This window comes from Scyliorhinus torazame, chromosome 7 (genome assembly GCF_047496885.1).
Source record: "Scyliorhinus torazame isolate Kashiwa2021f chromosome 7, sScyTor2.1, whole genome shotgun sequence".
Taxonomy (NCBI): domain Eukaryota; kingdom Metazoa; phylum Chordata; class Chondrichthyes; order Carcharhiniformes; family Scyliorhinidae; genus Scyliorhinus; species Scyliorhinus torazame.
Genome location: NC_092713.1, coordinates 79,220,340 through 79,508,697, shown reverse-complemented (window position 1 = coordinate 79,508,697; position 288,358 = coordinate 79,220,340). Strand labels below are relative to the sequence as shown.

The 288,358-nt window shown below is 46.8% G+C and overlaps 2 protein-coding genes and 1 non-coding gene across 4 annotated transcripts; 2 read left to right on the top strand and 1 right to left on the bottom strand.

Moving 5' to 3' along the window:
- Positions 1-61,485: 61,485 nt before the first annotated feature.
- stil (STIL centriolar assembly protein) lies at positions 61,486-153,529 on the bottom strand. Its single transcript, XM_072510943.1, has 16 exons — positions 153,295-153,529; positions 137,679-137,786; positions 131,632-131,747; positions 122,125-122,312; positions 120,269-120,516; positions 118,103-118,186; positions 110,555-110,641; positions 105,235-105,385; positions 99,535-99,644; positions 91,274-91,388; positions 89,326-90,396; positions 79,850-80,024; positions 72,853-73,084; positions 70,833-71,049; positions 66,052-66,302; positions 61,486-63,409 (listed from the first exon to the last, which is right to left on the bottom strand). The coding sequence occupies exons 2-16, from the start codon at positions 137,765-137,767 to the stop codon at positions 62,632-62,634; spliced, it is 3,912 nt and encodes a 1,303-aa protein (XP_072367044.1). The 5' UTR covers positions 137,768-137,786; positions 153,295-153,529; the 3' UTR covers positions 61,486-62,631.
- A 141-nt stretch (positions 153,530-153,670) lies between these two features.
- Positions 153,671-196,830, top strand: cmpk (cytidylate kinase). 2 transcript variants are annotated; one of them, XM_072510942.1, is made up of 8 exons: positions 153,671-153,773; positions 178,139-178,436; positions 184,542-184,688; positions 187,125-187,277; positions 189,181-189,257; positions 189,388-189,484; positions 191,117-191,178; positions 194,636-196,830. In XM_072510942.1, exons 2-7 carry the CDS (start codon positions 178,317-178,319, stop codon positions 191,156-191,158), a joined length of 636 nt encoding a protein of 211 aa, XP_072367043.1. In that variant the 5' UTR covers positions 153,671-153,773; positions 178,139-178,316; the 3' UTR covers positions 191,159-191,178; positions 194,636-196,830. The 2 variants fall into 2 exon arrangements, with proteins under 2 accessions (XP_072367043.1, XP_072367042.1); XM_072510941.1 differs by lacking the exon at positions 194,636-196,830 and having other exon boundaries at positions 191,117-192,910.
- An 87,966-nt stretch (positions 196,831-284,796) lies between these two features.
- trnam-cau (transfer RNA methionine (anticodon CAU)) lies at positions 284,797-284,868 on the top strand. Its single transcript has one exon. It is a non-coding gene; the product is annotated as a tRNA-Met (tRNA).
- The last annotated feature ends 3,490 nt before the right edge of the window (positions 284,869-288,358 follow it).

The following is a 288,358-nucleotide window of genomic DNA, read 5'->3' as shown; positions in this document are numbered from 1 at the left end:
TTTATCCTTTTAAACAAACACTTCTTTTCTGTTTTATTTTTTTCGACCCGCGGACTTCTGGGAAGATCCCCCCCACCCAACCAATAAATTCTGGTGGAGAGGAAACCCGAGACACTACACGTGTAGTGTCTCCCACCCGCCCTCCTCCTCTAACCTAATAATAAGATCCATTGGTGTGAGGTAAGTGCCATATTATATTATTATTATATTATATTAATAGCATTGTGCAGGTCAAGGTTCGGAGGTGGAGGAGCAGTCTCTGTCAGGGAGAGAACCTGAGAACATCTAAGACACTCAGAAGGTAAGAAGGTAAGTAAGTGATTTTTACTCATTTTTACTTTTATACCTTTTTCAAATTGTGTGTGTCGGGGGGAAACTGAAGTGACATCACAGAAAAGCTGTGACCTGAGTGGCTGGTTGGGAATCTACACTAAATTAAAAAAATTAAGCATTGGTAACTAATTAAACATAATTACTTAATTATAATTTAGAGGGGCATCTAAGCCAGAGATCGGAGAGTACTATATTTAGCTTTCGCATTTCTATTAGAAATCTAGTGCTAGGAAACAGATAGTTAACAGCAACTTTGAAATTTAAAAAAAAATATATAAATTTTTTTATTTTTTTTTAAATTTTAATTAGAGCAAAGAACAAAGAACAAAGAAATGTACAGCACAGGAACAGGCCCTTCGGCCCTCCAAGCCCGTGCCGACCATGCTGCCCGACTAAACTACAGTCTTCTACACTTCCTTGCTTACACTTCCTGGGTCCGTATCCCTCTATTCCCATCCTATTCATGTATTTGTCAAGATGCCCCTTAAATGTCACTATCGTCCCTGCTTCCACCACCTCCTCCGGTAGCGAGTTCCAGGCACCCACTACCCTCCGCGTAAAAAACTTGCCTCGTACATCTACTCTAAACCTTGCCCCTCTCACCTTAAACCGATGAACCCTAGTAATTAATTGACGCAATGTCAGTTAGAGGGGTGCAGTGCTCTGACTGTGAGATGTGGCAGGTCCGGGAGGCTTCCAGCGTCCCGGATGGCTTCATCTGCAGAAAGTGCACCCAACTGGAGTTCCTCACAGACCGCATGGTTCGGTTGGAGCAGCAATTGGATGCACTTAGGAGCATGCAGGTGGCGGAAAGCGTCATAGATCGCAGTTATGTAAATGTGGTCACACCCAAGGTGCAGGCAGAGAAATGGGTGACCACCAGAAAGGGCAGGCAGTCAGTGCAGGAATCCCCTGTGGTTGTCCCCCTCTCGAACAGGTATACCCCTTTGGATACTGTCGGGGGGGATAACCTATCAGGGGAAAACAGCAGCAGCCAGAGCAGTGGCACCACAGCTGGCTCTGATGTTCAGAAGGGAGAGTCAAAGCGCAGAAGAGCAATAGTAATAGGGGACTCTATAGTCAGGGGCACAGATAGGCGCTTCTGTGGACGTGAAAGAGACTCCAGGATGGTATGTTGCCTCCCTGGTGCCAGGGTCCAGGATGTCTCCGAACGGGTAGAGGGCATCCTGAAGATGGAGGGCAAACAGGCAGAGGTCGTTGTACATATTGGTACTAACGACATAGGCAGGAAGGGGCATGAGGTCCTGCAGCAGGAGTTCAGGGAGCTAGGCAGAAAGTTAAAAGACAGGACCTCTAGGATTGTAATCTCTGGATTACTCCCTGTGCCACGTGCCAGTGAGGCTAGAAATAGGAAGATAGAGCAGCTAAACACGTGGCTAAACAGCTGGTGTAGGAGGGAGGGTTTCCGTTATCTGGACCACTGGGAGCTCTTCTGGGGCAGGTGTGACTTATATAAGAAGGACGGGTTGCAAATAAACCGGAGAGGCATAAATATCCTGGCCGCGAGGTTTGCTAGTGTCACACGGGAGGGTTTAAACTAGTATGGCAGGGGGGTGGGCATGGGAGCAATAGGTCAGAAGGTGAGAGCATTGAGGGAGAACTAGGGAATAGGGACAGTGGGGCTCTGAGGCAGAGCAGACAAGGAGAAGTTGCTGAACACAGCGGGTCTGGTGGCCTGAAGTGCATATGTTTTAATGCAAGAAGTATTACGGGTAAGGCAGATGAACTTAGAGCTTGGATTAGTACTTGGAACTATGATGTTGTTGCCATTACAGAGACCTGGTTGAGGGAAGGGCAGGATTGGCAGCTAAACGTTCCAGGATTTAGATGTTTCAGGCGGGTAGAGGGGGATGTAAAAGGAGAGGCGGAGTTGCGCTACTGGTTCGGGAGAATATCACAGCTGTACTGCGGGAGGACACCTCAGAGGGCAGTGAGGCTATATGGATAGAGATCAGGAATAAGAAGGGTGCAGTCACAATGTTGGGGGTTTACTACAGGCCTCCCAACAGCCAGCGGGAGATAGAGGAGCAGATAGGTAGACAGATTTTGGAAAAGAGTAAAAACAACAGGGTTGTGGTGATGGGAGACTTCAACTTCCCCAATATTGACTGGGACTCACTTAGTGCCAGGGGCTTAGACGGGGCGGAGTTTGTAAGGAGCATCCAGGAGGGCTTCTTAAAACAATATGTAGACAGTCCAACTAGGGAAGGGGCGGTACTGGACCTGGTATTGGGGAATGAGCCCGGCCAGGTGGTAGATGTTTCAGTAGGGGAGCATTTTGGTAACAGTGAGCACAATTCAGTAAGTTTTAAAGTACTGGTGGACAAGGATAAGAGTGGTCCTAGGATGAATGTGCTAAATTGGGGGAAGGCTAATTATAACAATATTAGGCGGGAACTGAAGAACATAAATTGGGGGCGGATGTTTGAGGGCAAATCAACATCTGACATGTGGGAGGCGTTCAAGTGTCAGTTGAAAGGAATTCAGGACCGGCATGTTCCTGTGAGGAAGAAGGATAAATACGGCAATTTTCGGGAACCTTGGATAACGAGAGATATTGTAGGACTCGTCAAAAAGAAAAAGGAGGCATTTGTCAGGGCTAAAAGGCTGGGAACAGACGAAGCCTGCCTGGAATATAAGGAAAGTAGGAAGGAACTTAAGCAAGGAGTCAGGAGGGCTAGAAGGGGTCACGAAAAGTCATTGGCAAATAGGGTTAAGGAAAATCCCAAGGCTTTTTACACGTACATAAAAAGCAAGAGGGTAGCCAGGGAAAGGGTTGGCCCACTGAAGGATAGGCAAGGGAATCTATGTGTGGAGCCAGAGGAAATGGGCGAGGTACTAAATGAATACTTTGCATCAGTATTCACCAAAGAGAAGGAATTGGTAGATGTTGAGTCTGGAGAAGGGGGTGTAGATAGCCTGGGTCACATTGAGATCCAAAAAGACGAGGTGTTGGGTGTCTTAAAAAATATTAAGGTAGATAAGTCCCCAGGGCCTGATGGGATCTACCCAGAATACTGAAGGAGGCTGGAGAGGAAATTGCTGAGGCCTTGACAGAAATCTTTGGATCCTCACTCTCTTCAGGGGATGTCCCGGAGGACTGGAGAATAGCCAATGTTGTTCCTCTGTTTAAGAAGGGTAGCAAGGATAATCGAGGGAACTACAGGCCGGTGAGCCTTACTTCAGTGGTAGGGAAATTACTGGAGAGAATTCTTCGAGACAGGATCTACTCCCATTTGGAAGCAAATGGACGTATTAGTGAGAGGCAGCATGGTTTTGTGAAGGCGAGGTCGTGTCTCACTAACTTGATAGAGTTTTTCGAGGAGGTCACTAAGATGATTGATGCAGGTAGGGCAGTGGATGTTGTCTATATGGACTTCAGTAAGGCCTTTGACAAGGTCCCTCATGGTAGACTAGTACAAAAGGTGAAGCCACACGGGATCAGGGGTGAGCTGGCAAGGTGGATACCGAACTGGCTAGGTCATAGAAGGCAGAGAGTAGCAATGGAAGGATGCTTTTCTAATTGGAGGGCTGTGACCAGTGGCGTTCCACAGGGATCAGTGCTGGGACCTTTGCTCTTTGTAGTATATATAAATGATTTGGAGGAAAATGTAACTGGTCTGATTAGTAAGTTTGCAGACGACACAAAGGTTGGTGGAATTGCGGATAGCGATGAGGACTGTCAGAGGATACAACAGGATTTAGATTGTTTGGAGACTTGGGCGGAGAGATGGCAGATGGAGTTTAATCCGGACAAATGTGAGGTAATGCATTTTGGAAGGTCTAATGCAGGTAGGGAATATACAGTGAATGGTAGAACCCTCAAGAGTATTGAAAGTCAAAGAGATCTAGGAGTACAGGTCCACAGGTCATTGAAAGGGGCAACACAGGTGGAGAAGGTAGTCAAGAAGGCATACGGCATGCTTGCCTTCATTGGCCGGGGCATTGAGTATAAGAATTGGCAAGTCATGTTGCAGCTGTATAGAACCTTAGTTAGGCCACACTTGGAGTATAGTGTTCAATTCTGGTCGCCACACTACCAGAAGGATGTGGAGGCTTTAGAGAGGGTGCAGAAGAGATTTACCAGAATGTTGCCTGGTATGGAGGGCATTAGCTATGAGGAGCGGTTGAATAAACTCGGTTTGTTCTCACTGGAACGAAGGAGGTTGAGGGGAGACCTGATAGAGGTCTACAAAATTATGAGGGGCATTGACAGAGTGGATAGTCAGAGGCTTTTCCCCAGGGTAGAGGGGTCAATTACTAGGGGGCATAGGTTTAAGGTGAGAGGGGCAATGTTTAGAGTAGATGTACGAGGCAAGTTTTTTACGCAGAGGGTAGTGGGTGCCTGGAACTCGCTACCGGAGGAGGTGGTGGAAGTAGGGACGATAGTGACATTTAAGGGGCATCTTGACAAATACATGAATAGGATGGGAATAGAGTGATACGGACCCTGGAAGTGTAGAAGATTGTAGTTTAGTCGGGCAGCATGGTTGGCACGGGCTTGGAGGGCCGAAGGGCCTGTTCCTGTGCTGTACATTTCTTTGTTCTTTGTTATCTCCCCTTCCTCCAATCACCTTAAAATTATGTCCCCTCATGACGGCCATTTCCACCCTGGGGAAAAGTCAAGGCTATCCACTCTATCCATGCCTCTCATCACCTTGTACACCTCTATCAAGTCACCTCTCTGCCTTCTACGCTCCAGTGAGAAAATCCCTAGCTCCCTCAACATTTCTTTATAAGACATGCCCTGCAGTCCAGGCAGCATGAAAAATGAAATGAAAATCGCTTATTGTCACAAGTAGCTTCGAATGAATTTACTGTGAAAAGCCCCTAGTCGCCACATCCCGGTGCCTGTTCGGGGAGGCTGATACGGGAATTGAACTGTGCTGCTGGCCTGCCTTGGTCTGCTTTAAAAGCCAACTATTTAGTCCTGTGCTAAACCAGCCCCAGGATCCTGGTAGATCTGCTCTGTACGCTCTCCAAAACATTCATATCCTTCCTATAATGAGGCGACCAGAACTCATTCCAAGTGTGGTCTAACTAGGGTTTTATAAAGCTGCAGCAAAACCTCACGGCTCTTAAACTCAATCACCGTATTAATGAAAGCCAACACACCATACGCCTTCTTAACAACCCTATCAACCTGGCAACTTTGAGGGATCAATGTATGTGGACCCCAAGATCCCTCTGTTCCTCCACACTTCGAAGAATCCTGCCTTTAAGTTTGTATTCAGCATTCAAATTGGACCTTCCAAAATGAATCACTTCACCTTTATCAAGGCTGAACTCCATCTGCCACTTCTCAGCCCAGCTCTGCATCCTGTCAATGTCCTGTTGTAACCTGCAACAACCTTCAACACTATCGACAACTCCCCCAACCTTTGTGTCATCGGCAAACCTACCAACCCACCCTTCCACTTCCTCATCCAAGTCATTTATAAAAACCACAAAGAGCAGAAGTCCCAGAACAGATCCTTGTGGGACACCACTGGTCACCGACCTCCAGGCAGAATACTTTCCATCCACTACCACTCGCTGTCTTCTTTCGGCCAGCCAATTCTGTATCCAGACAACCAAATTTCCCTGTATCCCATGCCATCTAATTTTCTGAATGAGCCTACCATGGGGACCCTTAACAAATGCCTTACTGAAATCCATATACACCACGTCCACTGTCCGACCTTCATCAATGTGTCTTGTCACATCCTCAAGGAATTCAATGAGGCTTGTGAGGCATGATCTGCCCCTCACAAAGCCATGCTGACTACCTTTAATCAAACTATGTTTTTCTAAATAATCATAAATCCTATCTCTCAGAATCCTTTCCAATATTTTGCTCACCACAGACGTTAAGTCTGATGGGTCTGTAATTCCCAGGGATTTCCCTATTCCCTTTCTTGAAGAGGGGAACAACATTCGGCTCCCTCCAATCATCCGGTACTACTCCAGTGGAGAGTGAGGACGCAAAGATCACCGCCAACGGCACAGCAATCTCCTCCATCACTTCCCGTAGTAACCTTGGGTATATCCCGCCAGGCCCAGGGGACTTATCTATCCTGATGCTTTTCAAAATTTCCAGCATATCCTCCTTCTTAATATCAACCTGGTTGAGTCTATTAACCTGGTTCACGCTGTTCCCATGAGCAACAAGGTCCCTCTCTCTAGTGAATACTTAAGCAAAATATTCATTTAGGGCCTCCCCCATCTCCTGAGACTCTAGGTACAAGTTCCCTCCACTATCCCTGATCGGCCCTACTCTCACTCTGATCATCCTCTTATTTCTCACATAAGTGTCGAGCGCCTTGGGGTTTTCCGTAATCCTTCCCGCCAGGGCTTTTTCATGCCCCCTTCTAGATCTCCTCAGTCCATTTTTGAGTTCCTTCCTGGCTATCTTGTAATCCTCTAGAGCCAAATCAAATCCTTGCTTCCTCAACCTTGCGCAAGCTTCCTTCTTCCTCTTGACTCGAAGCTCCACTTCTCTTGTCATCCAAGGCTCCTTCACCTTACCATTCCTTCCCTGTCTCAGTGGGACAAAACTATCCAGCACTCGCAGCAAGTGCTCCTTAAACAACCCCCATATTACTGTTGTGGATTTCCCCAAGAACAATTGTTCCCACTTTATGCTCCTCAGCTCCTGCCTGATAACAGTATAATTTCCCCTCCCCAATTAAATACCTTCCCATACTATCTGTTCTTATCCCTCTCCATGACTATGGTAAAGGTCAAGGAGTTATGGTCACTGTCACCGAAATGCTCTCCCACCAAGATATCTGACACCTGGCTGGTTTGTTGCCGAGCACCAAGTCCAATATGCCCTCCCCCCCTAGTCGGCCTATCTATATATTGAGTCAGGAATCCTTCCTGTACACACCTGACAAAATCTGCTCCATCCAAACCATTTGCACTAATGAGGTTCCAGTCAATATTAGGGAAGTTGAAGTCACCCATGACAACAACTCTGTTACTTCTGCACTTTTCCAAGATCTGCCACCCAATCTGTTCCTCTATCTCTCTGCTGCTTTTGGGGTGTCTATAGAAAACTCCCAATAAAGTGACTGCTCCTTTCTTGTTTCTGACTTCCATCCATACTGACTCAGTAGACAAACCCTCCTCAACTACCTCCTTTTCTGCAGCTGTGGTGCACTCCCTAATTAGCAGTGCCACTCCCCTCCTCTTTTACCTCCCTCCCTATTCTTCTGAAAACATATAAACCCCGGAACATCTAACAACCATTCCTGCCCCTGTAAAATCCATGTCTCCCTAATGGCCACAACATCGTAGTTCCAAGTACTGATCCATGTTCTAAGTTCATCTCCCTTATTCCTGACACTCCTTGCATTGAAACAAACACATTTTAACCCATTCCACGGAGTGCAACCTTGCCCTATCAACTGTCTATCCTTCCTCACAGACTTGCTGCATACTATTTATGCCTGTACAACAGCTACCCTATCCTCTGATCCATAGCTCTGGTTCCCATCCCCCTGCCAAACTAATTTAAACCCTCCCGAAGTGCTCTAGCAAAACTCCCACCCAGGATATTGGTGCTCCTCCAGTTTAGGTGCAATTGGTCCTTCATGTACAGGTCCGACCTTCCCCAGAAGATATCCCAATGATCCACATATCTGAAGTCTTCCCTCCTGCACCAGCCCTGTAGCCACGTGTTCAGCTGCACTTGCGCGTGGCACCGGTAGCAATCCCGAGTTCACTGCTCTGCTTGTCCTGCTTTTTAGCTTCCAACCTAACTCCCTAAAATCACTTTTTAGATCCTCATCCCTTTTTTTCGCTACGTCGTTGGTGCCTCTGTGCACCACGAATTCTAGTTGCTTCCCCTCCCCCTTAAGAATCCTGTAGACTCGATCCCTGGCCCTGGCACCCAGGAGGCAACATACCTTCTGGGAGTCTCGTTCGCGACCACAGAATCTCCTATCCATTCCCCTAACCATTGAGTCTCCTATCACTATTGCTTTTCTATTCTCCGCTCTTCACTTCTGAGCCACAGAGCCAGGCTCAGTGCCAGCGACCTGGCCCCTATGTGTGATATGGTATGAATTAAGTAATGGCATGATGGGAAAACTGGTCAATGGAAAGACTGGTCAAAAGGTTTGATACAATGTAAGAAAGGCTGAAACTACTCATTCCAGCTCACTAGCCCCATGTAAAGAATGCTGCCCTAACCATTTCAGACTGAAAGACTGATAAGGCCAACTCTGCATAACTTGAAGCCTGAGAAGATCAGTGAAGGTCGAGCCATTCCAAAACACCGGACCTCGGCAACTCCTGGTAAAACTAACTCGTCATAATGGCAGCACGATAGCATTGTGGATAGCACAATTGCTTCACAGCGCCAGGGTCCCAGGTTCGCTTCCCGGCTTGGGTCACTGTCTGTGCGGAGTCTGCACGTCCTCCCCGTGTGTGCGTGGATTTCCTCCGGGTGCTCCGGTTTCCTCCCACAGTCCAAAGATGTGCAGGTTAGGTGGATTGGCCATGATAAATTGCCCTTAGTGCCCAAAATTGCCCTGAGTGTTGGGTGGGGTTACTGGTTTATGGGGATAGGGTGGAGTTGTTGACCTTGGGTAGGGTGCTCTTTCCAAGAGCCGGTGCAGAATCGATGGGTCGAATGGCCTTCTTCTGCACTGCAAATTCTATGAACCCAGGGCCGTAGGAATTAAAACAAGATAAGTTTAGGAAGAAACAGGTCTATTCCGACCTTTCAATGTTCCCTCCAAGGACTAAATAATGGTATGAGTGATCTGACCAAATATGGTCTGTTCTATGCTTCCGTTTGTATTTCCGATCAAACTCCTGACTATACTGTTGTCACACAATCTTGATAATGATAATGTATAAATATTGAGCTAATTCTCCGCGAAACGCGGAACTTGTGAAAGACTCAGCAGTTTTGTTGACTGCTTTCTGACTTCAAGTTTCAGCCATTACTGCATGCAGTTGTTTTGAAAATAAAACATTGTTATTCTGTCTTAACGAGTGTGTTGAATCTTTCTACTACAGAAGCGGGAAAATATTGACTGTGACATAGGGCCTTCCCCCGGTAGGTCATCCTCTCCAACAGCATCCAAAACGGTATACTTGTTTTGAAGGGGAACGGCCACGACGGATCCCTGCACTATCTACCCGTTCGTTTTCCTTCCCCTGACTGTAACCCAGCTACCCTTTTCCTGTACCATGGGTATGGCTACCCCCCTGTAACTCTTCTCTATCACCCCCTCTGCCTCCCGGATGATCCAAAGTTCATCCAGCTCCAGCTCCAGTTCCCTAATGCGGTCTCTGAGGAGCTGCAGTTGGGTGCAGTTCCCGCAGGTGTAGTCAGCGGGGACACCGGTGGTATCCCTCACCACCCACATCTGACAGCAGGAGCATGTAACTGCCCTAGCCTCCATCCCCTCTGATCTGAATTCATGAAGAGATTTGAAGGGGGAAAAAAAGAAAAGATTAAACACCCGTTAGGCCCTTTAAAAAAATATAAATATATACTGTTGCTACTCTCCCAAGTGAATCCTCTAAAATTGGTGATTCTGCGAAATGATACAATGATAGCTTGCTGCCCCCAAAAAACAAAACAAACAATTTTTTTAAAAAAATTTTAATTTAAAAACCCCAAAACAAACAGCTCTTACCTTACAGAATGTAGCTGCCCTGTGAACCAACTGGAACTCCACCCTCCGACTCTGCTCCCAGTCAGCTGCGCTCTCTGAAAACTCCCGGCTCCCTTCACGCTCCTTGAGGAAAGGTAGGAAACAATGTAGGCACCTTGCTCCCTCCTCACCTAACTCCCTCACTATAGCACTCAAATGCACCCAAATTCAGCACTCAGTGCAAACAAAAACAAATGTTACAGAAATGTTGATTTTTTTTCTCCAGTTTTTAAAATGTTAACCTTGTGGCTGCAGCTGTCAGGATCTTGTGGCGTTTCCCTTCGGTTTCTGTCTGTTCTTCTGCCTCGAGAGAAGTCAATGATCACGAACATCACTAGGGCTATGCCAGGTCAACAACCTCCAGTCCAATCCCATTAATACATATGCTTCCTATCTGTAGATCCAGGTGGGCTACATCACTGTAACACTCAGCAATATGTAAATAGGCTGTGGCTTCAGAAAGTGTAAGCTGGATTTTCCCGTGAGCCTTGGGATTCCGATGTTTGGACCAAATAGGGATCCTGAGTCTGCACTTACCGGGAGCCAGACTTGGAGATGGCCACCTCTGAGCTTTCTGTCCTATTAAGGACATCAGGTGGGCATCCAATGCTGTTAGGCCAATCATAGGGCTCGCAGCTCTAGAGCATAAGCTGTCCACTGGGAGAGGTGGGAGTTGCTGGGGCAGGGAGGAAAACACAGGGTGCATCAAAATGGAGGGGTCCTCAGAGGGATGAAAATATATTATTTTAGAGGAGGGGCCAAACTGGCAGGTCCCTTCAACCAGTGGGGAAATACCTCTGGCATACAACCCTTTGGGCTGTATGTGAGGCCTTTGCTGCCAATAGCACCCTCTTTGAGAAATAGAGACTCTGGCTCCGATTGTGCCACAGGGAGTCCGTCTGCATTTAGCTGGTGGCCTCCCAAAGTGGCAGGGCCTCTTTGCTGCCTACCAAGTGCTGGTGAGTGCTCCATATGGCTGCTAATTCGGACCTTAAATATGCAGATTGGTTGTTCACTGCTTTGCAGCTGATCTGCATTCCTGTCCGTCTCAGGGAAACTTTCCTCACATTGGGGAACCATCCTAGCATGGCTTCCTGCTATTTCCCATGTCTGTCTTACCTCCACTCCTGTCAACCAGGGGCCAGGAAAATTCTGCCTCATTCTCAATGAGATTGTGAAGTGTTGCTGCTAATATGATCCTTCCACTACTCCCCAAAATGCTAATCGATGACTAAAGGAACATTCCCAGAAGAAGCAAAAGGTTGTGAAGACTATTGAGGAGCAGATAGGTTCAGGCATTGTATGACTCAGTGAGGACAATGTGTCTGCCACTGGGAAGCATTACAATGAATTGTTGCAAATTATGACTACCTCCTCATACTGCGGAGAGGTAAATGAGATTGTTTCAGCACTGAGTAGCCTTATAGGTGTCACAAATGGTCACAGCCCTTACCAAGGTCATCTCCTTCTGCAGTTGAGGATTATATCCTTCATGGGCTACTTTCGCACAAAAAACTCGATCCTTCAATATCAAAAATTAATTGAAGAGTGTGGAGTAACTGACTTTTTCTGGTCATCATTTGTATGTTTGTAACTTCATTTATCGTCTGGACACAAAATTGCTTCCTTGAACCTTTCAGTCCTTCAGCAGCATTGGATTTGCACCCGATTCCCAAAGATCTTGAATAGACATGAAGTGCAAAAGAGTGGAGAAAGAATATGCGATCTGGAACACTTGTTCATGTCAATTCTCATTTGCTAAGGATAGGGATATAGTCATCAATGGACTAACTTTCAGAAGAATCATCCTTTCGGTGCACCAGATTGCCCAAGTCATGTTTAGGTGTAGCAATCTAATGCAAATGGCATTGAGTATGCAAGAGTATAAAAGGGAATCCAAAAGTATTCTTCAGGCATATAAATAGTGAAAGAAGGGATGGAGCTGATATAGAAATCAAAAAGAGGATCTACGCCTGGAGGTAGAGGGCATAGCTGTGGCACTCAGTGAGTACTTTGCATCTGTCTTTACCAAAGAGTAAAATGCTGCCAAAGTCATAGTGAAAAAGAAGATATTTAAGGCACTGGATGGGCTAAAGTTTCATGAAGAGGATGTATTAGGAAGGCTGACTATAATTAAAGTTTCTAAGTCACCAAGATGGGATCAGATTAATCCGAGTATACTGAGGGAAGTAAGAGTGGCAGTTTTGGAGGCACTAGCCATAATCTTCCAATGCATTTTCCACTTGGGATGCTGCCAGAGGACTGGAAAATTGCAAATGTTACATCCTTGGTGAAATGGTGGTTGGGGGGGGGGAGGGGGGGGGATAACCCCAACAACTATAGGCTAGTCAGTTTAACCTCAGTGCTGGAAAGTCTTTAGAAACAATAATCAGGACAAAAGTTAATAGTCACTTGGATGAATATGGATTAATTAAAGGAAGCCAGCACAGATATTTTACGGGCTGGTGGAATGTATAGGGACAATGGCATATGAAATTAAATACAGAGAAAGGTGAAGTGATATATTTTGGTGGGAAAAATAGGTAGAGGCAATACAAAATAAAGGATGCAATTCTGAAAAGGGTGCAGAGGACCTGGGGGGTGGGGGTGGGGGGGCTGCTTGAGGGGGGGGGGGGGGGGGGGGCTGCTTGGGCATGGTGGTATACACAAATTGTTGAAGGTGAGCGGACAGGCTGAGAAAATGGCAAACCAAGCACAAAGGATCCTACGCTTTATAAATAGAGGCAGAGAGAACAAAAGCAAGGAAGTCACAATAAACCGTTATAAAACATTGGATTAACCTCAAATGGAGTATTGTGGAGAACTTTGGGCACTGAACTTTTAGGGAAACGCAAAAGTACCAGAGAGAATGCTGGAATGATTTGTAAGAATGGTTCCAGCAATGAGTGACTTCAATTCCGCAGTAGATTGGAGAACCTGCGGCTGTTCTTTTTGGCGCAACGAAGATTTGAGAAAGATTTAATGGAGCTCTTCAAAACTATGAAAGGTTGAGACAGAGTAGATAGGGAAAAACTATTCTTAGAGGCAGAACAATTGAAAGCCAGAGGATACAGATTAGGGTAACTGGAAAAAAATCTAAAGCACGTAAAATATATTTTTTTGCAACGGGTGGTGAAGATCATAATGCACACCTTGAGAGCATGGTGGCGGTAGATTCAATCATGGCTTTCAAAAGGAAATTAGATAACTATCTGAACAAAAGGCATTTTCCGAACTACAGGGAATCATTATAAACAGTGCCAGAATGGGACAAATGGCCTCCTTCTATGCTTTAACCATTCAATGATTGTATATTCTATGAGTAAAATGTCTTACCTACATATAAACTATCTTGATATGTGAAATTTGGACACTATCATGTCAAGAAGTGAGTATCCCATGCAGTGTCACCTACAGTACAGCCATAGCAGATGTTGTAAGGCCACTTGTTGCATGGCTGATGAATGTTCAGATTTCTCCCTTCCAGACCTTGGACTTCATTGTCTCCACCTCCTTGAAGATTGCATTATAGAACTGTTAAATAGGCCTTTACCAATTCTATTCTACAATTGGGTAAGCTGTCCTAACCAATGCAATTCAGAATGCATATTAAGATGATGCCCAATTATGAGGGATGGCTGGAGGTGTTGCTGTCCCTCAGGATGACAAAATATCCACATCCTTCCTTCACCTCAGCTGATTATTTTCGAGATTTGAGCAATGAAATGAGCCAGGCTGTTCCCACACCCATGCCTGGGTAATATCAGGCCCATGCTCACAGTGATTATAAAGCATTGCATTGCCATTATCAATCAACTTGTTGATTTGGAAAGTGGGCTCGGTCTGTCAGAACCTGATGGGTTGAAAGGTGGGGCTTAAGCCAATTAGATGTTACCTTTTTCCATTGTTAGCTATAGTCAAACTTGTGGCAGAAAAACAAAATGAACTCTTGGTTTCTGAGAGTTTCAATTACTTGCGTTCTTAGTTAATATTTGCCTCTAGAAAAAAATCACAAATTATAAACAAGCTGCTAAATTGCAGTAGGTCCACCTGTTGTTTTCTGTGAAGTAATCTTCACTACTTGTTGCAGCTGCTTTGTTGAGATAAGCTGGATTTTTCCTTGTGCGAATGCAAATGGCTTTATTTCACAATTAATGTCAATGCTTTTGTGGAACTGCCAAGATTTAGAAATAAAATAAAGATTGGGGTTGAAGTGATGTATTACACTTTGCTTGCCATGTATGAATCCTGTATCCCCTGTCAACAATCCTGTAGTTGGCAATCCTTAAAACAAAGAACTCCACAGAAAATGGATGAATGAAGATAAAGTGCTTCAAAATGGCCACAAAGTGACATTTATGGTTGGCAGCACCTCTCGTAAGTTGGATCGCCATGTACTGATGTCCATTTTACAAAGGGGGCAGGAGAGGATAACCTGGTATTGCAAGAGCACAATACTGCACAATTCATGTTCTTTGGACAAAGATTTTCATGGTGGAGGCAGGTTTTCAGTGGGCACACAATGGTGACTAACAATGGAGCTATTGGAAAATACTAAAACCCCTCTAGCTGAGTGGAGTTTTCACACTAAGCTGCTCTGCCACATTTTATTAATTTAGGACCAAGTTTACAATGAAAACTGGTTTTAAAGCTTGGAAGGATCTATTCCACAGGAGCCTCAATTTCTGTCCTTCCTCTGCAGATTTTTGTTGTTGAATTAGGAGGGTGTGTATAGGAATGGACTGGGGACCCATGACATTGTTCCTTGCAACATCTTTTGGCTCTAAAAGTGTCCTATTAGAAGTGGAAGGGGTGTATAATGCATCCAACAATATGGGTGGGCATATTGTGATGATCATAAATTTTCCCTCACTTGCAGCATACGAATGGTGCATGCAAGGCATGGCTGTTTCTCCTTGATGCCGACTGTTGCTGCGATGTCAGGGGGAGTTTTAAGTTTCATGTTGAATTTACATCACAGAAACAGACCATTCTGTCCAATCAGTCTTTGCCAGTATTTATGCTTTCTACCCTATTTGCTTCATCTCACCATTGCTTACTGTTAGGATCCCAGACAAGAACCAAACTAGATTCGATTTGTAAATCTGTGAGGAAATGTTACTGCCCCACAGGAGTGATAACACTAATCAATTATATCCTTTATGTTAAAACAAACTTTAATTTAATCACAGAATTAATCACATTAGCAACAACAAAATAGCTTTTCAGTTAACAGTTACAACAGTTCTTAAGTAAAAAAGGAAATTGTAACTTACTTCTTAAACCTACCTCATTCCAATTAAGCAAACCAATATATATATTAAATACCAGTGATGAATAAAATTAACAACCAGGATTTTACTTGATTTTCTTTGTGCAGAATCTTTGGAAAGAGAACCTTTCAGGACCAAACTGAAACATCTCTGTTCAGATTAGAGTTCTAAGACCCACTTACTCTTCAGAGAGAACTGGCTCCTCCCTTTAACTACATCATCTGTACCCAAAGCATAAGGCATTATTTTGTCTCTTCTTAGATGATGTCCCTTGATTTGTTCAGCAAGGACAAAACACAATAGGTCCCAGGGGTCCTTCAAACCAAAACAATATTCCATTATCTAGCTATCTGTAAACAAGTAAATGGTTCTCAAGATCAATTAGCAGAACACCTCACCTGCAAATCAATGATACTAAACACTTACAAAACCCTTAATCACCACTCTAGCAGTCATACTGACTGTATGCATTATAACCTAGGTTTCAATACTATTACTGCCCAAAAATATAAAATATGACAATTTCTTATATTCATTACAATACACATACCTCTCAGTTTTTTTCTTCCAAGTACAGATCAAACTTCCCCTTAAATACATCTATGTTATTCACCTCAGCCACTCCATGTGGTGGTGAGTTCCACATTCTCACCCCTCTCTGAGTAAAAATGTTTCTCCTGAGGTTCCTTATTATATTTATTAGTAACCATCATTTATTTATGGCTCCTGGTTTTGGATTCCCCCAAAAGTAGAAATATCTTTTCTATGTTTACCTGCCCGAACCCCTTCATAATTTTGAATAACTCTATTAGGTCACCTCTGTTTTCTCTTTTCAAGATAACAGAACTTGAGTCTGTTCAGTCTTTCCTGATAATTATGAAATGAAGGTCACCATAGTCGCAAAGGACCATAGGCTGCTCTCGCCCTTTGGGTGAGGGCTGACTGGTGGTGATTTAACCTGTGGGGTCACCACTCAGGTGAGGGAAAAAGTTGAGAAGGTAGGGCCTTAATAACCTCAGCCGGTACGACAATTGAACCCACTCCGTTAGGGTTACTCTGCATCATGAGCCAGCTGTCCAGCCAACTGAGCTAACCAACACCGTCTATTTAAAGGCCAAAAAGCAGATACAATTACGGCGGGATTCTCTGTCCCGCCAGCCCCGTTTTCCGGCGTGGCACACCCCGCCGGCAGCGGGACTCTCCTTTCCTGCAGCCAGCCAATGGGGTTTATCATTGTGGCCACCCCCATGCCGTCGGGAAACCTGCGGGCATGGGTGCAATGCCGGCGAAGCAGAGGATCCTGCCGATGGAGAATCCTGCAGCTAATCTATCCTCCCACTACTTTTATGTATATGTAAACTTGAATATTTGCGCGAATATGAGTCTTGGACCGGGTTAAGTACAATAAAAACTATTCACAGTTCTTTTCAAACAACTCAAGCAAAGTTGTCTGTTTGTGTTGTTTAGTCACAACACTTAAGCACTCACGGAATTAGCAAGCATATCTTTGAAAACAACCTGTTGCGGCCAAACGATGAATGGGAAAAGGGGAACCATTCTACCCCTCCTCATCTGATTGTAATGACCATTAAAGGCAAACAGAAAACCTACATTATATAATAAAGAAAAACAATTGTTTGATCTAGAAACTGTCCAGAGAAACATTCAAGAAACAAGGGCACAGTCCAAGGGGGATAAAACAAGGACAGAGTCAGATGAGGGGGCCCTTAGTTATTATTAATAAAAGCAAAAAATACTAGAAAAACTCAATAGGTCTGGCATCGGTGGAGAGCGAAAATGGAGTTAACATTTCCATTCTGTATGACTCTTGCCACTTTGTCAATCTTCAAGGCAATTAAGCAATAGAGAAATTAATTTTGGCCTGTGATTGAGATTTGTCACATCAATAAAGCAAACATGACAAATCATAAATTGCTTTTGTTCGAGGTGATTGATATTAATCTTTGCTTTAGAAGTAGCCTGTGATTATCATTAATCATTTTCAAACTAGTAAAATTTAAATTTCTTATTTTGTGTAATGCTTTGCTAACTAAAAATTGCAGAACTGCCCAGCTTGTACATGACGACCAGTTCTGGCAGACGTTAATGTTACACAATTTACAGCAAACCCTCGCATTTCGCCATTTACCAAAACTTTTGCATTATAGTTTGTGTAACTTGAAATTGAGGGATGAAACGTATTTGTGAAACAAAATGCTGTGCTTTTTTAAAGGTACCATGATAAAATTTTAATAATGTTGTCAGTTTCTGTGCAGAAAAGTAGGAATGATATCATTCAAAAATACATTATGAATAAATAGCATGGTACTGAACTATGGACGCTAACACTTAGTGGAAGAATCCTCAGCTTCTGGTCTGAAATGAATGAATACTGATAATGTCAAATAATGTCTCCCAATTGGAGGGAAGTAAAATTTCCCATGATAGTCCAGACTGGTCAACAATTCAGGACTATTAGAAGATTTTCAAAAGGAGGATTGGTTGAGATCTTAAAGCAGGAAACATGTCAGCCTTCTCAGCAGCATCATGGGTCCATCATGCCAAGAGATTACTAGATGTATTTCTTGAGAAGAAAGGGATTGTTAGATACGGCGAAGAAGCAGGGGCGGGATTCTCCAAGGTGATTCTGTGATTTGCAGGGAGCTAGAAGGGCCCCAGAGTACTCCTCGCATCTCCGGCTGCCGATACGGGGCCCTGCACTTCCGGTCGGGTGTCCGCGCATGTGCACGGCGGCGGCCTGTGTCAGCTGCCCTGCACGACATGGCTGATCCACACCGCGGAGCAACAGCAAGAAGATAGGCCCCCCCCAGATCGTGCGTGCCCGCTGATCGGTGGCCCCTGATCAATAGCCTGGCCATCCTGGAGACCCCCCCCCCGCGGTGAATGATCCCACCGCTCCCCACCAGGGCGGTTGCAGACTCAGTCCACAACCGCCACACCACGTGCCCAACGGGTAAAGCCATGAGAGAACCACGCTGGCGGGAACTTGGCCAGCTGCACTGGGAGAATTGCTGCAGGGGCCTTTTGCAATGGCCCCCCACCGGCAGCGCGTTGACCGCGCGCGCCCGATTGCCGCCGATTCTCTGGAGACCGGAGAATCACGGGAGCGGCATCAGACCCGATCTCGGGTCTGACACCCATTCTCCGCCCCCGCACCGAGCGCGATTTCGGCGCGAAGGCTCGGAGAGTCCCGCCCCAGTTATCTGAGATTGAAATCAAGCAAGAATTATTTGCTTATTGGTCCTCATGACTTCCTACCATTACTTTGCTCTTACTTTAGAACAGGCATATCTCAATCCCCTTAGACAACTCATCCATAAAGAGACACTTGATATGACATAACTCGATTGATTTGTTGAAACAGAATTGTTGATTTACTTGATACTCTTGATTCAGCGCCTATTGTTCCAACAAGAGTTCAATCAATACACAACTGTGAAGAAAAAATGTTTGTAATAGGAAATGACTATTAGGGTCGAAACAATCATGAAATTAATGGGGACGATTCTCCGGGGCTACTAGTTCTAGCCGGGATTCCCACTGGCCTGTTGAATCAGGCGTGAGGCCCGAATCGGGATTCTCGCCAAGTGTGAAACACGTCGCAAGTCTTCTGACGATTTCAGGTTCTTGTCCAGAAATGATGAGAACGTGATCAGAACTCATTAGCATCCATTTCAATCTTATTAGCGAGAGAAATGTTGAAGTGAAATGTTGAGACCTCCAGGGATGCTGCTACTCCTCCCAGCTGGAAGTCCCGTGGGCACCAATCAGTACTGGCCCTCAAATCTAGGGACCAGACACCCTAGACTCTGATGGGGAGAAGGGGGTGACTGCCCTCTCTATATGTATCTCCAGGGTGCCAAGGGGGCTGCTTAAAGGGAGGTGAGGGTCTGGGGAACTTGTCTTGGGTGGAGGGGCTCAGGTCAGGATGGGGTTGTGTGGCAAGTCTTCCCTCTGTAACCCGGAAAACCTTTCAACGCTTACTGGCATGTCAAGTTCAAAGATCTGTCAGATGAAGGTAAAGTCTTCCCTCTCTAGCCTTCAAATCTTTGATGTCTCTCCCAACATGTCAATTTCAGTGAACTGTCCCGAGGATCAGAAGGATGTTGCTCCAGAGGAAGAGGCTAATAGGCCTTTCCAAACTTTCATCACTATTATTGGGCAGCTAATGATGAAAAGATGCGAGAGTGTTTTAGAGATTCAGATGAGTTTTGGGTTCGGGTAGAAGCAGCATAATTGGGTGTCACTCACTTGGGGGGAGCTTTGCCAGCGATTATGGGGGATCTTGCCAGCAATTATACTAATCTTTATTGTCACAAGTAGGCTAACATTAACACTGCAATGGAGTTACTGTGAAAAGCCCCTAGTCGCCACATTCCGGCGCCTGTTCGGGTACACTGAGGGAGAATTTAGAATGTCCAATTCACCTAACAACACATCTTTCGGGACTTGTGGGAGGAAACCAGAGCACCCAGAGGAAACCCATGCAGACACAGGGAGAACGTGCAGACTCCGTAGGGGATGCCTTGTCAGCAATTGAGGGTTATTCTGAGATTTGGGAACCCATTAAAAATGGGGCCCTGAACTCTGAGGATCCTGCGTTGCTAGCCTCTTCGGGTCCCACGGCACGAATATCCACTAGCTCCAAATAATTTCTATGTGTGGGTGTATTGCAATCTGGATCCCTCCGGCATCTCGTTTCCTGCCAGAGACCACACTTAGAAATGTTTTGGTAGAATTCTGCCCAACATCACAAATCTATTAACCTTAAAGGACAAAGAACATTTTGAACATTCACTTTGTCACACTTTCCATTTACTGTTTATTTTAAACTCGTGACCTCTTGCATTTTTTATAGTTTGATTCATTGCTAGAAATCATTCTCTTCTTTGCTGCTTTTCATTCAACCCAAAAATTGATTTGATGTTCTAATATTTTTAGAATAGCGTATAGTTATTTTCATAATGCACATACATGGATATATCTCTGGTCCGCCAACCGCGTTTTCCGGTGTGGTACGTCTCCGCTTACAGGGGGATTCTCCGTTCCCGCAGCCGGCCAATGAGGTTTCCCGTGGGGCGTGGGTGTGCTGCAGGTGGACTGGAGGATCCTGTCCACGGAGAATTGCGCAAATAAACTTTTCCCGTCTAAGTAGTGTTCTCCAAGGCAAAAGATAGTTTTGGCATATTTACATATAACCCAGTTAATTTTATAAGAAAACTGAGGAAAGACACTACATTTTCAAGAACTATTTAAGGTGCTATTTAGTTAGTAGTTTGGGCAGTTCCTTGACTCAAAGTTGATGTCTACTCAGGGTTGCAAGTTTCTGTCATAGGTCTTCATGTGACTGATCCGTGACCTGCAGATCTTTGGGCATATGGGGCCATGAGTTAGTGGATTCTGCAGTGCAGGATTTGCTTGCTTTTCTTTCCTTCTTGGCCACCACTCTGCCTCATCATTAACTTATGATGCAGGTTGACCAACAAATGATTGCCATTCTGAACAATTGGCAACATGCTCCCCAATAAAGAAACTATCCTCTGGTGTCAATATTAAATATTAACAGATGGAAAACTCTTCAACTCAGTCGGCTCCATAGTAAAACTAAACTGACTGTCATAAATATACATGGTCCACAATTTGTGGATGACAGCAGTGTTATTGCCCACTCTGCACCCGAATTGCAACCCACTCTCACCCTCTTTAATACTGCATATAAGAAACTCGATCTGTGTGAATGTTGCCAATACAAAACTTATATCAACTCAAATCAGGTCAACTAAATATGCCACTTTCCATATGTTTTAGGAGAGGCTCTGGAATATGTTGAGCACTTCCTGTACTTTGGCAGCCCCTCTCTCAGAAAGCCACCTTTGATGAGAAGATCTAACACCAGATCAGCTGTGCCACATCAGCCTGTTACCAACTACGGCAGCAAATGTTTCACAACAAAGACCTCTGCACATCAATGAAAGTCCTGGAGTACAGAAAGTTATTGTCACTTTACTCCTGTGCTGCAGTCTTACTACACAAGGTTAAAGTCCAACAGGTTTGTTTTGAATCACTAGCTTTTGGAGCGCAGTTCCTTCCTGAATGAAGAGGTGGGTTCCACAAACACATATATAGACAAATTCAATGATGCAAGACGATACTTTGAATGTGAGTCTTTGCAGGTAATTACATCTTTACAGGTCCAGACGGTGCGACTGGTGTGAAGGATAATCACAGGTGAAAGAGGTGTGAATTGTCTCAAAGCAGGACAGTTGGTAGGATTTCGCAAGCCCAGGCCAGATGGTGGGGGGTGAATGTAATGCTACATGAATCCAAGATCCTGGTTGAGGCCATACTCATGCGTGCGAAACCTGGCTATCAGCTTCTGCTCGGCGATTCTGCGTTGTCGTGCATCCCGAAGGCCGCCTTGGAGAACGTTTACTTGAAAATCAGAGGCTAAATGCCCGTACCAGACTCCCCGAACAGGCGCTGGAATGTGGCGACTAGGGGCTTTCCACAGTAACTTCATTGAAGCCTACTCGTGACAATAAGCGATTTTCATTTTCATTTTTCATTGATTGCTGAAGTGTTCCCCGACTGGAAGGGAACATTCCTGCCTGGTAATTGAATAAAGTTTTCATAGAGCGAATGTCTGGCCATAGGGAGAAGTTGAAACTGACACCATTACCTCCTTTAAGGGAAAATTGGACATTGAAAGCAGCAGAAGATAATGGATTGAGAGGAGGAAGCAGGACAGGAATATTAATTTTGAATTACTCTAGCAAAGAGTTGGCAGAGATGCAATGGGCTAAATAACCTCTTTGCTGTAAACTTTAATAGTTCTATGGTTCTGTACATTACTCTCTACCACAGACAATGAAACTTCTTGATAGAGTTTCATTTATGCCCCCAATTGTGTTAGCTCACTTCCAAATGTTGTTCAAGATTAGTGCTAACCACTCTTGCTGATAATACTTAAAATGATCCGCATAAAGTTGGCACTGACACTGAACTCAGTTGTGGGATCCCAACTTGACATGGATGAGGACTAAACCTGGTAAGTATGACTAATTTTCCTATTAAACAAAGTGAATAATAACTAGGCTCTTTAAAGAGCTACTATTATTACATCAATTAACTATAAATTTAAAATGTTGAAGAGGAAGATATAATTGAATCTCAAAGTACATTGAATACTCCTATATCAGACTATATGTGGCAAAATCAATGAGAAAAGTTTTATTGTTTACCTGTAGAACTGGGTGTATCTATAAGTGGCACTGTAATTTGCATTTTTATTTCAAAAAGATCTGTTACACAATGTTAGTTGAAGCACTTCTTCCGGGACTGTATTTTAGTGATGAGACTGGATTCTCCGGTCCTCCAACTCATTCTTGGTGGTGGGATTCTATCTTCCCGCCGCTTGTCAATGGAATTCCCCACTGTAAGTACCCCATGCCGCAGCAAAACATGTTGGCGGAGATGCGTTACCGGCGGGAAAATTGAATCCCAACGAGCGGAGAATTCCATCCAGCATATATGTAAGCCTGCAGTTGTAGTAAAAAGCCATTGGATGGCAATACACAAATATGTTTGTCTTTTGTACAGTCTCAAGGTAAGGATTAGTGTGGAGCAACTATGGGTCAATAAATTGCTTGTTAATTTTATAATTGTTAATGGGCTCATCATAATTGAATTTTACAGTCAACAATTGCGTTAGACAGACTAATATGGTCTCAGATGCTCTGCCTGATTTGGGTATTTGTAATGCATAGCTTCTTTGGGGGGAGTATAAATTTAGATTTAGATATATTGTCATGTATACCGAGGTACAGTGAAAAGTATTGTTCTGCGTCCAGTCCAGGCAGATCGCTCCACGCAGGAAAAACATAGAACATATGATAAACACATGAGTATCCATAATGAAAATACATAAACATAGACAGTGGGTGAAGTATATGATATATAGTGCTGCAACTGTAGAGAAGATGCGCAGAAAGATCAGTTCAGTTCATAAGATCAGTTCAGACCCAAAGGGGGCCATTCAGGAATCTGGTAACAGCGGGGAAGGAGCTGTTTTGAATCTATTGGTGCATATCAACCCTTTGTATCTTCTGCCCGATGGAAGAGGTTGGAAGGGAGAATAACCCGGGTGGGAGGGGTCTTTGATTATGCGGCCTGCTTTCCCAAGGCAGCAGGAGGTATACACAGAGTCAATGGATGGGAAGTCGGTTTGCGTGATGGACTGGGCTGTGTTCACGATTTTCTGTAGTTTCTTACGGTCTTGGGCCAAACTACAATGTCAAGATAACCCATGATTTATTTACCCCTTGCTACCAACCACCTCCTTCAAATCCTCTCCTGTATACTCTTCACTGTCACCTCGAAAAAATATGAGGTGAGTGGACTTCTTTATCACTAAGATTGGGACCATTCTTTCAGCTACAGAATCACATTCCAGCTCCACCCACACAATGATTCACTGCAGCCATTTGATAAAACACACTTTTCTTAAAGGGACTCTCACATGACAGTGCTGACTATGTAACTTTCCTTCTTGGACCCCACATTATCTGACTTGGCAAACAGTTGTATCTTCTCAAGTACTGTGGCCCACCAAGCCAAAATTGCTGTCATCACCCCCTACCCCCCACATACTTAACCCATCCATTCTTGCACTCCACCATCACACCTCAAACTCCCTTCCATCTTCAAAATCCTTGATCTTGTTGCCACTTCCAAGTCTATAATTCTCCCACAAGTCCATGTTTGAATCTTTCGAAGCAGCACATCTGCAGCTATCAATTTGTTCAATCACTCCTTGTTGTCCCCAATGAAACCTTTATCTCTCCCACTCTGCTCACCCCCCCCTGGTATTTCCCTGTCTTCAGTGAAAGGGACCCAGACTTTAATGTATCCAGCGCACAATTGGTTTAACTATTCATCACCACTTCTCGAAGAAAAATATCGAGCACTATTTGATCCTCCTATGTACTCCGCCAAAACTGTCCATAATGCACAGATAATCCATGGTTATCAAATTTCCATACTGTCATGACACTGAAATGACCCGAACCAAAGTCAAAAGTGACATTATATTGTGCCTTTATTTCTCACCAGCTTCCTATTCCTAAACCTTGCCTCTGATTCCACACTAACTTATGTCAATGCAAGTTTGTCCTTATTTAATTAAAACAGTTCTCCTCATGGCAGTATTATTTATATAGCCACCTTTCACTTGATGTAACTCTCCAATGTCACTGCATTCTGATAATGAACAATGTGGAATCAGAGGCAAGGTTTAGGAATAGGAAGCTGGTGAGAAATAAAGGCACAATATAACATCACTTTTGACTTTGGTTAGAGTCATTTCAGTGTCATGACAGAATGGAAATTTGATAACCATGGATTATCTTTGCATTGTGGACAGTTTTGGCGGAGTACATAGGAGGATCCAATAGTGCTTGATAGTGCTTCTTATGCTCTCTCTCAAGTTGCATCTTAAAATTCCCATTGCCTTCCTCCTTGGATTTCATAGCACCCACTCTCCAGCCTCGGACCACATGTTTCTCAACAGATACAGTAACCATTCAGGCTAGATTGCCAATACACATACAACTCTCTCCCTGTTTCTCACTTGGCATGTTTCTCAAGGCGCCTTGCGTCCTCCTCTTGGTTGACAATCAACAGATCCATGAAAATGTCACTGCTGTATCCTAGGGACAGATCATTAGACTGCTACTCCCCCACTGCATAATTTGCCCAGATCTAACAAGAATGTAGTGTGCTAAGCAGCTCCTCACATTAATCCTCCCTTACTCCTCGCAATCCCTTTCATCTCTCTCCCATTTCTCATCTGACCACATCCCCACATCCATTGCCCACGCCCTACATACTTCTGTGCCAAAGGCAGCACAGCATGGAGTTCCAGCACAAAAACACTGATTAAGAGCACATGAATATGTAATCATTTCTCACAGGATGACAATTAATATTTGATGCAACAAAAACTAGAAGTAGCTTTCTGTCAATCCAAGTTAATCAAAGTCAATTTTATCCACTTGTGGACTTAGCTTTGCAGAATTAAACTGGTGCTCCCTGAACATAGAACATAGAATATTACAACGCAGTACAGGCCCTTCGGCCCTCGATGTTGCGCCGATCTGTGAAACCACTCTAAAGCCCATCTACACTATTCCCTTATCGTCCATATCAGAGAATCATAGAATTTACAGTGCAGAAGGAGGCCATTCGGCCCATCGAGTCTGCACCGGCTCTTGGAAAGAGCATCCTACCCAAGGTCAACACCTCCACCCTATCCCCATAACCCAGTATCCGCACCCAACACTAAGGGCAATTTTGGACACTAAGGGCAATTTATCATGGCCAAACCACCTAACCTGCACATCTTTGGACTGTGGGAGGAAACCGGAGCACCCGGAGGAAACCCATGCACACACGGGGAGGATGTGCAGACTCCACACAGACAGTGACCTAAGCCGGAATCGAACCTGGGACCCTGGAGCTGTGAAGCAATTGTGCTATCCACAATGCTACCGTGCTGCCCGATAGACATTGGATCCAATAGACATTGGATATGTCTACCCAATGACCATTTGAATGCCCTTAGTGTTGGCGAGTTCACTACTGATGCAGGCAGGGCATTCCACGCCCTTACTACTCTCTGAGTAAAGAAACTACCTCTGACATCTGTCTTATATCTATCTCCCCCCAATTTAAAGCTATGTCCCCTCGTGCTAGACATCACCATCCGAGGAAAAAGACTCTCTCTTTCCACCCTATACAATCCTCTGATCATCTTGTATGCCTCAATTAAGTCACCTCTTAACCTTCTTCTCTCGAATGAAAACAGCCTCAAGTCCCTCAGCCTTTCCTCATAAGATCTTCCCTCCATACCAGGCAACATTCTGGTAAATCTCCTCTGCACCCTTTCCAATGCTTCCACATCCTTCCTATAATGCGGCGACCAGAATTGCACGCAATACTCCAAATGCGGCCGCACCAGAGATTTGTACAGCTGCAACATGACCTCATGGCTCCGAAACTCAATCCCTCTACCAATAAAAGCTAACACACCGTACGCCTTCTTAACAACCCTCTCAACCTGGATGGCAACTTTCAGGGATCCATGTACATGGACACCGAGATCTCTCTGCTCATCCACACTGCCAAGAATCTTACCATTAGCCCAGTACTGTCTTCCTGTTATTCCTTCCAAAATGAATCACTTCACACTTTTCTGCATTAAACTCCATTTGCTACCTCTCAGCCCAGCGCTGCAGCTTATCTATGTCCCTCTGTAACTTGTAACATCCTTCCGCACTGTCCACAACTCCACCAACTTTAGTGTCATCTGCAAATTTACTCACCCATCCTTCTACGCCCTCCTCCAGGTCATTTATAAAAATGACAAACAGCAGTGGCCCCAAAACAGATCCTTGTGGTACACCACTAGTAACTGGACTCCAGTCTGAACATTTCCCATCAACCACCACCCTTCTTCCAGCTAGCCAATTTCTGATCCAAACTGCTAAATCACCCTGAATCCAATGCCTCCGTATTTTCTGCAGTAGCCTACCGTGGGGAAACTTATCAAACGCTTTACTGAAATCCATATACACCACATCAACTGCTTTACCCTCATCCACCTGTTTGGTCACCTTCTCAAAGAACTCAATAAGTTTTGTGAGGCACGACCTGCCCTTCACAAAACCGTGTTGACTATCTCTAATCAAATTATTCCTTTCCAGATGATTATACATCCTATCATAAACCTTTCCAAGATTTTGCCCACAACAGAAGTAAGGCTCACTGGTCTATAGTTACCTGGGTTGTCTCTACACCCTTTCTTGAACTCCAGTCTTCTGGCACTATTCCTGTAATGCGGAGATTCCAAATTACAGGAATAGTGCCAGAAGACTGGGGAATAGCAAATGTTGTCCCCTTGTTCAAGAGGAAGGAGGAAGGAGCAGCGCTCCGAAAGCTAGTGATATCGAAACAAACCTGTTGGACTTTAACCTGGTGTTGTATGACTTCTTACTATTCCTGTAGACAAAGATGACTTAAAGATCAAAGCCAAAGGCTCTGCAATCTCCTCCCTAGCTTCCCAGAGAATTCTAGGATAAATCCCATCCGGCCCAGGGGACTTATCTATTTTCACACTTTCCAGAATTGCTAACACCTCTTCCTTATGAACCTCAAGCCGTTCTAGTCTAGTAGCCTGAATCTCAGTATTCTCCTCGACAACATTATCTTTTTCCTGTGTGAATACTGACGAAAAATATTCATTTAGCACCTCTCCTATCTCCTCAGACTCCAAGCACAACTTCCCACTACTGTCCTTGACTGGCCCGACTCTTACCCGAGTCATTCGTTTATTCCTGACATATCTATAGAAAGCTTTAGGGTTATCCTTGATCCTACCTGCCAAAGACTTCTCATGTCCCCTCCTGGCTCTTCTTAATTCTCTCTTTAGGTCCTTCCTAGCTAACTTGTAACTCTCGAGCGCCCTAACTGAACCTTCATGTCTCATCTTTACATAAGCCTCCTTCTTCCTCTTGACAAGTGTTTTGACTGCTTTAGTAAACCACGGTTCCCTTGCTCGACGACTTCCTCCCTGCCTGACAGGTACATACTTATCAAGGACACGCAGTAGCTGTTCCTTGAACAAGCTCCACATTTCCATTGTGCCGATCCCCTGCAGTTTTCCTCTCCATCCGATGCATCCTAAGTCTTGCCTCATCGCATCATAATTGCCTTTCCCCCAAATATAACTCTTGCCCTGCGATATATACCTATCCCTTTCCATCACTAAAGTAAACGTAATCGAATTGTGGTCACTATCATCAAAGTGCTCACCTCCCTCTAAATCTAACACCTGTCCTGGTTCATTAACCAGTACCAAATCCAATATGGTCTCGCCTCTCGTTGGCCTATCTACATACTGTGTCAGGAAACCTTCCTGCACACATTGGACAAAAACGGACCCATCTAAAGTACTCGAACTATAGCGTTTCCAGTCAATATTTGGAAAGTTAAAGTCCCCCATAACAGCTACCCTGTTGCTTTCGCTCCTATCCAGAATCATCTTTGCAATCCTTTCCTCTACATATCTGGAACTTTTCGGAGGCCTATAGAAAACTCCTAACAGGGTGACCTCCCTTTTCCTGTTTCTAACCTCAGCCCATACTACCTCAGTAGACGAGTCCTCATCAAATGTCCTTTCTGCCACCGTAATACTGTCCTTGATGAACAATACCACCCCTCCCCCTCTGTTACCACCTTCCCTGAGCTTACTGAAATATCTAAACCCCGGCACCTGCAACAACCATTCCTGTCCCTGCTCTAGCCATGTCTTCGAAATGGCCACAACATCGAAGTCCCAGGTCCCAACCCATGCCGCAAGTTCACCCACCTTATTCCGGATGCTCCTGGCATTGAAGAAGACACACTTTAAACCACCTTCCTGCCTGCCGGTACACTCCTGCAACTTTGAAACCTTACTCATGACCTCACTACTCTCAACCTCCTGTATACTGGAGCTACAATTCAGATTCCCAAGCCCCTGCTGAACTAGTTTAAACCCTCCCGAAGAGCATTAGCAAATTCCCCCCCCCCCCCCCCCCAAGGATATTGGTACCCCTCTGGTCCAGGTGTAGACCATTCCGTTTGTAGAGGTCCCACCGACCCCAGAATGAGCCCCAATTATTCAGAAATCTGAAACCCTCCCTCCTGCACCATCCCTGCAGCCACGTGTTCAACTCCTCTCTCTCCCTATTCCTTGTCTCACTATCACGTGGCACGGGTAACAACCCAGAGATAATAACTCTGTTTGTCCTGGATCTATGTTTCCACCCTAGCTCCCTGAATTCCTGCCTTACATCCCTATCCCTTTTCCTACCTATGTCGTTGGTACCTATGTGGACCATCACTTGGGGCTGCTCCCCCTCCCCCTTAAGGATCCCGAAAACACGATTCGAGACATCGCGGACTCTGGCACCTGGGAGGCAACACACCAACCGCGAGTCTCTCTCGATCCCACAGAATCTCCTATCTATCCCCCTAACTATGGAGTCTCCAATGACTAATGCTCTACTCCTCTCACCCCTTCCCTTCTGAGCAACAGGGACAGATTCTCTTCCAGAGACCTGTACCCCATGGCTTACCCCTGGTAAATCCACCCCCCCCCAACAGTATCCAAAGCGGTATACTTGTTACTAAGGTGAATGACCACAGGGGCTCCCTGTACTGACTGCTTCCTCCCAGCCCCTCTCACCGTCAACCATCTATCTTTATTCTTCAGAGTAACTACATCCCTGAAGCTTCTATCTATGACCACCTCTGCCTCCCGAATGATCCGAAGTTCATCCAGCTCCAGCTCCAGTTCCCTAACGTGGTTTCTGAGGAGCTGGAGATGGGTGCCCTTCTCACAGATGAAATCAGAAGCGGCACTGATGGCGTCCCTCACCTCAAACATTCTGCAGGAGGAACATTGCACTACCTTCCCTGCCATCCCCTCTAGATAAAAAAAGAAAAAGAAAGAGCTTACCTGTTATTCACTCCCCTTCTCAGCAAGCACTCACTCAGCAACCTCTGCGCCCCGCACGATAACACCTGAGGGAAAATAAAAGAAAAACTACTTACCAGTCACCAGCCAATCCCTTACCTGCAGGCTGTGACTTCACGGTTCGACTTCTACCTGCCCTCGAGCCTTCCTCTTGATCTTTACAGTGGTTGGTGTCTTTTGGTTAGAGGAGGGGGTAGGGAGGGAAACACTGAAGAAGTGTTTTGAGTTTAAGTGTCACTTGACAACAGCTCCTCCACAAACCACCTTCAAGTTAGGGTGAGCACAACTGACGTATGCAACAGCCAATCAGCAGCTCCGCTCTACTGCCCTCTGCTGGATGCTTGTCTTCACTTGAATAGCTAGGGTCTCTTGCTCAGGTACACCTTCAAGTTAGGGTGAGCACAACAGACGTATGCAAATTGCCCCCGCACCAGCCAATCAGCAGCTTCACTCTACTGCCCTCTGCTGGAGGCTTGTCTTCACTTGAACAGCTAGGATCTCTTGCTCAGGTACACCTTTAAGTTAGGGTGAGCACAACAGACGTATGCAAATTGCCCCCGCAACAGCCAATCAGCAGCTCTGCTCTACTGCCCTCTGCTGGAGGCATGAACTGCAGCATTCAGCCTTTCCAGGCTTTTCTCCCCCACCTCAATCTAGGACATCCAAGAAGCCTCAGTCCCTGATGATGTTCACCCAACTCCACCCCACAGCTAAGTGAGATATAGACCTCACCCACTTCCCCACCACCACCATTAAATTGTAATACTGGGGGAACCTGCCCCCAAAATTCTTTCATATCAAGTACATCCCTCACTCACTCTGAACAGGAATATCAGAATATCACTGATTAGCAATTGCATATCACCCAATCTGTGAAGTAGTTCCCTTCCCCCTGCTGAAGTGAGTTTGCCATCTTCTCCTCTTGTCCCTCCTTTTTTCTCCCTCTTTCTGCCTGCACACATTGGACAATTTTCTCCCCCCACCCCCATCTCTATTTCCTCCCCATCCATTCCCCCCTTTTTCCTGTGGAATTCCTTCCTCCTATATCTGCCTCCGCATCCCATCTCTCACTGTCTTTTTCCATGTGTTTCTGCCTCCCTTCCCCTTACCCCCCCCCCCCCCCCCCGACATGCTGCAATTGTGAACTGCCCTCTAACCCTGCTTGACCTGAATATGGCACATGACTTCAACCCCTTATATTCAATGTTATAAGCAAATTGAATAATTTTAGTCAAATGCCTTCCAACTTACCTGTCCAAAAATGATGACCTTGCCTATGATGACCCCTACGGTGTGGACACGGTTACAGTAACTGAGGAACCTTACATCACCACGCCTCATCCAAAATGCCCGGGAGTGAACAAATAGGGGTTTAAAGTCTCAAAACAAAAAATTATTTTCCCCAGCGACAGAATGAAGCTCGAGCCTCCACTCACAGTTAAAGATCACTGCCGCAGCACCCTGAAACATACCGTTTGCACCTTCCAAAGAGAAGAGCACAATGACAAATCCATAGCAAAAGTTGAAATGAAAATTAAATGAAAATCGCTTATTGTCACAAGTAGGCTTCAAATGAAGTTACTGTGAAAAGCCCCAGGTCGCCACATTCCGGCGCCTGTTCGGGGAGGCTGGTACGGGAATTGAACCGTGCTGTTGGCCTGCTTGGTCTGCTTCAAAAGCCAGCGATTTAGCCCAGTGTGCTAAACCAGCCCCTTGTTCCAGATTTGTTCATTGACGATGATTGCTCAGGAGGTGAGTTCCTCATTGGACAAATAGAGCACCGGCAGCACGGTAGCATTGTGGTTAGCACAATTGCTTCACAGCTCCAGGGTCCCAGGTTCAATTCCCGGCTTGGGTCACTGTCCGTGCGGAGTCTGCACGTTCTCCCCGTATGTGCATGGGTTTCCTCCGGGTGTTCCGGTTTCCTCCCACAATCCAAAGATGTGCGGGTTAGGTGGATTGGGCAAGCTAAATTGTCCTTAGTGTCCAAAATTGCCCTTAGTGTTGGGTGGGGTTACTGGGTAATGGGGATAGGGTGGAGGTGTGGGCTTGGGTAGGGTGCTCTTTCCAAGAGCCAGTGCAGACTCGATGGGCTGAATGGCCTCCTTCTGCTCTGTAAATTCTATGAAATTCTATGATGACACATCCTTGACAAGAAGCGATGATTTGCTCGCTGACGAATGCCACTCAGCCATGGATCAGTTCTCTGGATCTGATGATCATTGCAGCAGCAACGTGGGTGCCAAGTTCCATTCGAGTTTCATGGTGGGAGAATCCAGTACCATGACGACATGGCAGCTCGTCTCCAAAATGGATGACAACCACATTTCACATATCCTAGCAGAAGGCGACGCCACGCAGAGAGCACAGATTGACTCCACTGAGGGAGTGATACCGGCCTCCATAGCGAGCTCGTTGACAGGTTCCAGAATGGCTGCAAGCAACGACTCCGGAGCAACAGCTGTGAACGAGGAAGACTATGATGGTCTATCTGCCTTGTATGAGCAGCCAGCAGCAGACATTAAATGTCTACCCACTGTTGATAAACGCAGTGAACCAAACCACAGCAACAACAACAACAGATCTCGTGGTTTCGTGTCTGCACTGCAGCAATCACCCACCCAGCTTGCAAAAAAGATGACATACGGGGTCAACATTGCAAGCACAAAATAAAGTCCGCTACTAACATCAAATTACTTCTACCATTCCGATGTGTCGTGATGCCCTCACGGACACACATCAACACTGACGGTGGTCACAACGACATGACGACATTAACACTGCCACCTCAGCGACAGGCGAAGAGATCAACCCACCTGATCAAACTCATACAGTCTGGACTCACAACGTTTTTCATCAGGATTGGACTTTTTAAAACGTTGATTGACTTTGTACAGTCATTATTACCATCACATTCTGTACACAGCGTTATTTGTTTTATCTGTTCCCAGTTGACTTAATTCATTATGTTTGTTCAGTTTTCGTTACACCATACAGAAAATCTGTAACACGTTATAAAGGGGGGATGTAGTGATCTCTGTAGGTGCATGCACACAAGGGGTTAATGGGTAGATAGCAGCACCACATGATCACTACAACAGTAAGGGATGACATCGGTGCTATGGAGGATAAGGTTGAATCCATTTGGGTGGAAATCAGGAATAGTAAGGCAAAAAAGTCACTGATAGGAGTAGTCTATAGGCCACCAAATAGTAACATTATGGTGGGGCAGGCAATAAACAAAGAAATAACTAATGAATGTAGAAATGGTACAGCAGTTATCATGGGGGATTTTAATCTACATGTCGATTGGTTTAACCAGGTCGGTCAAGGCAGCCTTGAGGAGCAGTTTATAGAAAGTATCCGCGATAGTTTCCTAGAACAGTATGTAATGAAACCTACGAGGGAACAAGCAGTCCTAGATCTGGTCATGTGCAATGAGACAGGATTGATTCAGGATCTCATAGTGAGGGATCCTCTCGGAAGGAGCGATCACAATATGGTGGAATTTAAAATACAGATGGAGGGTGAGAAGATAAAATCAAGCACTAGTGTTTTGTGCTTAAACAAGGAGATTACAATGGGGTGAGAGAAGAACTAGCTAAGGTAGACTGGGAGCAAAGACTTTATGGTGAAACAGTTGAGGAACAGTGGAGAACCTTCCAAGTGATTTTTCACAGTGCTCAGCAAAGGTTTATACCAACAAAAAGGAAGGACGGTAAAAAGAGGGAAAATCGACCGTGGATATCTAAGGAAATAAGGGAGAGTATCAAATTGAAGGAAAAAACATACAAAGTAGCAAAGATCAGTGGGAGACTAGAGGACTGGGAAATCTTTAGGGGGCAACAGAAAGCTACTAAAAAAGCTATAAAGAAGAGCAAGATAGATTATGAGAGTAAACTTGCTCAGAATATAAAAACAGATAGTAAAAATTTCTACAAATATATAAAACAAAAAAGAGTGGCTACGGTAAATATTGGTCCTTTAGAGGATGAGAAGGGAGATTTAATAATGGGAGATGAGGAAATGGCTGAGGAACTGAACAGGTTTTTTGGGTCGGTCTTCACAGTGGAAGACACAAATAACATGCCAGTGACTGATGGAAATGAGGCTATGACAGGTGAGGACCTTGAGAGGATTGTTATCACCAAGGAGGTCATGATGGACAAGCTAATGGGGCTAAAGGTAGACATGTCTCCTGGACCTGATGGAATGCATCCCAGAGTGCTAAAAGAGGTGGCTAGGGAAATTGCAAATGCACTAGTGATAATTTACCAAAATTCACTAGACTCTGGGGTGGTCCCGGCGGATTGGAAATTAGCAAACGTGACACCACTGTTTAAAAATGGAGGTAGGCAGAAAGCGGGTTATTATAGGCCAGTGAGCTTAACTTCGGTAGTAGGGAAGATGCTGGAATCTATCATCAAGGAAGAAATAGCGAGGCATCTGGATGGAAATTGTCCCATTGGGCAGACGCAGTATGGGTTCATAAAGGGCAAATCGTGCCTAACTAATTTAGTGGAATTCTTTGAGGACATTAACAGTGCGGTAGATAACGGGGAGTCAATGGATGTGGTATATCTGGATTTCCATAAAGCCTTTGACAAGGTGCCACACAAAAGGTTACTGCATAAGATAAAGATGCATGGCATTAAGGGGAAAGTAGTAGCATGGATAGAGGATTGGTTAATTAATAGAAAGCAAAGAGTGGGGATTAATGGGTGTTTCTCTGGTTGGCAATCAGTAGCTAGTGGTGTCCCTCAGGGATCAGTGTTAGGCCCACAACTGTTCACAATTTACATAGATGATTTGGAGTTGGGGACCAAGGGCAATGTGTCCAAGTTTGCAGACGACACTAAGATAAGTGGTAAAGCAAAAAGTGCAGAGGATACTGGAAGTCTGCAGAGGGATTTGGATAGGCTAAGTGAATGGGCTCGGGTCTGGCAGATGGAATACAGTGTTGACAAATGTGAGATTATCCATTTTGGTAGGAATAACAGCAAAAGGGATTATTATTTAAATGATAAAATATTAAAACATGCTGCTGTGCAGAGAGACCTGGGTGTGCTAGTGCATGAGTCGGAAAAAGTTGGTTTACAGGTGCAACAGGTGATTAAGAAGGCAAATGGAATTTTGTCCTTCATTGCTAGAAGGATGGAGTTTAAGACTAGGGAGGTTATGCTGCAATTGTATAAGGTGTTAGTGAGGCCACAGCTGGAGTATTGTGTTCAGTTTTGGTCTCCTTACTTGAGAAAGGACGTACTGGCACTGGAGGGTGTGCAGAGGAGATTCACTAGGTTAATCCCAGAGCTGAAGGGGTTGGATTACGAGGAGAGGCTGAGTCGACAGGGACTGTACTCATTGGAATTTAGAAGGATGAGGGGGGATCTTATAGAAACATATAAGGTTATGAAGGGAATAGATAGGATAGATGCGGGCAGGTTGTTTCCACTGGCGGGTGAAAGCAGAACTAGGGGGCATAGCCTCAAAATAAGGGGAAGTAGATTTAGGACTGAGTTTAGGAGGAACTTCTTCAGCCAAAGGGTTGTGAATCTATGGAATTCCTTGCCCAGTGAAGCAGTAGAGGCTCCTTCATTAAATGTTTTTAAGATAAAGATAGATAGTTTTTTGAAGAATAAAGGGATTAAGGGTTATGGTGTTCGTGCCGGAAAGTGGAGCTGAGTCCACAAAACATCAGCCATGATCTCATTGAATGGTGGAGCAGGCTCGAGGGGCCAGATGGCCTACTCCTGCTCCTAGTTCTTATGTTCTTATGTTTATGTTCTAAAAGGAGTTTGTTGTGGTTTGGTCGTACAGAACTTGAATATTTTTGAAAAAACTAAACATGTCGGTGAAGCTTTTTGTCTTGCACTCATCAAGGCAGAGGCAAGAATGTCAAATTTCAAAGGGAGCAACAATTTATACTGCATGAGAAAATGGTTGGCAAGCGGACTCTTATTGGTCATGGTCAGAATGCACCAGCAAACTTTTGTCCCTTTTGCCTGTAGAGGACAAATCCCTATGTATGAATATACGTAGCTTCTAGCAAGTGTAAGTGAACCATATTGCAAGCCTGGCTGTTAATCTTAATTTGGTTGTTAGTGTAATTCCTAGAACTTCTCAGTAAACGCTTAGAGGAAGCACACAATCACATCTAACGTTAAACATTATGTTCTGAGTTTTGCAAATACAGGCTGGTTGAATAGTCAGTACTCTGCCGATTGGAAAAAAATGAAAGGAACATTCTGTTTGATACACTCTGCCAGTCCTTGGGACAGATAGTCTCTTTACCAGGCATCGCACTGGCGCTGAAGCAATTTATACCCTACCTTATCTATGACTTGTTCTGCACAATATAAATTTGTTGAGCAAGTTGCTAAAACCAGTTGAGTGAGTTTTCCACATACACGGTGAAGATTCCATCACCTTCATGAATACTATACGTGACCCGCATATTGACAGCAATGCCATGGGTCACAAACCATGCTGTTATCTGCAAAGTTATCCCAATTTGGAATACTGGTTTGTGGGGGTCTATAATTTTGTCTTTGGAATGGTGTGAGGAGTCAAGTGAAACCCCAGTGAGAATAAGCAGCCCAGTCAGCATGATAACATTAATCTAGGACAAAGGTTCGGCACAACATCGTGGGCCGAAGGGCCTGTTCTGTGCTGTATTTTCTATGTTCTATGTTCTATGTAACAATTATTAAAGAATATTTATCAAAGTAAAGAAATGACAAATACACACAAACAGGACTACACTGCACTAAGATAATTATGTACATGAATTACTAAAACATGCACAGTTTATGTACAATGTACCCCTTGTTCCAAAATATATTTATGATGCTGGAACTCCTTAAACTTCCCCTTTCCCTAAACAACACCCAAATCAAATAGACATATGAGCCAAAACCAGCTTATAGTTACCACACAATACATGGATGATAATCAAATCTGGGTACATCTTGTCCTAGTCCAGAGAAGATATTTAAATTGCCTTTACAAAGGTTTTTGCATTGCCTTGGATGCAAGACTTAAAGGCTGTTAGATGTAAACTGGCTTCCCTCCTTTTGAGAGTGCCAGTGATTATACCATTTCTCCCCTTTGATTCTGCATTCTGTGTATTTGTCTGTCTACCTCTATCAAATTTCTTGACTCTAGAAATTACCTCATTGATCTCACAATCATCTAGGTAAGCTGCTTCTACTAATATGTGATTCACACCTGATTCTATCTAGATGCCTGCTAATCTTGTTACTGGGAAAGATGCATCTCATCCAACTACTTTCTGTTGCTGGGCTGATTTCTACCTGTTGGTGGGCAGATGCCACCTATTATGTACTGTTAAATTTGTGTCACTGCTATTACTAGGCAAATTCATGATATGTGCCCATGTGCCCGATCCACATTGCAAGCCTATTCACTGACATGCTGCTCAAAAAAGTCAGAAACATTTGTGCCATGTCACTGTATCATGACAATTTAGATGCACCGCCATTTTCAGAACCTGGATTCATTGAATTTATGAACTTAGCAACTCATGCAATTGAGTTCCGCTTTAATGATGCTATATATGCCCAACTCCATTGGGTTTGCCATGGGTGTCCTCTAGGCCCTGCTCCACAAGAAATGCATTTGCAATGAATGATCCTTAATCTCCTACCACTTACATATTTCCGATGCGAGGATGATAGGTTTGCTAAACTTGAATCTGCATTGCATGTAAGAATTTCCTTACACGCCTTAATGTACACCTTCCTGCACTTAAATTCACCTTTGATATGGAGCTGTCAAAGAAGTTCCCTTTCCTTGATGTGCTAGTTGAGAAATCCATTAATGGCTTCTCTACCACTGACTACTGCAAACTAAACTTACTGTCACTGGTCAACATATGCAATTAGATTACTACCACTCCATATGCCATAAGTAGTCTTGTAAATAGAGTTCAAGCGTTTGCTCACATTCCAAGCCTGATGCCAAAATAGGGCACATCAAAGCTATCCTGCTGGTCAGATTATTGCTCACTGCGCACTGTGTCTACTCATAAATAGGCTAAAGATCTCCACTTTCAGACCTGAAAAGTGCCCAACCTATCGCAAATTAATCAGGAAGGATAAGGTATCTCAAAGATTTGAGCAACAGATGAAGCTAGCCATTTCACATACAACACTATATGCAGTATCAACACAAGTGGTATTTTGCACCAATCGAATGCTGCCACCAACAAAAAAGGATTTTCTTCCTACCAGGCAAATAAGTAATGTAGTACATGAATTTGCAGGCAGGACAAAGGCCAGGTATGTAGGCCATACGTCCCAATGACTCTCAGTGGATTGTATCAAACATTACCTCTTTTGGCTATTCGCAGTTGGCAGAGTACTGACCAGACTCAAAGCTCAGGACATAATGTCTGACATTAGATGTGATTCTGCAATTGGACAGCATTTGCTGTAAAATCGCAAATGTGCCATGAATTACACTAACAACCAATTTAAGTAAGAAGTCTTACAACACAAGGTTAAAGTCCAACAGGTTTGTTTCGATGTCACTAGCTTTCGGAGCACTGCTCCTTCCTCAGGTGAATGAAGAGGTATGTTCCAGAAACATATATGTAGACAGATTCAAAGATGTCAGACAATGCTTGGAATGAGAGCATTAGCAGGTGATTAAATCTTTACAGATCCAGAGATGGGGTAACCCCAAGTTAAAGAGGTGTGAATTGTGTCAAGCCAGGACAGTTGGTAGGATCTCGCAGGCCAGATGGTGGGGGATGAATGTAATGCATGACATCGAAACAAACCTGTTGGACTTTAACCTGGTGTTATAAGACTTCTTACTGTGCTCACCCCAGTCCAACACCGGCATCTCCACATCATGGCAACCAATTTAAGATTATCAGTCAGTCATGCTTGCAATGTGGCGCACTCATGCTTGCTAGAAGCTACATATAATTACACATGGGACCTGTCCTCTGATGGCAGAAGAAACATGCCCAGGTATTACTCCATTTTTGAATTAAACAAAATATTTGAGGACAATAATTCCCTGGTGCATTCTCCACGGCAACTTCTCGACCAAAGTCGACTCACCAGCTAATCAGCACCGTTTTCTCATGCAGTATGAATTGCTGCTCCCTTTGAAATATAGCATTTCTGTATCTGTCCTGATAAGTGCAAGATGAAAAGTTTTGACAGTATGTCTCTATTCTCAGCAATATGATTGTGATTATTGGATGACAATCATCTCAGCACCAGGATGGCACTACAGGAGTTCCTCAGTGTAGAATCCTAGGTCTAATCATCTTGCTGATTCAGCAATGACTTTCCTTCTATTATAAGGTCAGAAAAGAATGCTTACTGATGATTGTACAATGTTCAGTTCCATTCTCAACTCTTCAGATAATGAGGCAGGTTATTGCAAGCATTCGTGCTTGAATGTTGCATTGGCACCCTATGCAACTAACTTAAACCGGGGCTGGTTTAGCACAGTGGGCTAAACAGCTGGCTTGTAATGCAGAACAAGGCCAGCAGCGTGGATTCAATTCCCGTACTGGCCTCCCTGAACAGGCGCCGGAATGTGGCGACTAGGGGCTTTTCACAGTAACTTCATTGAAACCTACTCGTGACAATAAGCTATTATTATTAAACATTCAGAACCTCCAGCATCAGTGCTCTTTGTCAGCATTATGTACCAAGTATAACGTACACTGCAGCAACTTGCCAGAATTCTTTTGACAGCATCTTCCAAATTCTCAACCCCTGCCAGAAGGTAGCAGGCGCATGGGTACAGTACCACTTCTGCATTCCCCTCCAAGTAACACAACATGCTGACTTTGAAATATATCGCCCCTTCCTTTAATGTTGTTAGGTTAGAATCTTGAATTCCCTTCCAAAATGCTCTGTGGATGTGGCTACACCATAAGGATTGCATTGGATCAAGGAGGCTGCTCACTACTATCCTCTCAAGCAAAATTTTAGATCAGTATAAATGCTGACTTGCTGAAGTCATTCACACATCCCAAATGAATGATAAAAAAGAAATACCTGTCTTCCTGTCCATAAAGACAACAATTTGCAGATATATATATAGTCCTTTTAATGAAAGAACTACATTTGGCCAGTGCAGATGTGATGTGTCGAAGATCCTTTCTGTGCTGCAGACCTCTAGGATTCTAAATGTCCCCTACAGAGGAAAAAATTAAGGCTAGGAGCCAAGCTGTAATGAAAAGTGACCAAATACTTGATCAAAAATATAAACCTATAGAAGGTAGAAAGAAAAGAGGCAGAGACATTTAGGGAGGAAGGTCCAGGCAATAGTTTTAGCTCTCTGGATCGCTGGCAGGGAGAAAGGAGGGGTTGTACAGAAGGCTGGAGTTGGAAATACAAAGAGTGCTGAAGGAGGATAAGGCATTAGGAGGTTGTAAAGGTAAGGTAAACTGTAGGAGAATTCGAAGAACACAATGAGTTTAGAATCAGTTAGATGATAGGGAGTGAGTATAAATCAGTGAAGATAGAGGGGGAATGGGGTTGGAGAACGGTGGTGAGAAGGTCGTAGTGTGGAACAGGAAATAGATGGTTTCGCTTTAGAGAAGTTGGAGTTAATGGAGGAAGGAGTGCATTGGAGAAATTGATTTTAAAGGTGATAAAAACACCACTGATGGTTTTCTTTGGTATGGGAATCCTTTAAAGGCACAGAAAGGCCAAGTCATGGAGGTTTAAGTAAGTAATTTTGAGAGAATTTAGAATGTGAGTTTTGAAACTTAACCCTGGTTTTGACAGGGGATCAATGTTCATGCGTGAATCGCCCGAGTGAACGGTTGCAGAGTGGAATTTATGGTTGGAGCTTTTTTTCTCCACAATATTAAACTGGATGAACTTTACGTTTACCTTGTTTAATGTCATCCAAGCAGTCTGAGGCTACAGAGGGAGTTGTGGGGTTGAGAAAACTGTAGAGGACAGTTGAAAGGAGGGCCCTCACATTTTGTAGGGCATCAGGAGCTCAGTTTCTGTGTGCATAGAAGTTTCATTTTTTGTGTATTGGGGTTCCAGTAGGAGTCTCGCCCATTCTTGGGTCTTAATTTTCTGTTCATAAGGCCTTGGTTTTTGTGAATGCTCTTTTAAATAAAATGAAAAATCAGCAAATGAAACAAAAGTGGCAGGGAATAATACAGTGGCAGTGGAGCACTGTAATTAAAACAAAACGTCAAAGGAAACCTAACTAACTAAACCAAAATATAATTCCCAGGAGTGATGATGAACTCCAGCCCCCATCGGGCTCACTAGTCACAAAAGGCCTGAAGTGTGCTAATGGACATTGCTTGTTCCCTTTCCAAGGCCACCCCGCTGTGAATGTAGCCGAGGTAGAGGGGCAGACAGTCGGGTTTACCACACGCTGCCTGGACCTGTTAACAGTCAACTTGGCCAGGCCCTGGAGCTCACCACTGACCACCCCCCCCCCCACCCCCAACCACCTGACCAAAGATTAGGAGCATGGGGCTGAAGTGCAACCAAATATTGAGGAACAATCCCTTTAAAAGACAAAAAAGAAGCTGCAACTTTGAACAACGTAGATAGACATGGAACATGGACTCTCATCTGCTACAGAATAAAATGGAGCTTAGAATCAATTAGATGATGGGGAGAGTGTGTAAATCAGTGAAGATAGAGGGGGGCTGCGTGGGAGCCTGTGAATCACCTTAATCTATGATTGCATGAAGGTACTGCATGTAACATGCTCCAAGCTTGGTTCCCAATGGAAAACGAGGGACATTCATATAGGGAGTTTTCCAATGATGATCTCCCCCATGGATTGTTTGTATATGGGTACCTTATACTGTGTGTGCAGGCTTACGTTTATTTTTAATCATAATTATCCTTCTCACTTGTTTTACCACATATTTCTGATCAACAATCCTACATTTTGGAGTGCTCTGTTTACTCACTATATCTCTGTCAACAAATCTAAGAAATATAAGTGGGCGGCACAGTAGCACAGTGGTTAGCACTGTTGCGTCACAGCACCAGGGTCCCAGGTTCGATTCCCGGCTTGGGTCAGTCTGGTCGGGCCTGCACGGACGTTCTCTCCGTGTCTGCGTGGGTTTCCTCCGGGTGCTCCGGTTTCCTTCCTCAAGTCCCAGAAGACATGCTGTTAGGTAATTTGGATATTCTGAATTCTCCCTCCATGTACCAGAACAGGCGCCGGAATGTGGAGACTAGGGGCTTTTCACGGTAACGTCATTGCAATGTTAACGTAAGCCTACTTGTGACAATAAAGATTATTAAAAATTGATTGGGATACTTCACGTGGAAGGATTTTATCTTCTTTTAAAAAAGTGTTTGGAGCTCTTTTTTTTTAAACTGACAGATTGATTAAAAAAAACATCTCCGGTGTACTCTTCATGATTTAGGCCTCACTCGAGTTTTGGATGTCAGAAAAATTGTATGGTGTCTTGTTTCTCAGCTACATCCCATTTCTGCACCTCCAAAGATATTAACTGGATCCTCTGTTATTCATTGTGTAATCGTCTTTCCCTGAGGCAGTTATTTCAAATACTATCTACCACCTCCAACTTCCACCAATGGTCGATGACATTTTATACAATATTTTGTAACACAAGTAAAGCCAGTTCCTGTTGCTTTTGTGAAAAGGCTGACTTCAGGAAACTTTAAAAAGGAAGAAGAGAATTGTATACTATACTGGTAATTTTCGCAATTAAATGTGTGGCCTAATTGATTTAATCGGCTATTAATCAAACCACTAAACAGATACACTGGCGGATGCAAAACTAGTTAATCATTAAACGAGATTGGCCAACACAAACTAATAATAGCTTTTTAGATCTTCAAATCTTGCATTCAGAAAAGATAAAACTGAAGAGCTTCTTGTCTTTTTGGCAGTTAATTGTTCAGAGTTTTATTGAATCCATTCAATTTGCAAGCATTATTTATTTTGATTCACATTTTTTTATTCTGTTGTTTCAGAACAGTTGTTAGAGTCCTTCCTTTTGATTCCCCTTTGTTCCCATTTATTTTATTTTGTTATTTTTGGTTCGTGGACCCATAATCAGAATGTTCCTCTAAGCAGTGGACTCAAGCTGAAGCAGCTTGCTAGTCAGGGCACTAGGTTTTATATTTTGGAGAGGGAAAAACAGACTTGGTGTCAGGTGAACCTTAAGCATCAGCTTTGGAGGAAGTTGGTTTGATTGGCTGGCTAGAACCCTGTGGATTGGTCAGGGACAGTGTTCTGGCTGACAGCAGGCAGTGATTGGTTGGTGTGTGATGCTTCGGAGAGAGCTGGTCTGAAGTGGTTGGACATTGAAAGCAGAAGGAACTTGCTCTCTTGCTTGCTGCTGAAGTAGAGAACTGCTTTATTGTTCCAAAACCAGTGAGTGTCTGGCACATCCTTACTGTGATATGGAGATACCGGCGTTGGACTGGGGTGAGCACAGTAAGAAGTCTTACAACACCAGGTTAAAGTGTTCCTGAGGAAGGAGCAGTGCTCCGAAAGCTAGTGTTTGAAACAAACCTGTTAGACTTTAACCTGGTGTTGTAAGATTTCTTACTGTATATCTTTACTATATCCTACCTATATCCTACTGGCAAAATCCTACCAACTGACCTGGCTTGACACAATTCACACCTCTTTAACCTGGGGTTACCCCATCTCTGGATCTGTAAAGATTTAATCACCTGCCAATGCTCGCATTCCAAGCATTGTCTGGCATCTTTGAATTTGTCTATATATGTGTTTCTGGAACATACCTCTTCATTCACCTGAGGAAGGAGAAGCGCTCCGAAAGCTAGTGATATCGAAACAAACCTGTTGGACTTTAACCTGGTGTTGTAAGACTTCTTACTGTGCTCACCCCAGTCCAACGCCGGCATCTCCACATCACATCTTTACTATATATTTGAAATGTGTAATATCCCACACAGGACTTGTGGGGTAGGAATAATTGTTTTCCCCATGGTCCTCGCTGTGTATGAGCTTCCACACTGAGGGGCGACGGATCGACATTTGGCATTGTATAGAAGGTCGGCCAATAAGACACCGATCAGAGAGAGACCGGGAGGTGTATATACTGGTATTGTAAATATCATAGTTCTTTGTTTTACTCGGTGTGGACTCTGTGTCCTTCTTAAAAAAATGATCTTGAATCTACAGAGAAAGTAGGCAGCCTTGCCAGAGAAAACCACCTCAAACCTAGAAGGAAGAAGTAACAAAATGAAAGTTTGAACTTCTGAAAGAATTTAACTGGAAGCCACCCTAGTGTATCAGAGATCCTTTATCATTTTACTTTATCATTAATCAGTTCCCTCTCTGCCATCCTTTCCTTCTGTGTTGTCTGTGTGTATGTATGTGCATTTAAAAGAGGGATTGGGAAACGGATATTAGGTCATCAGTTACATTTTTGTCAGTTTAACTATATTATTGTGAAATAATAAAAGGTTATTTGTGTTCAATTTACAAACCCGGTGATTGCAGTTTATTAGGCTCAGCCAAGGTCCTCAGGAATTTTAAAATAACTTGTAATCTCACTTGTGCTGGGACTCCGGGTAATCTCACTTGTGCTGTGACTCCGGGTAAAACGGGGCTAGAATTGACTGCGCACGAGCCCAGTGTACGGTGACCCATACATATTGGTACTTCCATCCCTCATGTTTTGAACACACCCAGGATTGCAATTACCTCCAGGATATAAGTTCTTCGGACTGCTGTTCTCATTGTATTGTGAGACCCATATTCAGTGCTGTGTGTCACCATATATATATATATATATATATATATAGATATATATATACACACACACACACACAACCTCTCCCTCCAGCAGCACCAGCTCACTCTCTCTCAAAGCTGTTCTTTTCCCAAGTTCCATTTCATTCTTCATCTTATCCGATGCCTTAACAAAAAGATAATTCTCTTCCTTTCAGGTGTTAAGGAACGCAAGCTCCAGCAACTTACGGATACCAATGTCTAACCCGGACTCTCCAAACCTTTGTATCCCTTTGACCCCAATCCTTCTTCCAATCCCAGCCCTTGCCAGGTATGTACTATACTCCCTAACCTTCTCCTCTCTGATGCGGAATGATCCGTACTCAACAAAGGACTCCGCTTCATCTGCTTATGTCCTTACCTCGATGAATTTCGGACTTGCATGATGCTGAACTCTTCGTCTGTCGCCTTTGTTTCCATGCTTACTTCTTTCAGCAGGAGTCTTCTTCCCCATTTAATGTATTCTTTCACCCACCTCCAGTATGCTCCCTCTACCTGGACCCCCAGCTCCAGTATGCTCCCTCCACCTGGACCCCACTCTCTGGCCTCCTACCTACTCTCGATCTTTTCATTGAGAACTGTCTGCACGACATCGGCCCCTCAATTTCTCTTCCTCTCTCACCCACTCCAACCTGTCTTCTACAGAACTTGCTGGACTAGTCTCTCAAGTCAAACCCTGACTTGTTTATTAAACTTGCCTACAAGGGTGGTGCTGTTGTTGTCTGGTGTACTGACCTTTTACCTCGTGGAGACCGACTGCTATCTCTCAGACGCTTCCTTCTATCTCCTCCTTGACCACAAACCCACCAGTGAACAAGACATTGTTTCCAGGCCTGTCACTGACCTCATCGCCTCTGGGGATCCTCCCTGCACAGCTTCCAACCTCATAGTTCCCTAACCCTGCACAGCCAGTTTCTACCTGCTTCCAAAATCTACAAACAGTAATGTCCAGGTAGATCCATCCTATCAACCTGTTCCTGCCCCACTTAATTAATCTCTTCCCATTTTGACTCCATCCTCACTCCACTTGTCCAGTCCCTTCCCACCTACTTTCGTGCCCTATGTCACATCAACAATTTCCAGTTTTCCATTCCTAATGAATATGAATATCGCTTATTGTCACAAGTAGGCTTCAAATGAAGTTACTGTGAAAAGCATTCCGGCGCCTGTTCAGCGAGGCTGGTACGGGAATTGAGCCCGTGCTGCTGGCCTTGTTCTGCTTTACAAGCCAGCTGTTTAGCCCACTGTGCTAAACCAGCCCCTAATTGCCTCCTGTTTACGATGTCCAATCCCTCTACACCTCCACCCCACCAGGAAGGTAGGAAGGCTCTGCGCTTCTTCCTAGAGCAGAGGCCCGAACGATTCTCATCCACCACCACTCTTCCCCACCTGGCTGAACTTGTTCTGTCACTAAATAATTTTTTATTTAACTTCTCTCACTGCTGGAAAATAAAAGGTGTGGCTATGGGTACCCGCATAGGCCCCAGTTCCGCGCTTTGTGTAGGGTTTATGGAACGTTCCTTGTTCCAGTCTTTCTGAGGCCGTCACCCCACAACTCTTCCTCCATTACATGGATGATTATATCAGTACTACTTCATGCTCTCGTGTGGATCTGAAGAAACATATTGATTTTGCTTCCATTTTCCATCCCTTTTGCACCTTCATGTGGTCCATCTCCGACACTTCCCTTACCGTCCTTGACCTCTCTATCTCCATTTCTGGTGATAGAATGACCACCAGTATTCTTTACAAACCCAGCTACTCCCACAGCTACATCGACTACAACTCCTCATGCCCTGCTCCCTGTAAGGCCTCCATCCTATAATCCCAGTTTCTCCACCTCTGCCACATCTGTTCCAATAATGCAATCTTTGAAAACAGCTCTTCTGAAATTTTTGCTTTCTCCTCAACCGAGAATTCCACCCCACTGTGGTTGATAGGGAGCTCAGCGGCGTCCAACCCATTTTCCACGCCTCAGCCCTCACCCCTTCCCCTCCTCCCCAGAACCATGACAAGGTCCCCCTTGCCCTCACTTTTCACCAGACCAGACTTTGCTTTTAAAGGATCATCCTCCGCCATTTCTTCCAACACCAGCATGGCCCACCACAAAACAGATCTTCCTCTCACCCCTGTCAGCATTCCAGAGGGACTACTCCCTCCGTGGCACCCTGGTCAATGCCTCCATTGCCCCAAATCCTTCATCCGCTTTCCACAGGACCTTCCCCTGCAATCGCAGAAGGTGCAATGCCCACCCCTTTACCTCCTCACTGTCCAAAGGCCCAAACATTCCTTTTAGGTGAAGCAGCATTTCACCTGTATTTCTCTTTCTTCTTGGTCTATGGCATTCAGTGCTTCAGATGCAGTCGCCACTACATTGGGGAGGCTGAGCATCTACTTGGTGGCTGTGTTGCGGAACATCTTTGATCCATCTGCAAGCATGATCCAATCTCCCATTCACTTGTCATTTCAATTCAACATCTTGCTCTCATTCCCACATGTCTGACCCAGGCTGGCTGTAATGCTCCAGTGATACCCAATACAAACTGGAAGAACAACACGGTGGCATAGTGCTTGGCACGGCTACCTTACAGTGCCAGAGACATGGGTTCTATTCTGGCCTGTGTGGAGTTTGCTCATTCTCCCCTTGTCTGTGTGGGTTTCTTCGGGGTGCGCCAGTTTCCTCTCACAGTCCAAAGATGTGCAGGCTATGTGGATTGGCCATGATCAATGTGTGGGGTTACCGGGATAGAGCAGGGGAGTGGGCCCAGGTGGTGTGCTCCTTCGGCAGGGTTGGTGCTGACTCAATGGGCCGAATGGCTCCTTCTTCACAACAGGGATTCTATGGAATACCTCGTATTCGATTAGGCACATCACTTAATGGCACCATTACCACTTCCCTTTGTTTTATGTCCATGACAAATTTGTCAATCTCTCCCCAACCGATCCCTGGTCTTCTGCTCTGCCCCACCTCCGCAACCCCCTTTCCAACTAGAAAACCTGTATATTTCTACCTTTTTTCAATTCTGTAGAAGGGTCATTTATATGTGAAATGTTAACTCTGTTTCTCTCCATTGATGCTGCCTGACGTGCTGAGTTTATCCAGCATTTTCTGTTTTTAAAAGATGATTTTTTTTTCTCCTCCTTTTTCACATTTTCTCCTAAATTTACACCCAACAATAAACAATAATCAGTAACGAACACAATGTCAATCCCCATATCAATAACAACGACCCCATCCTCCCACCAAACCCCAGACATTAGCCTGCATGTTAACATAAACAAATGACAAAAAGGAATCAGGAATCACCCATAGTCACCATTAACACACACAGCCCCCCCCACCCCCCCCCCTAATGTTCGATGTGATCCAATTCTCGAAAGTGCATAATGAATAACGCCCATGAGTTGTAGAACCGCTCCATCCTTTCCCTCAGTTCAAATTTGACCTTTTCAAGCGTTAAGAATTCCAGCAGGTCCCCCCGCCACGCCAGGGCACAGGGTGGAAAGGTTGATCTCCACCCTAACAGGGTCTGCCTTCGGGCAATCAACAAGGTGAAGGCTACAACATCTACGACACCCCAAATATGGCCTCCCGAGGGCCCGGGTCCAGTTTCACGTGCAGCACTTTAGAGGTTACCCTAAACACCTCCTTCCAGTAATCCTCCAGCTTTAGACAGGACCAAAACATACGTGGTTTGCGCCCCCCCCCCCCCCCCCCCCCCCCCCCCCCCCCCCCCCCCCCCCCGTAACGTTCACACACATCTTCTATCCCCTCAAAAGAGCCGGCTCATTCTCACCCTTGTAAGGTGCGCTCTATACACCACCTTCAGCTGTATCAGCCCCAACCTCGCACACAAAGTGGAGGCATTCACCCTCCTGAGCACCTCATGTAGAACCCCTCCTCCATACCCTCTCCCAACTCTTCCTCCCACTTTGCCTTGATTCTTCTAGCGGCGCCTTCTCCTCCTCCAAAATAGGCCGTTAACTGTCGATACTATCCCCTTCTCCACTCCCCCTGTTGTCAGCACCTCCTCCAACAATGTGGAAGCCAGCTCTACTGGGAAGCTCTGTATCTCCTTTCTGACAAAGTCTCGAACCTGCATGTATCTAAATATTTCCCCTTGCTCCAGCCCATACTTCGCTCCCAGCTCCTTCTATTCCGCAAAACGACTCCCAAGAAACAAATCTTTTAGTGTCCTAATTGTTTTCTCCTCCCATCTCTAAAAATTTCCATCCCACTTCCCTGGCTCAAATCGATGGTTCCCCCAAATCGGCATTTCTCTTGACCCTACCCCCAACCAGATTGTGCATCCCTGTTTATGGTCCAAGGATGAGGCTGCCAGACTGACATGCCCTGCTCCTTCTTTGGATGGTCAGATTTGTTTCTGGACTGCCCATGTTATCATAGTGTCCCTGCTGTCATTGTTCCTGTTTAAATGGAAGCATCACTTTCCTGCAAGAACTGACGCAACAGCAAGCCTGGCAGCTGGAAGGTCTCTCATTTATGGACGCCTCCCGAGAAGTCAGAAGTCAGGGTCAGAAAAGCAAGATTGTTGGACAATGGGGCATTTCAATGACCTCCCAAGGGTAGCTATCTTATGTCTAGGGCTGTCAAGAACAGTAAACATCTTCCATTTGACTGCTTTCCTTTATTTCCATACTCTTTATCCCTCTGCACCTATAAAAAAAACCTCTAAATGCTCAACCAAACATTCCACAAATAGTCTGCCAAATTGACCTCTGTTAGTCTTCAGGGCTATTTCATTTCAAAGAACAATATGCCTCCAGTCCTCATAAATATCCAATAATTTATCATTTATCCATACACCATGCAGACTTTGAACCTTTTACTCTTCTTCTCATGGAGAAGATAGCTCAATCTAATTGAATGATCCATGCAACTGGAGAAAGTGAGAACTAAATATTCTTGAGGTTCCAGGAAGAAGAGGCCCTAAATGCCATAAGCAGTCAGATTGGAGAACCTACAGGAGAGGATGAGGTTGAAGATGGATATGGCAACAGAATGTTGGTAAAAGTTTGAAAATATTCAACATGGGTAATTTCAGCTTCACATGCTTTTTCAAAGTATTGAAATGATCATATTTGGCGATTTCTCCAAGGGCAAATGTCCGTCTACATAGCTAAATAAGCTCTTCCATGTCCCATATCACAGGGGAAAATCTAACCGGAAAATGGCAACTACACAGAGCACATTCAGATTCACAACTTCTGCCATTTCTTCATCAATTCCGTCATGGAACCGTACCCGTTCATGCAGACAAGTGGCAAGTGAACCAAAGTTCTCACTGGGTGAGGCACTGAGTACTCCGTGGATGCAGATCTGGGAATGGAAAAGAGGTAGAGAGCCATTCCTCAGCAAAGGGTGGAAATACTGTTGTTCTGCAGAGGGTCCCAGATAAGAGGTTTAGTTTTCAAAATAACCAAGAGTAGGGAGCATCAATCGCATGTGAAAGTAGTGGAGATAGTTTCTATATATATATATATGTAGAGAAGTGGAAGGCGGTCATTACCTACATCTGGAGCATCTTGCAGGAAGGGATGTTAAGGGATGTTCTCTCTCCAAATAGACGAGCAACATTCCTCTCCCTCTCAGGTACTCATTCTAGTCCGCAATGACATCTCATTACATCATAAGTAATTGTTCAACAAACTCATCACAAGTAGGGATCTCTATGGGTGTTTGCACAAGCTAGATGGACAGAGTTGGAGACAATGTAGCAGCAGTTGTTGATCTGGAAATTCCTGGGCAATTATTGGTCTGGCAGGCCTCTTCCCCCTTGAAGACTAACAGAAAACCTTATTGTGAGCGAAATAAGTTAAGACAATGGTGTCAACAAATGAAAGATGTTTCAATATCTGAAGAGGAAATATTTGTACGGCTACTGGGAAAAGAGGTGGTGGGAGCGGCACCAGGTGAATTATTCCCGCAGAGAGTTGGCAAAGAATAGATGGGCTGAATGGCCTCCTTCAATGTTGTAACCAATTTAATTCTATGGGTGCTTACACAAGTTTCCCTTTGCATTACTGAGTTTCCTTTGAGACCCGGGTGCTGAGAGAGAAAAAGTATGATGGGTAAAGAGATGAGTGAAACATTTGAGTCACATATCTGAGCAGTCAAACTAACATGTATACATGTTACTAAAATAAAGTTGCCATAGATTTAGATTACCATGGGATGCTTTCCCCTTTGAGGAGGGGGGTGGGGTGGGGGGTGGGAAAGAGCTGACTGGTGGCAATTTAATCTGATGATCACTACACCTCTGATGAGGAACAAGGCTGAGAAGGTGAGCCTTCATCAATAACTACAGGTTTGAAGGAGGAACTGACGAAAATTGACTGGGAGCAGAGCCTAGTGGGAAAGACAGTAGAACAGCAATGGCGGGAGTTTCTGGGAGTAATTGAGGACACAGTACAGTGGTTCATCCCAAAGAAAAGAAAGGTTATCAGAGGGGGGATTAGGCAGCCATGGCTGACAAAGGAAGTTAGGGAATGCATCAAAGCAAAAGAGAAAGCCTATAATGTGGCAAAGAGTAGTGGGAAGTCAGAGTTGTGTCCCGCAGGGTTCAGTGTTGGGGCCACAGCTGTTCTCTTTATATATTAACAATCTAGATGACGGGACTGGGGGCATTCTGGCTAAGTTTGCCGATGATACAAAGATAGGTGGAGGGGCAGGTAGTATTGAGGAGGTGGGGAGGCTGCAGAAAGATTTAGACAGTTTAGGAGAGTGGTCCAAGAAATGGCTGATGAAACTCAATGTGGGCAAGTGCGAGGTCTTGCACTTTGGGGGAAAAAAAGAGGCATGGACTATTTTCTAAACGGTGACAAAATTCATAATGCTGAAGTGCAAAGGGACTTGGGAGTCCTAGTCCAGGATTCTCTGAAGGTAAACTTGCAGGTTGAGTCCGTAATTAAGAAAGCAAATGCAATGTTGTCATTTATCTCAAGAGGCTTGGAATATAAAAGCAGGGATGTACTTCTGAAGCTTTATAAAGCACTAGTTAGGCCCCATTTAGAATACTGTGAGCAATTTTGGGCCCCACACCTCAGGAAGGACATACTGGCACTGGAGCGGGTCCAGCAGAGATTCACACGGATGATCCCAGGAATGGTAGGCCTAACATACGATGAACGCCTGAGGATCCTGGGATCATATTCATTGGAGTTTAGGAGGTTGAGGGGAGATCTAATAGAAACTGACAAGATAATGAATGGCTTAGATGGGGTGGAGGTAGGGAAGTTGTTTCCATTAGCAGGGGAAACTAGGACCCGGGGGCACAGCCTTAGAATAAAAGGGAGTCACTTTAGAACAGAGATGAGGAGAAATTTCTTCAGCCAGAGTGGTGGGTCTGTGGAATTCATTGCCACAGAGGGCGGTGGAGGCCGGGACGTTGAGTATCTTTAAGACAGAAGTTGATAAATTCTTGATTTCTCGAGGAATTAAGGGCTATGGAGAGAGAGCGGGTAAATGGAGTTGAAATCAGCCATGATTGAATGGTGGAGTGGACTCGATGGGTCGAATGGCCTTACTTCCGCTCCTATGTCTTATGGTCTTCTAATAACCTCAGCCAGTACAGGGATTGAACCTGCATTGTTGGCCTTGCTCTGCATCATGAACCAGCCATCCAGACAACTGAGCTCAACCTAGGACTCTCCCCAGTTGGCTCCAGCTAATGGGTTAATTCTTTAACAATAGAGACAAGTAGCAGGATAAATAATAAGGCTAAAATTGCTCAATGCTAGTAAGTGGTGCTATTTTGGCAGATAAACAATAGCAGTTCCTTGTGCACACAGAGATCCATAAGCCTTAACCCAACCTGGTCCTCTCTTATCGGGCGTGGCTACCTTCCCTTTCAAAATTACCAACAAACCTCTCAAAAAACCCTCCAACCTCCTGTCCTTTGAAACTACTATCCCATCTACAACTTCCCTTACTTCTCCCAAGTCCTTGATCATGGTCAGTTCAAAGGTCCCATTCCATCTCACAAGATTCCCCATTTGAAGCCATCCAATCATGTTTCCATTCCTTCCACATTACTGAAACAACCACTATCAAAAGCCATAAATGACATTATTTGTGACTGGTTGTGGTGCATTATTATTCCTTGTTCTCTCTGCAGCCTTTGACATGGTTAAACACACCAGCAACCTCCAACACCTCTCCTCTGTTATACAGCTCTGTGGGACACCTCTATTTGGTGCCAATCTTACTTGTGGCTCGACCGATTTCTCTTTTCAGCCCATCCTTTTTCTTTACAAAACCCCAGGATTCCATCCAGAGTTCCCTCAGCTTCTTTATCTACATACTGTTGCTTGGTAACATCACCTGCATTTTTATCGGTGTCTCGCAATCTTTTCTTTTGCTCTCGGATTCTCCAACATTATTAGTCTTGGATAAACCATAATTTCCTCTTGCTAAACATGGCGACATGAAAAACATCAACTTCAACTTCTACCACATACTCAATGTGCTCGCCATTAAATTAATTTCGCTCGCTGGTCTTCACCTTAGACTAACCCCGTTTGCAACCCAAGTTTCAAATCCTATATCCTCTCCATCACAAATACCACCTATTTCCACCTCTCTAAAAGATTCTCTAGAACAGCAAGCAGAGTGAAGATTCACAAATTTTCAGGCCGATGTATTTATGGGGATAGGAATTACTTGAGATTCAATGGAGAGTAGACTTTGAAGAAATCCACAGAACAAGGAGTGGTTTCGAAAGAAGAACATTAATTAGAAAAACAAACACTGAAAGCAAATTGCAAAATAAAAACACTGTGTGGGGGTCGGGCGAGAGTAAGGCTAAAAAAAGATACACTGGATGAAAATGAAAAAATGAAATGAAAATCGCTTATTTTCACAAGTAGGCTTCAAATGAAGTTACTGTGAAAAGCCTCTAGTCGCCACATTCTGGCGCCTGTTCGGGGAGGCTGGTACAGGAATTGAACCATGCTGCTGGCCTGCCTTGGTCTGCTTTCAAAGCCAGCGATTTAGCCCTGTGCTAAACCAAGTCCTTACAAAGAAACAGTAGACCAATGGTGACATTAAAAAAAACCACAATCAGAGGAAGTGTTCCTAAAGATAATCTAAACAAAGTTGGACTCACAGAAAAACAGAACTAGGAGAGAAAGAAACAAAGAGGTACATTTTGAAAATGAGTGGAAGTAAGGGTTAAGAGGAAATAGCAGTCACTGCTTAAAACAGCAACAGTAAGCAAAAGTGCTGAAAGAGAAACAACAGGACTCAGTAACAGACATCAGACAAAAAGGTTAATTTAGTTCCCCAATGCTGTTGTGGGTATAGGGACTGAGACAAATCTTGTCGATCTCCACAGTGAAACATAGTGCATATGTTACTGAACTAATAATCCAGAAACCTGGATTAATGGTCCAGTGACACTAATTCAAATCAAACTACTGATTGTTGCAAGAACCCAATTGGTTCACTAATGTCTTTTGGGGAAGGAATTCAGCCATCCATACCCAGGCTGGCCTACATGTGACTCCAGATCCTCAGCCATGTGGTTGACTCTTAATTGCCCTCTTAAATGGCCGAGCAAGCCACTCAGTTGTATCAAACTGCACTCAGAAAAGTTGTAGAATGAAATGGGAAGAATAAAATGGCGGGGGGGGGGGGGATCATCTAACATGAACTTCGGCACCAAAAATTGACAATGGCACACCCCGCTTATTAATGCTGCAAAATCCTCCTCACTAACATCTGGGGCCTTTGAATTGAGAGAGTTGTCCCAGAGATCAGAGATTATACCTGACAGACATACTTACCAAAGCATACCTTGAAGCCAATGTCCCAAACTCTTCCATCACCATTCCTGTGTATATTCTGTCTCATTAGCAGGAAAGACCCACCAGAGGTGGCAGTACTGCAGTATATATACTGTGAGGAAGGAATGGCCTCAGGCGCGCTTAACATTGATTCCAGACCTAATTACATTTTGTAGCATTAGACCAAGAATAGGAAAAGCAACCTCCTGTGGATTACCACCTACTTACTGCCCTTCCTCAACTGATGAATCAATATTCCTCCATGTTGAAAACTTCTTGGGAGAAGCGCCAAAGGTAGCAAGAGCACAGACTGTATTCTGAGTGGTAACTTCAATATCCCTCAAGAGGGACTCAGTATCACCACTAGTAAATGAGTTGGCCGAGTCCACAAGGACATATTTGCCAGACTTGTTCTCGCAACAACTGCCAATTACTGCTCTATCAGTCTACTGGCTATCATCAGCAAAGTGGTGGAAGGAGTCAACAGTGCTGTCAAGCAGCACCTAATCAACAATAACCTGCTCACGGACGCTCAGTTTGGGTTCTGCCAGGATCACTCCGCCCAACCTCATTACAGCCTTGGTTCAAACATGGACAAAAGAGCTGAATGCCAGAAGTGAGGTGAGAGTGACTACCCTTGACAACAAGGCGGCATTTGACCAAGTACGGCATCGAGGAGCCCTAGCTAAACTGGAGTCAATGGGAACCAGGGGGAAAACTATCCTCGGTTGGAGTCATACACGGCACAAAAGGAAGATGGTTGTGGTGGTTGGAGGTCAATCATCTTATCTCCAAGACATCACTGCAAGAGTTCTCAGGATAGTGTCCTAGGCCCAACCATCTTCAACTGCTTCATCAACGACCTTCCTTCCATCATAAGGTCAGTTTGCGGATGACTGCACAATGTTCAGCACCATTTGCGACTCCTCAGATAATGAAGCAGTCCATGTCCAAATGCAGCAAGACCTGGACAAATCCAGGCTTGGGCTGACAAGTGGCAAGTTACATTTGCACCACACAAGTGTTAGGCAATGACCATCTCCTACAAGAGAGGATCTAGCCATTGTCCCTTGACATGCAATGGCACTACCATCGCTGAATCCCCCACAATCAACATCCAGGTGGTTACCTTGATCAGAAACTGAACTGGACTAGCCATATTAATACTGTGGCTACCAGGGCAGGTCAAAGGCTAGGAATCCTATTGCAAGTAACTCACCTCCTGACACCCCAAAGCCTGTCCACCATCGACAAGGCACGAGTCAGGAGTGTAATGGAATATTCTCGACTTGCCTGGATGAGTGCAGGGCCAACAACACGCAAGAAGCTTGACACCACCCAAGACAAAGCTGTCCGCTTGATTGCCCCTCCTTCCACAAACATAGAAACTCTCCACCACCAACAAACAGTGGCAGCCATGTGTACCATCTGCAAGATGCACTGCAGTAATTCACCAAAGTTCCTTAGACAGCACCTTCCAAACCCACGACGACTACCATCTAGAAGGACAAGAGCAGCAGATACCTGGGAACCCCACCAACTGGAGGTTCCCCTCCAAGTCACTCACCACCCTGACTTGGAAATATATCGCCGTTCCTTCACCGTCGCTGGGGCAAAATCCTGGAACTCCCTCCCCAACAACACAATGGGTGTATATACAACTCAGGGACTGCAGCGGTTCAATAGTCAAACTGAAGGGAAACAGAGGGAGAAATTTCCATTTTCAGGAGTCATACCTAGCATAAAGATGGTGGTTTTTGGAGGCAATTAAATTGGGAATTAAAAAACCAACCATCTTCAGCTGCTTCATCAATGACCCACTATCCATCTTAAAGTCTGAAGTGGAGATGCTCACTGATGATTACACAATGTTCAGTCCCATTCTTAACTTTCCAGATACTGAAGTTGTCCATGCCTCATGCAGCAAGACTTGTCCGACATTGTGCTGCCAAGTGGAAGTAATATTCATGTCATTCAAGTGCCAGACAATGACCATCTCCAACAAGAGAGTGTATCTACCTTCCCTTTAAATTCAATAAGAAGTCTTACAACACCAGGTTAAAGTCCAACAGGTTTGTTGCGAATCACTAGCTTTCGGAGTGCAGCTCCTTCCCATGTAATTCACCGGAGGAAGGAGCTGCGTTCCGAAAGCTAGTGATTCGAAACAAACCTGTTGGACTTTAACCTGGCGTTGTAAGACTTTTTACTGTGCCCACCCCAGTCCAACGCCAGCATCTCCACATCATGGCTTCAAATTCAATGGTTTTGCCATGACTGCAATGCCCATGAACAACATTCTTAAGGTTACCACTGGCCAGAAACATACCTGGACCAACCGCACAAATACTGCTGCTACAAAAGCAGGAAAGAGGCTGGGTATTATGCAGCAAGTAACTTACCAGAGCCTCTCTGATATCTACAGGATATAAGTCAGGAGGGTGATGGAATACTCTCCACTTGCCAGCTGTGACACCACTCGAAGTTTGACATCATCCAGGAAAAGGCAGCCTGCTTGATTGGCATGCCATCCACCAACTTAAACATTCACTCTCTCCACCACCTGCAACTCAACCAAATATTTTTCAGCTGTGCCTTCCAAACTCATGGCTGCAGAAGAACAAGGACAGCAGGCATATGGGAACACCACCACCTGCATGTTCCTCTCCACTCTAACTTGGAAATATAGAATTGTTCCTTCAGCATCACTGTGTCAAAATCCTGGAACTTCCCCATCTTACAGTACTGCGTGGCACCACACATACTGCAAATGTTCAAGGTGGGGGCTCCCCACCCCTGCAGCAAGGGCAATTAGAGATGGCAATTAGTGCTGGCATTGCCAGTGACACCCAAATCCCAAGTTTTAGAGTTGGTAAAAAGGTGGCAACGATAAAAGAAATCAACAAAATTGGAATGCCAAAACTTACACATTTCTGCTACAAATAAGAGATGCAGATTGCCCTCTGCTGGCTAAAAACAGAACTTCATTGCTATGGAGAAATTTGTAAAAAAACACAATTCAAATTGTATTATCTCAGTTTCTTTGTGGAAAGAAAGACTTCACATCGACCCACAATGTTCACAGTTCAAGCATAAATGGATGAGGTAAACTTGATGAATACACAAACACAGTGGCCATCATCAGATGCTTAACTTGAACATTTCTGTGAGGAATTATATATGTTGCATTAAGACCATAAGACATAGGAGCAGAATTAGGACACTCGGCCCATTAAGTCTGCTCCACCATTCAATCATGGCTGATATTTTTCTCATCCCCATCCCCATAACCTCTGACCCCTTATTGATCAAAAACCTATCGATCTCGGTCTTAAAGACACTCAGTGATTTAAGTGAATGAGTTAGCTGTGCTCAACGAGGACATCATTCCATTATGACTATAGTCTGAAGTAAATTCTGGATAAAAGCAAATTACTGCGGATGCTGGAATCTGAAACGAAAAAGAAAATGCTGGAAAATCTCAGCAGGTCTGGCAGCATCTGTAGGGAGAGAAAAGAGCTAACCTTCGAGTCCAATGACTCTTTGTCAAAGCTAACAGACAGAGAATGTGGGGAATATTTATACTGTGGAGTGAGAATGAAAGATGAATCATAGCCACAGAAACCCAGGGAAATGGGGTGCTAATGGCCACAGCAACCAAGGGGAAAGAGTGCTAACGGCAGTCCCCAAAGAGAATAAAAGGTGTGAGAGGCCAAACAGCAGAGAGACTAACATCAGAGGCTAAACTGTGACAGATGGAGATGTGGGGTGAGGTTAAGGGGGAAGCAAAGGGGAGAAGGGGTAAGGAAAGGTGGATAAGATTTTCGAAGCACCATTTTTGAAAGTGACAGCTCTTCACACCCTACACCCTGTAAGGACTCCATCCCTTTCTCTCAATTCCTTTGCGTCCGTCACATTTGTTCCAACGATGCCACTTTCCAAAATGGTGCTTAGAAAATGTGTTCCTTCTCCCTCAACCGTGATTTCCCACCTACAGTTGTTGACAGGGCCCTCAATAGTGTGCGGTCTATGTCCCGCGCCACTACTCTCACCCACTCCCCTCTCCTCCCTCCCAGAACAAGGTTAGAGTCCCCCTAGTCCTCACATTTCATCCCCTCAGTCTCCGTATGCAAAGCATAATCCTCCGCCATTTTCACCAACTTCAGCGTGATGCCACCACCAAACACATCTTCCCTTCACTTCCTATTTCAGCATTCCGCAGAGACCATTCCCTCCGAGATAATCTAGTCCACTCCTCCACCATACCCAGTATCTCTCCCATCACCCATGGCACCTCCCATGCAATTGCAGAAGGTGTAACACCTGCCCCTTTACCTCTTCCATGCTTAACATCCCAGGCCCAAAACACTCATTCCAGGTTAAGCAGCGTTTCACTTGCACCTCTTCCAATCTGGTCTATTGCATTCGCTGCTCCCAATGTGGTCTCCTCTATATCGGAGAGACCAAATGCAGACTGGGTGATCGCTTTGCTGATCTTCAGTCTGTGCGCATTCGGGACCCGGACCTTCCTGTTGCTTGCCATTTTAACAAAAGACCCTGCTCCCATGCCCACATGTTTGTCCTTGGCCTGCTGCAACGTTCCAGTGAAGCTCAACGCAAACTGGAGGGACAACATCTCATCTTCCAGTTCGGCTCGCTACAGCCTTCCGGCCTCAACATCGAATTCAACAACTTCAGATGATTAGCTCTACCCCACCTCAACCCATTTGTTTTCATCCCATTTCATTTCAACTGTCTCTTACCATTTCTTTCTTTATGTATATTTAACCCCCACACCCCCCAATCTTATCCACCTTTCCTTACCCCTTCTCCCTTTTGCTTCCCCCTTCCCCTCCCCCACATCTCCATCTGTCACAGTTTAGCCTCTGATGTTAGTTTCTCTGCTGTTTGGCCTCTTACACCTTTTGTCCTCTCTGGGGACTGCCATTAGCACTCTTTTCCCTTGGTTTCTGTGGCTATTAGCATCCGGATTCCCTGGGGTTCTGTGGCTATGACTAATCTTTCATTCTCACTCCACAGCATATATATTCTCCACATTCTCGGACTGTTAGCTTCGACAAAGAGTCATTGGACTCGAAACGTTAGCTCTTCTCTCCCGACAGATGCTGCCAGACCTGCTGAGATTTTCCAGCATTTTCTCTTTCGTCTGAAGTAAATTCTTTGATTAACTTGAAGATGCTTTAAATTCAAAATTACAGATGCAAGATATCTTCATTTTCCTCCCAGTCTTCAAGAAAACTATGCCTTTCATCCTTTCAGAAAATAAAATTCCTTCTTCACTTTTGTCCACAACTGTACTAACATTCAGCTACAAGTTGGACTTCCGGTGGCGACCAGAGTGAACGGACACACATTTAGCAGCTCCTGCTCTTAGTGGTCTTTTAACGACTTTTAAGTTGGATTTCCGTGGGAATTTTTCAACATAAGTGGATAAAAGCTAGAGGAGAAGAAGGCGACCCCTATTTTCTAGAGCTGCCGACACAACGGAGAATCGCAGACTTTCTAGCATCTGGACAGATATTGCTTGTGTGAGTGGTGACTGCAGATGTACCATCATTGAGATACGTTGTTCCATCTCATTGAATAACGGTCCTGGTTATGGGACTACAACTCAGCATTCCCATTGATCTGTGGAATAGTATACTTTAGGAAACCCATGATATGAATGAACACCATATCCATTTGGGTGTCTTAGCCTATCCAAGGTGCAGGAGATGGAGCACAGGAGCTGCTCGACTGTAGTCACTCCTGAGCGATGCTACTACTGATGCCTCAGGCTACTGCAAGTAGAGCCAAGGGCAATATCAGTTAAATAACCACATGCTTGCAGTTCTGGTCACCACATTATCAGAAGGACGTGGAAGCTTTGGAGAGAGCGCAAAGAAGGTTCACCAGGATGTTGCCTGGTCTCAAGGGCATTGGCTATGAGAGGTTGAATAAACTAGGATTATTTCCACTGGAAAGATGGAGGCTGAGGGGAGACCTGATAGAGGTCTACACAATTATGAGAGGTATAGACAGGGTGAATAGTCAGAGGCTTTTTCCAAGGGTGGAAGTGTCAATTACAAAGGGCACAGGTTCAAGGTGAGATGGGGAAAGTTTAAGGGAGATGTGCGGGGTAAGTTTTTCACAGAGTGGTGGGTGCCTAGAACACGCTGCCAGAAGATGTGATGGAAGCAGGCACATTAGCACATTTAAGAGGCATCTGGATGGGCACATGAATAGGGAGGAAAGAGGGATACAGATTGAGTAAGGGCAGAAGTTTTTTTTTTAAAGTTAAGGCAACACGATCAGCAAAGGCTTGGAAGGCCAAGGGTCTGTTCCTGTGCTGTAATTTTCTGATCTTTCTATGCTTCTTGGTTGACTGCAAAATGTCAATGTCATGTGCCAGAACTCAGCTTTTATTGTACGCTTCTACCATTGTTGACCTGTATGTCGCTCTCTGGCAGGCAGTCTAATACACTCAAAAATTACTATTGCACAGAAAACAGCTTTCTTATAAAAGCTGAATGAATGGTAGTGAATGTTTTGGAAGGATGGCTCTCTGAAATCTATGTACTTTCAGGGCCTCGGTCTCCTGATGCACCATCTCAAATGTTGAACATCCTTCCTCTGCCACACTGTACACCCCCTGTCCTTGAGCACAAGAAATAGGAGGAGCAGACCATCTGGTCTCCCTCTGTTTTATGTGTTTCCTGTAAGAGTCAGTTACTAAACCAGTTTATGATGCTTAATGTTGGCTAAAGCAGTGAAATTTAGGCTTCAGTTTGGGTAAATTATGTTTACCAAATGTTTCATGTACAACTGAAACTCAATGTGCCTCTGCTAAAATAGTAACTGCTAAACACTCAACAAATTATACTTAAATAAAACATTGATTGGTTTAGGGCAAAAATGTGCACAAAGTTCAATTACAAACAAAATGCACTGGGAAATAATGATTATTATAGATTTTGATTGTGGAGAACAATGCTTATACAAATGAACAATTAACAACATGTAGAAATTGTGCATATATTTTATTTATAAATTGTTCACAAAAATCCAGTGATTGAATAAACAAAAACAACTGTGCAGAAATCACAGAAAAATAAGAATTAATCCATTGGCTCTGTATGATAAATTGACCAAAAGCACAAATCTTAAATGGAAACACTGATAAACACCTCACACAGGAATGTTAAAAACACGCACACACACACACATATCCCTGAATTTCTGTAAACTTTAGTTCCAAGGTTTTAGCCAAAAATATCAAGAATGCAATCACTGCCAAATTTGGATTAGTGGAGAAGAGCACAGTACTTATGAAAAATTGAACAGTCAACCACAATTTCCTCCGCTGCTCCATTAATGCCATTTTTATCAGCTGGCATCATTTTCCTACCTGAAACATACTTCAGTCATACCTGCCTCGATGTCAACTCATCAAACCCTTCCCTTCATGAAATAACACTTGTACTACATTAGCAAGTACTCTGATATTTCACATTACCTTTGCAAATATGAATTTCTAGCTTTCAATTCAGCAATATCTGAAAACTATTTGTTAAAAAGTACTGACAGAGCAAAACATTACAGCCTTTCATGAAATTTTGGAAGCACGCACCTCAAGAAGTAGACTAATTACTTCTCAGTTTGTTCTCCATTGGTCACATTAGAGAACAAAAAAGTGACTATTCAGAATGCCAGATTATCAACTACCAAACAAACAAGCTCACTTCTAAATATAAACTACCAGCCTTTCATTTGGTTGTTGTAATTGATTGTGCATTACTGACCAGAGCCAATAAAAAGCTATGCATAACTATATTTACCCATTGATTATAATCCCAAGACAGTCATACTTCACAGGTTTCTACCAAGTAAACAAAAAAGCCATAATTTATATGAACAAAATTATAACATTAGTTGTATATATTTACAAAGGACTTTGAGCTGTATTGTAGTTGCCAGTTGATAACCTGTGATTTTGTCATTGTACATTTTCTGGCCATCTGTGTTGAATATTTAACCTGACGTACACTAGAACACGTTAGAATAGTAAATTTGAGAATATTTGTACAAAAACTGGTGTCTACAAAATAGCTTGTACATATCTTGGGGAATTCTTGGCTTTTGAAAGAGTCACAAACAGTCCAGTTAGTTAAAACAGTTTGGGTAACTGTCGGAGTCGATTCACATCTAGAATGTTACCCACTACATCACGGCTTTTTGTAAACTTTTGTTTCTCAGAAGCATTTGGCCTCAATTTCTTGGAAAAATCCTCAGCTCTTTCAATTCCATTTTCCTTTTCAGGGTGCTGGGCATAACATATTTCTTCAGCAAACATATTAATTTTGGGTTTTGGATTATTTTGAATCTGCTGACAATCTTGGGCCCGTGTGTCCTTACTCTGCGGTTTTGAGGAAGCAACCTCATTGGTAATGTTTTTTAGAATGTTTCCATCACTCTTGGAGAAAGATTCCAAGGTACAGTGGTTCTTAATCTGGACCTCAACCACTTTTTCAGACCTTTCTTTTCCCACAGAGAGACTTTCTGAATCCGATTTTATGGGCTGTATGATAGTACCTGACAAATCTTCCTCTTCTTCACTGCTGTGGACATCCTCCACAAGTCCATATCTCCTCATGTATTTACGTGTAGCAAACGACATGTTATTGGGTGAAATCAGGCTCAGGCCTACCATGCTTCTGTCTGCGCTCAATTCTAACAGACTACTTAGGGATGTTGATTCACAGTTACCACCATGTCGGAGAGACATTTGGGAGAGCTGAGCATCATTCAGGTACTTCAGAGCTATAGCATTGGCCTCCATGCTGAGGTCAGCTCCACAATCCCCAAGTCCACTTGTGCCAACATTGACAAAGGACATGTAGTTCAATCTTGGGATAACTGCTTCAGGGTTTATGCGAGCCAATGTGCTAAAAACAAGAAAAAAAAGTTACAAATGCATATACTATACACACATTTATTAAAAACATTCTGCATCACATTGCTATGCACGTCAACTGGTAATATTTCCAGAGATGTGATGCTTTATTAGATCTTTGAAGGTGCAAAGTTTTTTGTGGCCATATGCAAGCAAATGCAAAATACATTTTGCACCAGTGACATTGCACAAACAGTTAATCTACAATGTTGGAAGAGGAAGGAATGTTTGTCAAGGAGAAAATCTCCCTGCTCTTTGACAGTCGGCCTGAAAAGGCAGATGGAACCTGGAGGTCAGCACCATTTTCAGCACTCCCTTTGCTATAATCAGGCTGAATTATGAACAAGTGCTTTTGGGGTTTGAACACACAACTCAACCCAGATCAAAAAGCTACCAAGTGAACAAATACAGGGAGACATGCTGGGCGGGATTCTCGGTTAGCTGACGCCAAAAATCAGGAAATGCGATTTGGCAGAGAATAGCCTGCAACGCCAAAATCGCAGCAGGTGCCGATTTGACACCAAATCGTGATTCTTCCTCGAAAACGGCATCAATGCGTTTCACTCCGCACATACAGTAGGCACCATTTTCATATCATTCGCGGGCCCGATCCGGTAGTCTTCAGGGCTTCCTCGATCCTCCGCCTCTGATGGGCCGAGATCCTGAAGGCACAGTTCACGTGTGTTTAATCCTGAAACCGGCGTGGCGGCTGCCGAGAGAGAGGACGTAGAGAAAGCATCCAACATGGGCATTGTCTGCTGACAGTTGTGACGCTGGCCGGGGGGGGGGGGAGAAAAGACTAGTGGGTGTGGCCAGGAGGTGGGCCGTGGCATCAGGGTGAACGGACACGGAGCACCATTGCCGCAGCCGGCAAGGCAGCCATGCAGCTGCGCACATTGCTGACGACCCGCTTTGAACCTGGTGCCGCGGGTCATATAGGTGTTGCCCCAGGGCACCCCCCTGGGTTCCCTCTGGCCCCAGCTGACCCATTAGCTGTATGGGTGTGCTCCAGCACAACCAGTGCCATCGTTTTGGCTGGGTAAGTGTGTGCAGGGAGTGTAATGTGTATGTGCGGTTGCAGCTTGTCAGCCTCCCGAGTTTCGATCACGGAGCCTGCGAATCTTACACCATTTTTTAGTGGAATCGAGTGTGTTCCACGTAGCACCGGCGCTAGCCCCTCAGCAGTAACGGAATTTATTCAGGTGCGGCACCGGTTTTTGTCGTAAAAGTCCACGGATTCTCCGTTGGCGTCAACACTTAGTCGTCTCAGAAATGGAGAATCCAGCCTACTGTATTCGATACAAGATTAAAAGCACAGTATCTATTGGAGTTCGTCAAATCAAGACTACCAATGTGGTCAAGGGGCAAAACTTCCAATGACTAGAGTCATTCTTAACACAGCAAGATGTCAAGATTGACAAGTCATGGTCCAGGACAGCGTTCAGAGTTCCTCAGTTCAATCAACAAGGACGGTTATGGGGGATATATGTTGATTATTCTTTCGTGCTCATCACAGTACAAAAGTCTTCACATAGCAAAGTAGTCCACGTCAGCAGAACCTGGATATCAGCCAGGCTTGGGTTGACAAGTGAAAATTTGGAGCACATAGTACAGTCTATACCAACTTTCAACCAGAAAAGGCTCAATCATCGCATCTTGGTCACCATTAAACACAAAACAGCACCAGCCTTACAATCGCTTCAGCTTCAAATGCCTGGGAATTGAGTCAAGTGCCCAACTTCCCTGACACCATAAAAGCTGCTCAAACATCTACATTGCTCAAGTATGTGGTGGATTACTTGCTATTATCTGAATGAACAAGCCAACACACTAACAAATCTTTACTATCCAGGACAGAGCAATTCCTCTTGGTTGGTGCCTGCCACTCGACTAAATACCCATTCCCTCCACTAATAATAATCTTTATTGTCACAAATAGGCGTACATGACCCCTGCAATGAAGTTACTGTGAAAATCCCCCTGCATTGCGACTTTAGTTCACAGGTTAAACTGCAACAAAGTTATCCAAAGTGCTAGAAGCTCCCAGTGCTGTAATTTCTACAAATTAGAAAGGCAAACAGCAAGGTAACAGTCACCAATTATACCATTATCCTGAATTAAACATGTATTGTTTCTCCTTGATTATTCCTGTTGAAATTCTGGAATTCCATCTGAATTCACTATCACCAGGAGTATAGTGGTTCAAGCAGCAGCCCACCATCAGCTTCTTTGGACAACTCGTAATAATTGATTAATAAACCATTGCTAACATATCACATTCCAGAGGAAAGGATATGAAAATTCCACCAAGTTAAGTTATTTTTGACCCCATTCAAACAAGTCTATCTAACTGAGCAAATGCAATCCTTGTGGGTAGGGGCTGAGAGCATGTCCGTAGTGTTCATCTGCTAACCTAGTCTTTCCTTTAGGCTACTGTTCCCTGGTGGGAAGTGGTTTAAATAGGAATATTCTGAAGTCAATTATTTTTTAATTACTCTTACTGTTGAAATTTCTCCAAATTGGCAGCCGTGTGATTCTTACCTTGAAAAGAGATGACATTATCTAAAAAGGTCTAAGAAAAAGCAAGTGATTTTGAAACATAGTTTCTTCAATGTCACATTAGTTTATCAATACCTTGCATTTTCAACTTTGCTTTTGGTCTTGGTCATACTGGAAGATTCAAGATCAATTTTCACTCCCATTTTCTTCAGTTGTCTCAGGGTTGCGCTCAGGACATCATTATCTTCCTTTTGACGAGTCTGGTGTTCAGAGCGTTTGTTCCTATTGTCAGTGAGCTGCACAGAGGCTTCCGATTCAGCATCTTTATTCTCAGTTCCCTGGTTTTGTTTTGCAGGGGAAGATTCTAATAGCTGGTTCACCTGGCCCTTGTAGAAAATAAACAAACATTTATTTAAATCTGCTAATTGTGTTATCAGTTTTACAAACTGCATGCATATTTTTGTGGCAATTTCTACTTTTATAATCCTAGTTGATGATATAATTGGGTGGGTAGATCCCAGAATGGAACCCTAGCTCAAAAGACTGGGGGCAGGATTCTCCGTCCCGCTGCACCAGTTTTCTGGTTAATAAATAAATCCCGCCGTCTATGTCTCGCCAGCTGGCTCATGGGTCTTCCCATTGTGGGCAGCCCCACGCCGTCAGGAAATACCTGGGTGTAGGTGGGCTGCCGGCACAACGGAGAATCCAGACAGCGGATAATCTAGCCCCATAACCTTTACATTCTTTGAATAAAACGTGGAGGAAGAGACCGCTAATTAGTTTTGACAACAAGAAAAAACATTAATTAAAGATGGAAAAATTGGATTATAATACAATACTCCTTTACTCCCCTTGAGCTTCACAATTACACACAGATTTTAAGGTTAACACAGGGATTTCTGTGGATTTCTCCTCAAAATCTCCCAGATGGTTGTCATGAGAGTTTCCAAACACCATTCCAAAAAAAAAAGTATGCTTTAAACTTTTTGTCCACAATAATGTTAGCAGTTTGCATTCTGAAATACAGTCCCAGTTTTCCAAATGACACTTTTAAACAAAGCTTCCGCTCCACTTCTAACAGCCCGTCGAGAAGCTTCAACTTCTCTTTCTGGATTTATTTGTCTTGACTGGTAGACAAGCTGTTCACAATTGCTGTAACCATCGATTTCCAGGCTCTCAAAATGCCATCAGCTGTTGATTTACTTCTGAAGTCTGTTGTCCCACTTTAAATCTTGTTGCTGCAATGTCTCAACTCAGAACACTTTTTTTTACTCTTCCTTGAATTGTTCTGAACAATACCTTGGTCTCTGTTCTCTCAACTTCAGTCATCTTAAGAAACTCTTTCTGTCCCAATTCCCATGGTCACCTGGACAGAAACTGGTACTCTAGGATGCCTAAGATAAAAGCAAAATACTGCAGATGCTGGAATCTGAAGCAAAAACAGGAAATGCTGGAAATTCTCAGCATCTGTGGAGATGGAACACAGCTAACGTTAAGTCTGCATGACTCTTTCAGAGCCTGAAAGCATGGAAAGCCGGTCTCTCCGCAGCGGCCATCGTGTCGAGCTTCCCCTGGCAGAGTTGAGATTTGTTTACTCACTGATGTCATGTCTCCAATTGCAATAGATCCAGATAAAACTTAGAAGCTTTTTAAAATTACAAAGGCCTCCAGTTGATAAGCAATGCCCGCATTGCCTGCTGGCTTATTTATTCTTCACGCCATAGCCTTCTCCCAGAACACTTAGACACAGTTGGAACTTAACCAACCACACACATACAAACTCCTTTGTCTGGCATGAATCTAAATATGGATTTTACTCTTCCAGGCACAGTAACATTACAGTAAATACACTTAAAACTATACCTTATTTCTAAGGTTTACCAATACAAATATAAATCCCTTAAAATTGCCTTTGTTTTCCTAATACTAAACTAATGGCATCCTTCCTTTGCTATAATACTTTTATCATGCAGACATTTTAGCTAGGAAGAGGTACTGAAACAGTCAGCCCAGTTTACATTTGTGTCATTTTCCAAATTAGTCCAACAATAGTATCTGTCAAGCACCTCTGAGGCAGAATTCAGGCATTCAGTCCATTATTGGTTTGCAGACAGAAATTATGGATCAAATTATATGGGCCTATTTTCGAATTAACTCAGTTTGCATAACTACATGTAAGCAAAATTAAACTTTATCCGAATGCAATATCTTTGAATTGCCAAAAACGACAAAATTAGGGAAGCACAATGCCTCTTGTACCAAACTGTGAAGGATTCCACTTGGATGGAAGCAAAGCCACCCTCACTTTAAGGAAGTCACAAAAATTCTGAGGGTAAATCTAACCTGCAAGAAGCTTACAGTAGGGGCTCCCAAACTGTGGGTTGCGATGGGGCCACAGTGTGGCTGCATCAAGCTGTGCATAGATCCTCGATAAGACACCAAATGTTGCGGTCCTACTTGCCCAAGTGTTGCGAAGGTTGGGTCGGACGATGAATGTTGCCACAGAATGCTCCAAGTAGTCGGCCCCTACTGTACCACCTGTCCCTTGTGGAAAAGTTTATCCAGGGAAACACCTTTGACCACAAATCCAGCAGGCATGTCCTAGAGCAGTGTTTTTCAAACTTTTTTTCTGGGGACCCATTTTTACCAACCGCCCAACCTTCGCGTCTCACGCCGGCCGACCTTCGCGACCCACGCCGGCGCAGCGATGATCGGGCACACATGTGCAGTGTGGCCGAATTTCTTTTATCTGTTCCTGGCCATTTTGAAGGCCGCTCGCAGCTGGCATTATTAAAAGCCTGCTGCTGCGGCTGTTGCGCGCGGATTTGCGCGATCGGGAGCGGCCCTCCCGTGACCCACCCGTGGGTCGCGCCCCCGAGTTTGACAATGCCTGTCCTAGAGGTACTACAGGAAAAGGAGTTTGTGGATCCAATCGGATGGTTCTCAAAGCAGACTGTGGATCCAATCAGATGGTTCTCTAAGCAGACTGTCAAAAGTCATTTGGCAGAATGCTTCATCACCAGAACTTTCAAACAAAACCTAGCTTGGCTGATAGCGAGAAAGGTCCTCCTCATCAGATCCTTCCTATACGCTCAGAGTCCTATACCATCCGCACGTTGCCCTCGAGGGGGCTATGGTGGGGAAAATACTGTTGTCCATCTCCTTATGGAATGTGTCTTTGCAAAGATGGCCTGGAGAGAGATGAAGTGGTTTTGGTGTGGTCATTCTGAGCAACTCCATGATGCAGGACTCTGTGCTCTATGGGCTGTTCCCAGGGACGCACACAGAAACAAATATCAGATGTTGCTGGAGGATCATCAACTCGGTGAAAGATGCTCTTTGGTCTTCCCAAAACGTATCAGTCTTTTATTGCAAAGAGTTGCCTCCGGCTGAGTGTTGCAGACTGGCACATTCCAAACCCCAGGACTATGTGCTGGGGATGCATTGAAGCTTGGGGCAGCTGCTGCAGAAGTGCAATGGGGAAAGGTTGCTATCTACGCCCTTTCAGCCATAGTCCACCGAGGGGAGGGGAATTGTATAGAATCCCTCAGGCTGTATGACTCGCATTTATTGTATACAGTGGATATTACATGTATCACAATTGTTTTGAAGCACTTGGAGTGCAACTTTATCTATGTAGACAACTTAAATACCTTTGTACCAGCTGAAATGATCTCCTAGAAATGTCTGTAATGGTTTCTTTGACTGCACTAAAGCACCCCAAGAGTGCAACATGATCTATGTAGAAAACCTGAATGTTATTACACTGTGATGTCATTTTGAAATGTTTTTTCAGATATTTTGTGAATAAAGTATAATTTTTCCAATAAAAAATGGAATCACAGAGGTACTTTTTTGGGGTCACGAGCTGCCCCTCTTCCAAGCAGCAATGTCAAACATGGAGAGGAGACGGAGTAGTACAAAGGCTCTGGCAGTAAAACACTGGACCAATGCTATCAAACAGCATGGGGCAGACAGTGAGCCCTAAGCAACCTTTAATCCGTTAACATCAGAGACCACTTTTAGCTGCAAGTTCGAGTGAGCATGTTTGTGCACTGAATTGGCATAGGCAGAGGCCAGTAAGTGCAACAAAGTCACTGACCGAGTGCGGGAAAAACCGTGAGAGTGCGCATGTGTGTGGGGGAGGTTTCAAGCGGCTGAGCTAGGAAGACGAGTGACCATTTCAAACTGTGCTTCTGCTCGTGTTCCCTGTAATACAGGTTCCTTATCCCAGCACAGCAGCTCTCGCTTTGCCAGCAGCAGTAACTAGGCCAAAAGGGCAAGGTGTGGCAGCGGGATTGCATGTACATGGGTGTGCGTAGGTGAAATACGTCAAGAAGGGCTGATGAGTGAGTGGAGGGAGAGCGGCTGAGAAGAGGGGCTGAATACAATGTGTGGGTGGGCTTTGGAGGTGAGCGGTTTGACCAGGATTTCTGTCAACAAGGAATATGGAGAGTTGGCTGAAACCCACAGGAGTACATAAAGTGCTTAGCAAAAATGTTATTTTAAAAACTCAGATTTTCATACGTACGGATTTTATATTGATCTATAAATACACAAACTTTAATAATTATACACTGAATTTTACTACGCTGCTTTACTAAAATCAGAGCTCCCATTCCTGACTGATTAACATAACTGCTGCTGGCCCTTGGGAAAGGACAGTATCAGGCTCTTAGTTGGATAACTGCCTGCACATACGGTCTTGGATCACATAAATTATTAGATATTGGGTAATTAACTACTTACTCACTTGGATACCAGGAGTCTTACTGGCAATTTTAGACTTTCCAACATCAGTGATTATACCATTGGAAGGAAAGGAAAACACGAAGGAAAAATATCCATAAATTCTGCAAACAAATTCCCATGAAATGCAGCATAGAAACAGAATTAAAATATAACTGAACACTTACCATTAAATTCTGGTAAAACCTTTGTTCATCTTGTAATGGGGAGTTATTATGTGATTCAGTGATATGGCCATCATTTTTTTCTGTTTCTTTATTATCTATATGATGTGGTACATCTGATGGGCTACTTTGCAGGTATGTACTTGCACTCTCTCCCAGCACGGGGCTCTGAAAAGTGATATGAAGGTCCCAGCAATTTTTTGCACACTCAGGTGAACAGCTAAAGGGCAATGAAATTGAAAGTTTATTCATATCAATGTACAGAAAGATTCTGGATACATGCAAACTAAATGGAAACAAGGCCAGCTTCAAAATGCTGCCACATAGTGGTAACATCATGCACTTGCATGAGGGAGGCAGAAGTTTTTAAATTGATAAAATTGAAAAGACAAGGCAAATTGGTTTCCCTACCACTGGAAAGTCTGAGAAATCCAAGTGCAGCCCAGACAAGGGCAAAATAACCTTTCCTGTGCTAAAACCTTTGTAGAGACAATAGTTGCCATAGACTGGTGACTTTTTAAGGTCACTTCACAAATGCACCATCAAAGTATGGTTTCTGCAACTTCATAATTTCAGTGTCTATCTTTCCCCCTGCCAACCAAAATATCAAAATGGCGACACTTTTTGAACAGTCATAGCTTAATAATTGTGATTGAACTATTCAGTTTTATAAAAAATTGTAAACCATTGAGGTTTTTGTCCAATTAGAGCATCCAAGAAGCGCAAGGCCAAAAACAAAATGAATCATGATGCTCGGAGTCTTCTGCAACAGTCACTACCACATCTGGATAGGATTACTACTTGTACAGTTTTCCAATAATCGAAAGCAGAGCGCACAAGCACCTTGTAGTTAACACCAATCACGATTTCTAATGAAAGGCAAACATTTCATACTTCAGTTTCTGCTCTACCTGTTAGATGTATTTGCAGTGTCTAAAGCCAACAGCAAAGCAGAGAGAGGACCTCTCAGTTGTGGAGTATATCAGCATTTAAGCTGTAGAAAAGACTATTGCACCAAATAAGTTGATCCATTGGCTGTTTTCTTCCTTCGCTTGCTCATAGCATCTAGTTCAAGACTACAGACAAATCTAGTCTAGCTCTGGTGGTCTATGTAGGAATTCTTGAATTACAATTGAGCAATTGTTTAACACATCTAGGAGGTACACAATAAAGGATATTTGCATTTGCAGTAGATAATGGAAACAACTACAAAACTACTGACTGATCAGTGTGGTCACTACTTCCTGAATGTCAATAAATCTGCTTTAAGGACCTGCAAGAAAGATATGAAGATGGCAAACACTGACACTGACAATTTTGAGACAGTTGCTAACAGCCGTGACCTCTGCAGGCTGATTGTTTGGAAGGCATTAGAAGGGACGACAGAAATGAAAATGAATCAGACGCCTTCTCAGCCCAGTGTCTTCCTCCGCAGCAAATGCAACAGTGAATTCCATAACAGATTGGGATTCTGAGCCATACCAGGCAATGCTTAACACAGTTGACCACAGAGCAAACCATCGTCTTGTGAGACGGAAGGCTGCCTCTCTGCTTTTGTTACACTATACGTTTCCCAACTACACGTTCATAGCTGTTCAGTGACAAAAATGGAGATCATCTATTCAAAGCTTAAGTTTATACCAATTAGATTAAAACATTTGTACAACAGCAAATCTAGAAAGAGAAGTACAAAAAAGCAACCATAAACTCGGTTTTAAAATCCTCCTGTCCAATCCCCCAAGTCTACAGTGGAGCACAGTCATGGAAATCACTTACTATTGTCGCTTTAAAAAGGCATCAGAATTGCTTTTACATGTGCTCTGCTCAACTGTAGGTAGATCCAGATATCCAGATCATCTTTATCCTTTATGTCGAACTGCAGTTTTAATCTATCAATAGTGTTAAATGTAAATTTAATCGACCTGCATTCAAATTTTTTTAATTGCTCAATTTCCTTCTGATGCAAAATGATATTCTATGTTTGAAAGTTATTTTCAATTATTTCAATTTATTATAGTCTTACTTTTGTACAACAGCAGCTTGATCAGAACTTTCTGTTGTGCCCTGACTGTTCTCCACAAAGCTGTGTATGTCCACTTCATTCAGGGAAGAGGCAATACTGGTGTGACTGGTGTCCTCAGTTTTAAGAGAGAGAGCCATTTCTTCATTAGATAATTCAGAATCATTCAGCTTTAGGTTGGGTACAGATTGATGCACCTCTTGTTCCTCAGGCGGGCACCAAAACAAACTGGCACCTAAGAAAGAATAATTAAGTCATGTTAATAAGATATTACGAGAATGCCCTCTTTTTAAAATGTGCTACTGGATCATTATTGTTCATATGAATTATTAGAGCAAGCAGACTTGGTCTTGATTTAACAGCACCTCTAATGTAGTAGTGAAGCACATTCAAAGTGCCAGTTAAGTTCATTTATTCATGTTTTGGGTTTAGGATCTCTAGATTAGACTAGCGTACATAAAAAGACAGATAACGAAATCCCCCAGCACAGTGCCACTGCTCAAGGGCTCCATGCATCGAGGTCAACTCATTGTTGTGGTCATTTACTAACAGCAGAATGGAAGTGCAAGGTGCCATATTTACAGGCAATAGCGGTCAGTCAAAAGCTACTAGCTGCAGGCGAGTACCAGTAGAATTAAGTGTGTATTGTCTATTTTGTACACAAGCTCCCAGTGTCTTACGCAGTCAGCTACATTATAATTGTGGTGGCCTTTACTCTATACCCAAAAATACTAGGGATGCTTGCAATTGCCACTGAGCTTTTGGCCCAGTAAGTTCTCTCAGGAAGGTGGCTTTATAACATATTAAACAACAGGTAATACCAGGACTGTGAAATACAAGGGATCTCTTTGATAATGGTATAGTTTACTGGCACTCCTATAAAATGTTATTCATGAAGGCCCACCTTCTCAACTTTGCATCTCACCTGAGGTGTGGTGATCGTCAGGTTAAATCACCATCGGTCAGCTCTCCCTTTCAAAGGGGAAAGCAGACTACGGTCATCTGGGACTATGGCGACTTTACCTTTAGTATAAATGTACAAAAACTTGAATGGAATATTAAACTATAGAATTGTTATTATGCAGCTGTAATGTGCATTTGTTGAAAGTTAAGGATTTTTTTTGTCAAAAGCCAACTATTCACATTTCCTTTTAAAAAAAAACTGGCTGAATTTTTAAACAGTATATAAATGAATGGATGATTTGCCTAGCTTTGGCAAGAGAAAAAAGTCTCCAGGGAAACCCTCACTATGAAAGTCAGTACAGGGATAAGAGGTTACTCAGCTGAGAGAGGAGGCAATCAGCAGCGGAGAATAGTTTTGGACTGATTCTGGAAAAATTAACCACCAACTGAAGGAGCAACGTAAAGTATAATCATGGTGGGGTTTTCAGTTGTTTTAAAAGTTAAACAGTGGAAACCTTTCTGTAGTTTAGAGTTTAAGTTGCCTACAAAAAATAATGTTTAGTCAACAGTTTGTTGCAGTAAAAATCTTAAAACGGGAAGTCTTGTCATGTGATCCTTCCAACCATTCATTGGAAATTCTAAGGCACAGTCTCTATGGGGATTGTTGCACTAAGGTGCACCTCCGGATCCTTATGTAATAACAACTAGAACTGTATGCACCAAGCTATTAGAGTATTTTGGAAACATCATACTTCTCAGATACAGTGAGCAGTATTTTGTAATCTGAAGAATATCACATATTAAAAAACAAAGCAATACTCATTTCAATCAGTGGTCAGAAGCTTATTTTTTGGTAGACTTTACAGATGTAAATTCATATCCAAACCTCAACAATAACTGGCAGGCAAAGCAGCCATGGAGAGCTTTCCGCAGAGGTGCCAGATTGTTGGTTCTCTCATCTTAAGTGACATTGCTATAGTTCTTTGGAGTCAAAATGTTTCCTACATAATAGTAAATACAAACATAGCATTTACAGTGCAGAAGGAGGCCATTCGGCCCATCGAGTCTGCACCGGCTCTTGGAAAGAGCACCTCACCCAAGGTCAACACTTCCACCCTATCCCCATAACCCAGTAACCCCACCCAATACTAAGGGCAATTTTGGACACGAAGGGCAATTTATCATGGCCAATCCACCTAACCTGCACATCTTTGGACTGTGGGAGGAAACCGGAGCACCCGGAGGAAACCCACGCACACACGGGGAGGATGTGCAGACTCCGCACAGACAGTGACCCAAGCCGGTAATCGAACTGGGACCCTGGAGCTGTGAAGCAATTGTGCTATCCACAATGCTACCGTGCTGCCCATGAGGGGCGTAATCAAACAAAAAAGTTTCAAAGTGTGGTAGCGAGCAGGAAATGCCGAGTGTTTCCCGACAGTCAACCTGGCAAGGCCGTCACTGTATCTAATGTTAATTAAGGCACTTACTGACAGCCCATGCCTTTACGCCGTAAATGACTGCCCTATCGGCTGATTCGCTGGGACCGTACTCGGCAGCTCCCCGCTAACAAGGCTGAGCAGCACTTTATCCGATCCCGCAGAGCAAAGCCCTGTCAGCACGCAATCGTGCCACCACATAGACCAGCTCCACGATTCGGGGATGCCGACATGGCCAGACCGATGGACACGGTAGATGCCCTGTGTCTCTCTTTGCCCGCCCACCCCCCCTCCCTCCCCCTCGCTAAGTGGCTTGGAGGGTAAGCCACAGGGCAGCCAGTGCTGCCTGGGGTCAGTGGCAACAGCCACCAATGCGGAGTGTGTGACAAGGAGTAGCGTCACCCAGATCAATCACCGAAGTACAGATTGGCCACCGCCGCAGAGGGGTATATTCACCGGCGCCCACCCAGATGCCCTGTCACATTTGAGTTGTTCATGCCAGGATGATGATCCTTCCCTCCCACTGACCACATGTCCATTCTCCCACAGGATCGCCATCCGATGGCGCCAGCCCATCCAGAGCCCACCCCCCCTGCTCCCCAAAAGAACAGGGAGAACAGCTGAGCCTCAGGACCAGGCTAACCTGGGGCTGATGCAGTCGATAGGGTGTGGCCGTGAGATTCTGAAGGGGATGTCACCAACACTCCAGAGGGTCCATAACAAATTGGAGGTGACCCAAAGGCTACAGGCGCAGGAGATTGCACCGGTGATTGCGCCAGCGATGTGTGGCACTGAGGCCAACACTGTTCGCGTGGCGACCGCAATGGAGAGACTGGAGCACGATGCTAGCATCATTTAAGTGGTGTTGCTCAGTCAGTGACGGCCATGGCGGAGTGCCTCGAAAGCATGTCCGAGGCGCTGGGGGACGTGTCCCTGACGCAGGTGGACCTTTCCGAGGCCCTGCGAAGCATGTCCCAGTCTCAGGTGGGTATTGCTGAGGTGCTGCGGAGCATGTCCCAGATGGGGAGGGGGCGGTGCCAGGGCATGTGGGGGTTGCCTCCGGAGTTAACGTTGGCGAGGCACTGCAGAGCGTGGCCCGGTCACAGGGGGGCATCGCTAAGCTGACACCATAGTGCAGACATTGGGGAGCCGCCAGGGCTGGCAGACCCAGATGACGCAGGGATATCGGAGCTCAATCCAGCTGATCCTCCATCCGAGGTGACCCACGGGGCTCTACAGACACCGATTGGGAGTTCGGAGTGCTGGAAACCGACCCGGATCCTCCCTACGAGGATCGACAGTGGTCAGCAGCTCTCCTGAGTCCGACCCCCCAACAAAGGCGTATCTTGGGGTCAGCTTGTGGAACAGGATGGCACTGCAAGGCATGCGCCACCACCAAGTCAGATGGGGCCCTCCAGAGGACATGCGCCAGGGGCAGCAAAGGCCACAGGATGCAGTAATCAGCAACTGCTCTCACCTCCGGTTGTGGGGGAACAGCTAGACATAGTGGCAGAGCATGGAGGACTAAGCAGAAAAGAGGATCACTTAAGAGGGCGGAGGGGGTGGAGTAAGAGAAAGGTGGCCGGCACATCAGGGGCCAGGGACAGTTAGAGTCACAATTGTACAACATTAAAACACGCTACACCTGAGACATGTGAAGCCTCTTACATTATTCCGCACTGTGGGAAGGCTTTCAACCTCCTCCCCTGTTAACCTCTGCCCTCCCGCGGCCCCCCAGGCTCCCTGCTACTAGACCTGCCCACCTCCTCACCCCGCCCAAAGGCATACTATGAGCAGGTGATGGGTGTGAGCGGCTCACAGCAGACAGACTATGGCACGGCACCAGAATTCAACTCACAGCAGGTTATCACCACCCTCCTGCCTTTTATATTGACCCGCTGACAGTGCCGACACAGGCCCATCACCCTAAAGTGATGTAACACAGACCTTGGGAGGGTGGAACAGGGCAATTGGGAGGGTGGGGAAATAGTCGGGGAGGTGGGATTCCAGATGATGCCACGGCCTATGAGGGGATGAGGGCCTCACTGGTCCCCCGGGCATGCTGGACCCTCGCAACCACCTGTCCTCCACCCTTCGGCTGATCTTCCCCTGGCTCGTCCTTCAGCCCTTCTTGGCCCAGCGCCTCCTCATCCACCTTCTCGGGGTGGCCGAATGTTCCTCCTCTAGCAAGTTGCCCCGCTGCTGTGCCAGTTTGTGGAGGGCACAGCAGACCACCACAAAGCAGGCGATCCTCCTGGGGGGGGGGCTATTGCAGAACACCACCAGAGCGACCTAGGCATCAGAACCGCATTTTAAGCAGTCCGATGCACCGCTCAATGACATCCCAGGTGGCCACATGGGCCTCATTATATCAGGTCTCCGCATCGGTCACCAGCATTCGTACCAGCCAGGTTCTATGCCGGGGAACTCTGACTGCCGCAGGAAGTAGCTGTCAAACACACTCCCGGAGAAGCGTGAACATACATGCATGATCTTGAGGTGGTGGTCGCATACAAGTTGGACGTTTGGGGAGCGGAATCCCTTCCTGTTAATGTAGGGCAAACCCGACAGCCCAGTGCACGCATTGTAACGTGCATGCCTTCTATTACCTCCTGGAGCAGAGGCATCCCGGCGATCACAGAGAGTCCTGCTGCCCGGGACATCGGTGACTTGTGGCCTGTTGGTTTAGGTACGCCACACAAGTCCCCGCTCGAGCCCTGGAATGATTCTGAGGCTTAAATGTTCAGGGCTGCAGTGACCTTGGTGGCCACCCAGAGCGGGTATCCTCCTCTTCATGGTGCCAAGTCCGTATGGCACAGGTGTTGCATCGTCCCCTTGCTGAGACTAGCATCGCACAGGACATGCTGTTGGTAATCTTTTCAAAGGACTAGCAACGCCTGTACACAGTGGGTCGTTGCTGGCCTCCCCCTCTGGATACCTCCTGGCCTGATGGGCGGCCAGGTAGTCAGGGTGTGGGGTGGGGCCCTGCACATGGGCCACCGCCTCGAGCCTTTGTCGTCGCTGCTGCCGCTGCCTTCTCCGAAGTTTGGCCCCTGGACTGCCAACACCACCGACAAACCAGCTTCCGCAGGGTCCAAGATATAATGTAATATCTGTAAGGAATTGGAGAAGGTGAGGGACTGACAACCAACTACAGCTTTCACCCCGGTACCCTCTGATCACCCAAGCCTACCCGACGCTCACATTCCCTGCCATCCCTCAGGGTGCCATCCAATACTCCCTGCATATGCACAGCAGTGACCTCTGGGCACCGGAACCCAGACCCTAAACCCCTGGACCTGCTAGAGGTGGCGGCGAGGGTCTGGCATGCCCGGAGAACCAAAGAAGCCCTCATTCTCGACTGCTTCTCAAAAGGTTGTGGCTTCCTCCATCATCTGTCCCCATCTCCCCACCCACCGGCCACCCCCCCCACCCCACCTGACCATTTCCCACTCTGCTGCACCAGCCTCAGTATTCAACGGATCATGTCATGACTCCAGCAGCCTCTGTATTCAATGGATCATGTTCTGTCATTTCTGACCACTCCAACATGATTTTTTTCCTCCCCTTTCAGCATTCCAAAGGGACCGAATACAGTGGTCCACACCTGTCACCTCTAACATCCCCTCCTTTCCCTAGGGCAGATTTCCATGCCAGCGTAGAAGATGCAACACCTGTTCCCGTTGCACCGTCCAAGGTGCCAACAGTCCTTCAGATGAAACAATGATTTACTTATATTTCAGTTTAGAATATTACTATATTCACTGCTCACATGTGAGAGACCAAACACAACACAGACTGAATGAGTACTTTGCAAAACACCACCATCCATTTTGCAAGTGCAACCAAGCTCTCGTCCCCCGTCATTGTAATTCTCCACCTTGCTCCCACCTCAGAGCTTTCTGTTCTTGGCCTGCCACAGTAATCCAATGAAAACTTTAACGGTCTGCATCTCATCTTTTGACTGGGCACTTTACAGCCATCTTGACTCAACAATGATTAACAATTTTAGTCTGTTACCTCCCCACTCCCATATTTTAATTTGTTTTAGGTTTTTTTCTTTCTTGTTTTCCTCTAATTTGACTTTTTGAAGGTGATGTTCGGGATCCTACCATTCATATCTCCTCTGCACACATCTTCTGTTTCTTCACTTATCCCATTACTACTCCCTTTGGCCTTGCATCATAATTCCCTTCTATCATTTAATCCCTCCTGCCCTCCATTCTATCCACAGATCCACCATTTTCCTCTTCCCACTGTTTCCCCTTTCACCTGCTCAAAACCTATTGTACTGCTAACTTTCCCCAGTTCTGATGAAAGGTCACAGACCTGAAATGCTATCTCGATCTTCTCTTCCCAAAGATGCTGCCAGAGTCGAGTATTCCCAACATTTTCTGTTCTTATTTCAGAATAAGGATTTCTTTCTCCTGATACCATTTGAGACACAGTAGACACATTTAAACTTGTTGCAAGCCTGGTGGACTCAATAATTTTTAAGTTACAAAACAAAAAGTGCTCCAAGTTTGATTAGTACACACACAAACGATATAGCATTTCTCAAAGAATTAATAAAAATTGCTTATACATTTCTGTTTAAATATTCAAATTCAAAAAAAATTGTACTATTCAGTTCAAATGCTGGATATTCTGCTTCTCACCTGTGCTTACGGCGATGCTAACACTTTTTTTCATGTGAATTCCAGATGTCGGAGTTTCCATAGCAACAAATCCCACTGGCTGCGGTGAGGCATTAGAAATGCCGATACTTTTTGAAGAGCAATGCGTCACAGGAGTTGCAACACCACATTGCTGCGTGCTCAGAAGTCGCTGAATCTGAGTAAAGCAAACATTCAAAGTTAACTAAAGAATACAAATGATTTATTGGGTTTTCACAAAGCTTTAGTATTTTGAAATATTATCAGGTTAAAGGATTGATACCCTTACGTCAGTTTGCTTTTGACATGAGGGTCTAAATGAAATCAGACTGATTGTCTGATATGGAATACATGTTCTTTTCCTTGTGGACATGCATCATTTACCCAAAGGCCATAGAACCAAAGGGCAGGTTGACAATAATCAGCACTGTATGATTCTCACATCCCCAGAAGAACACAACTGGAGTTTAACCAAGTCAAAATGCTTGCACGGTTCACATTCATCAGGACCATTGGTTTGCAGCATTGTTTGGAGTACAATGCAAAAAATCCCAATCCCTAGTTGACTCTTCGTTTAACAACATTGAGTCAGGATGGTTAGTCAATACCATGGGCAAAAGTTATGGTTTTATCGGGGCAGCTGTTAGATCATTGATTTAATTACAGAAGTTCAGCTCAGTTGCAATGTGCTATCACTGGCCACCTTGAAACAGATGCACTTCATCGCCCTCCATCATCTTCATATACATGATACTTGTCATTGGCAAATAGGGTTAAGGAAAATCCCAAGGCTTTTTACACGTACATAAAAAGCAAGAGGGTAGCCAGGGAAAGGGTTGGCCCACTGAAGGATAGGCAAGGGAATCTATGTGTGGAGCCAGAGGAAATGGGCGAGGTACTAAATGAATACTTTGCATCAGTATTCACCAAAGAGAAGGAATTGGTAGATGTTGAGTCTGGAGAAGGGGGTGTAGATAGCCTGGGTCACATTGAGATCCAAAAAGACGAGGTGTTGGGTGTCTTAAAAAATATTAAGGTAGATAAGTCCCCAGGGCCTGATGGGATCTACCCAGAATACTGAAGGAGGCTGGAGAGGAAATTGCTGAGGCCTTGACAGAAATCTTTGGATCCTCACTCTCTTCAGGGGATGTCCCGGAGGACTGGAGAATAGCCAATGTTGTTCCTCTGTTTAAGAAGGGTAGCAAGGATAATCGAGGGAACTACAGGCCGGTGAGCCTTACTTCAGTGGTAGGGAAATTACTGGAGAGAATTCTTCGAGACAGGATCTACTCCCATTTGGAAGCAAATGGACGTATTAGTGAGAGGCAGCATGGTTTTGTGAAGGCGAGGTCGTGTCTCACTAACTTGATAGAGTTTTTCGAGGAGGTCACTAAGATGATTGATGCAGGTAGGGCAGTGGATGTTGTCTATATGGACTTCAGTAAGGCCTTTGACAAGGTCCCTCATGGTAGACTAGTACAAAAGGTGAAGTCACACAGGATCAGGGGTGAGCTGGCAAGGTGGATACAGAACTGGCTAGGCCATAGAAGGCAGAGGTAGCAATGGAGGGATGCTTTTCTAATTGGAGGGCTGTGACCAGTGGTGTTCCACAGGGATCAGTGCTGGGACCTTTGCTCTTTGTAGTATATATATAAATGATTTGGAGGAAAATGTAACTGGTCTGATTAGTAAGTTTGCAGACGACACAAAGGTTGGTGGAATTGCGGATAGCGATGAGGACTGTCGGAGGATACAGCAGGATTTAGATTGTCTGGAGACTTGGGCGGAGAGATGGCAGATGGAGTTTAATCCGGACAAATGTGAGGTAATGCATTTTGGAAGGTCTAATGCAGGTAGGGAATATACAGTGAATGGTAGAACCCTCAAGAGTATTGAAAGTCAAAGAGATCTAGGAGTACAGGTCCACAGGTCATTGAAAGGGGCAACACAGGTGGAGAAGGTAGTCAAGAAGGCATACGGCATGCTTGCCTTCATTGGCCGGGGCATTGAGTATAAGAATTGGCAAGTCATGTTGCAGCTGTGTAGAACCTTAGTTAGGCCACACTTGGAGTATAGTGTTCAATTCTGGTCGCCACACTACCAGAAGGATGTGGAGGCTTTAGAGAGGGTGCAGAAGAGATTTACCAGAATGTTGCCTGGTATGGAGGGCATTAGCTATGAGGAGCGGTTGAATAAACTCGGTTTGTTCTCACTGGAACGAAGGAGGTTGAGGGGAGACCTGATAGAGGTATACAAAATTATGAGGGGCATAGACAGAGTGGATAGTCAGAGGCTTTTCCCCGGGGTAGAGGGGTCAATTACTAGGGGGCATAGGTTTAAGGCGAGAAGGGCAAGGTTTAGAGTAGATGTACGAGGCAAGTTTTTTTACGCAGAGGGTAGTGGGTGCCTGGAACTCGCTACCGGAGGAGGTAGTGGAAGCAGGGACGATAGGGACATTTAAGGGGCATCTTGACAAATATATGAATAGGATGGGAATAGAAGGATACGGACCCAGGAAGTGTAGAAGATTGTAGTTTAGTCGGGCAGCATGGTCGGCACGGGCTTGGAGGGCCGAAGGGCCTGTTCCTGTGCTGTCCAAACATTTCTTTGTTCTTTGTTCTTTGAAAGTTTCTATAATGGCAACAAATACTATGGGCTGGATTCTCCATTTCAGCGGCTAACTGACGGTTCGAACAGAGAATTTGTGGGAGGTTTGCAATGGAAAAATCGGCATTGCCCCCTCACTGATTCTGGGACCGGTGAGGGGCAAGCAGCAGCGCCGGGTGAAACTCCCAGCTGCAGCACCGAAAACGACCGGAGAATGGTCGGGTCCCGCATGCACACGGCTGACGACCTGCAGCACTCGCGCATGCAACATGGCACCGACCATGCGTGGACCCCCCTGGCCACCCCCAAGAGCTCCCGCGGAAGCCCCCCGGCCAGCGGTAGGGATCCGGGCCGAGTGTGGCGGTGCTGGACACAGTCCGAAGCTGCCACGCCGGGTTCCCAACTGCTGAGACCACCATGTCCCGCGTGGTCAGGAACTCGGTCTATTGGGGACGGAGCATCATGGGAGGGCTGGCCGATGACACGCCAATGCCGTTGCAATTATGCCATTTCCAAGGGGGAGGGTTCTCTGCCCGATCGAGATTATGATATTGACAACAGGCAACGGAGAATCCTGCCCATGATCTGAGAGACCCGCAGATTTCAGTTCCAGTAAGATGTGCAATAATGTTACCTCACTGGTCATGCAGTATATTGAGTAAATCTGCTGTATTATCAGAATAGGCAAACTACTGGCATGTTCAGGTTTCTATGGCACCATGGTAAGCAAAAAATAAACCATGCTCCAGAATCTGGAAGATCAGTCAATGCATTAAATTTGCTGGATGAAAATATTTTGAATCAATGGCAAGTATATAACATAATATAATACTCTTTATTGTTCCAAGTAGGCTTACATTAACACTGCAATGAAGTTACTGTGAAAAGCCCCATGTGCCGTAAACTGCAAAGTTCACAAACTCAAGTTATCCGAATTTCAGGCTGACATACCTTCAGATTGAGACTGGTTGCCTACGTAACATTGCCCTTAATATTTACATTTCCAATAAAACAATTTCTTGCTTATCAACTTTGCTACTTCGATGATTGAGTTCATCCAAAACTCTGCTGCCCAAGTCCTAACTCACACTAATTCACCCAATACCCATGCTCACTCATCCACATGGACTCAGTCAAGCAACCTCTTGCGCATATTTGTTTTTAAATCTCTCCATGACCTCATCCCTCCCGGTCTCTGCAATTTCCTGTAAACCCAAGACCAAGTTCATGGCTTGCCATGCAGCAGTGATCTCGGTGCTCCTATATACAGACATCTCAAAGCACAGAAGTAGCACCATCTGCAGTGTTTTTGTAAAATCCTCCAAAACCGGTGGCAAGAAAGGTAGTCCAACAGTAGCATTTTATGCCAAGGTAACTTGCCGAGCATCGAGGCACTAATCTTTCAAAATCACCTCCACTTGGCAGGTCATGTCGTCCATATGCCGGATGCCAGATTCCCTAAAGCAACTGGTCTATTCAGAACTCACAGCACGAGACTCTGGGAGGGAAATGGCAACGATTTACAGACATCCTCAAAAGCATCCCTCAAAAGATCAAAAAGCCCCACTATGGACAGTCCTTGGCTCCTGACCGACTAAAATGGCAGTTTATTCCGGAAGGCACCAAACAAGAGAAATTGTCAGCAGTATGCAGAGGCGAAATTAGGGCAGCACAGAGACCTCATAAACTTCCAAACAACTCAGCTGCCCAACCAGTCAATCAGCACCTGCTCAACAGGAGTCTGCAGATCACACACTGGACTTAGCAGCCAAATCAGAATTAATCAAACCGGAGTGGAAGCAAGTCACCCTCGACCCTAAGGGACTGTCTAAGAGGAATTCTCCAGCTCCACAACCCTAAAGAGTTAGCTGCACTAATTCTGGCCTCTTGAGCAGCCCCAATTTTAAAGGCACCACCATCGATGGCTCCACCTTCAGCTGATGTAGGCTCCAAGCTCTGGAATATCCACCCTGTGCCGCTCCATCTTTCTAGAACATAGAACATTACAGCACAGAACAGGCCCTTTGGCCCTCGATGTTGTGCCGAACATTGTCCGAAACCATGATCAAGCTATCCCACTCCGTCATTCTGGTGTGCTCCATGTGCCTATCCAATCACCGGTTGAAAGTTCCTAAAGTGTCCGACTCCACTATCACAGCAGGCAGTCCATTCCACACCCTAACTACTCTCTGAGTAAAGAACCTACCTCGGACATCCCTCCTATATCTCCCACCCTGAACCTTATAGTTAGGCCCCTTGCAACAGCTACATCCACCCGAGGAAAAAGTCGCTCAACGTCCACTCTATCTATCCCCCTCATCATCTTATAAACCTCTATTAAGTCGCCTCTCATCCTCCTCCGCTCCAAAGAGAAAAGCCCTACCTCCCTCAACCTTTCCTCATAAGACCTATCCTGCAAACCAGGCAGCATCCTGGTAAATCTTCTTTGCACCCTTTCCAATGCTTCCACATCCATCCTATAATGAGGTGACCAGGACTGCACACAATACTTCAAATGTGATTTCACCAGGGTCCTGTACAGTTGCAGCATAACCCCTCAGCTCTTAAACTCAAGTCCCCTGTTAATAAACGCTAACACACTATAAGCCTTCTTCACGGCTCTATCCACTTGAGTGGCAACCTTCAGAGATCTGTGGACATGAACTTCAAGATCGCTCTGTTTCCCCACATTCCTCAGAACCCTGCCGTTGACCCAGTAATCCGCATTCAAATTTTTTCTACCAAAATGAATCATCTCGCACTTATCAGGGTTAAACTCCATCTGCCATTTTTCGGCCCAGCTCTGCATCCTATCAATGTCTCTTTGCAGCCTACAACAGCCCTCCACCTCATCCACTACTCCACCAATCTTGGTGTCATCAGCAAATTTACTGACCCACCATTCAGCCCCCTCCTCCAAATCATCGATAAGAATCTCAAATAGCAGAGGACCCAGCACTGATCCCTGTGGTACACCGCTGGTAACTGGTCTCTAGTCTGAAAAATTTCCATCCACTACCACCCTCTCCAGTCTGAAAAATTTCCATCCACCACTACCCTCTGTTTTCTATGTGATAGCCAGTTACTTATCCAATTGGCCAAATTTCCCTCTATCCCACACCTCCTTACTTTCTTCATGAGCCGACCATGTGGAACCGTATCAAACGCCTTACTAAAATCCATGTATACGACATCAACTGCTCTACCTTCATCTACACACTTTGTTACCTCCTCAAACAATTCAATCAAATTTGTGAGGCAAGACCTACCCTTCATGAATCAGTGTTGACTATCCCGGATTACGCTACATCTTTCCAAATGGTCATAAATCTCATCCTTCAGGACCTTTTCCATTATCTTCCCGACCACCGAAGTAAGACTAACTGGCCTATAATTACCAGGGTCATTCCTATTCCCTTTCTTGAACAGAGGAACAACATTCGCCACTCTCCAGTCCTCTGGCACTATCCCCGTGGACAACGAGGACCCAAAGATCAAAGCCAAAGGCTCTGCAATCTCATCCCATCGACTCCCAAAGAATCCTTGGGTATATCCCATCTGGCCCAGGGGACTTGTCGACCCTCAGGTTTTTCAAAATTGCTAATACATCCTTCCTCAGAACATCTACTTCCTCCAGCCTACCCGCCTAAATCACACTCTCATCCTCAAAAACATGGCCCCTCTCCTTTGTGAACATTGAAGAAAAGTATTCATTCAACGCCTCTCCTATTTCTTCTGACTCCATGCACAAGTTGCCACTACTGTCCTTCACCGGCCCTACCCTCACCCTGGTCATTCTTTTATTTCTCACATAAGAGTAAAAAGCCTTGGGGTTTCCTTGATCCGACCCGCCAAGGACTTCTCATGCCCCCTCCTAGCTTTCCTAAGCCCTTTTTTCAGCTCATTCCTTGCTACCTTGTAACCCTCAAGCAACCCTACTGAATCTTGTTTTCTCATCCTTACATACTCTTCCTTTGTCCTCTTGACAAGACATTCAACCTCTTTTATGAACCATGGTTCCCTCACACAGCAATTTCCTCCCTGCCTGACAGGGACATACCTATAAAGGACACGCAGTATTTGTTCCTTGAACAAGCTCCACTTTTCTTTTGTGCCTTTCCCTGACAGTTTCTGTTCCCATCTTATGCTCCCTAATTCTTGCCTAATCGCATCATAATTACCCCTCCCCCAATTATAAACCTTGCCCTGCCGTATGGCCCTATCCCTCTCCATTGCAATAGTGAAAGACACTGAATTGTGGTCACTATCTCCAAAGTGCTCTCCCACAAAAAAATCTAACACTTGGCCTGGTTCATTACCCAGTACCAAATCCAATGTGCCCCCCGCCCCCCCTCGTGTCGGCCTATCCACATATTGTGTCAGGAAACCCTCCTGCACACACTGTACAAAAACTGCCCCATCCGAACTGTTCGACCTATAGAGGTTCCAATCAATATTTGGAAAGTTAAAGTCACCCATGACAACTACCCGGAGACCTCCACACCTATCCATAATCTGTTTTGCAATTTCTTCCTCCACATCTCTATTACTATTTAGGGGCCTATAGAAAACTCCTAACAATGTGACCGCTCCTTTCCCATTTCTAACTTCGGCTCATATTACCTCAGTAGGCAGATCCCCTTCAAACTGCCTTTCTGCAGCCGTTAAACTATCCTTGATTAAGAATGCTACTCCTCCACCTCTTTTACCACCTTCCCTACTCTTACTGAAACATCTATACACCGGAACTACCAACAACCATTCCTGTCACTGTTCTAACCATGTCTCCGTAATGGCCACAACATCGTAGTCCTAAGTACCAGTCAACGCCCCAAGTTCACCTACCTTATTCCGGATGCTCCTTACATTGAAGTAGACACACTTCAACCCACCTTTCTGTCTGCCGGTACACTCCTACGACCTTGATACCCTCCTCAGTACCTCGCTACTCTCGACACTGGCTTCTGGACTACAGCTCGTTTTTCCAACCCCTGACAAATTAGTTTAAACCCCCCCCAGAGGGACCGTAGCAAATTTCCCTCCCCGGATATTGGTGCCCCTCTGGTTCAGGTGCAAACCGTCCTGTCTGTACAGGTCCCACCTTCCCCAGAATGTGCTCCAATTATCCATGTACCTGAAACCCTCCCTCCTACACCATCCCTGCAGCCACGTGTTTATCTTCACTCTGTCCCTGTTCCTCACCTCACTAGCATGTGGCACCGGCAACAAACCAGAGATGACAACATGGTTTGTCCTGGCTCTCAGCTTCCATCCTAGCTCCCTAAATTCCTGTTTTAAATCCCCGTCCCTTCTCTTACCTATGTCGTTGGTACCGATGTGTACCACGACTTGTGACTGCTTCCCCTCCCCTTTAAGGATTCTGAAAACACGGTCCGAGACATCACGGACTCTGGCACCCGGGAGGCTACATACCATCCGTGAGTCTCTTTCACTGCCACAGAACCATCTATCTGTCCCTCTAACTATTGAGTCCCCAATAACTATTGCTCTCCTGCTCTCCCTCCTTCCCTTCGGAGCCGCAGGGACGGATTCAGTGCTGGAGATCCGTTCACCGTGGCTTACCCCTGGTAGGCCATCCCCCTCAACAGTATCCAAAACGGTATACTTGTTACTGAGGGGAACGACCACAGAGGATCCCTGCACTGACTGCTTCCTCCCAGCCCCTCTCACCGTCACCCATCTTCCTTGATTCTTCGGAGTAACTACATCCCTGAAGCTACTATCTATGATCACCTCTGCCTCCCGAATGATCCGAAGTTCATCCAGCTCCAGTTCCCCAACGTGGTTTCTGAGGAGCTGGAGATGGGTTCACTTCCCACAGGTGAAATCAGCAGGGACACTGACGGCGTCCCTCACCTCAAACATTCTGCAGGAGGAACATTGCACTGCATTCCCTGCCATCCCCTTTAGATAAAAAAAAGAAAAAGAAAGAAAGAGCTTACCTGTTATTCACTCTACCCCTTAGGTTAAAGGAGGTGGAAGGGTGGGGGACACTACAAGTGTAGTGTCTAGGGTTTAGAAACTGCCCAACTTAAATACAGGTAAAAATAAAACACTTAACCAGCAACCACTGCGCCCCACACGAGAACAGCAATCAGCTGTTATGGGCCTGCGCAAACAATTTAAATCTTTACTACTTACCCAGCAGTCACTCTGTCCTCACTCCAACCAGATTCAGCTGGAAACTCCCAACAGTAAGTTTTTTAAAAATTTGCTCCCCTTCTCAGCAAGCACTCACTCAGCAACCACTGCGCCCCGCACGATAACACCCCAGGGAAAAGAAAAACTACTTACCAGTCACCAGCCAATCACTTACCTGCAGGCTGTGACGTCACGGTTCAACTTCTTTCTACTTCTACCTGCCCTCGAGTCTCCCTCTTGATCTTTACTCGGCTGGGATCCTTACAGTGATTGTCTTTTTTTGGGGGTTAGAGGAGGAGGTAGGGAGGGAAATACTTACGAAGTGTTTCAGGTTTAACTGTCACTTGACAACAGCTCCTCCACAAACCACCTTCAAGATACGGTGACCGCAATGCACAGATGCAAATTTTCCCCGCAACAGTCAATCAGCAGCTCCCCTCTATCTTGCTTTTTCACTAAAGATGCTCTTTAAAGCCTTTTTCTTGACAAAGCCACGTAAGTTATGTTTTCTGATCTCTCCTGAAGCACTTGGGGCATTTCATTACATTAATGGTGCAATTTAAATACAAGCTGTTATCATTGCCAGCGAACAACACACTAAAATATGACATCCAAGGCAATTGTAGATGTTCTGGTTATTTCCCTTTTATGGGCAGGGAATAAAGGGAGAGTACGACAGAATGAAAAAGAAACCATTATGAACTCCTTACCTGAGCCTGAAGGAGCTTCAGTTGTCTATCCTGTTCCACTAGAATTTTGTAAGCATCAACGGGCAATCCCATTGTTCCATTTCCTTCTCGGTCATGGTCCAGTCTTCCCACGGGGAAATGTAAACACGCAGAGGGAACTGGGCACATTTTACAATGATTTGGCGGCGATATATGGGAGCCGCCAGGTGATTTCATCAAGCTGCTGTTTGGAGGTGAAGTGCTTCCTACTGGTCCAGGTAAACCCTGGTTTATTGGACTGTTATTCATGCACAAAGTACTACAGTGAGAATTTGGTAAATAAGTTGGAGTTTGTTGGCATGGCACAGGGCTACAGTCATGACAATTAGGCGAGTGGACCCCTTTAGAGCCATACGTTGGGATATTTCCTTGCCAATTAGCATTTATAGAAGGCCCACAGCAGGGTCCATGATGTTGGCAGAAATTGCAGTAGCTAGTTGGATACGGTGTATGAAAATGTGGCAGAAACCCTAAAAGCTGCATTTCAGGAGAAGGAGATGGAAAGTTAGGAGTGTGTTGTAATGACTGTTGAATGGATTTGTTGGGAGATGTCCCTTGTGAGTGTCTTACGTTAGACATGGATTGCCAGCCTCGAGGAGAAACCCCTCCTTTACTCAAACCAGTGTTTTTTATTGAATCGGCTGTATCAGTGGACATAACCAACTTAGGTTGGTCTATAGAAGTGTCAGGTGAAGGTCCACTTGGTGGCGTAGAACAGGGTGAGGAGGATGATCCAGAACTCTTCCTGACAAAATGGCCACCTTTCTGATGTTGCTTTGCAGGTCTTTCTTTCCAAACCTTGACAGATGCCGCTGATCCATGTGAAAGAGTCAGATTTTGTTTTGAAGGAGGAAGTATAGCTTGAGATGTCATTCCCTGCTGCCCATTTTCAGAAGATTCCTTGATTGAGTTAAAAATTCCAGATCCTCCACATGTTTTTGTTGTCTGTTGCGGCTTATTTTGTTGTGGTCTTGTCGCTGTAAACTTTGACTCGATAAAACTTCCATCAAATACAAGTGATAGCTCAGGTACAGAAGGATAGATCCTTGGAAACTAAGTTAACAGAAAGAGAGATTGTAATAATTTTAATGTACACCCTGAAAGTTAAGGCAGATAGCAACTTCTAAGATGGACACTAGGTTCATACAGTTTGACCATTACATACATAGAACTTGCTAAGCCCCTATAATATAGTACCATTTAAAAATAACAGTTCAAAACCATATAGCATTACAGGCCTTCATTTTAAGCCATGTGGCTCAACCAATGGTCTACTTTGCATTGCACCTAGTGCTAGGGATTAAAACAAACACTAATTCAGATGCATACAGTTGGAATATGGTCAAATTTCATATGCTGAAAATGTGCCTCAAAATCTTTCCTCTGCACTTCTGCCTTAAGTACATATTCATATTCTTGGGTTGTACACCTAAATGGTTGAAGATGAAAATAGGCTGAAGGGCTGGCCACAAGAGGGTTATTTAACATTTACAGGACCACAACCATCTTATGGCAAGAGTAAATTGCTACAGTCCTTTAAAAGGAACAAGATTCCAAGAGAAGAAAATCATTCTATTAACGGGGGATATAGCTAGTAAATCTTGTTAGAGGCCTGGAGTTTGCTTGTTTGGTCTTTGAGGCTCAAAATGTGGGGTTTTCCCAGCACCATTCCTCCATTAGTCACAAGCTTGTTTTACACATTTCAGGAGAGACAGGTACAGGGTGGATGAACAATGTGCTATGTTGTGCTACTGACTGGAATGAGTAATATTTCAGTCTTTGCTCATGCTTTTCTTCATATTTTGTACTTTTTAAACCTAGACTATCCAATATTATCACATTCTAGTCCAAATACCAGTGCTGAAAATGTCCCATGTAATTATCTTTTTAAATACACATCAAGAGTATTAAATGTATAGTAATTAATAACCTTTTGGCCAACAGGATGTGGACTTGGTGTTGGTCGTGGAGAAAGGTCCTCTTCCTCCACACCAGAGTCATTGTCACCAATAGGTATCTTGTTTGAAACTAACTCACACCGAAGGCTGCAAAATAAATGTTTAAAATTGTAATCAGGTTTATTTATAAAATGTGGAAAATCTCTACTGGTACACAGACCTAAAGCAACAGAGATTTGCAACAATCTCAGCCCCAAAACTCCCAACTTGCCATACTGCTTCTAGTTGAACTTTAAAAAAATTCAGCTAATAAAATGTTTTGCTCAAATCTTACCTTCAGGAAGTGGAGCAAAAAGGGGGACCTGGAGGAGGTACTCAAGGAGTGTGGGGGGCAGGATAGAGGATAAATACAGCCTGGGGAGCGCAGCCTACATCATTCACCTGCAGGAGGAGCGGAGAGGCAAACCTGCAGGAGATACTCGCAGAGTGGGGAGAGGATCAATACAGCCCGGGGAGTGTGGCCTACAGCATTGACCTTCAGGAGGAGTGGAGAAGCACACCTGCAGGAGATACTCAAGGGGGTAGGGAGAGTGAATACCTAGCCTGCACATCTTTGAACTGCGGGAGGAAACCAGAGCACCCAGACGAAACCAACGCAGATATGAGGAGAATATGCAAACTCCACACAGACAGTAACCAGAGGTCAGAATTGAACCGGTTCCCTGGCGCAGTGAGGCAGCAGTGCCAACCACTGTGCCACCGTGCTTCATTCGTACGAACACCAGCAGTGGGGGCCCATTACAGTTGTCGAATCCAGGCCAAATCCAAACCACCCAAGAATCTAAAACAGATATTCCCTCTCCACCATATTAAATTACTTTTCGGTATCTAGGGAAACAATCACCTCCGGTTCAGTCACCGAGGAGAGCTGACTAGTGGTGATTAAGCCTGAGGATCGCCACACCTCAGGCGAGAGGCAAGGTTGAGAAGGCAGGCCTTCATGAATAACCTCAGCCAGTACGGGAATTGAACCCACATGATTGATCTCAGCTGCATCGCTACAGCCAACTGAGCTAAACATACAAAAAGGAAGAGAGTAACTGAAGTCAATGTTGCTCCCTTAGAGAACAAGGCAGAGGAGTTAATAATGGGGAACACAGAAATGGTAGAATCACTAAATCAATATTTTGCTCTGGTTTTTACAGTGGAGGACACTAGAACCATCCCAATAGTAACAAGTAATGCAGAGGTTGTTGAAATGGGCGAATTTAAAACAATCACCATCACCAGGGAAGAACTGCAGTGCAAACTATTGGGATTAAAGGCAGACAAATCCCCAGAGCCTTGGGGCCTACATGCTAGGGTCTTAAAGGAAGTGGCAGCAAAGATAGTGGAGGCATTGGTTATAATATTCCAAAAAAGAAAAAAGGTTGCTCTAACACTCCTGTTCAGAAAGGGAAAAAGGCAGTAGGTAAGAACCAGTTAATTTAACATCAGTCGTTAGGAAATTGTTGGAATCTATTATTAAGGAGGTAGTAACATGGCATTTGGAAAATCAAAACGCAATCCACCAGAGGCAGTGTGGTTTTACGAAGAGTAAATTGTGTAATTTTCTAGAGTTCTTCGAAGATGTAACAAGCAAAGTAGATAATGGTGGTCCTGGAGATGTAGTAAATCTGGACTTCCAGAAGGCATTTGAAAAGATGCCGCACATAAGGTTAATTTACAAGGTGAGATCCCATGGGATATGGGGTAACATATTAGCTAGGATAGAGGATATCGTAATCGGCGATCGGGTGGAGAATCCATGTTTATGACCGAATCGGGGCGATGTCCGTTTTCGGATGCTTCGCTCCCTCCAAAACGGCATCATCGAGGAGTACGCCCGCACGTCGTTGGGGCGGCCTCCGAACGTTTCCTGAAGGCCCTCCCAGATGCTCCGCCCCCGTGGGCCGAGTCCTGACTGCGCAGGGCACATGTGCTCTCAGTTTTCATGAACCCGGTGTGGCGGCTGCGGACTGTGTCCAGCGCCGCCACAGTCGGGCGGGAGCCGTGCTGCTGGCCGGGGGCTTCGGCGAGGTGGGTACTATCTGGCAGGTCGGGTCCGTGCGTGGCTGGCACCATGTTGTCTGGCGCGACTGCTGCAGGTCATCGCCATGCGCATGCGTGGCCACGGACCAGGCAATTCTCCAGGCCGCCCGTCGGAGGATCGGTGAGGGGCCGGCACCAACTTTTCTGTCGTAAAACCAGACACATCCTCAAAATCGGAGAATCCAGGTCAAGAAATTTTACAAATTCATATGGGTAGGTTCAGTGAGTGGGCCAAAATTTAGCAGATAGAATTTAACCTGGATAAGTGTGCTATTATCCATTTTGGTTGGAGGCATATAAAGGCAACTTATTATATAAATGGAGAGAAGCTTCAAAATGCTTCCATGATGGAAGGCTCTAAAGGCGGTGGTGAGGGGTGAGATAATTTTGTTTAAGGCCAGGGTGAACAAAGAGGAGAGGTTGGAGCGGCAGAGGGTAACAGATGAGATGTTAGAGGTAGATAGGAGTTATGCAGAAGATGGGGACCCAGCGAAGCTGGAAAAGAGGAAGGAACTACAGGCGAGCTTCGACCGACTGTCTACCAGGAAGGCAGTGCGCCAACTAAGACGAGCAAGGGGTGCAGTTTATGAACATGGAGACAAGGCTGTTAGCAGGTCAGCTCCGGAGGGAAGCAGCGGCAAGGGAAATTCTTCAGGTGAGGGATAGGGCAAGGAAGTTGGTGGTGGCTCCGGAGCTGATTAACAAGGTTTTTGAGGAGTTTTATGAGAGGTTGTACAGGTCAGAGCCACCAGGGGGAGACCGTGAGATGCAGGAATTTCTAGATGGGCTGGAGTACCTGAGGCTAGGGGAGGGGGACAGGGCTACACGAGAAGGAGCAATAGTGGAGCAGGAGATAAAGGATGCGATTGGGAGGATGCAGTCGGGGAAGGTGGCAGGGCAGGATGGGTTTCAGGTGGAATATTATAAAAAATTCAAGGATAAGCTGGCACCCCTGATGGTGGGGATGTTTCAAGAGGCGATAGGGAAGGGGGTGTTGCCACAAACTTTGGGGCAGGCATCAATTTTACTGTTGCTAAAAAAAGATAAGGATCCGACGGAGTGTGGGTCGTAGAGGCCCATATCACTTCTGAATGTGGACGTAAAAGTATTGGCGAAGGTACTGCCGGGTAGGCTGGAGGAGTGCCTCCCGAAGGTGATAGGTGAAGATCAGACGGGGTTCGGGAGAGGGAGACAGCTCTTTTCAAACATTAGGAGGGTTTTGAAAGTCGTTATGGCACCGGCGAAGGGAAGGAAACAGAGGTGGTTGTGGCATTGGACGCCGAGAAGGCGCTTGACCGGGTAGAATGGGGGTACTTGATGGCAGTTCTGGAGCGGTTTGGGATTGGGCCAAGATTTGTGAACTGGGTAAAGCTACTATATAAGGAGCCGAAGGCGAGTGTCCGCACAAACATCAGCTCGAGATACTTTTCTCTCCACCGTGGAACGAGGCAGGGATGTCCTATGTCCCCCTGCTTGCGATTGAGCCGTTGGCCATCGCATTGAGAAGTTTGGGAGCATGGAAAGGAATAGTGCGGGGGGGAGATAGAGGACAGGGCGTCCTTATATGCCGACGACTTGCTGTTGCTGTTCAGTGTCGGAACCGAGTGTGTCGATAGGGGGATTATTGGAGCTACTGCGGGTATTTGGGTCTTTCTCAGGGTACAAGCTGAACCTAGACAAGAGTGAATATTTTGTGGTGTCTGGGCCGGGGGTGGGGGGGCTGCCATTCCGTAGGGCAGGGACTCACTTTAGATATCTGGGGGTGCAGGTTGCCCAGGAGTGGGGGAGGCTTCGCAGATACAACATCTCTAGTTTGGTGGGGAGAGTGAAAGCCAATCTGGAAAGGTGGGATGGTCTCCCTCTGTCACTGGCGGGTCGGGTACAGGCGGTTAAAATGAATGTGTTGCCGCAATTTCTGTTTATTTTTCAATGCCTACCGATTTTCCTGCCAAAGGCTTTTTTCAGGGAGATTGAGGGGAAGGATTACCTCGTTCATATGGGGAGGTAAGGTGGCCAGATTGAGAAAGGTGCTGCTACAGAGGGGAAGGCAGGCAGGAGGTTTGGGTCTTCCGAACCGGATATACTACTACTGGGCGGCGAATGTGGAGAAGGTGCGGAGCTGGGTCAGAGGGGTTGATTCCCAGTGGATCAGAATGGAGGAGAGTTTGTGCAGGGGGTCAGGACTGAAAGCACGAGCAACAGCGCCGCTCCCGATAGCTCCGGGGAAATACTCGGAGTCAGGTAATAATAGCTTCATTGAAAATCTGCAGGCAGTTTCGCCAACACTTCGGGTTGGGGGCAGGATCAAGGGAAATGCCGATTCGGGGGAACCACAGATTTGAGCCAGGGAGGTGGGATGTAAATTTTCGGAAATGGGAAGAGAAGGGGATTAAGACGCTAAAAGATTTGTTTCTTAGGGGTCGGTTTGCAGGATTGAAGGAGCTGGAAGCGAAGTATGGGCTGGAGAAGGAAGAAATGTTTAGACACACGCAGGTTCAAGATATTGCCAGAAAGGAGATACAGAGCTTCCCAGAGGAACCGGCCTCCACTTTGCTGGAGGAGGTACTGACGACAAGGGGACTGGAGAAGGGGGTAGTGTCAGCAGAGCTATTTTGGAGGAGGATCAGGCACCACTGGAAGGGATCAAAGTAAAGTAGGAGGAAGAGTTGGGGGAGTCATAGAGGGGGTCTGGTGTGAGGTGCTCCGGAGAGTAAATGCCTCCACCTCATGTGCGAGGTTGGGGCTGATACAGCTGAAGGTGGTATACAGAGCACACCTCACGAGGGCGAGGATGAGCCGATTCTTTGAAGGAGTAGATGTGTGTGAGCGTTGCGCGGGGGGGGGGGGGGGGGGGGCGCTAATCACATTCATATGTTTTGGTCCTGTCCAAAGCTAGAGGATTACTGGAAGGCGGTTTTGAGGGTAATTTCCAAGGTGGTGCATGTGAAACTGGACCCGGGTCCCCGGGAGGCCCTATGCGGGGTGTCGGACCAGCCAGGGTTGGAAATGGGTGCGGGGGCAGATATCGTAGCCCTCGCCTCGTTGATTGCCCGAAGGCGATCCTCTTGGGATGGAGAGCAGCCTCTCCACCTGTGTCCTGGGGAGGGAGGGGGGGGGTGCAGGGAGAACCTGTTGGAATTCTTGACTCGGAGAAGGTTAAGTTTGAACTGAGGGGAAGGACAGAGGGGTTTTACAAGTCATGGGTATTATTCATTATGCACTTTCAAGAACTGGATAACATCGAACATTAGTTAGGGGGGGGGGGTGGGTGGGAGGGGGGCTGTGTGTATTAAGGATGACTATGGGTAATCTCGGATTCCTTTTTGTCATTTGTTTATGTAAACATGCGGGCTAATGTTTGGGGGTTGGTGGGAGGATGGGATTGTTGTTATTGTTATGGGGGGGATTGACATATTTGTTGCTGATTATTGTTTATTGTTGGGGGGTGCAAATTTGGGAGAAAATGTGAAAAAGGAGGAGAATAAAAATATGTATATTTTTTTTTTTAAATGCTTCCGTGCAGAGTGATCTGGGTCCTCGTGCATGAATCTCAGAATGTTAGTACGCAGGTAATAATGAGATCTAATTGAGATATACACAAGATGCTAAAGGGGATTAGCAGGGTAGACAGAGCGAATGCTTCCCCTTTTTGGACACCCTAGAACGGGTGCGAGTCCAGACTCACAGTAACATGGTTGACTCTTAACTGCCCTGTGAGGTCGCTGAACAAGCCTGTCATCTCAAGGACAATTAAGGATCAGCAACAAATGCTGGACATGCCCACATCCCATGAAAGAATGAAAAAAGAGAAAATAAATAGCAGAGGTTCCAACACCGATCCTTCATCCATATTCATATTAAGTTAAGCAAGGGTCCAAGGCGAAAGAAGTGATCCTCCCAGTCTCCTGCAGAGATCATCATCCTCATAGACGCTAGCCTTCAGCCAATTAAATTCATTCCACATAGTAAAGGCTCTGGGTAACAACACAAATTCCACAGTAGTGCTCAAGGCCTGTAGAATTAACTGCCCATTTAGCCAAGAATGCGAACATTGCATTTGCCTTCTGTTACGGGCAGGGTTCAGAGAACCCCAAAGTGTATCATGGAGTTCACCTGACCCACAACTTTTAATAGATTGTGGTATGGGGAGCACACGGCCCACTCTACAGGTGTGGTAGAGCAGAAATGGAGAAATATTTTTTTAAAACAAAACAATGTTTATTCGATGAACTCAAGTTAACCTTTTGGATTGGATTGGATTTGTTTATTGTCACGTGTACCAAGGTACAGTGAAAAGTATTTTTCTGTGAGCAGCTCAACAGATCATTAAGTACATGAGAAGAAAAGGGAATAAAAGAAAATACATAATAGGGCAACACAACATATACATATACCATATCATATCATATCATATTTTTAAAACATAGTGAACATCTTAGCAACCATTAATTCAAATACAACTCCCAAAGACTACAACACTAAGTAATCCTTTAAGCTTTCCTTTTTAACATCCATATGACTTAAAAACAAAACCTTTATCAGAAGCACACCAGGTTAAAGTCACTACTGAAAACATTTATAATTCTGAATTCACCAAGTGATCAAGAGATAGTCTTTTGATGGCAGAGAGAACAGCAGTACACCTGCTTGGTCTGGCTTCAGCTCCAACACGGAAAACAAAACTAAAACACACCCTGCAGCCTGCTCAAAAACGAAAGTAAAATGCTGACAGACAGCCCAGCTCCACCCACTCTGACATCACTGCAGTAGTAAACACCCATTTCTTAAAGGTACTCTCACTACAGATATTTATATACACACCCATTTATAAACACCCATTTCTTAAAGGTACTCTCACATGACACTTCCTAACTCTCAACTGAACCTGTACGTTAACCTTAAGAGAATTGTGAACAAGGACTGCCAAGTCCCTTTGTGCTTCTGATTTCCTAAGCATCTTCCCATTGAGAAAATAGTCTATGCCTCCATTTCTCCTTTCAAAGTGATATAACCTCACACTTTTCCACATTGTATTCCATCTGCCACTTCTTTGCCCACTCTCCTAGCCTGTCTAAGTCCTTCTGCAGCCCACCCGTTTCCTCAATACTACCTGTCCCTCTACAGATCTTTGTATCATCTGCAAACTTAGCAACAGTGCCTTCAGTTCCTTCTTCCAGATCATTAATGTATATTGCAAAAAGTTGTGGTCCCAGCATCGACCCCTGAGGTACACCACTAGGCCCCGGCTGCCATCCTGAAAAAGACCCCTTTATCCCCACTCTCTGCCTTCTGCCAGTCAGCCAATCCTCTATCCATGCCAGGATCTTACCCCTAACACAGTGGGCTCTTATCTTAACAGTCTCCTGTGCAGCACCTTGTCAAATGCCTTCTGGAAATCTAAATAAATCTCATACACTGGTTCTCCTTTGTCTAGCTTCCTTGTTACTTCCTCAAAGAACTCTAACAGATTTGTCAGACATGACCTCCCCTTGACGAGGCAATGCTGACTCATTCCTATTTTATCATGCAACTTCTTTAATAATGAACTGTAAAATCTTACCAATGACCAAAGTCAGGCTAACCGGCCTACAGTCTCCCGTCTTCTGTCTCCCTCCCTTCTTAAACAGTGGTGTTATATTAGCCAATTTCCAGTCCTCTGGGAGCCATCCTGCCTCCAGTGATTCCTGAAAGATCATCACCAATCCCTCCATAATCTCCTGAGCTATCTCTTTTAGAACTCTGGAGTGTAGCCCATCAGGGATACTTGACCTGAAGATTACAAATCAAACTGAACGTCGTCAGCTTCAGTCCACCTTTGGACATTGTGCATATACATCTATACCAAAGGGGAGCTTCAATTATGTATTCTCCAACGCCCGTTTTGTGTTAGATGAAGGCTAGCGGGAGTCAACATCCATAAGACCCTTTAAAGGGAGATGATGGCACTACTGAAACAAGTAGCTACATATGTGGCAAACTCAAATGCCGAACAGAGAACTCAACTTCCACCTAAAGATACTGCATTAGGTTTTTCAAAAATCCTAAGTACGCCATGCAATTTAGTCAGATCGGTAAATAGGCATTCATTGCAAAGGAGGATATTTTCTGTTAATATGTATGAATTGATTAGAAACGGTCTTCCAACCTACAGCCTAATTGTCACCGAAATGTACAAAGATGTATTAAATTGCTTAATACTTACGAAGTTCGTGCAAGGTTGTTAGCCACCTCCTTAAAAAATTCACTCTCTTGATTTCTATTTTCATCACTTAGTTCAAATTCAATTGGCTGTTTTGCTGAAGACTCTGTGCTCTGGGGGAAAAAAAGTTCAACTGCTCATAATATTACAAGTTAAATCTGGTCAGGTAGAATTATCATTAATAATTCAAACTATTGCAACATATTACCATTAACAAAAAAAACTCCCAAGACACTTGAGATGTGCTGAAAAATAAGTTTCAAGTCAAAAGGTGAATGAAATGTGGTAACTGAAGTTTTGTTGAAGAGGTGGATTTTAAAAGGAAGAAGTTGGTGGAAGAGGGCAGCTGAAGGTGTGGTTTTGTGTGGGTGAAGGTTGTCAGTGTCACAGAAATCATAAGTGGGCAGTCTTGACAACACAGAAGAAATGAAATGAAAATGAAAATCACTTATGGTCACAAGTAGGCTTCAAATGAAGTTACAGTGAAAAGCCACTAGTTGCCATATTCCAGCACCTGTTCGGGGAGGCTGGTATGGGAATTGAACCGTGCTGCTGGCCTGCCTTGGTCGGCTTTAAAAGCCAGCTCTTCAGCCCTATGCTAAACCAGCCCCTGATATGAAACAAACAAGGTGTCAAAGGTTGTGTGAACCACCTGTGTCAGTGGTTAGGAAGGGGGATTGAATCAGTTAGGAGCTTTTTTTGATCCCACAGCAGTGAAGGAACCAGAATGTAGTTCCAAGTCAGGATGGGAGTGCGGCTTGGAGCAGAACTTGCAGGTGGCAGTGTTAAGTGTTTTTTTAAAAACACATTTTATTCAAACTTGTATCAAAGTAGGTGACAGCAAATAAACACCCCGGGAAACATTCTTCCCAACAATCAACCATACAGATTTTCCTCCTTTTTCACCCCCACATCCCATCACCTCACCCTCAATGAACAGCTCCTCAAACAGTCACAAACATCCCCTACCTTTTCTCAAACTCCCCTGCTGAGCTCCTTAACTCATACTTTATCTTCTCTAACCACAGGAAGTCGTACAGGTCACCCAACCATGCTGCTACTCCCGGTGGCGATGCCGACCGCCACTCCAGCAAAATTTGTCGCCGTGTAATCAGAGAGGCGAAGGCCATGACATCGGCCTTCCTCCTCTCCATGAGCTCCGGCTTCTCTGAAACCCCAAATATCGCCACCAAAGGGTCCGGGTCCACTCCCTCCTCCACTATCCTGGCTAAGACCGCGAACACTCCGCCCAGAATCTTCCCAATTTTTCACAACCCCAAAACATGTGCGCATGATTCGCTGGCCCCCGCCCACACTTCTTACACTCATCTGCTACCTCCTGAAAGAACCCACTCATTCTCGCCTGAGTCATATGCACCACCGTAAACTGCATCAGGCTCATCCTTGCACAAGAGGAGGTCCCGTTTACCCTCTGCAGTGCCTCACTCCATACTCCCCAGTTGATCTCCATTCCCAACTCCGCTTCCCATTTCTCCTTGATCTTCACCACCCGCTCGCCTCCCTGCTCCCCAGCCACTTATATATATCCCCAATTCTTCCCTCCCCTTCCACATCCGGAAGCAGCAGTAACTCCAGCAGGGTGTATCCCGGCAATCTAGGGAACCCCTTCCAGACATTTCGTGCAAAGTGCCTAACCTGTAGATACCTGAACTCACTACCCCTCGGCAGCTCTACCCTCTCCCTTAGCTCCTCCAGACTGACGAACCCTTCCTCCAAATACAAATCTCTCACCTTGACCAGCCCCACTTCCCTCCACCTCCTGTATACACTATCCACCCCCGCTCCCCACCGGCTCAAACCCATGATTCTCGCACAGCGGCGTTAGCACCGACATCCTTTCCACCCTAAAATGCCTCCTCTGCTATTTCCATATCTTCACCGTGGACTGCACCACTGGGCTCCCTGAATACCTACTCGGAGCCATTGGCAATGCTGCTGTCACCATAGCCCTCAAACTAGACCCCTTACAGGATTCCTCCTCCATCCTAACCCACTTTACCCCTTCTTCTTCCCACCACTGCCGCACCTTGTCCACATTCGCTGCCCAATAATAATGAAGCAGGTTTGGCAACGCCAACCCCCCCCTGCTGCCTCTGGAGCAGGGCCCTCCCCACCCGTGGCACCGTCTCCGCCCATACAAAGTCAAAGATGATGGTGTCCATTTTCCGAAAAATGGCCTTTGGCATAAAGATCGGGAGAGCCTGAAAGATAAACAAGAACCCAAGCAGAATATTAATTTTCACCACTTGGACTCTCCCTGCCAACGTTAAGTGCAGTGTATCCCACCTTTGAAGATCCTCCCTGGCCTCCTCCACCAGCTTCGTTAAGTTCCACTTATGGAGCCCCGTCCATTCTCTCGCTACCCAAATCCCCCAAGTACCTAAATCTATCCCTTGCTACCGTAAATGGCATCGCCCCTAAATTAGCCCGCTGTGCCTGCTCATTCACCGGGAAAACCTCGCTTTTTCCTACATTCAGCTTCTATCCAGAGAACCCTCCAAACCTCCCCAACAGGCCCACAATCCGTCCCATACTCTCCAACGGATCCGAAACATACAGCAAGAGGTCATTGGCATAGAGCGACACCCAATGCTCCCTCTGTCCCCTCATTATCCCCGTGCCCCTCTGCCGACCCCCTGAGAGCCATCGCCAATGGCTCTATGGCCAGCGCAAACAGCAGCGGAGACAGCGGGCACCCCTGTGTAAGTCAAAGCTTTGTGAGCTCATATCATTCGTCCTCACCCTCGCTCTTCGCGCCACATACAGTAACCGCCCCCATGCCACAAATCTCAGCCCAAACCCAAATATTCCCAAAACTTCGAACAAGTACCGCCACTTCACCCGATCAAATGCTTTCTCCGCGTCCATGGACACCACCACCTCCGGTACCAGAGCTCTCGACGGATTCATCACCACATTCAACAGACGTCGTATATTACTCGCGAGCTGCCTGTCCTTCTGATCTTCTGCAACCATCCCGGGGACACAATCCTCCCCGCCAACAACTTAGCCAATACTTTCACATCCGTGTTCAATAGTGATATGGGTCTATACGACCCACATACCACCGGGTCCTTCCATTTTTTGGGAATGTAGCCACGTAAAATGGCTGCGTTCCGATTAATCTGGCCAAAACCCAGTTTGAAATGGCTAACCCGAAAGACTGCTGGGAAAAGCAGCTAACAAGACACAAGCAGGCAGCTGCAGACAGTATTGCATATTCGGCTCTGGGGAAGTTAGCCCAGATCGATACTCAGGGCTATCAACAGCCCATCAACCCAGGTATTTGCAGTTACATTCAGGACTGTTTGCAGCCCATCTATCCAGACATCTGCAGTTAAATCGGCTATCCCCGGGAACAATTGCAACATATTAGCAATTGAATACCGGGCCAGACCTGTCGGCGCCTGCAGTGGCCGAAACAAAGACAGGTGAACGACCACCCCCCGATCGAGGAATTGCCTCACCATTGGACACATCGACGTAAGGGATTGGGAACAATTCCAATCACTTGGGACTCAGGGTAGTGATAGGTTTATTATATAGAAAGTAGTATTAGGGTATTAATATTGCTTGTTGTATATAATAAATGACCGTTGTTTTAATCCTTACTAAGCGGTGTGCTGTATTATTAATCATAACCTGAACTTGAAACACGTGGCAGTATCATAAAGATACCTGGCGACTCATGAGCAAAGGTGACGTAATCAGAGCAAATAGACTAAGGTTAAAAAGAGCAACAGGGATTAGTGTGATTACTGCCTGCTTCATCGTCTCCGGCAACTCCCCCTTCTCCAGTGCTTCACTAAACGCCCCCAACAGATGTGGTGCCAGGTCTGCTGCAAATTCCTTATATAATTCTGCCGGGTACCCATCCGTCCTATGGGCCTTCCCAGACTTCATACCCCTGATACTATCCAGCACCTCCCTCAGCCCCAGGGGCTCCTCCAGCACCTGCCTCTTTGCTTCCTCCACCTGGGGAAATTCCAGCTCGTCCAGAAACCGCCCTATGTCCCCCTCCTCTCCTCCTGGGTCTGCCTCAAAGTCCCTGGTAATACTCTCTAAATGCCTCATTTATCTTCCCTGGCTCTGACACCACATTCCCAGCCACAGTCCGGATCGTCAATATTTCCCTGGACGCAGCCTACCTCCCCAGCTGGTGCGCCAGCATGCAGCTCGCCTTCTCACCATACTCATATTGCACCCCTCTTGCCCTACGCAGTTGCCCTACCGCCCTCCCCGTTGTCAGCCTGTCAAATTGCCCCTGCAACTTTTTTCTCGCCAATCCCTCCACGGTGGGCACCCTCGAATATTCCCTGTCCACCTCCACTATCTCGCTCACTAGACGGTCATGTTCCGCCCTCCTTTCCTTATTCGCATGAACCGTAAATGAGATAATTTCTCCCCGGACCACTGCCTTCAGTGCTTCCCAAAAAATGCCCGCCGACACCTCCCCATTCTGATTGAACTCCACATAATCCCCAATCGCCAACTGCACCTTATCACAAAAACCTCCATCCGCCAACAACCCCGAGTCAAACCTCCACCCCGGCCTCTGCTATCGTCTCGTACTGAACAGACTATCTAGCCAGTGGGGTAAATGGTCCGAGATAACTATCCCCGCATACTCTGCCCCCTCCAGCCCAACCAAAATTTCCCGACTCACTACAAAGTAATCAATCCTCGAATACACCTTATAGGCGTGTGAAAAGAAGGAATACTCCCTTCCCCCGGGTTATGAAAGCGCCATGGATCCACCATACCCATCCTCTCCATAAACCCCCCCGCTTCCTTGCCATTCGTACCCTACCCATCGACCTGGGGCTCGATCTATCCACCCTCGGCTCCAGGACACAGTTAAAATGTCCTCCCATGATCAACTGGTGCGTGGCCAAATCCGGGATTACTGCCAGCAAATGAAACCTACATCATCCCAATTTATACACATTTACCAACATTACTGGTGCCCCTTCCAATACCCCACTCACAATCACATATCTGTCACCTGGATCCCTCACTTCCTTTGCACTCACAAAGTCCATTTTTTTGCTCATTAAAATCGCCACACCCCTCGATTTTAAATTAAACCCAGAGTGAAAAACCTGCCCAACCCACCCCTTCCTCAACCTATCCTGGTCCTTCACACAGTGGTGTGTCTCCTGTAAAAAGACCATCCCCGCTTTCAAGCTCGAGGTGCGCGAACACTCGTGATCTTTTAACCGGCCCATTCAGTCCCCGGACGTTCCACGTTACCAACCTTACCGGAGGCTTGCGCCTCCAATCCCCTCTACCGTCCGTCAGCAGTGTTATGTGTTTGCTACCCAAGTCCTTCTAGGTGGTAGAGGTTGTGGGTTTGGAAGGTCTGTTGAGCGAGTCTTGGTGAGTTGCTACAGTGCATCTTGTATATGCCATACACTGCTGCTACTTTGCGCCAGTGGTGCGGGAATGAATGTTTAAGGTGGTGAGTGGCATGCCGATCAAACAGGCTGCTGTGTCCTGGACAGCGTTGAACTTCTGGTGTTTTTAGAGCTGCACTCATGCAGGCAAGTGGAGAGTATTCCATCGCACTCCTGACAGGTGCCTTTACGATGGGTGGAATTCCAATGGGCAGATAAAATTAATAGCAACAAATTGACTTTAAATGTTTACAGTAACTTGTATTGAATAAACCCATGTACTTACTGTGCAAATATTTAAGACTTCTGTACTGGTAAGCAGCTGGAAATCTAGCTTCTGGTGCTCACTGCAAGGATGGCATTCATAGAACTCGGGTTGCCTATGTGTAAGTGAATACAGAACTAGAAGAAAACTTTTCTGCTCAGTCGAGAAAACTCTAAATAAAAAAAATTCCAGAGGTTACCTCAAATAAAAACAAATTTATTTAATTACAATAAAGGCTACAATGCTTAAGTTTGCCATAATTAATGGGACAGCATATCCACTCCGTTGAGCAGCATAAATTGATAATTAGTACTTTACTTCCAAGTGAAGACACTGGGTGAATTGGAAGGGATCTTGAAGGCAATATAATGTTACCATCGTCCTGCTCAACGTTAAATGTTGCAGGTTAAGCAAGTGGTCAGTTGTTAAACTAACATTAGCAATTACTGCAGTGTTTCCTGCAGGTAATGCATACTGCAAACCTACCATGCCTGTGGAGGAGGGAGAAGATATCCAGCAACAGGAGCAATAATCAGCTGGACTGCTCTAGTGTTATTGCAGCTGTACTTATCCACGTACTTGCTTGGCTTCGTTTTTGTAGATACTGGAGGCTGAGGTGTCAGGAGATTAACCAAGTCATGGTAACCTTTCAGCCTTTGCAGTCAGTGTCTATATATTTGAATTCAGTTCAGTTTTTCTTCAATAGTAACTGCCAGGATGTTTGATGGTGGGGCTCTCAGTACTTTGAAAAGGGAGAGGTTCTTGAGCCCTTGAAAATAGGGAGAAAGGTTTTGCAATTCCATCAGTAATACTGAAGACTTCCGGTCACAGCATGAGAGAGGAGGTCACACATTGTGTAGCTCCTGCTAGAGTCCTGGGTTTTGGGCATTCTCCACTCGTTTTGGGGGGCAAAAGTCATAAGAAAGTTTGTCCACAGTGAAGCTTAGTTGGTGAAGAGTGTCCAAGAGCCTACGCAAGGCTATTGGAAGGATTTGAGTGGTAGTCCGCCGGCAGGCTGGAGAACTGTGAAAGGTGCGTGGCAGGGAAGATGGCAAAGTCAAGTTCGCCGGGTGGGGCCGCCTGTATAATGGTCGATACACTGATGGAGGTGATGGCAGTGGAATTTGAACATCAGTTTAATAAGCACTTGCAGCAAGGGAGGGAGATGTTGGTAACGCTCAAACATTCGGTGGAAATGTCGGGGCCAGCAGATCCTCCACCGAATGTTTGAGCGTTACCAACATCATCCCCCCCCCTTGCTGCAAGTGCTTATTAAACTGATGTTCAAATTCCACTGCCATCACCTCCATCAGTGTATCGACCATTATGGTGAAATGGTCTTATCGACCATTTCATGCTTGAAAGAATAGCGGAGGTGGTGCAGGAGCAGATTAGGCGGTGAAAGGGTTGGATGAGCATTGTCGAGGCACAGTGACCAGCTCGCCGTGCTAGAAGCTGAACTGACCAAGGTGAAGGGCAAAAATAAGGGCCTGGTGAGCCAAGGTGTAGGACTTTGAGATCAGATTGCGGCAGCAGAACTTGAGGATCGTGGGGCTGCCCAAGGGCACGGAGGGCCCGAGGCTGACAGAGCTTGTGTCGGAGATGCTGAAGGAGTTGATGGGGAAAGAGGACAATGTCCCCCACCTGTGGTGTAGGATAGGGCACACCTGTTGCTCCGGCCAACACCTTGGGCGAATGAACCACTGAAGGCAATGATTGTGAGCAAAGGAGAAGGTGCTGAGGCGGGCCTAGCAGGCACAAGAGGAGAGGTGGAAAGGAGCTGGGATTTGGATACATCAGGATCTCATGGTGGACTTAGCGAGGAGGCGGGCAGCCTTTAACATGGTAAAGGCAGCACTGCACAAGAGCGGAGTGCACTTCGGAGTAGTCTACCGGCGAAGCTAAGAGTCACGCACAAGGGCAGCACGGTAGCATTGTGGATAGCATAGTTGCTTCACAGCTCCAGGGTCCAGGTTCGATTCCGGCTTGGGTCACTGTCTGTGCGGAGTCTGCACGTCCTCCCAGTGTGTGCGTGGGTTTCCTCCGGGTGCTCCAGTTTCCTCCCACAGTCCAAAGATGTGCAGGTTAGGTGGATTGGCCATGATAAATTGCCCTCAGTGTCCAAAATTGCCCTTAGTGTTGGGTGGGGTTACTGGGTTATGGGGATAGGGTGGAGGTATTGACCTTGGGTAGGGTGCTCTTTCCAAGAGCCGGTGCAGACTCGATGGGCCGAATGGCCTCCTTCTCCACTGTAAATTCTATGATAATCTATGATTAATCTAGGACAAAGGTTCGGCACAACATCGTGGGCCGAAGGGCCTGTTCTGTGCTGTATTTTTCTATGTTCTACAATTCAGGGGATAATTTCTTCGAGACAGCGAAGGAGGTGGAGGCGTTTGTGAAGGCAGAAGGACTGGGTCTGGATTGAGCATGGTTGAATAGAGACTTTGTTGCTGTTAGTTTGGGGTTGGTTGTGGGCAAATGTTACGATAAAGTTTTATGTTGCTTTGCATCAGGGTACTTCTGATTTTGGTGCCCTAGTGCCCTTAAAGTCTTTTAATGTATGTAGTTGTTGGGGATGAAACAGGGTGGGGTTTTTGCTTTTGGTGAGGAATTTCGATGCAGCAGGAGAGTTGGTGGGTGCGGAGAGGTTTTGATCTAGTCTGTTGGGAAGGAGGGGGGAGGGAACTTTAGTGGAGGGGCTCCCTCGCCAGCAAGCTGCAGTTTGGTAGTGAACAGGAGCGAAGTAGGGGAGTGGCTGTGGTGTGCTGAATCTGTTCTGGCAGGTGTCGGTGTGCCTAGGAATTAGGAATGGTGGGGTGGAGTCGGGTGGTTAGTGGGAAATGAGGCAGTTTCAGAAGGAAGAGGTTGAGGGCTTCTGGGAGGGGAGGGTTGGCTGACGGTGACTGCAGGTGAGAAGTTGGACCACCTTATGAGTGGGGCCAGGCGCCATCCTCGGAGGGCTTCATCAGGGCATGGAACTTTGGGGGAAAAGGGGTGAGCGACCCCCGATTCAGCTTGTGACATGGAACGTCCAAGGGTTGGGAGGCCTGGTGAAATGGGCAAGAGGTTTTGCGCACTTAAAGGGGTTGAGGGCCAATGTGGTGCTGTTGCAGGGGACTTGCGAGTGAAGGACCAAGTAAAGCTCTGTAAACAGTGGGTAAGTCAGGTGTCCCATTTGGGCTTTTATAGCAGGGCTAGGGGGTGGCAGTCTTGACAAATAAGAGAATTTGATTCCAGTTGGAGGTGGTGGTATCGGACCGGGGAAGTTATGGTGAAGGGGGTGTTGGAGGGTAAATCTGTTGTTTTGGCGAGTCTCTGTGCCCAGAATTGGGATGACGTTGATTTTATGAAGCGGATGGTGGCGACTATTCCAGGCATGGACATGCATCAGTTGATCTTTGTGGGGAACCTGAATACTGTTTTGAATCCAAAAGCGAACCGTTCCAAGCCAAAGTCACTGGCCCCGTCACGGGAGTTGCGAAAGTACTGGCAGCGTTTATGAAGATGGGGGGAGCGGATCCATGGTGGTCTTTGCACCAGGGGAATTGGGGGCGCGATTCTCCACTCCCACGCCGGTTCGGAGAATCGCCTGGACCGCCAACATTTCCGGGGACGCCGGTCCGACGCCCTCCCGCGATTCTCCCAAGCGGCGGGAACGGCCCGGTCGAGTTTCGCGGGCCGCAGGATCGCCGGAGACACCCAAAATGGCGATTCTGAGGCCCGGGTGGGCCGAGCGGCCAGGCCAAAATGGCGGGTTCCACCCGGCGCCGTCCACACCTGGTCGCTGCAGTCATGGGCGGCCTGTGGGGGGATCCTGCACCGGGCTTCACCTGCAATGTGGGGTGGCCCGCGATCGGTGCCTACCGATCGTCGGGCCGTCCTCTCTGAAGGAGGACCTCCTTCCTTCCACGGCCCCGAAAGATCCGTCCCCCATCTTCTTGCGGGGCGGATTTGGACAGGATGACACCCACGCATGCGCGGATGACGTCCGTTATGCGGCGCCGCTTTTACGCGGGCGACAAGGCCTGGCGCAGATAGATGACGCGGCCCCGCTACTGGCCCATTGTCAGGGCCTGAATCGGTCGGGACCGGGGCCGTTCCGCGCCGTCGTGAACCTCGACGGCGTTCACGACGGCGCGGCCACTTCGGCGTGGGAGTGGAGAATCCCGCCCCCGGTGTTTTTCTTCTTTTCGTCGATACACAAGTTCAACTCTAGGATTGATTTTTGCTAACATCATCCATATACCAACATAAAAGTAGCTGTGGACCGTTGAGCTATATGTTTTACTTTTAATTTTTGTTCTAATATTAGAATTCCCGAAATAATCAATTATTTCTTGAAATTAAAACAAATTTTAATGCTTTACTGCCGAGAACTGTTGAGAAATAGTGCTAAGTTGGCCTTTGCCCGGAGACAGATTTTGCTTGGAAAGCCACCGAAAGCGGGTGTATGGGCGAGCGGCCTGGCAGAATTCCTATGGCTAGAGAAGGCCAAGTTCATCCTGAGAGGGTCGGTTGATGGGTTTGCTCGGATGTGGAAGCCGTTCATTGACTTATTTAAGGAGGATTGAGGTGTCAGCAGAATGGGAGGGGAGGGAAAAGAGTGGGTGTTGATTATTCATAACGTTGTATAATTTTACTTCTACTTTGGTTTGTTTTTATGAAAATGTCTGAATAAAATATTTAAAGAAAGATATTGCTCATATTAATTTTGCAAAAACTCCACAACAGCACCCTTGATATATGAAGTTCAAATCAAGTTCTTTTCGAAAAAAAAAAGCTAAAGGTTCAAAGTGAAGTATAGCATGGAATTGAAGCCAAACGTTGGGCATATTTAACTTTAGCAGTAATAACCTGGAGTGTACTTAATACACATTTCAGCAACAGAAAAACGGAGAGACGACTATTTAAATTAGTAACAAGATACATTATGTAATCAAAGTTTGAAAATGTACTCCTATTATTAGGGCGGCACAGTGGTTAGCACTGTTGCCTCACAGCTCCAGGTTCCCGGGTTCAATTCCAGCCCCTGTGATTTGTCTGTATGGAGTTTTCACGTTCTCCCTGTGTCTGCATGGATTTCCTCCGGGTGCTCCGGTTTCCTCCCACAGCCCAAAGATGTGCAGGTTAGGTGGATTGGCCATGCTAAATTGCCCCTAAGTGCCCAGAAGGTTAGATGGGGTTACTGGGATAGGGTGGAGGCATGGGATTAAGCAGGGTGCTCTTTCCAAGGGCTGGTGCAGACTCGATGGGCCGAATGGCCTCCTTCTACGCCGTGACTGCTATGATTTCATGATAAAGTAATGCTCCCTTTTTTAAAAAAAAAACTCAATCTCACCTCTCTTGAATTGAAGAGCTGAATAGATACCGCAAGCAGCAGGCCCAGACTTGTGGGCTATGTACATGGGTTGCACCACTCAACCACCTGGAATACCAAAATTAAGTTACAAAAGAAAGACGTAAAAATATAATTTGTGTATGATATATTTTAAATGTTGCATTTTAAACATGCCAACTTGTAGTGCCATTGCGAACATACTTTTCAATGTTGTTCAATAAGGTCATCTAACATAACAGGAGAACTTAAGAAACAGGAGAAGTAGGCCTTTCAAGCTGCTCGGTCATTAAATAAGATCTAAGCTGATCTAATTGCGACCTTAATGACAGTTCCTTGCCTGGCCCCCAGAACACGCAATTCCCTTGTCGATCAAAAATCTGTCCAACCCAGCCTCAAATATATTCAATTAGCCAGCTTCGACTGTTCGCTCGAATTCTGAACACTAATGGCCCTCAAGAGAAGAAATTCCTCCTCATTACAACATTTAAGAAGCATTTAGATGAGTACTTTGACCTCTTCCTACTAGCCCCCCTTTCCACTTTTAAAAAAAAGCTATTTTTATTAGTGTTTTCCAGTTTTTAACAGAGTAACAGATCATATGTATCTGGTAGTTCGTGTCTTATTTAAAACGGTTTTTACATGAGGTCCTCCCCCCCGCCCCCCTCCCCTCATTGGTAGTTTAGTTCCCCTCTAAGTTTTGCCATCTGCCCTGGGCTCCACTTCTTTCTGCTGGGGCTTTCAGTCTTTATTGTTTGGGGAGGGGGGGGGATGGGAGCAACCTGCGTGGACCTTTCCCTCCTCCCCTTGTTCACGTGGCCTTCTTTCCCACTTCTATTCAATTATTCCATCGTCCAACTTGTCTTGCAAGGCCACACAAGACCAAATAATGATAAACACATACATATTCCAAGAGATTAAATTCTAACCTGTTTTAGTAGTCAATGGCTCAAAATTTTAGATAGTAATGATAGTGAAATTGTTAGCACACACTATTGTTATTCCTTTGAAACTGATAGTAATGCTAGTAGTGCCAGCACATGCATTCAAATATGAAAATTCAGAAGTTGGCAGTGAATTTTACATTTCTCCAGAGGCTGCATTGTTGAAGTACCCCAAAACTGCAAGCAAGTAGAAAACACTGAACTAATTAGAACTTGTCCTTTTATACTATTAGTCTCACAATTATATAATTTGGTAATAAAGATTTAAAAAGAAAAACTTTGCCAAAACTACACCTTATTGAATGAGGTGCAGGTGTTTTTAAACAGCATAGCTTGTTCTGTTTGGCTGGAGAGTTTTATATTTGTGGAATGTCAAAGTTCTCCATTATGATAAAATATACATTTTAAAATGTTTATGTTTGAAGTTTATGATATTTTTGCTTCTACCATAATCCCACATGTATGCCCTAATTATTTATTTTGCTCTCTTAAAATTTAAATCAAAAGTGAAGAAAATCCCCACTTAACAAGAATGATTTCGGCGTGAGAACAGCTGGTGAGTCAGTTTCAGCGGGAGCATTGCGGAAGTGGTTGCTGGGAGGTAAGTCTGTCCTTTAAAAGCACTTGTCTTTGCAGGGGCAGGCCAGTCGATTTCAGCGTGAGAACAGCTGGTGAGTCAGTTTCAGCGGGAGCATTGCGGAAGTGGTTGCTGGGATGTAAGTCTGTCCTTTAAAAGCACTTGTCTTTGCAGGGGCAGGCCAGTCGATTTCGGCGTGAGAACAGCTGGTGAGTCAGTTTCAGCGGGAGCAGTGCGGAAGTGGTTGCTGGGAGGTAAGTCTGTCCTTTAAAAGCACTTGTCTTTGCAGGGGCAGGCCAGTCGATTTCGGCTGGAGCGGAGCTGGCTGGTTAGTCAATTTCAGCAGGAGCTGAGAATTTTTCTTTTTTTTTTTAAATTAGTTTTTTAGGCGGGAACAGGAAGTCGACCCGCGGACGTCTGGGAAGACCCTCACCAATAAATTCTGGTGGAGAGGAAACCCGAGACACTACATGTGTAGTGTCTCCCACCCGCCCTCCTCCTCTAACCTAATAATAAAACCCATTGGTGTGAGGTAAGTACCATATTTTATTATATTATTATTATTTTTTATAAAAATTTAATTTAGTTGTTAGCCAGATCTTGGTAGAAAGTTAGAGGGATGGCAGGGAAGGGAGTGCAATGTTCCTCCTGCAGGATGTTTGAGGTGAGGGATGCCGTTAGTGTCCCTGCTGATTTTACCTGCAGGAAGTGCTGCCATCTCCAGCTCCTCCAAGACCGAGTTAGGGAACTGGAGCTGGAGTTGGAAGAACTTCGGATCATTCGGGAGGCAGAAGGGGTCATAGATAGCAGCTTCAGGGAATTAGTTACACCAAAGATTGGAGATAGGTGGGTAACTGTAAGAGGGACTGGGAAAAAGCAGTCAGTGCAGGGATCCCCTGCGGTCGTTCCCCTGAGAAACAAGTATACCGCTTTGGATACTTGTGGGGGGGGGGGAAAACTTACCAGGGGTAAGCCATGGGGTACGGGCCTCTGGCACGGAGTCTGTCCCTGTTGCTCAGAAGGGAAGGGGGGAGAGGAGCAGAGCATTAGTAATTGGGGACTCTATAGTCAGGGGCACAGATAGGAGATTTTGTGGGAGCGTGAGAGACTCACGTTTGGTATGTTGCCTCCCAGGTGCAAGGGTACGTGATGTCTCGGATAGTGTTTTCCGGGTCCTTAGGGGGAGGGGGAGCAGCCCCAAGTCGTGGTCCACATTGGCACTAACGACATAGGTAGGAAAGAGGACAAGGATGTCAGGCAGGCTTTCAGGGAGCTAGGATGGAAGCTCGGAACTAGAACAAACAGAGTTATCTCTGGGTTGTTGCCTGTGCCACGTGATAGTGAGATGAGGAATAGGGAGAGAGAGCAATTAAACACGTGGCTACAGGGATGGTGCAGGCGGGAGGGATTCAGATTTCTGGATAACTGGGGCTCTTTGTGGGGAAGGTGGGACCTCTACAGACAGGATGGTCTACATCTGAACCTGAGGGGCACAAATATCCTGGGGGGGAGATTTGTTAGTGCTCTTTGGGGGGGTTTAAACTAATGCAGCAGGGGCATGGGAACCTGGATTGTAGTTTTAGGGTAAGGGAGAATGAGAGTATAGAGGTCAGGAGCACAGATTTGACGTCGCAGGAGGGGGCCAGTGTTCAGGTAGGTGGTTTGAAGTGTGTCTACTTCAATGCCAGGAGTATACGAAACAAGGTAGGGGAGCTGGCAGCATGGGTTGGTACCTGGGACTTCGATGTTGTGGCCATTTCGGAGACATGGATAGAGCAGGGACAGGAATGGATGTTGCAGGTTCTGGGGTTTAGGTGTTTTAGTAAGCTCAGAGAAGGAGGCAAAAGAGGGGGAGGTGTGGCGCTGCTAGTCAAGAGCAGTATTACGGTGGCGGAGAGGATGCTAGATGGGGACTCTTCTTCCGAGGTAGTATGGGCTGAAGTTAGAAACAGGAAAGGAGAGGTCACCCTGTTGGGAGTTTTTTATAGGCCTCCTAATAGTTCTAGAGATGTAGAGGAAAGGATGGCGAAGATGATTCTGGATATGAGCGAAAGTAACAGGGTAGTTATTATGGGAGACTTTAACTTTCCAAATATTGACTGGAAAAGATATAGTTCGAGTACAATAGCTGGGTCGTTTTTTGTACAGTGTGTGCAGGAGGGTTTCCTGAAACAATATGTTGACAGGCCAACAAGAAGCGAGGCCACGTTGGATTTGGTTTTGGGTAATGAACCAGGCCAGGTGTTGGATTTGGAGGTAGGAGAGCACTTTGGGGACAGTGACCACAATTCGGTGACGTTTACGTTAATGATGGAAAGGGATAAGTATACACTGCAGGGCAAGAGTTATAGCTGGGGGAAGGGCAATTATGATGCCATTAGACGTGACTTGGGGGGGATAAGGTGGAGAAGTAGGCTGCAAGTGTTGGGCACACTGGATAAGTGGGGCTTGTTCAAGGATCAGCTACTGCGTGTTCTTGATAAGTATGTACCGGTCAGACAGGGAGGAAGGCGTCGAGCGAGGGAACCGTGGTTTACCAAGGAAGTGGAATCTCTTGTTAAGAGGAAGAAGGAGGCCTATGTGAAGATGAAGTGTGAAGTTTCAGTTGGGGCGATGGATAGTTACAAGGTAGCGAGGAAGGATCTAAAGAGAGAGCTAAGACGAGCAAGGAGGGGACATGAGAAGTATTTGGCAGGAAGGATCAAGGAAAACCCAAAAGCTTTCTATAGGTATGTCAGGAATAAGCGAATGACTAGGGAAAGAGTAGGACCAGTCAAGGACAGGGATGGGAAATTGTGTGTGGAGTCTGAAGAGATAGGCGAGATACTAAATGAATATTTTTCGTCAGTATTCACTCAGGAAAAAGATAATGTTGTGGAGGAGAATGCTGAGCCCCAGGCTAATAGAATAGATGGCATTGAGGTACGTAGGGAAGAGGTGTTGGTAATTCTGGACAGGCTGAAAATAGATAAGTCCCCGGGACCTGATGGGATTTATCCTAGGATTCTCTGGAAGGCCAGGGAAGAGATTGCTGGACCTTTGGCTTTGATTTTTATGTCATCATTGGCTACAGGAATAGTGCCAGAGGACTGGAGGACAGCAAATGTGGTCCCTTTGTTCAAAAAGGGGAGCAGAGACAACCCCGGCAACTATAGACCGGTGAGCCTCACGTCTGTAGTGGGTAAAGTCTTGGAGGGGATTATAAGAGACAAGATTTATAATCATCTAGATAGGAATAATATGATCAGGGATAGTCAGCATGGCTTTGTGAAGGGTAGGTCATGCCTCACAAATCTTATTGAGTTCTTTGAGAAGGTGACTGAACAGGTAGACGAGGGTAGAGCAGTTGATGTGGTGTATATGGATTTCAGCAAAACGTTTGATAAGGTTCCCCATGGTAGGCTATTGCAAAAAATACGGAGGCTGGGGATTGAGGGTGATTTAGAGATGTGGATCAGAAATTGGCTAGCTGAAAGAAGACAGAGGGTGGTGGTTGATGGGAAATGTTCAGAATGGAGTTCAGTCACAAGTGGAGTACCACAAGGATCTGTTCTGGGGCCGTTGCTGTTTGTCATTTTTATCAATGACCTAGAGGAAGGCGCAGAAGGGTGGGTGAGTAAATTTGCAGACGATACTAAAGTCGGTGGTGTTGTCGATAGTGTGGAAGGATGTAGCAGGTTACAGAGGGATATAGATAAGCTGCAGAGCTGGGCTGAGAGGTGGCAAATGGAGTTTAATGTAGAGAAGTGTGAGGTGATTCACTTTGGAAGGAATAACAGGAATGCGGAATATTTGGCTAATGGTAAAGTTCTTGAAAGTGTGGATGAGCAGAGGGATCTAGGTGTCCATGTACATAGATCCCTGAAAGTTGCCACCCAGGTTGATAGGGTTGTGAAGAAGGCCTATGGAGTGTTGGCCTTTATTGGTAGAGGGATTGAGTTCCGGAGTCGGGAGGTCATGTTGCAGCTGTACAGAACTCTGGTACGGCCGCATTTGGAGTATTGCGTACAGTTCTGGTCACCGCATTATAGGAAGGACGTGGAGGCTTTGGAGCGGGTGCAGAGGAGATTTACCAGGATGTTGCCTGGTATGGAGGGAAAATCTTATGAGGAAAGGCTGATGGACTTGAGGTTGTTTTCGTTGGAGAGAAGAAGGTTAAGAGGAGACTTAATAGAGGCATACAAAATGATCAGGGGGTTGGATAGGGTGGACAGTGAGAGCCTTCTCCCGCGGATGGAAATGGCTGGCACGAGGGGACATAACTTTAAACTGAGGGGTAATAGATATAGGACAGAGGTCAGAGGTAGGTTCTTTACGCAAAGAGTAGTGAGGCCGTGGAATGCCCTACCTGCTACAGTAGAGAACTCGCCAACATTGAGGGCATTTAAAAGTTTATTGGATAAACATATGGATGATAATGGCATAGTGTAGGTTAGATGGCTTTTGTTTCGGTGCAACATCGTGGGCCGAAGGGCCTGTACTGCGCTGTATTGTTCTATGTTCTATGTTCTAACACGTATGAGTAGGTTCTTCCCGGAGGTGAAGGACAGATGTGAACAGTGCCAAGGAGGCCTGGCCAATCATGCCCTCATGTTCTGGTCTTGCCCCAGACTTGCTGGGTACTGGACAGCCTTCTTCGAGGCAATGTCCAAAATGGTGGGGATGAGGGTGGAGCCATGCCCAAAAGTGGTGGTCTTTGGGGTAATCAAACCAGCCAGATCTCCTCATAGGGAGGAGGGCGAATGCCCTTCCTCCCTGATTGGCCGTCGTAGAATCCTGCTCGGTTGGTGGTCAACAGCACCACCTAAAGCTGCAGACTGGTTGCCCGACCAACCAGACTTTCGCCAAATGGAGAAAATCAAATTCGCCATCCGTGGGTCGACAGATGGCTCCCTCAAAACATTCATCCCACTGATCCGGGACCTGTTTGTGGTCAACACATAAATAAATAAGGAGCCAGGGATAAGTAGCCAAGCAAAGAGAGAAGAGAAGGAAGTGAGCGAGGACCCGGGGGGGGGGGGGGAGGAGAGAGAGGAGCAAGAAGGGGTTGCCAAACCCAGCAGGAAAGAAAGGGGGGTGGTCAGGGATGGAAGGGGGCAAAACATTAGGGAGGATCCAGAAGGGAGAAAAGAGGAGGGAACACAAACTAGGGGGAAGAGCACTGGGAAAGACAACGGCCACAACAATCACAGCAAGGCGAGAGAAAGCAAGAACGGGAAGAAGGAACAACCAACGACCGATGCTGATGCAACTGTACAGAAATAAAAAAAATTGACCGAGAAATGCAAATAGCATCAGGGGCACAACCCAGGTGCCCCTTCCACCCTGTTTTGTTTCGTAAAAAGAAAAGAGAAAAAACGGTGGGTGGGGGGGGGGGGGGGGCCTTTTCCTGTTACGTGTTTTCTACTTCCTTTGTTTTTCGGTGTGTATATTTGTAATTATATCATGCATAACACCCAATAAAGACATTTAAAGAAAAAGTGAAGGAAATCAGCACATTTTACTTCCTGGGTTGCGTCAGAGAGAATGTACACAGATATATTGCTGCTTAATTCCATAATTGTTCCTGGATTCCTGAAGATCCTTCGACTTGACGCCAGATGTAATTTGACATTGTGAAAGGGGGAAAATCCATGTCAGAGATATTACGAGATCTTTGTGGACAGCTTTCTTTAAAATAAATGCCAAATGCTGTTACTTTGCCACTGATCACATGACCTGGGAAATATTACGTTTCTGGAGCTCAATGATGCTGATTTGTCTTAACACTGCTTGTTGTTGTTTTGGATATGAATTCAAAACATAAATGAATATCTTGCAGATGATATTTATAAATTAATGTGTACTCCTTCTGTTAATAGACATTAACGCAATATTTTTATCTGTTACCGCTTGCTGGATATCCTTTGTTGATACTGAAATGAACATGACCTAACTTGGTACTTCACATCATTGTCCTTATTTTTCAATTTAAAATTGAACTCAATAATTCTTACATCGGACACTATTATTTTACAATATTGTACTTACATTCCAACTAAAGGCAAAGTGAGCACTTTTGGATCAGATTCAAGTATTAATAGAAGCTTGCGAGTTTGATCCATTGTCAGGTACCTGCAATTATTATAATTAAACAAATCTGTTTATTATATTTTTACTAAGTTTCAGTTTATAATAAATTTGCAAAAAGTAGAAAACATCTAGGTATGTACTATTTTTCTAAACTGGTGAGCAACACCTCATGACTGGCATGAGATACCATACTTCGAAATTCATACCTATATCTAGGAATATGCATGGATAATTGAAAATGTTACAGAACATAAAAAACAGTTGAGAAATTCTGGAAAAAAACAAATAAAAAGTTATAATGCCTCAGTGTAGGAGAGGAAATTGGATAGTTATCTGAAGAGAAAAGTTCTCTCAGGGAAAGGGACTAACTGAATTGCTCTTGCAGAGAGCCAGGACAGATGGGGTGAATGACCTCTTTCTGTGCTATAACCAAAGATTCTATGCAACGTAGATGAATTTCAATGGAATTCTTCCAACCACTTGCTACAAGTTCAGCAGAGAAAAGAGCACAAATGGGCATTTATGCTGCTCTCTCAGGAATTCTATTGATTTGACAGTAAATTACAATGAGAGATTTGGAGAACCAGCCCCACCCAGAGGAAATACCAGGTAGTTGTTTCAACCAATACAAGAGTTTCTAACTACAACGTCATAGGATCAATTGGCCATGAGCAAGTCCTATATAGTAATCCTGCATGTGCAAATATTTCACTTCTGCATTATTTTAGCAGGGGGATGGGGCAAAGAACATAAAAACAAATAATTTCTAAAAGATCAACTGATAAGAACCCGAGGTACTTTTATACAGCTAGACATGGGGCGCAATTCTCCCATCGGGAGTCTAAGTGCCGACGCCGGAGTGAAAACTGGAGTGTTTCACTCCGGCATCGGAGCCTGCTCCCAGCCCCCTATTCTCCCGCCCCCGGGGGGGCTAGGAGCGGCGTCGCTTCATTCACGCGCGGCGGGCCTCGCCGGCGCATAAAAGCAGCACCGCGTAAATGACGTCACCTGCACATGCGTGGTTGCCGTCCTCCCAGAGGCCGCCCCGCAAGATTTCGGATGGATCTTGCGGGGCAGCGGAGGTCCTCCTTCAGAGAGGCCGGCCCGCTGATCGGGGGCACCGATCGCAGGCCAGACCCCATTTGAGGCTCCCCCTGGTGCAGGAACCCCCCTCCCCCCCCAGCGTTCGCATGCTGTTCCCGCCGGCAGCGACAAGGTGTGGATGGTGCAGGCGGGAACCCGTCGTATTCGGCAGGCCACTCGCCCGTTGCAAACGGCGATTCTCCCAACGGCCAGCCGTGATTCTTGCCGCGCCGGTTTGGGGAGGCGGGTGGGTGGGAGAATCGCGTGCAGGCGTCGGGGCGGGACACGCGCAGCGCCCCGGTGATTCTCCCACCCGGCATGGGGGGTGGGGAATTCCGCCCATGGCTTGGCAAATTAGGAAAACAATGATAAAAATATTTTATAAAATGTGCATACAAATTAATAATGCTTTGATACAACAGCTTTGAAAAGATAAACTATTCAATTTATATTGACAATATACCTCCAACCAACCTAATAATACTTTCCTTTTAAAACTGACTCAATTATTCCCCAGTATCAGCTATACAATTAATTAAAAGAACGCAAGAGTAGGCCATTCATTCCCTTGAGCCTATTCCGCCATTCAACACCATTATCCTGCACTATCTGCGTAGAAATCGATCAACCTCAGTCTTGAAGATCCAATTGGACAATAATTTTTGGATATTTAAAGAAATTTAAATATTAAATTTCTACTAATTTACTTTTGGATATTTAAAGACAATGAAAGATTAAATTTCTACTAATTTATTTCAACTACATTTTCATGCTTCACAGCTCCAGAGTCCTAGATTTGATTCCTGGCTTGAGTCACTGTCTGTGCGGAGTCTGCACGTTCTCCCCATGTCTGCATGGGTTTCCTCTGGGTGCTCAAGTTTCCTCCCACAGTCTAAAGATGTGCAGGTTAGGTCGATTGGCCCATGCTAAATTGCCCTCATGTCAAAAAAGGTTAGGTGGGGTTAAAGGGCTGGTGCAGACATGATGGGCTGAATGTCCTCCTTCTGCACTGTAAATTCTATGACTCTATGCTTAACTTACCCAAATTTGTATGTCCCTTGAACCTGAGCAATATTTAATGGGCTGCTTAAATTTCTTGCCAAGGCTGTAGGAATTATGGGTATTGCATTGATTGGTGTAGCCTCAAAGGTGATTGCAACTGTAATGGCTGCCCATTGAAGTTCAAGGGTCAGATGATCCAAGTTCTCAATGCAGTTAATGCGACCTCTCATCACAAGGAGTCTAGAAGAGTCAATTGTTTCCTTGCTACAGCAATAGTGGTACAGCATCTGGCAAATTAAGTAGAACATAATTACTGACAGAAGTCCATATTTCCTCTCTATTATTTTAATGCAGAAACAAGAGCATGTCAAAGGCCTTAGACGGTCTAGTTTAAAATTCTTGGAGACAAGGATTGCTTCAGTCAATGAAAACAATATAGTTGGCTTCAGTGACTCCAATTAGGAATAGAAGAAAAGCTTTCATATTAAAAAGTGAGGGAAGACGGTTGAAGCACTTTATTCTTATATAATTTTATGTAAGATTAATCCGGCACCTGAATGCAAAACAGTTGAAATATTTAGGAGTTGATCTTTTGAACAAGTCAGATATATGTTTTGATTGATGTTGCACTGCACTACAACAATGGAACACAACACCTGTTCCTTTCAGAAGCAAGATCATTGTGAAAACTTCAAGTAATAATAGGGTCAAGCCCTGTTAACATGATTGAGTCCAAGGAAATTGAGGTCTAATGGCCCACCACACCATTCTCCAGGAGGACTGGGCAGGACTTCTGGAGGAAGTGTAAGTAGTCATCTTGATTGATTAATTGAACAATCTTCTGGAAGACAGAATTTGATCCCAGCGAAGCAGTTTACCAAGTTTGGGAAGTCACAACTTCAACATAGTGGAGGTGGTGTTGACAGAGTCCATGGGTTAGAGAGATTATAGTTCTTTCAAGTCACCTATTGATGCAATAGTTCAGTTTTGCTTTTGTATTTGCAGGGTTTATGGCAATTTTCACTTGCACGAACAAATTAGTTTTAGATTAGCATAGCAAGCATTTAGCAACATTCCCTGAAATCCACTAGCAGGTTTTACAGAAAGAAACAAAGGCTGTTTTATTATTCAATGATTAAACAAAAGGGAGATGAATATGACCGCTTACAACATATGCATCTAATAGTTAGACAAACTGGAATTTCTAGTCAATTTTGCCTGCACTGCACATGTGCTTCATAGCTGACCGAATTAGGTCTCCTTTTAACAGAGCACACAATTAAATAAAGGTAATCACATAAAACAGCCAGAGACAAGAGCAATTTTTTTTTTTGGTTTAAAAAAGCTCCATGCAGCACAATTAAAAGCTTCAAACTTAGGCAACACAGTAGGCAACACAGAATAAAAGTTGTATAAGCATAGCCACAAGTTTGAGCAATAACATCCATTAGCTTATTCTCATATTTTAGAAATATGTTAGGCTACAAAATTTAGAGAAACTGGCACTGCAAGCCATGAATAGATAATGAATAGACAAAAGCAAGGCCAGTTATTTTAGATTATTGACGAAATGAAGGAGGGAGAAAGAAAGAAAAGGGAATGTGGAGTTATTTACAGGGTAAATCTGCATCCAAGTGCACATCTACAATTAAATATCATGTTATCCTGCTGCCTCACGGCGCCGAGGTCCCAGGTTCGATCCCGGCTCTGGGTCACTGCCCGTGTGGAGTTTGCACATTCTCCCCTTGTTTGCATAGGTTCCGCCCCCACAACCCAAAGATGTGCAAGGTAGGTAGATTGGCCACGCTAAAAATTGCCCCTTAATTGGAAAAAATTAATTGTGTACTCTAAATTTATAAAAAATATATACCATGTTATCATTCAGATTTAATTACCTTAAATGCAACATTGAAATCTTCAGATGTATGAACATTGGTGTCTCTGGAAACAAGTCCTTGAGTATCAATTATACAAGGAATGAGGAAATCCCCAGGAAGAAGAGCTGTGGGGATCTTGTCTGAACGTCCTGCAACCTCACGCCCAGGATCAAGGCGGTCTACGGTTAATGTAACACCTTCCTCATCTGTATTAAGTGAAATAAGATACATTTACTCAGCTAACACACACATTTTCTTCAGAAAGAACGATGGAAAGATACACAAAGAATTGAAAACATTTTCAATAATCAACTCATATATTTTTTAGCACCTTTAACATAATGAAATGTCCCAAGGTGTTTCAAAGAGGCATTATATGAAAAAGCATGACACAAAACCGCCATCAAGTCAAAAGCTTGGTCAAAGGGGTAGGTTTTAATGAGAGTTTTAAAAGGAAACAAAGTGAGGCCAGTGTAGCTCAGCAAACACAAGGTTGAGAGGGAACAGCAATTGCTGCGAGTTAAGTTATGGGCAGAGTTTTGAATGACCTCAGTTTTCAGGATAGATAGATCAATCGGGAGTGTGTAGGAATGTTCAAGTCTAGAGGTAATAAAAGGTATAAATGAGAGTTAACACAGCAGATGAGCTGAGGCAGGGTGAAGTTGCACGATGTTACGCAGGTGGAAATATGCAGTCTTAAGTGATAGCACAATTTAGTTCAGACGTTCATAAGCCATAAGACATAGAGCAGAATTAGGCTACTTGGCCCATCGAGTCTGCTCCGCCAATCAATCACGGCTGATATTTTCTCATCCCCATTCTCCTGCCTTCTCCCCATAATCCCTGGACCCCTCATTAATCAAGAACCTATCTATCTCTGTCTTAAAGACACTCAGTGAATTGGCCTGCACAGCCTTCTGCGGCAGAGTTCCACAGATTCACCACCCTCTGGCTGCAAAAGTTCCTCCTCATCTCTGTTTTAAAGGATCGTCCCTTTAATCTGAGATGGTGTCCTCTGGTTCTAGTTTTTCCTACAAGTGGAAACATCCTCTCCACATCCACTCTATCCAGGCCTTGCAGTATCTTGTACGTTTCAATAAGATCCCCTCTCATCCTTCTAAACTCCAACGAGTACAGACCCAGAGTCCTCAAACGTTCCTCATACGACAAGCTGTTCATTCCAGGGATCATTCTTGTGAACCTCCTCTGGACCCTTTCCAAGGCCAGCACATCCTTCCTTAGATATGGGGCCCAAAACTGCTCACAATACTCCAAATGGGGTCTTACCAGAGCCTTATACAGCCTCAGAAGTACATCTCTGGTCTTGTATTCTAGCCCTCTTGACATGAATGCGAACATTGCATTTGCCTTCTTAACTGCCGACTGAACCTGCACATTAACCTTAAGAGAATCGTGAACAAGGACTCCCAAGTCCCTTTGTGCTTCTGCTTTCCGAAGCATTTCCCCATTTAGAAAATAGCCTATGCCTAGATTCCTCCTTCCAAAGTGCATAACCTCACACTTTTCCACATTGTATTTCATTTGTCACTTCATTGCCCACTCTCCTAGCTTGTCCTGTCCTTCTGCAACCCCCTTGCTTCCTCAATACTACCTGTACCTCTACAGATCTTTGTATCATCTGCAAACTTAGCAACAGTGCCTTCAGTTCCTTCTTCCAGATCATTAATGTATATTGTAAAAAGTTGTGGTCCCAGCACAGACCCCATGCACACCACTAGTCACCGGCTGCCATCCTGAAAAAAAACCTTTATCCCCACTCTTTGCCTTCTGCCAGTCAGCCAATCCTCTATCCATGCCAGGATCTTACCCTTAACACCATGGGCATTTAACTTATTTAACTGTCTCCTATGCGGCACCTTGTCAAAGGCCTTCTGGAAATCTAAATAAACACGTCCACTGATTCTCCTTTGTCTAACTTGCTTGTTGCCTCCTCAAAGAACTGTAACAGATTTGTCGGAGTCTTGACAAAGCCGTGCTGACTCAGTCTTATTTTACCATGCACTTCCAAGTGCTTCACAATCTCATCTTTAATAACAGACTCTAAAATCTTACCAATGACCGAAGTCAGGCTAACTGGCCTATAATTTCCCGTCTTCTGCCACCATCCCTTCTTAAACAATGGTGTTACATTAGCCACCTTCCAGTCCTCTGGGACCCTTCCTGCCTCCAGTGATTCCTGAAAGATCATCACTGATGCCTCCACAATTTCCTCAGCTATCTCTTTTAGGACCCTGGAGTGTAGTCCATCCGATCCAGGTTATTTATCCACCTTCAGACCTTTCAGTTTCGCCAGAACCTTCTCCTTAGTAATGGTCATTGCACTCATCTCTGCCCCCTGGTTCTCCTGGAGCTCTGGCATCCCACTGGTGCCTTCCACCGTGAAGACTGATGCAAAGTAACTATTCAGTTAGTCTGCCATTTCTTTGTTTCCCATTATTACTTCTCCAGCCTCATTTTCTAGTGGTCCAATGTCTATTTTTGCCTCTCTCTTACCTTTTATATTACTAGCTAGCTTGCACTCGTACTTCACCTTCTCCCCCCTTATTGCTTTTTTAGTTGTCCTCTGCTCACTTTTAAAGGCTTCCCAATCCTCTGGTTTCCCACTAATCCTCGCCACTTTGTATGCTTTTTCCTTAGCCTTTATGCGGTCCTTGACATCCCTCGTCAGCCATGGATGCCTGGTCCTCCCCTTAGCATGTTTCCTCCTCCTTGGGAAGAATTTCTGTTGTGCCTCCCCAATAACCCCCAAAAACTCCTGCCATTGCTGTTCCCCTGCTCAGCTCCTTCTCCAATCAACTCTGGCCAGCTCCTCCCTCATCTTAGGATCAAACATGACACACACAGCTTAAAGCTTAGTCTCCTGCCAGGGAGAGGGATCAAGTCATTAACTAGGGAATGAAGTTTGGAGGAGGCACCAAAATCAATGGCTTCAGTCTTCCCAACATTTATTTGGAGGAAATTATTGTTCACCTAGTCATCTCGTACTGGATGTTAGATACAGTCTGAAAATTTAACAACAGCAAAGGAGTTCAAATAAGTGGTGGTGAGGCTTAGCTGGGCATTGTCAGCATACACATGAAACTAATGACATTGATGAGGGACCGCATGTAGATCAGTAATTGGAAGGGACATCAGTGTAATGGTGCAGAGCAGAAAGGGATGCAATTGCAAGTGATTCTCTGGCTATGATTAGATAGATAAAAATGGAACCACCCAAGTGCAGTCTCACCCAGTTAAACAGCAGTGGAGAGGTGTTGGGAGGAAAATGGTGTGGTCAACAGAGAGAAGGACAAGGAGCAAGAATTTATCATAGTTACAAATGGTGTCACCTGTGATCTTGATAGGAGCTGTTTCAGTACTTTATGGAGTTTTGAGATAGGTGACAGAAGAAAAGGGAAGTTGGAGATAAGGTGGTAGTTTAAGCATAGGTCAACGGCTTTTTCGAGAAGCGTTATGATAGCAGATTTAAGAAAGAGAGGGGGGGGGTGGAAAAGAGATGATACCTGAAGAGATAAAACAGTTTACAATATCAGCTAACATAGGAAAGTTGGATGATCAGTAGTTTGATAGGAATAGAATTCAGGGACCAGGAGGTGACTCTCATGGACAACATAAGAAATTAGAGCCGACAATAAACCAATCAGCTCCCAACTAATCTGTTGTTTATCTCGATGGGACTGCACTCACGTGGTTCCATTCTGACCAATTTAATCATTGTCAGAGAACCACTTGCAATGACTTCTCTTCCTACTCTGCATTGTGGTCATTAGGGAGGGAGGTCACTAACTCGAAGAGCACACAGTGTTCCTGAATTGGGCACAAGAGTGTCCTAAGATCTGGAAGTCAATGCAGAAGAGTGGGGGTCAATGCCCTTTTTCTTTGGCTGAAGGGCCTGAAAAAATTTTTTTTTAAATTGCCTGGCTGCCAGACAAAAATTCAAAATTTCTGAGCCAAACATTTAGGAAACTGCCAAGAATCTCTGGCAAAATGCAAGAAAATAACACATTGAATTTATGTATAAATAGAAAAAATTTAAATTAAACTCTGAATAAATTTTGGCTTTAATTTATAAAAAATTAATTTTAGAGTACCCAATTATTTTGGGGGGCAATTGAGCGTGGCCAATCCACCTACCATGCACATCTTTGGGTTGTGGGGGTGAGACCCACGCAGACACGGGGAGAATGTTTTGGCTATAATTTTGTCAGTAAAGTCAGTAAAACAAAGTTTAAGATGTGTAGAATTAAAAATTGCTTTTAAACAGCACATTTATAATCTCAATTACATTAGGAACAATAATGGTCGCAACCATAAAACCTGTTCTTCGAATCAAATTCAAATTATCTATAACCATGGGTTTATTTAGAGCACAATGGTGGTTTTTGTTAAGATAATAATTTATCCTCAGAATAAAAACACAGCTCGAAAGTTTTAATTTACAAAAAGGATATTTTCATGTTAATGTGATCCAACTAGAAAAGGTTGGGAGCAGCAAATGGAATGTTAAAAAGCTGCCTGCAACTCCAGAGCTGTAGGTTGCAGACCCATGTAGTAGGGAATGGAAGAAACTTAGACCTGAGGAAATGTGAGGATTAAGCTGAAATAGTCTGATGAAACCCAGATTTTCTGGGATATAGTAGCATTGCAAAGTAGAGTCCAGCAGCCTTTGAAGAGACAGGGACTGAAGAATGCTGCTTGAAGTAGCAGGTCCCTTTTGATCATTAGGTCTCATTTCCTACTGTAATCTTGCAAATAATGGTTCACCCAAAGCCAGATGCAATTCCTTTTGTACAACCATGCACCTCTTGTTTGTTTTCCCCCTGATGAGCCATAACCTGTGTCTGTAGTGCACTTGTTTCTTTTAATTCATGAGCTTGCCAGTTTTTTATTAAACAAGGTACACCTAAAAATAAAAAGTTCATTATTTTTAAAACTGAAATTTGCTTGAACAATCCTAAAAATGGTTCAAGAGTAAAAATAAACTTATCTTTCAACCTTTGGTGAAGTATACTTTTTGTTAATTTTTAAAAAATAGTCAGTTCATATATTTGGACTTGTCTTAACGCCACAAACTTGAAGATCGAAAAGGTGGCAGCGGTTGTCTAACTGAGCAGTTAGAATCAATGTCACAGTAGGCCATTCAGCCCATCGCATTGGTTCTTTGAAGGAGTTATCCAATTAGTCCCACTCTTTCCCCAGAGCTCAGTAAATTTCTCCTTCCAAATATCCAATTTCTACCAGAAACATGTCTGAAATACATTAAGAAATCGAATCTCAAGAAATCAAGGGCGTGATCCAACGTAAAATGTGGTAGCGAGCGGGAATTGCCGTGTGTTTCCCGATGTGGTAGCGAGCGGGAATTGCCGGGTGTTTCCCGATGACTGACCCCGGCGAGACATGTACCTGCATCTAATGCCAATTAGGGCCGGTAATGATGCCCCATGGGCATCATGTCGGAAATGACTATCCCGCCAACTGAACGTGCTCAGCAGCTCCTTGCTCACAATGGGGAGCATCCAGAGCAAACCTCAGACAGCACGCAGTCATGCCATCAAGGAGACCCGCACCACGTTTCGGTGATGCCGACCTGGCCCGACTGGTGGACGCGGTGGAGTCCAGAAACGATACCCGGTTCCCCCGAGGGGGCTGGGGGATCTGCCAGTGCCAGCGGCTGTACGCACAGGGAGTGTCACCAGGAGGTCCGCCACCCAGTGTTGCAAGAAGCTCAATGACCTCCACTAACCCCCCAACCAAATGGTCACAATGTAATCTCTTTGACCCGGAGGAGGAATTGGCCCACAACAGACAAGCACCGAGGTACCAGGCATCAGAGTCCTCACCCCCTACGAGCAATGGGCCCTGGAGGTTGCAGGGGTGGCCGAGGACAGATCGCTCACTGACATCAAGGTTGCCTTCCACTGTAGAGGTGAGTATCCACCGGCCCACACCCAGATAACTCGTCACACTGTGTTGTTCATGCCAGATCCTTCCTCCCACTAATCCATTCTCCCAATCAGGGTGCCCGCCCCCCCCACCCCGCCCTCCCTTCCCCCTCCTCCTTACAGCTGTTAACCCCACCCTCCACCAGGAGACATATACCTCGGTGGGTGAAAGTAGTGGACAGGCCTCTGGGCAAAATCTGGTGAGCACCACACAGTTACTGATGCACATCAGGTAGCGGCAGGAACGCCCAGGGAGACAGCAGTCGGAGATCAGTTGGATCCCAGGACCCAGCTGGGGCCCAGTCAGATGCTGAGCCTCTGGATCAGGTTATCCCAGAGCTGGTACAGATGCTAGGGTGCAGCCATGAAATTCAGAGAATCATAGAATCACTACAGTGCAGAAGGAGTCCATTTGGCCCATCGGGTCTACACGGACCCTTGGAAACAGTACCCTACCTAAGGCCAAGTCCCGACCTACTGGAATCCTACCTAACTCTTTGGACACGAAGGGGCAATTTAGCATGGCCATTGGTCGGTGGGTGGAAACCGGAGCACCCGGAGGAAACCCACACATACACGAGGAGAATGTGCAAACTCCACAGACAGTCACCCGAGGCTGGAATTGAACCCGGGGCCCTGGCGCTCAGATGCAGCAGTGCTAACCATTGTGCCACTGGGCGGATATCAGCGACACTCCGGTAGATCCACAGCTGATGGAGGAGTCCCAGGAGATGGCGAGACCAACACTGTTAGGATGGCGACCGCAGTGGAGAGCCTGAAGTACGACATCAGCACATTGTTCAGTCAGCGATGGACCTCAACACATGTCTCAATCACTGGGGGATGTGTCCCTGACGCAGATGGGCCTTGCTGAGGCACCACGGAGCATGGCCCAGTCACGGGAGATCGCTAAGGGCATCGGCACCATGATGCAGACAATGGGAAGCTGCCAGGGCTGGAGGAGCCAGGTGATGCACGGGCTTCTGGAATGCAGTCCAGCTGCCCCTGCCTCCCAAGGTGACCCACAGGGCTCTACAGGCACCGACAGGAGGAGGGAACGCTGCACGCCATCCCAGAGCCTTCCTACAGCGACACAATGGCGGCCACCAGCTCTCCTGGAAACCCCTCTCGGCACGTCTTGGTCAGCAGACGGAATAGGGTGGTGCAGCGAGGTGTATGCCATCAGCAGGTGGCTGGGGTGCTCCGGTCCCAGGCCCTCCCCAGGATGCCTGCCGGGGGCAAAGGCCACAGAGTACAGTAAACAGCAGGCTGCTTCCACCTCCGACGTGCATCCTGGGGACACAATTAGACGCAACGGCAGAGCACGGAAGGCAACGATGATTAAAGATCACTGAGGGCATTGGGGGAGGGGTGGGACGTCACAATCAGTGGTCAGGGACAGTTAGGGTCACAATTATACATTATTAAAACATGTTGCACCCAAGAAATATGAAATCTGTCACGTTATTCGGCATTGCGAGCCCGCCTGCACTCGGCTCCCTGTTTGCCCTCTGCCCTCCCCAGCACCCCCGGGCAGTGCTCCTAGATCTCGCTAGGTCCCATTTCTCATTGGACGTGGCTTCGTCCGTCGTCCACCCCCTCCCCCCAAACCCGGTCATTATCCAGGAGCTAAGCGGACACTCATTGCCCCCGGGGTGTTTGCCCAAATTCACCTCCTCCCAACCCCACAGCACCTATTTTGCTAGTTTCACAGTTTTAAATAGGTATGCTAAAGGGTGCCCTGCTCGCTGGGGAGTTGGCTAGATCCATGGGAGGCCGTTAGATAGGGGGTCCTTCCCGTTAAATGAGTTGGAGATTGGCGATTATTGGTTTGTAGCCCTGTCGCGGTGGGATTTGGATCTCGCCAACGAGTGCGGGCCGGTTAGATCAGAAACTAATCAGCAACCGCTGCAGATCCCAATTTCAGAATCTGCCGCTATCCAACCGGCTTGTTCGTATTTGCCCCCGGCATGACGTGGCCATTAGATCATGCCCCAAATCTCCAATATGCTTTGTGACAGTGAAACTTGCAAATTCTCACAACACATACCTATTTCAATTCATATTTAATGCATGCTGGTAAATTTTACAAACAAGTTTAGAATGCTGAGATGTGGTTGCAAGTCCAAAACATAGGATGACGCCTTGAAATTAAAACTTTAATGTACTAAAAAGATACAAAGATGAGTTAATTTAATCATGACATGATTTTTATTGTTGCTTAAACTACTTATTCTGGACATGGAAGAATTTCAGTTTCCTAAACATTTCACAGGCAAAAAGATTTGTAAAAACGCAGAGAATCAATTGGTTTAACAAATTGAGCTAAAGCTGGCATCTTGAATTAGGATTGCACAGGATAAATTGCTAGATAGTTAACTTATTGTGTCACTGGAAATGAGGTTTCTGGACAGGAAATTAACACCCCATCTAATAATTTTTACAATGACTAATTCTTCTCTGCCTGATGCCCATGGATTTACACTTCAAGAGCCAAGACCAAATATAATTTTCAAGTGAAGCTGTCTTAGAGGGGTCTGATGATTGGGCCGGGGCACCCCGGCATTAGTCACCCTCCATTTAATGCTGCATACTCTATCCTAATATTTACATTGAAATGTGACATTTTTATGTCCATAATCCAAAATGGAAAGCGATGTAAACTTAACATATTGTAACTGCATCATGCTGCCAGTGGCAGCACGAGCACTTGGAAATGTAATTATAGACTAACAAGTTTTACATAGACAATTTGCACATAAAATGTGTCAGCCATGGCTCAGCTCTCTCCATATTAAATAACAAAGGCTTTAACAAAGGGTCATCTGGACTTGAAACGTTAGCTTTTTTCTCTCCCTACAGATGCTGCCAGACCTGCTGAGATTTTCCATCATTTTATCTTTGGGCTCAGCTCTCTCCTCCGAGTCAGGAGGTTCAGGGTTCAAGTCCTGCATCAGGGCCCAAGCACCAATATAAAGGTTGAAAATCTAGTGGGATACTAAGTGAGTGCTGCCCCATCGGAGAGTCATCTTTACGAGGAGCTGTTAAATGGAGGTCCAAATTGCACCCTTAACTGGATGAAAAAGATCCCATGGCATGATTTTGAAAAAGCGTAGGGGAGTTATTCTCAGTTTGCTGGCCAATATTTATTCCTCAATCAACACCACAAAAACAGGTTACCTGGTCATTATCCCACTGTTGTTTGTGGGACTGTGGTATACACACATTGGCTACTGCATTTTAACAGTGACTACACTTCAAAAGTACTTAATTAGCCGCAAAACATTTTGGTAGAACTCGTGTTCGTGAAAGTTGTTATGCAAATAGCATAGGAATTTAGAATATCAAAACTTTGACAGAAGTGGGCATGTCAACAAGATAAGATTTTAATATATTCTGCAGGTATTAAATATTTCAAGTTAAAACAAGACTGAAATTTAACATTGATTCCATAAGCAACGCTTTGTGCAGGAGTGCCATTGGGGACTTTAAAACTAAACATCTACCTCTAGCTCAAATACAGTGCAGTTTTCCTGTTTAAAAATAGTCATAATGGACTTACCATCATCTACTGCAAATGACCCAAGCAAAAAGCAGAAGAATTTTTTGTTTTCACTCTGTTTGGCATGACGATGGACGAGGCGCAAAGTCTTCTCTGCCACAAAGAGCTTTGGGTTTCTGTGGAGATGCATGTAATTGCAACACAGCATAAACACAAAGAATCTCTTCAGAAACAATTTTCAAATATCCCATATATCAGTTCTGTTACAGCAATCTTTATAGAAGGGAGTGGCAGAATAGCAAAGGATAAATGTGTGAAAAAGTATTTCTAAAAATAAAGCAGTAGTATTGGAAAAATGTAGTAATTTGCAAGGAAACATTTTCTACTTTATCGATGTTTGATTTTTATATTAATTACAATTATAGGATCCTATATCCGGGTGGATAAATGCATAGTATATAGTGGTAATGACTCATAATGACTAAGGTTTCACATTTGATTACCAGCTTGTATGGAATTTGCTGAGATCATCAAGCTGTTACAGCATCAATCCTAGGCATAGGAAAAGAGGGAAAAAAGGGGACGGTGGGGAAAGGAAAAATAAATCGGTCGCATCCCCCACCGTTTAGTATGTTCTATCAAAATATTGAATCAGGTGAAAACAGGAAGGTTTTTTTGGTTCTAATTCCTCCCACAGTTCAATAGACTTTAATGTATTTTATGGTCACTTGGCTGAGGTAAGACAATTCTCTTTATAATTACCAGAAGCTGAAGGAGTGGAGAGGATAAATTGCATTAAAACAACGTGACTTAAATTGGAATTTAAGTCAAAGGTCTATTTCATTCTGAATTTTGTAGAAAACCAGTACATTAACATTACACCATCAAATGAGGCAGCGCAACATACTGGGCAATTTTGCGGTTACCAGTAAAACAATGGTGCTCACCACTGAACTTGGAGAGCTGCCCACAAATACTAGCCCAGGGGGAAGGCATTGATGTTGTGATCAATGTCCTTGGAACAGTAATCCAGAGGCCCAGGCTACTGCTCTGGGGCACGGGCTCAAACACCACCAAGGGAGCAAGTGAAATTTAAATTCAATTAATAAAATCTGGAATTAAGTCTCAGTAATGGTGACTGTAAAACCATTGTTGTAAAAACCCACCAGGTTCATGAATGCCCTTAGGGAAGGCAATCTGTTGTCATTACCAGGTATGGCCCATAATTGACTCCATACCCACAGCAATGTGGTTGATTCTTAACTGAGTGGCTTGCAAGGTCATTCCAGAGGGCAGCTGTAGCACGTGCCTACACAAAGTCTAAAAGGAATGAAATCAGATATACCACCAGCACCGGCCTTGGAACTGGAAACAACAACGGCAAGCCCCGCCTTGTTGACCCTGAAAGGTTCTCCTTACCACTATCTGGAGGCTTGTGCCATGTGCCAAATTTGGGAGAGCTGTTCCATAGCAAAAACTTGACATAGTCATAATAAACTGAATCATAGCTTACAGATAATGTCAGACACCACACCACCATCACCATGCCAGAGTATGCCCTGTACAATTGGTGGCAGCAGGACAGTGGTATATAGCCAGGAAGCAGCTGCTCTGAGAGTCCTCCTGCTGATTATCCCCTACCAACCTCACCTGATGATTGAGTACTTCTCCATGCTGAGCACTAATTTGAAGAAGTATTGAGGATGGCAAGGGCACAGAATGCGCTCTAGTTTGGGGATTCAATGCGCATCACCAAGAATGGCTCAGGTAAGAAAAGGACATAGCTGCTAAACTGTGTCTTCACAGCAGGTGACAATAGAACCAGCAAGATGCATTGGCCCATGACAGTATTAGTAAGAACATCATCACATGAAGGATACCCGCCATTGTATTGTGAGGTACTACCAGACAAAACACATTTCGAACAGATTAAGCAACTAAAAACTGGACATCCACGAGGCCATGAGCAGCAGAATTGTAATCAATCATAATCTGCAACCTCTTAGCCTAGCATATCTCCCATCCCAGAATTACCATCAAGCTGGAGAGAATCAGCCCTGAACTACCATGTCATGCTCCTGGCACCTCCAGGCATACCTAAAAATTAGGTGTCAACCTGATGAAGCTACAACGCATGCCAAACAGTGGTAACAGTATGTGCTAGACCAATCCCACAACCAAAGGATCAGATCCAAGTCCTGCAGTCCCGCCGTGTCCAGACATGAATAGTTGTGGACAATGTAACTAACAGAGAAGGAAGCTCCACAAATTTCCCCATCCTCATTGATTTGGGGGGGGGGGGGGGGCGCTAGCACATCACTGCAGAAGACAAGGATGAAGACCTTGCAACCATCCTCAGCCAGAAGTGCCAGTGGATGATCTATCTCCGCCTCCTCTCGAGGTCCCCAGATGAAAGTCTTGAGCCTATTAAATTCACTCTAAGTGATATCAAAAAACAATGAATGCATTGGACACTGAAAAAGCTATATGCTGACAACATTTTGGCAATAGTACTTGAGACTTGTACTCTAAGACTAGCAACATATCTAGCTAAGCTGTTCCAGTGCAGCTGCAATGTCAGTATCTATGTAGCAATGTGGAAAATTGCCCAAATAGGTCTTGTCCACAAAAAGCAGGATACATCTAATGTTGTCAATTATTGCCCCATTAGTGCACTGTCGATCATCAGCAAAGTGATGAAAAGTGTCATTGATAGTGCTATCAAACAACACTTACTCAGCAACATCACATGTGAATAAATTTTAAAAATCTCTATGAACTTCTCCCTTATTCAAGTCAGTATGAATGACACCAATTCAAGGTGAACTCCTTGCATGAAGTATTCCCACAGTCAGCAAACCAGGAAGTAAAAGGCACTGAATATCTGCATTTTTAAATTTTTTTTTTTTAAAACATCACCATATAAAATGATTGGGCCATAGACATGCAACTAAGGCAGAAGATAAATTACCCAAATTAAAAATAAAAATTTAAATGTGGAATTTCTTAACATAATGGCAAAATTTCAGATTCAACAATATAAAATTACTTTTTTCCCAGGGCCAATGAGCCTCTGTAGCAGTAATAATGAACTTGGTACTCCTTCAGAAACTCAGTTACACCTCATTCAACAAGGGGTACTTTAAGAGCTGTATAAATGCGCCAGTTTTGCCAATTCAGTGATTTTTAATTAATTGCTGCATCCTCTAAAGAATCAATGTCAGCAGCTTTTGTCTTTCCACTTTTAACTGCACGTGTGGATTTCAGATGTTGCTGTCAGTTTCAGAGGAGTACAGATGATGACTTACCAAGTAATTGATTATTTCTATTTAATACCTCGATATAAACTTCCATTGCCAGACATTTATTTAGTTCTTAAACTGCCTTACAAATATCATCCAATTTATTAGTTGAAACAACATTTATGAAAATGAAAAATGTTAATATTGAAGTAAAACTATTTTAACAGACAAATTAGTCATATGATTTCCACCAACTAGCAACCACATCTTCTCCAGGGGGCAGAGACCCTCAGGATTGCAAAGGACACCAAAATAGCAGGAAAAGCTAATATGATTAATAAGATGGCAACAGGTTATGGACTTAGGAGTAGGAATAGAAAATGACAGAGGAATTTTTAAGATTCATGGAAATATCCTGGCTCATATAGCACCTTTTAATCTGATAAAATATCCCCAGACATTTCACTGGGGCATTATAAAACAAAATATAACACCAAGCCACATAAGGAAATATTAGATTAGGTGACCAAACGCTTGGTTAAATAGGTAGATTTTAAAGGAAGAAAGTGAGGCAGTGAGCATATTTCAGAGCTTAGGGTCCAGGCAACTGAAGGTACAGCTACCAATGGCATAGTGATTAAATGCAGGTAAGCCCAAGAGGCCAAAATTAGAGATTGTGGGGCTGAAGGAGATTACAGAAATAAGGATGAGAATATTAAAATCAAGATGTTGCTTGACCAGAAAATCGAAGGCAAATCAGGACAATGAGTTGTGCTCGAATGAAAAGGTCCACACAAGAACGTTTTTCTCCACAGATTTGCCCGGCCTGCTGGGCACAACACTTTGTTTCTGGAAAAATAAGACATGTCTAGTGTCAAGAAAGCAAATAGGATGCTATATTGCACAAAATGAGTAAAGAGGAATAAAGTAGAGGGAATCAAAAGAAAGCCATCTTACCACTGCACAGTGGTTTTAGAGAAGATGAACTCCTCGAATGTTTAAGGGGATTAAAGAAATAAACATAAGGATAATTCCAGAGCTGGGACTCTTCTGGGAAAGAAAATTAGGGAGACATTTAAATTAAGGCAGCTCAGGATATAGGCATTGGTCAAGAATATTTGATTTGCCACAGTAGAGGACAATAGGTTTGGGGGGGGGGGTGGTACATGCGTTACACCTGTATTTATAATTTTTTAAAGTTTAGACAAGTCTTACTCTCAAGAGAAAGTGAACAATTTTGGATTAGTTCACAAACAACTTAAGTTATAAAGTTGTTTTAAAACAATCATCAACTTGTCTTGATAAAATATGCCTTTAAAGTAAAGTATGGTAAAGGTAAAGTCCTAGATGACCACAGGCTACTTTCCCCCTTAGAGATGGGAGAGTTGACTGCTGGTGATTTAACCTGAGGATCACTACACTCGGGCGAGGGGCAAGGTTGAGAAGGCAGGGCCTTCATGATTGGTACGGAAATTGAACCCGTGCTGCTGGCCTTGATCTGCATTGTGAACCAGCTATCTAGCCAAGTGAGCTAAACCGACCCCCTGGCCTTTAAAGTAATAGAATATTGTAAAGCTGTTGTCAGGAACTTTAAAGCAAAATTTGATCCCAAATCACACAAGGAGATATTAAGGAAGATGCTAAAGCTTGGCCAAAGAAGTTGGTTTTAAGAAGCGTCTTAAAGAAGGAATAGGTAGAGAAAGAGATCTAGGAAGAGAATTCTAAAGGTTTGGGTGTTGGCAGATTTACATGAGATAATTAAAATTGAGGCTCATCAGGAGGCCAGAATCGGAGCATTTCAGATATCTGGGACAGTTGTACGGCCAACGATTACAGGTTAGGGCGGGCAGACCAGGAAGGGATGCGAAAACCAGGATGAGAATTTATAAATTAAGACTGACTTAACCACAAACCATTGTAGCTCAATGAACGGGACTTGGTGCACGGGAGAATGTAGTGACACGGGAGAATATAGTGAGAGTGTTTTCGAAGTTGCATGAAGAACAGGGTTGCTCACAAATGCCAGGACAGCAGGAAGGTAGACTAGATGAACTCACCATTGACCACAACCCCAAATAGACTTCAAGCAAGTCAGCAAATTTGTGTGCAGCCCTCCAATTTAGCACCGTTCAACTACCAACACCCAAGAATGCTCTTCCGAAACCTCTTTTTCTACCTATTCCTCCTTTAAATGCCCCTTAAAACCTACTTCTTTGCTCAAGGTATGCTTTGCTGAGCAACCCTGTTCTTCATGCAAACTTCCTACTAACTTTCCTTTGATTTCCTACTTCAGTCTCTGAACCAGTGTACAGCGTCTTCTCCAGCATTTTTTGCTTGTATTTCATTGTCTTGCTTAGTTATATTCATTTGTGGGATGGGGAGGGGGATTGGGCTAGGGTGGGCCAGGTGACTTCCCTCTGCACTGTAGGGATTCTATGATTCCCTACATTCATTAATGGCTTAACTGAGTTGATCACCACTAGCTTTCAAATAGAATGTAAAATACTACACATGCTGGAAATCAAACAAAAAAGAAAATGGTAGAAAACCACAGGCTTTGATTTTATAACCTTTTAACTTGGATTCAAGGTTTATCTCTTATAGCTGATGAAGTAGTAAAATTCAGTACCACGTTAACACTCCCTGAAATGGCTACTTATTTAAAGTATACAGAAACCAGTGACTCAAAAAGTTTAAACCATCTTTGTTTTAATACATCTGCAAATATTGCAATGCCACATAAGTATGATGAATAAGGTTTGAATTTATTATTCCATTATTGAGCAAACTGTTTTTTTCTTAAAAGAATGAGTTGCTAAAATTAAGCTCCAAAACAGAGAGGGAAATAGAAACTGCAAATTATACCTGTAATAGGCAAGCTGCATGCTTGTTGCATCTCCAAGTGGCGTTGGATCCCATAACGCTAACTTTGTCTTGGGAAAGCTGAAAGGCATTATTCCATGTTCCAGAGGCCTGTGAAGATCATAAATATTACCTTTTAGAAAATATGTAAACAAGCTGTTAAACTATCAGTAGTAATGTTTTAGAAACTAATATCATTCATGTTTGGTTCCACTGGCTTTTGACAAAATGTGAAAATTCCATTAGGTGAGAAGGAAGGTTTTCTAAGTTGACTGAAATGAAGCAATAATGTCAATGTTGCATGTTTTATATTTTCAATGTTTATAAAACAGAAGTTTCACAAATGGTATACCAACTGATGTATTACTACCAACCATTCAAGCGCTAAGTGGCAATATTAAAGTAATAACCAATTTTGATAAAAAGTACACACCTGAAATATCATACATATTGCTAAATTTTGCAAATCGCTTTTTCCCCCTCAATTATGTCTTTTGGAACCGTCTACTCGAATTCCATTGCCCTTTCTACATATCATTTTATGTTCTTGCATGACAAATCACATCTTTAAAAATTCTCAAAATTTCCTCGAAGGGCTAAAGAATATGGTACTGTTCCCTATTCCAGTGTTTTCAAAGTAGGGGTCGCGACCCGCTGGGTGATGCAAAATGGGTCGCCAAAAGTGATCCCTGGCCTTTCCCCCCCCCCCCATTTTCTCCCTGGATGAATTCTGGCTACAGAGCAGAGCAGAGTGTGGTCACATGAGGCTGATGCAGAGGCCGGTGCCGTGGACTTTCTGGCTCCCTGGGTCATTGTTATAGTCACCGCCACTTACACTGCCTCCAGCAGCCACTCCCGTTTCTGCAGCAGCTGATCATCCAGGTTAGTCAGCACCTACAACTGAAGAGTTTAAAAGAAAAAAACCAATTATCTTTAAATTTGTTTCCTGCAAATACTCCTTCTGCACAACGTTAGTTTCCAGCAGTGCGTCATAATTTATTTTTCCCCCATGCCTGCCTCCTCCATCTAAAACCAAGTGACTGCCGACTGGAATATGTATGCTCAAGTATCCCAGTCAGTAGCCGGAGTACTCCCTTATACAGGATCTGGCTCTTGCAGGTCATACCCGTGTATCCTGTGGGGATTTCCCCACCTTCCAATTGGTCCATTGTCACAAAGCTGATTTATGTTTGCTTCATTCGGAACTCAGCTCTGGGGCGGCAGGTGTGGGAACTCCATCCATCGCAGTCAAGGGGGAAATGCATCTATTTAATTCCAGCTCATAGGAAGCAGAGAGTCAATGATCACACAAAGAGACCGACTTCAGGTTCAACGTTCTGAATCGGATGCATGTTTAATGTCTGCCACTGTTACAATCGTCAATTAATCTTGAATTTCTGTTACCATTAACATTGTCAGTGTTGGTTCAATTTCTGCGACAGTTAATCTTGATGATGTCTTTTGAGTTTCAGTTACTCTTAACCTTGTCAATCAGATCTATGTTTAAAGTTGTGCTGTGTATGCATAAGGGGGTTTGATGTACATTTATAATGGAGAGCCGCTCTCCGCTCACTTTCTGAAATCAGTCTCTCTCTCAGTGAGACTGACTATGTGATCAATGGTGAGCCTCCTTCCTTCCCCATCAGCCCAAATTTCAGGCGTGTTTCCAAGAATTTCCTCATTCCCCCTTCAAACACCGTAGGAGTCTGCGATCAAACACCTCGCACGCTGATCTCTGCAGAGATTTCTATTACAAGTTATTAGATTTCCAAATAACAACAAAAAATAGAAAATATATTTTCATTTACAATTAATAATGCAGAAGTGCCAACAATGAATATGATGTTTTAAAAAGCAGGAGAATCTATTGTGAATTTGGCATGAGTCACGAGAGATAGCCATTTTGTAAAAATGGGTCGCCGGAAAAAAAGTTTGAAAAATACTGCCCTATTCCATTCTTCCAATGGGAATAATATTTTGATTTCCTAGTTTCATTTTTTTGATTACAGATAATGAGCCTTAGTTAGTTTCTAAGAATGAATGAAAACAACATCGCCCTATTTATTGTTGTTGGGCGGCACAGTAGCACAGTGGGTAGCACTGTCGCTTCACAGCACCAGGGTCCCAGGCAAGATTCCCGGCTGGTCACTGTCTGTGCGGAGTATGCACGTTCTCCCTGTGTCTGTGTGGGTTTCCTCCAGGTGCTACGGTTTCCTCCCACAAGTCACCAAAACGTGCTTTTAGATAATTTGGACATTCTGAATTCTCCGTCTGTGTATCCGAACAGGCGCCGGAATGTGGTGACTAGGGACTTTTCACAGTAACTGAAGTTACTGTAAGCCTACATGTGACAATAAACCTTATTAAAATTATTATTAATAAAAGCTCTCAATTTTAAAAACCTATTGGATTCTGAAAGAAAAAGAACAGCAACAGAAGGGAGAAAATGAGTTCAGAAAAAGCTGGAACTAGATGGAGGAAATGCTGACTTGCATAATATGGACAGGCAGTATTGATCAAGGATAACGTAACAGATTTAAAGCGGGATAACATACTAGAGGGTTCAAAGACTGAATCAATTTGGTTCGGAGTTAAGGAATTGAAAAGAAGGTGATATTATATTGCCAATTGATTACTATAAATCCACAATAATGATAATGCAAGAAGGAGCAGAAATCAATATCCTTGATTTCAATGGCTACCATTGACCAGAAAATAATCTGGGCCAGTCATAAAAATATTATGGCTACAAGAGCATATCAGAGGTTAGGTGCGACGAATAACTCCCCAAAACCTGAACATCAACAAAGCACAAAGTCAGGAATTACAAGCCATTTGCCTGGATGAGTGCAGCTCCAACAACACTCAAGCGCAACATCAAGAACAAAACAATCCACATGATTGGCACCTCACCTACCACTTTCGGCATTTGCACACTCCACCACTAATGTACAGTGGCAGCAGTGAGAACCATCTACAAGGGGCACTGCAGCAACTCACCAAAGCCCCTTTGACAAGACCTGCCAAACCTCGATCACCTAGAAGGACAAGGGAAGCAGATGCATGGGAACACCACCACCTGACATTTCCTCCAAGTCACACAATCCAGACTGGGGACATCACCGTTCATAGGATCAAAATCCTGAACTCCTTCCTAACAGCATTGTGGGTGTACCCACATCACATGGACTACAGAGGTTCAAGGCAGCAGCTCACCACCACCTTTTCAAAGACGATTAGGATTGGACATGCTGGTCTCATGTGATGCTCACATCCCATGAACGAGTACACAAGAACAAAGAAATTTCATTAAAATGTAAAAATAAAAGAACAGTAATAGTAAGGGGCTTCAACTGCCCCAATGTAGACTGGGGGAAATAAGCAACGGGTAAGGAAGGAGTGAAGAAATCCGAAAACCTCTATCTGGGATCTTTGTTCAGGAGTGTTTTAGCCCAGCAGAGGAAGGAAGCAGTGCTAGATCTAGATCTGGGGAATGCAGAGTAATAGGGGAACATCTGGGAAAAAGTGACCACAAAATAATTTGGTTTGAAAGTAGTTATGGAAAAGGATGAAGAAAACACTCAATTGGAAGCCAGTCCATTTCAGTGATTTGAGATAGAATCTAGTTCAGGTAGGCTGGAGCAATGATTGGCCATATAAAAAGTAAATGAGCAGCTGCAAGCTTTCCACGGTAGAAATATGCCAGGTAAACTTATGAACATTCTCTTAAAAGGAGGAAAGGGTATCCATATCCAAACTGAAAAAATGAGAAATGAATGGCAGTCAATTAGGGACAACGGAAGGGCGGCAAGTGGCACAGTGGCTAGCACTGGGACTGCGGCGCTGAGGACCCGGGTTCGAATCCCGGCCCTGGGTCAAATCCCGGCCCTGGGTCACTGTCCGTGTGGAGTTTGCACATTCTCCCCATGTCTGCGTGGGTTTCACCCCCACAACCCAAAGATGTGCAAGTCAGGTGGATTGGCCATGCTAAATTGCCCCTTAATTGGAAAAATAAATAAATTGGGTACTCTTAATTTATTTTTAAAAATAAAAAATTAGGGACAATGGAAATACTGTGGGTGCAAGAGGGTATGTTGGAGGCTTGAATGAGTACCTTGTATCAGTATTCATGAGAGGATGAAGTTAATGTTATAGTAGTGGAGGGAGAATACAGATATTGAATAGGATAAAAATTGAAAGATGTTATACAGTCAGCTTCAGAGATAAAAAGCCTCTGCAGTACAGGTGTTATGGATGACAGGTTTGTACAGATGAGGTTTATGATATAGTTATGGTTCAGGGTGGTGTTTTTTATTTAAGTTACAATTAAGGGAGTTATGTGGCCCGTTCTGAAATCAGCCTGACAACAAGCATGGCTGACATGGCTGTTAAAGATCGAAGGGAGGCCCAGGTTGTTCTGCGGGGATGTTGATGCAAGGTGTCCACACTTAGGAGACAATGTCAGCAGCAGTTTTGTTCAGTGGTTAGATTGGTGATATCCAAAATCTCACAAAGGTATCGAAAATACCAGTTGTAAAGGGTTATGCTTTGAACTGTCCATTGGATTCCAGGATAGGAGACAGTTCGTAGAATTTACAGTGCAGAAGGAGGCCGGCGCTGCACCGACGCCAATTCTCCGGTGACCTGAGGAATGGCGATTCCCCCCCACGGCGATTATCCGACCCCGCCCGGAGAATCCCACCCCTGGTCATTTGTTCTCAACACACTGTTCTGAAGGGAGATGCTGCGTGCAAATTGGCTGCCGTGTTATCTATATTATAACACCGATTACATTTCAAAAGTGCTTTTTAAAAAAAAAATTATTTATTCGCCTCCTTTTTCGCATTTTTTCCCAAATTTACACCCACCAACAATAAACAATAATCAGTAACAAATATGTCAATCCCCATATCGATAACAACAATCCCATCCTCCCACCAAACGTAAAACATTCGGCCACATGTTCACATAAACAACTGACAAAAAGGAATCAGGAATCACCCATGGCCACCATTAACACCCAAAACATGTGAACTTGGTTAGCGGCGCCCCCCACCCCCCTTCACACACATCTTCTACTCCTTCAAAGAATCGGCTCATCCTCGCCCTCGTGAGGTGTGCTCTGTATACCACCTTCAGCTATATCAGCCCTAACCTCATGCACGAGGCGGAGGCATTCACTCTCCGGAGCACCTCACACCAGAACCCCTCCTCCATATCCTCTCCCAACTCTTCCTCCCACTTTGCTTTGATCCCTTCCAGCGGTGTCTTCTCCTCCTCCAAAATAGCTCCGGAGACCGCTGACACTACCCCCTTCTCCAGTCTCCCTGTCGTCAGCACCTCCTCCAGCAATGTGGAGGCCGGCTCCTCCAGGGATTTCTGTATCTCCTTTCTGTAAAAATCTCAAAACTGCATGCATCTAAACATTTCCCCCTGCTCCAGCCCATAATTTTTTTCCATCTCCTTCAATCTTGCAAACCAACCCCTAAGAAACAAATCCTTCAGTGTCTTAATCCCCTTCTCCTCCCATTTCCGAAAATTTCCATCCCACCTCCCTGGCTCAAATCTGTGGTTCCCCCGAATCGGCATTTCCCTTGACCCTGCCCACAACCCGAAGTGTTGGCGAAACTGCCTCCAAATTCTCAATGAAGCTATTATTACCGGACTCCCTGAGTACTTCCCCGGGGCTATCGGGAGCAACGCTGTTGCCAGTGCTTTCAATCCCGACCCCCTGCACAAACTCTCCTCCATTCTGACCCACTGGGAATCAACCCCTCTTACCCAGCATTTCAAAAGTGCTTTTGACTGTAAAGCTTATGTAAATCTTTAAAATACATCATTTTGTGTAGGGATGAGTTTTAAGGTGGCAGGATAAATTGATCATGCAGTTAAGAAAATGTTGGGATACTTGGCTTTGAACACAAAAACAAGGAAGTGATGCTAAACCTTTACAAAATCACTGGTTGGGCTTTGCAGTACAGTTGTCAGTTCTGGCTACCATACTTTAGAAAGGATGTCAAGGCCGTGGAGAGGGTAAAAATAAAGATTACTGGCATGTAGGGATGGAGAATCTTTAGTTGTGATGGGATGTGCAAAGCTGGAAAGGTTAAAGGGAGCAAGAAGAAACGGTTTCCTCTGGCAATTGGAACAGTAACCAGAGATCATGAAAAATAACTGACCAAAAGAGCTGGAGGGGAAATGAGAAGAAATGTTGAGCAAAGAATTATGGTCTGAACACTACCTGGAAAAGACAGTGGGACATGTATTTGTAGAGAGCTGATTTGCAAGATTATGGGGAAAAATAGGACGTGCGATTAAATTGGAAAGCTCTTTCGAGGACACAAATGGCTTCCTTCTGGATTGGATTGGATTTGTTTATTGTCACGTGTACCGAGGTACAGTGAAAAGTATTTTTCTGCGAGCAGCGCAACAGATCATTAAGTACATGGGAAGAAAAGGGAATAAAAGAAAAGACATAATAGGGCACCACAAGGTGTACAATGTAACTACATAAACACCGGCATCGGTTGAAGCATACAGTGTTAATGAGGTCAGTCCATAAGAGGGTCATTTAGGAGTCTGGTAACAGCGGGGAAGAAGCTGTTTTTGAGTCTGTTCATGCGTGCTGTGCATGGCTTCCTTCTGTGCTGTGAAATTAGATGAAAGAATAAATATATGAACAGCTTCTTTCACAACCTCAAGCCCTGCCAAAGCATCTTCCAGCCCATTAAGTTGTTTTGAAGTGTAGGCACTATTTAAATGAAGGAAATGTAGTATCGATTTGCACAAAGCAAAGTCCCACAAACAGAAATGAGACAATGGCCAGATATTTAAAAATTTATTTTTAAAAATGTAGATTAAGGGATATTTATCGGCCAGGGTACCAGGGAAAACGTCCCTGCTCGTCTTTGAAAGACTACCATGGGATCTTTCACATGCACTAAAGAGAAGACATGACCGCAGTTTAACATCTCATCTGAAAGACGCCAGCTCGGACAGTGCAGTGTTCCTTTGTATCGTACTGGTGTGTCAGCCTAGATTTTGGGCTCAAGTCGCTGTTGTATGACAGAAATCCACAACTTTCTGACACAGGTACAAAAGGTGGCACCATACAGCTGACATAACTTTGTTCCACAGAATCTTCCTAGTATCTTATTATTCCAATAACTTTGCTATTAAAATGTATTCCCAGAAATGCATTGTTTTCTTGCTTTTATATTAAATATCCCCGTATGTAAAACACAAAACCAATCTCATGCGACCTTTTAAATGGACTTTCCACACACTCAGCATAAACTGAACCATAGATCACACTTCCTCCATTCTTAATCTTAATCCTTGTGGGTTGCCCCTCAGAATGTACAACTTCACATTTATTTTGACTGAACTTCATCCCTCACTCAACTGCCCACTTTACTTAACAATGCTTCCCAGTAATCTCTACCAATTGTTTTCAATTTGCTATGCTCTCCAATTCATCAAGCTTTGGCATTATCAATAAACAAAAAACCCACTGGGGCTCACCGCTTCCAACCTAAAGAACATAAGACCATAAGACATAGGAGCGGAAGTAAGGCCATTCGGCCCATCGAGTCCACTCCACCATTCAATCATGGCTGATTTCAACTCCATTTACCCGTTCTCTCTCCATAGCCCTTAACTCCTCGAGAAATCAAGAATTTATCAACTTCTGCCTGAAAGACACTCAACGTCCCAGCCTCCACCGCCCTCTGTGGCAATGAATTCCACAGACCCACCACTCTCTGGCTGAAGAAATTTCTCCTCATCTCTGTTCTAAAGTGACTCCCTTTTATTCTAAGGCTGTGCCCCCGGGTCCTAGTCTCCCCTGCTAATGGAAACAACTTCCCTACATCCACCCTATCTAAGCCATTCATTATCTTTTAAGTTTCTATTAGATCTCCCCTCAACATCATGCACCCTTACTCCCTGCCTTCTATCCTCTACTCACCCCTCTGTTTAAATATTTCCATTCCTTTTAATACTATAGACCTTAATTTTCTGATCAAGTCTCTTAAACATCTTCTGAAAATACATTTATTGCATTCCCTTATGTACATTGTGCTACTTCAAAAATGACCTGCCCATTACAAATTCATGCCAGCCTTGGCTCAGTCATACCAGAGTCAGAAGGTTATGGATTTAACCCCCAGAGGGTTTGAACCACAAATTTAGACGGTGGTGCACTGCTGCCTCATGGCACTGAGGACCTGGATTCAGTCCAGGCTCTGGGTCACTGTCAGTGTGGAGTTTGCACATTCTCCCCATGTCTACGTGGGTCTCACCCCCACAACCCAAAAGATGTGCAGGGTAGGTGAATTGGCCATGCTAAATTGCCCCTTAATTGGAAAAAAAAAAATTAATTGGGAACTCTTAAAATTATTTTAAAAAAGAAACACAATCTAGACCAACACCTCATTGCAGTCATTAAGGCAGTTCTACATGGTCAAAAACAGATCAATCTTTAATATCTCATCCAAAAATCACGACTACTCAGGCAGATGTTAAAGATATTTTGGCATTATTTTTAAAACGTTGGGGACTTCAATGTTTTGATGACATTTATCTTTCAACTAACATCACTTGCTATTATTGGGACCTCACTGAAAACAAATTGGCTGTTGTGTTTCCCCATAATAGAACAATACCGTGAAACATTTTGGAATGCACCACGATTGTGAATCGTGCTATAGGTGCTATATAAAAATGAAAATACTTGATTTGATTATTTTCCAATCACCACAGTAGAAATTACGGTCAAGGTTGACAGCGGTTTTTTTTTTCCCCCCATTCAATGCATGCCCTACTGTACTTTATTGAACGAGGTTCGATCCCCTGGTTTGATGGCGAGTGGGAGATATGCTGGGTCATGAGGATGCAATGCTGGGTTAGGAGGATGCAGATTATGGTTGAGTACAATTCTGCTGCTGCTGATGGCCCACAGCATCTCATGGATGCCCAGTATCGAATTGCTCAATTGGTTAGTTCCACACAACACGGTGGAGGGTATCCTTCATGTGAAGACAGGACTTTGTATCCACAAGGAGGGTACGGTGGTCGCTTCTGCAGATACTATCATGGACAGATGCATCTGTGGCAGGCAGGTCGGTGGGGATGAGATCAGGTATGTTTTTCCCTCTTGTTGGGTTCCTTCGCCACCTGCCATAGACCTAGACTAGCAGCTGTCTTTAGGACCCAGCCAGCTCGATCTGTGGTAGTACTACTGAGCCACTTTTGGTGATGTACGGTGAAGTTCCCCACCCAGAATACATTCTGTGCCCTTGCCACTCTGTGTTCCAAGTGGTGTCAATGTGGAGGACTACGGATTCATCAGCTGAGGGGGAAAGATATGCAGTAATCTGCAGTTGGTTTCCTTGTCCATGTTTGACCTGGTGCCATGAGATTTCATGGGGTCCTGAGTCAATGTTAAGGACTTCCAGGGCACAGTAGCATAGTAGTTAGCACTATGGCTTCACAGCACCAGGGTCCCAGGTTAGATTCCCAGCTTGGGTCAATGTCTGTGCGGAGTCTGCACGTTCTCCCAGTGTCTGCGTGGGTTTCCTCCGGGTGCTCCGTTTTCCTCCCACAAAAGACATGTTATTGGGTAATTTGGACATTCTGAATTCTCCCTTGGTGTACCTGAACAGGCGCCGGAATGTGGTGACTAGCGGCTTTTCAAAGTAACTTCATTGCAATGTTAATGTAAGCCTACTTGTGACAATAAAGATTATTATTACTCCCTCCTGGCTGTATACCACTGTGCCGCCACCTCTGCTGGGACTGTCCTACTGGTGAGACATACCCAGGAATGGTGATGGTGGTGTCTGGGACATTCTCTGTAAGGTATGATTCTGTGAGTATGACTGTCAGGCTGTTGCTCTCCCAATTTGGGCACAAATCTCCAGATGATAATAAGGAGGACTTTGCAGTTGACAGACCTGGGTTTGCCTTTGTCTTTTCCAGTGTGTAGGTCAATGCCGGATGATCCGTCCAATTTCATCCTTTTGTGGAGTAGATGGTGGTGCCGTAGTATTGTCACTAGACGAGCAATCCAGAAACGCAGGGCAAGATCTGGGGACCCAGGTTCAAATCCCACCATGCCAGATGGTAAAATTCAATTTCAATTAAAAAATGGAATTAAAAGTCTAACGATGACCATGAACCACTATTGATTGTCGTAAAAACCCATCTGGCTCAAAATGTCCTAGAGAGAAATAAATCTGCTAGCGTTACCCTGTCTGACCTACATGGGACTCCAAATCCACAGCAATGTGGTCGACTCTCAAATGCCCTCAGAAATGGAAGATAGCAATAAATGCTGACCCAGTCAGCAACGCCCACATCCCTTAAATGCATATAACAAAGTGGTGGAATAGCTTGACTTGGAATGTGGCTAGTTCTGGAGCACAAGTCTTCATTATTACCAGAATGTATCCAGTGCCTTCAGCTTTAATGAAAATAAAATCTTCAGTTATTATAGAACAAAATAACAGTTGCCGCATGGATGCTTGCTCTGCACCAGCTGAAAAACAATTAGCAGCCCATCTGATCCCACCTTCCAGTACTCAATCCATTGCCTTGCAGGTTGCAGAGCTACAGGTATAAATCCAGAACAAATTGAGGGTTTGCGCCTCAATCACCAATCTGGGCAGCAAATTCCAGATTTCCACCGCCCTCTTAATGAAAAAGGTCTTCCTAATATGCCCTCTAATTCTTCTACCAATCACCTTATATCTATGCCCCCGGTAGCTGCCCTCTCCATTGGGGGGAAAGAATGCAGGAGAGCATGTCAGGAGCAACAGGCATACCTAAGAAACAAGGTGCCAACCTGGTGAAGCTACAACACAGGACTACTTGCATGCCAAACCGCAGCAAATAAAAGACAGAGCAAAGCAATTCCACAACCAACAGATACGATCCAAGCTCTGAAGTCCTGCCACATCCGGTTGTAAATGTTGGTGAACAATTAGACAACTCACTGGAGGAGGGGGGTCCACAAATATCCCCCCATCCTCAATGACGGAGGCGTCCAGCACATCAGTGTAAAAGAGAAGGCTGAAGCATTCGCAACAATCTTCAGCCAGAAGTGCCGAATGGATGATCCAGCTCTGTCTCCTCCAGAGGTCCCCAGTATCACAGGTGTCAGTTATCATTCAATTCGATTCACTCCACTTGATATCAAGAAATGGCTGATGGTACCGGATACTGCAAAGACTATGGACCCTGCCAATATTCCAGCAATAGTACTGAAGGCTTGTGCTTCGGTACTTGCCTCCCCTTTGCCAAGCTGTTCTAGTACAGCTGCAGTACTGGCATCTTCCCAGCAATGTGGAAAACTGCCCAGGTTTGCCCTGTGCACAAGAAACAGGACAAATCCAACCAGACCACCTAAATCTTTGTAAATCTAAATCATTGTAAAACAGAGTTAAGTCACCAAATTTTGGCATAGACGTCTATAGCACAAAAAAGCCCTTTGGTCTATCACGTGTGCACCAGTCAAAAACAACCTAACTAAAAAAGCAGGGCTGTAGCGCGCTCCCAACAGGGGGGATGGCGCCAGGCACGGGGGAGGGGGGGAGACGACCACTCAACAGAGGCGGGAGAGCAAACGGGGATAGGAGCAGGGGAAAGGGGGACAAAGGAGGGATATACGGGAGAGGGGGAGAAAGGGAGAGACTGGGGGGGGGGGGGGCACAGGAATGGAGGGAACAGGGGGGGGGGGGCGGAACACAGGGACGGAGGGACAAACAAGGCTAAAAAAGGAACAGCAATAGGGCTACAGAGTGCCATAACCAAGGGCTCGGAACAAGGAATCGCTGCAAGCATCCACTCAGCACGGCGTCTCGGCGAAGGGAGACCCCAGAGTGCAGTGGGCTATCCGCGTGGCGGACGACCATGCCGGGGGTCTCCTGGACGGAGGGAAACCCCGGAGCGCAGGGGCCCGACCGCTTGGAGAGAGCAGTGACAGCAGCCATCCTGGACGGCCCCCTAACTAGGGGGAACCCAGGCAGGGGTGCGTCCACCAGGTAAATATGGTTAATCCCACAGGAGCGAGGGGACAGAAGCCCCCATCAGGATAGTCACCTGGAACATAAGGGGACTCAACGGCCGTGTGAAAAGATCCAGAGTCCTCAACCACCTAAGAAACATGAAGGCAGACATAATCTTCCTTCAAGAGACGCACCGGAGAGAGCAGGACCGACTGCGGGTAAGAAAGGGGTGGGTGGGACAGACCTACCATTCCTGTTACGGGACGAGGGCCAGGGGGGCGGCAATACTCATCAGCAAATGGACAATGTTTAGGGCGACAAAGATGGTTACGGACCCAGGGGGACGGTACGTCATGGTACTGGTAGTACTAGTTAACGGGTACGCGCCCAACTGGGACAACACAAGCTTCACCAAGAAGACCATGGCAGAAATCCCTGACATAGCCGCACCGGCTAATCATTGGGGGGGGGGGGGGGGCTTCAACGGTGTACAGGAGCCAACGACTGACAGATCAAACCCCAAGACGGGCAAATCCTCAAACATGGCAAGGAAACTCGGTCACTTTATGGAACAGAGGAGGGAGGTGGACCCCTGGAGGTTCACCCACCCAGGGGAGAAGGAGTTTTCCTTCTTCTCCCCAGTACACAACGTATACACCAGAATTGACTTCTTTGTGGTGGGGAAAACGGTGCTTCCGGGGATAGACAAAGTGGAATACTCCGCAATTGTGATATCAGACCATGCTCCACACTACATGAAAATCGCTTATTGTCACAAGTAGGCTTCAAATGAAGTTACTGTGAAAAGCCCCTAGTCGCCACATTCCGGCGCCTGTTCGGGGAGGCTGGTACGGGAATCGAACCGTGCTGCTGGCCTGCTTTCAAAGCCAGCAATTTAGCCCTGGGTGAAGCTGGAGACGGGCAGGGCCCAACGCCCCACATGGAGGTTGGACGTTGCCCTACTAGCTGACAAGACCTGCAACTCAAAAACTTCCTACGAAATGAGACAAGGACTTACCCACAACCGCCACGACAGACATTACTGGAAGAGTTACTGGACGCAAGCATATTAGAGAAAGGAAACTAGCGACATGTACGACCGACTGGTAGAAGGGGCCGACACCGTACTGGACGCAACAAGAATGAAATGGGAGGAGGACCTGGGGATCGAAATAGGGTGGGGACTCTGGAGCCAAGCACTGCATAGGGGCAACTCCACCTCCAAGTACGCAAGGCTCAGCCTGACGCAACTGAAAATGGTACATAGAGCCCACTTAACAAGAACCCGTATAAGTAGGTTCTTCCCGGAGGTGGAGGATAGATGTGAATGGTGCCAAGAAGGCCCGACCAACCACGCCCACATGTTCTGGTCTTGCCCCAGACTTGGAGTACTGGACTGCCTTCTTCGAGGCAACGTCCAAAGTGGTGGGGGTGAGGGTGGAGCCATGCCCAAAAGTGGCGGTCTTTGGGGTTCCAGACCAGCCAGATCTATTTCTGGGGAGGAGGGCAGATGCCCTTGCCTTCCTGATCGCCCGGCGTAGAATCCTGTTAGGATGGCGGTCAGCAGCATCACCCAAAGCTGCAGACTGGCTGTCTGACCACTCGGAATCTCTCCAAATGGAGAAAATCAATTTCGCCATCCGAGGGTCAGACGACGGCTTCCACAGAACGTGGGAGCCATTCACCCAATTGTTCCGGGATACAAACAAGCAGAAGAATAGCCAGGTAGCCAAGAACCAGGGGAAAGCAACCAAAGCATGAGAGGGAGAGATAGACAGGGGGCAGCTCAATCTAAGAAGAAGAAGGAAAGGCGAACCGGGGGGGGGGCGGGGGTTCTTCCTTTCTACTCTATGCCCGTTATTTTTTATACATCTCAATCATGTCTCTCTCTCTCCACCCCCCCCCCCCCAAATCATGTCTCTCTCTCTCTCCACCACCCCCCCCCCCCCCCCCCCCCAAATCATGTCTCTCTCTCTCCACCCCACCACCAAGGAAAACAAACCCAGTTTATCAAATCTGCCTTCATAATCAAAACACTCCAGCCCCATCCTGGTAAATCTCCTCTCACCCTTTCTAGTGCTATAGAAGAATACAACAATATTGACAGTGAGAGTACATGCAAACGGTTTTGACATGCAATAGAAAATACACACAAAAAAATTCTAACTGAAACAGCATCAGGGTCTCAAGTCAACTGTGCACTCAGGAGTAAAACTACTGGATAGCAAATGCAATTAGGCTACATTTTGCATCATTCATGTAACAACAGCTGTTACGAGTAGGGCAAAATGCAAGTTTTTATTGGATATAGTCCAGCCAAAACAGATGGATATGAAATGATCATCTACAATGGTAGCATAATTAGGAACCATGTTGGCCACATGCCAATGAACACTAGGTAACAGTACTTCAATTTCTAAATTTTCTGATTACTCACTTTATTTCTCACCTATTCAGAAACAGTTCTCCTTTTCTTGTTTGCATTGACCACATATCACATGAGATGCAACAATTTAAATGCTTGATTATCTCCACAGAAGATGCACAGAATTAAAATAACAAAAAAAGTATTTCATCCAAATTTGTTAACTCAATGAAAACCAAGGACTTTTAAGCAACCTTTCACTCACAAAATTACCCACGTCATCATAATAGGATTTGGATTATTTTCACCATCTCTCACCAAAAGATCAAGATTATTCTCTTTACGTTTCACAGTTGGGCCTTGACAAACCCCATGAAAAGCTGACAGCAGACAAAATACCAAATTCTGCAGCGTTACTACAAAGCTTAAATTCATGGTGAGCATGAACATTTTAAACACTAACACAATTATTTCATCCGAAAGACAGCTCTGCTCACCAGCGTATTTTGAAATGTTATGTATTGACCTGGATAGGTCTCCAGGGGTAGCGGGTATTGAACATAACCTGAGTATATCATACACTTGGTTGGCATAGAGAGATTGGATCTTATAATTTTGCATGATTTACACCAGTCATTAATATTTTGCAAGAGGAAGAATATTTACTTTTCGTAACGAGTCACATTTAAGTGAACCGACTTTTCAACCTCACAACATGCACTCTAACCGCGAGAGACTTGACAGGTGAGAAAGATATACAGATGCTGACGTTCCAGCTCAGATGCCCGATTAGGTGGAACCTGTTAACCTGGAATTTAGCAGCAAGCTAAAAGGAGAAGTTATTGTACGAAGTCTTACAACACCAGGTTAAAGTCCAACAGGTTTGTTTCGATGTCACTAGCTTTCGGAGCGCTGCTCCTTCCTCAGGTGAATGAAGAGGTATGTTCCAGAAACACATATATAGACAAATTCAAAGATGCCAAACAATGCTAGGAATGCGAGCATTAGCAGGTGATTAAATCTTCACAGATTACAGAGAAGTTATTTGACAGGGGATATTTTTGTCCTTTCAATCCCTACAGATCAATCAACGGCATAATCACACGGCATTTCTTTGCAAAATACAAGGGCTGTGGAAATCGATAACTTCAATGGGGGCAAACTCAAAAACAAAAATAACCTGAAGGGAGCCACAAACATAACAATTTTCCTTCGCTCTTTAACACAATCGTATCAAAGCTTTAACCTGGAAAGGCCACCGATCCTCTTCTTTTCTGGGACTCTGCTGGGCGCCTGCTCCGATTCAATCGCCCGCGGACAAAGCCAGGTTCCTCAGTTCAAATATTTCCTGACGATTCCCAAAGGCACCGACGGCCACTTACAGCAGTAAGCAAGCGGATTGCTCTTCCCTCTCATTGCCCCCCACTCCCATGGCACTTCCTTTATCCGCGGCCTGCATTCAAAAGTAAATATGGCGCCACGTTCCGTCCCCGGCGCGAGAGCACCAATCACGCGCCGCCGCTCCCGCGCTGACCAATCACGCGCCGCCGCTCCCGCGCTGCCCAATCACGCGCCACTTCTCCCGCGCTGCCCAATCACGCGCCTCTTTTCCCGCGCTGCCCAATCACGCGCCACCTCTCCCGCCGCGCGGCAAGCAATTTGATCCAACCGTCACTCAAGTCAATTGGCGGATAGAGCGCTTTCGTTCGCCTCCGTCGCTGCAAGGTAATGAAATGATTTCCTCAAATCTGTTCCTTCAGTTGTAGCGTCACTGTAAGCAAGAAAAAAAAAAGAGAATGCTATTTGTATCTGCAATGAAATAGGGAAGAGATATCTAATTAGTCAACCGCGTGACCCCAGTGTGGAAAGTGGAGATGTCAGTCTGTGGAATATATACCTGTTCAGTTGGTACATTCACAGACTATTAAGAGTACTAGGATCAGAAATCCTCTTTCACAGGCACACTGAGTATTGGGAATCCTCATTCACACACACACACACACACACACACTGCGTATCAGGATCAGGAATCCTCATTCACACACACACATTGAGTATCAGGATCAGGAATCCTCATTCACACACAGCCACACAGAGTACCAGGATCAGGAATCCTCATTCACACACACACATTGAGTACCAGGATCAGGAATCCTCATTCACACACACACATTGAGTACCAGGATCAGGAATCCTCATTCACACACACACACTGCGTATCAGGATCAGGAATCCTCATTCACACACACACATTGAGTACCAGGATCAGGAATCCTCATTCACACACACACACACTGAGTACCAGGATCAGGAATCCTCATTCACACACACTGCGTATCAGGATCAGAAATCCTCATTCACACACACACACACACACACACACTGAGAGAACCAGGATCAGGAATCCTCATTCACACACACTGAGAGAACCAGGATCAAGAATTCTCATTCACACATATACACACAGATGACCATGATCAGGAATCCTCTTTCACACACACACTGAGTGGGATCAAGGTCAGGAATCCTCATTCACAGACACACACAGAATCAGAAATTCTCATTCAAACACTCACATAGGACCGGGATCAGGAATCCTCATTCAAACACACACATAGGACCGGGATCAGGAATCTGCATTCACACACACAGAGTATCAGGATCAGAAATCCTCATTCACATACACATTCAGAGGACCAGGCTCAGGAATCCTCATTCAAACACACATACGCACGTGCGCCATCACATGCACACAGTACCAGGATCAGGAATTCTCATTCACACACATACACACCGAGTACCAGGATCAAGAATTCTCATTCACACCCACACTGAGAGGACCAGGATCAAGAATCCTCATTCCCACACACACTGAGAGGAACAGGATACTCATTCACACACATTGTGAGGACCAGGATCAAGAATCCTCATTCACACACACACACAGGACCACAATCAGGAATCCTCATTCACACTCACACTGAGAGGACCAGGATCAGGAATCCATTCACACACACACTGAGTACCAGCATCAGGAATCCTCATTCATACACACACACCGAGTACCAGGATCAGGAATCCTCATTCACACACACACACTGAGTACCTGGATCAGGAATCCTCATTCACACACACACTGAGTACCAGGATCAGGAATCCTCATTCACACACACACACACTTGAGTACCAGGATCAGGAATCTTCTTGTACACACACACACACATTGAGTACCTGTATCAGGAATCCTCATTCACACACACACTGAGTACCTGGATCAGAAATCCTCATTCACACACACACACACTGAGTACCAGGATCAGGAATTCTCATTCACACACACATATTGAGTACCTGGATCAGGAATCCTCATTCACACAGCCACACAGATACCAGGATCAGGAATCCTCATTCACACGCAGACACACTGGGTACCAGGATCAGGAATCCTCATTCACACACGCACTGAGTACCAGGATCAGGAATCTTCTTGTACACACACACACACACACTGAGTACCTGGATCAGGAATCCTCATTCACTCACACACACTGAGTATCAGGATCAGGAATCCTCATTCACACACACACATTGAGTACCTGGATCAGGAATACTCATTCACACACACACACTGAGTACCACGATCAGGAATCCTCATTCACACACGCACTGAGTACCAGGATCAGGAATCTTCATGCACACACACACACTCGTACACGAGTACCAGGATCAGGAATTCTCATTCACACACACATATTGAGTACCTGGATCAGGAATCCTCATTCACACACAGATACCAGGATCAGGAATCCTCATTCACACGCAGACACACTGGGTACCAGGATCAGGAATCCTCATTCACACACGCACTGAGTACCAGGATCAGGAATCTTCTTGTACACACACACACACACACTGAGTACCTGGATCAGGAATCCTCATTCACACACACACACTGAGTATCAGGATCAGGAATCCTCATTCACACACACACATTGAGTACCTGGATCAGGAATCCTCATTCACACACACACACTGAGTACCACGATCAGGAATCCTCATTCACACACGCACTGAGTACCAGGATCAGGAATCTTCATGCACACACACACACTCGTACACGAGTACCAGGATCAGGAATCCTCATTCACACACACACACACACACACACTGAGTACCAGGATCAAGAATCCTCATTCACACACACACATTGAGTACCTGGATCAGGAATCCTCATTCACACACACACACATTGAGTACCTGGATCAGGAATCCTCATTCAAACACACACACTGAGTACCAGGATCAGGAATCTTCATGCACACACACACACTCGTACACGAGTACCAGGATCAGGAATCCTCATTCACACACACACATTGAGTACCTGGATCAGGAATCCTCATTCACACACACACACATTGAGTACCTGGATGAGGAATCCTCATTCACACACACACTGAGTACCAGGACCAGGAATCCTCATTCACACACACACTGAGTATCAGGAATCCTCATTCACACACACACACTGAGTACCAGGATCACAAATCCTTATTCTTGCACACGCAGATTATCAGGATCAGGAATCCTCATTCATGCACATGCAGAGTACCAGGATCAGGAATCCTCATTCATGCACACGCAGCGTACCAGGATCAGGAATCCTCATTCTTGCACACGCAGAGTACCAGGATCAGGAATCCTCATTCACACACACACACACTGAGTACGAGGATCAGGAATCTTCATGCACACCCACACACACGAGTACCAGGATTAGGAATCCTCATTCACACACCCGTAGAATGCCAGGATCAAGAATCCGCATTCACACAGCCTTAGAAAGCCAGGATCAAGATTCCTCATGTGGGAACCCCATCTCGCTCAGTTGGTCTGACCCTACTGCGTGAGGGGCCTGGTCAGATGGCTCTGTCCCCAGTGTTTCTCAGGCCCTGTGCGCATGCTTGCAGCGACCTCACCTGTGGTGTTTTCCCACTCCACCATCACAGAGCGAAGTATGTCCGGGTTCTCTGCCCATCAGGGTGCATAGGGTCACAGAGATGGAAACGACCCAACTGATATGGATGATTGAGGCTCAAAATCACGACGAGGCAAGGAACCAAACTTAACACAAAATTAAACCTTAGCGAGAAAGACAGACATAGAAAACCCAGAAAACAAAATTCCCATATACAGTACAACATACAGCCTCCTACCGTTTATAGAGGTCCATAGTTTTGTGCCTTCCTGAATATTTCTTCCCAAGTCCGTTCCTCTGCACAAAATCATTTGCTTTTTCCGGCACGTTAAAGAAGCGGTACCTGACTTCCGGTGGCAATATGTAGAGGGGAAGTCGCACGTTGGGTCACTCCAGCTTGAGATTTTCTTTAGGAGGTTTAAAGTCCGGTCCTGGGAGGATTGAAGAAAGGGAGATAATAAGTCGTTAAAGGATGCCAAAAGGATTACAAAAAGCAGTTGTGAAGAAGGGAGGAAGCGAGGGTTCGCTGTTGAGTGAGAGGGCCAGCAAAAGGACGAGCAAGGTGGCGGAGGCTGGACCGCATTGCTTACAGTGGAAACGATGACTGAGGTGATGGCTGTGGAGATGGAGAAGCAGTTTGCGAGGCACATGGAGGAGTGGAAGGAGATGGCAGTCACACTGAAATCATTGATGGAGGAGGAAATTGCCCCGGTGAGGGGAGCTGTGGCAAAGACATCAGCCGAGGTGAGAGAGCAGGGTGAGAAGATAAAGGAAGTGGAGGAGGCCATGTCGCAGCACAGCGACCAGCTCATCTCGATGGGAGACAAGTTGCGGAGGGTGGTGGGGGCTCACAAAGGGCTTCGAGCAAAGCTCAAAGATTTGGAGAACCGCTCGAGGCGGCACAATTTGAGGATTGTGGGCTTGCCCGAAGGGGCAGAGGGCCCGAGGTCAATGGAGTACTTCGCTAAGATGCTGGCGGAGTTGATGGGGGAGGGGGAGGAGCCCTCCTGGTATGAACTGGGCCAAGCTCATCGGTCATTAATGCTGAAGCCAAAGTTAAATGAGCCACCAAGAGCAATAATTATCTGCTTCCATAGATACCACATGAAGGAGAGTGTGTTAAGCTGGGCGAAGCAGAAGCGGGAGGTGCAGTGGGCTGTTGCTGGAGTTCGGATATACCAGGACTTTATGGTGGAGCTGGCAAAGAGATGAGCGGCGTTCGGCTGAGTAAAGGCGGCACTGTACAACAGTGGAGTGCGATTTGGTGTGGTGTACCCGGCGAAGCTGAGGGTGACGTATGACACCAAAGATTTTTATTTTGAGACGTGGAGGCTGCTGAGGCATTCGTAAAGGCAGATGGCTTGGGACAAAAGTGAGGAGTGGAACTGGAGAGGGGTCATGGACTGTGATTGGGGAGCATTTGTATAAATATTAAAACTTTCTGTTCATTGACCTGTTGTGTAACTTACTTGACTTCACATTGTTCAGTTTGATTGGCATTCTTTGTTGCGACGGTTATATGTTATTTTATTGAGTTGTATGGATTGGATTGTTTTTTTCTGGGATTGGGTGGGAAGGGGGGCGGGGTGGTAGTTGGCTAGTGAATGGAGGTGACGTGGGGGGAGGGGCTGCGGACATTGGAGCCTGGTGAGCAGGTTTCGATGGGCCTAAGAGGTGAGACGGGGGTGGGGGGGAAGTAATCGATACTGGGTGAGGTTTTTTCAAGAGGAAGTGCGGGGGGGATTCTGGGAGGGAGGAGGGGGTTCGATGTTAACAAGGATAGGGGCTGGTCAGGCTCTTGGGGCAGGGCCCGGTGGTATGATGATGGTGGATAAGAGGGGGCGGGGGGGTGAGAGACTCCCGGTTGGGGTAGTCACATGGAACGTGAGGGGGTTGGGAGGTACAGTCAAGACATCAAGGGTGCTTGTGCATCTTAAAAGCTAGAAGGCCGATATAGCAATGCTGCAGGAGACTCACCTGAGGGTGAAGGACCAGGTGAGACTTAAAAAGGGCTGGGATAGCCAGGTGTTTCATTCTGGATTTGACAGAAGGGCTTGAGGGGTAGCGTTAATGGTCAGGAAACGGGTACGGTTCCAGATGGAGACGGTGGTTGCAGATCAGGGGGGCAGGTATGTGATTGTGACAGGGGCGCTGGAGGGGAGGTTAGTGGCGCTGATAAGTGTGTATGGTCCCAATTGGGATGATGTAGGATTCGTGAAGAAGGTGTGTGGGGCTGTCCCTGACTTGGACTCACACAAACTGATAGGGGGGGGGGGGATTGGAACTTGGTGCAGGAGCCAAGGTTGGACAGGTCATGGCCGCACTCGCTGGTACTGTTGGCGGGGGGGGGGGGGGGGGGGGCGAAGGCGTTGACTGGGCTAATGGTGGAAATGGGAGGGGTGGACCCTTAGAGGTTTCTGCACCCGAGGGAACGGGAGTACTCGTTTTTATCTGCGGTTCATAAGGTGTACTCGCGGACCAACTGAGATCATGCTCCGCATTGGGTGGATATGGTATTGGAGAAGGGGGTAGTATAGAGGCAGGATTGGAAATTAGATGTGGGACTGTTGAGGGACCAAGGGTTCTGTGATAAAATTGAGAAAGTAATTGATGAATATGTAGGTTTTAACTGCATGGAGGAGGTGTTGAAGGCGGTTGTAAGGAGCCTCTAAAGCGGTGGTGAGGGGTGAGGTTATCTGGTATTAAGGCTAGGGTGGACAAAGAGGAGAGGTTAGAGTGTCCGAGGGTAATAGATGCGATGTTGAAGGTAGATAGGAGTTATCCAGAAGTTGGGGATCCAGTGAAGTGGGAAAAGAGGAAGGAACTACAGGCAAGGGTTGACCGACTATCCACCAAGAAGGCGGTACGCCAATTGAGGTGTGCAAGGGGTGCAGTTTACGAGCATGGAGAGAAGGCGGGAGGGATTCGGAGGGAAGCGGCAGCAAGGGAAATTGTTCAGGTGCGGGACAGGGCAGGGTAGTTGGTGGTTTTTCCGGACCAGATTAGTAAGGTCTTTGAGGAATTTTATGAGAGGTTGTACAGGTTGGAGCCACCTGGGGAAAACCGGGAGATGCAGGAATTTCTAGATGGGCTGGAGCAACCGAGGTTAGGGGAGGGGGGCAGGGCTACATTGGAAGGGGTGATAGAGGAGCAGGAGATGAGAGATGCGATTGGGAGGGTGTAGTCGGGGAAGGTGGCAAGGCCGGATGGGTTTCCGGTGGAATATTACAAATAATTCAAGGTTAAGCTGGCACCGCTGGTGGTGGGGATGTTTGAGGAGGCGACAGGTAAAGGGGTGTTACCACAAATTTTGAGGCAGGCATCAATTTCCCTGTTGCTTAAGAAAGATAAAGATCCGACCGAATGTGGGTCATATAGGCCCATATCGTTTTTAAATGTGGACGCGAAGATGTTGGCGAAGGTACTGGCAGGTAGGCTGGAGGAGTGCCTCCCGAAGGTGATAGGTGAAGATCAGACGGGGTTTGTGAGAGGGGGCAGCTCTTTTCGAACATTTGGAGGGTAGAACGTAGTTATGGCACTGGCGGAGGGGAAGGAAACACAGATGGTTGTGGCATTGGATGCTGAGAAAGTGTTTGACCGGGTAGAATGGGGGTACTTGATGGGAGTTCTGGAGCGGTTTGGGATTGGACCACAATTTGTGGGCTGGGTAAAGCTACTGTATAAGGAGCCAAGGGCGAGTGTTTGCACAAATAACGTCAGCTCGGGATATTTTTCTCTCCACCATGGATCTGGGCAGGGAAGTCCTATGTCCCACCTTGTTTGCACTCGCGATTGAGCCATTGGCCATCGCATTAAGAAGTTTGGGTGTATGGAAAGGGATAGTGCGGGGGGGTTCTGGTAGAGCATAGGGTGTTCTTATATGCGGATGATTTGCTGTTATACGTGTCAGAACCAAGTGTGTCAATAGGGGGAATATTGGAGCTGCTTCGGGTGTTTGGGTCTTTCCTGGGGTACAAATTAAATCCTTTCTTGTGTAATCACATCCTTCCTATAATGAGTCGACCAGAACTGCACACAGTACACTCCCTGTGGCCTAAGGAGCATTTTATACAGCTCCATCATAACCTCCTTGCTCTTATATTCCATGCCTCAGCTAATAAGGACAAATATCCCATATGCTTTCTTAACCACCTTAACTATCTGTCCTGCTGCCTCAGTATACACCCCAAGGTCATTCTGTACTTCCTAGCGTCCCGCCATTCATTGCGTATTCCCTTGCCTTGTTAGTCCTTCCTAAATGCATCATCTCACATTTTTCAGGGTTAAGTTCCATTTACCACTGTTCTGCCCATTTGACCAACCTACCTATATCACTCTGTAATCTGTCTTTCCTCCTTGCTATTTACCTCACCACTAATTTTTGTGTCCACTACGAACTTACTGATCATACCCCTCACATTCCTGTCTAGATCATTAATGTAATGTCCGCACAGGTGTCTGGGTTCTTCTGTGGCCGACAGGTCCTGGTGTGGGACTCAAACTCGACTCAGAAGCAGGAGCATAAGCAACTGTTTCACTTAGGTTCCCGCCTGTCAGTTTTAATAATGATAAATGTTTAAACTTTCTATTCGTGTTTTTAGATGGAATCTACAAGAAAGGTGATTAAATGCCTATCAGGCATGGTCATGGTCAAAATTTGATGGATTTCAGAACACAATATGTAGCCGAACAGGCGCCGGTGTGTGGCGACTAGGGGATTTTCACAGTAACCTCATTGCAGTGTTAATGTAAGCCTACTTGTGACACTAATAAAGATTATTATTATAACAGATTGACAAAATGCATTTGGGGTCCTCTGAATTGGTACTAGTCTCTTTTGTGCAAAGCTGTTTCATATAGACACAATGGTGATTCTATCTGTTGTTTGGCTCTTGGAAAAAAGACCTGGTTGGATCAGATAGAGTGGTAGTGTTGTAGTGGTATTGTCACTGGACTATAATTCAGAGACCTAGGGTAATTCTCTGAGGATCTGAGTTCAAATCCCACCATGCTGGAATTTGAATTCAATAAAAATCTGGAAATAAAAGTCTAATCAAGTCCGTGAAACCACTGTCGATTGCCATTTAAATCCATCTATTTACCTTTAGGGAAGGAAATCTGTTGTCCTTAACTGGTCTGACCTACATGTGACCCACAACAATGTGGTTGACAGAAAGCCAATCCGTTGCATCCACGGAACAAAACTGGACAAACCATTGGAAATTGGAAGAGCTGTCTCCCAGACCAGTCAAGTACCAGCCTGACATAGTCATACTCATGGAGTCATACCCTACAATGAAATAACACTGGCAGGATAGACCCAGCTGAGGTGACAGCACAGTGGTATACATTTGGGATGGAGTTACCTTGGGAGTACACAACATAGATTCTGGACCACATGACGTCTCATGGCATCAGGTCAAACATGGGCAAGGAAACCGCCTGTTGGTTACCATGTACTGCAAACTCTCTCTCTCTCCCTCCCCCCACACACACACACCAGCTGATGAGTCAGTACTTCTCAATGTTGAAGACCACTTGGAGGAAGTGCTGAGGGTGCAAGGGTACAGAATGTACTCTGAATCGAAACTTCAATGCCCGGGCAGCACGGTAGCATTGTGGATAGCACAATTGCTTCACAGCTCCAGGGCCCAGGTTCGATTCCGGTTTGGGTCACTGTCTGCGGAGTCTGCACATCCTCCCCGTGTGTGCGTGGGTTTCCTCCGGGTGCTCTGGTTTCCTCACACAGTCCAAAGATTTGCAGGTTAGGTGGATTGGCCATGATAAATTGCCCTTAGTGTCCAAAAATTGTCCTTAGCGTTGGGTGGGGTTACTGGGTTATGGGGATAGGGTGGAGGTGTTGACCTTGGGTAGGGTGCTCTTTCCAAGAGCCGGTGCAGACTCGATGGGCCGAATGGCCTCCTTCTGCACAGTAAATTATAATCTATGATAATTACCAAGAATGGCTCAGCAGCACCACTACTAACTGAGCTGGACGGGTCCTAAGGGACATAGCTGCTAGATCGGGTCTGTAGCATGTGATGAAGGAACAAGGAAGGGAATAACATACTTGACCTCATTCTTATCAATCTTCCTGCAATAAATGCATCAGTCCACAGCACTATCAGTAGGAGTAGCCACCGCTCAGTCGCTGTGGAGACAAAGTCCTATCTTCACATTGAGGATACCCTCATTCGTGCTAGGTAGGATAGATTTCAAACAGATCTAGCAACCCAAGACTCCAAAGGTGTTGACTAAAGGGTTCATTCAGTTTTTCATTACGTATGGATTGTCCAGAGAGGTTCAATCTGACCACGGGTTACTGAAATATTCCAGGAACCTATGCACAGTTTAGGAATATAATAACTGCATATCACCCCCCAATCAGAATCCTCTGAAGTCTCCGACTGTAACTCAGAGTTGTAGAGTTTTTCAGAGGATGCCGGACGACGGGGGAATTCTCATTGGGCTTCTGAGGGGTCATCAGGGCATCTTCTGGGGTACCTCAGGAATACAAACATCTGGAGACAGGAAACTAGTCAGTATCTTACTATTGACAATCCTAAAATACATCTCATAAGAGATCTTTATTGAAATAGCAATGCTCTATTGATTTCTCATCTCATTTTGTCAGTCCAGATCTCTTTAATTTCCATATTAATTTTTGTCATCAATATTTCCCTTAGGTGTGCGTGAAATGCATCTACCTGATGCAATATATAGTTGAATCCCCATTCACTTTCAAAGACAGATTGTGGCAACAATTATAGGTGGGATAACGAGGTGCTTGGGAATGATTACAAGTCACTTATCTAATCAAGGGTTCAGAATCCAAGAAGATTAGATTACAGTTTTAAAGTTGCATAATAAATAAATATCTATTGCACTGTTTTAATTTTGGGAAGGAATTTGTTCCTCTTCTGGATACGTTTTGTGCGAGTATGGTGTAAATTTCTGTGTTTCTCCAAATTCTTGCACACAATTCCATTTACACACATCATTACTGCAGACGCACTGAGAAATAATCTCTAATTATCTTATTACAAGGGGAAAAGTGAAAGCAAAAGAAAAGGAAATGTATTTGCAATATTAACAAGACTCCTAGTCCCAGTGCACTCACAAGGTCACCTTCACCCACTGTGAGAATGCATGATTGTGCGTGTCTGTGTGTGTGTGTGTGCATGTTAATGAAAACCCAATCTGGGATTGAGTGAGATTTATGGACACACACTCCTCTCACCCTCTCTCTCTCTCTCTCTCTGACCCCTCCTCATGCTCCCTCTCTTTGACCCCTCCTCACCCTTTCTTTCCCAGGTAAGTTATTTTAAGAGCTAATTAAGTAAATATTGAGGTAGATAGACTGATATTGTCTGTTGAAATGTCCTGGAAGAGAGTCGCTGTTAAATTTACTTACAAAGTTCAGTAATACAATTCAGCTATACCTGTGATAAAGTTGTGCAAACATCTGGTTGCAGGGAAAATCATCAAAAGAATATAGTGCAATTTGTTGAAGTCCACTTGCTTGCTCATGGAACATCCTAACCACATTGTAGAAAAAACCTATCTCTTGCTGCTAGAATTCAGTCTAAAGCCATGCAGATAACTGGGGCGGGATTCTCCAATCCCGCAACAGAGTGTCCAAGCCGTCGACACGACGGCGTGAACGGGCCGCTCCCAGGACTAATTCTGGCCCCTACAGGGGGCCAGCACGGCGCTGGAGCGGTTCACGCCGCTCCAGCTGCCGATCCCAGCACAAACTGTGCGCCGTGGGTTCCGCGCATGCGCAGCTGCGCCGGCACTAACGAGGACATGCGCAATGGCGCCAACGCACATTTGCGCAGTGGCCTCCTTCAACGCGCCGGCCCCGACGCAACATGGCGCAGGACTACAGGGGCCGGCACATAGGAAAGGAGGCCCCCAGCCACAGAGGATGGCCCCGATCGCGGGCCAGGGCACATTGGAGGCCCCCCCTCCCTCCCACAGGCCGCCACCCGACCCTTCAACGCCAAGGTCCCGCTGGCGGGACTCGGCTCTTTTCTTACGGCTGCTCGGCCCATTCGGGCCGGAGAATCGGCGGGCCAGCCGTGGAGAGCGGCCCGCGACCGGCACCACACCAACCATGCCGGTGCCAATGGCGCCGATTCTCCGCTCTGCGGAGAATCGCGTGCCGGCGTCAGGGCGGCGTGGCCCGTTCGCGGAGATTCTCTGGCCCACGGCTGGGAGAATCCCGCCCCTGATCTTGAGGGCAGGACCTCCTCTGTGTCAGACATTTATATCACTAGAGCTGTGGATAGACAGTTTAATCATATGCAAGATTATGGTTGGTGATACTAAGGCGTCAGATCTCCATGTTTATGTCAGCAACAGAATTACTGCAGTTACCCCTCAATATGTCTCTCTCATTGTAAAAAGAGGGGGTGAGGATGGTTCAGAGAGAGAGAGGGTGAGGATGGTTCAGAGAGAGAGAGAGAGAGAGCGGGTGAGGATGGTTCAGAGAGAAGTGGTGAGAATAAGACCATAAGACATAGGAGCGGAAGTAAGGCCATTCGGCCCATCGAGTCCACTCCACCATTTAATCATGGCTGATTTCAACTCTTTACCTGCTCTCTCTCCATAGCCCTTAATTCCTCGAGAAATCAAGAATTTATCAACTTCTGTCTTAAAGACACTCAACGTTCCGGCCTCCACCGCCCTCTGTGGCAATGAATTCCACAGACCCATCACTCTCTGGCTGAAGAAATTTCTCCTCATCTCTGTTCTAAAGTGACTCCCTTTTATTCTAAGGCTGTGCCCCCGGGTCCTAGTCTCCCCTGCTAATGGAAACAACTTCCCTACGTCCACCCTATCTAAGCCATTCATTATCTTGTAAGTTTCTATTATATCTCCCCTCAACCTCCTAAACTCCAATGAATATAATCCCAGGATCCTCAGACGTTCATCGTATGTTAGGCCTACCATTCCTGGGATCATCCGTGTGAATCTCCGCTGGACCCGCTCCAGTGCCGGTATGTCCTTCCTGAGGTGAGGGGCCCAAAATTGCGCACAGTATTCTAAATGGGGCCTAACTAATGCTTTATAAAGCTTCAGAAGTACATTCCTGCTTTTATATTCCAAACCTCTTGAGATAAATGACAACATTGCATTTGCTTTCTTAATTACGGACTCAACCTGCAAGTTTACCTTCAGAGAATCCTGGACTAGGACTCCCAAGTCCCTTTGCACTTCAGCATTATGAATTTTGGCACCGTTTAGAAAATAGTCCATGCCTCTATTCTTTTTTCCAAAGTGCAAGACCTCGCACTTGCTCATGTTGAATTTCATCAGCCATTTCTTGGACCACTCCTAAACTGTCTAAATCTTTCTGCAGCCTCCCCACCTCCTCAATACTACCTGCCCCTCCACCTATCTTTGTATCATCGGCAAACTTAGCCAGAATGCCCCCAGTCCCGTCATCTAGATCGTTAATATATAAAGAGAACAGCTGTGGCCCCAACACTGAACCCTGCGGGACACCACTCATCACCGGTTGCCATTCCGAAAAAGAACCTTTTATCCCAACTCTCTGCCTTCTTCCTGACAGCCAATCGTCAATCCATGTTAGTACCTTGCCTCGAATACCATGGGCCCTTATTTTACTCAGCAGTCTCCCGTGACCTTATCAAAGGCCTTTTGGAAGTCAAGATAGATAACATCCATTGGCTCTCCTTGGTCTAACCTATTTGTTATCTCTTCAAAGAACTCAAAGAATGTTTCAGAGCGAGAGAGAGAAGATGAGGATGGTTCAGAGAGAGAGGGTAGTTCAGAGAGTGAGGGTGAGGATGGTTCAGAGAGAGAGGGGGTGAGGATGGTTCAGGGAGGGCGAGGATAGTTCAGAGAGAGAGAGAGGGGGTGAGGATGGTTCAGAGAGAGAGAGAGGGTGAGGATGGTTCAGAGAGAGAGAGAGGGTGTGGATGGTTCAGAGAGAGAGCGGGTGAGGATGGTTCAGAGAGAGAGAGTGTGAGGATGATTCAGAGAGAGAGAGAGTGTGAGGCTGGTTGAAAGAGAGAGGGGGGTGAGGATAGTTCAGAGAGAGAGAGGGGGTGGGGATGGTTCAGAGAAGAAGGGTAAGGATGGTTCAGAGAGGGAGGATGGTCCAGAGCGAGGGGATGGTGATTGTTTAGAGAGAGGGAGGGTGAGGATGGTTGAGAGAGAGAGGTAGTTCAGAGGGTGAAGATGGTTCAGAGAGACAGAGGGTGAGGATGGTTCAGAGAGAGTGAGGGTGAGGATGGTTCAGAGAGAGAGAGAGGGTGAGGATGGTTCAGAGAGAGAGAGGGTGAGGATGGTTCAGAGAGAGAGAGAGAGAAAGAGGGTGAGGATGGTTCGGAGAGGGAGGATGGTCCAGAGAGAGAGGGTGAGGATGGTTCAGAGAGAGAGAGAGAGTGAGGATGGTTCAGAGAGAGAGAGAGTGAGGATGGTTCAGCGAGAGGGTAAGGATGGTTCAGAGAAGAAGGGTGAAGATGGTTCAGAGAGGGAGGATGGTCCAGAGAGAGAGAGGGTGGTGATTGTTTAGAAAGAGGGAGGGTGAGGATGGTTCAGAGAGAGCAGAGGATGGTTCAGAAGGTGATGATTCAAAGAGAGGATTCGGACAGAGTAGGTGTTTGAGGTGGGGTCAGAGAGGCGGTGAGGGAAGAGGGGGAAGGGATCAGAGAGGATGAGGATGTTTCAGAGAGAAAGGGTGAGGATAGTTCAGGGAGAGAGTGAGATTGGTTCAAAGAGAGAGAGGGTTAGGATAGTTCAGAGAGAGGGAGGGTGAGGAGGGTTCAGAGAGGGAGGGTACGGGGTGTTGAGAGAGGGACGGTGAGATTGATTCAGGGAGGGTGAGTAGAGTTCAAAGAGAGAGAGGGAAGTTGAAGGGCCATGGAGAGAGAGAAGGTGAGGATGGTTCCAAGAGAGAGGGAGCGGAAGGAAGTTTCTGAGACAGAGAGAGGTAGGGTGGGAGGAGGGTTATGGGAGAGAGCAGGGTGAGGAGGGAACAGAGCGAGAGATGGTGATGAGGGGTCAGGGCGAGAGAGAGAGAGTGAGCAGGGGTCTGGCAGAAAGGGTGAGGAGGAGTCAGGCGAGAGAGAGCACGAAGAAGAGTCAGGGAGTCAAGAGAGAGTGAGATGGGTCAGAGTTGGATTTACAATGATCTCATTGAATGGTGGGGCTGACTCAATGGGCCAAGTGGCTGATGTCTGCTCCTAAATCTTATGGTTTTATGGCGTACGATGACACCTCGAGGCATCATAGTTAAAACATGAATCCCATTTTTGCAGAGCTTGATCCTGATAAAAACGTGGGATTGACTGTGCAAACACCTGCTCTTTCAGATACTTTATTAGCTGCCTACAATTAAGATCCATTTCTTTAGAAATATGAATCTGGCAGTCAAAAACACAGGAAATGGAAGATAAAGCAAGAGGATGAAGCTAAGCAAAAAGACAGTTTGTCATTTTACTTTGAAAAGTTCAAAGTATTGAACAGTGCACACTCATCGTTATCCAAAAGTATGGATGAATTATCTGATAACTTCGACTTGATTTCCAGAGATACCACATTGCCTTAAAAAGTTGAAGTGGACTCAGAAATGACAATGGAACTACAAGATATTGATCATCATGAAACGTCCAAAGCTCATATTAAGGCTGTGCGTGCGTTCATTCAAAGATGTAAATTATCTGGAAGAATTGATTCAACATTATTGGCTCTGTTTGGGCAGCACGGTGGCGCAGTGGGTTAGCCCTGCTGCCTCACGGCGCCAAGGTCCCAGGTTCGATCCCGGCTCTGGGTCACTGTCCGTGTGGAGTTTGTACATTCTCCCCGTGCTTGGGTGGATTTTGCCCCCACAACCCAAAGATGTGCAGGCTAGGTGGATTGGCCACGCTACAATTGCCTCTTAATTAGAAAAAATGAATTGGGTTCTCTAAATTTTTTTTTTTAATTATTGGCTCTGTTTGAAAAGTGTCTTATTGGAGAAAAGTGCTGAGACATGTTGCCACAGTCAAACTGCTGTCTTCTTTGGGACTACCTTTAAGAGAACATGATGTGTCATCATTGTCAAATAGAAGAGGTAACGTTTTAACCTGCCTTGAGTATCTCAGTGAATTTGATGAGGTTTTCAAACAGCATTTGAAAAGTTATCAATATTGTGGCTCAGGGAAGACCAACCTTTTATCACACCAAACTGATGATGACTTCATCACTGTAATGGCAGTGCTAACTCACTGCTACTCTGTTCCAGGAATGCCTACTATAATGGCAGAGTGGCTCAGAAACCAATTCTCTGTTGAAATAAAAGATGCCAAATACTATTCCATAATAGTTAATTCAACGTCAGATGTGAGTCATGTGGACCAATTAACATTAATTTTCAGATGAGTGACCAGCACTAGTGAAGTTGTAGAGTGATTTTGTTCAGCAAAAATCCCGCACTTCCAAGTGTCTGGAGACAACTGTTTTGGAAATCATTGCAAATTCAATTTTGGCACCAAAAATTGTCGTGAAAGAGCTTCGATAAAGCAGGAAAATATTCAGGTCTACAAGCAAGACTGAACAATGCACGCCCCTGTGCATTATTCATCCCATATTGCAATCACTCCTTGAATTTAATCTGCAAAGCTGCTGCTGAATCCCGTGAGGGAGCTGGATATTCTTTTGACTGTGTTCAAAACGTGTATTCCTTTTTTTCGGTTTTCACGCAGTGATGGAATATGTTGCAATCATGCTTGGAGCAGACAAATAGAAAATATTTGACAGTCAAAAGAATTTGTGACACCAGGTGGTCTGCTCGTGCAGATGTTGCTTTGCCTTTGAAAATGAACTTTGCTGATGTAAAAGAAACCTTATTCGACAAAGCCACATCAAATTCAGGAATACCATGTGTGAGAACAGAAGCGTAATCCTTAGCAGAGAAGTATGAAAAGTACAATACAGCTGTTTTTACTCTTTCGTGGAACCATCTACTTCAAAGAGTGAATGCCACCAGCAAATTGCTGCAAAATATTGACATAAAATTATTGAATGCTACACAATTATTAGCCTCTGTTAAACATTTTGTCACGTAAGTTTGAAATGACTATAGCCCAGTGGAAGCAGAGGCACTAATATTAACAGAATATGTATCCCACTGATGAGAAGTGTGCAAGACACAAGAACTTATTTTTCTTGAAACTAGAGACAGTGAAATCAGTTTAAAATGGATAGAGAAGATTATCATTGAGACAATGTTATTTGTGAAACAAAAATGGTGCAATTGCAGAGTAGAAGTGAATCTCTGAAGAAAACCTTTGATTTATTTTGCGTGCTTTATGACAGAGGTTTGGATGAAAATGCTAAAAGCCACTTCAGTAACAAATCAAGTGAATTCTACCGGGAGAACATATAAACAAATTTTTTTGAAGATGAAGTCAAACAATTCATTCATTTCATCGGCAATGATGAGCTCTGTGCTGCGGGATCACCAGCTGATTTGTATAGACTTGTACATAAGCTTTGCACGCAACCTTTCCAAATGTGGAAACCATTCTGAAAATATTTTTAAACAGTACCAGGCATAAATGTTTCCGGTGAACGTTTGTTTTCTGTAGTGAAAACAGTTAAAAACTATTTGTGAAGTTTTGACAAGTTCAGCAATATTGATAAATGAAAGTGTGTCTTTAAAAGATTTGGGCCCTTGCCTTCTCAACCATGGTCCTCGCCTGAGGTTTGGTGATCCTCAAGTTAAATCACCACCAGTCAGCTCTCCCCCCTCAAAGGGGAAAGCAGCCTCTAGTTATCTGGGACTATGGCGACTTTACCTTTACCTATAATGTTGTAATTGATGATTTTGTAAAGAAAATGTGTAATAAAAAAGCTATCTTTATTGCCATGCCAACAAGGGATGGAGCAAGAAAATCTTAAAAATCTGTCCCTCTTCCATATTCGGTGCAGACTCGATGGCCCGAATGGCCTCCTTCTGTACTGTATATTCTATGTTTTATATTCTCTTGTTTAATTTCTGTTTTTCAAAATGGACCATTGCTGGTCTGATATATTAGTTGCAGCTGGTCACATGTTGGTAGTTCTAACCACCATCCTTTCAAGACTGGCCTTCAGAAAGTCTCTAGGACAAAGAATGGAATCCTGCAAGACAAAGACAGTCATATTCGACCTGGACTCCACTCACATGAATTTATGGCAATAACGTCTTGAATTTTTTGAGAGGAAGTAAAGAGGTTGTAATAATTCCCGGAGATGTGGAGTGAAATGCCAGACTGGTTTATTTTAAACTAAAATTAAAGCCACTACTGCGCACACAAAACAAACATCCCAACCCAGGACCATCAGGAACTGCCAGTCCAGGAGCTACATTGAAAGGTCCCGCTGTGAAGACCCAGCATGCCCTTCGAGGTAAATAAACCTGAGTTTATTATAGTCATAAAAAACAACACTATGGCGCCATACACACAATAAATCCCCATTGGGATGACCTAGATGCCGATCCCTGTCCGGGCTGGCTTTTACATTATCCGGTAACGAGCACCAGCTGGAGGCTCCGCCCATGAGCAGGAAAGCTCGTATTCCACTGGTTCCATGGGGAATCGATTCTGGTATTTCTGTGGGCCTCAGGAGGGCTATTAGACATTCCCTCCCACACCTCAAGTAAAGTTTCCTTACAGCTGAGTGGAACACCAACTGAGGGGGGCCTTCTTCATCACTATACCAATGGCTGCACCGCTGCCAGTGGCCAGACTGGATTGGAGTGGGGGTGGGGGTGTCCATCAAGTCGTCGGTTGCCTTTTTCATGACGAATAATGGAGGGTCACTCTCAGAGATTTGGCTCCGGTTCCGGCGGCGCCTGTATGTGCTGATGCTTCCGAGTCCATGTCCGAGGCTGAGACATCGTTGTCCTGTTAGTTCAGATGCTGGTCCACAGTGGGTTGTGCCTCTTGACTCTATGGAGGTACAAGGGATGGTGGAGGCACTGATGTGCCTGCCATGGGTTCCTTACCCTTGAGGTGGTCCATGTGTTTCTGTACACTCTTCTCTCGGGTTCTGACTGGGTTTGAAATGGGCCCCGTTCTCTCCATCATGACCCCTAGGGACCCAATGGGCGCTGTTCCTGAAATTACAACATGAATGGCATCTCCTGATTTAAAGCCTCTTTCAGGGGTCCGGTGGTCATGATACTTCTTTAGGAGGTCCTGTTTTGTCTCTACTTTCCCACCTGGACTTGGAAATGTCAGGCTCAGGCAAGTTGAAGGCATCGGCCCATTAATAGCTCCACCGATGCTACTACTGTAGAGGTGATGTGGAGATGCCAGCGTTGGACTGGGGTGAGCACAGTAAGAAGTCTTACAACACCAGGTTAAAGTCCAACAGGTTTGTTTCAAATCACTAGCTTTCAGAGCACTGCTCCTTCCTCAGCTGAATTCCTGAAGAAGGAGCAGTGCTTCTCCTTCTCCTTCACATGAGGAAGGAGCAGTGCTCCAAAAGCTAGTGATTCGAAACAAACCTGTTGGACTTTAACAAAGCATTGTAAGACTTCTTACTACTACTGTAGTGACATGAGGCATGGTCCTATAATGGAATAAGACCCTTGCCAGCTTTGTATCAAGGGAGCCCAAAATTTGTTTCATCATGCCTTGTTTGAACCACCCGTTCCGTAAAAAACATTTGTGGACAGGTGGTATGGAGCAATCCGAATGTGCCTTGCCTCATTGGCACACACATAAATGGTTGGAACTCTCACTAGTGACCAGTACCTCTGATTTCCCGTGGGTGCTGTAATTTCTCTACGGTAGTTGTCAATGGGGTGGTGGGCATCCAGTGCACATCCAGCCACTTGGAGTGGACATCTATGAGGGCCAGAAACATGGACCCATGAAGGGCCCAGCGAAGTCGACGTGCAAACAGACCCAGGGGTATCCTGAGCAATTCCATGGATGGAGCGATCCTATGGGTGCCTGGTATGCTTTGCACTGTTTTACCGTGCTTTCAATGTCACCGTCAATTCCAGGCCACCACATAGCTCTTCACTGGCATCTTCATTTTTGAGGTCCCAGGCTGTCCACTATGCAGGTCCCGTAGGATCATGTGTCGACCCGGCCGTGGAACGATCACACGAGCTTCCCATAGGAGGATACCATCCTCCACACTGAGCACCTGCTGCTTCGTGATGTAGGGCTCTAACGCTTCCGGGGGCCTTCTTGTTACCCCCCCGTGCAGTATGATGTAGCGTAGCTTTACCAATGTGGTATCTCTCTGGGTCCATGTACAGACCTGCGCGGCTGTCACGGGCGGAGTGTCTATTAGGTTCAGTGTTGCCTTGAGGGTTTTCGCGGAAGTTAACTTTTATTTTATGATAGTAAAAGTTTCTTTAAATACATTAAAAACAAATGGGAGGCAAAAGTAGACATTGGGCCGCTCCAAAATGACGCTGGTAATCTAGTGATGGGAGACAAGGAAATAGCTGAGGAACTAAATAAGTACTTTGCGTCAGTCTTCACAGTAGAAGACATGAGTAATATCCCAACAATTCAGGAGAGTCAGGGGGCAGAGTTGAATATGGTAGCCATCACAAAGGAGAAAGTGCTAGAGAAACTAAGAGGTCTAAAAATTGATAAATCTCCGGGCCCAGATGGGCTACATCCTAGAGTTCTAAGGAGATAGCTGAAGAAATAGTGGAAGCGTTAGTTATGATCTTTCAAAAGTCACTGGAGTCAGGGAAAGTCCCAGAGGATTGGAAAATCGCTGTTGTAATCCCCCTGTTCAAGAAGGGAACAAGGAAAAAGATGGAAAATTATAGGCCAATTAGCCGAACCTCGGTTGTTGGCAAGATTCTAGAATCCATTGTTAAGGATGAGATTTCTAAATTCTTGGAAGTGCAGGGTCGGATTAGGACAAGTCAGCATGGATTTAGTAAGGGGAGGTCGTGCCTGACAAACCTGTTAGAGTTCTTTGAAGAGATAACAAATAGGTTAGACCAAGGAGAGCCAATGGATGTTATCTATCTTGACTTCCAAAAGGCCTTTGATAAGGTGCCTCACGGGAGACTGCTGAGTAAAATAACGGTCCATGGTATTCGAGGCAAGGTACTAACATGGATTGACGATTGGCTGTCAGGCAGAAGGCAGAGAGTTGGGATAAAAGGTTCTTTTTCGGAATGGCAACCGGTGACGAGTGGTGTCCCGCAGGGTTCAGTGTTGGGGCCACAGCTGTTCTCTTAATATATTAACGATATAGATGACGGGACTGGGGGCATTCTGGCTAAGTTTGCCGATGATACAAAGATAGGTGGAGGGGCAGGTAGTATGGAGGAGGTGGGGAGGCTGCAGAAAGATTTAGACAATTTAGGAGAGTGGTCCAAGAAATGGCTGATGAAATTCAACGTGGGCAAGTGCAAGGTCTTGCACTTTGGAAAAAAGAATAGAGGCATGGACTATTTTCTAAACGGTGCCAAAATTCATAATGCTGAAGTGCAAAGGGACTTGGGAGTCCTAGTCCAGGATTCTCTGAAGGTAACCTTGCAGGTTGAGTCCGTAATTAAGAAAGCAAATGCAATGTTGTCATTTATCTCAAGAGGCTTGGAATATAAAAGCAGGGATGTACTTCTGAAGCTTTATAAAGCATTAGTTAGGCCCCATTTAGAATACTGTGCGCAATTTTGGGCCCCTCACCTCAGGAAGGAAATACTGGCACTGGAGCGGGTCCAGCGGAGATTCACACGGATGATCCCAGGAATGGTAGGCCTAACATACGATGAACGTCTGAGGATCCTGGGATTATATTCATTGGAGTTTAGGAGGTTGAGGGGAGATATAATAGAAACTTACAAGATAATGAATGGCTTAGATAGGGTGGACGTAGGGAAGTTGTTTCCATTAGCAGGGGAGACTAGGACCCGGGGGCACAGCCTTAGAATAAAAGGGAGTCACTTTAGAACAGAGATGAGATGAGAAATTTCTTCAGCCAGAGAGTGGTGGGTCTGTGGAATTCATTGCCACAGAGGGCAGTGGAGGCCGGGACGTTGAGTGTCTTTAAAACAGAAGTTGATAAATTCTTGATTTCTCGAGGAATTAAGGGCTATGGAGAGAGAACGGGTAAATGGAGTTGAAATCAGCCATGATTGAATGGTGGAGTGGACTTGATGGGCCGAATGGCCTTACTTCCGCTCCTATGTCTTGTGGTCTTATTTTTGAAACGGAATGAGACCCTGTGAAATATACTGAATGGCAGCGCATGCATCTTGTTGGTTGGAGTATTTGCTCCCACAATGGGCTGGCTCATTCTGTCCTGCACGGACCTGTGCTGGAGATGTCATCGGCTGATTTTTCCATCTAGTTGCTCAGCAGCAAGTACCATGTTTGCTCACCTTAAAACTCACACATGGTAATATTGTCCGTCTTTACCGTCAGTCTGACAAGAGGTAAGTTTGGATTTCAATTCAGCAATTATTCATATAGGTGTGTTTTTACAAGTGAAAAAGCAGTGATCAATTTGTGTATTTTTGTCGCTTCGCGTTCTGTGGGGTGAGGGTGGGTCGGGAGGGGTGTGAGGTTGTTGTGGGGAGGGGGAGCAGAAATGAAGGTGAGCGCAGGGCCCCACTAACTGAATCTGCCAAGGAGGACGGATCAGACAGAGAAATAGGGTGAGGGGAGCATAGAGAGAGGGTGAGGGGCGGGCGTGCAGAGTATGGCTTAAACCCAGGCTCGGTTTCCATTAACCTGCGCACACACTCTTGTGTACCCTGATAGTGGATGAATATATTTGTAAGTGCACTGAGACTGGGAGTGAGCTGGACAGATCTGCTCTCACCCTTTAATACGCTAATACTCTTGTATTTATTACTCAGTTTTTTGCTCAGTAATTGTTTCTTTTCATACCTCATTTTTATTGAAATTCCTGTTTAATGCTGTGCCAAACTTTATCTTTCTGAAGTTTGCTCATCGGCCCCTTGAGTGAGAATGTGTTGAAATGTGACCCTCCCACACAATAAGGTTGGACAAGCCTGGTCTTCTAGTGCATTGATCTCGGAGGATCTTTCCCAATACCGTGAAGCAATAGCTGGAGCGAATTGGATGCTGTGTTTATTTATAGGACAATTCACTGAAAGACAAAACGTTCTGTTTTGTCCTTATACCAGACATCGGTTTAGACCTTCGTTCGAATGCTGTATCCAATTTTGGTCTCCTCACATGGCATGTAACCGTGAGACTTTGAAAGGATACAGGTGAGGGCCACCAATTCTCAATTTAAGGCATCTTAGGTCTTTAGCAAAGCACAGACTTAGCAGTAATTTGATCAAGGTTTATTAGATAAAGGGAATAGATTATGTTTGTGTAGTTTGTTTCAACTAAGTAGATAAGGAAGTATTAGGAGTCACAATCACCAGTTATGTAAAGACAATTTGGCTCTACCCAGGAGCACTCGAATCCAGATCTCATTCCAATCTTAGTCCAACATGGACAAAAGGGCTGAATTCCAGAGCTGAATTGAGAGAGACCAGCTTTAAAATCAAGGCAGCATTTGACCGAATGTAGCATTAATGAGTACAATTTAGAGTCAATGGGGATCATGTGAAAACCTTTCCATTAGTTGGAGTCATATGTTGCACAAAGGAAAATGATGGCAGCTGTTGACAACCAATCAACTCAGCCCCATGGCATTGCTGTGGAAGTTTCTCAGGGCAGTGTTCTTGGCACAACCATTTTTAAATGCTTCATCAGTGGCTTTCCATTCATTGTAATGTCAGAATGTTCACTAATGATTAGACTACATGGTGTGCAGTTCCATTTGCAAATCTTCAGATACTGAAACAGTCTGCCTGCTTGCAGTAAGGCTTGGACAATATCCAGGTTTGGGCCGATTAAGTGCCAAGAAGGATTTATGAATCACAAGTGACCATCTCCAACAAGAATCATTCTATCCACCTTCCATTGGCATTAAACAGTGCTACAAACACTGAATCTCCAAACATCAACATCCCGGAGGTCACCATTGACCAGAAACTAACCTAGACCAGTCACACAGACACCACCTACAAAAGCAGGTTAGAGGCTAGGTATTCCACAGTGAATAACCCATCTTCTGACTCCTCACTGCTTTTCCACCATCCACAAGGCTAAAGTCAGGAGTGTGATGGGATACTTCCCAGTGACATGGATGCATGTAACTCCAACAACACTCAAGATGCTTGACACCATCCAGCAAAGTCGCCCACTTGATAGGCACCCCATTCACACCCATAACATTCATATCCTCTATCACCAGTGCGCAATGTCGGCAGTGTGTACCATCTACAAAGATGGACTACAGCAGTGCACCATCAGCAGCATCTTTCAAAATTGTGTCTTTTATCACTGGTAAGGACAACGGCACCAGGACATGGAAACCCCACTTTTTTCAAATTCCCATCCAAGTCACACACCATCCTAGCTTGGAGATGGTCAGTTTCCTTCATCATAATTGGGTCAAATTCCTGGAACTCCCTGACGGAATTAGGTATGTACCTTTCTCACATGGACTGCAGTGGCTGAAGATAATGTGCCACCATCACATTATCATGGGCAATTAATTGCCCTGCAAACGATGCCCATACCTTATGAATGACTGGAAAATATTAAGAAACTGGTTTAGATACTGGGAGGTAGTTTGTTTCTCTGAATAATTGACCTGTGGAACAGGCAGCTGGCTCGTGCAGGGATTAACTAATTTGTTTCTTGTTAGGGCAGTTTTTATCCCCCGAATTGACCTTGGGTTTCACCTTTTTTTCTGTCCTTTGGAGATCAAAGGCATTGTGTGGGAGTGTGATGAACAAGGCAGTTGTGTGGGTCATGCTGGATGGACGAGTGGGTCTTTTTCTGTTGGTATAATATGAAAGACTGGGGGAATATGCTCATAAACTCCGGTGTAATTCTTGGGAGAGTAACCGATAAAGCTTTAAAATGGTATTTCACGGCCAGCAATACGCGATGATTTTTCAAAATAACATTGATTTCGTTGTAATCATACTGTCGTCAGTTTATAACGTATGTTGTTTGCAAATTTCCAAAGCTTCTTGATTGCTACCTTTCATTTGCCCTAAACTGAACAAAGCTTGCTTGCTTGCGTGCAGCTCATACCCGGAAGCAGTCGTTCATCCGGTGATTTGTGTCAGAAGGCGGCTACTGTGTGGACTGCAGAGGAGGAAGAGCCGGCGGCCGACTGATTGACTGCAGATTTCTGGATTTCTTAAAATCTATCTCTGATTTATCGGCGGGAGGAGCGAGGAAGAGCCGGGCTGCTGCTGGTGTATGGTTATTTCTTGTTGGGGAGCGTTGGTCCGGAAGTTGATGATGATGAAGCCCAAAGTGGTTTTTGTCCTCGGTGGGCCAGGAGCTGGGAAAGGGACCCAGTGCGTTAAAATCGTCAAGGTGGGTGGAAAAAAGTGCTTGGAGCCGGAGGGAGAGTAGACCCGGGGCTAGAGTAATGCATGTATTATACCTGGACTATTCACTCGGGGGTAAGGTGGAACTGGTCATTCAGTCGGAAAACTGTTTGATTTCAGACAGGGAGATTTGAATCTCATTGTTAATATGTGTTAATGTGAGTTTTTTAAAGTGTCATCGCGGCCTTAAGCGAATATTTCGCAAGGGAAGGAAGGACGTGGCCGACGCCGAGTGCTGATGGGATGGGCGGATGGGATTTGGATAGACAGGAAGTTTTTAAAATATTTAATCTTCGGAATAAAGAAATGGTAAATTCTGTAAATGCTGAGCATCTGCAGTGAGACCGAGTTAACCTTTCAAATCATTAACATTTCGACTGAAATGGTTGGAGATGTAACCGGTTTTAAGCAATTTCAACAGTAGGAATAGGGGACAGAATAATTGGGAAGGTCTGTATTACCGTGAAAGGCAGAAGAGATTAAATGGCAAAAATGAATGGTTGGTTGGTTGGTAGGGAGGGGATGGGGGTGAGGGGGGTGCAAAGGAATGATAATTGTGATCTGTTTTCTTTGTCTAGATGTCTCGAATGCATAGTGTTTAACAAAGAACATCAAGCTAAGTAAATTAACAAAGCTGATTTATTAACACTACTTAAACTAGATTTGAACATATTCTTAAGTACAAGGTTGCTAAAATAAACTGCTATAACTACTACAGAACTCTCAAATATACAACTACTCTCATATGCCTAAACACTTTCTCCCCCAATCCAGGATCATCACATTATATATCTGCTCTTAATCACCATCTGGTGGCAAGAAGTATTTACATGAAATTGTTAACCCTTTATCTCCCATACAATATCCATATTGTTACACCCCCTCCCTTTGAAGATGTTTGGAGACTGTTACAATGCTTGTATGTTCTATACATGTGAATAGTTACTGTTATCATTAACAATTTTTTTTTTTTTTTTAACAGTTCACAAGTTGAGTCTGTCCTGCTTTTTGATGCGGGTGGGCCTTCTCAATTGTGGTTGTTCAGCAGATGTCTTTGTCATTTCCGGTGTAATAACATCTCGTTGTCTTGTAAAAGGTTTCTTGAGTAACTCTGTGTCAAGCTCTATGTGTGGAAATACAGGTTGAGCTGTCTTCACTTTGCGAAGCGCTCTATGATCCCTTCGTAGGATAGAATCTTCATTTGTGAAGCTACTTGGCGAATCACACGTGCCATGCAGGATTATCCTCCAGTTGGAGTCTGTACCACACATTATCTCCTGGCTCTAGCGTTGCTAGATCCTTAGCTGTCCTGTTGTAGTAATGCTGTTGAGTTTGCTTGTTCTGCTTCATTTTCTTTACAGCATCATCATGCTCGGGATCTGCTAATGGTAAGTATGGTAATATTGTACATAGCTGTTGATTCATCAGCAGTTGAGCTGGTGACAAACCTGTAGCTAATGGTGTAGCACTGTCGCATGAGTATAACTAAGAATGGATCGCTTCTTGAATCCAATGATTTCTTTCGCAGTTGCTTTGCTATGTGAATACCTTTTTCAGCTTTCCCATTCGATTGTGGATATAATGGGCTTGATGTAATATGCTGAAAATTCTGTCCAATCGCAGCTGTCAAAACATGGACTGTTGTCTGTCATGACAGTAAATGGGATTCCATGTCTTGCAAACACTTCTTCTTTGGTTGCTTTTATGACTGCTTTCGAACTAGAATTGGGCAATTTGACCACCTGGGCTGTTCGAGAAGTAATCAATGATTAGTAAGTAATTCTTATCATGGAAGTAGAATAGACCGATGCCAACCATGGAGTCTTGACAAGTTGATGCATCATCATTGTTTCCTTTTGCTGCTGTGATTAGTTTCATTGACAGGTTTCACATTCTACCACAAGGTTATTGATGTCTTCGTTGATAACCTGGCCAACATACTGATTGACGAGCTCTTCGTTTGCACTTTCCATCCCTAGATGGCCTTCATGCACCGTGCTCATGTTCCTTAACGAAGTCAGAATTACTATCCGGTCTTGCCTAAGCAGAAATCCGTTGATACTGCACAGACCCGCTCGAATGTTCCTATAGCTGGAACACGTACCTTTAGGCCAACCATCTCTTGTATAACGCATCACACGCTGTAATGTGTCATCCTTGGTTGTTTCTTTTATTAATTTCATTTTTTCATCCGAGACCGGTAGATTTTCTTCTATTAAGTTAGCTTGAGCTTCGATTACCTGGACGATGCCATTCATCCCAGTATCTTCTTCAGTTGCACGCAACAGTGCATCAGCTACCGCAAGGTTTTTACCCGGTGTGTAGACAAGCTCAAAGTCAGTGTTGAAGTTTCATTATGTTTAAGTCTCGGTGACATATTCAAATTTTTCTTGATGATTGATACAAGAGGACGATGATCTATTTCTACAGTAAAGGAGGTGGCTAACCCATACACATAGTTGTGGAAATTCTCCATTCCTGTAAGGAGATCTAGACATTCTTTTTCTGTTTGCGCATCGCGCTGTTCAGTCGGTGTCATCGCTCTTGATGCATACGCTATTGGTTACCGTTGCCCGTCAGATGTTTTCTGAAGTAGCATAGCTCCTATGTCATCCTTGCTTGCATCTGTTGATATCTTTGTTTCACTCATAGGATTAAAGAATCACAGAACGGGTGCGGTTGTGTGTGCTGTCTTCAAGTCAGACCACTCCTTTTAGTGTTGTTCCGTCGATGTGAATAGAAACTATATCAGCTGTCTAAGAGCCGTTGTGCGTGATAAGTTCGGAATGATCTTGATCTTTCCCGGAAAGTTCACCACGCCTAGTAGTCGAAGAACCGCTTTCTTGTCTTTAGGTGAAGACATTTTGTTGATGACTTCAACCTTCTCGGTGTCTAGCTACACACCTTGAGCTGAAATCTGGTCACCCAAAAATGTGAGTTTGGATATACTAAATTGACATTCGGTTCGATTAAGTTTTAACCAAACTTGCATTGCTCGACAAGTCTTTCATTGTGTTCTTATTGAGTTGCTGACCAAATTATGATATCGTCAACATACACTTCAAAACTTTCTATCATTTGTTCCATCGCTCAATAAAATATCTCTGAAGCTGATATTGTACCAAAAGGCATTCAATTAAAACAGTACCTTCCATATGGAGTGTTGAAAGTACATAACTTTCTGCTGGCTTCAAGTTTCAGTTGCCAAAATCCTCTAGAGGCATCTAGTTTCTTAAAAATTCTGGCGTGTGCCATTTCACTTGTGATATCTTCTCGTTTGCGAATTGGGGTTAATGTTCCCTTTTTATATTTTGATTGAGATCTTTCGGATCAATGCAGATTCTGAGATCGCCATTTGGTTTCTTAATGCATACCATTGAACTAACCCAGTCAGTGGGTTCTGTGATCCCCAGCTGCTACATGTGGTTAAATTAGAGTTTCAAGCATTCCCTTGAGGGAGCTGGTACCCTCCTTGGTGGGTGAATAACTGGCTTGGCATTCTGCTTAAACTGTATTTTGTACTTGAATGGTAACGTACCCATTCTTTGAAAAACATGTGAAAACTGGTCAATGATGTCATCAATTTGGTCTTTTGCATTTGCTGAAATTTTGACACTGCTGTGAATTTGTTTCACCAGCTTCAGTAGCTTGCATGCCTGTACACCTAATAATGACAAACACTTCTGTCCCACAATCTCAAACTTGATGGGCATTTTTGTGTCTTTAACTTGGACTGTGAGATAGCATAGGTTTACGGTGAGGGGGGAGAGATACAAAAGGGTCCAGAGGGGCAATTTATTCAGAGGGTGGTGAGTGTCTGGAACGAAATACACAGGCAGTAGTAGAGGCGGGACCAATTTTGCCTTTTGAAAAGCATTTAGACAGCCAAATGGGTAGGGATCGGGACCGAATGCGGGCAATTGGGACTAGCTCAGTGGTAAAAGTTGGGCAGCATGGACAAGTTGGGCTGAAGGGCCTGTTTCCATGCTGTAAACCTCTATGACTCTATGTTCCCATCTAGTAATGACATTACCACTATAATCTCTTAACTGACAATCATTGTCATCTATTTAAGGCTTTATTTTCAGTTTGGCCAAGTCAATTGATTGATCAAATTAGCATGAGCACCAGTATCCAGTTTGATGTGAATGTCGGTTCCATTAATCTTTAATGGAATTGTCCAATCATCTTGATTGCGAACAATTGCAAGTGATTATAAATTCGGAAATTGCCTGTGGAATTTTTTGTATTCTTTTCAACCATGCCGACAAAGAAACTATGTCGGCATGGTTGAAAAAAATACAAAAAATTCCACAGGCAATTTCCGAATTTAAAATCACTTGCAATTGCCGTATTGTTCACAATGCCGTATTCGTCTTGAGGATCAAATGATATGGAGGGAAAGCGGGATTAGGCTATTGAGGTGGATGATCAGCCATGACCTTAATGAATGGCGGAGCAAACGCGAAAGGCTGACTGACCCCCTGCTCCTATTTTTCTATGTTTCTATCGTCTTTGCTGCTGCCTCAGATGGTCAATTGCTGGAAACCTCAGCCATTATTTTGTCACCTCTCGACAACTCTAGCGTGATGCTGGCTGGTCTCCCACATTGTGAACTTCGAGGCCAACCCAAACTATGGTGTCTTACTCGCACAAAGTTCTGATCATCTCTCCTGTGCTTGCTGACCGACATTTGCTCTCGGTTGAATAAAACCTTGATTTTTTTTTCATTCTCATTCGTGTTTTCAAATCTCTTCTTTAATCTCCTCCAGCCACTCCACCCTTTAGATAACTGCACTCCTTTTGTTCTGGCCTCTTCAATCTGATTTTAATTGCTCCAGCACTGGCATCTTTGCTTTCAACTGCTAACCCTCTAGGGTTCCCTTCCTAAACCTCTTTGCCTTTTTACTTCTCTTTGCTCCTTTAGGAAACTGCTTAAAATCCACATCTTTGACCAAGCTTTTGAGTTATCTGCTATAATAGCTCCTTATGTGGCTTGGTGTCAAATTTTGCTTTTTACTCCTCTGAGAAGTGCCTTGAGATGTTTTATGGAGTAAAAAGCACTGTATAAAAGATGTTGTGTCAGTGAAAAATGATCATGAAGCCGTTGGATTGTGAAAACTTGCTTTCGGACAGGAACCTTGCCATCCTTATCTGATTTGGCCAATATGTGACTCCAGTCCCAAACCAGTCTGGTTGACTCTTGGCTACCCTCCGAAGCGGCCCAATACGCCACTCCGATCAGTTTCTAAATCAGAGTAACTAGGGATGGGCAATAAATGCTGGACTTGCCCATGTTCAAGATTTTTTTTTTTTTCAGTTGACTACATGGGTTCATTCAAGTCTATGAACATGCACGGTACGTATAAGGAAAGGGTACACTCCAATCATTTAATGGTGTGTTACCCTAATTTTGCAGGCAGCTCAAGCACCATACGATGGTCCAAGTTAAGTTTGTACATTTTTGTGTCACAGAACATTTAATTAAACTTTACAAGTACAATTTCAAAATAGCTTTGGCATGTTATTACATTAAGCTTGGTGTCTCTTTGCTTGGTGTGGGGTTAAACCACATAGGCTTGATCAACTATCTGTTGGGGGATCAAACATGACAGAGTAGAAATTTGTAAAGAAAGTATGGAAATAAGGACATATGGGCACAAATTTATGTCTGCATCCCCTTGTTCAATTATTCCCTGCTCTGTAATCTTTCTTCACTTAGTCTCAATTGTCCCATATGCAATGCCTCACACGATTGACTTGTTTAAAGTTGGGGACTGTGTCCATTTTGATAATACGCTACTAAGATTATATTTGAGCAGCATTCATTCTGGAAATTTGTTCTAAGTAACATTTTATCGTGACTAGAAAGATATTCTGCACAATTGAATGATGGCTGTCGTTTGGGTTAGATTTTATGACATTTACAGTGAGTAAAAAATGCAGCTCAGTGAGCTCTGGAAGGCATCTTGCACATAATCTAGCATTTGAATAGCACATGAATTTGAAAATTAAGTTAATTGAATTTTCACTATATTCATCATTGTAACAAGGGTTAACTTGCAATCACTTCTTTGTTAATGTTGTCCAGCAATATGGATACACTCACTTGTCTGCTGGCGATCTACTTCGTGCTGAACGAAACAAAGGAGCAACTGAGTATGGCGAACTGATTGACAATCACATTAAAGAAGGAAAAATTGTCCCAGTGGAAATCACTATTAACCTCATAAAAAGGGTAAGCCAACTTTAGACAACCTTAAAAAAAAATTTTTTAAATCAATATTTCGGGACGTGGCATTCTTGAACTGATTTTGATCAACTTCCTTTGCTGAATCAATCCTACGAGGGCATTTCAGGCCATAAGACATTTTTCTCATCCCAATCTCCTACCTTCTCCCCATAACCTCTGATCCCCTTATTAATCAAGAATCTATCTATTTCTGTCTTAAAGACACTCGGTGATTTGGCCTCCACACCTTCTGCAGCAAAGAGTTCCACAGACTCATCACCCAACCAATTTAATTGGTTGTGGCAAGCTCATGATCGTTAACTGTGCTGCAGACCAGAATTTTTAGTTGAGTTAGTCGACATATTTCCCTGTCTACCACCTTACCATCTTTAATGATTTTTCTTTAAAAACCTTGTTACTGAAATGAAAGTCCATGACAAATTTGTAAAATATTGACAGCGGGTGTCTTTAACATGCTGGATACGTTTAGTGGATTCTATTTGTAATGTTATGTTCTTGTGGAAGCATGTTGCCATACTAAAATCACTTGTAAAATAATTACTAACTTGCTGTTCTTTGTTTTGCCAGTACTTGCTGTCAATGGACAGATGGAGCATTTTGTGTATACAGTGATTACAAAATGATTACGATAACTGCTGTGGGGGGAAACCAATAGTTTCACTTTTCTTGAACTATATTCCTAAACTGGCAAACACAACTCCTTTCCAAAAGAATAGTTCTGCTTTATTAAATAATCACATTTTAAAGAGACTTGATTAACAAATACTTAAAATCGTAACAATTTAATTCCGACAAAATATTTAGCGGGAAAAGTTGTTAAATGTCCTCCATTTTCATTTTTTAATATGTTTCGAGGAGAACTTGTTGAAATATGTCTGTAGTAATACTCTGATCCTGTTTTCCTCCCTTCCTGATGTAACTTAGCAATAACTATATTTGGTGTTTAAAATTGTTCAATTTGCGGCGTTATTTCTGTTTTTTTCCACAATGTCATACAATATCTATCTTGTTTATTGCTATTCTCTTCCCAAGAAAGTTTATTAAAACAATTGTAATATCAGTACATACTTTGACCTAAGGGGCCTTAAAGATATAATTTGTTATACAACCTTTTGCTTTTCCAGTTGGCATCTTGACTGCGCTTTGCACTGATCTAATATTTTTTTCCATGCCAGAATATTGTTTATGACTCGTCAAACTAAGTGTACACCCACTTCAGGAATTTTTAGGAGCAGTGCCCCAACTCCCTTTTCCTGTTGCATGCAGAGGCATCAAACCTGGCAATTAACTAATTACCTTGAATGCTTAAATAGGGTTTGTTCAATACTAGCAGAATCATGCTAGTGCAGATTGTTCTGGTCTTGTTTACTTTAAGAATTACATTTTATTGCTGAAAAGGGAGACATGCTGCTGAAGATTTTAGTCTTGCACTCATCAGGACAAACGTGCAGGAAGATTGGTTGGCAAGTCCTTTTGGAGTCCTCTTGCTAACCAAACAGCAATTTTTTTTCTCTTGTATAAATTGTGATCATTTGAAATTTTGTCCTGATGAGAGTGCAAGACAAAAATCTCAGCAACATTTCTCCTTTACAGAAATATTAAAATTCTGTTCTACCAAGTGACTGTGAATTATATTTTCTTTGTAGTTAAAAGATGAGAGAATCTTGATAAATGTTTTTAAGCCATGCCCAAGACTCCTAGGCAGAGATGATTTGGACCCATCAATTTTCTCAGTACTGCTTTCCTAGTGATTGTAATTTCGCCAAGTTCCTTTCCACCTTCCAGCTCCTGATTCACAACTATTAACTGAAATATTTTATCTGCTTCTGCAATGGATAGTGTTAGCCTCAGGCTGCTGTTAAGTAAAGAGTCAAGAGTTCTGCTCCTTTTCCCTAACACCTTTATTTTTCTTTGAACACACTCAGCACCAAACTCTATCATCACATCACATGCTCCCAAGGCCACCTGTAGCCTCTTTACATATCAGTGCCAATTATTGGATCAATGAGACATCTAATTGAAATGTTTCTTAACCCATTCCTTAACAGACAGAAGCAAAATATTTGTTGATTTCATCTATCATTTCCTTATTATCTACTATTAACTCCTCATTGTCACTCTCTGGACGATAAAGACTTGCTTTACTTACTCTTTTCTTTTTAAATACCTGTAAACACTCTTGCTATCCTTTTTTACATTCATAGCCAGCTTTCTCTCAGATTCTAATTTCTTTCTCCTGATTAATCTGTTGGTCATTCTCAGCCATTCTTTATACTCTGACTAAATATCTGACCTTGTCACTCACCTTTGTGCAGTAATATGCTTTTTCCTTAAGTTTGATACTTCCCTTAGCTTCTTTATAGTATTTAAAAAGCTTTCCGGAAATTAAACAAGGGCGTTGTATTTCTGATTTATTTTCAGGCAATGGAAGAGACAATGAATCAGGATGCCACTAAGGACAAATTTCTTATTGATGGATTTCCAAGAAACACCGACAACCTCGAAGGTTGGAACAAGAACATGGATACCAATGCTGATGTGAAATTTGTCCTTTTCTTTGACTGTAGCAATGAGGTAACAATTTTTTTTAAGGGGAGGGGATTCTTTGACTGTAGCAATGAGATAACAATTTTTTTTAAGGGGAGGGGAATATCCTGAGAATGACTTGTGATATCTGTTGATGAATGCTAAAGCTGCAGCTAGTGTATTCTATGTTGCCAGTACTATTTTCTAAACAAATTGATGTTGAGGTTCTGTACAAATCATCTGAAATACAGTGAGCTGTATTTTGCTATCAGCGACTAAACCGTTCTCTTGAAGAAAGCTGCTGACAAAGACCTGGTGATCTCTGTCGAATGAGTTCCCCTTTTCCAATGCACTAGATGCAGCAAATACTACGGGCACTGAATGTAGTGATCTGTATATATACACAAGGGGTCAATGTAAATGCAATACAACTAAGCAATCACTAGAGGGAGCACGGGAGATGTATAAATACAGACAGGAAGTCAGACACACTTCACAGGAACGGCAGCTGGTGAGCAGGACACAGACAGGCAGCTCAGATGTAACATAGTATAAGTGCTGAAGAGAGAACAAACTCCTACAAATAAAGCATCTACTTCAACTGTAAGACTACGAGCTTTATTCAGACACTAGGATAACACACTGACGACCTGTGTTCCAGGCATTCAGCCACGCTAAGTACGTTTACAATACAGGCATTCACCCAACAGTGTAGAAAATTGCCTAGCTATTTCCTGTCCACAAAACAGGACAAATCCAATCTGCGAATCACTGCCCAATCAGTCTACTCTCGGTTATCAGGAAAGTAACGGAAGGTGTTGGCAGTAGTGTTATGGAGTGGCATTTACTTAGCAATACCCTGCTCACTGATGCTCAATTTGGATTCTGCTTCAGACCTCATTGCAGTCTGGTTCCAAACATGGATAATGAGATGAAAAAGTTGAGTTGGGAATAATTTCCCTCCTTGATTCAGGATGAATTCCCCATTTAAAAAAAAAAAAAAAAAAAAAAAAATTCTGAAATCCGATACTTTATTTTGCGCTCCTGGGATATTTGCTCTCCTGGGAATTAACATTACTAGTGGTTTGGGAGGGCTACACACAAGGTTATGCCATCTAGTGTTTCGTTGACAATATGTATGTTGTTAGTATGAAATAATTTCGTAATGAAATTAAATGTTAGGCTTTGTAATGTATTCTGCTAAAGTAATTTTAAAAGATAATTGAAAGAAGAATTTAAATATCAATCAAGGGGGAGACAGGGATGCAGTGGTAATGTCACGGGATTAGTAATTCAGAGGCTCGGGTCATTAACCTGGGGACATGGGTTCAGATCCCACCACAGCTGCTGGAATTTAAATTTGATTAATTCATTAATTTTGTATTTAAATTTTAAAATGAAAGCTAGTTTCATTATTGGTGCCATGAAATTATCATCAATTGTCAGAAAAAAAACCCAGGTGGTTTGTTAATGTCCTTTAGGTAAAGAAATCTGTCACCCTTATCTGGCCTGGCTTGTATGTGACTCCAGATCCACAGCAATCTTAACTGTCCTCTGAAATGGTCTAGCAAGGCACTGAGTTGAAGGACAATTGGGGATGGAAACAAATGATGGCCTTCCCAGCGATGCCAATACCCCATGAAATAATGGATGGCGGGGTGGAAACTCATGAGACCTATGTTCAAATTCACATAGTTTTGATCTGACTTTTTGACATTGTTTTTCACAAGTGTTTTCTGTTTCCCTGTTCGTCAGCCTACTGTCTTCTACTCACTAGAATGACTAGATGGAAAACTGGCTGATGATCACAGAATCAGAAAGCTTGGTCTGCCAGCCTGTTTTGGTCAATTTCTTCTTTTCTCACGTGCTATTCTTTTTCTCCTTTTTCAGTCATTTAATACTGGGTCCTGACGAAAACTAGACTTAATTTCTCACTTCTTTGTTCCCAAAGATCTGCATAGAGCGTTGTCTTGAAAGAGGAAAAGGTAGTGGAAGAACAGATGACAACATCAGCAGTCTGGAGAAAAGGTAGAAATGCATGGAATAGATGGAGGTCATTGAGCCCTTTGTGCCTGTGCTCACTCTTTATCCCTTCATAAAGAATTGTGTCTTCATGTGCTGTTGATCTTTTTGTTTACTTTATTGCACCTCTTTTCAGAATTCAGACATATATGCAGTCCACTAAACCCATTATAGAACTATATGAGAAACAAGGGAAAGTAAGACGAGTTGATGGAGCCAAAAGTGCCGACGAGGTATGTGATGTGTAGCTAGAGCTAGATCTCTAGTTTTACTTCGTAGTTCCTTTATTTGGAACATGAAAGTATATTGGGGGCGATTCTCCGATTATGGAGGCCAAATGTTTGCGCCGTCGTGAATGCCGTTGCGTTTCACAACGCCGCGAACAGGGACCGGGCACTACCTATTCTGGCCCCCACACGCCGCTCCAGCATTCTTACGCCGTGCCAAATGGGCACCCTGCCAACCCATACATGTGCAGTTGGGGCAGCCCAATCCTGCACAGTTGGACTGTGCCATCCTGCGCATGCGCGGGGAATGTCTTGCATACGCCGGCCCCTCACCAACATGGCGCCGGTGTTCTGGGGCCGTGCGTGGCAGGAGGTAGGCCCGGAGAGGGGGGGGGGGGGGGGGAGGGGAGAGAGAAAGAGGCCTGCCCATCGGTGGGCCCCGATCATGGGCCAGGCCCCATTGGAGGCCACCCTGGTGAAGGAGCCCCCCTCCCTCCCCCACAGGACGTCCTCCCAGCGTTCCCGCCGGCAGCGACCAGGGGTGGACGGCGCCGGCAGAATGTGTCGTAGCAGCCGCTCGGCCCATCCGGGCCAGAGAATTGCCGCTCGCCAGTTATCCGAGCGGCCCGGTGCGAATCGCGCACCGCTGGTTTCCGGGGGGGGGGGGGAGAATTGTGTGTGGGGGTCGAGGCGGCGTGGCGCGATTCGTGCGGTGCCCTGGCGATTCTCCCACCCGGCGTGTGAGGGGAGAATAGCGCCCATTGTTTTAGGAGAAAATAAGCACGATCTACCGGCCTTGTCCCGCCTGACTCGGAGTCTCCCAGGAGATCGGCGATCCCGGATGTTCAGGCTCTGGGCAGGGTGGTACCCTGGCACTCCTGATGCCACCTGGGCACCTGCCCAGATGGCTCTGCCAGTCAGGTGTGGCGGTGCCAGGCTGCTAGTGCCAGGGTGCCTGTGTGCAGGTGGCACTTTGTTAGCTTTCGGGCCCAGGGCTGCCCTGCCCTTATGAGGTTGTGTGTGTGGGGGGGGGGGGGGTGGGGGGTGGTGGCTCGGCTCAAGGAGCCCCTAATAGGTATGTTATGGGGGGGGGGGGGTTGAGAGATCGGTAAATGGCACCCGTATCTCTTTCTGTACTGTAGAACTGAGCTTGTTACTGCGGGAAAAGTGCGGCCTTGGTGGGGCGTTCCTCTCCGAGGCCCGAAAAGAAGCCATGTACCATTTAATAGCGGGGCCAGCGCCGAGAAGCACCCCGCTAAACACTCCAAGCCTCTGTTCTTTTTCCATTACATGGCTGGTTTAGCACAAGGCTAAATCGCTGGCTTTGAAAGCAGACCAAGGCAGGCCAGCAGCACGGTTCAATTCCCGTACCAGCCTCCCCGAACAGGTGCCGGAATGTGGCGACTAGGGGCTTTTCACAGTAACTTCATTTGAAGCCTACTTGTGACCAGCGATTTTCATTTCATTTTCATTGCGCCCGATTTTCAGTTGTTCTTTTTAGGCTGACTAAACGCATCTTTCTCTTTTACACAGAAAGACCTGTGGTGGAACATATTATGACCATAAATTTATGTGTACTTAATGGTCAGTGTTTGAAAATGTTCCATGTTAACTTCCATTTATTTTATTTTTTTATAGGTTTTTGTTGATGTCCAGAAAATCTTTAATGCTGAAAACTGAATCGGCTGCTCTTGAATCAGGTGTTTCTACCTTGTTGGAATAGCTATTCTACCTTTTTTGTTTATTTTTGTTTATTTTATCTTTTCAATAGAAATCCTTGAATGGGTACCTATATCTTTATTTGCTATTATTTTTGTATGAAAGCATTCCTTGTCAAGAGTACTGGGGAGACACTACTTTTTTTAAACCCACTTCAAAATATGCTTGTAATTAGAAGTCCAATCTAGTTCATTTGTAGAATAGAATTATTCATGTAAAACATGCATTTGCCTAAGGGTGTATCAAAAAACTCACACTCAAGATAGAGTTGTGACTGTTATATACCAAATAATCATATTTAAAACAGTTTGTGCACAAATGGAAATTATTTATCAACCTACATGCACATGACCCTGATTTGATTTTTTTGGGGTATCTGACTTATTCAACATTTGTAAATCTGAATGCAATTTTATAGAACTTGAAGAAATGCAGAGAGTGAAGTACTAAATTAAAGAAAGTTGTTAATGAATATTTTTGGTGTGGTGGAAAAATTAAATTGGGAAAAGTAGTCTCTGAAAATGTTTGTTTTCCTTGAGTTTATCTATTTATGTACTTTTAAACAAATCTATTTTAAGGAATTTGATTTATCTTATTGGCATATAATAGTTAAATATTGCTGGGTCAAGAAAGAGATTAATTACCCCTTCACAAGAGTAATTAGGGTTGAACAATAAATACTGCCCTTCCCAGCAGTGCCCTATTCCTGGAATTTAAATATGTAAATGTACCACAGTACTTTGTCCTGTGGGATGAATGTGTTTTAGGGAAAATGGTTGAATCTGAAATAGGTGGCTGGAAAACCAGTGCAGAAAGATTTTAGAGTTTGTTGTTGGACAATTTGCAAACTTGAGGTAACAATTTCTTTGCTACTCACTAGTCAATGCTCAGATGCACCAATTAGATAAGTACACAGTAGGATCAGACAGACATCATTTTGCACTATATTTATGTTGCAGTTTTTGTGTACAGGAGGATACTAGAGGATATTTTCTTAAATTTATGTTCCACAGTCAGGTACTGTGCATGTAAAACGAATAACTTGTAAATGCTGGAAACCCAGAGCAAGTCAATTAGCATTTGTAAGGAAAGCCGATCGAAAGACCTGAAATATTAACCTATCTTTGCCCTTTACAGATGCTGATTGGCATGCCCTGTGTTTCCAGCATGTTTATTTACTTTTATTCTTGTGCTTGGAAATATCATGGCTAATTATTTACAATGATTGATTGTAATTCTAATTCTCCCAACTAAATTCACTGAGCTGGAATTTTGAGCATTGAATTCTGAGAAATTGAAGTCTGATTATTATAGATGAGACCGTACCAGAGTATCTCGTTTTAATTTCTTGATCACGAGATTCTGTTTTGTTGATGGCTTGTCAGCTCTTTGCTGTTTTTCTTAATCGAAATCATACCTTGTACAGTCTTGTATTTAATAGACATGTTGTTCGGACATGATAAAAGTGGGTGCGTTACTTCATTACAGGTGACGATGTAGTAAACATTGTTATAGACTAAGAAGGAAGTTTCATAGTGTATAGCAAATATATATCTTCGAAAAGTGCCAGTCCCTGGGAAAGGCAAATATAATTTATGTTTTACAGATTGGCTGGCTACTTTCTCTTTTTGATAGTCTTGATTAATTAGTTTACCTTGAATTAGGGCCCATTGCTTATGTAATAACAGTGCAAATAAAAAAAACCTAAAGAAATTGGTTGCCTGTTCATGTGTTTCCAATTTTATTTGAGAGGTCAAAATGCACTGTCATCTTATTTACTAGATCGGTACATTTTGCAACACTCTTTTGACTTGCTAGGTAATTCTGTTTGTTCCCTCCTTAATCTCTTGTACTTTAGAATGTGTGATTAAAATCTGAATTCCTTTATGAACATGCATTATTTTTTTCAAAACCTTTCCTTTTACCTACCACACTCCTCCATTGGAAAACTGTGGATAAATAATCTGCTCCTACCATTTCCTTTACACTGATATTTACCAAGATATATTGAAAATGAAACTTGAGTAATGTGTATATACTGTAATAGTCTATTGCAATGTGTTTGGGCGAACCAAAATAGCTCAATTTCGCTCAATCTTTGCACAATCTAGAAATCTCCAATTTCCTCACCCATTCTTTTAACACTGGAATGAGAACCAACAATGGGAAGCCCCATTATTTTTTCTCAAACCATGATTAAATTTCAATTAAGCCAACATTGTTTCTCCCCTTCAGTACTTTTAGGTTCCTTATTATGGCTGGTATTGTGTCCTTGCTCCTAGTATGAGAACAAATACTAAGTTCACTTTTAACACACTTTTATATTATCCATTATATTCTTGGTTGCATCCTTGTTTAATTGGCCTAAATTCCCCTTACCATTCCTGCTCTTAAGTACTTTTGCTGCTAGTTTTTTATCCCTTGCCAGTTTTCTTCCCATATTCCCTTTTTGCAACTCTTTTATATTACTATTGCTTTTTATAGATCTCCCAATATGCTGGACCTCTACTTTTCCTGCCATTTGCATTACAATTTTTATTTTAGCTTGGCATTGTCTCTTGCCTCATTTTTGACCATGGTTACTCAACTAGAGAAGTGGAGCCTATTACAGGTATGTACTGGCTTTATGTGGGCTTCTTCCCCATAGCTACTAGACTCCTCAACGACTCTCCCTTGGACTGATCTGTTCCCTGTAAGAACACTAGTCACGACATTCTATGCTGCTCTTGCTCATGTATTTGCTTTGCTTGGCCCATTGTTCTGCACTGTAACTAATCACGGTTTGTCGATGTACCATTTGTTAATGTACTCTGTCGATTATTTTTTTGTCTACTATGTACGTACTGTGTACGTTCCCTTGGCTGCAGAAAAACACTTTTTACTGTACTTCGGTACATGTGACAAATCAAATATGTCATACCAAATACTTACTTGAATGCTGTTGCTTTGTCGCAGTGTCTCCATCTTACTCTCTCAGCAGGAGGTATTGCCAGGATGGATCTATCTCAACAAATCTGTCACTGACTGCTACAAAAACCTGTATGCAATAGAAAAAAACGAAAAAAAGGAAAGGAAGTACATCCTTTGTGGGGTGCAAGACTGACTTTAAAATAAATGTGACCACTCTCAACCTATAAAATTCAACCCCATATCTTAGCTTTTTGAAGTTCCAAGGTATATAGGATGAAGGGAAGCAATATATGCCAGGGATGGTGGATAATAATTGAGCAAGAAGCAAATGTGAAAGGTCACCCTGGAAGGACTGGCAAGGAGGATATCAGCAGTCAATTGGAATATGGTTTGTACTTGCAGAAGCACCATGTGAGCTGCTGTTTTCTTTTTGCCTACATGACAAATGAGTAACTGAAAAAGTGTGTAATTACTTTCCTCAAAAACTGAAAGGGACTATATAAATCACTGTTATTCTTTCTTCGGCAGGTTGAAACTGGGACTGTAGAAGTACTGGCGCTGGATGCACATCGGAGTTGCTAAAGTGACCAGAGCAGTGATGGGAGAAGCCCCTCTTTGGCACTTTCCTCCAGAGTCTTTCTTCAACACCAGTCCTACCTCCAATACACCGCTTCTTCAAGCGATGCAATGCTGTCATGGGTGGCATTACAAAGCTATTACAACAATTAACACCTGAATTCCATCCCAAGGAGTGGTGGCAGCAGCAATCCGTCAGAATGGGAAACAAAGCACCGTGGTTAATTTTTGCCCATTCAGCTGATTAAAAAAATGTCTGTCTTGCATTGATTTTTTTTTTTTCTAATGCTTTATTTTGATTTCTGACTTTCCTTCAATGCTTGTGTCCTCTTACTTATTTCTTACTTCCTGGTCTGTTTTACTCTGCTCCACATTTCATCCTCCTCATCCTCATGTGTTAGTGACTTGGAAAGGACTCAGCAAGGAAGTGAGCAGGTTGGGCGTGGGACATTTGAATTGAGAAAGCTAATAGTTAAGCTGAATAATAGTTCGGACAAGGAAGCATGAACTGCCTATGTAATCTCTTCACTATAGGGAACCTTTGCAGCTCTGGTTGTCTTGCCAGTGTTCAAGGCTGCAGAAATCTAAGTGATCCTTAACTATGGTTTTCTCATCCGCCTTTGATATGTTTGTCTCTTCTATACTTGTGAATGTGCTGATGATGTACAGTAACAATCTACTTTAACTGATGTAGCACAGTTGGTGGAATAGTTGGGAGGGCACAGTGGCACAATGGTTAGCACTGTTGCTTCACAGCACCAGGGACCCACTTTCAATTCCCAGCTTGGGTCACTGTCTGTAAGGAGTCTGCACGTTCTCCCTGTGTCGGCGTGGGTTTCCTCCCACAAGTCCCGAAGGATGTGCTTGCTAGGTGAATTGGACATTCTGAATTCTCCCTCTGTGTACTCGAACAGGTACTGTAGTGTAGGGGATTTTCACAGTAACTTCATTGCGGTGTTAATATAAGCCTATTTAGAACATAGAACAATACAGCGCAGTACAGGCCCTTCGGCCCATGAAGTTGCACCAAAACAAAAGCCATCTAACCTACACTATGCCATTATCATCCATATGCTTATCCAATAAAAATGTCCGTGAGTTCACTACTGTTGCAGGTAGGGCATTCCACGGCCTCACTACTCTTTGCGTAAAGAACCGACCTCTGACCTCTGTCCTATATCTATTACCCCTCAGTTTAAAGCTATGTCCCCTCGTGCCAGCCATTTCCATCCACGGGAGAAGGCTCTCACTGTCCACCCTATCTAACCCCCTGATCATTTTGTATGCCTCTATATTAAGTCTCCTCTTAACCTTCTTCTCTCCAACGAAAACAACCTCCGGTCCATCAGCCTTTCCTCATAAGATTTTCCCTCCATACCAGGCAACATCCTGGTAAATCTCCTCTGCACCCGCTCCAAAGCCTCCACGTCCTTCCTATAATGCGGTGACCAGAACTGTACACAATACTCCAAATGCGGCCGTACCAGAGTTTTGTACAGCTGCAACATGACCTCATGACTCCGGAACTCAATCCCTCTACCAATAAAGGCCAACACTCCATAGGCCTTCTTCACATTTGTGACACTAATAAAGATTATTTATTTCTAGCAAGAGATTCCAGGCAAGTTAAGGTGCTCTATACACCAGTGTAGGTTGGATTTATAGACTCACATTAAAAATAAACATTTTACTTCCAGTGTCATTCATATTTTTGTTACGGTTCTTTTAGCACGGTGGGAGAGGCAGAAATTTAATGGAGATTCAAACAAGGAGTCGTAGGAGAGATGAGTACAGTTCTGGAAGATGACTATATTAAAGGAGCCCAGTACTCTCTTATGGTGCCAAAATAATGTAGTCTACTACATTTTCCTGCCAAAGAATGAGCAAGCTTTCCACTAACTACATTGTTAAATTTTGTAAACATAAATTACACTTTCTTTGATAGTTTCCAGTTCTGCCACTAGGTGGACTTACAGACATGCACTAAAAATTGATTTTTCAGTGTTTGTTGGTGGTTTCCTCATGTTGATCTGTTGAAATGCCCGGGGAATAACTGGAACTTGAAAATGTATGCTGTGATCTTGGTGTGTTGAAGCATCTTTCAGAATGAAAATGCCTTTGCATAATAAACACATTTTCAGAAAATACTAATGTTTCTTAGATCTTAAGACTTTTGGGTCTGAACTGCTGGATGGAAATATCTTTTTCATCTGTACGATTCTACAATCTCATTTGTACAATTCTACAATCCTAAGTATAGTGGACATATTGGGGTTTGTTATGTTCCTGAATCTCTGGATTGTTTTATGAAATTGGGAAAGAATTATTGAGAGTTTTCCTGAAATTGTACAATTCTTTTTCCGCTTCCTAGAGGTTAGCATATCAGGAGTTTGGGAGAGTGATGCAGAAGATTGCATCATATAACATGTCAGCACTGATAGTTTTCTTTCCCACCTGAACCGAGAGAGCTTGGTTTAACATGAATGATGACTAAGTAAATTAAAATGTTTTTAAATTGAATGTACCAGCAGAGACCCAGAGAACATTTTTGGTGAAATTAGTATTTTATTGCAACAGTATTTCTCTAAATGCAGGAATTCTGGTTATTCTTTGACCAAAGACTTTATCAAATAATTGTCTCAGCCATTTTGTCTCACATCAATTCCATCATCTCACCCATGTCATTCCATCCTTCCCATGCTAGCCTCATTCAATCCTTATGTCCCCCTCGTATCCCTATCCATTAATACAGTGCAGAAGGAAGCCATTCGGTCCATCTAGTCGGCACTTCGAAAGAGCACCCTACTTAAGCCCACACCTCCACCCTATTCCCGTAACCCAGTCTAACCTTTTGGACACTAAGGGGCAATTTAGCATAGCCAATACACCTAACCGCACATCTTTGGACTATGGAAGGATACCGGAGCACCCAGAGGAAACCCAAGCAGACATGGAGAGAAAGTGCAAAGTCCACACAGACAGTCCCCCGAGGCTGGAATTGAACCGGGATCCCTGGAGCTGTGAGGCAACAGTACTAACCACTGGGCCATGTGCCACCCCTGTACCATTTATTCTTCCTAAACTATCCCCGTTCCTGTTCCCCATTACGTACCTCTCCATGTGCACTGTATCCCAGAATGAGAGTTGTCTGACTGTACCCTGGAAAGCGAGAGAGAGTCAACATCTTGTCAGATCATACCCTTGAAGGAGAAAGAGAATAGGTACATCATCTGACTATATAGTGAGGTTACCTTTTTTTTTTCTCCACCAACTTGCACACCCCACTACCACCACCAACCATTGGTAGCCAAGTGGGATGTTGCTTGCATAACTTAGATATTAATGGAATGTGATAATTGGGTTTGGGAAAAAAATTCAGTTGGCAACCTCTAAACCATTACATCTGTAAAAATATTACAATCCACATAGAGACCAATAACTTTAAACTCTTTTCGCGATCTCATTTTACCTTGAATTAAAGGGACAGCTCCAAAACATCATAATCTTGTAAAACCTTGCATTATAACATTTGTCATGCATCTCTAGCCATTCAAACAAATATTCTTCACCTTCCTAGTTCTAAATGGTGCTGAAAACAAAATTTAAGCCACATGCCTCTGTGTACTTCAGACATGGTCCATTAAGCAGGCCCACTAATAAATGCACTCCTTAACTGACAACCAAAACAGTCTGGACAGACGCTGTATATGATTATTATAGATATGCTGGTGAATGTGGTGATCACTGTCACCAATCTGATTTGGAATATGAAATGTTGAAAAAAATGGACCCATTTAAATTGTCAGAAGAATGTCAGTAATATCTTTTGAGCTCAAATGGATTTCCACAGAAACTTTGAACCAGTTTTGATTATCAAAAATTGGTTCAACCACTTGATCAATGTCATTTATTTTCAAAAGTACATGGGAAAATGGTAGCAAGTTGTTCTAAGTTTTGAGTTGGCAGGATATATGTGACAGTGGGACAGAATTCTCCCTGTAGGATAATGCAAGGCAGAATCGTGGAGAACTTATTTTTATTTTTATTAATTCACATGCCCACTGCAATTGCTGCCACTTCCAAAGTCATTGCTTCCCCCATTGCAATTAAGTTTTAATCAGACCTGATACATAAATATCAGAAATAAATAATTAGACAGTAACGATTATTTATCTATTCTGTCAAATTAGCAACAATGAATGTTTTTCGAATAAACTGTTAAACCAAGGTTCCGTCTGATCTCTGGTAGATGTGAAAGATCCTGTGCATCTATTTCAAAAAGGTTCAGGTTGCTATACTCAGTATCTTGACCAATACTATTCCTCAATTAATATAAAAACATTATTATCATTACCACCATTATCACATTGCTGAGAGAATCCATTTTCTAGTGTGTTTTTCTTCTTGGACCTGGATCCTGATGGCCAGGGTTCTTGACAGCAGTTTGCAGGTTATCAATTTGGAAAATTTTCTTTTAACAGGAGCACCATGTGAAGGTTGCTGCCTGCCTCATCTGAAATCTCATGGTCCGTACTGAAGCACAATCCACTCCATGCAAACTGACATCCCCACTTTTCGATGGCAGACAACCTGACTGACAGCAACCTGGCAACTAACTTGAGGTGAAGTTTCAGACTTCAACCTTCCAGGGAAATTTTGGACGACCCTCAACCGGTTGGGATCAGACTAGGAAAGATGTGGCCACTTGCTCCACAAGTGGAACATGGTGATAGCTCAACTGGTTCACTGTGGCCTTCTAAGTCAGACCAAAATCTACATCCTGCATTTTTGCCCTGAGATAACTATTCATGGTGGCATCACAACCACTCAAACAGTGTTACCTGAACCTATTGAATGGACTGTTAACCTCAGCATTGAACGACAATTGCTTCTTCAGCATTTAAATAAAAACAGTCACTGCTATTTGTGGGAACTTGCTGCTTGCAGATTGGCTGCAATGTTTCATATGTTGCAACAAAGACTACATTGCATTGCTCTAAAATGGTTCACAATGTCCTGAGGTCATGAATTTGTGGTCTTCAAAATTCTGAAGGATTTTGACAGTGTGGACATCGGAGTGAATGGCCATAGTGTGGGCAGGAGCCTAACCAGCGGCAAATATAAGTGTTATAACCTGCCTGCTTACCATTGGCTGGGGACTAATGACAATCCCACAATCCTCTGGGAGTATGTGCTTCCCCAATGAGGGGGAGTGGAGAAATCATTAGCAGACTCCCTGCATAAATAAAGCTGGCCAGTTTGGAACCAGCCAGGAAGGAGTGAGCAGCAAGGGAAGTTGCTGCTGCTATTGTAAATAAATGTTATTTCTTTGTAGCCTTAAAACTCGTGCTGGATTCTTCGTGGCCCTCACATAACTGGCGACGAGGGTTAAAGTGAATAGCTGTCTACACTGCTGAAGCCACCTCCCTGGATTTTTGTTGGATACAGATTGGAAGTTGTTTTCTATTACACCATGCCTCTGTACGGACGTTTGGATGTTTTTGATGCGCTGGAACCAGTACGCACAACGGATGCGTTAATGTTTCCGGGCAAACAACATCACCGAAAACGAGCACCCGGTGGTCATATTGCTCACCGCCTGTGGCCCGCATACATTTGGGGTGATTAGGAGCCTTACGTACCCAGCTGTGCTGGACACCAAAATGTTTGGTGAACTTAGTGGGGCAACATTTTAACCCAACCCCGTCCACGATAATCCAACGTTACCGGTTTAATACTGCTGAGAGGACCCCGGGAGAATCCCTTGTCGACTTTCTATCCAGGCTATGCAGGATTGCGGAGTACTGTGACTATGGTGAGACCTTGTCGGAAATGTTACGCGACCGTTTGGTTTGCGGTATTAACAATGCGGCCCCCCAGAGAAAGTTGTTAGCTGAACCAACATTGACTTTTCAACAGGCCATTCAAATAGTATTATCCCAAGAGAGCGCAGAACGAGGAGTGCAGGAGCTACAGGGAATGGAGATGCATGCCTTGGGGCGCAACCCCTTCCGTCTGAAAACGTCCCCCCGCACCCCTGCGTGACCTTGCTGGGCAAGACCACGTCCGGATCGACGCCAGTGGCCGTCAGACATTCCTCCCCGAAGGGAGTCTTCTCCAGAACCAATGGATGAGGAGCCATGTCCGTGTCAGACTTGTAGGTGCCGACCCCGTCGCGGACACCGGTCCTGGGGGTGCCAGAGGCGCTGTCGTTCCGATCGAAACGGGCCAGCCCAGGGGCCGTACCTACCATTTGGATGAACCTGCGGCAGCGACTACTGAGGACGTGGAGACGGAGGACGACTGCCTGCAGCTGCATTGTGTGGCAGCTCCCCATGTGGCCCCCATTAAGGTGACAGTACGGGTAAATGGTCACCCGCTTGAGATGGAGTTGGACACTGGCGCAGCGATCTCTGATCGCCCAGAGGACATTCGACCGCATCAAGCAGGGTATACAGACCCTTACATTAACCGACACACAGGCCAGGTTGGCCACCTACACGGGGGAACCATTGAACATTGTAGGAACTATGATGACCCCTGTTGTTTATGGACGCCAGGAGGGGCGTTTCCCACTTATCGTGGTGCGTGGCCATGGGCCCAGCCTGTTGGGTCAGGACTGGTTGCGCCATTTGCGGTTGCAGTGGCAGCACATCCTCCAAACAGTTTCTGCAGGGTTGACTGAGGTGCTAGGACGATACCCAGATGTATTCCAGCCCGGTTTGGGGAAAATAAAAGGGGTTGTAGCCCGTATCCAAGTCGAACCAGGAGCCACGCCGCGCTATTTCCGGGCACGCCCAGTGCCTTACGCCTTGCTCGAGTAGCTAGAAGGGGAGCTCACTTGTTTGGAGACTTTGGGTAATATCAGGCCCGTCCGTTTTGCTGACTGGGCAGCACCAATTGTACCTGTAATGAAGCCAGATGCCACAGTTCGCTTGTGCGGCGACTATAAACTTACAGTTTATAGGCTTCCCGACTCGACCGATATCCAATGCCTTGCATAGAGGATCTCTACGCGAAGCTTGCAGGCGGACTCTCGTTCACAAAATTAGGTATGAGTCACGCCTACCTACAGTTGGAGCTGGACCCTGCCTCCTGGCCATATGTAACGATTTATACACACCGGGGCCTGTATGAATATACACGTTTGCCCTTTGGAATATCCTCTGCCTGCTCTATTTTTCAACGTGTTATGGAGGGCATTTTGAGAGGTTTACCGCGTGTCGCTGTCTACTTAGATGACGTTTTAATCACAGGGACGTCGGAGCAGGAACATTTGGAAAATCTAAAGGCTGTCCTTAGACGCTTTTCGGAGGCTGGAGTCCGTTTACGTCGCACAAAGTGCGTCTTTCAGGCGAAGGAAGTAGTCTACCTGGGTTATTGGGTGGACCGCGAAGGTTTGCACCCCATCGCAGAGAAGGTGCGCGCAATTCAACAGGCCCCCGACTGACACTTTGCATCTTCGTTCTTTTCTCGGCCTCGTAAACTATTACGGGAAGTTCCTCACCAATCTGGAAACTACGCTGGCCCCGTTGCACCTTCTGCTAAAGAAGAATCACACCTGGGTTTGGGGTCAGCCGCAAGAAACCGTTTTCCGGAGGGTGAAACAATAATTGTCTTTGTCTGGGTTACTTAACCACTATGATCCTGGAAAGCTTTTGCTTGTTACATGTGATGCATCCCCGTATGGTATTGGGGCCGTCTGGTCCCACAAGATGGAGAACGGGGCCGATAGCTTTCGCCTCCCGCACATTGACTGCAGCAGAAAAAAAGTACGCGCAGATCGAGAAGGAGGGCCTGGCAGTGGTCTTTGCGGTGAAACGTTTCCACCAGTACGTGTATGGCCGCCATTTCACTACCGTGACTGATCATAAGCCTCTGCTGGGACTTTTCAGAGAGGATAAGCCAATACCGCCCATTGCTTCTGCACGGATCCAGCACTGGGCTTTGTTGCTCGCTGCTTACGAGTATTCTCTGGAGCACAAACCAGGAACCCAGATAGCGAATGCCGACGCCCTGAGCCGATTGCCTTTATCGACCGGCCCCATGTCGTCCCCCACGGCCGGTGAGGTGGCTGCAACCCTAAATTTTATGGACACCTTGCCTGTCACGGCATCACAGATCCGTGAGTGGACCCAGGCAGAGCCAGTCCTGTCAAAGGTTCGGCACAGTCCTGTATGGTGGGCAGCATAGACAGCTCCCAGGCGAGTTGCGGGTATTTTCCTCCAAGCTGGCAGAATTCAGCATCCTCTTGTGGGGGATGCGTGTGATTGTCCCGGAAAAAGGACAGGAGCTGATACTAAGAGACTTGTACAATGAGCATCCAGGTGTGACCAAAATTAAAATGTTATGTCTGGTGGCCAGGCCTCGACACCGACATTGAGAAGGTGGCCCAAAACTGCTCCACTTGCCAGGAGCATCAGAAGCTTCCGCCGGCCGCGCCCTACATCACTGGGAATGGCCAGGGCGGCCTTGGGCGCGCTTGCATGCGGATTTTGCCGGCCTTTTTCCAGGATCCATGTTCCTTCTATTAATCGATGCCCAGTCTAAATGGCTAAAGGTGCATAAGATGGCAGGCACAACGTCCTGTGCAACAATTGAGAAGATGCATTTGTCTTTCAGTAGGCATGGCCTCCCCAAGGTGCTGGTCATGGACAACGGCACTCCCTTCACAAGTGAGGAGTTTGCAAGGTTTATGAAGATGAATGGCATACGCCATATCCGCACTGCCCTTACCACCCGGCTTCAAATGGGTTGGCGGAGCGCGCAGTGCAGACATTCAAACGAGGCCTAAAGAAGCAGTCTTCTGGGTCAATGGACCCGAGACTGGCTAGTTTTCTGTTTTCGTATAGGACCACCCCCCCATGCGGTGACTGGGGTAGCTCCCGCAGAACTCCTAATGGGCCGGAGACTTCACACCCGCCTTAGCATGGTTTTCCCGGACATTGGTGCAAAAGTACGCCGCACACAAGAACGGCAGGGACATGTTTTTTCTCGGCATCGGCCAATTCAGCAGTTTGCGCCCGGTGACCCAGTGTTCGTTCGGAATTTTGCTGGTGGTGCCCAGTGGGTCCCTGGAGTAATCTTTCGCCAAACGGGGCCCTATCTCATACCAGGTGCAAGCCCAGGATCGTCTCCAGCACAAACATGTAGCCCACGTTCAGCCCAGAAGACTATCCCTTCCAAAGATTCCCCGCCCCCAGAGCTAATTTCTACAGCCACAGAGACCAGACACAATGGAACGTATTCCTCACAATCTTCCTCTGGTGCCTCACTCAAAGCCTGCGCAGGTCGTTGCAAAACCGCATGGAGATAGAGACACCGAGAGGACGGAGGCAGCAGACTCTTGACTCCGAGATGAAGACACAGGACGCCTCAGAGGGGGAATTCTCGGGCCCACGGGCCGTGGATGTACAACCATTACGCTGCTCCTCATGGAAGCGCCGGTCTCCGTCTCATTACACGCCGCCCGATTCAGCGTCTCGTTCAAATGGTGTCCGGCCTGCGGCAAAACGAGTCCGACACACTCCTTCGCCAGGGTCTTCGGTGGATTCCTTGGACTTTGGGGGGGGAGGGATGTTATAACCTGCCTGCTTACCATTAGCTGGGGACTAATGGCAATCCCACAATCCTGTGGGAATATGAGCTTCCCCAATGAGGGTGGCAGAGAAATCATTAGCAGACTCCCTGGATAAATAAAGCTGGCCAGTTTGGAACCAGCCAGGAAGGAGTGAGCAGCAAGGGAAGTTGCTGCTGTTGTGTATTTATATGTTATTGTAAATAAATGTTATTTCTTTGTATCCTTAAAACTCGTGCTGGATTCTTCATGGCCCTCACAAAAATAAGATAGTCACCAAGAAATCCAATAGGGAATTGAGAAGACACTGCTTCACCCAAAGAGTGGCAAGAATGTGGAATGCGTTACTACAGGGTGCAGTTGAAGCAATAGTATAAATACATATAAAGGGAAACAAAATAAATCTGAGGCAGAAGAATGGGTGATGGATGTAGATGAAAAGATTATGGGCGGAGATGCAAGCAGAGCATAAATAGTGGTATAGACTGGTTGAGCTGAATGGCCTGTTTCTGTGTCATATACCCTCTGTAATATGAAAGATACTTTATGAATGCTAGACTTTTCAAATATTTTGCATGGTTGGATTTTAATACTGTAAGAGTTTTGGGTCTTCCCCGTTAACCAGTGCTACATGTGGGTCTTCACACAACTTTATCTCCCAGAAGTTTCAGTGAAACAGCTGAATAGCACCGAGACCCACTTTACCCTGTACAAATCATTCAGCTAATGAGAGGCTCTTTCAACAATCGGCTAGCTGAATTGAGATAAATGCAAAATAATAATGTAAAATAGGAAGTTTAGTCCACAGAGAACAAAAAAAAACAAAAAGAGAATGGACAGACAAATTACATTTGTGGACTTCACAAACAAAGTTTCAAATTAGAAGCTAAAAAAGCGGCTTAAAAACAAAACCTATTGTGCAGACCTTTTAAAATTCCACTTGGCATATTTTGAGACAATGCAAATGGAGCAACCTAAAAGGCTGAGCTGGGTGTTCGCCTTCTTGATTGTCAGTAACATATTTGGGGATTTTGAATCCTGTGTTTATCCCGCGATTCTTGTATGTGTGGGCTTTTGTCAGCAATAAACTGTTAAAATGATGTAATCTGTTTATGAATTATACATGAAGCAGTTATTTTCAGTAGTTAATCACATTTAACTAAATGGGATGAGTATACAGAATTATTGCGTGTAACAGGTCTCCTTGACCACTTTGACTCTCCAATCTGGCTATATTACAATTAATTAAAATATATTTTTAAATTGGTAAAATCTCTGAATCATTTTGAACTCGGGCCCTTCTGAATTTCACTTGTGAAAAGGAATTAATTTGTGCTTAGTAACTAATGATTGCCTGGAAATTTTCTTCTGGATACATTTATTCTTGACGTTGACAAAACATAATGTAAGAATGAAAGTAATAGCTTTTTTCTTTGCAGAAAGATGTTCAGGAAGGATGAGAATAAAAATGCCAGTCTCAGATTTGAGATAATAATACAGTAGTAATGTTATGACAATTATATTAAGTACGTGAAGGAGTTATTGGGAAATATTAGAGCTGGTTTAGTATGTGAAGAGATTAACAGAGTTGGTGTAGCAATTTGTGAATGGTTTGGAACTTTTTTAAAAACGCAGGAGGACGCTACTCATCATTTCTTTCATATGCAATAAATTGCAACCTTTCAGAACTGTTTCTGCAGACATACCTGCTCTCACACCCCCACCATCTAATCTCATTTTCTTGCTCTGTCCCCATAGGCTTTCCTGTAACTATGTACCCAGCACCTTATAAAATGCTGTAATGAATCTAGTAATGATCACTACATGTGTCAAAGTATTCCACATTTCAGTAACTCTTAAGGAAAAGATTCCCATAATTTCCCTTTTTGTACCTAGTGCTTATCTTGAGATTATCGTTTATTGCATTTGATTTAACTACTGTACAAAAATAAACAATGTGCCAATGATTTATATTTATTTTATAATTTTAAACATTAATCAACCATCATTCCCTCAATTTTTTTCAGTTCTGTAGAATTCAGCCCTAATTACTTGAGCCTTTTCTAATAAATCAGACTCCATCCTGGTAAATCTGCATTGCTCTTTCTTTCAGGGCTGCTGTATGTTGCGAGGCCAACAGCGCAAGTTCAATTCCCAGACTGGCTGAGGTTATGCCTTCTCAGCCTTGCCCCTCGCCTGAGGTGTGGTGATCCTCAGGGTAAATCACCAGCGATCAGCTCTCCTCCTCAAAGGGGACAGCAGGCTATGGTCATCTGGGATTATAGCAACTTTACTTTATCCTTATAGCAAGAGATCCAAAAACTGACACAGCATGTGGGCTGTTTTGTATAGATTCATTGTGATCTCTTTGCTTTTGCATTCAGTATTATTATAATGCCCAAAAGCACTTTGTCTAACCATCCTTTAAGGATTTAATGTATCTACAGAATTTTGTTTTCTCATAACATTGAGGCATTTACTATTCAAGATATATGCACATTCTTTTGATACCTACCGCTAAGAAGGATCTACTGCCTTTGCCTTATTTACAGGCGTTCTGGGGAAGGCAGGGAGTAGTGTAAAATCAGACTGGTCCCTGCTATTCACATTTTCTGCTGTGTTCTCAATTTATCAAAGCTATCTGAAAGTTAATGACATCTATTATACTCGCTTGCCTATATTTTGTCCAGCATAACACCACCATGCTTTTTTAAGTGCCCCATGTCCTCCTTAATGACTCTTCATTTTTTGTAGCCAATCCCTCTAATGTTCTACTTTACAAATGCTGACGGAAGTGACCAAAAGTACTTAATTAGCTGAAAGCACCAGGGAGAGCCTTAAGTCATGAATGGGGTTGTATAAATGTGCACAGGAAGCTCCCACAAAGCAACAAAATAAAGAACCAGATCATCAGTTTTAAATGTTGACTCCGGGATAACTTGTTTAGGAATGCCCCTGCTCCCATTGAATCATATTGCTAGAACATTTACATCAGGCTGGAAGATTAAATATTTCATCCCAAAAGACATATTCATTTTGTTCCTTAACTTAACCTACAAAAAACTTCAACCTAGATTTTCTATTCAATACGAATCACATTTTACATAGAGCCAATCCTTTTTGGGATCGACTAACATGGGCGCAATTCTCCAGAAAACTTTCTACGTGTGGTAGCGAGCGGGAATTGCTGCGCGCTTCCTGGTGCTCGGTCCATTGAGGCCGGCAATGCAATTCAACGTTGATTGGTCCACTTAACGAGGCCTCTCGGGCTGCTGGTCGCAAATGAAGGCTCACCAGCTAATTTGCCAGGACCATGCTCGCCAGGCACCCCCCCCTCCCCCCACCTCCTAACAAGGTCGAGCAGTACTTAAGCTGCACTTGCCAACCCAGCCAGCTTGCAATAATGGCGCCCAGGAGACGGGCCCAAAGATTCGGAGATACTGACCCAGGAGACTGCTAGATGCCCTGGATGCCAGGAGGGATGTCTTGTTCCCCCGACGGTCCCAGAGAGTCAGCCACAAGGCAGCCAGTGCTGCCTGAGAAGAGGTGGCAGCTGCAGCTGTCGTTCGCGGAGTATGAGCAGGAGGACTGGCCTTCAGTGCTGAAAAAAGCCAACAACCTACACTGGACAGTACGAGTGAGTAGACACCAACGTGCCCCACCCACCCACCATGGGAGCATCCACCTCCCCAACCCCTCCTTCACACCCCCTCTCCCATGCGTTAACCATGGCTCAGATTTGTAAATTGGGTAAAGCTGCTATATAAGGAGCCGAGTGTCCGCACAAACAACATCAGCTCAGATACTTTTCTCCACCGTGGGACTAGGCAGGGATGTCCTATGTCCCCCCTGCTGTTTGCACTCGCGATTGAGCCGTTGGCCATCGCATTAAGACGTTTGGGGGTATGGAACGGAATAGGTGCGGGGGGTATAGAGCATAGGGTGCCCTTTTATGCCGATGACTTGCTGTTATACGTGTCGGAACCGAGTGTGTCGATAGGGGGAATATTGGAGCTGCTTCGAGTGTTTGGGTCTTTCTAGGGGTACAAGCTGAATCTAGACAAGAGTGAGTATTTTGTGGTATCTCGGCCGGGTGTGGGGGCAGGGGTGGGGGCTGCCATTCCTAGGGCAGGGACTCACTTTAGGTACCTGGGGGTGCAAGTTGCCTGGGAGTGGGGGGGTGGCTCCGCAGGTACAACATTTCTAGTTTGGTGGGGAGAGTGAAAGCTGATCTGGTAAGGTGGGATGGTCTCCCTCTGTCACTGTCGGGTCGGGTACAGGCGATTAAATGAACATGTTGCCACGCTTTCTGTTTATTTTTCAATGCCTGCCAATTTTCCTGCCAAAGGCTTTTTTCACAGAGATTGAGGGAAGGATTACGTCGTTCATATGGGGAGGGAAGGTGGCCAGAGTTAGAAAGGTTACTACTACAGAGGGAAGGCAGGCAGGGGGTTTGGGTCTTCCGAACCTGATGTATTACTACTGGCAGTGAATGTGGAGAAGGTGCGAGCTGGGTAAGAGGGGTTCCCAGTGGGTCAGAATGGAGGGGAGTTTGTGCAGGGGGCCGGGATTGAAAGCACTAGCAACAGAGCCGCTCCCGATAGCCACGAGGAAGTACTCAGGGAGTCCGGTAATAATAGCTTCATTGAGAATTTGGAGGCAGTTTTGCAACACTTCGGGTTGGGGGCAGGGTCAAGGGAAATGCCGATTCGGGGGAACCACAGATTTGAGCCAGGGAGGGTGGGATGGAAATTTTTGGAAATGGGAGAAGAAGGGGATTAAGGACACTGAAAGATTTGTTTCTTAGGGGTCGGTTTGCAGGATTGAAGGAGCTGGAAGCGAAGTATGGGCTGGAGCAGGGGGAAATGTTTTGATACATGCAGGTTCGGGATTTTGTCAGAAAGGAGATACAGAACTTCCTGAGGAGCCGGTGTCCACAATGCTGGAGGAGGTGCTGACGACAGGGGGACAGGAGAAGGGAGGTAGTGTCAGCAGCCTACGGAGCTATTTTGGAGGAGGAGAGGCACCGCTGGAAGGGATCAAAGCAAAGTGGGAGGAAGAGTTGGGAGAGGATATGGAGGACGGGTTCTGGTGTGAGGTGCTCCGGAGAGTGAATGCCTCCACCTCGTGCACGAGGTTGGCGCTGATACAGCTGAAGGTGGTATACAGAGCACACCTCACGAGGGCGAAGAATCAGCCGATTTGTTGAAGGAGTAGAAGATGTGTGTGAACGTTGCGGTGGTGGTGGTGGTGGTTGGGGGGGGGGGGTGTGGGGGGGGGTGTGGGGGGGGTGTGGGGTGTGGGGGGGGGGGGTGGGGTGGGGGGGGGGTGGGGTGGGGGGGGGGTGGAGTGGGGGGGGGGTGGGGTGGGGGGGGTGGAGTGGGGGGGGGGGGTGGGGTGGGGGGGGGTGGAGTGGGGGGGGGTGGAGTGGGGGGGGTGGGGTGGGTGGGGGGGGGTGGGGGGGTGGGGGGGGTGGGGTGGGGGGGGTGGGGTGGGGGGGGTGGGGGGGTGGGTGGGGGGGGGTGGGGGGGGGGGGGGGGGGTGGGGGGTGGGGTGGGGGGGGGGGGGTGGGGTGGGGGGGGGGTGGGGTGGGGGGGGGGTGGGGTGGTGGGGGGGGGGGTGGGGGGGGGTGGGGGGGGGGTGGGGGGGGGTGGGGGGGGTGGGGGGGGGGGTGGGGTGGGGGGGGTGGGGGGGGGTGGGGGGGGGGGGTGGGGGTGGGGGGGGGGGTGGGGGGTGGGGGGGGGGGGGGTGGGGGGGGGGGGTGGGGGGGGGGTGTGGGGGGGGTGGGGGGGGGTGGGGGGTGGGGGTGGGGGTGGGGTGGGGGGGGTGGGGGGGTGGGGGGGGGGTGGGGGTGGGGGGGGGGGTGGGGTGGGGGTGGGGTGGGGGTGGGGGGGGGGTGGGGGGGGGGGGTGGGGGGGGGGGTGGTGGGGGGGGGGGGTGGGGGGGGGGTGGTGGGGGTGGGGGTGGGGGTGGGGGGGGGGGTGGGTGGGGTGGGGGGGGGGGTGGGGGTGGGGTGGGGGGGGGTGGGGGGGGGTGGAGGGGGTGGGGGGGGGTGGGTGGGGTGGGGGGGGGTGGGTGGGTGGGGGGGGTGGGGGGGGGGGGTGGAGGGGGTGGGGGGGGGTGGGTGGGGTGGGGGGGGGGGTGGGTGGGGTGGGGGGGGGTGGGGGGTGGGGTGGAGGGGTGGGGGGGGGGGGTGGGGTGGGGGTGGGGGGGGGGGTGGGGGGGGTGGGGGTGGTGGGGGGGGGGGGGGTGGGGGGGGTGGGGGGGGTGGTGGGGTGGGGGGGGGGGGTGGGGGGTGGGGGGGGGGGGGTGGGGTGGGGGGTGGGGGTGGGGGGGGGGGGTGGGGGGTGGGGGGGGGGGGTGGGGGGGGGGGGGGGGGTGGAGGGGGGGGACGGGAGGGGGGGGTGCGGTGGGGGGGGGCGTGGGGGGTGGGGGGGAGGGGTGGGGTGGGGGGGGGGTGGGGCTCATCACACCTTCATATGTTTTGGTCCTGTCCAAAGCTAGAGGATTACCCGGGAAGGTGGTTTTTTAGGGTAATTTCTAAAGTGGTGCACGTGAAACTGGACCCGGGCCCCCCGGGAGGCCATATTCGGGGTGTCAGACCTTCGCCTCGAAGGCAGATCCTGAAGGGTTGGAGGGCAGCCTCTCCACCCTGTGTCCTGGCGTGGCGGGGGGAACTGTTGGAATTCTTGACTCTTGAGAAGGTTAAGTTTCAGCTGAGGGGAAGGATGGAGAGGTTCTACAATTCATGGGCATTATTCATTGTGCATTTTCAGGTACTGGATAACATCGAACATCAGTTGGGGGGGGTGGGTGGGAGGGTTGGGGGGGGGAGGGGGGCGATGGGTGTTAATGGTGGCCATGGGTGATTCCTGATTCCTTTTTGTCAGTTGTTTATGTGAACATGTGGGCGAATGTTTTGAGTTTGGTGGGAGGATGGGATCGTTGTTATTGATATGGGGATTGACATATTTGTTACTGATTATTGTTTATTACTGATTATTGTTTATTGTTGGTGGGTGTAAATTTGGGGAAAAAGGAGGGGAATAAATAATTTTTTTTCAAAAAACATGTGTGTGGCTAACAATGCTCTCTGTGTGTCTCCTCAGGAAAAGCTCTCCCGTAATCATCGGGCGAGGGCCCAGATTGGTAGTGGTGTACCAGACATCATAATCCTCACAACCTTCGAGGAGCGTGCCCTAGTGTGGCCGAGGACAAATCGGTCAGCCACGTGGAGGCTGGCGGATGCCGCAGAGGTGAAGAACCACCGAGCTCCACCCAGGGGACCTGTCAGATATGAGTAGTGATTGCCTTACTGACTGACCCATCCCTCCCACTGACGACATGTCCATTCTCCTGCAGGTCCTCCAGCTGCTGGCACCGGCCCATCCTAGGGGGTCCCCTCTCCTGACTCTGAGGAGAACACCTCGGAGGGGAGATCCAAGGATGCAACTGTTATAGTCGTGGCACAGCTGTCATCCCAACCCTCCACCAGTGCAGATGCCGCACCTCGGTGGGACATGTTAGTGGACAGGCTTCAGGGGCACAATCTGGTGAGCACCACACCGCTGATGATGCACATCAGGTGTAGGCAGGAACCCCCAGATGGGACAGCAGTCGGAGGTCTGCTGGATTCCAGGACCCAGCTGGGTCCCATGCTGATACTGAGCCTGTGGTATAGAGGTACCCGGAGCTGATGGAGACGATAGGGAACAGCCTGGATGTTCAGACGGAGATGGCAGTGTCACTCCAACAGATTCATAGCCGCTTGGAGGAGACCCGGGTTCTAGGGGCACAAGAGATGGCGGCGGCAATGAGGGGCACCGAGGCCAACACTGCTAGAGTGGCGACCGCAGTGGAGAGCCTGGTGCAGGATGTCGGCACCATGAGTGAAGGTGCCCAAAGCGTTGCGTAGTCGGTGACGGCCATGGCCAAGGGTCTCAGCAGAATGTCTGCCTCAGTGGGGGATGTCACCCAGTACCAGGTTTACCTTGATGAGGTTCTGCGGGACATGTCCTGCTCTCAGATGAGAATGGACGAGGTGCTGCGGTGCTTGTCCCAGTCGCATGTGGGCATGGCTGAGATGCTGCAGAGCATGGCCCAGCCACTAAGGTGCATCGCCGAGGGCATAGACACTGTGGTGCAGAGCCTGGGGAACCGCCAGGGCTGGCAGAGCCAGATGATGCATGGGCAGTTGTGGCTCGAACCAGCTGCCCCTCCGTCTCACAGTGAACTCCAGAGCCCTATGGGCACCGATAGGGAGGAGGTTTGTACAACACATTAAGCACCTTTTTACACAATCATTATGATGCCTCTTAATTCATTCTGCAATGCGGGCTGACCCCCGGACCCTTTGCCCACTCTCCAGGCACCCCCTGCCCCCCTCTCCATGGCGCTCATCCACTCTCCGTGCATGGACATGCCCCCAGAGCTGTGTCCCAACCCACTTGGATGTTGCATCCCACAGTGTTCAAGCACTGTGTCCAGTCATCAAGGTGTGATTGGGATGCTAGGTAATGACTCCTACATTTAACATGGCCCGCCCACCCATGGGAATCCACTTGGCATGTGTGAAGTGCTCACTTCCCTATTAGCAATATCCTTCAGACACGCAACCGGAGGCTTCAACAGTTGGGTGGTGGGGGGGGGGGGGGGGTAATGGGTGGTCGTTGGGGGAGATGGGCAGGGTACACACAATCCAAGGATTGGCATGGTGGTGCCATGAGCGGTTGGTCCCCGGTTGCCCTCCCCAGCGTACCCCCGCCCCTATGTCGGCCCACCCCTGCATAGGATCCCCACCCCCGCTACCGGGCACTGGGGTGGCAAGCCCAGCACCTCCGGGCTCTTTGCCCATGAGCAAATATGGCTACTCAGCTCCCTACAAAAGCCCTTCCGCCAGGTTCACATTTTTCAACATGAGTACTAATCGGCGTCTTCATGACCACTTGCTGGGGAGGCCACTGAATGATGGGAGGACGGTGGATATGGGGTTGCTCTCATTAATTGTATACAAATGCCGCTTAAGTGGTGTTAATTGGTTTCTTGCCATGCTACGGCGAGATCCCAATTTCACCTATGGGAGCAGGCCATCCTTCCCCTTCAGCGCGAATCTCACCCTTTTGAGAGTTCTCTGCTGGCACCCAGATGAGCTGTCAGATTTCCCACCAGTCCACTTATTGGTGAACTGCCTATCAGCACTGAAAACATGCAGGAAGCTCACTTGTTTTGATTTAAGTGAAGCCGACTGTCAAAATGGTTCAGACCTTTGCCGACATTGGATGGGTGGGCATCCTGATTGCACCACCCAATGAGTAGAACTGAATCAAAATCGACTCCATGTAACTGTGCATACTTTGCTAAGTGCTGCCAAATTTTGAAGTAGGTCAAAAAACATATTCAGTCCACCAATAATATATGGAAAGAACATAATGCCTGTTTTAGGGTGTCACCAGGGATAGGCCTGGACATTGCAGTCAATGGTGAAGCAACAGTGCTCAAAGCTGATCTAAAAAAGACTAAAGGTCTAGTGATTCCTCGAGACTTTCCCTTTCCTGGTGTCAGTATCAATCTGGTGCCAAATTGCGAGGATCTGCAGTCATCTGGCAACAGTGATGTCATCAAGCAATTAATTATGTAAAAGTATTCACATAGACAGCAAGTCAGGGAGTAAAAATCACTTTGAATGCCTTCACTTGTAATTTTACATTTTACAGATAGCAAAATAAATGCTTGTGACACATGGGATTTTGGCAAAAGGCAAAACAAATATTTTAAAAAACGACTGGAATTCTTATCAATGGAGAATTTGACATTCAACAAGTATAAAATTACACTTTCAGGGCCAGTTAGGCTGCTTAATATGAAAAAACACACTGTAAAAAGCCCAGTTACTCCTGCAACAGAATGTAACTTTATCAAGTGTTCACAGCAAGACTAGGAGCTTAAGAGTAGAAATGAATGTTAATTCAAAGATTTGCCATTGAATGCAGTCTGAAGGGTCCTCAATAGCACACTCTTTCAAGTAGCCTAGAATTATTGACAGCAACTCTGGATTTCCATATTGCAGAATGTGATATCTATTTCAGTGCAAGAATGACAGTGAATACTGTCCACAAAATCTGAGTCCTTGTGCCAGCAGACCCACAAATCTGGTGGGCACGACCCACCGCTTGAGCGCGGCCTGTGAATGCCGGGACAGCCCTCTCACAGGCTTCCTGGAAATCTTCACGCATCACAGGATTCACCCAAGTGCCTCGGAGTCAGAATCCAGCCCACAAAGGGTCAAGACTAAACTGCGTGCTCCGAAGCTGGTTTTAAACCAACTTCGGTGAACTTACCCGGTATCCACTGGCATCTTGGGATCCACCAGCCTCCCAGTGAGGCCGCAACCAGGCACTGTTCAACACTGGTCCACACACACGTGGACCAGGCTAACGGCACCCAAGGGGTCTCCTGGGCCATTGGCGAACCCTGGGTGGTCAGGGTCAGTGCAGTGCGGCTCCCTGGCTCTCCCCCGGAATGTGGGCACTTGACACTGCCATCCTTGGCAACACTGCCAAGATGCCCATATGGCACTGCCAAGCTGGCTGGAGCATTGCCTGGGTGCCAGTGCAAGGGTGCCAATGTGGCACTGCCAAGGGCCAGGGCGAGGGGGGCCATGCCCATGAAAGGAAGGTGCAGGGGCCTTTAATGGGTGGGGATGTGCAGGGAAGATAAGTAGGGGCCTCTAGGATATGGGGGTTATGGGTGGGTGTCCTGGAAGGGAAGGGGTGCTGTAAAATGACTTCTGGGAAGACCCTCACCAATAAATTCTGGTGGAGAGGAAACCCGAGACACTACACGTGTAGTGTCTCCCACCCGCCCTCCTCCTCTAACCTAATAATAAAACCCTTTGGTGTGAGGTAAGTACCATATTTTATTATTGTTATTAATATTTTTTTTTAATATAAAAAATTTAATTTAGTTGTTAGCCAGATCTTGGTAGAAAGTTAGAGGGATGGCAGGGAAGGGAGTGCAATGTTCCTCCTGCAGGATGTTTGAGGTGAGGGATGCCGTTAGTGTCCCTGCTGATTTTACCTGCAGGAAGTGCTGCCATCTCCAGCTCCTCCAAGACCGAGTTAGGGAACTGGAGCTGGAGTTGGAAGAACTTCGGATCATTCGGGAGGCAGAGGGGGTCATAGATAGCAGCTTCAGGGAATTAGTTACACCAAAGATTGGAGATAGATGGGTAACTGTAAGAGGGACTGGGAAAAAGCAGTCAGTGCAGGGATCCCCTGCGGTCGTTCCCCTGAGAAACAAGTATACCGCTTTGGATACTTGTGGGGGGGACGACTTACCAGGGGTAAGCCATGGGGTACGGGCCTCTGGCACGGAGTCTGACCCTGTTGCTCAGAAGGGAAGGGGGAAGAGGAGCAGAGCATTAGTAATTGGGGACTCTATAGTCAGGGGCACAGATAGGAGATTTTGTGGGAGCGTGAGAGACTCACGTTTGGTATGTTGCCTCCCAGGTGCAAGGGTACGTGATGTCTCGGATCGTGTTTTCCGGGTCCTTAAGGGGGAGGGGGAGCAGCCCCAAGTCGTGGTCCACATTGGCACTAACGACATAGGTAGGAAAGGGGATAAGGATGTCAGGCAGGCTTTCAGGGAGCTAGGATGGAAGCTCAGAACTAGAACAAACAGAGTTGTTATCTCTGGGTTGTTGCCCGTGCCACGTGATAGTGAGATGAGGAATAGGGAGAGAGAGCAATTAAACACGTGGCTACAGGGATGGTGCAGGCGGGAGGGATTCAGATTTCTGGATAACTGGGGCTCTTTCTGGGGAAGGTGGGACCTCTACAGACAGGATGGTCTACATCTGAACCTGCGGGGCACAAATATCCTGGGGGGGAGATTTGTTAGTGCTCTTTGGGGGGGTTTAAACTAATGCAGCAGGGGCATGGGAACCTGGATTGTAGTTTTAGGGTAAGGAAGAATGAGAGTATAGAGGTCAGGAGCTCAGATTTGACGTCGCAGGAGGGGGCCAGTGTTCAGGTAGGTGGTTTGAAGTGTGTCTACTTCAATGCCAGGAGTATACGAAATAAGGTAGGGGAACTGGCAGCATGGGTTGGTACCTGGGACTTCGATGTTGTGGCCATTTCGGAGACATGGATAGAGCAGGGACAGGAATGGATGTTGCAGGTTCTGGGGTTTAGGTGTTTTAGTAAGCTCAGAGAAGGAGGCAAAAGAGGGGGAGGTGTGGCGCTGCTAGTCAAGAGCAGTATTACGGTGGCGGATAGGATGCTAGATGGGGACTCATCTTCCGAGGTAGTATGGGCTGAAGTTAGAAACAGGAAAGGAGAGGTCACCCTGTTGGGAGTTTTCTATAGGCCTCCAAATAGTTCTAGGGATGTAGAGGAAAGGATGGCGAGGATGATCCTGGATAAGAGCGAAAGTAACAGGGTAGTTATTATGGGAGACTTTAACTTTCCAAATATTGACTGGAAAAGATATAGTTCGAGTACATTAGATGGGTCGTTTTTTTGTACAGTGTGTGCAGGAGGGTTTCCTGACACAGTTTGTTGACAGGCCAACAAGAGGCGAGGCCACATTGGATTTGGTTTTGGGTAATGAACCAGGCCAGGTGTTGGATTTGGAGGTAGGTGAGCACTTTGGGGACAGTGACCACAATTCGGTGACGTTTACGTTAAGGATGGAAAGGGATAAGTATACACCGCAGGGCAAGAGTTATAGCTGGGGGAAGGGAAATTATGATGCCATTAGACGTGACTTGGGGGGGATAAGGTGGAGAAGTAGGCTGCAAGTGTTGGACACACTGGATAAGTGGAGCTTGTTCAAGGATCAGCTACTGCGTGTTCTTGATAAGTATGTACCGGTCAGGCAGGGAGGAAGGTGCCGAACGAGGGAACCGTGGTTTACCAAAGAAGTGGAATCTCTTGTTAAGAGGAAGAAGGAGGCCTATGTGAAGATGAGGTGTGAAGTTTCAGTTGGGGCGATGGATAGTTACAAGGTAGCGAGGAAGGATCTAAAGAGAGAGCTAAGACGAGCAAGGCGGGGACATGAGAAGTATTTGGCAGGAAGGATCAAGGAAAACCCAAAAGCTTTCTATAGGTATGTCAGGAATAAGCGAATGACTAGGGAAAGAGTAGGACCAGTCAAGGACAGGGATGGGAAGTTGTGTGTAGAGTCTGAAGAGATAGGCGAGATACTAAATGAATATTTTTCGTCAGTATTCACTCAGGAAAAAGATAATGTTGTGGAGGAGAATGCTGAGCTCCAGGTAAATAGATTAGATGGCATTGAGGTACGTAGGGAAGAGGTGTTGGCAATTCTGGACAGGCTGAAAATAGATAAGTCCCCGGGACCTGATGGGATTTATCCTAGGATTCTCTGGGAGGCCAGGGAAGAGATTGCTGGACCATTGGCTTTGATTTTTATGTCATCATTGGCTACAGGAATAGTGCCAGAGGACTGGAGGATAGCAAATGTGGTCCCTTTGTTCAAAAAGGGGAGCAGAGACAACCCCGGCAACTATAGACCGGTGAGCCTCACATCTGTAGTGGGTAAAGTCTTGGAGGGGATTCTAAGAGACAAGATTTATAATCATCTAGATAGGAATAATATGATCAGGGATAGTCAGCATGGCTTTGTGAAGGGTAGGTCATGCCTCACAAACCTTATCGAGTTCTTTGAGAAGGTGACCGAACAGGTAGACGAGGGTAGAGCAGTTGGTGTGGTGTATATGGATTTCAGCAAAGCGTTTGATAAGGTTCCCCACGGTAGGCTATTGCAGGAAATACGGAGGCTGGGGATTGAGGGTGATTTAGAGATGTGGATCAGAAATTGGCTAACTGAAAGAAGACAGAGGGTGGTGGTTGATGGGAAATGTTCAGAATGGAGTTCAGTCACAAGTGGAGTACCACAAGGATCTGTTCTGGGGCCGTTGCTGTTTGTCATTTTTATCAATGACCTAGAGGAAGGCGCAGAAGGGTGGGTGAGTAAATTTGCAGACGATACTAAAGTCGGTGGTGTTGTCAATAGTGTGGAAGGAAGTAGCAGGTTACAGAGGGATATAGATAAGCTGCAGAGCTGGGCTGAGAGGTGGCAAATGGAGTTTAATGTAGAGAAGTGTGAGGTGATTCACTTTGGAAGGAATAACAGGAATGCGGAATATTTGGCTAATGGTAAAGTTCTTGGAAGTGTGGATGAGCAGAGGGATCTAGGTGTCCATGTACATAGATCCCTGAAAGTTGCCACCCAGGTTGATAGGGTGGTGAAGAAGGCCTATGGAGTGTTGGCCTTTATTGGTAGAGGGATTGAGTTCCGGAGTCAGGAGGTCATGTTGCAGCTGTACAGAACTCTGGTACGGCCGCATTTGGAGTATTGCGTACAGTTCTGGTCACCGCATTATAGGAAGGACGTGGAGGCTTTGGAGCGGGTGCAGAGGAGATTTACCAGGATGTTGCCTGGTATGGAGGGAAAATCTTATGAGGAAAGGCTGATGGACTTGAGGTTGTTTTCGTTGGAGAGAAGAAGGTTAAGAGGAGACTTAATAGAGGCATACAAAATGATCAGGGGGTTGGATAGGGTGGACAGTGAGAGCCTTATCCCGCGGATGGAAATGGCTGGCACGAGGGGACATAACTTTAAACTGAGGGGTAATAGATATAGGACAGAGGTCAGAGGTAGGTTCTTTACGCAAAGAGTAGTGAGGCCGTGGAATGCCCTACCTGCTACAGTAGTGAACTCGCCAACATTGAGGGCATTTAAAAGTTTATTGGATAAACATATGGATGATAATGGTATAGTGTAGGTTAGATGGCTTTTTGTTTCGGTGCAACATCGTGGGCCGAAGGGCCTGTACTGCGCTGTATTGTTCTATGTTCTATGTTCTAAGGAGACTTGGGGGGACCCCCAGCAACACCATAGCAAGGTGCCCTCACTTGGGGGGTGTGGGGTAGTACCCATGTGTGTGGGGGTGACATTGCCCATGGGGGACCCACAAGCTCACTTATAGATTTGGGCACCCTTTCAAAATGATGGCCCGATCTCTGAGTTCAGCTTCCCATTGCTGAAACAAATTCTAAATGTGGGCTAAACTGGTGAGAAACTCTCCAGGGCCCAAAAGAGTGACTAAATGTCATTGAATAATGGTGGGCAACTCACCTGCAGAGCTGGCGGGAAACTCCCTGAAAAAACCTGCCGCAAATTAACTCTGAAATTTTGGGGGGGAATCGAGCCGGGGTTTCTTGCTGCCTAAAGAGCAGGAGTAACAGATTCAAGTATTTCCCCCTTTATTTGACCCTCTATTAGAAAGGCGCATATCTACCCTGCTCAGCAGAAACCACTCTAATTTATCTTCCTCTTTTCCTTCTCTCACTATGCTGCTGGAAGACTTCAAGTTGAATTTTCTTGGAGCTTCTTCTACTCTGCCAGTAACTTTGGAAGAAGTATCTAATGTAACAGCTGAGTTAGAATTTTCTCCATAACAAAGGGCACGACTCAGCGGAAAAATTGAAAGTCCGGTTATGGAGGTGTTTGGCGGGATGTTTCGCAACAACCGCGTTGGAGAGATCTCAGCCGTATTCAACAGCACTTAGCGCCAAAAGTGAGCCCCCACAAGATTTTCAACATTACTAATTCCCTAACTGTCTGATTTGCCTGACAAGTGCCTCAGCAGCTCACCGCTAAAAAGGGAGAGCTGCTTTTAAGCGCTCCCTCACCACTCTCTCCCAGTCAACACATAAGCATGACAGACCTGCTCCTCTCTTTGGGGATGGGGATCTCACAAGGCTTCTCGATCTTATGGATGAGACGCGGATTACCCTGTTCTCCTGAGGGGGTCGGAGGATCAACAGCAGGGCCAGCAATGCCTGGGAGGCAGTGGCAGCGGCTGTCAGTGCAGGCAGCATGGCCAGGAGGACCGCCATCCAATGTAGGAATGCAGGAAAAAGACAAACAACCTCCAACAAGTTGCAAGGGTAATTTACCACCTCTCTCCTAGCATCAGTTCCACCTGCCACCCCTCAAATTCTCACCCCCCCCCCCCCCATCACTGGCTGACACCTCGCATTCTCCCCAGATCTGATCCATTCCTCAGAACCCCCTGGCACCCACCAGCACAACCCCTTCATGTCCAGGTGCTGGGCCCACACATGCCACCTGCTATAGATCCCCTGATCCATCCAGCGTGCAGCCAACAATACCGTCTCTTTGTCCTAGTGGGAAAAGACAGCCCATAATAAATGGGAAAGGGCCAAGACCGGAGGGGGGGGGGGGGGTTCCAGAGATTCGAGTCCTACCCACTATGAGGAACGGGCCCTGGAAATCACGGGGCTTGCCCGAGGAGACAGCAGTCACTGCCAGTGGGGTTGGCCTACGCCAGAAAGGTGATGGTCCGCTGCCCCTTCACCAAGATGAATTGTTTCAAGTGAGTAGTTCATGTCAGACAAAGTGAACCTTCCCTTGCACTGACCACCTTCCATCAACGCAGAGCCCCACCTTGGTGACATTAGTGGACAGGCTTCTAAGGCTCGTGGAGTAGGAGCTCCCCCGCTGAGAGGTGGAGGCCTAACAACGGACTCATTAATTCCCGAGATAAAAGCCGGCCCAGGAAGGAGCCAACATCTCAGGATGGTCCCGGCTGGGACTTGAACTGTTGATTGGTTGCTGTGTTTCCTAGCTGCGAGTAGGAAATAAACTACTTTTGACTCGTGATGATTGGAAGATGTTAGGAAAATTGGATTATAAATGTAGTGGGCAATTTAAGGGTTAAAAGCCTGGGGTAAGAATATGCTTATTTAAAAATAATTCTGTTCTGCAGTGCCTGGGTGATTTTAGCAGTCAGCAGATGCAATCGTCGAAGGAATGTGTTTATCAATCTAGGCTAATTCATAATGGTTTGCCTGGGTAAGTCCCTGGTGAGTTGATTTGCTTTGCAGCCTGCAGAGATAAGTTGCTTTTCAGCTTCGGGATTTGAGGTTACTGAGGAAGGAAGGCAGAGAGACATTTTAAAATCATTAGAGAGGCAATTGGTGGAAGACTTCAGGGAGAGGAGTTGCACTCTGATCTGCCTGATGCTGAGTACACAATTCTCCTACAGTAAGATAGACTGAGATGTGTATCTTCCTTTTTTTTTGATTAATGAGAAATTGAGTAATGTTTAAGGTGTCAATTTTAAGCTATTCTATTTGGGTGTGAAGTTCAAAAGTTTAATATTGTAGTTGTAATACAGAAATACCAAAGCCGTATTTTTTCATGCAATTACTCCTGGAGCGAATCATTCTTTCCGTACAGCCTTAAAATATACTAAAATATTGGGGTTTGGTACAGTATCCTAGCCACTGTTGGGATCTAGTCTGGGATGGTAATACTCACTTTTTCTGGACTCCTAATTGACTGCAATATTGGCGATGAGGATAAAATGGTACTACAGATGGCGCGACAGGCCTCTCGGACCACTGTTGCTTCTCAACGCAAGTTGCTCAGTGCTCCTTTTCGGTGGTTATGGTGAACAGGATGTCGTTGACCGCCACTCGCATTAGTCCTTGGAGGATGTTCTCCATGATTCTCTGGAAAATAGTACAAGCCGATGATACTCCGAATGGCAACCTTGTATATTCATAGAGGCCTCTGTGTGTATTAATGGTCACAAATTTTCTGGAACCCACATCCAGCTCCAATTGGTGGGACGGGTGACTCATACCGAGTTTAGAAAAAGAATGTCCTCCAGCCAACATTGTGTAGAAGTCCTCTATATGTGTCATTAGGTATCTGTCCAAATGACTTCCGGTTGCGGCGATGACAAGCTAAGCCGCACGTTTCGGCACCTCCCGTTTCAACGGACTTTTGGGCTCTTATCGGGAGCCCCAACAGAAATTTTTTGCGGCCAAACCCAGTGTGAGGTGACAAAGGAAGGAGTCCCCCCGGGTGTGGATGGAAAGGAGCGACAGTAGTGGCCAGATTGTGGAGGATCCTTTGGAGCAGCGGCAGAGAAGAGAAGGGAGAAGCAAGATGGCCACCGAGGGAGCCCAGATGGTATGGGGCCCAGAACAGCAGGAGTTCCTCCGACGATGTGTGGAGGAGCTCAAGAAAGAGGTGCTGGCGCCGATGTTACTGGCAATCAAGGGACTAAAGGAAACACAACAGGTCCAGGCGATGGAGCTCTGTGGAGTGAAGGCAAAGGCAGCCGAGAACGAAGGTGAGATACAGGGCCTGGTGGTAAAAACGGAGATGCATGAGGCAGGACACAAGAGGTACATAGAAAGGCTGGAAGCCCTGGAGAACAGCTCGAGGAGGATGAACCTACAGATTTTAGGTCTCCCCGAAGGAACAGAGGGAGCTGATGCTGGGGCGTATGTGAGTATGATGCTCCATACTCTAATGGGAGCTGAGGCCCCAACGGGCCCCCTGGAAGTGGAGGGAGCGTACCGGGTCCTCGTGAGAAGACCAAAGGCAGGGGAAACACCAAGAGCAAGAGTGGTGAAGTTCCATCGCTACAGGAACAGGGAGATGGTCCTGAGCTGGGCTAAGAAGACACGGAGTAGCAAGTGGGAGAACGCAGTGATCCGCGTGTATCAAGACTGGAGTGCGGAGGTGGCGAGAAGGAGGGCGAGTTTCAACCGGGCTAAGGCGGTGCTCCATAGGAAGAAAGTCAAATTCGGGATGCTGCAGCCGGCGAGATTGTGGGTCACACATCAGGGCAAACACCACTACTTCGAGACGGCGGAGGAGGCATGGACATTTATTCAAGAAGAGAAATTGGACTAGACTTGAGAAATTGATGCCCGGAGAGGGGTAGCGAGGTGGTGGCACAGAAATGTAAGAGTGGGGAGAGGGGAGGGCTAATGTATAATAATGTTGGACGGGGAATTTTTCTCCCCCCGATGTGGGGGACAAGAAGAAATGTGGGCGCCGGTGGAAAAGGAGACAGGGAAGCGGAATGAGGGAACTGCGCCATTAGGGGCGGGGCCGAGAGGAAGGCGCGGGTATTCTCCCGCGCTATGGAAACAATGGCGGGAAAAATGGCGCAGGAAGGAAGGGAGCCTCACACGCAGGGAGGTCAAAGGATGAACGGGGGAAGCCGAGGTCAGCCAGAGTTAGCTGACTATCGGAAGCAATATGGGGGGAGTAATCAAGCTAGAGGGGGATCTGGGGGGGGGGGGTGGATTAACTGGGTTGCTGCTACTGAGAGTAAGGGGGAGCTGATACGAGACGAGGTGGTCGGGATGGGAGGGAGCCGTCTGGGGGACAAATGGGTGCGTGAGACCTGGGTGAGGAGATGGTTTAAAAAAAGGGGATGGCTAGTCGACGAAGGGGGGGGGGGGTAAATGGCCCCCCAACCCGGCTGATCACGTGAAATGTGAGAGGTTTAAATGGGCCGATTAAGAGGGCAAGGGTGTTTGCGCACTTAAAGAGACTTAAGGCGGACGTAGTTATGCTCCAGGAGACGCACCTGAAGTTGGCGGATCAGGTTAGACTAAGGAAAGGATGGGTGGGACAGGTATTCCACTCAGGGTTGGACGCGAAAAACAGAGGGGTGGCAATACTGGTGGGGAAACGTGTATCGTTCGAGGCTACGACCATAGTGGTGGATAGTGGGGGCAGGTATGTGATGGTGAGTGGCAGATTGCAGGGTGAGGCGGTTGTGCTGGTGAACATATATGCCCCGAACTGGGATGACGCGGGATTCATGAAGAGAATGCTGGGACGTATCCCGGACCTGGAGGTGGGAAACTTGTTAATGGGGGGGGACTTTAACACAGTGCTTGACCCAGGGCTGGACCGGTCCAGATCCAGGACCGGGAGAAGGCCGGCAGCGGCCAAGGTGCTTAAGGGATTCATGGAGCAAATGGGGGGAGTAGATCCGTGGAGATTCGCCAGACCGATGGGTAAAGAGTTTTCCTTTTTCTCCCACGTCCACAAGGTATATTCTCGGATAGACTTTTGTGTTTTGGGAAGGGCACTGATCCCGAAAGTGGCAGGAATGGAGTACTCGGCCATAGCCGTTTCAGATCACGCCACGCATTGGGTGGAGCTGGAACTAGGAGAGGAAAGGGACCAGTGCCCACTCTGGCGATTAGACATGGGACTACTGGCGGACGAGGGGGTATGCGGAAGGGTGAGGGGATGTATCGAAAGATACCTGGAGGTCAATGACGATGGGGAGGTCCAGGTGGGAGTAGTATGGGAAGCGCTGAAGGCGGTGGTTAGAGGAGAGCTGATTTCCATCAGAGCCACAAGGGGAAACAAGAGGGTAAAGAAAGAGAGAGATTAGTAGGGGAAATTTTGAGGGTGGATGGGAAGTATGCGGAGGCCCCAGACGAAGGGCTATACAGGGAAAGACGAAGATTACAGACGGAGTTTGACCTGCTGACCACGGGAAAGGCAGAGACACAGTGGAGGAAGGCACAGGGGATACAATATGAATATGGGGAAGCCGTCTGGGGGACAGACGGGTGCGTGAGACCTGGGTGAGGAGATGGTTTGAAAAAGGGGATGGATACTCGACGAGGGGGGTGGTAAATGGCCCCCCAACCCGGCTGATCACGTGGAATGCGAGAGGTTTAAATGGGCCGATTAAGAGGGCAAGGGTGTTTGCGCACTTAAAGAGACTGAAGGCGGACGTAGTTATGCTCCAGGAGACGCACCTGAAGTTGGCGGATCAGGTTAGACTAAGGAAAGGATGGGTGGGACAGGTATTCCACTCAGGGTTGGACGCGAAAAACAGAGGGGTGGCAATACTGGTGGGGAATACAGCCGGTTGCTGGCCCAACAACTTCGGAAGAGGGGTCGGCGAGAGAGATTGCAGGAGTTAGGGGCGAAACGGGAAAGATGGAGCAGAGAGCAGGGAAAGTGAACGAGGTGTTCACGACATTCCATGAGAGGCTGTACAAGTCCCAACCCCCGGAGGGGAAAGAGGGAATGATACACTTTCTGGACCAACTAGAGTTCCCGAGGGTGGAGGGGCAGGAGGTGGCAGGTCTGGGGGCGCAGATTGAGGTGGATGAGGTGATCAAAGGAATTGGGAACATGCAAGCAGGGAAGGCCCCGGGACCAGATGGGTTCCCGGTGGAATTTTATAGGAAGTATATGGACCTGTTGGCCCCGCTTTTGGCGAGAACCTTTAATGAGGCTAAGGAAAGGGGGACATTATCCCCGACAATGTCGGAGGCGACGATATCGCTAATTCTGAAATGAGCCAAAGACCCGTTGCAGTGCGGGTCATACAGGCCCATCTCCCTCCTAAACGTAGACGCCAAACTGCTGGCCAAAGTGATGGCGACAAGGAGAGAGGATTGTGTCCCAGGGGTAGTACATGACGACCAGACAGGGTTTGTTAAGGGGAGACAATTGAGTACCAATGTACGAAGGTTTCTGGGGGTGATGATGATGCCCCCACCGGAGGGGGAGACAGAGATAGTGGTGGCGATGGATGCAGAGAAGGCATTCGATAGGGTGGAGTGGGACTATTTGTGGGAGGTGCTGAAGAGATTTGGGTTCGGGGAGGGGTTCATTAGATGGGTTAGACTCTTGTACGCGGCCCCGGTGGCAAGCGTCGTTACAAACAGGCAAAGATCGGGATACTTTCGATTACATAGGAGTACAAGACAAGGGTGCCCCCTGTCCCCGTTACTGTTCGCGCTGGCAATTGAACCATTGACCATAGCGCTGAGGGACTCTAAGAAGTGGAGGGGGGTGCTTAGAGGGGGAGAGGAACATCGAGTGTCACTATATGCAGACGATTTGCTGCTATATGTGGCGGACCCGGTAGAGGGGATGCCAGAGGTGATGCAGATACTCAGGGAGTTTGGAGAGTTCTCGGGATACAAATTAAATATGGGAAAGAGCGAACCTTTTGTGATGCACCCCGGGGAACAGGGCAGGGGGAATAGATGCTCTGCCTCTGAGGAGAGTAGCAAGGAATTTTCGATACCTGGGGATTCAGGTGGCCAGGAACTGGGGAACCCTACATAAACTTAACCTGACGCGATTGGTAGAGCAGATGGAGGAGGACTTTAAGAGGTGGGATATGGTGCCCCTGTCATTGGCGGGCAGAGTACAGGCGGTTAAAATGGTGGTCCTCCCGAGGTTCCTTTTCGTGTTTCAGTGCCTCCCCATCCTGATTACAAAGGCCTTCTTCAAAAAAATAGACAGGAGCATTATGAGCTTCGTGTGGGCGGGAAAGACCCCGAGGGTAAAGAGGGGGTTCCTGCAGCACAGTAGGGACAGAGGGGGATTGGCACTGCCGAGTCTGAGTGACTACTATTGGGCCGCCAATGTGTCGATGGTCTGTAAGTGGATGAGGGAAGAAGAAGGTGCGGCGTGGAAAAGGTTGGAGTTGGCGTCCTGTAAGGGAACGAGCCTAAAAGCACTGGCGACGGCGCCGCTACCGTTCTCCCCGAAAAGGTACACCACAAACCCAGTAGTGGTGGCGACCTTGAAGATCTGGGGGCAGTGGAGACGACATAGAGGAGTGACGAGTGCCTCGGTGTGGTCCCCGATAAGGAATAACCACAGGTTCGCCCCGGGGAGGATAGATGGGGGATTTCAATGTTGGCAGCGAGCAGGAATTAGGAAGCTGAAGGACCTGTTTGTGGACGGGAAGTTTGCGAGTTTGGGAGCATTGGAAGAAAAATATAAGTTACCACTAGGGTATGCTTTCCGATACATGCAAGTGAGGGCATTTACGAGGCAACAGGTGAGGGAATTTCCGCGGCTCCCGACGCAAGGGGTCCAGGATAGAGTGATTTCGGGGGCATGGGTTGGAGAAGGTAAAGTGTCCGAAATATACAGGGAGATGAGAGACGAGGGGGAGGCGATGGTAGAGGAGCTGAAGGGAAAATGGGAAGAGGAGCTGGGGGAAGAGATCGAGGAGGGGCTGTGGGCAGATGCCCTAAGTAGGGTAAATTCTTTGTCCTCGTGTGCCAGGCTTAGCCTGATTCAATTTAAGGTTCTACACAGAGCGCATATGACGGGAGCAAGACTGAGCAGGTTTTTTGGGGTGGAGGACAGGTGTGGGAGGTGCTCGGGAAGCTCGGCGAACCACACTCACATGTTCTGGTCGTGTCCGGCACTGCATGAGTTCTGGGAAGGTGTGGCAAGAGTGATCTCAAAGGTGGTGGGGGTCCGGGTCAAACCAAGCTGGGGGTTGGCTATATTTGGGGTTGCAGAAGAACCGGGAGTGCAGGAGGCGAAAGAGGCCGACGTCTTGGCCTTTGCGTCCTTAGTAGCCCGGCGAAGGATTCTACTTATGTGGAAAGAAGCGAAGCCCCCGGGCATGGAGGCCTGGATAAACGACATGGCAGGGTTCATAAGACTGGAACGAATAAAATATGCGTTAAGAGGATCGGCTCAGGGGTTCACCAGGCGGTGGCAGCCGTTCCTTGACTATCTTGCGGAACGATAATGGAAAAACAGAAAAGACAGCAGCAGCAACCCGGGGGGGGGGGGGGGGGGGGGGGGAGGGGGGGGGGGGAGGGGAGGGGGGAGGATTATTCCGTGTTCTTGTTTTTTCTTAGTTAGTTGTTGATATTTGCTTTTTGTTTATTTCTTTTTCCATCTGTTGTTACTTTAACATATTATTTAAATAACGTTTAATGTATATTCCTTTATTAAGTTGTAAAAACGGAAAATCTTTGTTTGAAAAACTTCAATAAAATATAATTTTTTAAAAAAAGGTATCTGTCCAAATGAGAGGCCGTTTTTACTGTTGGTTTATAATCCCCGCACGAGCGGACTGTTTTGTCTGGTTTCATTTCTGGGACTACAGTTGCTGCCCAATCTGCAAATTATTCCGGCCGAATGATGCCTAGGCTTTCCAAGTGGTTGAGTTTATTCTCTACCTTTGTCAGCAATGTGAAGGGAACTGGGCGGGCCTCAAAATAATTTGTTTGGGCCTCAGGGTCCATGTGTATCTTGGCCATGGTACCTTGGATTTTACCCAAGCCCTCCTGGAAAGTTTCTGGTTACTTCCCCAGGATTTTGTATAATCCCCAGTGCCCATCCTGAAAATACGCTGCCAGTCCAAAGCCTCTGTAGCCAATCATGGCCCAGCAGACTTGGGCCAGGGCCCCGTATTATTATCAAGGGCAACCTGACGGACTGCTGTCAATAGGCAACTGCCGTACCTGCGATAGCTAGTGGTTCACCTGTGCATGTTGCCAACCTTACTTTGGTGTCCCTAAAGTTCGACTGCTGGATGCCCATCCTGATCTTTTTGAATGTTTGCAGTCCTATCACTGAAACTGCAGCCTACGTGTCCAGCTCCATTACTAGTGGGTGGCCATTCATCTACACAGTGATTTTGATGTGGGCAAACTGTGGTGTGGGAATGTCATTCAACTCCATGCACTCATTCTTGTTGGGCTGCTCACGGTGGGGGGTCCTGCTCCAGGCGCCACCACCCTTGGCCTGGGTGACACGCTTGTTGGGGCGGGGACTATGCTATTCACCTCCATCCCTGACAGACCCTGGAGTCCAGCTACTTCTCCACGCTCTTCCATGAGATGGAGATCTCAATGGTCCATTTTAGGTCCAACAACGGTTCGGCCAATAATTTCTGTTGGATTGCTATGTTGTTTACGCCGCATACAAGGTGGCCTCGTAGTGTCTCGGGTAGGGATGGCCCATAGTTGCAGTGTTCCGCCAGTTTGCATAACCATGCCAGAAACTCAGTAATAGACTCCCCCTGGGTTCTCTCGGCCATATTAAATCAATATCTTTGGATAATAACTGACAGCTTGGGGGGTCGCAGTTTTATGTCACGAGCGCCAGAACCTCCTCAAATGTCTTGGAGTCTGGGGCCACAGTGAAGGTTAGGCTCTTCATGATGCTGAAAGTTGGGTCCCCACTGACGGTCAAAAGAATCACCTTCTGGTGATCTTGCCCAGTAATAGTATTCACCCTGAAGAAATAGCGCACATGTGCCATGTACTGATCCCAGTCTTCCACACTCGCATCAATCACATCGAGTCTCACGAAGAGCGGAATTTGATAAATGGTTGCCACCTCCGGGCGAACCCTGACAGTGATCCTCTCAAAGCGAACTTAATTTTCTCCAGACCTAGAAAGCTCGCCACATCCGATAGCCAGGCCTCCAACTTCGGGGGTTTTGAGTCCCTCCATGCCAACAGAACTCGTCGCCGGGCTACCAGGGAAGCAAAGGCCACAACATCAGCCTCGCTCTCCTCCTGGACTCCTGGGTCCTCCGAAACCCCAAAAATAGCCACCTCTAGACTCATCACCACCCCTGTTTTCAGTACCCGGGACATAACATCCGCGAACCCCTGCCAGTACCCCCTGAGTTTTGGGCTTGCCCAAAACATGTGGACATGGTTCGCGGGCCTTCACCAACATCTGGCGCACCTGTCCTCCACTCCGAAGAATTTGCTCATCCGGGCCACTGTCATGTGGGCCCGGTGGACGATCATGAATTGGATCAGGCTGAGCCTGGCGCATGTTGCGGTCGCGTTTACCCAGCTCAACACCTCCGCCCATAAGCCCTCTTCCATCTCACTCCCGAGCTTCTCTTCCCACTTAAGCTTCAGCTCCTCGGTCTGTGTCTCTTCTGCTCCCATAAGTTCCTTATATATATCCGAGACCCTCCCCTCCCCCAACCATTCCGCTGGATCCCCCGAAGTGGCAGGCGTGGGAAGGATGGAATCTGTCTGCGTAGAAAGTCCCGCACCTGAAAGTACCTGAACTCATTCCCTCTTGCCAGCCCAAACTTCTCTCTAACGCCCTCATGCTCGGGAAGCTCCCTTCCAAAAACAAATCCCCCATCCTCTCAATCCCAGTCCTCCGCCATGCTCGGAACCCACCGTCCATATTCCCTGGGGCAAACCGGTGATTGTCGCAATTTGGGGACCAAACCGATGCCCCCACTCCCCCCACGTGCCTTCTCCATTGGCCCCAGATCTGCAAAGTCGCCACCACTATAGGGCTGGTGGAGTACAGTGCCAGCGGGAGTGGCAGGGGCACGGTGACCAGAGCTGCCAAACTGGTGCCCCTGCACGAAGCGGCCTCCATTCACCCCCAAACCGACCCCGCATCCCCCATCCACTTCCTTATCATAGCTATGTTGGCCCCCCCAGTAGTAGTTACTAAAGTTTGGCAGCGCCAGTCCCCTTCCCCTTGGTTCCTCTCAAGCATCAATCTCTGCACCCGCGGGGACTTCCCCGCCCACACAAATCCCATAATCATTTTATTGACCTTGAAAAAAGACCACGGAATGAAAATGGGGAGACACAGAAGGCGAACAGGAATCTCGGGATGGTTGTCATTTTAACCGTCTGCACTCCCCCCGCTAGTGTCAGTGGTAGCGCATCCCACCTCCGGAACTCAGCCCTCATTTGTTCCACCAACCGAGATAAGCTCAACTTGCGCAGACGGCCCCAGTCCCGCGCCACCTGTATCCCTAAGTATCTAAAGCTGTCTCCTACTAGGCTGAACAGCAGCCCCCTCAACCTACCCTCCTGGCCCCTCGCCTGGACTACAAACAACTCACTTTTTGCCATGTTCAGTTTGTACCCCGAGAACCGGCCGAATTCCTTCAGGATCACCATAATTTTATCCATCCCAGCCACTGGATCCGTGATGTATAAGAACAGGTCATTGGCATACAATGAAACTTTGACCCAGTCGATAAAGCCCTCCCCGAACCCAAATCGTCCCAGCACCTCCCATAGATAGTCCCATTCGACCCGGTCGAAAGCCTTCTCGGCATCCATTGCCATAACTACCTCTACCTCCCTACTCTCCGGGGGCATCATAATCACATTCAGCAGCCTTCTTAGGTTAGCCACCAGCTGCCTGCCCTTGACGAACCCGATTTGATCTTCCATAATGGCGTCTTGCAGACAGTCCTCAATCCTAGCCGTCAACAGCTTGGTCAGTATTTTAGCTTCTACGTTGAGCAGACAGATCGACCTTTAGGACACAGATGCCTCTGGGTCTTTGTCCCGTTTCAATATCAGGGAGATGGTGGCCTGTGACATCATCGGGGGTAAAACCCCTCTGCCTCTTGCCGCATTAAAACCCTGACCAGCACCGGCCCCACTATCTCAGAGAAGTTTTTATAGAACGCCACCGGATACCCATCCGGCCCCGGGGCTTTACCCGATTGCATGGCCTTCAAGCTCCTCAATATTTCTTCCCTCCTGATTGGGGCCCCCAACCGATCTACCAATCCCCTGCCCACTTTGGGAAGGTCAGTCCATTCAGAAAGCGCCTCATCCCCTCCAGCCCGGAGGGGGTTCCGAGGTGTAAAGCTTACTATAGAAGTCCCTAAACACCTTGTTCAGACCTGCCAGATCTCCTACCAAGTTTCCCCCCCCCCCCCCACCCCCGTCGACTACCTTCCCTATTTCCCAGGCCGCCTCCCTTTTCTTCAGTTGCTGTGCCAGCATTCTACTGGCTTTCTCCCCGTGCTCGTAAATCGCACCCCTCGCCTTCCTGAGCTACTCCACAGCCTTACCTGTGGACAACACCCCAAACTCAGTCTGTAGCCTTCGTCATTCCTTTAGTAGCTCTGCCTTCAGGGTCTCCGCATATCTCCTGTCTGTCTGTAAGATCTCCCTTAGCAGTCAGTCCATTTCTGCCCTGTATGTCCTGTCCCTATGTGCTCTAATCGAAATCAACTCCCCTCTCACCACTGCCCTCAGCGCCTCCCAAAGCACCGCAGCTGAGACTTACCCTGTGTTATTGGCCTGCAGGTAGATTTACATACATTTCCTCACCTTCACACACCGCCTCGTCCGCCAACAAACTGACCTCCAGCCTCCATTGAGGGCGCTGAAAACTTTCCTTGCAGACCTGCAGATCCAGCCAGTGCGGGCATGGTCCGAAATAGCGATCACCGAGTATTTTATGTTTGTCACCCCGCTTGCAAATCCCTGCTCATGATGAAAAAATCAATTCGGGAATACACCTTATGGACATGTGAATAGAACGAAAACTCCCTCCCCATCGGCCAACTAGCCCTCCATGGATCAGCACCCCCCATTTGCTCCATAAACCACCTCAGCTCTTTTGCCATTGCCTGCACCTTACCCGTTCTTGAACGCAACAGGCCTAGGCCAGGGTCAAGGACTGTGTTAAAATCCCCTCCCATAATCAGCCTGTGCGTGTCCAGGTCCGGTATCTTCCCCAGCAGTCTCTTAATAAACTCCAAATCGTCCCAATTTGGGGCATATACATTGACCAAGACTACCCTCATTCCCTCAAGCTTGCCACTCACCATGACAAATCTGCCTCCCCATTCGAGATTGTGCTACCCGCCTCAAATTGCACCCGTTTGCTGACCAAAATCGCAACCCCCCTGGTTTTCGCGTCCAGCCAGAGTGGAAGACCTGGCTAATCCAGCCCTTCCTTAATCTGACCTGGTCCGCCACTTTCAGATGGGTCTCCTGAAGCATTATTACGTCCGCCTTCAGCGCACTCAGATGCGCAAACACACGTGCCCTCTTTACCGCCCGTTTAACCCTCTGATGTTCCAGGTGATCAGTATGGTTGAGGGGCGCAAGCCACTGCTCCAATTGTTTAAAGAGGAAGTGACGACTCTGCCAAAAGCATCTGCCCGGATCCAGTGATGGGCAGTAGGGTTAGCGGGGTACGAGTATGTGTTTGAGCATCGCCCAGGCACACAGATCGTAAATGCGGACGCTCTGAGCCGGCTCCCGTTGCCAACATGCTCCTCATTTCCACCAAAGACTGATCAGGTTGTATCAACCTTAAATTTTATGGATACTTTGCTGGTCACCACCGTACAAATACGAGATTGGATACAGAAGGACCCAGTGTTGGCAAAATTATGCCATGTGGTTTTACACGGGGGCCAGCATGGGAAACTGCCGAAGGAGCTGCGGGCTTTTGAGATCAAGCAGCCAAGAGCTCAGCATGGAGGTAGGCATCCTCCTGTGAGGAGCTCACATTCTGATCCCAAGCCAGGGCAACAGGCCATACTCCAAGATCTTCACAATGCACATCCGGTGGTGTCAAAGATGAAAATACTAGCCAGGAGTTATGTGTGGTGTACAGGCCTGGATGGCACGATTGAGCAATTGGCCCAGCAATGCACCTCCTGACCAAAACAACAGAAGCTCCCACCAGCCGCACCACTCCACTCATGGGAATGGCTGAGGTGTGCCTACATGCAGATTTTGCCGGACTTCGATGTTCTTGCTAGACGTCCATTGAATGTCATCCACCACTTCAAAGGCCACCATCAAGAAACTACGACTCTCTCCTTCAGTATCCATGGCATCACAGAGGTATTAGTCACGGACAAAGATACCCCATTCACCAGTGAAGTGTTTGCACACTTCACGAAGACAAACGGGGTGAAGCACATCCGTAAGACCCCATACCACCCTCCCTCAAATGGTCTGACTGAACGAGCAGTACAGACTTTCAAGAATGGTATGAGGAAACAGGCCACGGGATCCGTGGAGATGAGGCTGGCGCGCTTTTTGTTCCGCTACCGGACCACATCGCACGTTGCGACTGGAGTGGCACCGACTGAACTGCTGATGGGCCGGAGGTTTAAATCCCGCTTTAGCCTAATGTCCCTAGATATTAGCGGGAAAGTAGAAAGGGATCAAGACCTTCAGGCAGTACTTTCAGAGGCAGTACCAAAGCAGGCAGGTGCGAACCAGAGTTTTCTGACCAGGGAACGCAGTATGTGTCTGAAACTTAGAGACTGTGCCCGATAGATTCCAGGGACCATGGTGAAACAGACTGGACTGATACCATATGCCATAGAAACATGGGAGTGGACGGTGTGGAATCACATGGACCGTCTCCGGAGCAGGGGCCACTGTCAGAACAGTATGTACCTAGTGGAGTATTGCAGGGATCAGTACTTGGCTCGCAATTGTTCATTATTTCCATGAATGTCCTGGAGGAAGGAACAGAATATAAGGTTTCCAAGTTTGCTGATGACACAAAAATAGGTGGAAAGGCATGTGATGAGGATATTGTGATTCTGCAATGGGATATAGAAACATAGAAAATAGAAGCATGAGGAGGAAATTCACCCCTTCGGGCCTGCTCCGCCATTCATCATGGCTGATTATCCAACTCAATAGCCTACTCCCACTTTCCCCCCATATCCTTTGATCCCCTTCGGCTCAAGTGCTATGTCTAACTGCTTCTTGAAAACATACAGGGCTGGATCCTCCGCTGTCGGGATTCTCCGTTGCGCCAGCAGCGCACCCACGCCCGGGGATTTCCCATCGACGTGGGGCCGCCACAATGGGAAACTCCATTGGCCGGCTGACGGGACGGAGAATCCTGCTGCTGGCGGGGGCACCAGAAAACTGGTGCGGCGGGACAGAGAATCCTGCCCACAATATTTTGACCTCAATTACGTCCTGTGGAATAGATAGATTGGATGACTGGATGAAAACCTGGAAAATGGTTAACGTGGGAAGAGTGCATGAATCCCAAAAAGCTAGCAGGCAGGTGCAACAAGTAGTTCAGAAGGCCAGTGTCATTTTGGTCTTTATTGCAATGGGGTTATAGTTTTTTTGCAACTGTACATGGCGTTGGTGAGGCCTCACCTGGAATACTGAGTACAGTTTTGGTCCCCTTACCTAAAAAAGGATATAGTAATATTAGAGGTAATCCAAAGGAGATTCATCAGGCTAATTCCTGGGATGAGATAGTTGTCTTATCAAGAGAAACTAAATAGTCTGTATTCCTTGGAGTTTAGAAGAGTGAGTAGTGAACAAATTCAAACATATAAGATCTTGAAGGGGCTTGACAGGGTAGGTGATAAGATGTTTTCACTAGTGGGAGAGTCTCCAACAAAGGGACAAGGTAAAGGGCCAGTCATTTAAAACTAAGGTGCGTAGAAATTTGTTCTCGTAGAGGGTGATGAATCTCTGTAATTTTCTGTCCCAGAGAATGGGGGAGGCTGGATCATTAGAAATATTTAAAGTGGAAATAGATAAATATTTGATAGATTGAGGAATAGAGGACTATGGGGAAATGGCACAGAAAAGGAGTTGAAGCCATCATAGATCAGCCATGTGTAGTGATATCATGGTTGTGTTGTAATTTACCGACTGACCACTAGGAATCCCACTAGTATATAAATGAATGTTAGAGTCAGGTGAGCTCAGACAGACTGGAGAGCTGGAAGAGAGAGGTTGCTTGTGCATGTTAATACTGCTATTCATCTGTTGTTTTGTATATAGTTGACCCACAATTAATGTTAGTAAATAGTTTATAGCTTTAGCTCCAAGTCTTCTTGTAACATAAATCAGGCCACTCGACAAGAACATTATGCCATGATCATATTGAATGACGGGGCAGGCTTGAAAAGCCTGGTGGCCTACTCCTGCTTCTAATTTTCGTATTCTTGTGATTGATCTCCCCGTAGGACCCATGGACTGTTGCTTAATTTCTGTGTTTCCAGCTGTGAGTAGGAAATAAACTACATTTAACTCACCTTTTCGAGACTTCTCTTTAGCTACAATAGACAGATAGGCTGCAGCTGTGGGTGGCCCTGTTATGGGTCTCCAAAATATTTAATGATTGATTGAAGGCCTCACAGACGCAAAGCCCCTCAATCCCCCAGCTCAGGGGCGATGTCTGGCCTAGAACACTTTAACCCCCTGATGAAACCTAACCCCCTGTGAGCAACCCTCCCCCCCCGCCCCGAGAACTTAGATAGTAACTCCAGTGCCATTGAACTGCATGCCGGGAAATGGAAATGGCTACTCACCTCCTCCCTCCGCCTCTGTAGCCATTGCTCCAGCTTCACGTTTTTGAAAAGGAGTACTAAATGACGCTCATGTGATTTCCCGCCGGGAGTCGGGTAATTCCCAGCAGGGCAATGAGGGTTAATGATATTCTTGCCATTTTTGGGCTTGATCTGGAACTCACCATTGGGAGTAAGTTGGGTAAATCGCAAAATGGTTCGCACCTTGTGCAAATCTCAATATTGGCCTTTCCCAGCATTCACCTGGCGCACCTGGATCCATGCCGGGCGCAACATGGTTGCTGAATCGTGCCCAAAGTTGTCTCCTTCCCGGTCCAAAATCAGGTCATGAGCCTGCACAAGCCGGTGATATGGTCTCAGGTAGGATGATATTACCAGCAGCGGCCAATAAGGAGGCCGCTAGCAGAACTGATGAAACCTAACCCCCTTGTGAGCAACCCTCCCCCCCCGCCCCGAGAACTTAGATAGTAACTCCAGTGCCATTGAACTGCATGCCGGGAAATGGAAATGGCTACTCACCTCCTCCCTCCGCCTCTGTAGCCATTGCTCCAGCTTCACGTTTCAGGATGATAACCCATCTCTCAGAGTTGCTAACTTAATGAGAGGCCTTTGCAGCTTCACTGAGTGAGGTGGCCATTGCTAAGACTGCGGGTAGAAAAGAGGGTGCCGCCTTTGAAGGGCAGATAGGAATTTATTTTAAATTTGTCAGGGCAAGGTGGCAGACCCCAGTGATTGGAAGAGTGAAACCTTCAGGAGTGGCTTTGGAGTTGCAAGGGAAGCAATATAAGCCAGTGAACCCCGCACTGGTCCATGAATTAGCCATAAATGGAGACAGCCACTCCCTGCCCCCCTTAGAACCCACTGGGAGATCACCACACGTTACGTGGATGTCTTTCCATGCAACAGGAACAGTAAAATGCTGGCTTGGGTGGAAAGTAGCTGTTAATTGTTGGTTGAATTGGCTGCCCACTTCTCGTGGATGGGAGATTACACACTGCTGTTCCCACTTCACAGAATGTCCCATGGGGGCAGAAAGACATTGATCTCCCCTCCCAATGCCTCTGCCACCATTTCCCACATCCACTGGTGAAATCCAGCTCATGGTTTCTGTAAAACAGCAATGGAACTGAAGCAGCTCCAAGGAAATTTCTAATAAGTTCCATCCAATGTTTCAAACATTTCACAGTATACCTCATTTACTCACTTAATTTACTGCTGAGGCACCCATCTGGTGAGGGGTGAAGTTACAGAGTGAGCCAGAACGTGAGTGAGTAAAGACAGTCTGTGATGGTACATGGGTAAAGATTTTGTCAGATCTAGGGTCAGTAAGTATTGCCTCTTTGCTGAAGAGTACGTAATATGTCATTTGTGTCCTTTGCTTTATTATTCATTTGTAAATGCAGTTATTAGAGGTTTAACTTTGACCTTTGTGCAAATACTTTGAAAATTGGTTAGGACAATACATTAAATTCAAAGAGCAGATCTACTGGGATAATTATTTGGAGAGAGAGTTTAGGAAAAATAGAGCTTCTGATCATTTGGGCCAAAGATCTGTCCACAGAGCTTGTTGTTGTTCCACTGATGGAGAACACAGTACTAAAAAGCAAAATAGTAATCAAATGTTTAACTGCTGTAATGCTGCAATACCAATAGCATCTATTTTCTTTCTTGAATTTCTTTCTTAAATTGTATGCGTTGATGATATAGTGTGAATATTTAGTTGCTCTTATTTTAACATTGGCAATCGTCCATTTAACAAAATGGTAAACTAGAAAATAAATTGGCTACCAGTGATGTTTCATGAGACCAATTGGAAAATCTATGCTCCTAAGCCCAGGAGTGAGCAGAATTAGCAACAAAAATAGTAGTTCTTTTTTTTCCGATTTAGGGGCAATTTAGCATGGCCAATCCACCTACCCGGCATATCTTTGGGTTGTGAGGCTGAAACCCACGCAGACACAGGGAGAATGTGCAAACTCCACATGGACAGTGACCCAGGGCTGGGATCGAACCTGGGTCCTTGGCGTCGTGAAGCAGCAGTGCTAACCACTGGGCCACCGTGATGTCCGATATCGTACCATTTTAATGATGTATGTTAATTCTACTTTCTTGTGTTGCAAAGCTAAACAACTTGACAAGGACCCTTTTCCCTTCAAGATTCACCAAAACTAACAATAGAACCCAAACAGGAATAGAAAACATGAAATTACAGCTATTCAAAACTGTCTTTAAATATTTCATTTCAGAAGGAATGCTGATGTTGAGATGGTCTTTTTAATCTGCAAACATTATAATGTTTCACTAGCAGTACAAGAAATCCACATACTTTGTATTTTGAAATATATGGGGCGGGATTCTCCACCGGCGTGATTCTCCCTTTTACCGGCACCGGGGGGGGGGGTTCCCGACGGCGTGGGGCTGCCCCACAATGGGAAACCCCATTGACAGGCCAGAGTAACGGAGAATCCCACCGGCGGAATGTGGCACGGCGGGGCGGAGAATCCAACCCATGGTTAACCAAAGTGAACCACACCCCAGAGTTTAAGGTGATGATGCAATCCCTGTGGACTACTTCCACAATTGCAAGACTCAAGATTGTTAAATTTACAAGGATACTAAATACGGATGGAAAGCTTTCAGTGACCTTTTGAAGACATTCCCAAAGCAACGTTTGCCCTTTTGCAGAGAACAAGTCACATAGTGCACAACTTTAGTTTCTCTGAGTGACCTTTAACAGAAGATAATGTAAAAAGATATACCATATTAGCTGCAGTAAAAACTCGAGGACATGAATTAAAAACAACAAAGGCTGCATTGGAATCATGACTTGTTCCTTCTCAGTGATACAAATGATAAATGGGTTTTAACCTGACAAACAACCACATTATAATGCATCATATAAATCAAAACTCTATATAAAGCAGTGGTAGAAATCCAAAGGTTTCTGATAGACATTCCAACCAAGAAATTTAATGAGAAGTAAAGATTGACAGATTGATAACTGAAGATGGTTGCAATATTCTTATTTGGTCTGTCAGGAACTTTTAATTTTAGTACAGGGCCTCATCTTTTTTCGAAGGCAGGATCTTGACAGGAAATGTCTGTAGGATTCTACATGATATAATAATTAATACTGGGACATTAGTAGATATATATTGCACAGCCATGAGTTTTACCAGACTGGCTTCAAAGCGAAATAACTTTTCAGCTTTATACATTTATGATAGTTTATGCTATAGAAAATTAATCTCCCTTCAAGAGCTAATTTATGATATCATCTTGTTTTGTTTTCAATTGAGAAATTCAGGTAAAGGGCCAAGTTGAAAAAAGAAGATAAATTAAGAAGCAGAATTTAACTTAATGCCCTAAACTTGAATTATAAAACTGTTACTGGTAGGAATAAAAACAGATTAAGGGAAACACAGCACTCCACAGTTTTCCAGCCCCAGGGAAGAATGGGTTAGATTAGGAGGCACTGCAATTGGGGAAATACCACTCCCCCCCCCTCCCACCCCCATATTCACTTACTCCTTGGATGCAGGTCAGGTGAAATACTTCTAAAGCAATTGTGCTCGACCTGATCGGGGCCCACACCATTTTTCTGGACCAAAGGCAAGATGGATCTAGGCCATCTTTCTGATAGCGTCTTGTATCTGGAAGCGGTGCTACTGTTCCAATGGTTGCCACCTTGGGATCTTCTGTTTGTGACCCAAGAAACAAAAATCCCTGGCAAGCCCGCCTTAAAGAAAAATTGCATCTGTCATATTGGGTCTTTCACACCATTGCTACCTGAGACTCTTAGCTCTATTGATCAGAAATGTCAAGGCACATGACAACAGTTGTACTTCTTCTAGATGCCCTTTCAAAATGGGACACTCCTGGTAACGATAGAGAAATTGATGGTTCTGAATGCAGATATTTTCCTTGCAACATCAACAGTTTTGACATCCACAATGAATTGAAGGCACCTCTGCTTTAAAAGGTGAAAGTTGTCCTTATATTGCTGGAAGACTGCTGGATTTCCTGACCACCTGCACCAAGTTGAAATGCAGCTCAATGACATCAAGAAGCTTGACACAATCCAGGACAAAGGAGCCCGCAAAATTGGCACCCATCCACAAACATTGACTCCCTCCACCACTAATGCATGGTAGCAGCAGTGCCCCATATAAGGATATACTGTAGGAACTCCCCTAGGCCTCTTAGATAACACCTTCCAAACCATGACTGCTACCATCTAGAAGAACAAGACAGCAGATACATTGGAACACCAGCACCTGGAAATCCCCTTCAAGCCACCAATATCTTGGCTTGAAATATATCATCGTTCTTTCACTGTCACTGGGTCAAAATCCTGGATCTCTCCCTAAAAGCAATGCAGTTGTACCTCACAATGCCCAGTATATTCCAGCCCCAAATAGCCATACTTTGGACACAAGCCTGACAGGGAATGTCAGCTGTTTATTTGTCCAGTGGGAATATCAGGAAGTCAGACTGCAACGGTTCAAGAAGGCAGTTCACCACCGCCTTCCCAGAGACAAAGAGCAAAGAACAGTACAGCACAGAATGCCTGTCTAAACTAAAACCGTCTGCACTTCCAGGATCCGTAATCCTCTACTTCCATCCTATTTATGTATTTGTCAAGATGCCTCTTAAACATCACTATCGTACCCGCTTCCACCACCTCCCCTGGCAGCGTGTTCCAGGCACTCGCCACCCGCTGTGTAAAAAGAACTTGCCTTTCACATTTCCTCTAAACTTTGCCCCTCGCACATTAAATCTATGTCACCTAGTAATTGACTCTTCCGCCCTGGAAAAAGCTCCCGACTATCTACTCTGTCCATGCCCCTCATAAATTTCTATCAGGTCTCCCCGCAACCTTCGTCGTTCCAGTGAAAACAATCCGTGTTTATCCAACCTCTCTTCATGGCTAATACCCTCCAGACCAGGCAACATCCTGGTAAACCTCTTCTGTACCATTTCAAAACTCCACATCCTCTACCTCCAAGAAAGCATGCAGTATGCCTTCTTGACTACCTGATCCACCTGTGTTGCTACTTTCAGTGATCTGCGAACCTGTACGCCGGGATCTCTCTGCCTGTCAATACTCCTAAGGGTCCTGCCATTTACTGTATACTTCCTACCTGTATTAGACATTCAAAAATGCATTATCTCACATTTGTCCGGATTAAACTCCATCTGCCATCTCTCCGCCCAAGTCTCCAACCAATCTATATCCTGCTGTACCCTCTGACAGTCCTCAACACCAACCTTTGTGTCGTCCACAAACTTACGAATCGGACCAGTTACATTTTCCTCCAAATCAGTTATATATGCTACATATAGCAAATGTCCCAGCACTGATCCCTGCTGAACACTAGTCACAGCCCTCCATTCAGAAAAGCACCCTTCCACTGCTACCCTCTGTTTTCGATGACCGAACTAGTTCTGTATCCATCTTGCCAGCTCACCTCTGAATCCATGTGACCTCACCCTTTGTACCAATCTGACATGAGGGACCTTGTCAAAGGCTTTACTGAAGTCCATGTGAACAACATCCACTGCCTTTCCTTCATCAATCATTTTCGTCACTTCCTCAAAAAACTCGATCAATTTAGTGAGACACGATCGCCTCTTCACAAAACCATGCTGCCTCTCGCTAATACGTCCATTTGTTTCCAAATGGGAGTAAATCCTGTCCCGAAGAATCCTCTCCAGTAATTTTTCTACCACTGACATAAGGCTCACCACCCTGAAATTTCCTGGATTAACGTTGCTACCCTTCATAAACAAAGGAACAAAATTGGTTATGCTCCAGTAACTGGGACCTCACCTGTAGCCAATGAGGATACAAAGATTTCTGTCAAGGCCCCAACAACTTCCTCCCTTGCCTCCCTCAGTATTCTGTGGTAGATTACATTAGGTCCTGGGGACTTATCTATCTTAATGTTTTTCAATACGCCCAACACCTCCTCCTTTTTGATATCAACATGACCCAGACTATCTACACACCCTTCCCTAGATTCATCATCCACCAAGTCCTTCTTTCTGGCTCCATACATAAATTCCCTCCTCTGTCTTTGAGTGGGCCAACCCTTTCTCTGGCTATCCTCTTGCTCTTTATATACGTATAAAAAGCCTTGGGATTCTCTTTAATCCCAATTTGCCAATTACTTTTCATGACCACTTTAGCCCTCCTGACACCTTTTTAAAATTCCTTCCTACTTCCTTTATACTCCTCAAGGGCTTCGCTTGTTCCCTGCCTTGTAGACCTTATGAATGCTTCCTTTCCCTTTTTAACTAAGCTCACAATATCCCTCGTTATCCAGGGTTCCCGAAACTTGTCATACTTATCCTTTATCCTCACAGGAATATGCCAGTTCTGAATTCTTATCAACTGCATTTGAAAGATTCCTACATGTCAGATGCTGATTTACCCTCAAACAGCCGCCCCCAATCTAAATTCATCAGTTCCTGCCTAATATTGTTATAATTAGCCTTCCCCCAATTTAGCACCTTCTCGCGGGGACTATTCTTATTCTAATCCACAAGTGCCTTAAAAATTATTGAATTATGGTTGCTGTTCCCGAAATGCTCCCTGACTGAAACTTCTACCACCTATCCGGGCTCAATCCCCAATACCAAGCCCAGTACAGCCCCCTCCCTAGTTGGACTATCTACATATTGTTTCAAGAAGTCCTCCTGGATGCTCCTACAAACGCTGCCCCATCCAAGAGCTTAGCACTAAGTGAGCCCCAGTCAATATAGGGAAAGTCAAAATCACCCACAACAACCCTGTTGATTTAACACCTTTCCAAAATCTGTCTACATATCTGCTCCTTGCTGGCTGTTGGGAGGCCTGTAGAAAACCCCCAACATTGTGACTACACCCTTCCTATTCCTGAGCTCCACCCATATTGCCTCACTCCATGAGCCCTCTGAGGTGTCCTCCTGCAGTACAGCTGTGATATTCTCCTTAACCAGTAATGCAAATTCCCCACCCCTTTTACATTCCCCTCTATCCCGCATCTAAATCCTGGAACTTTTAGCTGCCAATCCTATCCTTCTCGCAACCAAGTCTCTGTAATAGCAACACATTACAGTTCCAAGTACTAATCCAAGCTCCATGTTCATCTGCCTAACCTGTTATACTTCTTACATTGAAACAAATGCACTTCGGACCACCAGTCCTGCTGTGTTCAGCAACAGCAACATCTCCATGCCTGCTCTTCCTCTGAGTCTTACTGGCCTTATTCACGAGTTTTCCCTCAGTTATTTCACATGCTGACCTCCTGCTCTGGCTCCCACCTCCCTGTCACACTAGTTTAAACAATTAGGGATGGGTAATAAATGCTGGCCTGGCCAGCGATGCCCACATCCCATGAATTAATGTTTTTAGAAGCCCCTCAAAACAATGAGTGAACTGCCAATTGGAAATGTCAGCTGATAACTTTCATTCATTATGGGAACATGCACCTCAAAATGTCAGTTGCGTTACATCAGCTTTCAGGCAAATGAACGAGCCTTCCCCAGCTCATGCTTCTTGAAAATCCTAACGTTCACCCGCTTCGCTTCTATGGAAATAACCAACTTTAAATTTGCCTTTGATAGGACCAAATAAATTATTATGGGACCCTTTGAATTGTTCCTGTGATTCAGGAAGTGAACAGCTGAGGTATGGTTATTTGGGGCTGGAATTTACTGGGTGCTGTGAGAGTGATGGCCACTGCTGGGACTATGGGCAGTCCCATCGCTCTGAGGAGCCTAGGTAAGTCTGCGGTCGGAATTGCTAATGGGGGGAGGGGGTGGTCGGGAAGGGGAAGGTTGCTTTTAAGATGCTGGGGAGAGGGTTAAAGGGGAGGATGACTTTTAAAGTGGTGACTCCGATGGCCTAAGGGGTTAACAAAGTAGGTCCCATACAACTAAAGCTGCTGGGCTTCCTGCATGGCACGGGCCCCCACTTGCTGAGGATAAAATACCAATGGTGGCAGGTGTAATGATACACATTAACTATCTCGTATATAATGCTGTAAACGACCTCCGACCAGCGGGTGGCAGTGTAAGTCTACTATGTGATTCTGTACCTTGATGAATTGGGAGTTAGTCATGTTAATGAACAATCATAGTTCTAGGATAACTTATCAATATTAGTAGTTTGTAATTTTTTATTATAGTTATCTTTCCCATGCAGTTATTTTATAATAAAACACTTTTAACTAGTCAAGAACTAGATCTTCGTCTGTGCATTATTTACGCTGGCCTAGCACAAGAACATAACAACAGGGTGAGCCCTTAAGTGGCCACTTAAGGGGTTCAGTAGACTCCTGAGTGGGTGGACTACCCGACGCCTCTCCAACCCCTGTAAAATTTCAGACACAATGGGGGCGGATGGTTAGGCAGCGGGAAAGCCAGCTGCTAGATTTGACATGCCCTCCAGGCTTCAAACCTGCTGGCAGGAAGTGTGAAAAACAGTGCTTGGTGTCCTATTTATAGATGTGAAGCCATAATTTAATTTGAGTTATTGTCAGCATCAAAAGGAAAGTACAATTTTGAAAATAAATAAAAGTAAGAAATAATTCTTATGTCCAGATATCTCCCTTTAGCGTTTACAGTATTTTTCATTTGCTTCTGAATTCTACTAATATGTTTCCTTCTTTTCCTCAGTCCCACTCAGTGTGCAGCAGTTTTTCTCTCAATTTTGTAAGCTATTAGGACGAGACTTGAGTTTTGTTAAGTCTGGCATTCTATTGTTAACTTGACTGAGGATTTACTCTGCAGGTAATTACCAGACTAATGGGGAAAATGTTTTTTTTTAATGATGATTTTTTATGAGTGAATTTCAACGCCAACAATGCAATCTTTATTAAAATGTTAATGTCTTGATTTGGAAACTGGATTAAATTTACTTTAGCTAAATTCTCTTCAGTTTATATATATAAATATATCCTGTAAACTCTATAGCGTACATCATGAATACTTGTATTCTTTTACTGTAGACATTGGGGTGCTTTGATTGTTATTTTGACCTTTACATACGAAATTTCTATCTTACACTGGAACTTTAAATGTTTCAGTGCGGATTTATATTGTCGCCTCCTGCTGCTCCGTTCCAAAATGCCAGCTGTCATCACTTTTCCAAATCTTTTAAGCTTATTTGAATGTTACTTGGGTACTTTGCTTAATAAAAAGTGAGCTACCAATATTGAGCATTAGGTCATTGGGCTATTTTAGGACACTTACCTGGTCTACATGAAATTTCACTCAAAGTTCCTCATGAAAGGAACAGTTGTGTGGAGGACGTAGTAAGCCCTACATACGCATCAATGAAGTTCTTGTTAGTTTGCGAAATCCATCATCCTATGAGCGTCCTGACAGATTTAAACTTTTCCTCATGAAGAATCTATGGGGGATGGATGAATTACCATTTGAATGTAACAAGGCAAGAATCCCAAACTTAAATACAATGAATTGTGTGAGACTTTATTTATGTTTTTTGACATCTGTGGGGCGAGATCCTCCAACACCCCCCCCCCCCCCCCCCCCCCACCCCCCGGCCGGGTCGGAGAATCGCCGGGGGCTGGCGTGAATCCCGCCCCCGCCGGTTGCCGAATTCTCCGGCACCGGATATTCGGCAGGGGCGGGAATCACGCCGCACCGGTTGGCGGGCTCCCCCCCCCCCCCGGCGATTCTCCAGCCCAGGTGGGCCGAAGTCCCGCTGCTAGAATGCCTGTCCCGCCGGCGTGGATTAAACCACCTCTCTTACTGGCGGACAAGGCGGCGCAGGCGGGCTCCGGGGTCCTGGGGGGGGGGTGCGCGGAGCGATCTGGCGCCGGGGGGTGCCCCCACAGTGGTCTGGCCCGCGATCGGGGCCCACCGATCTGCGGGCGGGCCTGTGCCGTGGGGGCACTCTTTTCCTTCCGCCTTCGCCGCGGTCTCCACCATGGCGGAGGCGGAAGAGACTCCCTCCACTGCGGATGCGCGGCGATTCCGTGAGCGGCCGCTGATGCTCCCGCGCATGCGCCGCCCGGCAATGTCATTTCCGCGCCAGCTGGCGGGGCACCAAAGGCCTTTCCCGCCAGCTGGCGGGGCGGAAATCAGTCCGGCGCGGACCTAGCCCCTCAAGGTTAGGGCTCGGCCCATCAAGATGCGGAGGATTCCGCACCTTTGGGGTGGCGCGATGCCGGACTGATTTGCACTGTTTCTGGTGCCGGTCGGCGGACATCGTGCCGATTACGGAGAATTTTGCCCTTGTCATTCTGCATTACAAATTTCAACATTTCCAGAACTTAGGGATTTGAATCTTCTTCAACGCAAAGTTCCAAACTCCCACCATTTGTCAACATCTACTGATCCTTAGTATCCCAAAAGATTGGTTTCAAGATCTGTATCCTTACTTCCAAATGTCTCCAATGCATCTTCCCACCTTCCTCAATGATCTCCTCCAGTTTCTGCTTGCAGCTTCAGAACTATCTCACAAAATTTCACCCCTTGCCACCTCCCTCTCTATTTTCAAAAATATCTAAAACCCTGGACGTGAAATTCACTCGTGTAGTGCCTGGTTTTTCAGTGTTATAAGTGATATATGCCTCCAAAATACCTTTGCTGGATATCATCTCAGTGAGGGTGTTAGTGTGCACCAAGGGAGTGTCCACTGAAAGTATGCCGATTAGACAGATCATGATATCAACCATAATGCAACACCAATTTGACACCACGCTGCTATTTTGGAGCTACATTTTCCAGCTAACTTGCTCTTTCAGTCTTCCACAACCCAACGTGTTCAGCAACAGGAAAGACTCTCCATCAGAATTATTTAAAAAGCTCATCAACTTCTTTGAGTCTAGTTGATTCTTTATAGGGAACAGCATGTATGCACTGAAGGATTTTGTCCTGATTTTAAGGATTGTAAACAGGCTACTCGCTCACATGACATGGATGCAGTAATTTGCATTACCGTTGGCCTGCTGCATGATAAGAAGAATGAGCAGAAGCAACTCACAGCTTTAAGGTGCTGTAAGAGAAAGCCAGAAGGGGAGATGGGCTCTCAGAAAGCAATTCTCCAACCTGAACCTCAGCAAGGAGCAGTGTGCCAGACGTCTTTGCTTCACTAGGACTGTACTCACTGAAATCTGCCACCTGCTACATTAATAACTGCAGCTTTTGTGCAGGATGCAGAAGGCATTGCCAGTAATTGTGGTCTTCTACCGTAGACTCTAGATTTGCGACTCGGTTCATAGGCTGTAGAAATACTCTGGTATCTGCTTAACGGTTATTTATTAGTATTATAACTAAATGGGTTACAGAGTAGGCACATTGCTCCTCGACATGATTCAAACCTCTCTTTCTCTCTCTTTCTCTCTCTCTAGGACTCGAGTGTCTAATACATGGTGTCAGTAGTACACCAGCATCTACATCATGCATTAGCATTTCCCATTTGTTAACCCTTTATACTACAGTCATTAACTTATATGCAGCATGCTCCATCCAAGTTGGAGCAGGCAATATTTGCAGCATTTCCTAGTTTGCCATCCAGCATTGCATAAGCAAGGTCACTGAGATGCTCTACTCCAAGAGAGCTGAATGCATGTCATTCTCTCTTGCCAGAGAGAAGCAGGTGGAGCAAGCACTCAGCTTTTCAAGGACTGCAGGATTCCTCATGGTGCAGACAAGGGGCTGGATTCTCCGTTGGCGGGATCTGCCGTTTTGCCGGCAGCACACTCTTGCCTGCGGATTCTCTAACAGTGTGGGGGTGCCCACAATGGGAAACCCCATTGGCCAGCTGCTGGGATGGAGGATCCCGCTGCCGGCCGGGGGTGCTCTGCACCAGAAAATGGGTGCGGCGGGACAGAGAATCCTTTCCAAGGTGTTTTCTTGGTGCCTCATGTCAAATTTAAGATGGACTGTAACTGAAAGGGATTCCATTTCCACAATGTCGAGCTGGTGTGGGCCCATATACAGAACATCATATGGTCCAGTATCCAGGCAGCAGCCATTATCCCTTCACATTGCATTGGTCTCTTGTGACGTTGGCATTTGTGTTACCAAAGAAAATTAGAGGATGACCACTGAATGACAAGTGATATCCTTCGACGATGTGGATCCTGATTCTGGTGCACAGCCCACGTACATATGGATATCATGCTTATCATGAAATCCATGCTCAAACATGAAATGTGATTGAGCATACCACTGGAATGCTTAAACAACACTTCCATAGCCTGGTCCACTGTGCAGGAGCCCTGAAGTACTTGGCAGGGCAGGTGATAAGAAATGAAATGAAAATCACTTATTGTCACAAGTAGACTTCAAATGAAGTTACTGTGAAAAGCCCCTAGTCGCCACATTCCGGCGCCTGTTCGGGGAGGCTGGTACGGGAATTGAACCGTGCTGCTGGCCTGCCTTGGTCTGCTTTAAAAGACAGCTATTTAGCCCTGTGCTAAACCAGCCCCTATTTGTGGTACTGTGGTACATATTGCTCAAGTTCACCATCCTGAGGGCACAAAACCTGCCACCAGCTATATAGAGACCAGCTGAGAAGGAGGGTAAAGGGCTGAGGCAGCAAACACAGCCTCTTTGGGGTCAATCTGTCTGGGATCGATTCATTCAACTATGATACCAATACAAACAACTCCAATCCTCCATTGACCTACAGTCTCTCACTTTACCTTTCTGCTGTTGCTATCACAGCATGCACTTGGATACAATAGAAAAATAAAATCAATGATAAATTTTCTTCATAAAAGCACATTGACAAAAGTGAACATTTTAGCTGAAATTGTATTGAGCTGTTTCTGATTTAAAAAAACAAGATATTTAGTTGCCATGGGAGCTGATTTTGATCATATCTTGTGAGAGTTGGTCCTGATCTGTGGTTGATCCAGGAGGTGGTGATCTCTGGTTGTTCTGGGATGTGATCCTGATCTTTGGTCGATCAGGATGTGGTCAGGATGAGTGTTTTAAAACTGATTTATGTGAATGGAACCAATTGGGCTGAGCTGTTCTTTAAGGGGGTGATGTTGGGGGGGCGGTGGTGATGTGAATGGACTAGTAATCTGGAGGTGCAGGCTAATGCTCTGGTAGCTAATGAAATTTACATTTGATTAATAAAAAATGTGGAATTGAAAGCTAGTCAGTGGTAATGGTGACCATGAGAACTATGGTAGATTGTTTTAAAAATCTTTTGGTTCATGAATGCCTTTTCGGGAAGGAAATCTGCCATCCTTACCTGGTGAGATCCACATGTAACTCCAGACCCATAGCAATGTGGTTGACTATTAACAGCCCTCTTATTTGGCCTAGCAATCAACTCAGTTTAAGGGCAATGAGAGATGGGAAACAAATGCAAGCCTTGCTAGTGACACTCACAACCCATGAAAGAATAAGGGGCGATCTAAACGGGAAAAACATCTATGTCCGGTTTAGTGGGGTGTTTCTTGGCCGCTGCAGTGCAGAGAAACACCCGCTAGTCACTGGCACTTTGCCGTTTCATTTGGCCTCGGAGAGTTTCTCTCTGCCAAGGCCACACTTCGAGACATTTCCTAGCTCGCCATCCAGAAAGGTTCCTCGCAGACTCGGGCACCACTTTGGAAGGCTGCCCCGACCATCCCACCCCCTCTCAACATTTCAGCAACCCCCCCTCTCTGTTTTCAACCCCCCATCCTCCCCACAACCTCGAGGAGACCCCTGAGAATACCCCTCTTAGCCCCCCTCCACCTGGCAAATCCCCCCAGGCCCAATCCCTGGCAGTGCTAACCTGGCACCTGGGCACCCTGACAGTGCCACCCCGGCATCCTGTCAATGTCGGGGTGGCACTGACAGGGTGGCAGAGTCAAGGTGACCAGGTGCCAGAGAGAGTGCCAGAGTGCCACCCTGCCCTGTCCCCGATCACCCGGGGGTCTCTAATGGCCTGGCAGATCCACCCAGATCTAATTAGGATGGGTCCATGTTTGTGGAAACCAGTACTAAACAGCGCCCTGGCAAGGTTTCGCAGGCGCAGCAGATAGATCCAGGGCACCTAATGGCTCATTTAAATATGCTTATCCGGTTCACGCCCAGTGAGGGCAAGATCCAGATTGTAATATCTCATTAGACTCTGTTAAATCCTCATGAATTGTTTTGAGTGTTTCAAATCTCGCAAGAGGCCTCTCGCGAGATTCATCGGCCTCGCCCCGACATCAAGTCAGGCGCAATGAGGCCGTTAAATTGTGCCCTGTAGCACAATCAATCACTCACGAGACGAGATGAGAAGGAGTCGAACGATGGCTTTATTATGCAGACTTGTTCCCCAGCAGCACAGTTACAGAATGCGGCTGCTGGGAGAACCCGGGCTCTTATACTCCGCCTTACTGGGTGGAGCCAGTAGGCGGCTGATCCAATCAGGACCCAGCGTCTATCCACCAATAGCCTCTCGGCATCACAGGGTACCTTAATACCCCTAATACATACCACCACATTCACCCCCAGTTAAAAAAGAACCCGGCAGGGTAATTGGCTGTATGGTGGTAGGGGTTTACAGAGTCGGTACCTAGGATGCCGCTGACACGGCGGCTATGCTCCAATATCAACTACTAGTACTACTTACAATGCTGCTTTTACTGGGCAACCCAAAAAAATTATTTACAGAGGCATTTCTTGCTTTACTATACTGATTCGATGAGTCGAATGGGTGCCCTGGTTGTCCTTGCCGATCGTCTTAGCCCCGGTGGTGATGCAGGCACTGGTTTGGGCCCCGTCGTCTCTGGGAGCATCGCAATGCCTCTTCCCGCTCCAATACCCCTATTCTGGGCCGGGGGAAGGACCGATCCACCCGGGAAGGGGGCGGCTGTGGGGTGCGCCGGTAGGAGGGAGGGGGTTATTGGTGTTGGGGGGTAGGGGTGGAGCTCCAGATGGGGTTACTGGTGTTGGGGGGAGGGTGTGGAGCTCCGGCGGGTGCCAGGTCCCGCAGGGAGACCGTGTCCTGTCGGCCGTCGGGGTACGCCACGTAGGCGTATTGAGGGTTCGCGTGGAGGAGATGAAGCCTCTCGACCAAAGGGTCTGATTTGTGCGTCCGCACATGCTTTCGGAGCAGGATGGGTCCCAGGGCTGCCAGCCAGGTTGGAAGTGACGTTCCAGAGGAGGACTTCCATATCGGGATGAATAATACTCTCCGTGCTCCCAGAGTCGATCAGACTGGGCGTCTCGTACCTGTTTATAAATACTGTCGTTGTTGCTGTTTGGAGCGTTCGGGGCCGCGACGGTCCAGGGTCACAGAAGCCAGTCGTAGTTGCTGCATCCGGGCGTTTTCTTCAGGCCCTGTGGGGCCGTCCATCCCGGGGTCCTTAGTCATCAGCCAAGATGGCAGCGTACACGGGTCGCACACGCTCGGGGATGGACAAGATGGCGCCGCCCATAGATCGCGCGTTGCCGGAGGAGCACAAAATGCCGGTGCCCATCCCTCCCGCATGGAGTCCGGGACCCAAGATGGCGGCGCCCGTTGGCCGCACATGGATCGCTGGGGGGGTTGAGTTTGGGGTTCTCCCCGGAGATTGCGGCTACCCCCCGGGCCTGCCACACTGCTAAAAAGTGCCCCTTTTTGCCGCACCCTTTATAAAGGGCCGAGCGGGCCGGGCAGCGCATTCGGGAGTGTTTCCCTTGCCCACCAAAGTAGCAGCGGGGCCCCCTCAGGTGATCTGGCGCTCTGGCAGCGCAGGCCTGTGGGGGGGGGCGGGGGGTCCCGGGTGTTCGGTCGTGACAGGGGTCCACGGTGCCCAAGGGGCTGCCGCGTGGTCGGGGGCGTAGGCACGGGCGTTCTGCGATGCCACATCGAACGAGGCAGTGAGGGCCCGTGCCTCTTTGAGGCCTAGTGTGTTTCTTTCCAGCAATCGCTGGCGAATTTGGGATGAAAGCATACCTGCCATGAACGCATCTCGGACCAGTAGCTCTGTGTGTTCGTTAGCCGAAACCCATGGGCAGTTGCAGTTTCTCCCCAGTATTAACAGCGCACTGTAGAATTCGTCCAGTGATTCCCCGGGGATTTGCCGTCTCGTCGCGAGCTGGTGGCGTGCGTAGACCTGGTTGACGGGCCGAACGTAGATTCCTATCAGCATGGCGAACGCCGCCTGGAAATCGTCCGCGTCCTCTATGAGCGTGTAGATTTCCGGGCTCACCCTGGAAAGCAGGACCAGCATTTTCTGGTCTTCTGTAGGTACGCCGGGGACCGTTCGGAGGTATCCATGAAAACACGCTAACCAATGTTTAAAAGTGGCCGCTGAGTTTACCGCGTGGGGACTGATTCGCAGACACTCCAGAATAATTTGGAGGTCCATGTCCTTTAAAGTCTGCGTAATAAATTGTAGCACAATCAATCACTCACGAGATGAGATGAGAAGGAGTCGAACGATGGCTTTATTACGAAGACTAGTTCCCCAGCAGCACAGTTACAGAATGCGGCTGCTGGGAGAACCCGGGCTCTTATACGCTGCCTTACTGGGTGGAGCCAGCAGGCGGCTGATCCAATCGGGACCCAGCGTCTATCCACCAATAGCTTATCGGCATCACAGGGTACCTTAATACCCCTAGTACACACCACCACCTGCCCTGAAGTTAAAAAATTACAAACAGGTCATTGGATAGAGGAGAGTCTATTAGAGGGTTATCAATGGAAGATAGTTGTTAGGAGTTAATTGGTTTAAATGAAACAAGTCACCCACTGATGTGAAGATGTGTTGTATGTTTATTATTTTGTGTTTTATGTGAAGACAAGTTACAATGGCTGAATTAAATGACTTTTATCATTACTATTGTTTTTTATGCTCATTTGTGCCTGTGAAATGAAACAACTTAACAAATTGTGTCTTACCAAATGCTTTCTTGATCTACTTTTGTAAAAATAGAGATGCATGCATTGGGGCCTTTGTGAATGATACCAACGTCTAGTTCACTTCACAAGGGATATTATTGTTGCACCAGTCAGTTATTTTATAGTTACTGAGAACGCACTCAAATGTAAAGAACTCTGACGTTTAATGGAGTGACTGGAACTGCTGCACCCCAGACAATGTTTAAGCAAGACTTTGAAATGATAAAACAACACGACGGGCGGGATTCTCCGTTTCTGATGACACAAACGCACAATCCGTGGACGTTCACGACAGAAAAACCGGCGTTGCACCTGGACCAATTCTGCCACTGTGAAGGGGCTAGCACCGGCGCCGCGTGGAATATAATCGACTCTAATGGGGAACGGTGCCGCATTCACCAGTTTCGCGATTGACATCCAAAGGCTGACAAGCTGCAGCTGCATATAAACAATTCTCCCCCCACACACACCATCCCAGCGAACAAGATGGCAGCGAGGAGAGCAGCCCCAAGGTTCATGGACACCGAGCTGGAGACTCTCTTGGATGCGGTGGAGGAGAGGCAGATGGCCTGGGGAGGAGGCTGCCCCAGCCGCTGCCATTCGCTGTGACTGGGCGCAGGTGGCAGAGGCCATGAGCGCCGTGGGGAACACTATCCTGCGAGCCAGCAGTGCCGGAAAAAACTGCACGGCCCCCTCAGGGCGGCCAGAGTGAGTAGGCAGCACTGTGTCCCTGGCACTAACCCGTCCCAAACACCTGCAACCCCCACGCCCCCCCCCCCTTCCCCGGGGGCTGGCCAAACCCAACCCTGCCCCACATACCAGCACCCATACTGGCCGCCATGGCCAGGTGCCCTGGTCACTGAGGCCATCACCTACCCACCCCCTGGGCTGCATGCATCAGACAGTCTAACACTGTGTCCCCTGCCCTCCAGGAGAAGGCAGCGCACAACCGCCGGAAGCGGGAGAAGACAGGAGAGGGACCACCGGACCTGCGTACCCTGTCCATGGCAGAGCAGAGGGCCCTGGATGTGGTTGGTGGCCCGGGGGAAAGGGAGGTCGCTGAGGTGGAGCTTGGCCGCGGGTGAGGAAGTGAGATCCTGCTGAGTTGCGGTTCCCTGTGGCTCGTGTGTCAACGCCCCCCTCACCATCCTCACCCCCACACCATCCTCACTCCCACAACACCGTCACGCCAACACAACCATCACCCCCATCCACACCCTCACCCTACACGGCCCCCAGATCACCGGCCCACCCCTCCCCCCCCCCCCCCCCGGCCCGCGGTCTAATCATGTGTCTTGTCTTGTGTCTTGCAGGACCTGTTGGTGATGAGGCAGGTCCATCACCCCCCCAGCCAGTGCCACAGCTGGAACCTCCCCGTGAGCTGTGCAGTGATGGCATTGGGGGCGATGGTCTTGGCTATGGATCAGCATGTCCAAGGCCTGGGCATTCTATATAGGCACTGGCCGAGGCCCAGGACAGGGTTGCCGCCTCAGGTGGCCATGTCCCAGAGCCACATGGAAATCGTCCTGGCCTCCAGGACTGGCAGCACCAGGCCCAGGGCCATCGGGCACTCCAATGGAGGAGGAGGTGATGGGGCCCGTGCTGGTGACTCCCACAGGGAAGGTGCCGGAACACCGTAGCACCTCGGACTCCCCCATCACCCTGTCCCTGATGCATCTGGAGGGCAGTGGGCAGAACAGATCAGCACCAGACCACCTGGGACACCCGAGCCACAGCCGGGCACATCCAGGTCCGGTCGCCCCTCCTCGAGCAGCCCCAGAAAACGCCCGCCAACGGGGACCCAGATCGCAGAGCAGGAATCACAGCAGGCCACCACCACTCCTGCTGTACCATATGGGGATCCACCTAGACGTAGCGTTAGGGCCCGTAAGGCCAGAAAAGTAGACACCAGTTAAGTTGGAATGGGTGCAGGGCACAGTTTAGTTATAGGGGCTAGGGCACAAATCTCCTTCTATTTGTTCACAATAAACACCTGTTACCACTGTTACAACCTGTGTCAGTGCTCTGTCTGATGGGTGTGAACAACAAACAAAGAACAAAGAAAAGTACTGCACAGGAACAGGCCCTTCGGCCCTCCAACCCGTGCCGTCCATGCTGCCCGTCTAAACTAAAATCTTCTCCACTTTCTGGGTCCGTATCCCACTATTCCCATCCTATTCATGTATTTGTCAAGATGCCCCTTAAATGTCACTATCGTCTCTGCTTCCACCACCTCCTCCGGCAGTGCGTTCCAGGCACCCACTACCCTCTGTGTAAACAACTTGCCTCGTACATCTCCTCTAAACCTTGCCCCTCGCACCTTAAACCTATGCCCCCTAGTAATTGACCCCTCTTCCCTGGGGAAAAGCCTCTGAGTATCCACTCTGTCTATGCCCCTCATAATTGTGTAGACCTCTATCAGGTCGCCCCTCAACCTCCGTCGTTCCAGTGAGAATAAACCAAGTTTATTCAACCCCTCCTCATAGCTAATGCCCTCCATACCAGGCAACATCCTGGTAAATCTCTTCTGCACCCTCTCTAAAGCCTCCACATCCTTCTGATAGTGTGGCAACCAGAATTGAACAGAAGTGAGGGTTGGGCTTGTTTGGGCTGGCCGGGGAGGCGGGGGTGGGGAGGGAATGGGCGGACGTTGGAGGAGGGGAAATGGGTGGACCCTCACCCTCCTCTGCATCCTCCTCATTTGACGAGAAGTACCCTTCATCTTCCTCCTCCAACATGTCACCCTTCTGCTGTGCGATGTTGTGGAGGATGCAGCACCCTCCACAATGTGGGTGACCCATTCAGCATCATACTGAAGGGCCTCTCCGGAGAGTTCCAGGCACCTAGAATCATGGAATCATAGAATTTACAGGGCAGACAGAGGCCATTCGGCACATCGAGTCTGCACCGGTCCTTGCAAAGAGCACCCTACTTAAGTCCATGCCTCCACCCTATCCTCGTAACCTAGAAACCCCACCTAACCTTTTAGGACACTGTGGTAGTATGTATTAGGGGTCATGTGGGACTGTGAAGCCGTGATGCTATTGGCTGGCAGATCCCGGGTCCTGGTTGGCTGTTGACTCCTGGCTCCACCCTGAAGGCGGAGTATAAGAACCCGGGCTTCTCCCCGCCGCTCCATTCTGTTGCTGAACTGCTGGGGACAAGTCTCGCTCAATAAAGCCTCATCGACTTCATCTCTACTCGTCTCTCTCGTAAGTCATTGTGCGCTACAATTTATTGAGCGAGCTTAAAGGACTATGGAGCTCCGGATCGCCCCAGAATGCCTGCGGATCAGCCCCCACGCAGCGAACTCGGCAGCAGTTTTTAAACACTGGCAAGCTTGTTTCGAAGGCTACCTCCGAACGGCCCCCGGCCGGATCACAGAAGACCAGAAAATGCAGGTCCTGCATTCGAGGGTAAGCCCGGAAATTTACCCTCTCATAGAAGACGCAGAGGATTTCCCGACGGCGCTCGCAGCACTGAAGAGCATTTACGTTCGCCCCGTGAACCAGGTCTACGCACGCTACCAACTCGCAACGAGACGGCAAAAGTCCCGGAGAATCGTTAGAGGAATTCTACGCCGCGCTGCTAATTTTGGGACGGGGCTGCAGCTGCCCGCCGGTGAACGCGATTGAACACACGGACATGCTAATTCGCGATGCGTTTGTGGCAGGTATGAACTCTCCCCAAATCCGCCACAGACTTTTAGAAAAAGAGTCGCTAGGATGCTCAGAGGCACGGGCCATTGCAGCTTCCCTAGATGTGGCCTCGCAAAACGCCCGTGCCTACGGCCCCGACCGCGCGGCAGCCCCTTGGGCTCCGTGGACCCCCGTCGCGACAACCCCCCCCCTCCCTAACAGGCTTGTGCGGTTAAAGCGCCAGATCATCCCGGGGGGGCCCGCTGCTATTTCTGCGGGCAAACGAAACACCCCCGGCAGCGCTGCCCGGCCCACGCAGCTATTTGCAAAAGCTGCGGCAAAAAGGGCCATTACGCGGCTGTGTGCCGGTCCCGGGGGGTCGCCGCAAAACCCGGAGAAGAACGAGCCCAGCGCATCCCAAACGCTCCCCAACCCCCCCAGCGCCCCATGTGCGACCCGCGGGCGCCACCATTTTGGGTCCCGGCCACCACGAGGGGGGGATGGGCGCCGCCATCTTGTGACTCCCCAGCCACGTGTGATTCATGGGGCGGCCATTTTGTCCACTCCCGACCACGTGCGATCCATGGGGGTGGCCATTTTGTCCACCCCCGGCCGCGTGCGATTCATGGACACTGCCATCTTGGATGACAACAAAGGACCCCAGCATCGACGGCTCCACGGGGTCCGAAGAAGACGCCGAGACACTACGACCACGACTGGCTTTGGTGACGCTGGATCAATCACGGCCCCGGACGCTCCAGGCGACGACAACAACGGGTGCTGGTCAACGGACACGAGACATCATGCCTGATCGACTCCGGGAGCACCAAAAGTTTCATCCACCCCGACACGGTAAGATGCTGCTTTCTGACATAGAACATAGAACATAGAAAATACAGCACAGAACAGGCCCTTCGGCCCACGATGTTGTGCCGAAACTTTGTCCTAGATTAATCATAGATTATCATTGAATTTACAGTGCAGAAGGAGGCCATTCGGCCCTTTGAGTCTGCACCAGCTCTTGGAAAGAGCACCCTACCCAAACTCAACACCTCCACCCAACACCAAGGGCAATTTGGACATTAAGGGCAATTTATCATTGGCCAATTCACCTAACCCGCACATCTTTGGACTGTGGGAGGAAACCGGAGCACCCGGAGGAAACCCACGCAGACACGGGGAGGACGTGCAGACTCCGCACAGACAATGACCCAAGCCGGAATCGAACCTGGGACCATGGATCTGTGAAGCAATTGTGCTATCCACAATGCTACCGTGCTGCCCTTAAGAACAAATAAATCTACACTATATCATTTTCCCGTAATCCATGTACCTATCCAACAGCTGCTTGAAGGTCCCTAATGTTTCCGACTCAACTACTTCCACAGGCAGTGCATTCCATGCCCCCACTACTCTCTGGGTAAAGAACCTACCTCTGATATCCCTCCTATATCTTCCACCTTTCACCTTAAATTTATGTCCCCTTGTAATGGTGTGCTCCACCTGGGGAAAAAGTCTCTGACTGTCTACTCTATCTATTCCCCTGATCATCTTATAAACCTCTATCAAGTCGCCCCTCATCCTTCTCCGCTCTAATGAGAAAAGGCCTAGCACCCTCAACCTTTCCTCGTAAGACCTACTCTCCATTCCAGGCAACATCCTGGTAAATCTTCTTTGCACCTTTTCCAGAGCTTCCACATCCTTCCTAAAATGAGGCGACCAGAACTGTACACAGTACTCCAAATGTGGCCTTACCAAAGTTTTGTACAGCTGCATCATCACCTCACGGCTCTTAAATTCAATCCCTCTGTTAATGAACGCGAGCACACCATAGGCCTTCTTCACAGCTCTATCCACTTGAGTGGCAACTTTCAAAGATGTATGAACATAGACCCCAAGGTCTCTCTGCTCCTCCACAATGCCAAGAACTCTACTGTTAACCCTGTATTCCGCATTCATATTTGTCCTTCCAAAATGGACAACCTCACACTTTTCAGGGTTAAACTCCATCTGCCACTTCTCAGCCCAGCTCTGCATCCTATCTATGTCTCTTTGCAGCCGACAACAGCCCTCCTTACTATCCACAACTCCACCAATCTTCGTATCGTCTGCAAATTTACTGACCCACCCTTCAACTCCCTCATCCAAGTCATTAATGAAAATCACAAACAGCAGAGGACCCAGAACTGATCCCTGCGGTACACCACTGGTAACGGGGATCCAGGCTGAATATTTGCCATCCACCACCACTCTCTGACTTCTATCGATTAGCCAGTTCGTTATCCAACTGGCCAAATTTCCCACTATCCCATGCCTCCTTACTTTGTGCAGAAGCCTACCATGGGGAACTTTATCAAATGCCTTACTAAAATCCATGTACACTACATCCACTGCTTTACCTTCATCCACATGCTTGGTCACCTCCTCAAAGAATTCAATAAGATTTGTAAGGCAATACCTACCCCTCACAAATCCGTGCTGACTATCCCGAATCAAGCAGTGTCTTTCCAGATGCTCAGAAATCCTATCCTTCAGTACCCTTTCCATTACTTTGCCTACCACCGAAGTAAGACTAACTGGCCTGTAATTCCCAGGGTTATCCCTAGTTCCTTTTTTGAACAGGGGCACGACATTCGCCACTCTCCAATCCCCTGGTACCACCCCTGTTGACAGTGAGGACGAAAAGATAATTGCCAACGGCTCTGCAATTTCATCTCTTGCTTCCCATAGAATCCTTGGATATATCCCGTCAGGCCCGGGGGACTTGTCTATCCTCAAGTTTTTCAAAATGCCCAACACATCTTCCTTCCTAACAAGTATTTCCTCGAGCTTACCAATCTGTTTCACACTGTCCTCTCCAACAATATCGCCCCTCTCATTTGTAAATACAGAAGAAAAGTACTCATTCAAGACCTCTCCTATCTCTTCAGACTCAATACACAATCTCCCGCTACTATCCTTGATCGGACCTACCCTCGCTCTAGTCATTCTCATATTTCTCACATATGTGTAAAAGGCCTTGGGGTTTTCCTTGATCCTACCCGCCAAAGATTGTTCATGCCCTCTCTTAGCTCTCCTAATCCCTTTCTTCAGTTCCCTCCTGGCTATCTTGTATCCCTCCAATGCCCTGTCTGAACCTTGTTTCTTCAGCCTTACATAAGTCACCTTTTTTCTCTTAACAAGACATTCAACCTCTCTTGTCAACCATGGTTCCCTCACTCGACCATCTCTTCCCTGCCTGACAGGGACATACATATCAAGGACACGTAGCACCTGTTCCTTGAACAAGTTCCACATTTCACTTGTGTCCTTCCCTGCCAGCCTATGTTCCCAACTTATGCACTTCAATTCTTGTCTGACAACATCGTATTTACCCTTCCCCCAATTGTAAACCTTGCCCTGTTGCACGTACCTATCCCTCTCCATTACTAAAGTGAAAGTCACAGAATTGTGGTCACTATCTCCAAAATGCTCCCCCACTAACAAATCTATCACTTGCCCTGGCTCATTACCCAGTACTAAATCCAATATTGCCCCTCCTCTGGTCGGACAATCTACATACTGTGTTAGAAAAGCTTCCTGGACACACTGCACAAACACCACCCCATCCAAACTATTTGATCTAAAGAGTTTCCACTCAATATTTGGGAAGTTAAAGTCGCCCATGACTACTACCCTATGACTTCTGCACCTTTCCAAAATCTGTTTCCCAATCTGTTCCTCCACATCTCTGCTACTATTGGGGGGCCTATAGAAAACTCCTAACAAGGTGACTGCTCCTTTCCTATTTCTGACTTCAACCCATACTACCTCAATAGGGTGATACTCCTCGAACTGCCTTTCTGCAGCTGTTATACTATCTCTAATTAATAATGCCACCCCCCCACCTCTTTTACCACCCTCCCTAATCTTATTGAAACATCTATAACCAGGGACCTCCAACAACCATTTCTGCCCCTCTTCTATCCAAGTTTCCATGATGGCCACCACATCGTAGTCCCAAGTACCGATCCATGCCTTAAGTTCACCCACCTTATTCCTGATGCTTCTTGCGTTGAAGTATACACACTTCAACCCATCTCCGTGCCTGCAAGTACTCTCCTTTGTCAGTGTTCCCTTCCCCACTGCCTCATTACATGCTTTGGCGTCCTGAATATCGGACCATCCATCCAAGTACGCAAAAGATTTCCCTAGCTGCAGGATCCCACTCCGTAGAGATCAAAGGGTTCTGCATCGCGAACCTAACGGTGCAAGGGAGGGAGTTTAAAAACTACAGGCTCTACGTCCTTCCCCAACTCTGCGCGCCCACATTACTGGGATTAGATTTCCAGTTTAACCTGCAGAGCCTAACATTTCAATTCGGCGGCCCAATACCCCCACTCACTATCTGCGGCCTCGCAACCCTCAAGGTTGAACCGCCGTCCTTGTTTGCAAACCTCACCCCGGATTGCAAACCTGTCGCCACTAGGAGCAGACGGTACAGCGCCCAGGACTGGATACTTATTCGGTCTGAAGTCCAGCGGCTGCTGAAGGAAGGCATAATCCAGGCCATAAATAGTCCCTGGAGAGCCCAGGTGGTAGTAGTAAAGACCGGGGAGAAGCAAAGGATGGTCATAGACTATAGCCAGACCATCAACAGGTACACACAGCTAGATGCGTACCCTCTTGTTAAGAGGAAAAAGGTGACTTATGTAAGGCTGAGGAAACAAGGTTCAGACAGGGCATTGGAGGGATACAAGATAGCCAGGAGGGAACTGAAGAAAGGGATTAGGAGAGCTAAGAGAGGGCATGAACAATCTTTGGCGGGTAGGATCAAGGAAAACCCCAAGGCCTTTTACACATATGTGAGAAATATGAGAATGACTAGAGCGAGGGTAGGTCCGATCAAGGACAGTAGCGGGAGATTGTGTATTGAGTCTGAAGAGATAGGCGAGGTCTTGAATGAGTACTTTTCTTCTGTATTTACAAATGAGAGGGGCGATATTGTTGGAGAGGACAGTGTGAAACAGATTGGTAAGCTCGAGGAAATACTTGTTAGGAAGGAAGATGTGTTGGGCATTTTGAAAAACTTGAGGATAGACAAGTCCCCCGGGCCTGACGGGTTATATCCAAGGATTCTATGGGAAGCAAGAGATGAAATTGCAGAGCCGTTGGCAATTATCTTTTCGTCCTCACTGTCAACAGGGGTGGTACCAGGGGATTGGAGAGTGGCGAATGTCGTGCCCCTGTTCAAAAAAGGTACTAGGGATAACCCTGGGAATTACAGGCCAGTTAGTCTTACTTCGGTGGTAGGCAAAGTAATGGAAAGGGTACTGAAGGATAGGATTTCTGAGCATCTGGAAAGACACTGCTTGATTAGGGATAGTCAGCACGGATTTGTGAGGGGTAGGTCTTGCCTTACAAATCTTATTGAATTCTTTGAGGAGGTGACCAAGCATGTGGATGAAGGTAAAGCAGTGGATGTAGTGTACATGGATTTTAGTAAGGCATTTGATAAAGTTCCCCATGGTAGGCTTCTGCACAAAGTAAGGAGGCATGGGATAGTGGGAAATTTGGCCAGTTGGATAACGAACTGGCTAACCGATAGAAGTCAGAGAGTGGTGGTGGATGGCAAATATTCAGCCTGGATCCCAGTTACCAGTGGTGTACCGCAGGGATCAGTTCTGGGTCCTCTGCTGTTTGTGATTTTTATTAATGACTTGGATGAAGGAGTTGAAGGGTGGGTCAGTAAATTTGCAGACGATACGAAGATTGGTGGAGTTGTGGATAGTAAGGAGGGCTGTTGTCGGCTGCAAAGAGACATAGATAGGATGCAGAGCTGGGCTGAGAAGTGGCAGATGGAGTTTAACCCTGAAAAGTGTGAGGTTGTCCATTTTGGAAGGACAAATATGAATGCGGAATACAGGGTTAACGGTAGAGTTCTTGGCATTGTGGAGGAGCAGAGAGACCTTGGGGTCTATGTTCATACATCTTTGAAAGTTGCCACTCAAGTGGATAGAGCTGTGAAGAAGGCCTATGGTGTGCTCGCGTTCATTAACAGAGGGATTGAATTTAAGAGCCGTGAGGTGATGATGCAGCTGTACAAAACTTTGGTAAGGCCACATTTGGAGTACTGTGTACAGTTCTGGTCGCCTCATTTTAGGAAGGATGTGGAAGCTCTGGAAAAGGTGCAAAGAAGATTTACCAGGATGTTGCCTGGAATGGAGAGTAGGTCTTACGAGGAAAGGTTGAGGGTGCTAGGCCTTTTCTCATTAGAGCGGAGAAGGATGAGGGGCGACTTGATAGAGATTTATAAGATGATCAGGGGAATAGATAGAGTAGACAGTCAGAGACTTTTTCCCCAGGTGGAACACACCATTACAAGGGGACATAAATTTAAGGTGAAAGGTGGAAGATATAGGAGGGATATCAGAGGTAGGTTCTTTACCCAGAGAGTAGTGGGGGCATGGAATGCACTGCCTGTGGAAGTAGTTGAGTCGGAAACATTAGGGACCTTCAAGCAGCTGTTGGATAGGTACATGGATTACGGGATAATTATATAGTGTAGATTTATTTGTTCTTAAGGGCAGCACGGTAGCATTGTGGATAGCACAATTGCTTCACAGATCCATGGTCCCAGGTTCGATTTCGGCTTGGGTCATTGTCTGTGCGGAGTCTGCACGTCCTCCCCGTGTCTGCGTGGGTTTCCTCCGGGTGCTCCGGTTTCCTCCCACAGTCCAAAGATATGCGGGTTAGGTGAATTGGCCAATGATAAATTGCCCTTAATGTCCAAATTGCCCTTGGTGTTGGGTGGAGGTGTTGAGTTTGGGTAGGGTGCTCTTTCCAAGAGCTGGTGCAGACTCAGGGGGCCGAATGGCCTCCTTCTGCACTGTAGATTCAATGATAATCTATGATTAATCTAGGACAAAGGTTCGGCACAACATCGTGGGCCGAAGGGCCTGTTCTGTGCTGTATTTTCTATGTTCTATGTTCTCTCCCCCGCATATCCGACATGGTAAATCGGATCGCCCAGTATAAGGTTTTCTCCACCGTGCTCCTCAAGTCCGCCTACCACCAGCTCCCCATCCGCCCAAGTGACTGCAAGTACACAGCCTTCGAGGCAGACGGGCGTCGATACCACTTCCTAAGGGTCCCATTTGGTGTCACGAACGGGGTCGCGGTCTTCCAACGGGAGATGGACCGAATGGTTGACCAGCACGGGTTGCAGACCACGTTCCCGTATCTCGATAACGTAACCATCTGCGGCCACGATCAGCAGGACCACGACGCCAACCTCCAAAGATTCCTCCAGACCGCTAACGCCTTGAACCTCACATACAACGAGGAAAAGTGCGTCTTTAGCACAAACCAGTTGGCCATCCTGGGATACGTAGTGCGCAATGGGATAATAGGCCCCGACCCCGAACGCATGCGCCCCCTCATGGAATTTCCCCTCCCTCACTGCTCAAAAGCCCTGAAACGTTGCCTGGGGTTCTTTTCATATTACGCCCAGTGGGTCCCCCAGTATGCAGACAAGGCCCGCCCGCTAATACAGACCACTACCTTCCCCCTGTCGACAGAGGCCCGCCAGGCCTTCAGCCGCATCAAAGCGGATATCGCAAAGGCCACGATGCGCGCCATCGACGAGTCCCTCCCCTTCCAGGTCGAGAGCGACGCCACCGACGTAGCTCTGACGGCCACCCTTAACCAAGCGGGCTGACCCGTGGCCTTTTTCTCCCGACCCCTCCACGCCTCAGAAATCCGCCACTCCTCAGTGGAAAAGGAAGCCCAAGCCATAGTGGAAGCTGTGCGACATTGGAGGCATTACCTGGCCAGCAGGAGATTCACTCTCCTCACAGACCAACGGTCGGTTGCCTTCATGTTCGATAATGCACAGCGGGGCAAAATTAAAAATGACAAGATCTTAAGGTGGAGGATCGAGCTCTCCACCTTCAACTACGAGATCTTGTACCGTCCCGGAAAGCTGAACGAGCCGTCCGATGCCCTATCCCGCGGCACATGTGCCAACGCACAAATAGACTGTCTCCAAACCCTCCACGAGGACCTCTGCCACCCGGGGGTCACTCGGTTCTACCATTTTATAAAGTCCCGCAACCTCCCCTACTCTGTGGAGGAGGTCCGTACAGTCACCAGGAACTGCCACATCTGCGCGGAGTGCACACCGCATTTTTTCAGGCTGGATAGAGCGCACCTGATCAAGGCTTCCCGCCCCTTTGAACGCCTCAGTCTGGATTTCAAAGGGCCCCTCCCCTCCACCGACCGCAACACATACTTCCTGAACGTGGTGGACGAGTACTCCCATTTCCCCTTCGCCATCCCCTGCCCCGACATGACAGCGGCCACAGTCATTAAAGCCCTTGGCACCATATTCACACTGTTCGGTTGCCCCGCATATATCCATAGCGACAGGGGGTCCTCCTTCATGAGTGACGAGCTGCGCCAGTTCCTGCTCAGCAAGGGCATAGCCTCGAGCAGGACGACCAGCTACAACCCCCGGGGGAATGGGCAGGTAGAGAGGGAGAACGGCACGGTCTGGAAGACCGTCCTACTAGCCCTTCGGTCCAGGGATCTCCCAGTTTCCCGGTGGCAGGAGGTCCTCCCGGACGCTCTCCACTCCATCCGGTCGCTGCTGTGTACCACCACTAACCAAACGCCCCATGAGCGCCTCCTTGTCTTCCCCAGGAAGTCCTCCTCCGGAACGTCGCTACCGACCTGGCTGGCGGCCCTAGGACCCATCTTGCTCCGGAAACATGTGCGGGCGCACAAGTCGGACCCGTTGGTCGAGAGGGTTCACCTCCTCCACGCGAACCCGCAGTACGCCTACGTGGCGTACCCCGACGGCCGACAGGACACGGTCTCCCTGCGAGACCTGGCGCCCGCCGGCAACACACACACCCCCCCGACACCGATCATCCCCTCCCTGCCACCGGTGCACCCCGCGACCGCCCCCTTCCCGGGAGGATCGGTCCTCCTCCCGTGTCCGCCCAGGAGTGAAACAGGAACAAACACCGAAATGCTCCCGGAGACGACAACGCCGGAACAAGCACCTGCACCACCACCGGGGCTGAGGCGATCGACGAGGAAGACCAGACCGCCCGCTCGACTCGTGGCATCGGCGTGACACCAAGAATGTTGTTGGACTGTAACAAACATTTTTTCTCTTACTAATATTGTAAATAGTTTCACAAACCTTGACATAGCCCAGTGTAGGGCTAAAACTGTAATGACATGCCCGAAATTTTCCTCCCAGGACCAGCCTTGTAAACCCCTACCACCATGCGAACCACCACCCCGCCGGGTTCATTTTTAACAAGGGGTGAATGTGGTAGTATGTATTAGGGGTCATGTGGGACTGTGAAGCCGTGATGCTATTGGCTGGTAGATCCCGGGTCCTGGTTGGCTGTTGACTCCTGGCTCCGCCCTGAAGGCGGAGTATAAGAACCCGGGCTTCTCCCCGCCGCTCCATTCTGTTGCTGAACTGCTGGGGACAAGTCTCGCTCAATAAAGCCTCATCGACTTCATCTCTACTCGTGTCTCTCGTAAGTCATTGTGCGCTACAGACACTAAGCGTAGTTTATCACGGCCAGTCCACCTAACCTGCACATCTTTGGACTGTGGGAGGAAACCGGAGCACTCGGAGGTAACCCACGCAGACACGGGGAGAACGTGCAGACTCCGCACAGACAGTGACCCAAGCCGGGAATCGAACCTGGGATCCTGGAGCTGTGAAGCAACTGTGCTAAACACTGTGCTACCGTGCTGCCCTGAACCGCATCTTGTGGAAGCACTGCTGGATCACACAGCTGGTCTCTGTATGGGTGGCATTCTAGCGGGTCTCTGTGTCGGTCTGTGGCCTCCGGATAGGTGTCAGCAGCCACGACAGCAGCAGATAACCCCTGTCACCCAGGAGCCAACCCCTCAGCCAGGGGCATGTCTCGAACATGTCAGGAATCGTCGAGTGTGCCAGGATAGAGGCGTTGTGCACACTGCCAGCGTACCGGGCACAGACGTGTATGATGCGCAGCTGATGGCCACATATCAGCTGCATGTTCATCAAGTGGAACCCCTTTCAGTTGGTGTAGAGTGGCCTGTCATCAGCCGGTGCTCATAGAGGGGCAGGCATCTCATCGATCACCCCCTGGACACGGGGCATCCTGTCGATGGCGCGAATCCTGCTTTCTGAGCATCCTGGTGGGCTCAGCCCACATTGAAGTGGATGTATTAATCTGCCTGGGCACATAGGGCCTCCGTGACGGCGTTGATGCTTCTGTGCACCGAGGTTTGTGAAATCCCGGACAGGTCCCCACTTGGAGTCTGTGGTGCGGGGATAGGGGTGGGGGGGGGGGGGAGGGGGGGAGAAGGGACATGCAGGGGCAGAGCCCGCAGTGCCACCTGCCCACCTGCTGCCCGCTCCACTGCTGCAGCTTCCTCCTCCTCCTCGAGCAGCTCCAGCTCATACAACCGCAGGACATCCCCAGGGCTCCACGACCAGCAGGAAGGCCACCATTGCTGGTTGTATTCCAATATCCATTGTCTGCAGGGGGTGAAAGGTCGACATTAGCATGGTGCATACCTCCATGCCCAACCAGGTCCACCGGGGTAGATGGTGGCGCCGGTTGGCACTGCGGGCTCTGCCTCCGCATGTCCCTGCCCCCCCATTCTCGCATCCCTGGCGCCTGTCCCTGATGCCAGGGGTATCTTTGGCTGGCACTGCCCTCACCATGGGCTACTGTGGGTGTTGCACAGCGTGGGCCACTGATGGATGGCAGCCGGGTGGGGGGGTGTTGGGGCAGGTGGTGTGTGTGTGTGGGGACACCCATACAGTCAGTGTCACTCTGCAGAACCAGGGGCCAAGGTGGGTGGTCAGTGGGTGCATAGCAAGATGGTCTTCGTAATGGCGGCCCTTGCCTGGACACCTCCCCAGTCCCGTGGGGGGTCACCCAAGCCCCCCCCCATTTCCCCCTCCCCCAGTACTGGTAGGCCCCCCCCCCCCCCCACCCCCCACCCCCCCAGCACAGCCAATGTCCTGCCTGGCAGCCCGCAGTCCCTCCTCTCCGGATCCTATCTCCTCTCTCTCTACCTCAGCAACCACCACGCCGGTTTGACGATTTTTAAAAGAACAAGTGAAACGCGCCATCAGAAACTCAGCCCATCCCAGGCAGAGAATCGCGGAGGCCCCAGAGAATACTGGTCGGGCCCGCTAATGACAGGCAAACGTGTCTACTGTGTATGCGTTCCGGTATGCATTGATGCTGCTGTCAAAATGATGGAGAATTGCGATTTGGTGTCAAATGGGCGCCCACCGCGTTTTTGGCGTCGGAACCGATTCTCCCTCCAATTGCCTTTCTCGATTTTGCCGTTGGCCAATGGAGAATCCCACCCATTATCTTTGAAATCATTGCTTATCAATGTTGTAGCAACATATGTGATGTTGTTTTAGTGCAACAGTAATTCTGAGCGATTAGAAACCATGATACCTCCCCCATGAAACAGTGCCGCAGTTTTAAGAATTTGGAAAGGTATACTAACCTCATTAACTGGTCTCCTTCATGCTTGCAGCAGCCAATATCCTGAGAGGCGAATAATTGTTGCACAGAGTAAACCCTTACCTTACATTGCATTCATCTAGTGTTTGTAATGAGACTCAGGATATCATTGATGTGTTACTCTACTCAGCAGAAAGTGTTCTTGTGGCTCCCCTACCAGCCGACCATTTCCTGATACAGTTTGATTGTAGGGGATGAATGTGCGCTCATTTGAAACCATTCCCTGCTTCATCACATACTCAACAGCCATTTAAGCTCTGCCAGTGAGAGGGTGCACTTTCAGCCTTTTTATCCTCTCTGTTAGCATCGCCCAACTACTTAGAGACCTCGCTGGATAATTTGTCAGGAATATTTGTAATATAATCTTACTTAACAATGCTTTCAAGCATTCCTTATAAGACCAAAGAACTAAACAAACTAAATAAATGAGCCATATTCTCCCGTCCCCTTTCTTCTAAATTGGTAACTCTCCCTATCTTTTCACCTTGTCACCTGCCTGGGACTCCTCTTTTGTTAAAGCACCCCACTCCTAGGTATCAGGATCTGGTTTATTTTATACGTGAACTCCAAAATTTCAACTGTAACTAAGCTGAGGGTCAGCTGTTGGATTGCTCTATTTTGCATATTGCAGATTCAGGGGCGTCATTCTCCGACCCCCCAGCGGGTCAGAGAATGGCCGTTGGCCGCCGTGAATCCCGCCCCTGCCGGTTGCCGAAATCTCCGAAGGGAGAAAAGTCGGCGGGGCGTTAATGGCGCCGCTGCCGTCGGAGAATGGCACGGGTGTGCGCAAGGCAGCCGATTTTGGGCCTGCCGATATTCTCCCTTCCGGATGGGCCGAAGTCCCGTCGACGTGATGACCGGTCACGTCGACGTAAATCATACCTCCTTTTCATCGGCGTGAACCTGGACCAGCGTGGAGGTGAGTGACGGCCTGGGGGGTTGGCCGCTGGGCAGGCGATGGCGTGGCCGCAGTCTGAATGTGTGGGGAGAGGTGTGTCTAGGGTTGTGTGTGTGTGTGTGCGGCGCGGGGGGGTTGGGGGGGGGGGTGGTTAGAGTGGGCTGGGCTCCGGGGGAGTGCCGGGAGGGGGGTCCATGCCGGGGAGGAGGATGGGCGGTCCGTGCCGAGGAGGAGGATGGGAGGTCCGTGCCGGGGAGGGGGATGGGGGGGTCCGTGCCGGGGAGGGGGATGGGGGGGTCCGTGCCGGGGAGGGGGATGGGGGGTCCGTGCCGGGGAGGGGGATGGGGGGGGGTCCGTGCCGGGGAGGAGGATGGGGGGTCCGTGCCGGGGAGGAGGATGGGGAGGGAGGTCCGTGCCGGGGAGGGGGATGGGGAGGGGTCCATGCCGGGGAGGAGGATGGGGAGGGGGGTCCGTGCCGGGGAGGAGGTTGGGGGGGGGGTCCGTGCCGGGGAGGGGGATGGGGGGTTCCGTGCCGGGGAGGAGGATGGGGGGGTCCGTGCCGGGGAGGGGGATGGGGGGGTCCGTGCCGGGGAGGGGGATGGGGGGTCCGTGCCGGGGAGGGGGATGGGGGGGGGTCCGTGCCGGGGAGGAGGATGGGGGGTCCGTGCCGGGGAGGAGGATGGGGAGGGAGGTCCGTGCCGGGGAGGGGGATGGGGGGGGGTCCATGCCGGGGAGGAGGATGGGGAGGGGGGTCCGTGCCGGGGAGGAGGTTGGGGGGGGGGTCCGTGCCGGGGAGGGGGATGGGGGGGGGTCCGTGCCGGGGAGGGGGATGGGGGTGGGGGTCCGTGCCGGGGAGGGGGATGGGGGGGGGGTCCGTGCCGGGGAGGAGGATGGGGGGGGGTTCGTGCCGGGGAGGAGGATGGGGGGGGGGGTTCGTGCCTGGGAGGGTGATGGGGGGGATCCATGCCGGGGAGGAGGATGGGGGGGTGGTTCGTGCCGGGAGGGGGATGCGGGGGGGTCCATGCCGGGGAGGGGGATGGGGGGGGTCCGTGCCGGGGAGGAGGATGGGGGGGGTGTCTGTGCCGGGGAGGAGGATGGGGGGGGGTCTGTGCCGGGGAGCAGGATGGGGGGGGGTCCGTGCCGGGGAGGGGGATGGGGGGGGGTTCCGTGCCGGGGAGGAGGATGGGGGGGGGTTCGTGCCGGGGAGAGGGATGGGGGGGGGGCCGTGCCGGGGAAGAGGATGGGGGGTCCGTGCCGGGGAGGAGGATGGGGGGTCCGTCCTGGGGAGGAGGCTGGGGGTATCCGTGCCGGGGAGGGGGGTGGGGGGTCCGTGCCGGGGAGGGGGATGGGGGGTCCGTGCCGGGGAGGAGGATGAGGGGTCCGTGCCAGGGAGGGGGATGGGGGGTCCGTGCCGGGGAGGAGGTTGGGGGGGGGCACGTGAGTTGGTCCACCTGGCCAGGTCCCAGCCTCCAACAGTTGGACCCATGCGGTCCATGCCACCTGGCTGGGGGGAAGGAGGGGATATGGGCAATGATGACATGTCGTCGTTCCCACCCCCTCCCTACCAGGCCGTCATGTTTTCCGATCATCCAGCGATGTTGGCCGCCGTGGCGGCAGCCGTTAATGTCCATGTTGCCCTGGATGAGGAGGAGGAGCGTGCCAGAGAGGCGGCGCAGGCTGCTGCAGAGGGGCAGGCGGCAGCCGCCAGGCTGGAGGGACACCTGACCGACAGGACGAGGAGGGGGAGGAGGACGTCGCGGCCCCACGGCAACGGAGGCACCCGAGGGGGCCCCGTGTGTACCGGCCCCGGCAGTCATACCAGGACCTCACGGACCGGGAATGCAGGAGGAGACTCCGGATGAGGCGGGAAACCGTGGCACACATCTGCCACCTGCTGGCACACCTGTCACCGCGTGGCACTGGCGGGGGACACCCTCTCCCCGTGTCCGTCAAGGTTACGGTGGCCCTGAACATTTATGCAACGGGGTCATTCCAGGCACCGAGTGGGGACCTGTGCAGCATATCGCAGACATCGGTGCACCGGTGCATCCGGGCAGTGACAGACGCCCGATATGCCATGGCGCACCGCTACATCCGCTTCCCTGTGGACCGGGCCAGCCAAGGTGCCCGGGCCGTGTGCTTCTCTGCCGTGGCCGGGTTCCCCATGGTCCAGGGCGCGATTGATGGGATGCACGTCGCCGTGCGGCCACCTGCAGATAACAGGGCCGTGTTCACCAATAGGAAGGGGACCTATTCGATGAACATACAGGTGGTCTGCGACCACCGCATGATGATCCTGCACGTCTGCGCCCGTTACCCGGGCAGTGTACACGACTCATACGTGTTGTTGCGGTCATCCATCCCCGGCATGTACGAGGGACGCCATCCCCGGCTGAGGGGCTGGTTGCTGGGCGACAGGCGCTACCCATTGCGATCGTGGCTGATGACGCCTATGCGGAGGCCACACAATGAGGCGGAGAACCGCTACAATGATGCCCATGTAGCGACAAGGGGAGTGATAGAGAGGTGCTTTGGCGTGCTGAAGATGCGTTTCAGGTGCCTGGACCTCTCTGGGGGCGCCCTCCAGTATCGGTCAGATAGGGTCGGCCGCATCATTGTGGTGTGCTGCGTCCTGCACAACATAGCCCAACAGAGGGGCGATGTGCCGCAGGCAGAGGAGGGCGGAGTGGAGGAGCAGCAGGAAGAGGCGCAGTCCTCCCCAGACGAGGGGGATGGGGGCAATGGTCAGGGCAGACGGGCTAGACACAGGCGGGTGGCTGTCCACCGTTACCGGCTGGCCCAGCGGGCACGGGACAGACTGATAGCCGCCCGCTTCACTGACTAGATGGGCGTGGGAATCGGGTAGTGTGGCCACAGACCGCACACAATGGCAACAGCCGACCACCCACACCCCCCTCCCATCCACCCACCCAGCACCCTCACCCCCCTCCCCAACCCCACCCACCCCACCCGCATGCACACCCCCCCCCATTGCCGATCCACCTGTGGCACAATGGCCGGGCTCACACAGTTGCGGGTGGACGCGTGTCTATTGCAGGCCATGGAGGATGATGACAACCCGCCCTGCGGTGAGCTCCTGGCTCCACATCGTTGGACTATGTCTGACCCATGGCCACAGTACCACCATCCTCCCGGACCATCCCTGCATGCGGCTGTGACACTGCAGCGCACGGTCCCGTCCTCTGCCCGGGGGATGTTGATGGCGGCCCAGGGGGAAGGGGGCAGACTCACCTGGGGCTGAGGTAAGACCACCCCTCACACACACACTTGCGCTCAACGTACATGACACCCCCGTACGCTTTTGGACAGAGCACAAAGGCAGCTTCTGTAGGTGTAACATTGACTTTAATAACCAAAGGAGTTCATGCACGTGCCCTAGCCCCTAAAACTCATCTGTGCCCTGCACCCGTGCCAACTTACTCAGTGTCTAATTGTTTGGCCTTATGGGCCCTTTGACTACGTCTACGTGGTTCCCCAGACGGTACAGCAGAACTGGAGGTGGACTCCTGTGATTCCTGCCCTCTGACACAGGATCCCTTTGGCGGCCGTTTCCTGGGGCGTCCTGGCCTAGATGGGCCAGGCTGCGGCCCGGGCGACTGGGATGGCGAGCTGCCAGCCTGTCCTGCCCGTTGCCCACCCGATGCACCTGGGACGGAAGGGGGGGGGGGGGGGGAGTCCGAGGTGTCGCGGTGTACCGGGACCTCCCCTACAGAGGGAGCCGGGACGGACCACACCACCTCCTCCTCCCTCGGGGTGCCCGATGGCCCCCAGGCCTCTACATGGGTGGGGGATGCGAACGGACTGGCCATCCGATGCCCCCCCGACATCTGGCGCTGCCAGTCCTGGAGGCCCGTGCTGGTATTGACAGGGGTCTGCAGGTTTGAAGCCATGGAGCCCAGGGGGTTGGCAAACCCTGCCTGTGACAGTGCGACGCCGGCTCGCACATGGCCACTGGCGCCGATGCCCTCAGCGATGGCCTGCAGAGACTGTGCCATGGACTGCAGAGACTGGGCCATGGCCTGCAGAGACTGGGCTATGGCCTGCTGAGACTGGGCTATGGCCTGCTGAGACTGGGCTATGGCCTGCTGAGACTGGGCCATGGCCTGCAGAGACTGGGCTATGGCCTGCAGAGACTGGGCTATGGCCTGCTGAGACTGGGCCATGGCCTGCAGAGACTGGGCTATGGCCTGCAGAGACTGGGCTATGGCCTGCTACGACTGGGCCATGGCCTGCTGAGACTGGGCTGTGGCCTGCTGAGACTGGGCTATGGCCTGCTGAGACTGGGCTATGGCCTGCTGAGACTGGGCCATGGCCTGCTGAGACTGGGCTATGGCCTGCTGAGACTGGGCCATGGCCTGCAGAGACTGGGCTATGGCCTGCAGAGACTGGGCTATGGCTTGCTGAGACTGGGCTATGGCCTGCTGAGACTGGGCCATGGCCTGCTGAGACTGGGCTATGGCCTGCTGCGACTGGGCCATGGCCTGCAGAGACTGGGCTATGGGGTTGAGCACCTCTGCCATCTGGCGCTGGCACTGGCTCATGGCCTCCTGTGAGAGGGCAGCCATGTCCTGGGCCACAGACGCCGCCTGCACGGAAAGCCCCAGGCCTCGCAAACCGTTCCCCATGTCTGACACCGTCGCACCCATTGCCTCCACCGCGGACGCCACCCGTGCGGTGTCGGCCTGGGAGGCACGCATGACCGGCATCACTCCCAGCTCCTGGACGCGGGTGGACTCCTCCACCTGCGACTGCAAGCCGGCCGTCACCCTCTTCGCTCGTCTCCGGGTCGGTGGTTGCATCGGATCTATGGGTGGGTGTGGTAACTCCAGGAACCCGGGATCCATCTGGGCGGCAGATGTTCGCTTGGGCTGGGCTGCCCTCCGACCGCCCGGCCCCTCTGCTGCTCCTACCTCCACCTGCTGTACCGGGACGGCTGTGTTGTGCGCACCAGTGAGTGTACCAGACGCCTCATCACTAAAGTGCCCAACCGAGGTGAATGTTTCTGCGATGGTGGAGGGTGTTGGTGACAGCAGTGGCGTTGTGTCGTGCTCTTCATCACACTCTGAGTCCATGGCACTTTGGGGTGGGGGTTCGTCTCCACCCATCCACTCTGTGTCACTGTCCGGTATTTCGTCTTCCTGGGTAGTGCTGTCCCGGGTAGGGGTGTCCTGGGCAGTGCTGTCCCGGGTAGGGGTGTCCTGGGTAGTGGTGTCTTGAGTAGTGGTGTCCTGGGTAGTGGTGTCCTGGGTAGTGGTGTCCTGGCTCGGCTGTGACGGGGGCCTGTGGCTGCCCCTCTCGTCGCTGGGTGGCACACGCCTGCGTCGTCGCTCCCGCACGTGACGGGGGCGTCGTCTCCCTGTTGCTCCAGGTCTCTCCATCTCCCGTGGTGTGCGAGGGGCATCCTGCGGGCGTCGCATGCCGGAGGGTCCGGGTCTCACCATCTCCCGTGGTGTGCGAGGGGCGTCCTGCGGGCGTCGCATGCCGGAGGGTCCGGGTCTCTCCGTCTCCCGTGGTGTGCGAGGGGCATCCTGCGGGCGTCGCATGCCGGAGGGTCCGAGTCTCTCCGTCTCCCGTGGTGTGCGAGGGGCATCCTGCGGGCGTCGCATGCCAGAGGGTCCGGGTCTCTCCGTCTCCCGTGGTGTGCGAGGGGCATCCTGCGGGCGTCGCATGTCGGAGGGTCCGAGTCTCTCCGTCTCCCGTGGCCTCCGAGGGGCATCCTGCGGGCGGTCTGCATCTGCGGGGATGGGTGCCTCGACGTTTGCTCCTGCGATACACAATGAAGCATGCATGGTTAGACACGCAGGCAGTGATCAGGTGATATGGCGGAGGGGGATATAGGGGAGGGGGGATATGGGGACGGGCTGTCGGCGGCTCACTTGCTAGTACGCCCCCGATCTCTGCATCAGCAACCTCCCGGTCCTCAGGTCCGCCAGCCAGTTCCAGGGCCCTTTCCGCGTGTTCGGTCAGTGGCCTCTCATCAGCGGGGCCTCTCCAGTCCTCACATGCTCCCTGGTGTTGTGCGCGCGTTTCTCCTGTGAGCGGGGGGGGGGGGGGGGGGGGGGGGGTGGTGGCAGGGGTAAAAGCCAACAGTGTTAGGCAGGTATATGAATGCACGCCATCGGTTGCGCGTGCATTGCAGAGGTTAAGGTTAGGGCTGGATTCACTTGGGGATATGGGGGCTATGGGGGAGGGGGGATGTGGGGGAGGGGGGATATGGGGGAGGGGGGATATGGGGGAGGGGGGATATGGGGAGGGGGGATATGGGGGAGGTGGGGATATGGGGGAGGGGGGATATGGGGGAGGGGTGGATATGGGGAGGGGTATATGGGTGAGGGGGGATATGGAGGAGGGGGGATATGGGGGGGATATGGGGGAGGGGAGATATGGGGGATATGGGGGAGGGGGGATATGGGGGAGGGGGGATATGGGGGAGGGGGATATGGGGGATATGGGGGAGGGGGGATATGGGGGAGGGGGGATATGGGGGAGAGGGGATATGGGGAGGGGTGATATGGTGGAGGGGGGAATATGGGGGAGGGGGGATATGTGGTAGGGGGGATATGGGGAGGGGGATATGGGGGAGGGGGGATATGGGGGAGGGGGGGATATGGGAGGGGGATATGGATATCGGGTGGGGGGGGATCTCACCCTGCCTGCTCTGACGAGGTCGTTCACCTTCTTGTGGCACTGGGTGCCTGTCCGTGATGTCAGGGCCGCAGCGGTGACGGCCTCTGCCACCTCCCTCCACAGACGCTGGCTGTGGCATGGGGCAACTCTGCGGCCGTGCCCGGGATACAGGGCCTCCCTCCTCTGCTCCACTGCGTCCAGGAGCGCCTCCACATCCCGTGACTGGAACCTCGGGGCTGAGCGGCGGCCAGCCATCCAGTCGGGTGTTCCGGTCGGGTGGGGGGAGCAGCGCGGCCTTATGAGCCATCACGCCGTGCGGCGTGCATGACGCTGCACGGCGTGAACCATGTGCGCAAACGCGGATCCCGTCACGTCGCTGCTAGCCCATTTCGGGCCGGAGACTTTGCAACAATTTTTCCGGCATGACGCAAGTCAGAGTTGCGCCGTTTTTTGCGCCGATCGGCGGACTTTGTGCCGATAACGGAGAATTTCGCCCCATGTCTGTACTCTGGGTTTAATTTTCCTTTGCTTTTGTCAGGCACAGCTTAGTCCTCTATATCTTCAGCCTCTGCAAAGACTGTCAATGGGCTGAGATATCTCTTCAGCTTTTTAAAAGGCACAGTAAATTTTGCCCCCTCCCCCAATAGTGGCTAAATCTCTTTAATTTTCACCAGGCTGCAATAATTTAATTCTTCAACTTCTCGTATCCTCCTGCATATTTCAAAATCTGCAGCTGGAACTATGATTAATTATTGCAATGACCAGACCCCGAAGAATTGCATGCTTATTAACATATTGCCATTCTGACGAGATTTGCACAATTTTAACTATAACGAATACAGTAAATGAAAACAAAACCTAAGAAATTGTGTAATAAGAAAGGGATCATTTGCAATCCTGGGGCATCATTCTCCGCCGGCGGGAGTCTCCGTTTTGCCGGCGCCCGGGGGTTTCCCGACGGCGTGGGGCTGCCCCACAATGGGAAACCCCATTGACCGGCCGGTGTTACGGAGACTCCCGCCGGCCAGTCGGGGCAGAAATGTGGCGGGCGGGTAGGAGAATTTCGCCCCAGTTGTGCGAAGCCCCTTGGACATGAGCGACCACAATATGATAGAATTCTTTGTCCCGATAGAGTGACATAATTGATTGTGAGACTAGGGTCCTGAATTTAAATGAAGGAAACTACAATGGTCTGAGGCATGAGTTAGTTGTGATGGATTGGGGTTGGCAATGGCAAACATTCAAAGAGCGCATGGGGAGGGCGGCACGGTGGCACAGTGGTTAGCACTGCCTCACGGTGCCGAGGACCAGGACACTGTCTGTTGGTGTTTGCACATGTCTGCCTGGGTCTCACTCCCACAATCCAAACCCAAACAAATGTGCAGGGTAGGTGAATTGGATAATTTATATCTAAAAAAAAAGAACAGGTGAACTGCAACAATTGTTCAGTCCTCCCTGGCATAAACATAAAATGGGAAAGGTGGCCAGATCGTGGCTTGAAAGGTAAATTAGAGATATTAGATTCAAGGAAGAGGCATACAAATTGGCCAGAAAAAACAGCAGACCTGAGGATTGGGAGAAGTTTAGAATTCAGCAAAGGAGGACAAAGAGATTGATTAAGAACGGGAAAATAGAGAATGAGAATAAGCTTGCTGGTAATATAAAAAACTGACAGTAAAAACTTCCATAGGTATATGAGGAGGAAATGATTGATGAAGACAAATGGAGGTCCCTTATAGTCAGAAACAAGGACATTTAAAATGAGGAACAAAGAAATGACTGGCCAACTAAATATATAGGTTGGTTCTGTCTTCACAAAGGAGGACCCAAATAACATACCAGAAATTTTAGGGAACACAGAGTTTAGTGAGAAGGAGGTATTGAAAGAAATGGTGCTGGGGAAATTGATGCAAATAAAATATTGGCCTTTATAGCGAGAGGAATTGTCTACAGGACCAAGGATGTTGTGTTGCACTTATACAGGTCCTTGGGTGAGGCCACACCTGAAATATTGTGTGTAGCTTTGTTGTACTTAGCTCAGGAAGGATGTTCTCACGATGGAAGGAGTGCAGCGAAGGTTGAGAAGGCTGATTCCTGGGATGGCGGGACTGACATATGAAGAGAGATTGAGTCAGTTAGGATTATATTCACTGGAGTTTAGAAGAATAAGGGCGGACCTCTTAGAAACTTATAAAATTCTAAGGACTAGACAGGGTAGATGCAGGAAGGATGTTCCTGATGGCGAGGGAGTCCAGAGCCAAGGGTCACAGTCTAACGAAATGGGGTGAACCCCTAGGACTGAGATGAGGAGAATTTCTTCACTCAGGGAGTGGTGAACCTGTGGAATTCTCTACCACAGAAAGCACGTGAGGCCAAAGCATTGTGGGCAAGATACTGTGGCCTCCCCACGACATGTTTCTCGGTGGTGGGAGGTAGACTATCGTTGGTTGGTGGTGGGATCTTCGGGTCCCACCACTGCCAATGGGATTGCCCATTGAATCGATCCCATGCCGGTGAGAAACCCACAGTGAGGGTGCGCTGTCGGCGGGACCGGAAAATCCCGCTGGCGTGAACTGCGGGAATATCTCACCCTGTATGTTTTCAAGAAGGAGTTAGATGTAGCTCTTGGGGATAAAGGGATGAAAGGATATGGGGGGGAAGCAGGAACAGGTTACTGAGTTGGACGATCAGCCATGATCATAATGAATGGTGGAGCAGGCTCAAAGGGCCAAATGGTCGTCTCCTGCTCCTATTTTCTATTTTTCTAAATCTGGCTTGTGCAATGTAAGATCATTAGGTTACTAACCAGAACATTAATTGTTAAAATTGAACTTTATTATTAGAAACTAGCATCTAACATAAAATGACACTTGTCTTGGTAGCACAGTAAAGTGGGAAAACATAGAAATGGGGCACAGTTCAGAAAGGATGCCAAGATTGAGAGATTCTGGGAGTTTATGTCAAGTTTCAAAAGGTTTACAGCAGCTAGGAGCTATAAGGTCCTGAAGAATGTGAGGAACTACTTGTGCATGTGAAAGACAAGATTGGGATGTCTAAGAGATTGGGCAGGACTTACCGGCTGTTCACACCGGCAGGAAGTTCCGGTCCCACGCCGGCTCATGGGTTTCCCGGCGACGAGGGGTGCTGTCACTGGGAAATCCCATTGACAATGGTGGAGCCGGTAGATCCCGCTGGCAGGCCGCCTCCACCGCCAAACAACACGCGGTAGGGTGGTCGGAAAATCCCACCGAAGATCCTTGAGATAAGGAAATCGATGCTTGGCCCGATGGGGGGCTAGCAGTGGCGCCGGGTAATACTCCCGGCGTTCCCGACGTAAACGGCCGGAGAATTGCCGGGTCCATGGCCGCGCATGCGGACTCCCCCTTTAAGTTCCTCAATTAACATATGTACCAACAGGCTATACACAATAATTATATACAATATAAGATGGAGTAATAGAAGGGAAGCCAGTCTGAAGCAAAGTTCCTGACAAGGACCAAGTCACCTACTTGGAAAGATCTGTTCTCTTTTCGTGAAGTGTATTGCTTCCTCTGGGATGCATGCCCCCACCCTTCCCGCCAAATTTGGGAAGACTGAAGTCCAACCGGCTATCAGTAGTTCTGCTGGTGTGATGTCTGTAGTAGCATAGGGGGTCATATTGTCAGACAAGAGAAAGTTGGCCAATCTAAGACACAGTGGCCAGCTGGGCTGCTTCTTCATAGCTGTGTTAAAAGTTTGTACAGCTCTCTCCTGTTGTGGTGCCACACATTCAAAATCACCTTGGGCAGGACTAGGTCCCGTTGTGTCCAATTCTTTATGTGGCTGGCTAAAACTGGCAGGGTGTCTAAAAGGTTCAATGCTAAGATGATTTCTTGAGGTACCGGTGGGAGTGCCGGGTTCTTTGGGCATGGGAGCCAAACCTATCCCATACGACAAAGCATTGCAAGTCAGGATGATGGGTTTTCTCTGGTCAAAATGAACCAGTGGGCTCGAAGATTGTAAGGCCTGCTTAACACATTGGAAGGTTGGCTCCTGTGGCTCCATCTAATGCCATCACTGTTTCTTCCTCAAGAGCATGGTAGCCTTGTGGATAGCACAATTGCTTCACAGCTCCAGGGTCCCAGGTTCGATTCCGGCTTGGGTCACTGTCTGTGCGGAGTCTGCACATCCTCCCCGTGTGTGCGTGGGTTTCCTCCGGGTGCTCCGGTTTCCTCCCACAGTCCAAAGATGTGCAGGTTAGGTGGATTGGCCATGATAAATTGCCCTTAGTGTCCAAAATTGCCCTTAGTGTTGGGTGGGGTTATGGGGATAGGGTGGCGGTGTTGACATTGGGTAGGGTGCTCTTTCCAAGAGCCGGTGCAGACTCGATGGGCCGAATGGCCTCCTTCTGCACTGTAAATTCTATGATAATCTATGAAGCATATGCAATGGCGCCAATGTTGTTGAGTGATTTGGAATAAAACGATCATAATAGTTTACCATTCCTGAGAAGGACTTAATAGTGCCACATTCTTAGGTGCTGGGACATCTATTCTGCCTTTCATCTTGTCTTCAAGTGGGTGTAAACCCTTTGAGTCTACTTTGAACCCTCGATAAGTGACTTCACTCGCTTGGAAAGTGCACTACTCGCGTTTGAATCAGATTCCTGCATTTCTGAATCTTCTCAAAACCTCTTCCAAATGTGCTAGGTGCTCCTCATGTTATGATCCTGATATTAGGATGTCATTTAGATAGACCACAGCGTTTGGGATGCTTTGATGAAGATTCTCTATTGTGCGTTGGAATATTACACAGGCTGAGGAGATGCCAATGGTAATCTGGTCTATTGAAATAGGCCTTTAGGAATGTTTATTGTTGTAAACTTTCAGAAATCTTCATCCCATTCCAGTTGCAAGTACGCATGACTGGTTGAGTTTGGTGTATGTGAAGCCCCCCCACCGCCAACTTTGCATAGAGATCTTCAATTAATGGAATTGGAGAGTTGTCAACTGCGTGGCCAGACTGATTGTAAACTTGTAGTCCCCATATATCCTAATGGAGCAGTCCAGCTTTAATACAGGAATGATGGGGGCTGCCCATTCTGAAAACTACATGGGTGTTATGATTCCCACTTCTTCCTAGCATTTATGTTTGGCTTCCACTTTTTGGTGCAAGGTGTAAGGGATTGGCATTGTTCTAAAAAACTTGGGTGTTGTGTCTGGGTTGACAAAAATCTTGGCCTTTATTATCTTTATTCGACCCATCTCATTTTGGAACGCATCTTTGTATTTGTTCAAGGCTTCCTGACAGACTGAGATATAAAAAAACTTTCAACCAGTTCAACTTAATCTGGTGCAACCAATCTCACCCCATCAGGCTTGGTCGATATCGGTGGACAATGATCATAAGTAACTGGGCAGTTTGTTGCTGATATGACACTGTTGTTCCCAAAATGTTTAGGATCGCCCCCATATATGTCGCCAACTTGGTTATTGACTCACTGAAGTCCAAAGACTGAACAGCACCTCGAAGATACTTAAATGTTTGTTCACCCACAACTGTGGCTGACACTCCTGTATCGACCTCCATCTTTAATGGTCTTCTATTTACTGTGAGGACTATCTCAATTGGGGTTGTTTTGCTCACTCTCACCATGTTTAATGTATATGTTTCAGACTCTTCATCTGAATTATTCTCCACTTTGTCGACTGGTGCAGTGTTTTTTCTTCTCTTTGTGTTGGGGGTATGGTAATGTGCCTGGATATAGCCTTTCCTACTCCACTGAAAACAAATAAACTCCCTGCAGCGACGCGATTCCTTGGGCGCACAACATTAACGGCCCAATTATTTTACCTGGCCGCTGACTATGGTCTTGTTTCTGGGATTGTGGTTGAACGTCCTCTGTGCCTGTTAACAGCCTGCGTGCATTGCAGCCAAGTCACCCCACAATTTGTTCACCGCATCCTCTTGCACACTTTAAAGCTTCGATCTGTCCCTCTCAGTGCACTCGGTTGCCTGGGCAATCTTAAACGCCCTGGCTAGGGTAATCTTTGTTTTCACATTCTTTTGCACACTTATGTTGTTAATACCGCATACTAAACGATCACACTGCATGTCTCCCAGTGCTACACCAAACTCGCAATGCTCGGCCATTTCCCTTAGTCTGGCAATAAAGGCGGAGATAGTCTTTCCTGGATCCCTTATATTGCTGTAGTGTGATAGAAAGTCTGGGGTTGAAATGCTCCTTGACCAGCTTCCCTAACTGGTCAAATAACTTTGTGTCAGGAGCCTCTGGAGATGTCAAATTTATTATATGGTTGTTGGGTGTTAGCCCACAAAATATTAATAGGATAACTTTCTGTTTATCCTCCCCCGTTATTTCATTTGCCATGAGGAAGTAATGGATCCGCTCAATATACTGGCTCTAGTCTTTGACCCCCCCCCCCGATTGAATGGTTCTAACTTGCCAATCATGGGCATTTTTCACTCATTGGTCTCTGGTATCGCCGACGCTTTCCGACACTGTGTTCGACTTGGAGGCTTTCCATCCCACTTCGAATTTCACGACTGTGGGAATACGAACGATCTGGTTTGTACTCATCGCCAATGTGGTGGCTCGAGGCAATACCAGGAAGACAGTAGTAATAAAGAATGGAATGTTAATTGACAACTAATGAGGGCAACTTATGTTCAGACACAGAGGGCGTCATTCTCCGACCCCCCGCCGGGTCGGAGAATGGCCGTTGGCCGCCGTGAATCCCGCCCCCACCCCCGCCGAAGTCTCCGGTACCGGAGATTGGGCGGGGGCGGGAATCGGGCCGCGCCGGTTGGCGGGACCCCCCGCTGGATTCTCCGGCCCAGATGGGCTGAAGTCCCGCCCAGAAATTGCCTGTCCCGCCGACGTAAATCAAACCTGGTATTTACCGGTGGGACCAGGCAGCGTGGGCGGGCTCCGGGGTCCTGGGGGGGCGCGGGGCGATCTGACCCCGGGGGGTGCCCCCACGGTGGCCTGGCCCGCGATCGGGGCCCACCGATCCGCGGACGGGCCTGTGCCGTGGGGGCACTCTTTCCCTTCCGCCTCTGCTACGGCCTCCACCATGGTGGAGGCGGAAGAGACTCTCCCCACTGCGCATGCGCGGGAAACTGTCAGCGGCCGCTGACGCTCCCGCGCATGCGCCGCATTTCCGCACCAGCTGGCGGGGCAACAAACGCCATTTCCGCCAGCTGGCGGGGCGGAAGTCCCTCCGGCATCGGCCTAGCCCCTCAATGTTGGGGCTAGGCCGCCAAAGATGCGGAGCATTCCGCACCTTTGGGCCGGCGTGATGCCCGTCTGATTGGCGCCGTCTTTGGCGCCAGTCGGCGGACATCGCGCTGTTGGGGGAGAATTTCGCCCAGAGTCTCTAATATAGGTGTTAACACTCTGGGACTTGCGTTGATATCTCATTTGTTGGGGTTTGTATGCTTCCGCACAATAGGACCCGAGCCAGTCACATGAAGGGCACACTCCTTAAAGGGGCTTGTGAAATGAACTTTAATGAACTTTGACCCATTGTCACTAACAAGTTGTTCAGGGTAACTGAATCTTGCAAAAACCTTACTCAGTCTATCTATTATTCTCTCCGATTACATAGTCTTCATAATGGCGACTTCAGGCTATTTTGAGTGTGCATCTACCACAATGAAAAACATTTCTCCTTCAAATGGTCTGGCATAATCTGTATGAACTTTTTGCCGTGACCCTCCTGGCCATTCCCATGTAGTTATCATGTTTCCTTAACAATGGCAGAATGATGACCCTCATTCCCCAGAGTAGCCAACCAGCCTGTATGAATAGTTGAACTGAGAAGATTACGCATTCGCTGAAACAGAAGACTATTTTCCCAAATGTGGACAAATAACCTGTGTGTGGTAATTATATGCTGGATTTGGCTCATAGAATTATGTAATATTGGATGTTGTTTGGGAACTGATTTTTAGAATTAATTTTTAATTGGTAATGGGTTGAAGGGTTACAGAGAACGGGCAGGACGGTGGAGTTGAGGCCAGGTTGGGATCAGCCATCACCCTGAGGGCGTTAGGCTCGGGAGGCTAAATTGCCTTCGGGTAACATATGGCTCCAACTCAGGGTTTACCTCACACTTTTCAGAGTTAAATTCCATTTGCCACAGTTCTGCCCATCTGACAAGTCTGTCTATATCACCCTATAATCTTAGGCTTTCCTCCTCGCTCATTACTACAGCACTTATTTTTGTGTAATGCAAACCTACTGATCATACCATTCACATTCCCATCTAGATATTAATGTACACTACAAACAGAAAGAGACCCAGCACCAATTCCTGCGGTACACCACTGGACATAGGCTTCCAGTCGCAAAAACAGCCATCAACCAACACCCTCTGCATCCTACCACTAAGCTAATTTTGGATCTAATTTGCCAAATTGCCCTGGATCCCATGGGCTCTTACCTTCTTGATCAGTCTCCGGTTTGCAGACCTATGTGTTAACCCCACAGGCTGTTACGTTAAATTGCCGGTTTGCCCGCTCAAACGGACAATTGCATCATCACTACATCACCTGATCAGACTCTTAAAGTGACTTTGTTCCAACATGGAACAAACGTGATACATCACAAAGCCGGGTCCACAGGGTGGGTAACATCAAAGGGAAAGAATGATATATCCACAGCACAATAACTGGAGACAGGGGCACAGTAGAGGAAACTGCAATCACAGCCACACCCCGCTGTAGAAACCAGTCTCCCCTGAAAACCAGTTATTGCTAAAAGGGCAGCTGGTTAAAATCCAAAACTTGAACCGAGAAGATTATGCCTTCGCTGAAACAGAAGACTATTTTCCCAAATGTGGACAAATAACCTGTGTGCGGCAATTATATGCTGGATTTGGCTCATAGAATTATGTAATATTGGATGTTGTTTGGGAACTGATTTTTAGAATTAATTTTTAATTGGTAATGGGTTGAAGGGTTACAGAGAACGGGCAGGACGGTGGAGTTGAGGCCAGGATGGGATCAGCCATCACCCCGAGGGCGTTAGGCTCGGGAGGCTAAATTACCTACTCCCGCTCCTCGGTCATGTGTTATAGGGAGCAGAGGCTCTGGATGATTTAGCAATCCAGCTCTTGGTCTGTAACATTGTAGGTAGGAGATGAGGAACATACCAGTCATGATAGAATGGCGGAGCAGACTCGATGGGCCGAATGGCCCAATTCTGCTCCTGTATCTTATGAATGTATGAACAAAAAAAGGAGCAGAGTGGCGCAGCGGAAGCGTGCTGGGCCCATAACCCAGAGGTCGATGGATCAAATCCATCCTCTGCTATTTCTATTCTCCACATCATTTCTATGAATGTATGAACAAGGGGCATCTCAGAATTCAGGAAATTTCATAACTGGGATCAAAGGTAATACTGTGTGTGGATAACCAACAGTGTAGTTAAGTATACTATTGTAGTGCATGAAAGTCCTTCTTGTCGTCTGTTTTTATTTAAAGTTAATAAATATTCTTTATTAATTGATCACAAAATGACTGGACTGTTCCTCCCTGGTTTGCATATCTTTTCTCACAGTATACCAAAATGAAAATATACATCACTAAGAACCGATGTTCCATGTTACCCTTCGGCTTTTGAGATACCCTGGCATTTAACATCAGTGGGGATTTTTAACAACCAAAAATTGTCCCAGCTCCTGAAAATATTGAAAGTCAGGAAGATCCTGTCCTTTATTTCTACTAATTAGACTAGAAAGGACCAGGATTCACAACCCCAAGGTCTGAACTAGATGAGATCTTAGGAGATGGTTCTTTTTGCAGAAAATCATGAAACAGGCTGTCAGTATATAAGGGGAATACTAATGTGCTGAATTCTGTCAAGTGAGAACTAAACTTATATCTGGCTGGGTCAGAGATCACCTCGTACATTAGGCAGGTTCTGTGTAACATTAATTAGGGCCAGAGTGGCCTCCTGGACTAGTTTCAATCATTTAAAGGGATTGGAGAGGAATTTTTCAGATCTTTTCCCTAATTGCCAGGATTTTATTTGGTTTTTCACCAGTCTCCAGAGATTAGAAGGCTTTCAGGTAAGGTGGGAGTGCATACATTGTACGCACAAGGCTTGGAGTTATAGGGCTGGTTGCATAGACCAGTGGGTCTGCCCCTATATTTCATTATTTGTATTTGTCATGCAGAAAGAGTAAGAATTTTTAAATAAAAGAAAGATGAAGGCAAATGTATAAAAAGTATAATCAAATTATGCCAAGTTAACACATGTAAGTTGCTGTGCACATGCCATTTACTAAATGAAGGGTAGAAAAGGTGAAAATTATTATAACAAATGTTGAGCCGTAACAGTGTAAAAGAGAACAGAAGGCCATAATAAAATGGAAATTAAACGTGGTTTTTACGTCTTTTCATTCACTATAATGATTGCCTGATTGGTGGAAAATCAAAGCAACACCACATTAAAGCTATCAGATGCTTTATCTAGATGTCTGGTATGTAAGTCAGAATTCTTATCAACAGACAAATCAGACAAATAATCTATGGATCACTGACCCTGTCTCGAAAGTGACTACAGCTCTTGTTATGATTTCTTCCCGCATTACATGGTGAGACAAACCTGGGGCCACCTAGAAATGCAGTAGACAAGTAAACTCCAAATCTAAAGTAATTTTACTTATGGCTATCGCTGGATGTATCGTGAAAATTGATGTCCAACTTTCCTTTGTTATGCACAATAGCTCATGCTCTGTACAACATTCTCATGCACAATAGAAGCAAAGTGCCAATGAAACCTACGTTATCTGTGACTGCTACAAGCCCTTTACAATGTGATGTGACATGCTGTGACAGCTATTAGTCTGACTATTGAAATGGCACTGAGAACTCTGTTTAATCCTTCAAATGCATCTTGATTAATATTGTGCTGAGCATCTTTCAATACAGGCCCGGCTGCATATTTGTGAAACAATTTCCGACTGTGACATAAATTCTGGAAAGAAAAGAACTGCAAAGAAAAATTATTCTCTTGGCCGTCCACAATCAAGAAATTGCTAACTTGCCTTTTTTGGGGTTTTTGGTTTACCAAGATGAATTTAGGGCTGAATTTTCACTTTCTGCCAGTTTTTCGCACAAGTGTTCTAGATTGAGTTTAAGTGGATGCAGATTGAAGCTTCCTTTATGTGACCAGAACAATAGCTAATAAATTCTTATTTGACCTATGTTTGACCAGGACTTGGATAATGCAAAATGGACTTGAGCCAGTTGTCTTCTCACTCTGTGTGCATGAATGATTCCAGGAATGAAAAATTATAGTTTTGAAGAAAAGTTCAAAAAAATTGGAACAAAGAAGCTTTTCAAAATGAGAACAGATTTTGGGAGGATAACTGACGATTGTGGCCAAAATTCCTCAGAGGTTCAGCCCATCTCCAGCCATGACTGCAACAGGAGATCAGTAGAACCCAAAAGCAGAGACCCAGTTTCAGGAGTTTTGAACTTGGCTTGCAAGAGTCAAAATTTATGTCAAACCTTATAAGAAATTCTGTTGGGGCACTGTTAGGACTGGAGGCTTCTCAAGGGCCCGTACAGGCAGCACGGTAGCATGGTGGATAGCACAATTGCTTCACAGCTCCAGGGTCCCAGGTTCGATTCCGGCTTGGGTCACTGTCTGTGCGGAGCCTGCACATCCTCCCCGTGTGTGCGTGGGTTTCCTCCGGGTGCTCCGGTTTCCTCCCACAGTCCAAAGATGTGCAGGTTAGGTGGATTGGCCATGATAAATTGCCCTTGGTGTCCAAAATTGCCCTTAGTGTTGGGTGGGGTTACTGGGTTATGGGGATAGGGTGGAGGTGTTGACCTTGGGTAGGGTGCAGACTCGATGGGCCGAATGGCCTCCTTCTGCACTGTAAATTCTATGATCTATAAGCAACCATATCTACTCCAATGGCTTTGGCAAAATATGACTTTATAGGCTCCCATTAAAAAATTTTTTTTTAGAGTACCCATTTATTCTTTTTTCCAATTAAGGAACAATTTAGGGTGGCCAATCCACCTGACCAACGCATCTTTGGGTTGTGGGGGTGAAACCCACACAGACACAGGGAGAATGTGCAAACTCCACACGGGCAGTGACCCAGGGCCGGGATTTGAACCCGGGTCCTCATCGCTGTAGTCCCAGTGATAACCACTGTGCCACCGTGCTGCCCTTTACATTATAGGCTCCCATACCAAGTTAATTGAGATGCACAGGCCTCCAGCGCCGTGGGCCCCACCGCCAGGACCAGATAGCAGTACGCACAAAGCTGCACAACGTCCTCAGGGCGGTCAGGGTGTGTAGGCAGCACCATGCCCTTGGCACTAACCCCATTCCACACACCCATGCCCACTCCCCCACCCGGAGGGAGACTGGCCCTGACCCGCCAACAGCGTATGTGCTCCTCATCTTGCACCACATTCCAGCTTTCCTTTGTTATGAAAAACGATGTAGGATTCGCCGGGTCTGTGATTGACACTCGGGAGGCTGACAAGCTGCAGTCGCATATATTCATTACATTCCCCACACACACTCATCCCAGCCAACAAGGTGGCAGTGGTTGTGCTGGAGCGCACCAATGCAGCTGATGGGTCGGCTGGGGCCAGAGGGCACCTATGGGTTGGCCTGGGGGGAAACCTATACGACCCATGGCCCTAGCTTCACAGTGGGTTGTCAGTGGTGTGCGCAGCTGCATGGCTGCCTTTCCGGCTGCAGCAATGGTGTTCCATGTCCATCCACCCCGACACCACAGTCCACCTCCTGGCCACCCCTCGCTATTTCCCC

What these genes read in the sequence shown, in the direction of transcription:
- stil (XM_072510943.1), bottom strand. Translation starts at nt 137,767, where the DNA reads ATGCCTTTCAGCTTTCCCAAGACAAAGTTAGCGTTATGGGATCCAACG. An exon ending in TAGCATCGCCGTAAGCACAG is followed by an intron (nt 73,085 to 79,849) that starts GTGAGAAGCAGA and finishes ATTCTTTCTTAG; the next exon opens with GTGCCAGTTTGTTTTGGTGC. An exon ending in AGCAAAGTTGAAAATGCAAG is followed by an intron (nt 63,410 to 66,051) that starts GTATTGATAAAC and finishes TCTTGTTTTTAG; the next exon opens with CACATTGGCTCGCATAAACC.
- cmpk (XM_072510942.1), top strand. Translation starts at nt 178,317, where the DNA reads ATGGTTATTTCTTGTTGGGGAGCGTTGGTCCGGAAGTTGATGATGATG. An exon ending in AGTGCGTTAAAATCGTCAAG is followed by an intron (nt 178,437 to 184,541) that starts GTGGGTGGAAAA and finishes AATGTTGTCCAG; the next exon opens with CAATATGGATACACTCACTT. An exon ending in ATCAGCAGTCTGGAGAAAAG is followed by an intron (nt 189,258 to 189,387) that starts GTAGAAATGCAT and finishes ACCTCTTTTCAG; the next exon opens with AATTCAGACATATATGCAGT.